Here is a 229383-nt window from a genome sequence, read left to right on the forward strand (position 1 = left end):
CCAGGTGGTTGTTTGTCAGAGTGAGGTGTCCATCACAGGCAACAGTTTATTGCAGGCGGGGGGGGGGGAGCAGGTACAGTGGTACCTCAGGTTACGTACGCTTCAGGTTACAGACTCTCCTAACCCAGAAATAGTGCTTCAGGTTAAGAACTTTGCTTCAGGATGAGAACAGAAATCGTGCTCCAGCGGCATGGCGGCAGCAGGAGGCCCCATTAGCTAAAGTGGTGCTTCAGGTTAAGAACAGTTTCAGCTTAAGAACGGACCTCCGGAACGAATTAAATACTTAACCCGAGGTACCACTGTAATGGCAGTGAGGTGTTGGTGGCCGTGGCAGTGTGTGCTGTGGGACCTGCTTATTGCTCTCAGGTGTCCCTGTGTTGAAGTATCATTCAGCTGTTAGTCCAGTAGATGGAAATAGGTGAGGTGCAATCTAGTCCAGTGTTTCCCAACCGGTGTTCCGCGGCACACTAGTGTGCCGTGAGACGTTGCCTGGTGTGCCGTGGGAGGGAGGCGGGCGAGGCGGGCGCCGAGAGGCGGGGCGGCGGCGGCGAGCACACGCGGGGCGGCGAGCGAGCTCCCTCCCACATCCCATCGCCGCTCGCTTCGGCCGGCCGCCCCGTGCTCCGCACTGGTGTCGGCAAGCCTTGCGCGCCCTTTGGAGGACGCCCCATGCTCGGCGCTGGTGTTGGCCAGCCTTGCGCACCAGGGGGATCTCCCCCCGAGAGCGCAAGGCTTGCGGGCGGAAGCCGGCAGCACGGAGCACGGGGCGCCCTTCGGAGGACGCCCCGTGCTCCGCGCTGGTGTTGGCCAGCCTTGCGCATCCGGGGGACCTCCCCCCGAGAGCGCAAGGCTTGCGGGCGGCAGCTGGCAGCGCGGAGCACGGGGCGCCCTTCGGAGGACGCCCCGTGCTCCACGCTGGTGTCGGCCAGCCTTGCGCACCCGGGGGATCTCCCTCCAGGAGCGCAAGGCTTGCGGGCGGAAGCCGGCAGCACGGAGCACGGGGCGCCCTTCGGAGGACGCCCCGTGCTCCGCGCTGGTGTTGGCAAGTCTTGCGCACTGGGGGATCTCCCCCCGGGAGCGCAAGGCTTGCGGGCGGCAGCACGGAGCACGGGGCGCCCTTCGGAGGCCGCCCCGTGCTCCGCGCTGGTGTTGGCCAGCCTTGCGCACCCGGGGGATCTCCCCCCAGGAGTGCAAGGCTTGCGGGCGGCAGCTGGCAGCGCGGAGCACGGGGCGCCCTTCGGAGGATGCCCCGTGCTCCGCGCTGGTGTCGGCAAGCCTTGCGCACCCGGGGGATCTCTCCCCAGGAGCGCAAGGCTTGCGGGCGGCAGCTGGCAGCGAGGACCACGGGGCGCCCTTCGGAGGACGCCCCGTGCTCTGCGCTTGTGTTGGCAAGCCTTACGCACCCGGGGGGCGCGTGGGGCGCCCTGAAACAGAGGGTTCCCCATGCTGCGGACTGTAGCCTGCCGCCCGACGCGCGGGGCGCCCTGAAGCAGAGCGCCCCTCGCGCCAGGCAGACATGGGCCAGCCCCACAAGCTCGGGGGACAGCGGGGAGGCGCAGCACCGCCATCCCACTGTCCCCCGACCTGGTTTTGGGGGGGAAATAAAGGGGAAAATTTTTTCCTTTATTTCCCCCCCCCCCAAAAAAAAGTAGGTGCGTCCTATGGGACGGAGCGTCCTATGGGACGAAAAATACGGTACTTACTATTTCATTATAAAGTAATTATAAAATACTTTCTTTGTGTTTATTTGATGCCTATTAAAGAGAGTTACTTTATATATAGTCAATATAGGCACAGAGTTAATTTTTTAAACATTTTCTAATGGTGGTGTGCCTCGAGATTTTTTTCATGAAACAAGTGTGCCTTTGCCCAAAAAAGGTTGGGAAACACTGATCTAGTCCATCAACTTTGGTCAGCCTTACAAGAAGGTATCCTTCAGCCCACGTGCACATATATACACAGCTTAGTATAATGTAGAAGAGGGAGACTTGGGACCCCTCTTGTCAATGGATCCTGTTTTTCTATTGAGTGTTTTTAAATTTTTTCTAGGGTTGGTTAATCTCTTGCGTTCACAACTCCTGAGAGGCAAAAACAACCACCTGAATGGAGTCTTCAAGATATTTTGGGCAGGGGGTCTTTTGTGTGACTTGTGTTCAACCCCCCCCCCCCCAGGAGAGCAATAAATAAATCTTCCTTTCTTAGGTACTTTCATTGGGGGGATAGAGAGAGGAAATTATGATACACATTCTAAACGTACATTGCAAAGAGCTCTTAACTTCCTTTTTCCAGGTTCTTCATTTTTCTCTGTCGTATTAATTGCAACATTGTTATTGCAATTTGTTCTTTGAAGCATTTTCTGCGCTGGATCAGAGGATGCTGAGCTTGGCACCTACAATGCTTTCAGAGACGCTTTTCCTTGTAACAATTGGAAAATGCCAAAAATTCTCATGTTGCTTTCTTCTTTTGATCATTGACCTCATAACACTCTCATCTGCTATGTTCCTGCTTGCTTTTCCTTGATGAAATTGTAATGTGTGATTTAAAAAAAAAAAAAAAAGGTTTAAGCATACTTTAATTAGTCACATTATTACACAGCAGTTCTCTTGCCACATGTGGGAGTGAAGGTATTGTCTTTTAAACATAATTATTTCAAAATTGCACATGAAACCACACTCTCTGAATGCAAACCTTTGGTGATGTGCTTTTAAAGTGTGTTTTGGGGAGAGAGAGAAAACCACACATTTGCCTTTTAGGTTAGAAGCTCCTCTGTTCTAAACATAATATTTGACAATAAATTGAGTGGGCACATACTCTCTTAATTATTCTGTTAATTATTCAAGGGTATTCATTGGCGCCCGCAGAGGGGAAGGGAGAGAGAAAAATTCTAAATGCATTTATGCATTTATTTTAATGTTCACAAACACACACACCTCCAGCTAGTCAACAAGAAGTTTAGCGTGATCTTTGAGATCACTCCTATTGACAATGGCTGCCACGCTCAAACTCCCTGCATTTTCCTGGAGGGAGTGCCTTTCTGGGCCAGTGGACAGCTCAGATAATTTTTTTGCTTGTGATCACAAGTGAATATTATTCAATGATAGAGCCAGTCACCAGAGTTCTGCAGTCTGTGAAATTACATAGATGCAATGGAACCTAAGGTCATATACAACAGTTGCTAGGAATAATGGAACAGCACAGGGAAACCAAACCTTTAGCATAAGAACAGAGAAGTGCAAGCAATTGGCAGAGGAAGTAGGTGTGGAGCATAAAATGCCTAGAAACAACAGCAAAAAACAAAAACACGCCAATCATCCCAACCAATCCACAAATGAGTTCAATCGGTGGTCCATCTACATTCCCTATCCTATGATACAGCAAGACCATATTGTGAGTTTCCTCACTTCTGTTCCTGTGGCAGCTGGTCACAGCATGATGGTGCCTCGTTGCAAGGTGGACATAGTACAATATATCTCTCATTCAATCTTTCATTGGCTGAGTCTCTCATGGGTTGCTATATGAAGGCTTTGAGGGAATTATTGTATCCAGAACTGCATAGGCACATTTTCCCTAGAGGTAGCAGCATTGCCCCTCAAAACACTGCCATGATGGGAGAAGCTGGGGGTCAGAATCCAACAGCATCTGGAAGGCCACAGGTTACCTACCACTGCTAGAGCCCAATGCTGGACTAGCAGTAAAACACGGGAAGAAATGGAGATGAAGGGAAATTGTTCAGTGGTCTGGATCATTTGTATCTGTAACATTCCTCTATAACAGAGCTTGATTATATAACAGTGCAATTAATACAGTTGATTTCAGTAGCAATTGATGGAACATCCTTGTGAGCAACTGGGGAGGGTAATTGTAATTATTTTTTGTTATTTGTAAGGAGGGTAGGGGAATTCTGTTTCATGCTTTCTGACTTATGAGCAAAACATTTATTACACTTTTTGTTTATATAGAAATGGAGCTCTGAAATATCAAAACAAGCTGAGATGTGGACCTGATTTGCTTCCTCTTCTCTAATATTTAGATATTCTTCACTGTAAGAAGCCCTGAAAAATGTCATTCTTATATCTACATATATAGAGGCATATTCAGAAACACTAGCACATTAAATAAGATTCCCTTCATTTTCTCCGGCTTTGCAGTGAGCCTCAGTGATCTCTCTGGATCTTCTGAAGGCTCCTAGGGCTGTGGAATTTTCAAGCACTGCTTTATTAAATGCTATTTAAAAAGCAAGTCTTTTCACTAATCTGGAGCTGTTTACACATTACTGCTTACTCTGCAACCAGTGTGCTCCGACTTCTAGTTTCTTAAGATACATACACATAATGTGAGCCACAATCCGTTTTGATTCTTCGGTATCTTTAAAAATATTGCTGTTTGATGCACTTTTCCCCCTTAAACTAGCTTCAATCCAACTAGAAAACTTGAGCCACATTCACTTAGCACTTGAACCAAGTGTGTACATTTGCATGCACACTATGCATGCACAGATGAATGCACATCCAACAATGACAGCTTTAGGAATAGGTGTTCGGGGGGGTTGGAGAAACCAAACAGGTCATGTGCATTGGGTGAAGACATCCCTGTCCCCACACTGATGTGTACTACACCATGCCAATGCAATTTGAAATGCAGTGGAGGAGAGGGCAACCTCGCTGCATTTCAAGCTCCTATGCATACCTAGTCTGAGTCTGGCTGAGTGCAAGTCTTCTATGATAACTGATGTGAAAGCTGTTGAAGAAGACAACTCAACTGAAAAACATCCAACAAGTAGACATTTAAAACAATGATTACAACTGAATTAAAAAACAGAAATGTAGGTTCTTACTCAGAAATATTTTGCTTACTAAATTATAGCTTGGTGTTCTGTGATTCAGATGGCTGTACAGTTAGTGTTATAATGGGGACAATTTTACCTGTTTCTCTGTAGTTTTTTCATATTTAAGTCCAATGTTTCATCTGTTTTCTTGGACTTCCAGGACTGATAGTTTAAAAAATGAAAATCAGGACATTCTGTTCCTGGGTGCATTTATGTTTTGGATGCTTTTGTGTGAAAATAGCTGTGATCAACATTACTGTTATATAACAGGATTTGATGCATCTGAATATCATATTTAATCTGAGGGGGGGAAATACATTTTATAGCTATTGGGTATGAGAGTGACTGTTTTATAAGTGGGCTATAGATTAAGATATTAGCATACAAACCAAATTTATGGATGTGCATTACCTGATTTATTTCCCCACACCAAACTCCAATTCACTGAAGCTGTTATTTGCACATGTACAATGGCTGCCTGAAATGTACACACTGGCCACTGTTTTCTAATTGGATGGTAGCTGGATTGAGGGAAAGCACATCAAACAGGAGTATTTTCCAAGAAGCTACAGGATACAGATGGATTGTAGTGAACGTCATGGGTATTTGGCTGCAAGCAGCAGCGGTGGGAGCCTGCTTGAGCCACAGCAATGGTAATGTGTACACAGCCTAAGTGCCAGAGGTTAGTAGAGTCAAATAGCATGGTCCAAACAGGCTAGTGACCAGGTTCTGGAGCAGGCAGGGAAAGATACAACGGGCCAGAAGCAGATGATGTGATCTAATATGGGGTGCTGGTGTTTAAGTACTGGAGGGAACAGACAAGGGTGAGGTGAGCATCTGTTAGAACTTTCTTGCTCAGGAAAAGACATGATAAGGTTAGCAGGACCTCTACTGGCTTCTGAAATTACCCAACTCCTTCTGGGTTGACTTTCCTTCTCTCCATCACTGGTGGGGAATAGTGGTGCATCAAAGCTCAGGTCTACTTGTTTATCCTTCTCCAAGCTGTCAATAGTGATGCAGAGAGTAATGCACCCTGCTGCCACATTCCCTAGTTTAAGCCTGCTGGCACCTTTCAGTACATTTGATAAAGCAACTCTTTACCAAACAAGTCTGTTGACCTGCCTGGGCTTGTTTGTCAACCTGTTTATGTATGCCCACAAGTCCTGCCCCCACATCTCTATGCCTCTCTACCCTTTAGGGTCTCTGCTCTTGTCTATCCCTGGGGCTGATTTTATCATTTGGCTGTGCCTCTTCCTTGCTGGCATTTAGGAGGCTGGTGAAGGCTGTTTTATTTCAGAGGGCATTTGGCTGAACTTCAGTTGAAATTCTAAGCTGTGGAAATGAAGGCTTTAATTCCCATTTGGTTGTTTATTTCATGGATTTTTTGCGATGGTTTTGCTTTTTTAATTTCTTTCAATAAATAGAGAACTATACAAACCAGCAACCTATACATTTAATAAATAGCCTACAGTCTGGACAATGGTATGATCTGTGATGATGTGATACATGCAGACAGTTAGTATTGCTTGATGATAGAGGACTAATAAGGACATGCTAAGTATGAACAGATGCCTTTTGCAGTGGGTTCTGCCCTTGGAAGCAACTCTGAGCCTGGCAAGCCCCATACTTGGACCTGCCTTAGAGCTTGAGTTGGCAATTCTATGATATTTATTCTGGGGGAAATCAATTCTAGGGGGAATTTATTCTGGAGTCCATTTCCTTAGAATGATGTCAGGGTTTGGCTATGAGTTTCCAAGACTGGAGCAAAAGACCAGGCATTTTACTGAATAGAACAATTTTCAAGAGGGACATCTGGACTATTCATTTTATTTACCAAAGACCTTTAAAATGCCACTCCCTAGTCCATATGTACAATTGAATATGTTACAGATACAAGTTTACAGAAACACATGAGGCATCAGCACATAGATAACAAATATGCTACTGATGACACATATTGGATGCTGCTAACAATGAAAAGTCATGGAGGAAACCATTATTTATGAATACTTAATTAAGCAGAAAGGCCATATAGTCACACAGCATTCCATACTAAAGCATGTTATGGGAAATCAATGGGACGGTACATAACACAGCAGGCGATATCTGCAGCAATCTGCAGGGCCACTTCTGGTGGACACTCTGCAAATGCAATTAACATACAAAAGGGCACTTAATGTGTTTGCAATGTGTTTGTTACAAGCAAGTAAGCAAACTATAAGCATAATGCTTTCTCAAAGCATCAAAATACTGTAGGTGTCACAAATAGCAATTGCAACTAGGTTATGAGATCAAATTATGTTCTTTGGTTAACCCTAATGATGGTGCATAACTCATCTCCAGGTTGGGGTAGAATTGCAGCTTCCAGGTGATGGTGGGGAAGCTTTCCAGAGCAGGTACAGAATGTGTGGCTTTCTGCAAGACATTAGAGGTGGACTACATTAGAGGTGGACACAGTACAGCCCTGGTTACTCCACAGCTGTGCTACATTTTAGATGCCACAATCTATTATAGAATTTTGTTGGAGTGAAACATATCAAATCTGTTCCAGTTATGCTTCCACATATTCTGGAATAGCTGTGCTTTGTTCACTCACTTTTTATGGGGCATCTACATAACATTATCACCAGATCACCATTCCCTTGTGCTTTCACTGTGGTTCCCATGTTTTTTCAGACTGCAGAAAAGCAAACCAACTGGTAGTACAGTATAAACCCTTCTGAAGCTCAGTGGCAAAACACACATGCCATAGGTCACTATATTCTGCAGAAGAGCATATCTCCTTCAACTCCCACAAATTTCAGAAGCCCATGCCACAATAACTCAGAGCAGGGCTTTCAATGTGGCTCACTCTGTTCTATGGAAGAGCATTCCTATTGATATAAACAGGTCCCACTATCTGTACTTTCTGAAAACAACTGAAGACACTTTTGTTTCCAGCTGGGTGAAAAAAATCACCACCATTTTGTATTGTTTTTTAAACTATTTTTAGCGTTTTTTTATTGTGTTTGTAAATGCTTTTTAAAAACTGATTTACCAAAACACACTGCTTTTCCAGTTGGTAACATTTTAGCACCATGTTTGTTTGCTGTTTTTCATTTTGGCAGATCCTTAAATTAGCACTAAAACACTTTTAGCCAGCCTTTTTAATTTTTAATTACACAATAATACATAAATCAGAGATGGCTAATGGGCAGTTCAAGAGCCTATTTGATACATCCAAACCACTTGAAAATGCGTACAAGACCCCCAACATTGTGGCAAATGCGTAACAACTTTTTTGTTTTTAAAAAACAAACTGCTCTGCAGTAACACAGAGTGATATACATTTAGTAGCATTCCAGGGCAGGGTGGGATGTTTTTCTTGTCTTTGTTTTTGGAGAGCACGGACCACAACCACTTCATGCTTTCCAAATGACCTGGCTATGCCATGCCCTTTGAGGGAGGGTGGGTGGAACACAGCAGCATAGATGCTGTACATACACAATATGGAAAGACAAGTGCAATTTTGCATATACAGTAACTTTCAGATAGCAGTGCCTTATGAAAAGGACAGAGGAAGTGGTGTCCTCCTGCCAGTGGCAACATTGTGCTCATTGTGACAAGAATGGGATGGGGGGGGTGGCGGCTGCAAGGTTGGGGGGCTAGGGGTTGCACACAACACACACCTGCAGGATTGCCACCATAGCCTTATTTATTTATTTATTTATTTGCATTCATTGAGTTTACCATTGTAGAAGTCCAAAAGAGGCATATCTCAACCTACAATTTGAGCTTGATCTTACGCTAAGTTATCAGCAATAATTTCAGTATTGGGCCTTATGAGTGGGGCTTAATCTCACAGACCTGTCACGAAGTGGATTACCAAGCACTGAAAGTACTATATGCATATTTAACAATTGATAAGCATCATGTTGTTGGAAAGCCATCAGATACTCACCATAGCAGAAGGCTCAGCAGGTGGATGCCCAAACAACCAACAAAAATAAATGGGAAACAGAATACAAGATGATAATTGAGCAAATATCAAACAATGTGTTAGGGAAACTCTTGAAAATAATTTATCTGTAAAATGAGGAACTTATAGTATTTCTTGTTGTTGTTGTTATTTAGGCTGCAAATGCTTCCCTCAGAAAGTAGGCACATTATGTTATGGTTCCTTGGATAGAAGGGTCAATAGGGAAATGCATATTTAATTAGCTATTCACTAACTTAAGAGTCACAGTGACACAGCAAAGCAAGGATGCACTTAATCCTTCCCTCCATCCTCTGCAATTGTCAGCAGCCAGTAAGTAATATCATCATGACATAAGCAAAGCCCTGGCTAAACTGTACCTTGCTGTCTCAAGGGGAAATGCAGAAAAGAACAGAACGGAGAAGACATCAATCATTTGTGCTTAAAATAAGCTGCTTCTGAAGCCGTGAGAACTTTTAAAGTTCTAGCTTTCAGGGCAAGCAGAATGCTGATTTGTAACACCAACATAGGGAGAGAGGCCAGGGGTGCAGCTGTTCCCCCTAAATCAAGTAAATAAATAAAGCTACTGAACTAAAAGTAGAAATAATCAGAATATTTGAAATTGAAATGCTCGCTGAAGTCACTGGGATGATTTTGTGGTGCATTCTAGCGAAACAACTGGCAACCTGACAGTGGTAGGTGTAGCTTCCGCAAACTGACCAATCGCATTGCAGGTAGCTCAGTTCTAGAACAGGACAAGTGGGTGTCCTGACCCCCCAACATAAATCCTGGTCACGCCCATGTTTTACATGTCTGCACAAATTCTGGCATCCAAGTATACCGAACTTTGTGGCTAAACAGATATCTGAAACTGCCCTTTCAATATCCAGAAACAATTTCCACTGTACTCTGAGCCAGCTACCAAGAATAGATTAACTTCTATATTTTATCTGTATAAAACTGATCCCAGTGTAAGATCTGAAAGGCAAGTGAAGTCACCACCTAGCTGAAGTTAATCAGGTTTTACCTGGCAAGATGGGAGACCATCAAGGAATTGCAGGTAGGCTCTAGGGTCCCATGATGGAAGAAAGGCAGGATTTAAGTGGAAGGAAACGAGACATTTTTCATTAGGCATAGAGAAGCAACAAAATATTTGCTAAAGAAAACAATTGGTGTCTCAGTGCCCTTGGGAAATGATTGCTAATTTGTCCTAGAACTGTTAGTACTGAAGAATAAGTGAAGAATTGGTAATTGCCTTGCAGTTGTTTTATCCTCATCTTTTAACAACTTGATTGGAGGTACTGCTGCAGTGCATACCAAGTGTTTATGAAGCACTAAGGATTTTATCATGAGCTCAGCAAACTTGGTGGTTCTCTCTCCCCATTTCACCTTATAAGTTATTTAGATGTTAGAAACCTTTTTCAGATTCGTTAAAAAGCACGGGAGATGTTCACAACTGCACAGCAGATGTCTGCGTTAATTCTATTGCAAAGAGATAGGCCAATAAGGTTCGATCATTTAAAAACGTGTTGTTCAGGTTCTTTTAGCGACAATGATCTACAAAGACGCAGCTGATAACATTTGGCAGACCCTTTGATTGAACTCTAGTGACACTGGAATTGATATTTACGGCAACTTCATGCAATCTTGCATAAATGATGATATATACCACATTTTGGTCTATACTACAAATAGTGTAGAATATATCCCCCTGTAATATTGCTGGCTCAGACAGTTTGGGTGGGCATGCTGCCCTGTCCTTTAAATCATCTGCACCTGGCAGCAGGTCACATTTCTGTTCCATTACTGAAGGTTTGCGTGCTCCTTCTCTCTAGTGCTGGACTGCATTTTTCACCCCATTTCTTGTTAAAGTGGAGCACAAAGTCCGTTTCTCTCCATGCAGTGATGGTCCCCACTGATGCATGGGGATTGGATACTGTTGGCACTGTAGCATCACTAGCGTGAGTATAACTGAAGGAAACTAGAGGTGTATATACCGTTATATATATATATTGGAATGGCCTTGAGAGGAGTGCATAGACTCCCAGAGTGGCTGAGGCAACCCAGGCAGATGGGTGGGGTACAAATAATAAAATTATTGTTATCATCATCATCATCACCATCACCATCATCAATATAATAATACAGAATATGGCAAATAAGATGGGGGAGATGAGAAATAAGCACACCATCCGAGGTAGCTGTTTGCTGATCTCAGTCTCCAAGGATGCAGGGCTTGCCTATGGGTATTGCTAGAACAGGGAAATATAACACACCACACGGCTCTCTCCCACCTCTGCAAAAGGACAGAAGCTGAGGGAATCACTGTTTAGTCTGGAGTCGACAGACTGTTTCGTGTTTGGGCTGCTTCTCCCTCCCCACTCCTTTTTATCTAGCTCTCCTGCAAATGCATGGAGGCTTTTGTCTGCCTCCTGCGTCCTGACACATTTCAAGCGAGCTCCCCTTCCCTCTCTTCCCCTTTCCGCCCCTCTCGCCCCCTTCTTCCTTCTCCAGTCAGCCCTGCGGCTGGCAGGGCAGGGGCTCCCGGCTTGGCCCTTCCGCCTTCCTCGGGGCGGGAAGCAGAGGCCCCGCGCGACGCCTCCCTGCAGCCCGGTGCGGCGGATGCAGCAGTTGCTATAGCAGCCTCCGCCTCGCGCGGCCGTCTCCTCAGGCTCAACTTTCACCCGCTTTTTTGTGTGAGAACGAATTGGGAGGGAAAACACACACGTAACGGGGGGTTGAGGGAGGAGAGAGAGACTGAGGTAAAACGTAGTGGAGTTGAAATGCTACTAAGGAAGCTGTTCTCCTGCCAACAAAGTAAATTTGCAGCGCAGGGCTGTAATTACCGCCCCCCCCCACCTCCCCGCTTCTCTTTCAGACGAGCGCTGTGAAGCAGAAGCAGCGGCAGCTCCTCACAGACTCTCCCCGGGCAGCTGAAGTGGCTGTTCCAGAAGCCATTGCTTGGAGAGCCCGCGCTCCCGCTCCCGCCCCGCCGCCAGGCGCCCTCAAGTGGAGAGGCGCCTTCCCTCGGGACTCCTCTCTTCTTCGGGAGCGGGCCATCTTCCTTCCCGCCTTTGCTTCTGCTTCCCCCTCGTCAAAGCTCCTCCACTCCAGCGCGCTCTCTCCCTTGCAGACAAGAGAAAACTCCTCAGAGATGCCAATTGCCCATTTACTGGAGCTATGGAAAAAGATAGAAGTGGAAGTGGAGCCTATGGAAACGGAGGTGAGCAGCCTAAGGCAACCGAGCGCCTTGCATGCAGGAGCAAAATGGGGCCAGGGACCCGTAGGAAGCTGGTTTCTCTCTTTGAGGGAACTTATTTGTGTGTGTAGTGGGGGGGGGGGAGACTTCTCTGAGCCCAAAGGGAAAGAGTGAACACCTGTCTGGTCAGTTGGACTTTAAAGATGTGTCTCTCCCCCCCCCCCCACTCTCTGCGTGACGTATGCAGAGCCACTTGTTGATACACTGCGAGAATGGGAAGGGGAGGAAGGAAGGGAGCCTTGTGACTAGTTAGTTGTTCACAGGCACATGCGAGAAGCGGCTCAGATTTAAGGAACTGGCACGCGCTGTTTGCGAGCTTCTGGCCTCTGCAGTGCAGGCAGGCAGCTTCAGCTTCGCAGGATTTCTGCATTAGTCCTCGGAGAAGGCGGGACCAGCCCTACGTGTGCCCAAAGTTGGTGCCTTGTGTTCATCCAGCACCAGAGACAGCTGCATATTGTTCCTCTAAGTTGCCTTTTTGTGTATGGGCTTGCCTTTCCCTGCGACCACAAAGAGATGGCCCTTGCCTTAGTTAGGATTGAACAACTCATAGGATAGCAAGGTTTCTGGCCCTTGGGGCAACTGTTTGGTGTAAAGTTGCTTGTACTGGGAGTCGGGGACAGTTTGCATCTTTTCCTTTTGTTGCGTAGCACCACTAACAGGTGCATGGACAGTTGCCATGCATATGTGCCCTCAGAATTACAAAGAGTTGTGATCAACCCTCTTCCTTAAGAGTAAATAACAGTGAACAGGAAATATCCAGACTTGATAGTTTAATTTCCTTCTTCAACAAGTGTTTGTGTGTGTGTTGTCTTCTGTCACCCTCCACACACAAAGGAAGAAACTAGTGATTGGTTCTCTTTTTATGCCGCTTGTTTGGGAGACTGCACTTCATTGGTGCCTCTCTGTCAAAATGCAATACATTCAGTTGCATGTCCTCATGACTGTTTAGTAGTTTATATGAAATTACCTGTTTCTCTGAGCTATCAGCATCACACAAAGCTACTTTGATGACCTGAAAGTTCCTTATCACAGAATGCTTTTTAAATGGGATGAGTATTAACACCTAACAGTGCAACAAATTAATAATAATGGGGCTGCATCTGATACCTGAACTTACAATAGGTGCTTGTTATCATGGGTAACAAGTTGGCTATGCTACAGCATCTTTACTATGGTTCTGCAGGCAGATATACTAGTTAAAATGTTCTGAAAGAGAGGTGGATGAATATAAATTTCTCATCCCTCTTATTTTGGTAGCAGCCATAGAGGACTTTACCAACTAACCTTGAGCTTGTAGATGTCACTGTTTGATGTACAAAGCAATTGCGCACAGCACAACTCTAGTGAGATTCTGACTGAGCAAGTGATCTCAAGACCACAATATTCCTACTCTACAGCAGTTCAGTGGAATGTGATGGTAACACTGTAGAGAATACAGGATTGCAGCCTGAGTATTTCAGATTTTTTTCCTGCTTCACTCATTCATACATTGAATGGTTGAAGTAGCCTTGTCACCATAGCATTAAAACATGTATGAAAATAAAGCAACCAATAATTGGGCAGGGGGGGAAAACATTTTTAAAATAATGTTAACAAGCCTTCAGTATCTTGTGAATATCAGATACACAAAGCAGTGCCATTTAGCTTTTATTTTATAGGGTTTCAAAGGAACTGGTTTATGGGTGTCTGTGGACTTTAAGGTTCTTTGGCTGGGACAGTGAGCACCACCACACAATGTTGGTGGGTGCCATCTTTCATTCTGCTTCATCTTATTTATTTAAAATCACCCTCTCTGACTCAAAAACATTAATGTAGTTACACCTCTCATAAAATGGTATATGACACCTGCTGGCACTGCATGATGATGTATGTATGCATCATAGCAGACAGACACCATGTTAGAAGAGATATCCTGTCATGTGAAAGAAAAGGGATAATATTCTTCTAAGATGATGGCATTGGCTGTTTACAATTTTTTTTCAGTACTAACATTAAAATACTAGATTTAAAGCCACTCAAAAAGGTTTAATCTGTTAATCTAATTCATTAATCAAATGTAGCATCCCTAGTCCTATATCCCTAGTGAGATATTGGATTCAATTGTTGGGTCAAGAATTTCCACAAATATAGAACTTTTGGGGTATAGTATTGTTGTGTGTACTGCATGATCAAGGAAATCTGCAGTCCTGTTTTACAGGCAAGAATGAGACATGAATGGGGTATTAATTTTAACATCAGAATTCAGCTTCTACCATTATTCATATGATATAATACCTTCTAATGAGCTATACTTAAGCAACAGATGTGGCATTTGGGAGGTTTGTCCTTTTAAAACCCTAGCCCAAATGGTATGAGCTATGTTCAAAACTGGTTGTGTTTTATGTTCTCCCTCAGAGAAAGATTTTGTTGTTTTCCAGCTTTACAAAATACAGTCTGTCTTGATTTCAAGTCAACAAGATTATTCATAATCTTGTAATGTTAATTGAACAAGTCTGTTCTCGATTATTCACCCATACTTTTGCATACCCCCCCCAGTAATTATTCAGACATAAACATGCTTACTTATGAAGCGATTCCCACCAAAAGGGATGAGACTTCACAGTAAACATGTTTTAAGACCTTTGGATGTTTCCATACAGGGGTTTAGCACTGTAAACAGGTTGTTGAGATATCACAAATTGATCATTGGTAAACAGTTTGGTTTATTTATTTATTTATTTGATTTTCACTGGAAAGGGTAGGTCTGAATTACATGTGGGTGAAAACATGGGCTGGCATTTTGACAACAGTGTTTTGTGGATGGATGCTGCAAAAAACGTGCATGCACACAGAATGCCCACTCCACAATAAATACCCATTTGGAAATACCCTGTGTATCTTTTCACTCATGCTGCTTTCTCTTTATTTTTATCTCTTGTCTTCCTTTGACTTGATTGGAATATTTTCTTAAATAAATGCATAAATTACAGTCTCATGCACATAAAAACAAACTTCTATTCAGTACCTTATACTGTGCTTACAAAAAAAACCATGTGTAGATGTAATATCATACCATATCCAGGAGGCAAAGATTGTGCACGTATCCCAACCCCTACAAAAAGTGTACACTCCACTAACGTTAGTTAATTTGTTAATTATTCCATACATTCATTACCCATCCTTCACAAATGATCCTAGTGTGGGTTACACTGTATTAAAACAGTACAACAGTAAAATACACAAAATACACAAATAATGAATCACTGAAACAACAGTGCAACCAGTAAAGCTATTAAAAAAGGACGAACGGTAATCAGACATTTTTTAAAGTCTGGATAAAAACCTATGCCCAAAGCTTCTTGGGCCTGGGAGCCACTGAGAAGACATAGGGCTCCCATATGTCTGGATCTTCCGGGACATTACTGGAATTTCAAAGGTGGAATTGATGTCTAGGGGGAATTTCCAAAAGGTAGCACTTTGTCCTGGATCTTAGGCAAGTCAATTGAAAAATCACATTTCTAGGGGTGTCCTGGTTTTTACTTTTTGAAATATGGCAACCCTGTCTTATGTGGTGCCATCCCATAGACCTCTGAGGGCACTGGTATTTCCAATGAGGTCTCCTTTGCCAATGTTTATTTCCAGGCTGGTTTATAAAGAATGAGGTGATCTTTCAGGTACTGTATTTTGCGAACCAAGCTGTTAAGGGCTTTATACAGTATGTCAGTACCTTAACTTGTCCCTGAAAACAAATAGGCTACCAGTGCAGTTCTCTCAGAACTAGTGTAATATAAGTCCTTTTAGCTGTGCCAGACTGCAGTCTGGCAGCTGCATTTTGCACTAGTTGTGCCTCCAGTCATATTCAGGGGAAGCCCCACAAACTGTGCATTGCATTAATTCAGTCTAGAGAACCCAGATCATAGATCACAGTTACCAGGTCATCCCTTGATGGCACTTTCATAGAATCATAGAATTGTAGAGTTGGAAGGGACCCTGAGGGAATCTAGTCCAAACTCCTGCAATGCAGGAATCTCAACTAGATCTTACATGACAGATTACTATCTAATCTCTGCTTTAAATCCCCTAAGGAAGGAGAGTCCACAATGTCCTGAGGTCTGTCAAACAGCTCTTACCATCACAAAGCTTTTCTTTTGGTGCTGAATCACACTGTTGATACTAAGACCTCTAGATACTTTTCTCATGCACTACTGGCAAGCCAGGTGTTTCCCATCTTATATTTGGCAGCTGGTATTTCCTGCCTAAGTGTTGAACCTGATATTTGCCCCTATTGAAATTCATTTTGTTAGTTCTTCAATACGCAAGGTCATCTTGAATCCTGATTCTGTCTCCTCTGGCATTGGATACCCCTACCAGTTTGGTGTCATATGCAGATTCGATGAACATCCCCTTAATATCTTCATCCAAGTTGTTTATAAAGAAGTTGAACAACAACAGGCCTGGGATGGAACCCTGTGGCACCCCACTTATCACTTTTCCTCAGGTTGACTAGGAACCATTAGTGAGTATTCTTTGTGTTCAGTCAGTCAACCAGTTACAAATCCACCTAATGGTTATCTTGTCTAGTCCACATTTTACCAGCTTCTTCACAAGAATACCATGGGGCACTTTGTCAAAAGCCTTACTGAAATCAAGATGCAATATGTCCACAGCATTCCCCTGATCCAGCAGGCTAGTAAAGCTATCAAAAAAGAAATAAGATTTGTATGGCATGACTTACTTTTTAGAAACCCATGCTGGGTATTAGTAATCACAGCATGTTTTTCTAAGTGCTTACAGACCCACTGTTTAATTATCTGTTCTAGGACCGTTCTTGGAATAGACATCCAGCTGACCAGTCAGTAATTACCTGGATCTCTCCCCCCCCCCCATTTTGAAGATGGAAACAACATTTGCCTGCCTCCAGTCCTCAGGGACCTCATTTGTTCTCCAAGAATTCTCAAAGATTATAGAAAGATGCGCTGAGATTACATCTGCAAGCTCCTTTAGTACCCTTGAGTGCAACTCATCAGGCCTTGGAGATCTGAATTCATTTAAAGTAGCCAAGTGCTCCATTACTACCTCTTTTTTAACTTGGGCTGCAGTTCCTCCCTTGCATCATTTATTCCGTCATCACCATGTTAGGCACTGACAGGCCTTTGATTCAGTCTTATTCAGCAGGGTCTTCTTATGAACCATGAACCAGTTATTGGCTCTTATCCTAATCTACCTCACAAGGATACCGTTTTGAAGAAGGGCAAGATAAAAACACGACACATAAAATACCGTAATATTGCTATGATCACTCACCGATTCTGTGTTGTTTTTAGCCACTGAATGAAATAAATCCTGTTATATGCAATAATGTTACGATAGCTGGGGGAGGGTTGTTTAAAAAAGAACAATTTATGTATTTGATGTGCAGTTTAATGGTTTCTCAGATTTACAGTGTCTTCATAACATTTTCTCTTCTCTCTTTTTAATTACCAGCCGGCAGCAGAAGATGCCAGCCTGGATGAGGGCTTGGATGAGTCTACAAATGAGGTAATTCCATTTGTTATGCCCACTTCATTAAAAAAAAAATACTGAAGATGCTTAGCATTGGTTATATTTTTAGAAATCTTGAGGATTTCTACTGAGGAAACATATATATGTGAGTGAAGTCTCTAGCCAGGATAGTGAATTCATCAGGGAACTGGACTTGCGGGTTTTGTACTTGGCTCTGGATGGCAGAGACCGAAAAAGGATCTTGTTGGTACACTACCCCCCCTGCAGCCCAACCACTTCCATGACTGAGCTAGTGGAGGGGGTCTCTGGTGTGGCATTGGATAATCGTAGGACAGAAGTGCTGAACGTCTTCAGTATCCATGCAATCCTGCTTTGCCTGTCCAGCACAGGACTTCATGGTTGTGTGGCGCTTTCTCAGTACACCATACACCCAACGCATAATGCAGGTCGTGCCCTAGATCTGGTTTTTGTCACACAGGGGATTGGGAAGGATATGTTGGTTCCGGGGTGTGTGGGGGTGTGATTTGTTGGCATGCACAGATCACTTCTTGGTTTGGTTTGGTTTGGTTTGGTTTGGGTGTGACTTGCACACCCTGCAGGGGAGGGCGAACAGTTAAGTTGAAGGATTTCTGAGCTCTTGGGGGGACTTTCCAGGCAGTATGACAGATGCTTCTGTTGAAGCCCTAGTTTTACCGTGGAATAGTAAGATGGAGAGGGCCATTGACTTGAATCCTCAGGGAGTCTAAGAAGTTCATTGGGTTTCTGAGGAGCTCCAAGCAATGAAACAGGCCATTTAATGACTAGAGTACAAGTGGCACAAGAGGTACAAGCACACAGCCATGCCTAACCTGTGGCAGTGTTGCTACAAAGAAAACATATCTACCTGCCTCTGTGAGGCTCTGTCTACCTGTTAGAACGAGTCACAGTGTTGCTTGGCTTCATTCAAATGAGACTTCATAAAGTAAGAGGGTTAAGAAGTGATTACTGGAAATTAAGAATGAACCAGCATTGATAAATAATGCATTTTCTTCATTTGGATGATTTCTGAATACATATTTTTTTGGTACGCCAATAATATATGAACTTTCATCAAGGCTGGCAGTAATCTCCACTCCAGTCAGAAATGCACTTTTGGTACTTGGAATAGATTATGCAGATCATGGTTTGCATTAGTTTACATACCAAATTCAAATTACAAAACTCTCTTTCAAAATATATTCCTCTCTGATGAGTTGCAGGTGGCACTTAAAAGCATTAGTCTTTCACATAGCCTTTGGTGAGGCAGATAAAGGATGTTCTCTGTTACTTAAGGTTTTTAAATGTCTTATTTTTGTCTATTCTATTATGCTGATATTAATTCTAGGGTGCTTTAAAAAAAAGTAAGCTGCCTGTTGTACACCTTTATTTTGGAAAGGCAACATCTGAAATATTACACATTAATAAAGGTTTCAAGGTTTCAAAATGCAGATAACCTCTTTCAGCTCAGTCCTGTGCATCTCTCTACTCAGCAATTAAGTCCCATTGAGTTTAGTGGGGGTTAGTGCCAGGTGAATGTGTGTATGATTACAGCTAGTGGTGCCATCAACGCAAGACTTTGGGGCAGGCAAATAAGCCAGATGAACCCCAAATGCAGCAGGGCTGGCTTACCACATTTTGAAGTAAGTGAAGCAATGCATATTACTATATAAACAGTGCCACTCATAGTGATGATAAGTTCTAGCCTTTTAAAAAACCCCAATAATGGGCAAATCATTGGGCATCTACCCAAGAACTCTTAAAGAATTCAAATGTGTCCTCTTTTTTTGGTGATGCATAACTGGCCACCAAAGCCTTCATGAAAACAGACCATTCTTTTCTATTTGGACTGGCCATCTGTACAAGACTCCTACAGCTAAAAAGTAGGGTCGTCATGAGAGATGCAGCAATTGCTTAAAAAACAAATCAAAAATCAAAACCGTCACAGTATGCATTTAATCTACAGGTGTTTTAGGTTAATGTTTAATTAGAGGAAATACAAAACAGGTCAGGCAATATATGTCATGAAAAATATTCCATCCTTATGAATAAAGACACACGCTTTTCCTTCTCGTTTCTGTTGTCATGCCAACAATAATCTATTCAAAACAATTCTCTGCTTGTGGAATATACTAAACTCAAATCAACACTAGAAGTGTCCTTGTAGAACACTTAGGCATTTTTCATTTACAAGCTAAGGAAACCTAGAACAACAAATGTCTGCCCTATTTAGTCATAATTTGATACTGAAATTTTAAAATAACTTTAATGATTACATAGATGAGAAGAGGTGATGACCTATAATCAGTCTGTTTTCTTCCCCCACCCCATGCTCATTTCAAACAACTGATATTGGTCAAAATATATTAAGCATCTACTGACCTGTGTTCCCTTCCATTATAATGTCAGCTGCTGACATTTCTACTCAGTCCTCCGTTGGGGCTATGCTGCTGAGACTTCTTAGTATTGCCTTGATTTGACATGATAGAGCTGTCTATACTGTTGCCTATGCACATTAATCTAATTGACTTCGACTAAATGTGAATTTATTGCACATCTTGCTTGTGACATATGCATTTCTGGGAATCAGTGTAAACTCTTGAGTTTCAGTGTAAAGTAACTCTAGATTGAACCATATTCACATACATATCTGGTATGGTATGGTTTATTTATATACCATTTTTTAGTCCAAAGCCCACCAGTGTGGTGAACAATGTTAGTACCTCTCAGTGGAGGTTCCTTTGCTGGTCAAAGTGGGGCATAACTCTCTTAAGATTCTAAGCCCATCCAAAACCACCAAAGCCACCGTCCGATCTTTCTCCTGCCAACCACTACTAATACATTTCCATTGACTGAGAGGCTTGCTAGATACTTATGCCCATCTCCTCTTTTTAGTTCATGAAGCTTACTTCTGGTCCCCTCATTAACCAAGGTTAGACACTTTTCAATTTAGTTAGGCATTAAGTACTTATCCAATGGCAACGCCTTCATGTCCACTTTTCAATTTAGTTAGGCATTAAGTACTTATCCAATGGCAACGCCTTCATGTCCACACCTTTGCAAGATCTTGACATGGAGCAAGTTCCATTTCCTGTAGCACAGCAGCCTCTGGAGGCACAGCAATGTCCTTAATTAGTTTGCAGCAGCCTCTGAATTCAGAAGACCACACTTAACATGAGCCTGTGGTTTTCAACTCAAGTTCAGACATTAAAAACCCCCTCATGTTTTCATGTTACGTGTGAATTCAGTTTATGTATCTTACAAATACTGAACTCTGGAAAGTCTTCTAAAACTAAAGCAATTACCGAGTTACAAACCTTAGTTTATCATAGGGGGCTAACAGAAGTTCCGTTGGCACAAGGATTTAAGTTTGCACAGTGCAGATTTCTCTTCCTTCCCTCTCCTTGTGCACCCCACACCCTCCACAAATCTCCAGAGGGTTGAGAGAAGCCCCAAGACAGATGAGGCATGAGGAAAGGAGAGGGGGTGGAAGTTCTGGTGTGCAGGCAAAGTCCTTTGTGCTAATGGTACTACTTTGCTGGATACCACCTATGAAGTTTAGTTAACTAAATTTGCTAACATGTGCATATGAGGAAGACCACTGCAATACATGTGAACATCATCCAAAAAAAAAAAATTCTTTATATTGTCTTTGTTTTATATGAAGTGCTTTTTTGTCAAAGCAGGTATCATCTAAGAAGTATTTTCCATTCTCTCTCACCCAGTAGAGCAGAACTTTCCAAACTTCTCACATTGGTGACATACGGTACTTTTTAGACATGCATCATTTTGTGACACAGAATTCGGTTTTACTAGGAAACTGGAGATTAAACTAACCCCTTTCCAGGAGTGTAGGGAGTGTTCACGTGACACACCTACACACTGCAGCTGACACACTACCGTGTCGCGACACACAGTTTAGAAAGCTCTACAGTAGAGAATGTTTCTTCTAAGACCTCTCACTTCTTTCAGATGCCTTTTGAAAACTGTATTGTCTAGGCAGGCATTTGCAATATGGTTGTTCTCTATTTATTGATGAATTATTGATTTTTTTAAAATGTTATTTTTATGGATGCTTTTTGCTGATTTTATTCTTTTATGCTGTATACTGCCTTGATGTATTTTTATGAAAGTGTGGATTATAAACGCACACAAAATAAATAAGTAAGATAGTGCTTGCCATCTGGATTGATTGGGGTACTTTTAAAATTGGCAGTGCATTTTTAAATTACCTTGGAGCACTTTTTAAATCCACACTACATCTGCACTCCCTCTAATATTGAACTAATAATGAACACTGTGATTGCCAGTAGAACTGGAGCCAAAACAAGAGGGAGTATTCACATCCTCTAGGGAGCCCTAAAGTTTGTAGAAGTAGATTTTTAAAAAATATGCAAAGAGGATTGAACATACTCAGTATCTGCATAATGTTAAGGAACAGTTGGAAAAGAAAATTGGGTGTGGGTATGAAAGCCCTGCTTCATTGCATTTAAACAGGTATGGGGAACCTTTGGGCCTCCAGATGTTGCTGAACTACAACTCCTTTCACCCCAGTAAGCATGGACAATGACCAGAGCCAATGGTAGTCATAGTTCAGCAACATCTGGTGGGCCCAAGGTCCCCCATGCCTATAGCTGTAGCTTATAGCAAGGTTTCCCAAACTTTCCACAGCTGTTGTTGGACTACAGTTCCCATCATCCCTGACCACTGGTCCTGCTAGCTAGGGATGATGTGAGTTGAAGTCCAAAAACAGTTGGAGAACCAAGTCTGGGAAACCCTGGCATGTAATATAATTGAGGAGGGCATGGGTGACTAGCTAGAACCCTGAACAGAAACATTCATGTTAGGGGTGAAGAGAATAGACATTTTGTTGCAGGTCCCAATTATCTAACAAACTGATGGACTAAACATTGTAGCTGGAATTCAGAGTATTTTTAAATAATTGACATAAACTGGTAATGTTTACATACAGTATAAAGTTGCACTTACAATATAAAAATTACACTGTCTCTATTTTTATGTTCCAAAGTAAATAACATTTGAAGCTTTTAGGATGAGATTAATAATGTTCTCAGTTTACTTTTCAGCTTGAGTTACATAAAAGGTTTGAAGTTTAACTAAATTATTACAGCTTATCAACTCTAATTTGTTCTTGAAATTGAATTTTATGAAGCTTTTCTATTTTTATTTCCTTGCATCTATTTTCATTCATGCATGCATTTTATTTATTTATTTAATTTCTATACCGCCCTATACCCAAAGGTCTCAGGGCAGTTCACATAAAATATTGAATAGATAAAATCAAAACAAAAATAACAACCCGATAAAAAAACCACCCTCTTGTTAAAGCAATTGCAGCGGTGCAGTGGGTCTGTCTGTTAACTGGAAGGTTGGTGGTTTGAGCCCAGCCAGGGATGGCTGTGGCAGGATTCATGCATCGTGGGGCATTGGATTAGATGACCCTTAGGATCCCTTCCAATTCTACGATTCTATGATTCTATACACCAATTGTGAACATATTTTCCAAATGTGTAGTTTAGATCCTGATGGTTACCTCCAGGGGCAGCCTGTCCCATTTCATGAAAGAGGAATGTGCTATGTCCTGCCGCCACCCCCAGTCGCCGCATTTCCTGCAGCAATGCCTCACTCCCACCCCACCACTGCCACTGCCAAAAAACCCCCAAAACCCTCTCGCCAAAATTTGTGTATACACACACATAAATAATTATTAGAGTAAGTTGCTTCCAATATAGGCATATGGAGCATTACCAAGGGTTAGTGATTTTCAGCAGCCTCTATGTTGGGGCTCTAATGTTATTCTGACCCCCAAGTTCCATTAATTTCAATGGGACTCGTGTTACCCCTAACATGCGTATAAGGATATAAGAGCAACTCAAGCCACTCGGAGCTGCAACCTTCTGTTTCAACATTTAAATGCCCGCTGACAACTTTTTGACTCCACCAGGCAAATAAGAATGCATTTTTCTACAATGCTTAATTGATGTCTGTTTTTTACTGTATGGTTTTTACTGCATTGTTTTATGTTGGCTTTTGTTGTGAACCACTTTGATCTATTTTATAAAACAGCAGTATACAGTGGAACCTCAGTTGTTGAACGTAATCCATTCTGGAAGACCGTTCAACTTCCGAAACATTTGACAACCAAGGCGCAATTGCCGGTTGGCAAATTCCATTGAAAAAATGGAGAAACATGCCTCAGAAGCCATTTGACTTCTGAGGTGCATTCAAAAATGGAAGCATTCACTTACAGGTTGTTGGCATTCGGAAGCCGAAACGTTCGACTTCCAAAGTGTTCAACAACCGAGGTTCCACTGTATAAATATTTTTATAAATAAATAAGTGCTAGGAAGCTATTTCAGTTCTATGAAGTATGAGGAAAGATTTACTTAAAATGCAAATCCATAGATTATAGATTTTGAAAACAAACAAAAAGCTCAAATGATTTCTTTATTTTCCTTGGACTAGATGACCCTCCAGGTCCCTTCCAACTCTACAGTTCTATGATTTTTTGAAGTAACAATGTAATTGCCTAACAACTGAAAAAGAATTGCAGGAAACAAGTAATAACAAGAAAATGAATGTGCAAAGAATATCAGTTTCCATAGATCTAGTTAAACACAATAGTGAATCATCTGGCAATGCATTAAAAGGCACAAAGTTCCCTTTCTGGGATTATTGACGAGGTAGTTAAAGCATTTTTCTTTGTTTAATGTTCTGCCTTGGATGACACTGTCACATTCTGGGCTTGATGAAATGTTTGTCATATATGTTTAAATAAAGAAGTTGCTGCAATTAAAATCAAAGGGGTTGATCCAAATTAAATCATGCTTTGAGTTGGAATCGTTAAAATCAACAGGACTTACATGAGTCATCATGACTAACTTAAGTCCTACTGGTTTCAGTAGGTGCACTCTAAACTAAGGTTACCAGATGTCCCCATTTCCTGGAGACAGTCTCCGGATTTACAAATCAGTCCCCATACAAAATCAATTGAAGTTGAAAAGTGTCCCCGGATTCATTGAAAAAAAAATCTGGTAACCTTACTCTAAACATGAGTCCTGTATGCATACAATGCAATGCTAGGAAAGCAAAGTCAGGCAATTAAGAATTAATGACTAAAGTGAGACAATGAAGCTTTAATGACAACAACCATTAATGTGCACCAGAGCCAGCTTAGCCATTAGGCAGACTGAGGCAGCTGCCTCATGTGGCAGAAGACCCCAAGGCAGGAGCCCCGCAGTCACACCACCTCCTTCACCACTAGTGCAGAAGTGGCAGCAGTATTGGCACTTATTTTAGGCGAAATTGCATCCAAAAACATTGTAGAGATCCTGCCCGAAATTGATCGGCAGAGAAGCGAAGGTGGCAGGTATGGCGGCGGCAGGGCAGGGGAAGGTGGCACTTCCAGGATGCTCTGCCCCCAATGTGCACAGTGTTTTATAGAGTAACAATAAATGTAGGCCTGGCATCAGCACTTGACAGTGGTGTAGTGGAGGGAGAACCCTGAGGAGTACAGCTCCAGAACTTGTTTCAGAGCAGGAATAATTGTGTTATCCATGAGAGTGACACTGTAATTGAATCATAGAATCATGGAGTTGGAAGGGACCGCAAGTGTCATCTAGCCCAGCCCCTACAATGCAGAACTCTTAGCTAAATCCATGACAGGATGGCATCCATGACAGATGGCTATTCAACCTCTGCTTAAAAACCTCCAGTGAAGGAGAGCTCACAACCTCCCAAAGGAGTCTGTTCCACTGTCAAACATTCCTTACTGTAAGGTTACCAGATTTTTTTCAATGAATCCTGGGACATTTTTCAACTTTAATCAATTTTGTCAGGGGACTGATCTGTAAATCTGGGGACTGTCCCCGGGAAACGGGGACGTCTGGTAACCTTACCTTACTGTCAGAAACGTCTTCCTGATGTTTAGTTGTAATCTCCTTTCTTGTAACTTGAAGCCATTGGTTTCAGTCCTACCCTCCAGAGCAGGAGAAAACAATCTTGCTTCATATTATTGATGGACCTTCCTTACACTGACAACTGAAAAGTCAGAGAATACAAAAGAAGCTGAATGCTTCTTTCTGTTTCTTTGTGGGGATTCTTACTTCTTGCTAATGGTAACACTTCTTTGCAAGATTGTATGCCTTTATGATTAAAACATAAAGGTTGCATGGCTGTGGGCTGAAGGCCTTTTGTTGAACCTCTGCAGCCACAATACTTGATCAGGGACGGACACACATATCTCCCCAGGTGAAATGCAGCCTGCTGACACTTGCATCACCCTTTGTTGGACCACAGAAACCGAACAGCCAAGTGGCTTCAGTTGGCAACGCTGCTGGAAATAAAATTCACCAGATGCCATTCAGAACTGAATAGCTGCTTGACTTCTTGTCCAAGAAGTACCACGGCGTAAGTTTCCTTGCTTGCAAGGGATAGGGAAGAATTGGCAGCTTCAGCACTTTTGCTGACTGGCAGGCGGAAGTGTTCATGGGCACTGGAGGGCAGTCAGTGCTGGTAGCAGGCAACGAAAGGCAGCCCAAAGCTGGAGCTGAGCCCAACAAAACTTGAGGTTCCCGTTCCAATGAACGCACATAATCTAAAATTCAATACAGGGAGACAATAGAGGGAGAGGAAGGAATATTTCTAACTCTGTAAATTGAATCATGGATTCCCGACTCTTGAAAAAAGAACCAACGTCTCATAAAAAGCCCCATGCCTCTCTTTATTATTTCATTTTATTTAAACAATTTACATACCACTTAACTACAATACTCTCTATGTGGTTTGCAAGGATACAGTACAAAAAAGTAAGTATCAGTTAAAGCTGTAGTATAGAATCAAATTCCAATTAAAATGCCTGCTGGGATTTTAAAAAGCCTTTTGGATGATCTCTTTATTCAGAGTTGCTTGTCCTCTGTAGGGTACTCCTGACTTTATGTGGGGGTCATCTGAATCCAGAGGTATGCCTTCTGCTGTCCAACCATTCTTTGCAGCCAGTGCCTCTGGGTGCCAGTGAGCTTTGAGAACACTGCGACTGCTTGGAAATTTACTGCCTAAGTAGAAAACTAGTTCCTCACTTATTGCTTAGCTCACATATGGAGCAAGCGGCACTGCCACCAAGTGGCATTTATTTAAAAGGCACAGAAATATTTGAAATTGTGGCACTTTTACAACATGAAGATTTCTCACCCTGCCAGGAAAAGCATGGACTTCCTTCATTAAATAGCCATGGTATCATGAGTGTCTTTTTCACCCTGGATGCATCAGGAATGGTACATCCTCAGTGTATGCCCCTCGGTCTTCCAGCACTGCGGTCTTATCCATGTTTACTCAAAAGTATGCCCCCCCATTCAGTAGCGGGGGGGGGGCAGCCTTGCAAACAGGACTTGTTTGTTTCCTCTGGAAAATAAATGTTAGCAGCAACAAACAATTGAGCATGCACAAAGCTGGCAAACTTTTGTTTCTTGTTCCTGCCAGTCATGCAAACTAGGCAGGGATAGTTTGTAATCAATCTTGGTTTAAATTATTAAAATATTCAAGTTTGTTGGATGGAAGACAAGACTCAAAATGTATTTGGGGGCTTGCTAGATCTGATTTATGAACTATATATTATTATTATTTTAGTTTTGGCAGCACCATGAGGCCTGAAGGGTCCAGGGATATTAAAATAATGTATGTAATTATATGAAGTAAATTGCTTCTTTGTTTATTGGTGAAAATGCACTGCAAATATATCAGAAGAAGAAAAAGTAAGAATAATAGAATCTGAGAGTTGGAAGGGAGCCAAGGGCCATCTAGTCCAACCCCCTGAAATGCAGAAATCTCAGCTAAAGCATCTACGACAGATTAGCATCCAACTTCGCTTAAAAACCTCCAAGGAAGGGGAGTCTGTTCCCCTGCCGAACAGCTCTTACTGTCAGAAAGATTTTCCGAATGTTTAGTCGGACTCTCCTTTCTTGTAACTTAAGAAATTGGATTATTTATTATGTATTCTATGCATTTTGGGGATAGATTAATTGACATTGATTTTTCAGAGTTTCATTGTACAACCTTATATACATCTACATATGCTTTTGTAAGTGCATACAGTGGTACCTTGGCTTATGAACTTAATCCATTCTGGAATTCCGTTCTTAAACCAAAGCATTCTTAAACCAAGGTGTGCTTTCCCATAGCAGTGGGGGACTCAATTTACAAATAGAACACACTCAACAGGAAGCGAAACATGTTCTTCTTCCAAGGCAAAGTTCACAAAACACCTACTTCATGGTTTGCAGTGTTCTTAATCCAAGTTGTTCATAAACTAAGCTGTTCTTAAACCAAGGTACCACTGTATATGATTGCAACCTTGACAGCATTACTCATAAGTTGTTTTCAGCCTCATGGTAACCTGATATTTCAGCACAAACATGACAGTTTTCACATCTTATATTTTTGTGGAGAATAGTACTCTTACACTCTTAGTGTTTAAAATATATATATAAATTACTAAATTGTAATGGGTGGGTATATAGTTTTGTAATGAAACTACAGTGGTACTTCTGGTTGCGAACATGATCCATTCCGGACCCCTGTTCGCAACATGAGCAGAACACAATCTGCGCGTGTGCGAGTCACGATTTGCCGCTTCTGCGCATGCGTGTGACGTCATTTTGAGTGTCTGCGTATGCGTGAGTGGCGAAACCCAGAAGTAACCCTTTCTGGTACTTCCGGGTTGCTGCAGGACGCAACCTGAAAAGATTTAACCTGAAGCAAACGTAACAAGAGGTATGACTGTATTCTTTGCTTGCAAAGTCAGTGATCTAATTGTGCAGTAACTTTACCTGACAGCAGAGGTCTCTCTTGTTTATCAAAATGAGAAACCTCATTCTGAATAAGCTATACTGTATTACTTTAGCTTTATAATTTTGAGACCTGGGTGTCCCTTACTCCTCTGATACTTTCCACTCTCTGAAGAAGTGGGACATTCATGAACAGCAGACAAAAAACACAACCTTATTGCAATGGCATGCATGTATGGTTCTAGGTTCTAGTTCCAACCACACAGAAAGATGGGAGTGGGGGATCCCATATTAAAATCAAAAAGAGGAGCATGTGTAAGTGCAGCTAAATGTTCCACAGTTGCCAGTTGCTTATTGCCTTGCAGCCCCTCTCTTTCCTCAAGTGACCATTTTATATATTTTTTGTATTACAGCCCTGACTGAGGCCTATGGGGTAGGGATAGGATTTTGCACTCCTCACCCACAAAACTTTTTTTGCCTCTAGCCACTCTTTCTAGTGTGATTTACATAGCTCTCTGTTTAAATGCACAACACTGATTTTGTCACATCTAATTTGGCTCCAGGCTGACCTGTTTCCTAAACAACCTAGATTTAACCTACCTGAACAACAACCTCTGCCACAACCTCAGGTGCTCCCAGGCATATAAACAAGCCTATAGAAGACACAGATATCATAGAAATGCTATACTTGGAATGATGGCTCTCAGTAAGGCACATACTGGTAAATGAAACGATCAAACACAAACAACTTATATAGAACATATATGTATACCGGTACATTGCCGTCATCATTCTGATTATGGTATGCTGTGAGCAGAAAATATGAGAAGACCAGATCTCAGAGGTACAGGATGAGTTAAGGCATGTAATGAAGACTTCTTAAGATAGTAATGAGGAACCTGGGGTACTCCATATGTCATTGGAATACAACTCCCATCATTCCTGACTATTGGTCATGCTGGCTGGGTGGTGATAGGAGTTGGACTCCAACAACTGGAAAGTTTGGCCTTGGAGTTCAAAATGAAGCAGGGCAAAGGCTAATAGAGTTCTGTCAAGAGAACAAGCTGGTCATCACAAACACGCTCTTCCAACAACACAAGAGACAACTCTACACATGGACATCACCAGATGGGCAGCATCGAAATCAGATTGATTATATTCTCTGCAGCCAAAGATGGAGAAGCTCTATACAGTCAGCAAAAACAAGACCTGGAGCGGACTGTGGCTCAGATCATCAGCTTCTTATAGCAAAATTCAAGCTTAAACTGAAGAAAGTAGGAAAAACTACTGGGCCAGAAAGATACAATCTAAGTCAAATCCCTTATGAATACACAGTGGAAGTGAGGAACAGGTTTAAGGATTTAGATTTGGTGGACAGAGTGCCTGAAGAACTATGGATGGAGGCTTGTAACATTATACAGGAGACAGCAACTAAAACCATCCCAATGAAAAGGAAATGCAAGAAAGCAAAGTGGCTGTCCAACGAGGCCTTACAAATAGCGGGGGAGAGAAGGCAAGCAAAATGCGAGGGAGATAGTGAAAGATACAGGAAATTGAATGCAGATTTCCAAAAAATAGCAAGGAGAGACAAGAAGGCCTTCTTAAACGAGCAATGCAAAGAAATAGAGGAAAACAATAGAATGGGAAAAACCAGAGATCTGTTCAAGAAAATTGGAGATATGAAAGGAACATTTCGTACAAATATTTCCATAATAAAAGACAAAAGTGGAAAGGATCTAACAGAAGCAGAAGACATCAAGAAGAGGTGGCAAGAATACACAGAGGAACTATACCAGAAAGAAATGGATGTCTCGTATACCCCAGGTAGTGTGGTTGCTGACCTTGAGCCAGACATCCTGGAGAGTGAAGTCAAATGGGCCTTAGAAAGCACTGCTAATAATAAGGCCAGTGGAAGTGATGGTATTCCAGCTGAACTATTTAAAATTTTAAAATGCTACACTCAATATGCCAGCAAATTTGGAAAACTCAGCAGTGGCCAGAGGATTGGAGAAGATCAGTCTACATCCCAATCCCAAATAAGAGCAGTGCCAAAGAATGCTCCAACTACCACACAATTGCACTCATTTCACACGCTAGCAAGGTTATGCTTAAAATTCTACAAGGAAGGCTCAAGCAGTATATGGACCGAGAACTCCCAGAAGTGCAAGCTGGATTTCGAAGGGGCAGAGGAACCAGAGACCAAATTGCAAATATGCGCTGGATTCTGGAGAAAGCTAGAGAGTTCCAGAAAGACATCTACTTCTGCTTCATTGACTATGCAAAAGCTTTTGACTGTGTCAACCACAGCAAACTATGGCAAGTTCTTAAATAAATGGGAGTGCCTGATCACCTCATCTGTCTCCTGAGAAATCTCTATGTGGGACAAGAAGCTACAGTTAGAACTGGATATGGAACAACTGATTGATTCAAAATTGGGAAAGGAGTACGGCAAGGCTGTATATTGTCTCCCTGCTTATTTAACTTATATGCAGAATTCATCATGCGAAAGGCTGGGCTGGATGAATCCCAAGCCGGAATTAAGATTGCCGGAAGAAATATCAACAACCTCAGATATGCAGATGACACAACCTTGATGGCAGAAAGTGAGGAGGAATTAAAGAACCTGAGGGTGAAAGAGGAGAGCGCAAAATATGGTCTGAGGCTCAACATCAAAAAAACAAAGATCATGGCCACTGGGCCCATCACCTCCTGGCAAATAGAAGGGGAAGAAATGGAGGCAGTGAGAGATTTTACTTTCTTGGGCTCCATGATCACTGCAGATGGTGACAGCAGTCATGAAATTAAAAGACACCTGCTCCTTGGGAGAATGGCGATGGCAAACCTAGACAACATCTTAAAAAGCAGAGACATCACCTTGCCAACAAAGGTCCGTATAGTAAAAGCCATGGTTTTCCCAGTAGTGATGTATGGAAGTGAGAGCTGGACCATAAAGAAGGCTGATCGCCAAAGAATTGATGCTTTTCAACTGTGGTGCTGGAGGAGACTCTTGAGAGTCCCATGGACTGCAAGAAGTTCAAACGTATCCATTCTTAAGGAAATCAGCCCTGAGTGCTCACTGGAAGGACAGATCGTGAAGCTGAGGCTCCAATACTTTGGCCACCTCATGAGAAGAGGACTCCCTGGAAAAGACCCTGATGTTGGGAAAGATGGAGGGCACAAGAAGAAGGGGAAGACAGAGGACAAGATGGTTAGACAGCGTTCTCGAAGCTACAAACATGAGTCTGACCAAACTGCGGGAGGCAGTGGAAGATAGGAGTGCCTGGCGTGCTCTGGTCCATGGAGTCACGAAGAGTCGGACACGACTAAACAACAACAAGGCACTAAAAAGTGTGGGATAAGGATTGAATGACAGGAAAATGCATAACCTCCTCACAAACAAATCAGAATGAATACTCATTAAAGGGTGGACATTGTATAACCTCCATACAAGCTTTGTGCAGGCAAATCAGGATGAATGCACTATAAGCAAGTTACGTGGAGGAGCATACAAACAAATAGCTTTTTCATCCTGTTCTCACATTTGGTCAAACAGGTTTGACGGTGCTTTTTTTGAAGAAATATAACACCTGTTTTGAAAGTCAAAAGTGGGATTAAAGTAGCAATCCTGCTTTCTATTTTTATATATTTTGGTTGGTGGTAGAAAACCATCTAATATTGATGCTAAGCACAAATCACTAGTATGACTACTAGCTCTGCATTTTTAATATCCTGTATGTATGCAATATTATGCATATGAGACTTCAAAGAAACTTATCTCGTATTTGAAGAGATGCATGCACTGAAGTGTTCAGACAGTTGCAATAAAGTAAATAATAACTGTAAACATTTGTTCCTTCGTGATGCTTGCTAGGCAGCAACTCACAAAGTGGCCACTAGCATCAATGTTCTGTTAGTATACCATATACAGGTACTGAAAAAGTCCACATGTCCAAATCTCTGTGCAAAATTCGAATTTGAGATCACTCCTCACACTGCTTTTTATAAACACCCTATCCACCAACGATTCTAACTTCCCCACCAATTTTGCAAGATTGGGTACTCATATATAAAATACAGACTTCACTTCCCTTTCTAATTTTAGAAAGATGTGTTTGTATTCCTTATGTAAGTCTCAGTAATTCATCCAAAGAAGAAGTGAAAATGGAAGATTATTTCATTGTGCTTGGCTGACTCACACAGACCGCTCACCATTAACAGGTGTGCTGTGGCAAACTGCACGCAGTAGGCATAGCTTGGTGTCTCTTACTGTTTTGGATACTGAAACAGATTCTTCTGTTGCATGGGCTTTTAAGGAGCAGATGTTGAGAGAGGTGGCTCATCTCCTGCCTTTTCTTGCTTACGCTCCCCTTTCTAACAAACAATGCGCTTCCTTTCACAACTTCTCAATTTATTTTGATGCAGACACAACCAGGAGGCTTTTTCGTTACCTTCTTCTCTCTTTTTAGCTGACAAATAGAACTACTTGGCACCATCCAAAACCAGAGCTGAGCTACCACATGTCTCCCGGTATTTTATCTGAATCAAAGATTACTTCCAGCCTAGCCCTTTGCTTGTAATCTCCAGCTGTTTGGGAGGGGTGCTGTTTTCTGGTGTGACGTACAGGGTTAAGCAGATAACCAGAGAAGATGAAATGTGCCTGTTTCTCTGGGCAAAATGGATTGAAAATCCAACCGATGCCACCTTTGTAAATGCTGAATAAAAATGATAAAGCTGCCTCACAAGAAATTTCAAAAATTGTTCATTAAAAAGGTAAGTTTCTCAGTGGGGTTTTTTGTGCATGTTTTTGTTGTCTTGATCCACTAAAAGTTTTGACAATTGCTTTGGTTTGATGTGATAATAAATACAAAGGCTCAGAGACATAGAACATCATTCACTCAAGTTCTGCAGCATGTGACATAATGCAAAACTGGTTTATTGCTTGCAAACATACCCCCCCCCCCCCATTCTGGCTAAGGTGTTTGGGGAAATAGTTTGTATTCCAATAAAAGTATTTTTTGTTCCTTTTGACTGTAATGCCTTTATCAGAAAGATGGTACATAATATTCATTTCACCAAGTGATATATAATGATAGAAGAAGAAATGTAAGGGGAAACCCTGGGAAGAGAAAGGAAGATTACACTCGTTTTAGTGTTTTATTGGGGCATGTTCCTCCGATGTTGGTGGGTGTGCAGGAAGTAAGCAAGAGTAAAAAATGTGCAGTAATTATATTCAGCTCTGATAGATAATTGCAGGTGATTTAACATGGGGATTAAATTGTGCCTTATTAGTTACTTTAACTGGAACTTTGTTACTCCTATAATTGCCCTTTTAAAATATCTTAATTTCATGCAGAGAGACGTGTGCACTATTATTGGAAAAAGTTTTTTAAAGCATATATTCTTCACATTTCCACCTTTATCTTCATCTTCCTGTACTTGATGATTTCATGTTATTTTTTAAAATTTTGTAATAACCATGGCAGGTAAGACAAGGTATGAAGAGTTGGCAAAAACTTTGAAGTTTGGGGGCCTTTATGAGCATTTTCAAGTGCCACTGAGTAAGCAAGGAAACCTTTGCAGCATACTTTAATCTTTTCATTACTTAAATTGGCTGTTGTACTGTTGAATCTCTCCCCCCCCCCAGCATTTTAAGAGACTTTAGTCTTTCCTTTTTCTCCCAAGGAGCTGGTTCATCCCCCTGATTAGAGTCACCATCAATACTACCCATCTCTTAGACTACTGTTGTATCTGCACATTAAAGTTTGAATTTTAGTGAATTTAAACGCACAATTTGGTGGTCCTGGGATTGACTTCGGGTGGCAGAGATTAGATAGGAAAACAGGAAATTTCTGGACACAGGAAAACCAGGGGGATGGGGGATGGAGAGAATCAGCACTATATTGGATCAAGGCCATAATATATAATCATGGATATCTCATCAAACAGTCCCACACATTTTGATTGCTGGCATTTATAACGTTCAGAGCACGTAGATAACCTTTTTAAATAGTATGCATGAGAAGGGAATATTTAATTCTTCACCCTTCAAATTTTAATTTTGTGCAGTCTCTGATATGTGTAGTTTGTGTTAGTGTGGCTCATTGCTGAGCAACTGTTTTGGTCAGATAAAGTGAATGTGGGTGTAACAGAAAAACGCTCAGCATTATTCAGAGTGGAAAAAGCAGCTAGATTATTGGTGATGCTTGGTGTCCCATAGCAACCTGTTCTCTTGTGAAAAGGTGTATCTATGGGCTACTGTATAATCACACACTGGGATAGATATTCGTCAGGGCCCTGTTCACACCATGTGGTTTGTTTGTTTTTATCAGACATGCTAGAAGGGAATAATTTTCCCCCCAGGAAAAAAAGACTTATTTATGCTAGTCCAACATGAAAAAGCATAAATATGCAGCAGTGTCATACAGCAGTGCATACAGTCACACTTTACATTCAGACATATACACAGAGTCTGTGTAGAAATATAACATTTTCAAAGCCATTTCTTCTACACTATCCTAGCATCGGTAATCCCAATTTGCTTTGGAAGCAGGATAAACATACTAATGTAAGGAGCCAAGGGTGAGTCTACAAGTGAGAATATCTGAGGCCTGGGACACTCAAGGCACCTACTTTGGTTTGAGAGTTGAAGTAGGCTTAAAATCCCACGAAGGAACTTCTCATTTCTTCAGCTGTTTCCACCCGCAAATGTATCTCTCTCCTAGCTCTTGTACCAAGGTGTTATCCTCATGGCTACTCTTCTTCCATAGGGATCTTTCCAGTGCCACACTCCATCCATATTAGTAATGTCAATCTGCCTTTCCGTGATTCAAAATAGTGACAGGAGTCTCTGAGTAGTTCTGTGCTCTCAGCACTGTCGTGAATCTTCATACTGGTATGCCAGGGTATTGTCTGAAGGCAACCCCAAAGCCACCTAATAGCAGATGGCCTACTGGGGCTGGGGCAGTGGCGTAGCGTGGGTTGCCAGCACCCGGGGCAAGGCAAGTAATTTGCGCCCCCTAACCTGTGGATTTGCACCCCCTAACCCTAACCCTCAGATTTTGCGCCCGGTGCGGCCGGCCCCCCTGCACCCCCCACGCTACGCCACTGGGCTGGGGGCTCATCAGACCTCCAGTTGGTTACTCAACTGCTGCTTGCGAAGAGGATTGGTTCTCTTGCTGCATCTGCACCGTTCTGACCCCACTCCTGTCTCCTCTCCTGCTTATCTCCCAGTAAGTAGCAGCACAAATGACTGGCATTCAGGTGAGGACTGCCGCCCCATCATGCTGCCCACCTTACCAAAGCTAAACAAGTCTGAGTCTGATCAGTGCGCAGCTGTGTGGGTGACTGTCTTGGGTTCCATGAGAGAATAGAGGTGTTATACAAATTTAATGAAATAAATAAGCCATTTGTGTTGTAAATTGTAACTTAGTAACTGCATTAAGGGAATTTTTTTAAAGCTGGCAAGAAACACTTGAACTTAAGTGTTATAAGGAAGGATAGAAAAATGATGAAAACATATTTTCATTTTTGTAAATTGGAGGGTGAAAAATTATGAAAAATGTAAACTACGTTGTTGGCTGTTTCTCATTTGCATTTATGTAGTGCAGCTAATATTCAGCCAGCACTTTATAAATATGCATATCTGAATGTCTTCTCTGAAATGTTAGAAAGGGGAGGGGAATAACCTTATATATTCCTCCTCAAGAATATAGGAGGATTTTATGTTGCCTGATTATTGCTTTGTAATAGCTTGTAAGAAATAATCTCCATTTGATTTGACTACTATCACCAGTGGAAGTTTTTGTCCTTAGAGAACATATGCTTGAGTCATCAATACAAGGGGAAGGAGGAATGAAGAGAGAGAGAGAAAAAGAGAGATAAGCCTTCCATTGCTTTCAGCTTTATATATCTGTTAGACGTCTCTGAGCATCCACCCATTTCATATGAGAATCATATACATGGGCAAGGTATTTCTGTTCTATTGAAATTGATCCCTTCTCTTGTTTTTCCACAATTGCATGAATGTGGTAGAATGAAAAACGTTTCTACTAATTTCTACTTAAAACTGCTCATATGCTTCCTTTTGCACTTATTTTTGCTGTTTGTCAGTGCCTGCTGCTGCTTATAGCTATTTGTGAGGTACTTGTTTATGTGTGAGAGAGGAAGAAAATCTGAAAGAGGAGAAAAGACATAGCTGGATTCCTACGCAATTCCGATCCAAGTTTTGAACCTGAGTGCAGTTAACTCTCTTTTCCTGGTACTCTGAAATTAAAGTGAGGGTTGTAGGAAATGTTGGTTTTAAGATTTAACTCAAGTTAATATGATTCAGCTCTCAACTATGCAAAAGGGAAATGTGCTTCATTCATGAAGAATTATATACGATTTATGATTAGCGTCAGTATTTAAACAGCAAAAGTCCCCAAAACTGCAGATTCCTTAATTGTCTCCCTAAGCCAGGCTAGCCCAACCATCTCGGCAGGTGAGCCACCTGCCTGTGGTGCCAAAATTCCAAGGCTTTCTGCTTCACCTGCACAGGAATTTTGGAGAGAGAGAAATAGCCACTGCCTGTACTTCTAGGGGTGGCAATAAGACAGCCTAACAGCTGGTGGGCTGGGTGATATGCCCCATATTACAGCCAAAGACACTGAGAGCTATCTGATCACAGATGCAAAAAAGGAGAATGTAATAATGTAACAGAGATTTAAAAGTGAAAATGAAAATACTACATTCATGGAAGAATGCAGCCGCATAACCTTTATTTAGGGCTGGTTCCCACAACATTGTAAGACAAACTATGGCTTACTGAGACTGCAAACATGTGGACTCCCTGAGAGGAACTTACAGCTGCCTTGCTCCTCCCCAATCCTTTTTACAACTGTGCCATGCCCAACTAAGCCAAGGTTTGTTTTGTGTGTCTTCCAAACTAGGACTTGGAGTTAAGTTCTGTCCTTACTAACCACAAGCTGTAGCTAGCCTTGGTTGCAGATCAGAGAGAACTTAACCACAAGCCTCTTTTCAGCTTCACCACAAACCATGGTCTCAGAGTCTGGATTTTAGGGTTCTGTGAACCAGTTTAATGTCCTGTCTGCCTTTCTTCCTGTCTTGGCTCTTATTTAAAATCCCACTATCATTGCTAATTTGTTATTTCTGCACCTTATTTGAACATAGGGACTATAACTGCCTAGCAACAAACAGTATTCACTTTCAAACATCAGTCTTATTTACTGTCCTAAAATGAATTTTTGAATGCATGGCTATCTCTGATAGGATCAAGGACAATATTTTGAAATTGTTATTATGTGTAGCTTCTTTATGATATAAACAGGATTATTCTTGTTTGTTTACAATTCATTCTGTTAGGATTTAGGATTTCAATATGCCTGCTTGCCTTGAGTAGCTTTGTGTGTGGAGAGAGAGAAAGAGAGGATTTCAGGGTGAAATTAGTTCTTATATATATATTATTTATTCTATTTGAATCCAGCCATTCTCACCATAAAATGGCAGCTCATATTCTCCTGGATTCTTAGGGTACATGTTCATAGTAATTCAGTATTTGCATTCATTTTCAGGACCTAACACTATTCACATTACTATTTGCCTGCACCTAACAAATGGCTGATACTTATGTGAATATGCACACATCATATTTAAAGTACAGTCACATGTTTCTACTCAAGGGTACATTACATATCCCTGAATGAAGATGATTGTGTCCATTTTTTAGTAGTTGCCACATTATATATAGTAGGGGTGGCTAAGATGCTGTCCTTTGCATGTTGCCAGACTCAAAACTCCCATCAACCCAGCCAGCATGGCTGATGGGAGCTGTAGTTCAACAACACCCATAATATCCATATGGGCACAGATTAGCTATCTCTGCTCTAGAAGGATCAAAGTGTATATGCAAGAAAGTTACTGAGGTTGCAGTCCTATCCCTACTAACTGTCAGGGATCTAGCAATAAGCCCAGTTGAATGCATTGGGACTTCTGAACAGATATGCGTTGCTATAAGACATTTTCAAAGGAGGATATTTGGTGTGAGAAATAATAATATATATTATTTTAGGGGTTTCATGTTTTCTTTTTTCTCTCAGCTCATCTAATGTCACCATTTTGTTCCTAAGCTATTAGTAATAATTTGTTTTGGTAATTTCCAACCCATCTCATTTTGTGAGTAGCCTGTTAGGTTTTAATGGTCCACATAGATGTGTATGTGTGCCTGGACAGATTTCATTAGGAAAAAGCTTTTAGCAGGAACCCATGAACTCTGTTGCATCATCTGAATTTTATCCAGCTTCCTTTCACTGCATTTTATGGATAATTTACACTAAGGGCGAATCCACACTTTGGTTTGGTCCACTTTCTCTGGGAAAACCTGCTGTTTACCACTGAATTGGAACAAATGTCAGTGGGACAAAAGAGAAGCCTCCCAGATCTGTGCCTAGAAGTCATGGACGAAACAGAAGAAATTGCAGGACAAAGGGAAGTGTGGATGAACCCTAAGCAGGCATTTTGGTTATTCTGAGCCTGAAAGCTAGAACTTTAAGCTAACTCTCCTGTGCAGCTGCTGCCGCCATCCTGTTGGGAAAATGCCTCAGACATATAATGTATTAGATCAATAGGGAATTGCTGCCTACGTGATGACAGGTACTACATTTCTGTCCTCATTTTATTTAAAGATGTTGGTCTGAAAATAAAATGATAAAAGTAAGCAATTTCAGTAGCTGGATTCATCTCTGAAACCTTTTACAGATACCAGCCCACGAGAGCTATAGAGAACTGAAATACAAAATGTCTCTTCAGAATTGTTACTCATTTTGGTGCATCTGTTTTTGAATGCCTTTCTTTAGAAAGCTTAGACCTTCTATTTGTCTATTCAACGCTGTCATCTGTCACTGAGTGAGAAGTATTTTCCCTCTTAGTCAAACCTACTGGTGTTATGAGGGATTTCCAAAAAAAAATGCCTGGTAGCAAGTAGTAGGTCCTCTGTGTGGAGAAGATGGAGAAATGCTGCTGGATGACAGAAAGAAAGTGGAACTGTTCAACACTTACTTTGCCCAAAAGGAAAGGAGTGCCTAATTTGGTGATAACAGAATAAACAATGTAAGGGGGAAGCTGCAGCCCAAGATAAAAAAGAGGTAGTAGGGAGCATTTGGAAGTGAATTCAAACCTCCGGGGCCTGATGAGCTGCACCCAAGGGTACTAAAGGAGCTTGTCGATGTAATCTCAGAGGCTTTGTCTATGATCTTTGAGAATTCTTGGAGAACAGGCGAGGTCCCTACAGACTGGAGGCAGGCAAATGTTGTTCTCATCTTCAAAAACGGGGGGGGGGGGGGAGAAGACCCAAGTAACTACAGTGGTACCTCGGGTTATGGACGCTTCAGGTTACAGACACTTCAGGTTACACACTCCGCTAACCCAGAAATATTACCTCGGGTTAAGAACTATGCTTCAGGATGAGAACAGAAATCATGCTCTGGCAGCGTGGCGGCAGAGGGAGGCCCCATTAGCTAAAGTGGTGCTTCAGGTTAAGAACAGTTTCAGGTTAAGAACGGACCTCCAGAATGAATTATGTTCTTAACCTGAGGTACCACTGTATTGACTGCTGAGCCTGACATCGATACCAGGAAAGGTCCTAGAACAGATAATAAAATGGTTGGTCTGTGAGCACTTAGAAAAGGATACTGTGGTTACAAAGACCCAGCATGGGTTTCTCAAAAACAGGTCATGCCAGACAAATCTCATTTCTTATTTTAATAGAGTTACGAGCTTAGATGATCAGGGGGTTGCTGTGGATGTAGTGTATCTTGATTTCTGCAAGGCTTTTGAGAAAGTCTCCCCATTATATTATTGCAGAGATGCAGGTAAAATATGGACCGGAAGGGATAACAGTTAGGTGGATTAGTAGCTGGTTGACTGACTAAACCCCAAGAGTGCTCACCAATGTTTCCTAATCATCCTGTAAAAAATGACAAGTGGGGTGCCATAAGATTCTGTCCTGGGCCCGTTGTTGTTCAACATCTTTATAAATGACTTGGATGAAGATATTGAGGGGATGCTCATTGAATTTGCAGATGACGCCAAACTGGGAGGGATAGCTAATGCCGCAGAAGACAGAATCAGAATTCAAAATTACCTTAACAGATTGGAGAACTGGGCACAGGCTAACAAAATGAATTTCAATAGGGACAAATGTAAGGTTCTGCACTTAGGCAGGAAGAATCAGATGTACAAATATAGGATGGGGGACATCTGGCTTACTAGCAATACATGAGAAAAGGATCTAGGGGTCTTGGTGGACCACAAGCTTAACATGAGTCAACAGTGTGATGCAGCAGCAAAAAAGCTAATGTTCTCCCAGCCCTCAGGTTGGATCCCTTTTACTCATACTCATATTATATAGATAATATAATATTACTAACTTTGTTCTAAAGTTACAATGTTAGTTCATCAGCATAGCACTTCTCTAGCATTTGTTTCATCCTCCTAAGAGAAAAATAAATTGCACCTGTACTTATTTTCCCCTAATTTATTTTTTAAAGGAGATGTAGCCAATTTTGGTTATTATGGCATTCCAGTGCATTTTGTCTTGGCATTCAGAATGATCTCCCATCAGTATCACTTCTTTTCTCATGACTTAATATTTTTCCATTGTATGGGAGCACATTTGTCCTTTCATGCAGTCTAACAAAATAACAACCCTATATCCCAGTAAGCCGGGGAAAGAGGTACACCAGTACACCAGCACAATTGCCTGCCATATGCTACAATCACCCGGCCCAGAACAGAATTGGGAAATATGCTGCTCTGCATAGCGCCAAATGGAGCAATAGCAGCCTTACCATGGCAGTGTCCCTACCAGTAAAGGCCAGCATGACAGTGTCGCAGAGGAGATGAGTCCAAGTTGTGGAGATAATGTGGTCGAAATTTAGAGGAAGTCTCCCCAGTTATTTCCCTCTTGCCCCATCAAGCACATACCACCCTTGAGGTATTTTCATGTATCATTGTACAATATTCTGAAATCCATTGGGACAAAGGACAGTTGTTGTTGGACTACAACTCCCATCATCTCTGATCATCAGCAGGACTGCTGAGGCTGATGGGAGTTGGGAATCCAATAACATCTGGAGGGGACCATGTAAGCTACCCTTAGTACTGGGGTGGGAAGATGTAATGGGAGATAGCCTCCTGTCCTGCTGATAGTATAATATAATAAACACAACAATGTATTTGCTGTACAATAAACAACACCAGAATACAATACACAACAATAAAATGGAGACGCAGCAAATTATAAAATGACACAGCACCTTCCATTCCACTCTGAAAACCACTGTGGCATAGGCAAGAAGACACCAGCCACCGAAGATCATTGGTATTCTGGTCCTCAGAGGTTCAACTCTGCTTATACCATCCATTGTTAATAATAATAATAATAATAATTTTATTATTTATACCCTGCCCTTCTGGCTAGGTTCCCCCAGCCACTCTGGGTAACTTCCAACAAAACATTAAAGTACAATAATTCATCAGACATTAAAAGCTTCCCTAAACAGGACTGCCTTCAGATGTCTTCTAAAAGTTGGATAGTTGTTAATTTCTTTGACATCTGATGGGAGGGTGTTCCACAGGGCAGGCACCACTACCAAGAAGGCCTTCTGCCTGGTTCCCTGTAACCTCACTTCTTGCAGTGAGGGAACCGCCAGAAGGCCCTCAGAGCTGGACCTCAGTGTCTGGGCAGAACGATGAGGGTGGAGACGCTCCTTCAGGTATACAGTTCTGACTATGTGATTTATTTGACCACTTCCAGATGGCTTGTTTGTTGAGCAAAAATCCTGATTTGTTTATGGTGAAGTTATGTGACATTACTTCAAGTGTTATCCTGCAGTGCATTTCTGCATTATTTTCCTTATTGCAGTAAGTCAGATTTGGGGTAAAGTGTATTTGTTGTACAAGAGCTCCCAAACAACTTTAATTACACAACCTGAATTTGCCAATGTGATTGAATCCCAGCCCCCAAATAGTGACAGTCTGGAAGCACCTGTAGAGCACAGCAGTGAATTTTAAGCCTCAAGTCTGTAACTATAAATGCTAGCTTATGCACATTAGTGGTATATCCATAATTGCTTTGACAGCTGGCTTGGGCTTTCCTATGCTTCCAAACTGTGATACAGACTAAATGTTAATTGCCTGTACAGTTTCTGAATGATGTAAAAATTCTTTTAGAATAATGTTTATAACATTAATATTAATATTAATATTAATATACCCTATACTCAGAGTTCCCAGAGCGGTTCACAGAATAAACTCAAAATATAAAACAGCAAAATACATAATCAAAATAAAAACAACAACAACCCAATAACCCCCCTACCCCCAAAAAACCCCCACATTTTAAAAGGGCATAGGATGTCAATCAAATCCACCAAAGGCCTGGTTAAAAAGAAATGCTTTTGCCTGGTGCCTAAAGGTGTACAGTGGTACCTCGGGTTAAGAACTTAATTCGTTCTGGAGGTCCGTTCTTAACCTGAAACTGTTCTTAACCTGAGGTACCACTTTAGCTAATGGGGCCTCCCGCTGCCGCCGTGCAATTTCTGTTCTCATCCTGAAGCAAAGTTCTTAACCCGAGGTACTATTTCTGGGTTAGCAGAGTCTGTAACCTGAAGCATCTGCAACCTGAAGTGTCTGTAACCCGAGGTACCACTGTATAATTAAGGTGCCAGGCGAACGTCCCTGGGGAGAGCATTTCACAGACAGGGAGCCTCTGCAGAAAAGGCCTGTTCTCGTGTTGCCACCATCCGGACCTCTCTAGGAGGAGGCACACAAAGAAGGGCATATTTGTCATTGGTTGGTAGTTGAAATGCTACCTTAAAACTGTAAACCTGAAGTACTATACATACTATAGTAATGTATGTTGGCAGTTTTATAGTGCTATTCTAACTGGCCAGCAGAACAAAGCTCCAAAACACATATAAAATCCTTTAATTCTCTTTAAATCCAGACAAATCTGCAAGACTGTGAGTAGTCTTTTAAAGCTGTATCAGAGAAGTCACACATGGTATTTTGTCAGCCTGATTGTTCTTCATTACGTATTTGCAAATCTATTCTTCTCTATCACTATAGACACTAAAGTTACATTCCTTTTATTGCTGACTCTCTTGTAATTAACTATTACATATTACATAAAATTAATTTTATAATGAATGATTTTAGAGTGTTGTTTGTGCTGTACTTTTGTACTGTTTTATTGTTGTTAGCCGCCCTGAGCCCGGCTTCGGCTGGGGAGGGCGGGATATAAATAAAATTTATTATTATTATTATTATTATTATTATTATTATTATTATTATTATTATACCCTAAGATCACCAATTTCCTATCGATGGTGAGGTTATAGTTTCAGCTGTGTAACAGCCTTGAGAGTCAAAAGCATTTCCTATGATTAGGTATTGCTCTGTGTGGAGATCTAGCTCTGTGGACTTCATATGCAAAAGTTTACTGCTTCAATTCCTGGTTATAGACTCCCAGGAGAGCAGATGCTGATGCCTGGAGATCAGCAGCAAGATACCTCTAAGCAGTGTGTGTGAAAACTATCAGTCTGTCTGTCACACTTCAGTTAGCCTTGACTGCTTGCACAAACAACAAAGTGCTCTTACATCAAAGTTGCCCATCACCAAGTTCACACTTTTAAACTCACAGTTGTAGAATAATGGGAGCAAAATGATTTGGCGCTATGACACATGTGACACAACAAGTCAATGTCTTCTTGTTGTTATGTGATCTGTGTTCCTTGGTTGGGGCTTATAGACACCTGGTGTTTTGCTGCGATTGGCTATGGTGTCAGTGCCAGAATATTCTCTTCTGGTCTGGCTTATCGTCTGTAGGAGATAGAGGGAGGCAGTTGCTTGAGGCTCTCCACTGGCTCTTTTTCTTAATTTTTTTGGTGTAAAATTTTCCTGGAATCATGGGTACAACTGGGCGTGACCTGAACAAGCTGAGTTGCAGCAAGTCCTTATGAAAGTTCATAAGCATTTTAGTGGAAATTTCTCCCAACAAACACATTTTTACGCAGCTTTTGACTAATGTACACTTTTCTGAAAGCAATTTATCCTATATTTTCATTTTATGCACTCTTCCCCCAATATATACATTTTTGAAACATTGCTTCAGGTGTGTGTATGTCACCTTGAAATCTTTGGATAAAAAGTGGGATGTAAATGTAATAATAATGAAATAATTCTTTAGTTGGCAAACTGCATTGCTAAATTCAGAGGTGTGCAAATTTTGAAGGATAGCTGTGCTTTGCCTCGTGTATTAGTTTGAGAAGTGTGAATTAGGTGGTTTCTCAAGAGCCACTAGCCATGATGGCTATGCTCTGCCTCCACTGTTGGAGGCAATAAGGCTTCTGAATACCAGTTTTTGGATACTGCAGGAGGGAAGAGTGCTCTTGTGCTCCGATCCGACTTGCAGATTTCCCATAGGCATCTGGTTGACCACTGTAAGAACAGGATGGTGGAGTAGATGGACCAGTGGCTTGCTCCAGCAGGCTCTGATTCTGTTCAAGAAAATGCAAACAAGATTAAATTTCTCCCCCATTCCTGGAACAAGCATTGCATTCTGATTTCAATCTACCCTGCAACACTCAATCACTCCCCATTTCCTTTCTTAAGTCGGTGATACCCCACAGGCATGGGAGTTCCACTGGTGCAGCCTTCCCCCTGTGCAGCTGTATCATAACTTTGGCATAAGTTTGTATTCTGCCAGCCCAAGGAAGATTTCACAACCGCTCTGTCACAAGAGGGCATAACTCCAGGATAAGATGGTTCTGCTAGACAAGAATGCTGTGAGCTGAAATAGTTGTTAAATAGATATAGATGTGTCTTAGACAATGTTTGTTGTTACTCATGTGAAAAAGAATTTAAAATGTTGCAAAGTATTAGTTGAAACAATATTTATCTTTAAGTATGTGCAGTTGGCCTTTGACTCTACGGAGATTAAAAATAAATAAATCCCAGTGGAACATCTATTTCTTGGTAGTTACTGGTGTTCAGTCGTTTTAGTGTGCTTTTAACACTCACTCACTCCTGTTTGCTTTTGAGGGAGGTTTAAATGTGTGCTTTGATGACTGATTTATTTTAAAGCTATGTGTTATGTCCTTTTAGCAGTCACAGACAGATATAGCAATGGTGCTATTTTAAGATACGATTTATACTGCAGCTTGGACTGATCATTATCATCTCCCTCGTCATTCTACTCCTTCTCTTATGAGGGTAGTATTTGTGTGTTCATTATGCATATCAGGTTAATTGAAGGGTGTGTGTACAACACAGGCTTTAAAACTAGCTTAATAATTCCCTCTTCCCAGGGAAGCTGTAGCTCTTTGTGAAGGCCTAGGAATCTCTCAAAGAACATTCCCTGCACCATGGTTGGAAAACTAATAACTGTAAAACTGGTAAAATACCAATATAGGTTTCATATGCTCTTACAACTATATTTAAGCCACCTTAAATTACTCAGTGTGGTGGGTATTGGAGGGGGATGCCAGCCGGTGGCAGAGGACAGAGTGACTCCAGGAGACATAGGTGTAAAAACACCAAACGGAAAAACGAAGACTTTATTACTAAACAAATAAACACAAGCTCTGGTGGATGTTATTCCTGCAGGCGAGGCAACAAAACTCAGCTTTTTTCCTTTATAGCAACGGTCACCTGCAGCCAATTAATCCCAGAAACTTCTTAAAGGTATACACACATGTTTCTGTGCCGAATGTCCTCTAACACCCCCTCTCATTCAAACAGAAACAATAGTATTTTAAACAGAAAAGAACATATTTACATATCACACACTGCAACTCCCAACTTTGTTACCAGTCGTGTATGTTTTTCAAGGGTTAACGCTTTTGTAAATACATCCGCCACATTTTGTGTACTTTCACAATACTTCAGCATTATCTGGTTCTGTTTTACATTTTCAGCTACATTTTGGTATTTAATTTCTAAATGCTTTGATTTGTTTCTAAACAGGTCAGATCCAGACAAGGTTATTACGGCTTGATTATCTTCCATAACTTGAATAGGATAATTACACTCTACGTCTATATCCTTGAGGATCTGAACATAAAATTTTACTTCATTACATAATTCCGACAATGCACAGTATTCGGCTTCAGTTGATGATGTGGCCACTATAGTTTGTTTTTTGGATTTCCATCCTACTAAAGAATCTCCAAATTGAAATACCATTCCAGAAATTGATTTTTTATCAGGCAGGTTGGCCCAATCGCTGTCCACGTAACACTGCAATTTTGTGGACCCTGAAGATGGTAATTTTAAACAATAATCAAGTGTTTGCTTTAGATACCGGAAAATACGTTTTAAACCTTTCCAGGCATTTTCTGTAGGACAGCTTACTAGTCTGCTTAGTATTCCAATTGCATAACTCAAATCTGGTCTGCTCCACAATGAAATGTATAATAAACTTCCAATTATTGAATGGTACATTTCAGGATTTACAGGTTCTGTGCATTTTTCTTCATTTTTGAAAAAACCTATTTCCATTGGGGTTTTTATTCCCTTGCAGTTTTGCATATTGTTTCTTTCAAGTAACTCCACTATTTTGTCTTTTTGACTTAACAAAAAACTTCCATCGTTTGTTCTTTGAATTTCTAAACCGAGATAATTTTTTACTGGCCCCAAATCTCTTACTTTAAATTCCTTTCTTAGTTGTTCTGCAAATTTTTTCACTTGCTTTTCACCTTTTGTAGAGTAAAGCAAATCATCAACATAACACAAACACAATTCTTGTTTATCACCCTTTCCTTTAGTGTATAAGCAGTTATCAGCTAAGCTTCTTTTAAAACCAAGATTTTTTAAAGCATTATCAAGACATTCGTTCCAATTTCTAGCTGACTGTTTGAGCCCATAAATTGCTTTGTTCAGCCTATATACAGAATTCTGTTCTCCTGCCTCAAAACCTGGCGCTTGATTCATAAAAATTTCTTCTTGCAGATTTGCGTTAAGATAAGCTGTTTCAATATCAAAATGGTTTACCTTAAACCCACGTTGTGCTGCAAGAGCTAACAATAAGCGTACACTTTCACTCCTTGCAGTAGGAGAAAAGGTTTCATCAAAGCTTTCACCTTTTCTTTGAGTAAAGCCTTGTGCTACCAGTCTGGCTTTGTACTTAACATCACCACCTGCCAAGTGTTTTATTTTATACACCCATCTACAGCCCACTGCCTTTTTTCCTTCTGGCAATGGCTCAATGGTAAAGACATCGTGTTCTGCTAAAGATTTCATTTCTGCTTTCATTGCATTTTTCCACCTTACTATTTCCTGGTGTGGTAACTTTAAAACTTCCTCATAATCACGAGGTTCCTTTTTCACATCAACAGTTTTAGCTTCTTGTATAGTAAACCTTTCTGGAGGTACCCCCTTATTGCTTCTTTGTGACCTTCTAACTTGAACACTCTCCCCCTCTGAACTATCTTCCCCTTTTGATTCATCCTGCTCAGGAGAAATTGGTTCAGCTTTAGGAGATTGTGTACTGGGATCCTCATCCCCTGAATCCTCATCACTGTCACTTTCAGAACTTTCTTTAATTTGTGGCTTATCTTCCTCAGATTTCACAAATTTATCTGTATTATCAGAATATAACATAACTTCTGAATTTCCATGTAAACGAACCCAACCATCTTGCTCACAAAACTCTGCATGTCTTGATATTACAACTCTGCCACGCCCTAGTGCAAAACGATACCCCTTTGACCAAGTTTGATAGCCAACAAACCTAAGTTTCTTTGCCTTGGGCTCATCTTTCCTTCTCTGTCCTTTTGGGATGTGAACCCAAGCCCAGCAACCAAAAGTTTTAACATGGTCCAAAAAGGGTTTTTTTCCATAAAGCAAAAAATGAGGGGTGTTGTTTATGGTAGAATGAAACAATCTGTTCTGTATGTAGTTAGCACACAGAATTCCTTCTCCCCAATACTTCCTGGATAGGCCAGAATCACATAGCATTGAATCTAACATTGTTTGTAAAGATCTTATCTTGCGTTCTGCAACTGAATTTTCTTCAGGTGAAAAAGGACACGATTTACGGTGACAAATACCACGCTTTTTCAACCAAACTTGGAGGGCTTCAGACATGAACTCGCCTCCACGGTCACTTTGTAACTGGGTAACTTTGTAAGGAAACTGCCTTTCTATATAGTTGATCCAATTCTTAATCAGTTGACCAGTTTCACTTTTGTGTTTTAACAAATATACCCAAGTATACCGGCTATAATCATCCACAAGAACCAAAAAAAACTTTGCTCCTCCTTCAGACTCTGCAAATGGCCCACAAAGGTCTGAATGTACTAAAGCAAATGGCCTCTTGCTAATTCTAGTACTTTCAGGGTAAGACCCTCGCTTACTTTTAGACTCCTTGCAGGTATTGCAGTCTAGAAAAACTGAACATTTTTTCATTTTAATTCCCTTGCTTAATTCTGGCATTTTTGCAATACTGCGGAAATTGGCATGCCCCAAACGACGATGCCACAGATGCTGGCACTCATCATGCAAGGCTCTATTACAGGCTTTAACACATGCCCCAGACTCACTTACTAGCTGGTCTTTCAAAACAAACAAACCATTTTGTAGCGACGCTGTAACCACTTTTCCAGCTTTCTCTATTCTACAGCCTGAACCAGAAAAGGTTACTTTAAATCCCTGCTTAACAAGACTTGTAACTGAAAGCAAATTATTTTCTAAGCTTGGTACACATAAAACATTGGTAAACTTGGTACTTAAACAGTTGATATTCACACTACCCTTTCCAGCTGACTCATGCGCTGTTCCATCAGCTAGTACTACATTTACAGATTTACAAGGCTGCTTTTCTACAAGGGTTTGTGCAGACTTGACAAAAATGTTTGTTGCTGCTGAGTCTAAAATCCAGTCTTGTCCAACGTCGTGACTGGTGCCTCGAACTGCTGCAGAAACATACTGGATTCGATTCTTCCTGTTTCCTCGCTTCCCAGCAAACGCAGGCCGCCCTTGTCTTGTATTTTCTCCCACAGACACAGTGCACTGTCGTACTAAATGCTTGGTTGACCCACAACGATAGCATCTTCTAACTGTGAACGCTGCTTCCTCTCTGTGGTCTACAACCTCTTTAGGATGCCGCTCCTCATCAGTTGCATATCTTTTACTGGACTGCCTCCCATTTCTGGAGTTACGGTGAGGGGTTGTGGCCTTCCTCTCATGGCGTCTTTCCTCCTCATCAAGCAAACGGCCAGTTAAGAAATGCATTGTTAATTGGCTTTCTGGGATTGCTTCCAGAGTCATCACTAAATTGTCCCATGACTCAGGAAGTGAAGACAGCACAATATAAACTTTTCTCTGTTCAGAAAAATGTTCCCCAAGTTCATTTAACTGTGAAAATAAATCACGCATTCTTTGAAGATGTGTTGAAACACATTCACCCTCACTTAGTCTGGCTCGGTACAGAGCTCTCATTAGAGTAATTTTGCTGCCAGCAGTGTCTCTAATATGTATTGCTCTCAGTGCTTGCCAAATCTCACTTGCTGTTTCAAGGTCTCGCACATGAGATAACTGAGACTTCTCTAAACTCAGAATTAAATTGGCATAGGCTTTGTCCTCCAGCCTTTGGTCTGCTTCATCTACTTCTTCATCCTCCTCTTTTACAGGAGGGTTAACAATTGCAGTCCAACATTGTTCTTTCTTTAAAAACGCCTGCATCTGTAAACTCCATGACATATAATTGGACTCTCCCAGTTTCTCTACTGGAAAATAGGAAGCTCCCCCTTGAGCTCCAGCTCCAAGTCCAGCCATGGCACCACCCAGCCTTCAGCTTTCCACTCAGTTCTTACTCACACGTGGCTTGAAGAAATGTTCAGCTCCTGGTCCCAAACAGACACTCCCTGCTGATGCCTTCACACAGCCAGCTGCTTGAGAAACGCTGAGTTGCTTCCAGTCTCTGGGTTCTTTTCACGCTCTGTCTCTGCCCACTCAAGACTGGGGACTGGGCCCATAACCTATTGGAGGGGGATGCCAGCCGGTGGCAGAGGACAGAGTGACTCCAGGAGACATAGGTGTAAAAACACCAAATGGAAAAACGAAGACTTTATTACTAAACAAATAAACACAAGCTCTGGTGGATGTTATTCCTGCAGGCGAGGCAACAAAACTCAGCTTTTTTCCTTTATAGCAACGGTCACCTGCAGCCAATTAATCCCAGAAACTTCTTAAAGGTATACACACATGTTTCTGTGCCGAATGTCCTCTAACACTGCTGTTTGGTAAACTGTTGGTACAGCTCATCATATTGATTGGGTGGTATTAATTATGCCAGGGATAGGCAGAAAGTAAATTGTAGTACATTGGTGGGTTATTAGCCAATCATAGTTGGCTACCTAGTTCCTCACTAGTTGTTGGGATTGTTCTAAAGAATGCTGGATCTTGGTTTGATCCAGCAAGGCATTTCATATGTGCTTAAGAAAGAGGAAAGACTAGGAACCACTTAATGCAAACTACTTGAATTTTAACTGATGAAATCCTAAGTATGCTTTCCAAATGTCACACATTGATGGACAACAGGGATTATCCCCCCCCCAATCAATAACACCAAATCAGCTTTAATTGTGTAACCGGAATTTGCTGGTATGCAGTTGAATCAATCCATAATAGCAACAACTTAGAAGTGCTGGCAGTTAAAAGAGAATGGGAATATTTACGAAAGATTTTTGTACTGTGACTGACACTCTCCATGCTAGATTATTATTATTGCATGGGTTATATGTTTCTCCAAAACAAATAATTTGGATTGTAGTGGACTATTATCAAAATGTTCCCAAACGTTATTTATACAATATATAAAAGTTAACACTCTCAGCAATCAATGAAAGTCCTCTGCAAAAGCTTCCATGGGCTGATCATGTTCATTTCATCTTTGAATCATGGGAAAAACTCTTGACAAACTAAAGAGATAAGTATCTCAGGTGTTTAAGTGATAACTGGCAATTGGCTTGTACAGTTGGAATGGTTTATAATTAAGTTTATTGCAGATTTTAGTAATTTTCCACAGTACTGTGTTGGGGTATTGTTGGTGTATAATGTGGACTTAAGTTGAACCAATGCTTCAGGGTAATAACACTGGCTAGACTTTGCTCTTTGAGGATCCGGATATTTTATTCTGTTTCGATGTTTACAAAGTACAAATGCACAGCTAACTAGGTTCAGAGTGCCAGAAAAGATTTCTGTTTGTGTAACAAAAATGCTCCCACATAGAACACCCACACAATATATTAGCAAATATATATATTGTTTCCTTTTATGCAGCGGATGTACTGGAAGCCACAATAGACATTTCCTCTATGCTACCATCGTTAAAGAAAAATGCTAATTAAGTAGTATTTATCCTATTATCATGGATGAACTGATCTGGACCCTGCAATCAGCATCTGAGGCTCTTCTTTGTGCCTCCTCCATGAGAGGATGACAACAGGAGAACGGGCCTTTTCTGTGGTGATTGTTTGTGGAATGCTCTCCCCAGGGAGGCTCACCTGGTGACTCATTATATATCTTTATGCCCCAAGAGAAAATGCTTTTCTATAACCAGACCTCTGGCTGATTAACATTCTGTGGCCTTTTAAATGTGTCTGTGGGAGGGGAGTTATTTGTTCATTTTTGTTTTATTATGTTCTCATTTTGTATTTTTATGTTGTGAACTGCCTTGAGATCTTTGGAAGAATGCAAATTTTTAATAATAATACTAATAATAATAATACCACCAGTTTCAGAAAATAGACTTTAATTTAATCATTTAATCCCAATATAATATGAGTTCAGGGTCTGATGTTTTTATTTTGTTCATTATTAAACACTTATGAATATTGCTTTATCGAATAAGACTGAACAATCTGGTTAGTTGCTGTAGTCTGAATCCTTCTCCAGACTGGAGCCTTCTTTCTGCTGGAGCTCAACACTCTGCTGCAAATAAACTGGATTCTTTTTTTGGAAGCCACATCCATTGGCAATTATCAGCAGGTGCTTAATAAGCAACAGACATATGACAGCTTATTTAAATGAATTGATTACCAAAAAATATCACATTCTCCACCTTTTCCCACACAATCCCCGCCCCCTGCCAGCAATAAGCATAGGGAAATGCGCTTGAGTAGGCTAAACATGCCAGTCTCCCCAGCCTTAGTACATCAAACTTACAAGACATGAGCTGCAATTCCAAATTCCCTTTCCTCTGGAAGAGAACACCCAGTGGGCAACAAATAAATAGCAGGTGCATAATGACCCATCTGGGTGAATTATTTACAACCCTTCCTACTCCACACATTACCATCTCATTACATAATAAACAGCATGAAATTCTCCCCTTGGGGACCAGTTTATTCACACATACTATTTCACTGGCTGCAGAAATGCATACTAACAAGCAAGTCAACAGACCTAGGTAGGAATCTTAGGCCATTTTTTGAAAGCCTCTGGTGGTGTGGTTAAAATAACAGTGGCATCACATGGAGAAGGGTGGCGACCCCAGTCACATTTTTTGAGAGGGTGTGTTTTGCTCCACACCATTCTGCCAGCTCTGCGCCACTGGACCCCTGCTTGCCTGTGGCCCTTGGAGTATGAGCCCGAGGAGCGCACTCAACCCTTCACCGCTTTGCGATGCTGCAGGGCTGCAACAGGCATGCACCCTTCCTGTTCAGGGCCCATGCCTGTTGTATCCTCCTCTCACAGACCTGCAGCATCCTAAAACAGTGTGGGGCTGGCAGGGCAGCATGAGTGTGCGCTTTGGGGGCCTGTCTGTTGCGCCCGCCAAGGGCCATGGGCAGGCAGGGGTGCAGCATGGCCCTGCTTGGCTCTGGTGGGTGGTGGGGTCACTCCAGTGGTGTGGGCAGCATGGGTTAGACACAGCCTTTGTTCACCCTCCACACCTCAGCCCCCAGGCACACGCTCCTTCCAGGGGGTGCATGTGCATGTCCAGGAAAATAAGTGCCTAGTGGTGAGCAGAAACAGAAGAACTCCTCCTTATGCACAGCAACCGTCACACCAGCTAGATTTTAAGAGATACTTTGTCATAGGACTTGATCGTTATACTCAGATTCAAGATTACGTAACTGATTGGAGAACTGAGTCAAAACTAACAAAACGAATTTCGATAGGGACAAATGTCAGGTTCTGCAGTTAGGTAGAATTAATCTGCTACACAAATATAAGGAGGAACACCTGGCTTAACAGTGTTACATGTGAAAAGGATCTAGGGGTATTAACATGAGTCAACAGGGTAATGCAGCAGCCGAAAAAGCTCATGCTATTCTAGGCTGCATCAACAGAAGTCTAGTATCCAGATCAAGGGAAGTCGTAATTTACAACTGGGATGGAGAACCTGTGGCCTACCTGCACTGCCCCACTGAACTCTGCTGAAAGATGTGGTTAAAGAAGCAACATAATGAATAGAAATGTTACCTCTATAGTATCTTCTTTTAGTGCCTTGCTAAGGTAAAAAGGCACTAAAGGAAGAGACACCTAATTCTAACCCCTTCCAAGACAATTAGAAAGGCCCACACACTCTTACAGAGGTTCAGGTTCGCTGTGAGATACTTCATCTCCAGTGACCAAGGACACTGCCTTGCCACCTGCAATTGAAGTTGATGGCGCTGTGGGGCATGTGTGAGTGATGATGTCATGCACATATGTCCCGCACTGTGCTTGCACTATGCACACATGACATGCTGGTGTTAGTCATGCATGTCACACAATGCACTGTGTTATATACATGCAATGGGGTATGTACTAGTGACATGGGCACACCATGTGGGCTGTAAGCTTGTTGCATGCTATGTGTGTATGGCCACTGCAGGTTTTTTTGGGGAATCAGCCCCCTGCTTCAAAATTTTGGGGGCCCTCAGCCCACTGCCCTCCCAGATGGTACCTGTGCCCATGGTTACTAAAGAAGGGGCATTCTTCGCAAATCTGACATGAACCCTGTACTACTTCTCATGTTCTAAAATCAGGATGCCAACACCAGTGATACTAATACTTGCGATCCTGTTGAATAACATTATTGTTAGTGCTGTGAAGCTCTTGAATAGAATGTCCTGCATATACTATTAGTATATGTATTCTGAATCAATAATGCAGATCCATTATTTCAGCTATTGATTCATAATAATTAAAGGCATGATAAGTTCGCTCTGTGTTTGTTTTTAGCTTCCCAGGTTTTACAGGTCTGCTTTCACAAATGAATTATTTAATGGTTTAAAAATAACTTTCTCTGTGACATTGTGAAGTGCTGGATCAAAGGATTAATATAATTTTTGCTGTAGAATTCAGCAAAAGGACCTTAGTTGGTTGATAACATCGGCTGTTCAAGAAAGAGAGCTTTCAGTGTTTTTCAGAGATGAAGTGTTTTAGTCAATGATTTTAGTCATAATGATTACACAAAATCTGTTGATCATGAGCTCTACACATTAAGTGTTTGCAACGTGGTCCTCTTGGATAGGGAGCGGAGTGTGTATCCCTATAACTTTCACTGATCTCCAAGGGAAGAGGAACATTTTTATGTCCTGGCAGAAGGAGTTGTACATGAGGTCAGATCCCTTGCTGCCAAATAGATCAAATCTAAAATTCCAGTCAAGTGAGAGCTCACTAGTACAGCATAGATAAAAACATAGTCTGGAACTATATTTTGCATTTCTCCCCGAGAAGCATGCCACTCAATAAACCCTTGTTCTTTTGAACAATGTAGCTATGTTTGGAGCCTCTTGGACTGTCTGTATCTCTGAATTGCTCTTTCCACTTAATTTGAATATTGAGTTGGAGGATCAGGAACCCCTAAGTCCCAGGAGCCAGACAGAGATACTAGAGGGCCTCATTCAGCCCTTGGGGTGGAAGTCCCCACCCCTGCTCTGTCCCAAAGGAAAGTCAACCACCAACTTATCTATACATTGCTACCAACAGGCATAAGTGATTAAAAATCTCCACCCAGTGTCTTTGCTGCAAAGTGTTAAAATACGTAACCCTGGCTTAGCTGCTGGACTCATTATGTGTAAAATACAGCTGTTTTTACTGGCTTACTGTAAAAACACAATTTTAAAAGTTGCAGCTGAGGTAACAGCACCCCTTTGCTGAAATGAATAGGTCGGGGCCCAATGTGTGTACAGAATAACCCTGTATGAATTGGAACACATATACTGTTGATTTCTGGGATAAGGTGACATCTTCTGCCTTACTGTCCAAAATATAAATACACATGTTGTCATGTAATTAGTAACATTCCTAGTAATATTCACTAGTAAACTCTTCTTTGCTCATTTCTGTGTATGTGCAGTAGTTTGATTGGCTCAAATGTAGTGAGATGTGGTTTGCCTCATTGTCTATTCACTGTGCAGGACAGCAATAGGAAACTAACCCTCATTATAATGACATGTCCGGAATAGATTCACCCTCCTCACTATAAATCTTTCTCCCCCAGTGTGGACAGGTAAAGATGGATGGTTTGCAGTAGCTAAGAGATTGAGCTACAGATTAGGAAATCCTCAATTTAGATCTGAATTGCTTTCTTACCTCAGCCATGAACACATTAGGTAACAGCCATCCACACTCCCCAATCCTTCAATGCAACCCTAATATCTGCAACATAGGGATAAGAATGCTAAATTGTCTTGCAGAGTTGGTGCACAGATTTAAAGAAAATAATGTATGAAGTACTTGGAACATGCCACACTATGCTATTCATTCTTACAGATTTTTAGCTAATCAGATTATTTGATCCTATTCTTTATTTCAGATTTCCAAGATAGTATCTGATCAAGTTCTTTTCCTAGTTGCATCAGCAAGAGAATCCACCTCAGATTGATGATATCTATATAGCTATATAACTATATCTATATTATAAAAGACAGATACTGTTTAATAACACTCTTACACATAGTTTTGGAAGTGTAGGATTTCTCCATTAAAAAAAGGAACAAAGCCAACTAGCTTTAGAAAGATTTACAAAAAGTTTATGTGTGAATGCTTAAGTAGTTATCATGATTCTATCTATATTTCTTCACCAGAGGATTTTTGGTGGTGTGTGTGTGGAAATGGGAGAGAGAAGAAGAGAAAGAGAGAGGAAGAGATATACATTTATACTTACTGGTTTACCATAACTTCTACTGCACATGACCACAAATAGATATCATTCTAAGCAAACAGTTAATTGCTTTCTTTTGGATGACATTTATAACCAGCTGCTGTTTATTTAGCACTTGACATGTAGGAGACTTTTGGATAGAAGATGCTGATAAAACCATTACCTCAGTACACAAGCTTATATGAGTAATAATTCTTAATTTGGGGCATGTGATTAACAAAATCCCTGTGATTTCTACAAACTGTTTAAAAAGACTCTCCTCCTGAAGAGAGGGGAGTGGTTGTGGGCGGGAGCCCGGGCCCCGCCTCTAGCAGGGGGTGTCAGCCCCCTGCCTCCCACTTACCTGGCTGGCGCCCACACCCATCGGCAGGCACCCAACCAGGTGCCCCCGAGGGTGCATGTATAGCAGCCTTAACACGGCGGCGCCAGCCCCTCCTCAGCCTCACTCTTCGTCGTCCCGTCGCGATTCACCCACCCTCCACTCTCTTTGAACTCAGGGCTTAGTTTCCCTTGGCCTTGCTATGGACCTTAGGTTGGTCGCCCTGGTTGTCCGGGGGGCCTGGTAGGAATTTTTCCATTTGGCATTAGGCTTTTTGGTTTTTTCGCCTACCTCGTAGCAATCGTCACAACTTTCGTGGTATTGGTGGGTAGGTTAGGCATTGGAATAATGTGCCGTGGTGTCGAAGGGCTAGGTGTGGCCATCACCTATGCCTTCAATTTTTGGGTATTCCATTGCCTGCTTGGCGGGAGGCCATGGCACGACCCTCGGTGACATCAGGGGAGAGCCTATAGTTGGATTAGCCTCAACAGGCTCCACCTACTGGTGAATAAACCCCCTTGTTTCAGACTCACCCCTCTCTGAGCGGGTGGAGTCAGCTGATGTAATCCAATGCCTAAGCCAATACCTTTTCACTTGCTGTAATCAATAAAGTTGTGGCCTTTTCTTGCCCATTAACCTTATATCACGTGTCCTTGTGTATTCATTCCACTTTGGGGGGGGGGGAATCGGGTCCTCGAACCACAACTATCTGCAACTTTGCATACATTTTCATGTTACTAATGTGATACTTACGCTTAAAAGAATGTAGGGTTTCTTTAGGAAACCACTGAAATGTCCATGAAAATCTGGACATATGGCAGCCCCAAAGAATGGTAAGTTTCCTTTGGAATTACAAGGAGGAGGAAAACAACCATGGGCTGTTCCAACTGGAGCTGAGATCTACTGAATATTGTAGCATAGTTGCCAAACCAGAATTAAGTGAAAAGGAGCCTCAGGAAGCCTTGGGCTTCATGCTCTCCCATTCCTCCCTCATTGCAAGGAAGGGCTTAGAAGTTTTCACTTCCATTTCCCCCCTGAACCATAGCTTGTCATATTATCCAAAGCCAACTAAAAGTGGCCTATATTGACTATGGTTTGTTTGAAACAAGCCAGTTTCCAATCACGGTTTAGCATGATGTTCAGATCAGTGACAACTGAGGACAGTGGATTTTGTGGAGTGTGTGTAAACATGAAAGTGAGCCATGATTAACTGGCTGGATCTGGTTTTGGAAGGGATGTGGGCTGTCATCTGTTCTCAAGGAGGCAATAGTTAGACTTTTGCAGACTCATGCAAAAAACCTTTGCCAACCTGGCTACCTATATTCTCCAGCCTCTTCATTCTGTGCAAGGTGACTGAGCTTATGTCAGGATTGTGACTCCAAGCATTCCTTGGTCAAGCAATCTTCCTTGATCAATTCCAGTCTGCAAGGTTATCTGCATCTGATAACCTGATACAGGGGAACCCCTTCTTGTGGTTTCTCCTATATCATTTGGTGGCCTTTGAGGTTTTAAAACTGCGATTTTATTACGTCATCTGGAAAAATCTAGGTGGTATCTTTGGAAAGGCTTTTGATTGATTCCACTTAATTCCTCTTAGGACTTAGCCAGAGGGTTGCCTGTTTCACATCACAGCAATTACAGCGTAGTCCTGGAAATATTTAAGATTACATTTCAAAGAAGTAGCGAGTTTTAAAACAATTTGTTGTAGTGACGGGAAAGCTCTCAATTTGGATTGGGACCAGCAATTATGAATAAAAGTGGATAATACATGTGACGGGAAGGGAGTGCCAGTCCTATTGTGTGACACACCCACCCATTCCCTGCTTCCCACTGTAGCACTGCAGTATGAATGAGAAGGGCGGGAGGGAAGGAAGGAGAGATACCTTCCCCCTTCCCTTTCTGCCACCACTATGCTGCTGCAGCAGCTAGGAAAATGAGTGTGTGGGTGAGAGTATAAATGGAAGGAATTATTTTGTAGCTTATGTTAGAATGCATACCAGAGAAGCACTCAAAAGCTATAATATATGTACAGGCTAGGCAAAATATCCCATCCACTTCTGCAAGATTCCCTCTGTGAAAAGAGGGATAGTTGAAGGCACTGAAGCATGAGTGAAGAGGGGAGAAGATTTTAAGAAACTGAGCAACATATACTTTAGTACATACCATTTCCCCGTATTTTTATATATTAAGAGAATAATTGCACTTTTTCCCCATTAGGGGAATTCTCTAATGTTTGTCTATCTTACATGATATATTAAATTATATAAATGAAAATGCTCTCCTTTCCTTCATTCTAGACCAGCTGAAATATCCACATAAGGCTTCAAGCCAGGGATAGTGATTAGCCAAATGTATTTTGGTGATGATAATATTCCTATTCATCATCTCAGATTATGTCCTGAGAATATTAAACATCAGTATGTGGGGAAGCCCACACCTTCTTTTTGATAGGGTTTTTGGTGTTTTGTTTTTTGTTATTTTTATCATAGTGTTTGATGATCAGGCCACTATCACTGGTTTTGAAACTTAAATTAATATTGGTCACAAAATCATAATGTGCTGGTTATCTCACCCTTTGTTTTATTCTGGTTATCAGACTGAGCTGCTACTAAAATGATAAATCTCGGCTCCTTTACTGCCTCATCTTTTCATCCGTCTTCCTTCCTTCATCATTTTTATAGATGTTTTGGGACTGTGATTATGAGCATTCAGAATACAATGAAATCCCTTTCATTTGCAGATTTGGATGGCAGGAAATCACTCTACGATGAAAATCGGTAGCCCTGCCTCCAGACAATTTGAGATGATTTGTGGTGGTGAATCTGCAACTTTGATTTAGAGCTGTTTTCTATTCCACGGATCAAGTGGATTAGTAGTAGCCCAAATTATTTAAAGCCTCATTCCTCATGGCATGACAATAGGCAGCTGAGTGGAATTTGCACAAATTCAGCAAGTTTCTAATCCTGTACAACATATTTTGGCTGGAAGAGACTCATTTAATTACTACTAATTTTGCTGTCTTATGTAGTCAGCCCCTAATTTGCACATGTATATAGCCTATATTAAAGTTTACAAAATAGCTATTTTCTTAAGACTGCTCTCCTAGCCCCACACGGCACACAAGCTAAATGCACAACATCAATGAAAAGTATAAACTTCTCTTGATGCTAGGTCAGTCTTTAACCTAGGCATAGGCAGCCTCAGCCTGCCAGATGTTTTGGGACTACAGCTCCCATGATCCCTAGCTAACAGTGGTCAGGGATTGTTGGGAATTGTAGTCGTAAAACATCTGGTGGGCCGAGGTTGCCTATGCCTGCTTTAACCGTTCCAAGAAAAATGTTGCTATGCCAGTACTAAGGGTGCTGATCTGTAGATCTCAGTGAGGTTGGTATGGGAGAAAGTGCTCCTTCAATTGATTGCCCTTATGGGGCTGGAAAGGAATGTTCCATGCCAGTTTGAGCGAGTTAGAATCTGATAGAGTTTGAAGGGGCGCACACATTGCTTTTTTCACAGTGCAATCTGCGCTTGGGGAAGTTCGATTTATTATTGACTGTATTACCTTTGGATCAAGTTGACAGAGTCTTTGTGGTTGTTACTTTTAGTGTAGCAACTCTAAAGCAGGGGTCAAGCACCCCAAATGTTGCTGGACACTCCAGTGATCCCTAATAATCACTTGTTATGCTGGCTGAAGCTGAAAGGAGTTGGAGTCAAACAGCAACTGGAGGGTCACGGGTTCCCCATTCCCGTTCTAAAGCAGCAGTGAAGGAACATCAAGGTTAAGGATATGCAAAAGATGCTGGACTCCTCAGCGAGTTATGGGTAGACAGAGTGCCAGCCTAAATCCTCCATCTTCCTCCAGATTTTGATGGAACTTGGAGCTTTCCATGGTGCTGCAGTCTCTGGTCTGCCTTTCCTTATGGGGTCCCTTCTGTAGACAGGTCAGAACAACAGCATTTAATTGAACTTTTAAAACAGCAGTCCTGTGCATGGTTACCTTAGTTCTGTTTACTGAAGTGAGAAGTACTTCAAATACAATACACACAGGATTTGACTGCACAACTATATTAGTAATTCTATCCAAAGCACCAACGATCTCATAAATTATATACTTGTGGGCCCCTGTCTCTCTTCATTTTCAGTTTCATGAATAATCTAGATGAGAAAGCGCTACATCATAATGCATACTGAACCCACACTTTCTTAAAGAAAAAAGAGTGGTTAATGCAAAAGAAAAGAAAAAAGAAAAAAGAGTGGTTAGTGCAATTTGGGATAAAAAACAACAGCCTTCAGATTTATTGTATAGCTATTTCTGGATCTTTACAATTGCTGCTAGATGCTGTAATTTTAGTTACATGCACAAAATTCAGCATTATGTAGGCCAGAGGTGGGGAGCCTTTTTCAGCCTGATGGATGCATTTCCATGTGGGCAGGCTCTCGGGGCAGCATTCTAGAGGTGTATGGGGACCAGAGGCAAAAATGGGTGGGACAGGAACTGATGCCCATACTTTTGTTGAGTAGTGCATACATTGCATCAATATAGCACCCATTTGTCATTCAAAACATAAAAGGATATGGTGGGATTGTTGGGGTCCCCCCCCGAACTTTCTCCTGCAGCTCCCACCTCACACCCAGAAATTGTGACTTTAAAAAAAAAAAATCAACACTTAAGTTGCACTATCCAGAATGCAACAGAAAGGAAGCATCCTCTTGCTAGCCAAAATCAGAAGGCTTTATATACCCTTCACACATCCGAGACACAAACTCTATCAAAATTTCAGTGCTTTAAGTTGCTTCAAGTTGCTTTGACTGACATTCTTCACACTTTTGCTTGCTTTGGAAGGCAGAAGTGCAGGGGAGCATCACCACTGGTCCTTAAATGAATTTTTCTGACTTCATTGAAGACTCTTGGGCACTGGCAATGATTGCCAAGTGCTCTGGAAGTCCAGGGAAGGAGGAAGTCTGGCAAGAAATGCCGTAGTAGCAGTACACTTTCAGACAAATATGGCAATGCTAGGCATATGTCTAAAGTTTGTATCCCCTCCACAAAGCAAACTTGAAGTCAAGAGTACTTTTAATGTTACATAGTTCACATCAATGGCTTCCAGCTTCATTGGATTATGACTAATGCTAGATGGTCCATTGATCCTTTTATTCCAAGACTCCAAGTGAGATAAAACAGAAGGAAACAAAGGGAGAAGCTTAATATTGATCTATGCAACATTTCACGTTGTGAGGGCCTTTGGTGGTAGTGATTTGGCACAACCTACATCTGGTTATGCTATTCATTGAAATGGACATGACAGAGTATAGAACAGGGTTCCTGAATTGACTCAGAGAACTGCTTAAAAAAACATTTTTAGTCATTCAAGAGGAGTGTATTGATCATGAGAATACATTGTTATAATTTTAATGCAGCATTTTCTAAATTAATTCTCTCTTAACCTTCTCTGTGCACCAACACAGATCTCAGCTTCTCTATATTAACTCTCTTTATTTTCACCACCCTGTAGTATTCTTCACTCTATACATCAGCAAATGTTATTATTCGTATTGTTTTATTATTACATTTATATCCTGTATCTTCCTCCAAAGGAGTCCAGGGCAACACAGGTCTATACCCCTATCTCAGTTGCTTCCTTCTTTTTCCATTTTCCTTCCTCACATTTTCCTGCGACTCTCTAGAGATGGCAAAGAACTGCAAACAACTAGTATCTGGAATCTTTATGAGGAGCATAGGGACACAGCAGCCTGTCTTATACCAAGTAGAGATTTTTTCCACTCTTAAATTCATTTTTCTACATCAGTTTATGATTAGAAAAAGAGGAGCTCTCATGAACACTCATCAGCATTTTTTAGTTCATTTTGCCCAGTATATACACGTTTCTGTGGAATTTTGTTTTTGTGAAACACACGTTTGCAAAGCAATCTTCCCCAATGCAATGCATTCTTGTATGCTGTTTTCACTGATACGTTCATTTCTATGAACGCTTTACCAAAGTATATGTATTTTTGCACATGTTACTTGGCTGAAGAACTGCACTGCAAAATTCAGAGAGGTGAATTTTGAGGGATGCCTTGTTGTGGTTCATGTTTTGTCTTGGAAAGTACAAATTTGATACCTGAAATTGAAAACTGAACCAGCTTCTGCCCATCCCTAAAACCATTGACCCATCTAGCCCAGTTTTGTCTTTATCATGTCTGGCAAAAACTCTCCAGGTTGTCTTCCACCCCTACTTGGAGATGCCAGGAATTGTACCTGAGACCTTCCGAATGCACATATGCACAGATAGTTAGAGAGAGAAATTATTTAGATTGCCCAGGCCTGTTTTATAAGAAACAATAATGTGTTTATTTACTAATTTATTTTCATTGTAAGGACTGACCCATGGAAAAATTTGTAGTCTAACCAAACCAGGAAAGGGAACCCCTGAATCTGCTAGAATTAATCACATCACATATTTATTAGAAGCTTGAAAACTCAGCAAGGTCTGTCTATTCACATGATATAAAAGAAATCCTTAAACAGCAAGGAAGAGGGGACAAAACTTAAGGATGTGTTGGCCTTGTTTGCACATTTGAAGCCTACACTATTACAATACAGTATTTTATTTCCAAATACCATGCAAGACCTGATTGTTTTGGAACTTGTTTCCAATGCAAGCATTCAACACAAGCCTTTGATAGGTGAAGAAATAATAGAAGGAGAAGGCAGCTCTTTTCACATGGTTGGAAGCCATGCAGGCTGAATGCATGGAGCCTGCTTGTGCCTGTTGTTCTTACTCCTGACCACCACACGTTCAATGGTTCTGTGATGGCCTTGATGCTTTAAAGTGTTTTGTTGTTGATTAATGATTTCATGGGCAAGGCTGTTAGGCGTATGTGCCTTTGCGTATATTCTGCATTGAAGGAAATCTGCAGTTATTTTTCTCTAATCAGCCTATGTAGACAAGGTGGCATATATAAAAAGGTAAAGGTAAAGGTACCCCTGCCCATACGGGCCAGTCTTGCCAGACTCTGGGGTTGTGCGCCCATCTCACTCAAGAGGCCAGGGGCCTGCGCTGTCCGGAGACACTTCCGGGTCACGTGGCCAGCGTGACATCGTTGCTCTGGCGAGCCAGAGCTGCACACAGAAACGCCGTGGGGATAAGCAGTGTCCAGTGCACAGCGGAATGATGAGAAGTATGTGCCAACATGCTCTATACTACTTTATTTACAGTTCAAAGCTGGTAAGTTACAGAAAAACATTTTCCCTCTGCCGGAGCAGAGAAAGCGTCATCTCTCCTCTAAAGCACGGAGAGAATCACAAACTGAAACTGCAAAGAACAGTGAAAAACAGGAAACCAGTGTGCGTCACATCCAGTCTCCCGTTCCCGTGAGAAAACCTCCAACAGTACAGACTCTGTGGAATGTAAACAACCTGTCTCGTGACAAGCACTCCGCTGCACAGAGAAGAAAGCAGAAACCAACATCCTCCCCCTTTCTGTGAACATCTCTGGGCAGCGTGTTTGTACAATATCAGTACAAACCCAACTTCTGCACATAGGTACAGTGTTGATCCCTTGATACTATCTTGGACAATACATCAGCAGGAATTTCATTACCTGGCATATAGGACACCGTTACGAGTCCCTTCTGAATACGTTCCCTAGCATGTTGCAACTTCAATTGCAAGTGCTTCGTGCTTTGCTTACAACCTTCAGAATTCAGCAAAGCCAAACATGCTTTGTTGTCCTGGTAAACCTGGATTGGACATTTGACAGGAATTTTCATGTCTTTGCACAATTGTAACAACCATTCACAATCTTTAAGTGAATAAGACAGTGCATTCAGTTCAGCTTCACAAGTACTTAAGCTAACTGTTGTTTGCTTCTTGCATGACCAATCAAATAGACCCTGATTGTACTTATAGCAAACTCCAGACGTACTTTTCCTGTCTGTAGTGTCACTTCCAAAACTTGCATCTGCAAATATCTCAAGACCACCAGACTTCTGATTGTTAAATCTTAGTCTGTAATGCATAGTGCCTTTCAAATACCGCGCTATGCGTTTCAGAGCTTTCCAATCCTTAACAGTAGGATTGTTGACTTGTCTGCTTAGCAAGTTACAGCTAACAGCAATGTCTGGTCTTGAACATCTGGCAATGAAGTTTAGCTTGCCTAGCACACTTCTGTACAGTGTAGTGTCAGAAAATGCTTCTTCAGTGTCATCTACCTGATAACCTGTTATCACCGGTGTGTCCACAGGGTTAGCATCCATCAGGTTTAGTTTGCTTAACACATCAGCAATTTTCCGTGACTGGTGTACTAGAATGTTACCATCTTGATCTCTCTCTATTTCCAGAGATAGGTAGTTGTTTACCTCACCAAGATCTTTCATGTCAAAGTGCTCTTTCAGTTGAGCTAGGGCGTTATTGTACATTGTGACATCTTTCCAAAAGAATAAAAGATCATCAACATAAAACAAACAATACAGTTTCTTTTGCCCCTCCTCTTTGACAAACACACATGGATCAGCTTTCCCTTGCTGAAAACCTAGAGAAAACAATACTTCAGTGAGTTTTGTGTGCCAACTCCGTGCACTTTGTTTGAGACCATAAATTGACTTTTTCAGAGCACAAACAAATCCCTGTTTTACCTGTACGCCATCAGGTGGAAGCATATAAAGTGATTCACCTAGAGATCCGTACAGAAAAGCTGTATTCACATCATGGTGACTAATGTGTAGATTTTCCTCTGCAGCTAGCTTGAGCATAAGCCTAATGCTCTCATACCTCACTGTGGGTGAGTAGGTCTCGTGATAGTCTTCACCTGGTACCTGAGCAAAACCTCTGGCTACCAACCTGGCTTTGTGTCTGACTATCTTGCCATTTTGATCAGTCTTCGCTTTGAAGACCCATTTGCTTCCAAGCAATTTCATTCCTGGAACTACTGGAACAAGTTCCCATGTTTTGTTCCTTTCCAAGGAATCAAGCTCAGCCTTCATGGCATCTAACCATGGCTCAGCTTCCTTTGATTCCAAATCCTGGATTTCTTGGAAACTTGAAGGTTCAAAAACCTTCTTGGAGCTTTTAACAGCTGTTACTGCTATCTTAGCAAACTCATCAGCAAATCTCTTTGGAGGTCTGCCTTTTGTGGCTCTCTGTGACCTTCGAATTAGCCTTAAGTCTTCAACACTCTCCTCTTCCTTCTTAGGAGAAAAGTGACCTATTGTGAACAATGGTTCTTCCAATTCTTGATCAGAGCTTTCAGAGGGTCGCATAGAGGCTTTCGCACTCTTGAAATCCTCTGAATCACTCGATTCAGTTTCAGACTCAGAATCAGAACCTTCATCAGTGGGTGTGGGTTGTTGCGGTTGCTTTTGACTATCCTCAGTCTCATCACTGTCATCAGGATAACATTGGAAAATTCCCACATTCTCCCCCCACTTGGCATTGTACTCAACACTTCTGGTGAGCTTAATTTCCTTAGAGTCAGTCATCATTATTCTGTAAGACCCTTTCTGATAACCTAGAAAGATACCATGCAATCCACGCTTGTCTAACTTGGAGTGTTGTGGTGAGTGAACCCACATGTCCGAACCAAAAATTTTCATGTGTTTGATGTATGGCTTCTTGCCAAACATCTTCTCATAGGGGGTACAACCAATCGCTGAAGATAACCTGCGATTATAACTGTAAGTGAAACATGAGAGAGCTTCGGCCCAATAACTCTCTGGAAGATTTGCATCATGCAGCAAGGTTTTTAACCCTTGAAGCAATGTCTGATTTGCTCGTTCCGCAAGTCCATTCTGCCATGGCGAGCGAGGACTAGACAAATCGTGTTGAATTCCTTTCTCAGCCAGAAAAGCTTCAAACTGCTGAGAAGTGAATTCTCCCCCCCGGTCAGTGAAAAGAATCTTTATCTTCTTACCATGCACATTTCCCAACCAAGCACAGAATTCCTTGAACCTAGGAAAAGCCTCTGATTTCTGCTTGAGATTGTACACAAAAATATACCTGGAAAATGCATCAATAAGAACCATGAAGTACCTATTTCCACCCAAAGAGGGCGCTAGTGGTCCAACCAAATCAGCATGAATAATTTGGTATGGTTCTGTAGCTTGCCTACTAGACACCTTACCTTTCGCAGCCATTTTCACCTTGTTTGCTGCGCATGCCTTGCACTTCATGTGGTACCTGCAGGGTTTAATAGTCATACCTTCAACCAAGGCAGGCATTTTAGATACTGCCTCAAAATGCAAATGACCATATCTCCTGTGAAAATCATGAATACATTCTGCATGCAAACTTTTGTTAGAACCTGCAATGCAACAAGTGTCATCCTGCACAACATCATCATAATACAAAAGAAACAAACGATCAACAAATTCAGCATACAATTGATAATCATTTTTCTTGGTGATGATGCATCTATTGTTTTTAAAGGAAACGTCAATTTTCTTCTCAATCAGCTGTCCAACGCTGAGCAGATTATGTTTCGCATCCGGCACATAAAGAACATCCTGTATCGATAAGTCCAAACTGTGAAGAACAACAGTTCCGTAGCCTTTACTGGGAATGGTGTGGTCATCCGCCTGGTGAATCGCACCTTCCTGCGGTGTAAAAGACACGAACAGTCGCTTATCGTTGCACATGTGATGCGTTGCAGCTGAATCAACAACGAAGAAAGATCTAGACGTCTTCTGGACCTCTGCAACCTCCGCAACCTTTGTAACCTTTGGAGCGAAGCGTGAGACCATTGCCTTGTGCTGCGTTGTCCTGGACACCGGACCTTTGCCTTTGCTCTGGCCTTTTCCACGCGATGAGCTTCCGCTGCGCTGCTCTGTCTTGGCCCTGGGATATTTGCATTCCCTCTTCATTTGGCCTAGACGTCTACGCGAGTAGCATTTCACTGCCTTCAAAGCTTTGGCGCCATCTGGTGGTTCCACTGCACTGCGGGATGACGACTGTGAAGTCTCCCCCTTGTTGATGCAGCTAGCACCGCGGCGATCCGCTTCATTCAATATCACGGCAGTAACATAGTCCACTGTCAGCTGAGCAGTTGGCTGTACAGCAATCTGAGTCGCAACAGACTCCCAACCTGAACCCAAAGATTGTAGTATCATGAAGGAATACACAGCCTCTGGAAAGTTGAGTCCTCTCTGTTGCAGCTCATGTCTCAGATTCTGCATCTCCATCAGATGTATACGCACATCTCCACCTTCAGCAAGAGCCATATTATGCAGCTTGTTAAAGTAAAACATAGTGGATCCAGCTTCTGTCCTCAAGTGAGCCTCTCTCAAAGCGTCCCAAATTTCTCTGGCTGAGGTCTTATCACGCAATAGACAGAGCTCTTCTGGGGATACTATCAACGTAAGAGTTCCCCTTGCCTTGGAATCCATAGCTTTCCATTCATCTGTAACTGGAGCTGGGGGGGTTTCTGAAATTACCTTAAACAGACCCTCTTTCCGCAGAATAGCCTCTGCATACAGAACCCAGTCCGTATAGTTTTTCTTATTGAGCTTAGGAACCCCACAAGCATCCTGAAAGGCCATCATGACTCTGGCATTCGCCTTTTGCGTCATTTCTGCTGCTTTAAATCAGACTGCTTTATACAAGCTGTGTCTGTGCTGCTCTGCTTACTTCAAACCTCATTCCAAAGGCAAATTCAAAGTTACTTTCACTTTCCCAGCCATCCAAGCCACTACGCTTGTGCCGTGGAAAACGGCTTTAAAAGTTCAAAGTCCAGCCTTAAAGCCATTAATTAGAAGCTGGCAGGCTGCCCGGAGCAGTAGCACATACCTTCATCAATCATTTTGACGCGCAGAGCAGATACCTTGCGTTCCGTCCCTCTGCCGCTGTTCCGATACTTTGCCGGCACTTCGTCTCTTTGCTCCTTTGTTCCTTTGCCAGGAGCCCGACTTCTGGAGTCCATCCTCAAAACACTGCGTTTTTCTGGGCCCGGAACCAAATGTTGGGGATAAGCAGTGTCCAGTGCACAGCGGAATGATGAGAAGTATGTGCCAACATGCTCTATACTACTTTATTTACAGTTCAAAGCTGGTAAGTTACAGAAAAACATTTTCCCTCTGCCGGAGCAGAGAAAGCGTCATCTCTCCTCTAAAGCACGGAGAGAATCACAAACTGAAACTGCAAAGAACAGTGAAAAACAGGAAACCAGTGTGCGTCACATCCAGTCTCCCGTTCCCGTGAGAAAACCTCCAACAGTACAGACTCTGTGGAATGTAAACAACCTGTCTCGTGACAAGCACTCCGCTGCACAGAGAAGAAAGCAGAAACCAACACTGTATACTATATAGTTCTCAACCATCTTTATTACGTTGGGCTACAAACAGTGTTTTTACTAGGGAACCAGTTTCTATTTTTGAATTCTCATAGGGAAAAGTGGCAGATTCATGGTGGGAATTGTGCTGTTAGCATCAAATATTACTCTTCATATACTACTTCCTTCTCTTTATTGATTTTAGTGAATAAACTGGGGATTTATGCATGCTGCTCAAAAATGAAAGGGTTCTTCTTCTCCTTTTACATCTATTTTGATGTTTATACCGAGGTTGGGTTAAAAAAAATAAAAATTAAATGGTGCAAACGACCCAAGTATGACATCTCCAAGAATATCCAGGTGCAATTAGTGTTCCTAGATCTGATGCTGGAAAAAACACCATGTGTTTTAATGAGAGTAGATCCTACACAGATGTTAATTGCAAATCTACTTTCAGTGATTAAGACTGAAATTAGAAAATGCGACCTCTCTCTCTTAGCAGGAGGCAGATTTGGATGCAAACTCTCTCATTATTTGCTTAGCTGGGACATCTGTCTGCTGCATGTATATAATTAATGTTGCCAGAGAGTGTGCGGCTGCACATTCTCAGTGCAAAACTGTGGGCAGATGTGCTTGATAAATAGAGGTTCTTAATGTCACTGGATTCTAACAAAAGCTGGTGTCTGGCATGGAATAAGAGGAAGCCAACTAATGAAAAATGACCCAAAATATGACATCTCATCTTAAACATTTCAGCTGGATTCTCTCCGGTTTTACTGACGTCATGGGATATCATATATCCTGATATTCCAAGAAAATGAATAGGAGACTGCTATCTACTGTTTGTGGGAGCTGTTTTTCCAGTTCTATTTTCAGCTTAAAAGCCAGCAATTTTCTACTAAAGTTGGTCTCACTTTTTTAAAAAAACAAACAAACACAACCTATCCTGTCACAGTTTTATTGCAATCTGGCATTGCAATAGGGTATAGCTACTACACCAGCACCTGCAAGCTTGTTCTGCATTTAAGAGTCTGTGATAGGATGGCATTTTCTGTGCGGAACTTTTGTTTCATGTGATTCCCACACATCATAGTGTCTTTAGCCCTTTCCATTTGGATGAAATCTGACCGCAAGGTAGAGCTTGTGGCTATGCCTCATCATATCACTGCATTGCATGCTTGGCGTGCAGCATAGCGTAGCAGTAAAACAGCCCACATCCAGAAAGTGCTTTAGAAAATGTGTTAATGGTGTCAGCATGTTAAAATATGTAGTAGGCTTAAGAGAGCTGTATAGGATGGTTAAAGCACTGCTGCATTATTTTTCTGTCACCCTCAACACAGTTTTTTTCCTGGTATGGGTACCTGCTTTTAACATGTGGTAAAGGTAAAGGGACCCCTGACCATTAGGTCCAGCCGTGACCGACTCTGGGGTTGCGGTGCTCATCTTGCTTTATTGGCCAAGGGAGCCGGTGTACAGCTTCTGGGTCATGTGGCCAGCATGACTAAGCCGCTTCTGGCGAACCACAGCATCGCACAGAAATGCCGTTTACCTTCCCGCCGGAGCGATACCTATTTATCTACTTGCACTTTGACATGCTTTCAAACTGCAAGGTTGGCAGGAGCAGGGACCAAGCAATGGGAGCTCACCCCTTCACGGGGATTCAAACCACCAACCTTCTGATCAGCAAGTCCTAGGCTCTGTAGTTTAACCCACAGCGCCACCCGCGTCCCTTTAACATGTAGACTTGAATACAAATAAAAAGTGACAGTGTAGCTTGTCCACTCATGCTCTGCAATGGGCCATTTGTATTATAGGCATTGCCAAGATGCTTGGTTTTGTTTTTTAGTAGTTTCAAACATTGTGGTGTAAAGCTTGAACACCAGACCTTTGATTCAGGGTTATTCCATATGGAGAAAGGCTGTAGCTCAGTGGTAGAGTATCTGCTTTGCATGCAGAAGGTCCATGGGTCAATCCCTGGCATCTCCACATAGAGTAAAACCCTGTCTGAAACTGTGGAAAGGCATTGTTGTTGTTGTTGTTGTTGTTGTTTGAATTTATATACCACCCTATACCCGGAGGTCTCAGGGCAGTTCACAGAACAATCATGGTCATTTGCTGGGAGAAAGCATGCCAGCAACATAGCTAGCTAGATGATGAAGTGATACCATGGTTTCTAGGTCAGTGGTTGTCAGATGACTGAGCAGGTCAAACGATGTTCCACCTGGCCCTATAATGAAGCTTCAGACTCTGGTGTGATTCCTCATTCTTTGCAATATGTACCCTTAAAGACCAAGCTGCTCAAAGGCTGCCCAGTGCTTACTTGACCTTTTAGGGCTCACAGGAGTTTGGGAAGAAAGGATTCCACCATTTGCTGCAGTTTGACCCATGGCCCCTACTGCCAGTCACTTTCCATCCCTTCCTTGGGACTCTTGCCTCTGTCCCTGCTTCGTCATCCTCCACAGTCACTCAGTTTTGATTCCATATGTAAGCTGGGCTGGTTGCTTCTCAATTCAGTGCAAATCATATTCATATTTCTTTGCTTTCAGGCCAGTGAAGCAGGACTAGTGATGTGAGGTGAGAATATTCTCCGGAGAATATTCTCGAGAATGTTCTCTGCTAGAAAATTCTCTGGAGAATATTCTCCACAAACTGTAAATTCTAATGTAAGAACCAGTTTTACAAAAGTGGATGCAGTGGTTTACTGGAAGGGAACATGCTTTGGTTCATAGCTTAGCAGAGTGGCTGTGGAAATTTTAAATATGCCACTCACAATAGCTGCAACAGAATGTAGCTTCAGTACTTATGGACTTATTCATTTAGCAAAAAGGAACAGGCTTGCTGTAGACAGAGCAGGAAAGCTTACATATGTAGCTCATAGCTTAAAACTCCTAGAAGAGAAGAAAACACAGCTTCTAACAAGCTCATTGAATTTTACACAACCATCAACTTCGTTCTATGATCTCCCAGATGATCAGTGTGGAACTGAAAGCTCTGTTACCAGTGGAGATGAAGATGGTGACTTAACCTCTTGAGATGTTTGAGGAGTCAATATAAATTTATAAACATTTGAGACTTGTAACTTAAAGCCAATTTTTTAAAATAAATTTCTTTCTTGTGATAATTTATCAGTTATAATTTAAATAGGTTGTGTGTTGCCTTACTTGTCTAAGCAGATAGTAATTTGCATTTCTGATGTTATGTAACTATGTCATTACTGATATGCTTATTAAAGAACATACTCATGTAGCAGACCTGAGTATTTTTATATTCCTTTTACTTTAAAAGCTACATTTCATACATATACAACATAATTAGAGTTCAAAGTTGATGGTAAATATATGGTTAGTGGCAGGCTTAGTGATTAATGTGAGTCATTCACATTGAATTTTCAGTTTCAAGTTTGGTGCAAAAAAATCAAAGAATGTGAATTCACTGCATTGCCCCATTGAATAAAAGTATCTGTTCAGTTTTCGGTTGCCATCTGAACAAGTTTACCCATGAATAAACATGTATATTAACTAATCATATCATTTCCAATGCATTAAAATTATATCATTTCCAATGCATCAAAATGAATATTCTCTAATATTCTCATTAATCGAGGATATTCTCAAGAATATTCTCCAAAAGATTATTCTTGAGAATTTAACATCACTAAGCAGCACAGTCCTGCTTTGCCTCTATCCTTGGTTTATGGTGTATTAGTCACACAAATAGGTCTGAGATGAGGGAGAGGAATGATGAAATGGCTGCTTATATCATAAAGGCAGAGGCAGCTCCCTAAATCAAAGGAAAATAGCAGCACTCTCTGGTGCAGTTCCTGGAAGAAAGGGGTCTTCAGGAGTGCCCTCAGGTGAGCGCTTTCCCAAATTAACTGGCACTTTCCCTTCCCTCTCAGCTTTAAAGGTACCCCTCCTGCCCATCTGAGCAAATCAGTTCAGGGGAAGAAAATGGACAGGCTCATTTGGCCATTATTATTAATATTGACAAATTGCATTGCTGCATAATATAAAGACAGCATGTAATCATCGGCTGAAGTGCAACACAGTTTAAAGTGCTCTACAATAATAATAATTTATTATTTATGGGACACAGGTGGCGCTGTGGATTAAAGCCTCAGCGCCTAGGACTTGCCGATCGAAAGGTCGGCGGTTCGAATCCCTGCGGCGGGGTGCGCTCCCGCTGCTCGGTCCCAGCGCCTGCCAACCTAGCAGTTCGAAAGCACCTCTGGGTGCAAGTAGATAAATAGGGACCGCTTACCAGCAGGAAGGTAAACGGCGTTTCCGTGTGCGGCTCTGGCTCGCCAGAGCAGCGATGTCACGCTGGCCACGTGACCCGGAAGTGTCTCCGGACAGCGCTGGCCCCTGGCCTCTTGAGTGAGATGGGCGCACAACCCCAGAGTCTGTCAAGACTGGCCCGTACGGGCAGGGGTACCTTTACCTTTTATTATTTATACCCCGCCCATCTGGCTGGGCCTCCCCAGCCACTCTGGGCGGCTTCCATAAAAACCAAAAATACAGTAAAATCACACGTTAAAAACTTCCCTGAACAGGGCTGCCTTAAGATGTCTTCTGAATGTCAGGTCGTTGTTTATTGCTTTGACATCTGCTGGAAGGGCGTTCCACAGGGTGGGCGCCACTACCGAGAAGGCCCTCTGCCTGGTTCCCTGTAGCTTTGCTTCTCGCAATGAGGGAACCGCCAGAAGGCCCTCGGCGCTGGACCTCAGCGTCCGGGCAGAATGATGGGGGTGGAGACGCTCCTTCAGGTATACTGGACCGAGGCCGTTTAGGGCTTTAAAGGTCAGCACCAACACTTTGAATTGTGCTCGGAAACATACTGGGAGCCAATGTAGGTCTTTCAAGACCGGTGTTATATGGTCTCGGCGGCCGCTCCCAGTCACCAGTCTAGCTGCCGCATTCTGGATTAGTTGTAGTTTCCGAGTCACCTTCAAAGGTAGCCCCACGTAGAGTGCATTGCAGTAGTCCAAGCGGGAGATAACCAGAGCATGCACCACTCTGGCGAGACAGTCCGCAGGCAGATAGGGTCTCAGCATACGTACCAGATGGAGCTGGTAAACAGCTGCCCTGGACACAGATTTGACCTGTGCCTCCGTGGACAGCTGTGAGTCCAAAATGACTCCCAGGCTGCACACCTGGTCCTTCAGGGGCACAGTTACCCCATTCAGGACCAGGGAATCCTCCACACCTGCCCGCCTCCTGTCCCCCAGAAACAGTACTTCTGTCTTGTCAGGATTCAACCTCAATCTGTTAGCCGCCATCCATCCTCCAACCGCCTCCAGACACTCACACAGGACCTTCACTGCCCTCACTGGTTCTGATTTAAAAGAGAGGTAGAGCACAATCCAGTGGATTGTAGCTATGATTGTAGCTATGATCTACAATGCAGTGGATTGTAGCTATGATGCTGGTCCCCCATATCTGAGAGTAAGCTGCACTGCATTCAATGGTATTTCTGAGTAAATGTGGTTAGGACTGAGCTTATAAAAGGAAAAGAACTGGTGACCCCAAAAAGGAGACGCTAGTATCAACTTGTTACTACCAGTAAAGGGTTCACATCATCTAGAGAATCAGTTCTTTTGCAGGTGCATTATAATTGTTTTCCCCTCCCCCCAGCATTTTATCAGTGCATATATGTGGATCAGACTCAGAAGGGGCGTAAAAATGAAAATGAATTGAAGGAACAGAAAGCCACAACTCCAAATCCAGAGTTAACTTTCAAAATTCTCCTGAATTCTACTAGAGGATTTGAACAAAGGGCAGAGCAAACCAAGGAGTGGAATGTGGGAAATCTTTTCACCCCTATATTTTACAAGCTTTGATTAAAATTCTAGCCTTTGCCATATAACGTGGAAAAGGGGAAGTCTTCATACTATGTAGTAGCTGCCATATTGTTTTAATGCTCTAGGCCAGGGGTAGCCGTTGTGATGCGCTCTAGCTGCTGTTGCACTCCAGCTTCCCTTCATCCCTGACCATTAGCCATACAGTCTGGGGCTGTTTGTAGTCCAACAACATCTGGAGGGCACCCCTACTCTAGACTAATGGAGATGAAGGCAGGCAGCAAACGAATTCTTGAAGTAGAGGAAGACAGCAAAGGTCGTAAGTGACTTTGTGGGTCGTAAGAATCAGGGCCATCATGTCCAATAATACATGTTGCAACCAACTTCTGTTATTTGCTGTCTGGAAAATACAGTAAAGCAGTGTTTGCACTGTATATATTATATATAACAATTCATGTTTTTAAGTTGTCAGATTCTTTAAGTGAAGCATTAAGGCTATGCATTGTGTTGAGTAACTTGAGGAATTAAGGCCTATTGGAAGTGCAGGATTAGGCAGCCAGCGATCTGCCATTAGATCCATGCATTTATTCCCCCCCCCCATGCTGTTCCCCTCACCCTGTTGTTTATGCAGTTAGTTATTATAATCTCTCCATCAACAGGTTCGTGGCATATTATTTTATAGCTATTAAGCAGCACACTTCCTGCTGAACTTAAACTTGATAATGCCTCAGTAGCAATTGCCTAGTGAATGGCAGGAGATATAGGACAACTTGCTATTTTTGTCTTAAGACTCACAATTTATCATTTTGTGATTGAAAGCCGTATTTTTTTTCCACCCACTAGTACTGTATCTTAGGGGAGGGTTGTAGAAGGGGCGTGTGGGAAGCAAACCCACCAACATTTCACTCCGCTACTTCCAGAATCAGGAGAAATTGAGAGATTTGTCTTAGCTGCAGGGAAAATCGTGGGGCGGGGGGACAGAGAGCAAGAGAGAGCAAGAGCCCCCTTCAGAGCTGGGGATTATGGGGGGGGGGTGGGACCTTACATTTTGTTTTGTTTTTTAATCTCACAGCCTATTCAATAAATGAAGACAGGCACACTCAAGTCCATTAAATGAATGGCTTTAGGTGCATGTAACTCTGCAGGAGTTCTTGCTGTGTCAAGATGGTTGCTAAAACTGTGCTCTTGATAAAGGATACCCCCACAAAAAATGGGCTTACAATAAATTGTATTTTGTAGCACCTGGAGTCCCCCCACCCCCACTTTTTGCACCTGTCTGCATAAGAATGGGATGTGAGACTACATAGAAATCAAGATAATTATTACTTGTTAGAGCCTAAGCCTCACTGGCATAAGCGAGACTTCCTTCCGAGTAAAACGGTTAGCATTAAACTGAAAAGCTGCCTGCCATGCTCACTCCTCTGATTAGATCAGAGGTTTTCAACCTTTTGGGGTCCATGGCTCCCTTGACTAACTGCATTCTTTCTGCAGCACCCCTATGGGGCTCAGGAGCCCAGTTATGGCACCCCTTGCCTGCAGAGATGGCAGCCCCTCACACTTTTCAAACACCCTCCCTCGTGGAGTGTTCCCTCAGTCTACTCTCTTCTCCCCTCTCTTTGGAAGTCCTCTGGCCAGCTGCACCTGCCACCTCTGGACTCTGAACTGCCCCCCTGCCCCAAAGAGAGGTATCTTCTCACACAGGGGCCTAGGTAGCACCTCCTGGCCAGCCCCAGAGGCACAATTCGCCTAGGGAGCTTGTAGTCAGAGCTGCTGCAACAAGTAGTGTGCAAGTCTTTGGGAGACAGAGATGTGAGAGGGCATCAGAAGAAGGGAGGGAAGGAGAGAGGGACAGAGGCCAGGGTTGCCCACAGCACCCATGACCATCATTGAAGGCACCCCAGGGGACACTGGTTGAAAACCGCTGGATTACATATATTTGGGCTCCTCCAGAGAAACTACCTGTTTGCTGAACATTCATCCTGATTTAGAATCAGAATTGTAGAGTTGGAAGGAACCCTAAGGGTCATCTAGCCCAACGCCCTGCAGTGTAGGAAGCACAGCTAACAAAGTTTGTGCAGAGGTTCTATGGTGGTCTTAACTGAACTTCCATTCTTAGTTGTTTGCAGGGCAGTTGTACTACCGTGAACATTTATCTTGATTTGCTTGCAGGGTGTTTATAATCTTCGTATCAATTGTTTATTCATCTCACACTTTTCTGTGCATTTATTTGTCAGTCTGTTAAATGCAAAAAGTCTCTGTTTTTCAAGTGGGTTTGTTGCACTAGGGCAGTGGAACACTTTTAACTGTGCAAACCTAAGTTTCCGATATTCTGCTGAATGCCTCCTGCAAAATAGTGACAGTCGGGAGGCATCCTTGGTTTGCGAGGATAATAATCTAATTACTAACTTGTTTCCTTGCAACAACCACTGTAGAAAAGGTTCCCCTAGAGATGTTGGGAATGCCTCCCTTTAGCAGCCAATTTACACCTATAAGGAACAGAGAGTTTGCCATTGCAAAATGCCACTCTCAGAATTCAAAGTCTTCATATCCTTCCTCTCCTTCCCCAGCCCTACACACTTTAGTTCAAAGCCAACAGCTGTGTAGCTCTCTTTCCTTTTGCCAATAGCCATTTGCTATATCATTCTCTTCTCTCAGTGGGTGTGGAGAGGCAGGGAGAAGCTGAACTTTCCAGTAGTAAAAACATCTGATTTGCACTGATGCTTTTGGGAACAAAGTTCAGAGGAGAAATGTTAGCATTTTCTTTTAAGGTATGCTTTTGTCAGTTTCTTTATTATAACCTGGTGGAAACATAACTGCTGATGATCACATACATTGTTTGCATGCCATTTTGCTTTGCTATAAAGTGAAAGAAATCAAGATTATAAAGGCTTATATATAAGTTAGTAAGCAATAGTTATATGGTGTCTGTTCTAGAGGTTTTGCTTGCATAGATATAGTGAAACACACACTCATAAGCTGTTACTTTTATAACTGACCATTGAAAGATTGTGTTTACCCTAAGACTACTCTGAAAGTAGTTGGTGTCCCGGCTAAACTGGAGCAGCTGTGAGTTTGCTGAAATATGTGAAAAGGCTGTTCTGTATTTGGCATTGTCCACAAACTAATTTAATTTAAATCCATTTGGCCACTTCCTCTCTTTTTCTTTCCATTAAGACAAGTTCGAAGACAATAACTCTTCTTGATCAAATGTTTGCAACTCAGGAAATATTAAACCCTAGATGTAAAGAAGTGTTTAGGTTTTGCTCCAAGGTATTAAACTGAAGAATTCACTTGCTTTTATCAGATAGTCCAAATACAAGTGATATACACTTTACTGAGAACAAGTCACATCAATGTCAGTGTGAATTAGTGTGCTCAGAACTGCAGATTTATATCCTGATCCTATCCAACTCAGGCTATGTACACATTGGCAGCTTACCGCACAGTAAGGTTGCTTCCCCCCACTGAATATTAAATCACACACCAGGGGGTGGGGGTAGAATATCTTCACCCAATGAACATTACCTGTTTGGTTTCCGTGCCCATGCAACTCCCCCAATTTCTATCCAATGAAACTGATATCTATGCATGTGCTACCATGTGCAATGACTGTCTCAGATATACATACCTCATGTTAACTGTGGCTTATGTTTTCAAATTGGATGGAAGCCAATTCCTCAAACCAGAGGGGAAACACACCAAACAGCAGTATTTCTCAAGAAACTACAGGACAGATATGGATTGTGGCTAACATTGTGTGTACACAGCTTCAAACATCAGTAGTGGGTGTACCCTGGAGCCAGAGTAAATGCCACTGTGTGCATAGTCCTAGTAGTGAGACATTTCAATAGGTAATGTAGATTATATTTTGCAGCCTTAATCTTATGGTGATTATTTTTGAGTCAATTTTTCTCCCAAAATATTAGGCAGGCATTCCTCAGGGTTAAAAATAACCCCACAAACAAGATCATAATCCAGCTAAAAGTTACAGCATTCACCTAAGCATCTTTGCTCATAAGTAAGTCCCATTGATTTAAATGGGACTTGATTTCTAGATGAGTGTGCTTGTGAATTATGGCCTTACACATTCTAACAGTGTGCTGGATTGTGGCCCATCTTGTGTCTACAAACATTAATAAATTTCAGAAGATTTTTTTTTCAGTAAGGTAACCTACTGTTCTTCAGCAACCTTACAAAAGAGAACCTCATTAATTACAGTTTATCCACAGATGGCTTCAAAAAGAGATTCTGGTGTTCCATTCCAAAATTGCACAGGTATTGTCATACCAAGCCCTTTCCTGCTTCTGAGTAATGAAACTCTTATTTAACAAAAGAAAGCAAAAAAGCTAACTTGAACACTGTACAATTCTGCAGTACAAAAATGTAGTGTGTGTGTGTGTGTGTTGGTGTTGAAATTAAACCATGCTTAATTATAAAATCTCAAGAAAGGAAAATATGCCATTTTGTGAATGAAGAAGCCACCATAGAAACCCGAACTGTATAACAGGTAGGTCAGGCAGTGTTTTCCTAGTCAGTTGGCAACCTATTCCTGAGTACGTTGGTAAACAGAAGCATTCTAACTCTTGAATGCAATATTCTTCCTGTTGGTAATTTCTAATGTATACAGTGATACCTCAGGTTACATACGCTTCAGGTTACAGACTCTGCTAACCCAGAAATAGTGCTTCAGGTTAAGAACTTTGCTTCAGGATGAGAACAGAAATCATGCTCCGGCGGCGCGGCAGCAGTGGGAGGCCCCATTAGCTAAAGTGGTGCTTCAGGTTAAGAACAGTTTCAGGTTAAGAACAAACCTCCGGAACAATCTAAGTACTTAACCCGAGGTACCACTGTACAATGAATTATGCTAAAGAGAAGCTTTCTTCATCCTTCTTCTCTCCAGTAGTTTTACCTACACTTCCCATCAGCCCCAGCCAACAGGGCATCTACTACTGTTTTTATTGTTGTTTTCACAGCGCAACAAGGTAGGATATCACTCTGCAGCAAAGTCAACATTGCATCTCTATTGCCAGAAGAAACGATAGAAAAAACCTCACACTGCACATGATCTACGTACTTATTTAAAGTTACAGATAGGTAGCCGTGTTGGTCTGCCATAGTCAAAACAAAAAAAATTCCTTCCAGTAGCACTTTAAAGACCAACTAAGTTAGTTCTTGGTATGAGCTTCCGTGTGCATGCACACTTCTTCAGATACATGTGTATCTGAAGAAGTGTGCATGCACACGAAAGCTCATACCAAGAACTAACTTAGTTGGTCTTTAAAGTGCTACTGGAAGTACTTATTTAAAGTTACATTGTCTAATGGTTGCACAAATCAAATTTTTGTTCCACCTGTGAAATTACCAAGGGTATACTTAATTCATCGGAAAAGATGTCAGAAACTGTCAAAAACTCAATGTGGTTTCTTGTCAGGTCTTTCCACACTAGTACAATGCTAGGCAAAGTCATCAGACACCAGGTTTTTTTTAATATTCTGCTCTATATTCTTTCCAATCTATTTCTCCAGCTAGTTGGAGGATGAGGCAGACATGCAGCAGATGTTGAAATCTTTTCTGCATCTTTATTGAATAAAAAATATATATATAAGTCCTTTCTAAGTGGACAGAAATAGGTCTGTGATAAATTGAATAAATTGGAGCATATGTGGTTATCATGGTTACATGAGATGGGTATGGAGACTGTTGACTGATTGGATTTCAACTACCACAATCCCTTTTAAAATCTCCTACCCATTTAGAACCCCAGATTGTCAGAACATGTTTCCCCCCCCCTACAGTGATTCTATCTAAGGACAGATGGATGAAGGTGGTTTTTTTAAATCGCCAAATATATTACTAATATTTGATAATTAAGACCACATATATCCCAAAAGAAGATAATTCTCCTGCAAGTCTCAGATGAGGAGGAGACTGGAGGGAGGGGATGCAATTCCATACATTAACATTGATCTTAGAAGCCAAGCCTGATTTGGGTCAGTTGACTCCCCTGCCTCCAGCAGTCTCTGGTGCCCCAGTGTTGAAGAGTGTCCCCCATCTTTCGAGCCTACATTTCTTTTATGAATAATTTTTTATTAACCGACCAATCACATCAAATCAAACCAAATTACATAAATTCCAAATTACACAGCCGAATTTTTAATTTTTGTTGGGGTACCCATATTTCAAGTTCCGAAGGGATCCAATCAACTTTTTGCTTCTTACTGCTGTTTTAATGTCCACAAATCTAACCTTATGATGTTCACAGTACTATCCAGTCCTTTCTTATTATTTTTCCACATCTCTTGTTGTTATTTTCATGTATTTTTCCTTTCTCTTTGTGACCTCTGATAGTCTCCGCAAGCTGGTTAGAACAGTTTGTAATCCTGCATGGATTTATTTATTTTTATCCAGTAGCCATATCCAGACGTTTTCCATATAACATCACTTCCATACATCAAAACAGTCTTAGCGTCATTAATCTTCACCAATCTGCCTCCTTTCTCAAAACCTCTGAGGAGATTCACTAGGAATGCAGTCTGAAAACAAGTCCGTTCTTCCTCCCGGCTGTAAATCCTTTGGCAAGATGGCGACTCCGAATTAATTGCTGCACCATTCCCAAAAGCTCTTATTGCTTCTCGGTCTCCATAAAGCATACTTTTGGTTAAAGTTTATCTCCACACAGATCTTAATCATCCTGCTTGGGTCAGTTCAACAGATGATTCTAATGAGGAGGGGTTCTTGTAAATCACATAGAAGGAAAGTAAAAAAGGTCCCCCCCCCATTCAGCCCCGTTGTCAACATACCCAGCCTTTGGTGTATCTTCATCGTAAAATATTCCTGTTTCTCCATCCCGTCGTCTTCTTTCACAGAGGTCACTTAAATTAGCAGACTTCACTCCCCTTCTTCACTTGAAATATGTGCATTTGCTTCTTTTGTAATTAATTATTCCAAATTGCTGCAACTAGTGTGCGATCAGAGAGAGCGTCCAGGAGAGCCGAGGTCCACACGGGGGCATTCTGCCTAGGGCCCTCACCCCCTTCTTTCGAATTAGGGGGTGATTTATGGGCACAGCAGGCAAGGGCAGTGTTCCCCATTTCTTTGGGGCAACAAGGGAGGCTGCCTACTCCCATAACAGCCTCTTAACTACCCCGTGTGGGTCGGAGAGATGGTATTGTCGGCCATCTTCCAATGCGCCCCCTAGTGACCCCCCTCGAGCCTACATTTCAAAGGACAGCCCATTATTTGAAGGCATCCTATATTTGACGTGTTGCCAAGCAGCAGCAATGCACTCCCCTGGAAGTGAAATCAGGGAGAGGGAGACAAAGTTAGGGTAGACCAGCAGAGCCAATCCAGTGCACCTGCCAGCACACCTGTGTAGCCCCATGCTCACTGTCACCTCTTCTGGGAGGCTAGTGCTGCAGCTCCATCCCACCAGGTAAGCTGCTCCTGCTGTCTGGTCCAAGTCCAGTTTAATGAACCTTAAGGAGGGAGACCCAGGGGGCTGGATGTTGCCCATTAACAGGTAGCACCCTGACAGCAGACTAAACAGGCACAGCAGACTAAGCATGGGTCACAGGTTTCCCCATGATTGTGAGTTGTATGATTTTCTATTTAAATTTTAGTCTGAATTTACACATGTAAATTAGCATGTGTAAATTTTATTGAAATCTGCATTCTCTTTTGTCACTTTTTTTTTTTTAGAGGGGATGGGGAACAGGACATACAAATGGATGCTGGGGCCAGGATGGGGCATTTCCTTTTGTGAACTGCTTTGAATCAAATTGTCTTAAGGTTCCAATCCATAAATAATAGGGGGGAAGATCTTAAGTAAGTGAATATGATGTTCCTACTCCTTGGTGTGGTGCCAGTCTGGCAGGTGCATTACAGAGCAGAATAAGGATCTGCATGTGGGCTCTTCTAACGTAGTAGTTACTGCATCTACAGTATATATCAAACTGACAGTTTTATGAGCGAGGCACTCTGTGTAACCAAAACGGAAATACGGATACGCCTAAGGGCTGCCTCCACAAGTGATTTATCTGCAGTAACTACGTAGCATGAATAGTGATGGCCAGCAACGGATGGCATGAAAAAAAAATTAAACAAATTTGTGGCAAATAAGACTATCAATGGCTACTCAGGTATCAGAAGCTGCATGCCTCTGAATATTCATTCATTGTTGGAAATCACATGTGGGAAGAGTTTCAGGTTGGCTACTGTGAGAACAGGATGCTGAATTAGATGGGCATTTGGTCTGATCTGCTAGGGCTCTGCTAAAATATCACCTGTAGTATCAGCATCTGTTTCCCTAAAGAATTGTTCCTTATAACTTCTCTGATAAGTGAGCCTCAGCCTACAGATGACTTACAAATAAGTATCTGCCTCTTCTCTTCCCATCCCATCTCTTTTGTTGTGTCCTGTCTATTAGGCTGTACCATGTACAATGCAATCTTATGCATGAATACTTGGAACTGATTGTGGCCTAAACTCTAATGCACTGTGGGTAGGATAATTTTTAATGCTTAATAATAATCAAACAGGTAAATTTGTGTTCTTGTTATCATCTGCCCAAAAATGCTTAAGGTAAGGCTTATGTGGGTGGAAAGTGGCTTTTAAATATCCCTTTAAAGTTTAATTTAGGGCATTTTGTTTTTTAAGAGGCTGGGAAAACAATGCATGTTATTCTTGCATTAGCAAACCATCAGCTATGTACTCTCTGAGCCATTGGGGATCTGCTTTTCACAGGCTCCTGAATGTGTATGGAGAGTCTGTATGGCATTATAGAGAGGAAGGGTGGGATATAAATTCAATAAATTGTTGTTACATCAAATTTTTTTCATATGATCTCTGAGTAGGTAACATGAGTCTCTCCACTTTTGAATCCTGAGAGCCAATTCTTATTCCTTGCCATAAATCACAAACATCTCAAGGCAACTTACATCAATATAACAAAGGCATACAATAAGACTTAAACAGAGTAAAGGTGATAAAATATAGATATCCAAAAGTTAAATCACCCACACTCTTTCTTTGCTAGGACAGTACAGTGGTGCCTCGCAAGACGAAATTAATTCGTTCCGTGAATTTATTCGTCTAGCGAATTTTTCGTATTGCGAAGCACGAAATCCCATAGGAATGCATTGAAAATCAATTAATGCGTTCCTATGGTCAAAAAAAGTCCAAACAAAGCCAAATTTGGTACAACAAGAGTTTATTAAGTGCTCTTTAAAGTCACACATACTGTAAAGAGCATTTCAAAATTCAAACCCAGAATTTTTTTTAAAAAAAGCAGAGTGGCCCAATGGTCACAGAAAATCATAAAAATGCAGGAAAAAACCCACAAGCTTCCAGATTCTTGAAAACCCCTCCCCAACTGTTCCCCCAGCCACCCAGCACACAGAAATTCAAATCCAGAATTTTTTTAAAAAAACAGCAAAGTGGCCCAATGGTCACAGAAAATCATAAAAATGCAGAAAAAAACACACAAGCTTCCAGATTCTTGAAAACCCCTCCCCAACACCAAGTCCTTGAATTCCAAACACCCCAACCCAAAATCCAACCCCCCCCCCAAAAAAAAGTTTTAAAAGCTTAACTTACCAAATGGCTGCAAAAGAAGTTTTGGAAAAGCTTCAAAAATCACCAAAGTCTTTAAAAACCTTAAAAAAGGCTACTATGTACACTGTGTTCTATGAGTTGCTCCTCAAAGTCAAGTCGCAACTGTATTAATTGTGTTAAGAAAAAGGAAACAAACTTGCAAGACGTTTTCGTCTTGCGAAGCAAGCCCATAGGGAAATTCGTCTTGCGAAGCAGCTCAAAAAACGGAAAACCCTTTCGTCTAGCGAGTTTTCCGTCTTGCGAGGCATTCGTCTTGCGGGGCACCACTGTACTGAAAAGACCCTCCCTCCTTCTTGTAGCCACTCCTTGTACTATAGCAATGCAGTTCTCAGCCAGAGCCCACTCTTAAGTTATGTGCACCCTTCTCTGCTTGTAGCAGAGGGAGATTTTCCCCCCACCGCAACCCATAATAATTCATGCTCGTCCTCAGCATGCTTTGTTCAATCTAGATTGATTGTAGATCTTGCTCGCCTGACAAGTAGTTGGGCATGGTTGCTTGGTATGTGTTTGAAAACGCTTCCCTTTATTAGATCACACATTTGAAAACCTTCCTTTTGTGATCTTGGTGTTTGTCCAACAACAATGTTATTGGGCAGGTGTGGATACACCCCTCCATTGCCAGGACCACATACATCTGCTTTCAGATGGACACACTGCAGGGCAATGTAGAATTGATCTGCGATAAGGTTTTATTTTGGGGATGAAACCCATTTGTCATTAAGTGCTTCTCAAGGGCAAAAAATATACAATAGATCTATATTATTTATGGACTACATAGAAAAAACAAATAGTTTCCATTTTCCCCCAAGAAAAATATGTCATGTGTACGGAGTCTTAAGTGTGCCTTTGGGCACACAGTGGATATCTGCCTAGAAGAAGAAGAAGAAGAGTTTGGATTTGATATCCCTCCTTTCACTCCCCTTCAGGAGTCTCAAAGCGGCTAACAATCTCCTTTCCCTTCCTCCCCCACAACAAACACTCTGTGAGGTGAGTGGGGCTGAGAGACTTCAGAGAAGCGTGACTGGCCCAAGGTCACCCAGCAGCTGCATGTGGAGGAGCGGAGACTTGAACCCGGTTCCCCAGATTACAAGACTACCGCTCTTAACCACTACACCACACTGGCTCTCTAGGACTGGGGCATGCCTAGAAGGAGCAAACCTGACATGTTTCCATACTGGCTATGCCACTCTAGGTCTTCTGGCTCTCCTCTTTTCTCCTCTGACCCTACAGATACTCATGAGCACATCTGAGCCTCAGTCTAATTGTGGAAACAGGTTCAAATAATGCACTATAGAATGGCATTTCCTTCTGCTTCTTTCTACTGCATTGTACACACTACCATGTGTGTGTGCTTTCTATCATTTTTAGCCATGTTTTCTAGTTCAGTAAGATCTTAAAATTGCTTATGGCTCTTCCAGGTTTTGTTCCATCAGGAAGTTGTTCTCTATTTTTCCATTCTGTTCCTTAATAGTAATATCACATATGACTGTACAGACCCTTGCAAACATCACCAAGTAAAATGCTTAGAAGTTTTATTTATTAGAAGATTTGCACATGGTGGTTTATTAATAGCGTTATTAATTATAGCTATCCATCAAATGGTAGTCTCTATAGCCAATATTTTCCTGATTGATTAAGATATTTTTGATGGAAAAAGTTACCATTCAACAACTTTTGCTAATCAGCTTCCCCTCACCCTGTGATTGATTTCAACCCTTGACATCAGCCATGGAGTCAGGGTGTGGTGCCAATCAATGGAGTTGTGACATTCTCCAAAGATGAGAACTTCCTTGAACATACATGTCTTATTCCAAGTGAAAACAAATCAACAAAAGCTCTGTTTTGTTTTGCAGTCATTATCTTTGATTTCCCCCTATTCTGCCTGGAGAAACATAAAACTGGTCAGCCTGTAGCTCTGGAGTTTTTCATTAGTTTACTTTAGAAACAATCGCCCATCTGGAATGGTCATCCTGAGGTCACTTTTATTAGGAATCTTAAATCCCACGTTACATTGAAGGCTTCAGCGGAGGTAGGAGAATTCCCAGAACAACTTTCCTATTGAAAACAGGACTCTACTTTAACAATGGAGTTGTGATGCAAAAGTAAGCTCTCCATGGCATATTGTGCCAGGCTGAGCTAAATGATCATATGCTGAAGCTATTGCTGGATGCTGCCCATTGACTTGCAAGGGTCAGCACTGTTCCAGGACTACTAAACAAATTGCCTTCTGCTGCACAATCTTGAGAAAGGCATCGTTCATCATATCGTGCTGTAAGTTGTTTATTGCTAAATACAAACTTCCTGAATTCTATTGCACAGGCACTCGCAGTGGTTGTCTTCTAATGATTTTGATGAATTGTAATCAAAAATCTTTATAGGGATATCAGAAGCTACTTATGCTGAACCCTGCCACCGGTCCATCTAGCCTAAGGTTACCAGATGCTCCCATTTCCCGGGGACAGTCCCCAGATTTACAAATCAGTCCCCATACAAAATCCATTGAAGTTGAAAAGTGTCCCTTGATTCATTGAAAAAAATCTGGTAACCTTAATCTAGCCCAGTATCTTCAACACTGGCTGTAAAGAGCTTTCCTGAATTTCAGATAGATCTTTCCAAGTCCTACCTGGAGATGCTAGGGACTGAACTTTCTATATGCCAAGTACATGCTCTGTCACCAAGCAGTAGCTGTTCCCCAGAAGCCACACTGTTCTGTACTAAAATTGCCAGCATGTTATTTACCCCCTGACCCCCCCATATCTCTCTTTATGCATATCCATTTATTGATTTCTCTCCCTTCTCCTTCTGTGGTGGTAGAAGTTCCTCTGAGGGGAGTCAATTAATTAGTTACTAACATGAATCCCTAATCTCAGTTTTTTACAATGTAAATTGCTCCAATCATTGTTTGTCTGTAACTACATTGAAGCAATTTCCAATTTAATTTATTTTTGGCTTGTCCCTGTTTATTGGAACCCTGTTGATTGGAACCCCATCACATATGTCTTGGGTATATTTTACTGTCTGCAAATAAAGTCTGTGTAGGACTTTTGCTGGGATATAAAACAGTCTTCATCCTCCTGCATAGGCAAAATCTTCAAATTTACAATTTCCATTTTTTGGTATTATACTTGTATTCAGTCATAAATCACACCAGATTTGCCGGATCAAAATAATAGTAGCAGCAGCTTCAAAAGTGTATAATAATAATAATAATAATAATAATAATAATAATAATAATAATAATTGCAAAACAATGGATGGTTTTAAATTGTATGGGATCAAAGACTGTAGTGCCTTTCTGACCACAGAGAGGCATTAAAACTACTGTTTCAACAGCTGGAACCAGTTTGTCCAGGAATTCTTTAACAAGACTTAGTTGTGATTCCTGTATTGCAGGGGGTTAACCTAGATGACCCTTGTAGATGACTCTACAATCTCATGATTCTAAGACGGGATGGACACATGCTGTTGTCCAAACACTTTAACCATGCCCTCAAGTGAAGTAATCAGGAATTGACCCAAGAAGATGCTGAGGATATGTGAGGATATTTCTTGTGTGTACACATTCTAGTACAGTAAGTGGTGCATGAATATGATGGACAAGAAGTGGGAGTTGTATTGGGGTTTCATGAGACTAGAACTTAAAATATCTTTCTGTCTTTTCTCATATTTCTGGCTGAGTGGCAAATGGCAGTTGACCAGCATAATCAGCTGAGACAACAGAGAGGAGTGCCTATAGGTGTCATAAGACATAATTAGCAACTTTCACACATGATAGATTCCTCTCTTTAAGGCTGAATGATTGGTGGCAGTGGCTTCTGGGAACTATCTGCAGCATTGTGTTGTCATCTACATGTATCTGACCATCCCAACTGAGTCATGAATAAGTCACCAGAGAAATTCAGTGTCACTGTGGGAAGGAGGCAAAATATTAGCAAGAGGGAGGTGCAATATTAGTTTGGTGGAACAAATGTGGGGAAGAACTTTGGAAATTTTAAAACATTAAAGAAATTCCCTACCCCTTCAGCTAAGATAGACAGAAATGTTCCCATAAGAAATTGCCAGCATAGGCTTCCAGAAGAAGAAAAAGAAACCTTCAAGTTCCCCATTCAGTGGAGTGGCCATTTTGGCAACTGTTACTGCTGGATTACGGAAACTGTGGCCCTGCAGACTCCGACTCCCATGGGCCTCAGCCAGCACGACCAGTGGTCGGAGAGGATGTAAATTAGAATCCAAGGACATCTGGAGGGCCACAGGGTCCCCTTCTTTGCAACAGCAACAGGTCTTTGGTGATACCAGTGCTCATTTAGACATTTAATGTCGCAAGAACATAATAGCAGCAATGTTTTATAATTTATGTACGTGACTCATTTCAGAGCTTGGTCCTTCGGATGCAAATGTCAGCTGGCCCCCCAAGTGTTGCTCTTCCACCCAAACCCTTTGGGCACTCATTTGCATTTTTAACATCCCTTTAATATCACTGCCATGTAGACTATCAGGATGATTAAAGAGGATGGCTTTTAAGTGCCTCTAAGTGCATTTAAGGTGAAACTGTGGTTCTGAAAAGTCAAGGTGGTGGTATGCAGCTGGTGAGTACTGGAATGTGAGCTTGTATGTAGAGATCAGATGGAATCTTTTAGTTCTGTAGCAAGGCAAATGAAGAAATCTGATGTTTCAAGGTCTTGAGTGTTCTCTCTAAAACTGAACCAATTTTTTTTTCCTTTGTGGGGGCGGGGTTGGTTGAAACTCTAGAAAAGTCATAAAGGAGGAAAGACATTCACAACAGCAGTTAGAAATAAAGGCTTGGGAAGCTGCATCTCTTCTGCAGCAGCCTGATGTGACTGACTGACTGATTGACTGACTGACAGGAGAAATCTCCCAGGAGAATCTCCTTTGTCGAGCAGCTCATCTCTTCCCAAATCGGACCAGGATAATTATAGCTCTCCCTCGCTCTGCTGCAGTTTGCAAGCAGCTTAGGGCGGGAGTGCAGCAGGGCGCCTGCTTCCACCGCGCGATCCGGGAGAGCCAGGAAATTGACAAAAGACCTGCTTTAACCAAGAGGACAACTAATAGGCACATTTAATATTTATCTCCCATCTGCAAGGGCTGGGGATTTGGAGCTTATAATGCGGGCAGCAAGAGCCCGGCTCCGATTGGACGTAGTAGCGGGACCGAAGGCGAGGGAGGGGCGCGAAGAGGCAGCGAGTTGGGCTGGCAGTTGCAGCGAGGAAATGTAAACACCGGCGGCGGAGGCGGAGCGAAAAAGGCGCTTCATCTGCTCCGGGCAGCGAGCCGCGGGCGGCGGGGGCGCTTCTGGAGATGCGCCTCGGAGGGGCTTAGCTCTCTGTCTCTCTCTCTCCCCGGGACTGGATGAATCCCCGAAGGGAGCTCCCTTCTCCTGGCTGCCCAAGTGAGGAAGGCTCGCCCTCCGCTTCTCCTCCTCGGATGGATCTAACGCGGGACTGTACCCGGCTGCCCTAGCCGCGCGCGGCCACTGCGGCTCCTCGGTCGCCTCCGCTGCCTGCTGCCCTTCCAGACGCCGGGGCAATGGAAATGAGCATGAAGAAGTTCACAGTGCGCAGGTTCTTCTCGGTCTACCTCCGCAAGAAGTCTCGCTCCAAGAGCTCGAGTCTCAGTAGATTTGAGGTAACCAAAAAATAATAATACCCGGCACGGTCTTAACTTCACCGGCGTCTGACCAAACGCTCGATGTTCCAAGTTCCAAAAGATAGTTTTCTCTCTCTCTTTCCCTCTTGGGCTCATTGCTGCGGAATTTGCTAGTGACGTTGCTGTGCAAGAGTCTTAGGACAAGGGAAAAACTGTGTGATTTTAAAAAATGGTTTCATTTGTTTGTTGTTTAGTCGTTTAGTCGTGTCCGACTCTTCGTGACCCCATGGACCAGGGCACGCCAGGCACGCCAGTCTTCCACTGCTTCCCGCAGTTTGGTCAGACTCATGCTTGTAGCTTCGAGAACACTGTCCAACCATCTTGTCCTCTGTCGTCCCCTTCTTCTTGTGCCCTCAATCTTTCCCAACATCAGGGTCTTTTCCAGGGAGTCTTCTCTTCTCATGATGTGGCCAAAGTATTGGAGCCTCAGCTTCAGGATCCGTCCTTCCAGTGAGCACTCAGGGCTAATTTCCTTAAGAATGGATGCGTTTGATCTTCTTGCAGTCCATGGGACTCTCAAGAGTCTCCTCCAGCACCATAATTCAAAAGCATCAATTCTTCTGTGATCAGCCTTCTTTATGGTCCAGCTCTCACTTCATTTGTTTATCAAAAGTAATTTCACTTTCCAGCTGAAGGGTGGAAGGTGGTGTTGGGGAACGTTAGAACCAACGAAGTAGACCCCATGGGGAAACCATTTTCTCAGTTTTACAACTGTTTCCCTAAAGGTGTGGTCTCTTACTCCTTTTATTCCATCCTCCTTCCAAGGAGCTCAGGGTAGTTCTCCTACCCTGCCCCCAAGTAATCCTCACAACAACCTTGTGAGGTAGGTTAGGATGGGAGGCTGGGAGTGGCCCAAGGTCACCCAGTGAGCTTCATGGCCCAGTGGAGAGCTGAACTGAGTTCTCCCCAGTCCTGCTTCCAGACTTTTAACCACTCCGTATGTTCCCACGGTGCTGCAGTTTTAGCCTGTCTACAGATAGCTGTCCCCTCAAGACCTCTCTTATTTGTGCATGGTAAGGCTAAGGTAGGTTTGTGCTTCAGGCGGAAATAAATAAGACTTCTGTGGAATTTGGAAGCCTTCCGAGTCCAGTGGCAGGCAGCATCTCCATCCTTTTGGGTCATGTCAGTCTTTGAAGCCAGTGGTGCATCTGTTCATTTCGCAACTAGTGTAAGCTGGTACAAGAGATTGTAAAGATTGCTAAGACCCAGTTTCACATACTGTACATTAGCATAAACGGCATAAAAAATTTACAGCACAAAGCCCAGGAGCAAGTCCTACTGAGTAAGGACCCAAGTAGAGTATGCACAGGATTGCAGCTAGACAAGACATGCCAGTACATGCCTACTGACATGCCAGTACATGCCTCAGCAAGTTCAGTTGAACTTTCTCCCAGGTAAAGATAAGTGTACAGTGGTACCTCGGGTTAAGAACTTAATTTATTCTGGAGGTCCGTTCTTAACCTGAAACTGTTCTTAACCTGAGGTACCACTTTAGCTAATGGGGCCTCCCACCACCGCCGCGCTGCCGCGTGAATTCTGTTCTCATCCTGAAGCAAAGTTCTTAACCCGAAGTACTATTTCTGGGTTAGCAGAGTCTGTAACCTGAAATGTCTGTAACCCGAGGTATCATTTTCCAATTCCTCTCTCTTGATCCCAGCTACTGCAACTGAGAGTTTTGCTAAGGAACTGTGTTTGATTCTATGGAGGTGTTCCTTGCTCATGGTCGCACTGTTTGAAAATGGATTTTCTTTTGCTGGTCTCTATAAGCTGTGGGTTAAACCACAGAGCCTAGTACTTGCCAGTCAGAAGGCCGGTGGTTCGAATCCCCACGACGGGGTGAACTCCCGTTGCTCGGTCCCTGCTCCTGCCAACCTAGCAGTTCGAAAGCACATCAAAGTGCAAGTAGATAAATAGGTACCGCCCTGGCGGGAAGGTAAACGGCATTTCTGTGTGCTGCTCTGGTTCTCCAGAAGCGGTCATGCTGGCCACATGACCTGGAAGCTGTACGCTGGCTCCCTTGGCCAATAAAGCGAGATGAGCACCGCAAACCCAGAGTCAGTCACGACTTTATAAGCTGGCAGCCTTGATAAGTACTGCATTTCCTCTGAGAAGAAACTATTCTTCCAAGAGAGAAGTGAACCTTCAAGAGGAGGGGGGGGGGAATGTTTAAGGGGAATTAAGAGCTAAAGGAAGTGGGAACACTGAAATTTTCTGTGTTGGGGTGGATCAGATTTCTCTGTTCTTTCTTGATGCTGCTTTCTGGCTCTCCCCTTAGAACAATATATCTGCATTTTAAAAGCAATTGAAATACAACATAAAACAAAGGATTGCTAAAGTTAAGGCAGGGAAAACCCACCCCTAGTGGTCAGTATTGAACAAAAAGATCTTTTAACAACATTAAATAATGTAAATCTATTTTCAGAACAAGCAGAATGTGCACCTTTTAATTTTTGCTGATCTTAGCAATGCTGGCATGCTTCATAGTTAAAATTGCAAAAGCTGCCTTAGGGAAACCATGACCATCCAAACCTTCCTTCACTGTCAAGGTGCACATACGTCTTTGCCCCAGTTGAACAGCTGCTTGATGGAGTTGATGCCAAGTAAATGCCAGCAGTTTTCAGAAGTAGACATCTTCTGAGAAGGCTATCATATGGATTCAGGGCAAGTGAATGGCAATTGGTCATCTATTTTAGCACCCAGTAGGGTTCAAGAGGTGAATGAATGAATCTGTTTATTATGGTCACTGACCAGAGATGTTCAAGAGGTGATTTTTTTAAAAAGAAAAAGGTGCAAGAATTCTTTCTATTTGACTGTGTTACTTAGGAATACTTTGTTACAATAGTATTTAATGTTTTTGTTGTCACCTGATTGTGGCAGTGGATTCCTCACCCTCGACTGGGGTGGCTCCAATACTCTCAGTTGTTTTTATAGTAATGTGGGATAGAAATATTGGGAACAGAGAAGCAATGTGTTTAATAATAATAATAATTTAGTTGTACCCTGCCCATCTGGCTGGGTTTCCCCAGCCACTCTGGGCGGCTCCCAACCAAATATTAAAAACACAATACATCATTAAACATTAAAAACATCCCTAAACCGGGCTGCCTTCAGATGTCTTTTAAAAGTCAGATAGTTGCTTATTTCCTTGACATCTCATGGGATGGTGTTCCACAGGGCAGGCGCCACTGCCGACAAGGCCCTCTGCTTAGTTCCCTGTAACCTCACTTCTCACAGTGAGGGAACCGCCAGAAGGCCCTCAACGCCTACGATTCTTTGTAGGAAAAAAGTTCCATGTTCAAATGGGGCTTAGTTATGAGAAGACATGTGTGTCTAATATTACTTATAGTTTAGTTACTAGGTGGCACTGAACTTAATTGTATTTTTTCCTGAGATCATCCTACATATGTGAGGACTGGACAGTAGTTAATGTAACACTAGTTTTGTTTTGGTTTTTTTAAGATTGGAGGGGGGGTAGAAATTACAGTCCAGTTAGCTTAATGTCTGTTCTGGCAAAAATGTCAGGAAATCATTATTAAAGATAGGCTGAGTGGATAGGTGATAAAATGGCAAATGCAATTCAATTGCAAACATGTGCAAAGTGATACATGTTGAGGCAATGAATCCTAATTCCACGCATAAGCTCATGGGGTCTGAACTTGGTGTGTCTTGACCAGGAATGAGTCCTTGGGGCTGTAGTGGGTAGTTCTATGAAGATGTTGACCCAGTGTGCATCAGCTGTGATAAGGGCAGATTCCATGGTAAGGATTATTAGGAAAGGAATTGAAATTAAAACTGCCACTGTCATAATGCTGCTATACAAATCTGTAGTGCAGCCACATTTGGAATACTGTCTACATGCAGGAGTGCCCAAACTTTTTTCAATGAGCGCCAGATTTGATTAACATGCATGAGGCCTGACCAAAGTTGTTGAGCTTTAGGATTGAAGTTGCTGAACTTTTTTTAGGATTTTACCCCAGGCCATATACTGCCACGGGGACCAGATTAGGCCTCCAAAACGGTCTTTGGACATGCGTGGTCTACAGTTCTGGTTGCCTCACCTCAAAAAGGATATTGTTGAGTTGGAAAAGGTTCAGAAAAGGGCAACCAACTTGATCAAGGGGGTGGTGCGACTCCCCTGTGAAGAAAGGTTGCAGTGTTTGGTACTTTTTAGTTTAGAGAAAACACAAGAAATAGGTGACATAATAAAAAGTTTACAAAATTATGCATGGCATGGAGAATGTGGATGGAGAAAAGTTTTTCATAGTGCTAGAACTTATGGGCATCCAGTGAAGCTGAATGTTGAAAGATTCAGGTCAGATGAAAGAAACTACTTCACACCGCACATAGTTAAAACAATTGAATTTGCTCCCAGCTTGGATCACATCAGAAGAGGGTTAGAGAAATGCATGGAGGATAGGGCTATCAATGGCTACTAGCCACAATGGCTCTCTTCTTTTTCCACAATTGCCTTTGAATACGAGTTGCTGGGGATTGCAGGTGGGGAAAGCGAGGTTGTGCTCAGTTTCTGCTTGTGGGTTTTCTATAGGCACCTGGTTGGTCACTGTAAGAACAGGATGTTGGACTAGATGGACCTTTGGCCTGATCCTGCAGGGCTCTTCTTAGGTTCTTTTTGAGTAGAGTTGGGAGTTTCCTCTTGCTGTTCTGTTCTTGTTTAAGAGACAATCAAGCTCTTGTCTAGCTTCCTGAATGGTGTTCTCTGTAAGCCTTCTGTGACATGGTGTCAGAAGTCTAAGTTTTAAACCTACGGATTCCAAACCAGACAAAGAAAATGGAATTGTTCCATGCACCAAGACTCCTCAGCTTTCGTGATCCTGAAGCATGGGCTGAATGGAAAGAAAAAGTTGCTTGCTTTAGCCTAGCTGCAAAAAGAGTGAAAAATAGTGCAAGTGCGTTCCATCCGTTATGGTATGGGGAAAGAAGCCAGCAACATTTATAAATCATTTTCCTTTGCTAAAGAGCGACACTCTTTTGGTCTTCTGTCCAAGTCTGATGCCCTTTCCTGAAAGGAATGTTGTTTATGAGAAGCCTACTTCTATCATTGGGTTCAGAATCCTGGAGAAACTTGGTTCATTTGATAGGGTCCTGCATGAACAAACTGAATGCTAAGAGATGGCTGTTTAAAAAAGAAGAAGAATACATTTCAAATTGATTGATGTTTGGAATTCTAGACCAAGGGCTTCCTGAAAGAATGCAGTTAATCAGAGAGCATAGCCCTTCACAAAGCTATATAGACAGCAAGGAAATGTCAGTTGATCAAAACTCAATAGGAAGCAAAGGCAGCTTGGGAGTGTCTTGGAAGAGATTATTTCTCCACCCCAAAACATTAGAAGCAGTTGCACCTGCCATTTTGAAATGGATATTTTACTCCTTCTGCCTCTGCAAAAGCATCATAAGTGGGAGCCTCAAAACAGCAGTCTGGCCATTTTAAGTACTGGTGGTGATGGGGAGGATTGCATCCTTTGTTGGTTGGTTAGTCTGTTAAATTAATATCCCACTCTTCCTCCCAAAGGAGCCCAGGGCACACAAGCAATATAACAATGAAAGCATTTAAAAACAATTCCAAAACAGATGCACACTGGGAAAGATCTTCACTTAGAAGGCTTGTTGAAAGAGGAAGGTCTTGGTGCTGAAAAGACAAGAGACAGGGACTTTCAGACAGCATGCACAAGTTGTGGAGAAGGTCAAGGCATTGTGTGGTGGTGGTGGGGGGGTTGACCAACAAGAGAAGTACAGTGCAGGGAATATTGAAAAATAGGTCAATTTGACACTCTGTGTCATACCCAAATAGTGCAAGAAGTAACTACTACATTGGACAGGTATTTTTTATTAGGCTTTGTATTTTGTAAAGACCCTGACCCTCCATAGAGAATAAACTTTACAATTTGTGAGACAACAGTTAATTCCAAAATGTGTTCAGGAGTTGGTGCCATGGTTATTTCAAAAGATTCTGGAACTCTTGCATGAGGCAGAAACTGTTTTACGCAGCCCAACAGGTATACTGTTCTGTCTTGTATTCTTTGCTATGTTTAGGGAAGCTTTTAATGTTTAATAGATTATTGTATTTTAATATTCTGTTGGAAGCTGCCCACAGTGGCTGGGGAAACCCAGCCAGATGGGTGTGGTATAAATAAATTATTATTATTATTATTATTATTATTATTATTATTATTATTATTGTTGTTGTTGTTGTTGTTGTTGTTGTTGTTGTTGTTGTTGTTACTTATTATTATTACTTATTATTATGAATTATTATTATTATGAATTATTATTATTATTATGAAGAGAAGCAGGTCACGTTCACCATTTGTGTGATTTGAGAGCATAGCCTGCATGATTTCCTCAGTCATGGAGTAGCTGCCTGGATGAGACTAATGAAAACATTGGGAGAAGTAGAGGTCTTCAGAGACAGTGGTCAGCTAAAAAAGTGATATTGTTTTAAGACCTGATGTCAAATCGTATGGTGTTCAGACATCATACAGAGTCCCTACTCCATTGGTAGGCAAACTAAGGCCCGGGGCTGGATCCGGCCCAATCACCTTCTAAATCTGGCTCATGAAATCCTGAAATCAGCATGTTTTTCATGAGTAGAATGTGTCCTTTTATTTAAAATGCATCTCTGGGTTATTTGTGGGGCACAGGAATTCGTTCATTTCCCCCCCTCCAAAATATAGTCTGGCCCCCCACAAGGTCTGTGGACAATGGACCGTCCCCCTGCTGAAAAAGTTTGCTTGTCAAACTGTTTGCAAAATGCAACTATTTTTCCTTCTGCCTACCTCATCACCTGCTCAAATTCTGTCCTTCCCTTCTGAAACTCTGGCCTTTTGTCTCTGCTATTTCTCTCTCTCTCATCTCAGGGAGAGGCTTTCTCTGTTTGCTGTCCAGCCCAGAGAGTCTTGGTTAACGGCCTTCTTAATGGGACATAACTCATTTTTTGTGCTCTTTTAATGGTGCATCTCTCCAGGCAGCCAGCCTGGCTTAGAAAACAAAACAAAAAACCACATGGTTTATTTTTAACATGCTAAATTGAATGTCTGGCACCTTCTCTTAATTCTAACATTTACTAAATCTAGGAAACATGGTTGTCTTGGACCCACAAACTCTGGCATCCAAAGTCTATAACAATATTTTCCAAATTGGAGGTCTTAAGCAGACTTAACTAGAGCATTAAATTGTCTACTACTTTGTGGGAGATTTGTTTTCAATGCATCCTACTTGGAATCACACAGGTGCCTCTGAATTTTTTCAAATGAAGGTGACGGAACTGCTTAGATACATAAAAGGAGTTATTGGGCCATGCCCAGCATTACAACTCCATTTGCAGAATTTCAGTGTGTGCAACAGAACTTCTTCCTCTCCTGTCCCCTCCAGCCACCCTGCACACCCCCAGAATTGGCTTTGAAAGATTGTGAGACCATCGGGAGTGGATTTTGGTGGTGCACAGTGGGAGGAGAGGAAACAGAAGCCCAGTGGCACCGGTGGATCTCCACTGGCACAGGATAGGAAACATCCCATTGTCTTCATGGACTTCATCCTAATAATTGGCATGCCAGTGGAAGAAGATAACCAAGCTCAAGTCTTCATAGCAGGGCGAGGAATTGAGAAACAGTTCTGAATTCTAGGAAATCTTGTTATTCTTCCAAGTCAATGAGTCAGGGGGAATTAAAGAAACTAAACTTCCAGAGTTCATGTTGAAACAGCTTAGAGTGCAAGAACAGCGTTAGCAGCAGCCTTTGGTTTTAACATCTATGGTTCTTTTCCTTTAACCCTACCTCATAGCTCAGTAAGTTTGTTAAAGCATGGAGAAGGGGCAAGAAGAGAAATGGGCAAACTGTGCCAATGCTTTACAAGTCAAGGCAAAAATTTCTACTGAGCCAACATTTGGTTTGGATATTTCTGAACTGGGGGTGTTTGGGGAGTTAGGAGAGAATCAAGTTATTTTCTATCCCTAGTTTGAGCCACTAGCCATATGGCTGCTATAATACATAGCTCAGTCCTATGTTAATTAAATCTGAACTTTGCAGAAGAATGCCAGTAGACAGTATAATTATGATTCCCTGTTACTCCACAGTTTTACAGTATAAGCTGCAGATTATTGTTTGGCTTCCACCCTATTTGATTTCTGCAGAAATGGAGAAAGTGATGTCAATGCAGCATTCATTAAGACTGTAAAAAAAATTAAAGCTCCAAACAATGAGTACATAGTTACTTCACTCTGTTACATTGACTTGCATGGCACCCACAGACATTTGAATGATATGATGCCCAGATATACACAATGTATTCAATTTATTTTAGCATGAGAGACCCTGTGGCATCTATTAGAGCAAAAGTAAAACAGGACAATTAGAAAGCAAAAAGGAAGCCAGATGCATATGACTACAGACATGCTCATTCAGCATTGTGGTCTAACCATAACAATAAATTTCAATACACATCTAACACCAAATCCATGAACAAATTTGCAAGCCAGGGAATTAAAATTCTTCTATTTTTTATAGGAACACTGCCTACATATTCTGAAACTCAAATGTCTGAAAAATCCCAGGGTGTCTAAAAAATCTTTTGGACATATCTTTTCATAATGGGCATCTTGCTCTTGCACATGTAATGTGTTTGCTTCCATTTTCCCATTTCGTTCATGGCCTGTGAGCTGATCATATAAATTCCACTATGGTAGATGTATGATATGTTTAAATAACTGGAGTGCAGAATTGACTTAACCTGACGGTGTATATCCAATTCTGCATTTCTGATCGTTTTCAGTGATTAAGTGGTAGCGTTGCCCAAATGTTGGCCTATTTTCTCTTTACTTTTAAGCAGTAGTGGCTTGGAAACCCAAATAAAAGTTCTAGCCCAGGGTAGTCCAGCCTTTCCAACCAAATGGGCCACAGGAGTACCTCGACACAGAACCCGAGGGCCACACATTGAATTAAATTTCCATTTCATAAATTAAAGTGTTTGCAAAATAGTTAATGTTGTTCAATATACAGTATATATAATTAAATACAGAAATAATAGATTTAATATGTTTATTTGTTAAACAGCATTTACCGTATTTTTCGCCCTATAGGACACACTTTCCCCCCTCCAAAAATGAAGGGGAAATGTGTGTGTGTCCTATGGGGCCAATGCAGGCTTTTGCTGAAGCCTGGAGAGCGAGAGGGGTTGGTGTGCACCGACCACTCTCGCTCTCCAGGCTTCAGGAAGGGCTGCCTGCATTCCAAAGCCTGGAGAGCGCTGAAGAGTGTGCCCGGGCTTCACGCAGCTCTCTGCAAGCCTGGGGAGACCGGCGTGGCTCCCTAGGCTTGCGGATAGCAGGCTGTTCTGGGGGCTGGGGCCGGGGGAAGCTCGGGCTTCCCCCGTGCCAGCCCCGTGCCTGGGGGGGAAATAAACTTTTTTTTCTTTATTCCCCCCCAAAAAAACTAGGTGTGTCCTATGGGTTGGTGCGCCCTATGGGGCGAAAAATACGGTAATACACAAACAGATGTATGTGCTTTCATTAGCAACCCAACACTGATTCACTGTCAGGATAAAAGGTGGGGTATAAATAAATATAAGCTCCCCGCTTACCTCTCAGACACAGCAGCACAGCTAAAGGGCCTCCCTTGCAAGTCAGGCCAGGCATGGGGAGAGGACCTGCTGTCCCAGGAGCACCCATGCTCAAACCGCCCAATCCCTGGGATGCCCTTGCTCATGCTGCCCTGGGCACGGTTAGAGGGTGAGGAGGGAGAGGGCTGGCCCATTTGGCCTCACTAGGTCTGAGTGAATCACAAGAAGCACCATTTGCTGTTTTTTCTTCTGTGCCTCACAAGAACAGCAAGGCACTTTAAGATGTCTTGAATGTTGCTGAGAGCCACATGTGCAGTGGCTCGCCAGGGTTTGACTAGGGTTTCCCCCAGCCATACATGGAGAAGTTGAGGATTGAACCTAGTGTCTTCTGCATGCTGAACAAGTATTCTACCTCTGAGGTGTGACTCTTTCTAGGGAGGATGACAGAGACAGCATCTAGTGTGGTCCAGTACGATTAGAATGTCCTCCACCCACCTCATTTGCAAGCTAAGTTAACTTCATGGGTGTAGCCAGGATTTATTGGGGGGCAGGTTTTATGTTGGGGGGAGTAGAACCGAGAGATCTGTGACACAATTGGTCAGTATTTTATTTTTAAAGTATTTTTATCTATTTACTTGATTTGAGGGGTGGCAGCTGCCCCTCCCCCAGCTATACCTATGGTTATCCTCTGCCTCTCCCTGCAACACCCCTAGCCCTCCTCCTCTGCCCCACATCTTCTCCTTATGTTGACAGTGCCCTACCTTCATTGGTGTTCTGGCTGATGATGCACCGCCAGCAAAATCATGGTGCAACTCCACCATATATTCACTGGGCTTGACACAGCATAACATTCCTGTCTGTGTTTTAACTGTTGTAAAATGTTTTTGCTCTTTTTTATTGTTGATCTCTTTGCCACCCTGGGCTCCTTGGAGAGGAAAGGAGGGTTATAAATAAAAGAACTAATGAATAATAAAAATAAATCATAAGTTTCTCCCTCTGCCAGCACAGAGGGACTTGGGTGGCTAGCTGCAGAAGAGGACAGGGCTGCTTTACCTTAGCTGTGTGTAACCTCCAAGTGTAACTTATATGATAACCTGCTCAAATTCCCTCTTCTACCCAATCATTAAAGGTGTAGCAGCTCTCTCCTCTTTTGCATGTGGCCAACCTAGATAAATTTAATAGCAATCTTATCTCTGCCCAGCAAGTCTAGGATAAACTTGCATTGTTTATTATTTTACTCTTTACCCATTTTGTTTCCCATTTATTGTAAACATTTGTTTCCTCTAAAGAAAACTCACTAAATGCTAAGATAGCAGCTCTTTTTGTTTACTTTTTAGTGAGGAATCCTCACGAGCAATTAGCTGTACATTTATATAAAAATAGGCAGAATTCATAAATGAGATGGTATCTGCATGTAGATCTTTAAATTATTCTCAGACCAGTTTCATATTTCAAGAACAATGCCTATTTTATGAATCGCCTTTTCCCTTTGCAGCGGCACAATCAATGTTCCCTGTTGCATTATAATACTGAATCCCTTTGCATAAACTTTATTGTTGCTGCCAACTAAGAGAGGAGAGGGAAATGTTGCAGACATGACTACAACATAGACAAGGTGTGACAGACCTAATAGATTGCTTTTGGAATAAAAATGAATGAAGAATTTACTTGACAAAATTGGCCTCAATAAATGACAAGAAAACCGAGGCACATAGCCCATGAACATCTAGAATAAAATGTAAATTTAGTTTTACATTTTTAGCCGCCCCCCCCACCATTTTTGTACATCAAAATGTACAGTTCTGCAGAATTGAAATATCCCATATTGTGTGGGTTCCTGTGGCTTCAGAAGCTTTGTTGATGTAGACCAGATCATGCATGCATAGAGATCTCTTGTGCTGACATAACATTAGAACACCACATCGGCACAGTATGCATCTGTGTATTTACAGCACAGCTGCAGGTCGGATGAAACCACTAGCATTATAACAGAAGCCTATAGGATGCTGGCTTGGAGCCACAAACTGAACAACTCATCAATGCGTGCAAGTTATTCTTAAAATCCAACATTATATCTATTAATCTTACATTCTGACCAGAAGCGATTTTTAACAGACCCTCTCTATTAGTTTTCAATGATGGGGGAAGCTCACACAGGGGGCCCTTGGCGGTCACCCATTTAAAAGTGCCTGACAAAACTGCTGGTGCTCAGAAAATGTTAGCATGGTTGCAAATGTAGATTTAAGATTTCTCTTCTTGGATGCTAACAGGAATTACACTCTGGTTTACATTGGCTCTGCAATTCAGCAGACTCTGAAACTGTAATCTTGCAAACACTAAGAGGAAAATGAAGCAAGAAGTAGTTGCCAATTTAAATCTGAGAACAATAGCTAAAACATGTGTCATTTCCTTCTCAAGCAAGATAAATGGTTTAGTGCAGCACAGGGTTCACAATATATACCTTAAATTGAGGGAGATTTGGGTGTAGTTCCGCATTGCACAATTCCTTTTTGCATTTAGACAAACATGCGCCAGACCCAGCCACCCTCATAGGAGTACAAGCTAGTGAAAAGCAGCATATAAGGCAGCATGTGGGGTCCAGTATAGGCCAACATTTTACTGGGCCACTTTTTACATGAGGAAAGGCATGATCCAGCTTGTTTTCCCAAAAGGAGATACATTTGTGATGACTCACAGGTGTCTCAAGATGTCAGGAAACAGAAATTGGGAACAGAAAGCAGCTATACGCCAGCTGGCTCCACAATAATGGAAGCAGTCGGGCACACGCCAGAACAAACCTAACCAGATATTGTACTTATAAAGACTATTTAATATATATGCCAACATTCTATCATACTCTAGTGCAGTGTTTCCCAACCTTGGGCCTCCAGCTGTTTTTGAACTACAATTCCCATCATCCCTGACCACTGGTCTTGCTAGCTAGGGATGATGGGAGTTGTAGGCCAAAAACATCTGGAGGCCCAAGGTTGGGAAACACTGCTCTAGTGCATGGGTCAGCAAACTAAGGTCTGCAGGCCGGATCAGGCCCAATTGGCTTCTAGATCTGGCCCGCGGATGGTCCGGGAATCGGCGTGTGGATTGCCAGCGTGCGACAGTGGAATTTGCTGCCAAGGAGTGTGGTGGAGTCTCCTTCTTTGGAGGTCTTTAAGCAGAGGCTTGACAACCATATGTCAGGAGTGCTCTGATGGTGTTTCCTGCTTGGCAGGGGGTTGGACTCGATGGCCCTTGTGGTCTCTTCCAACTCTATGATTCTATGTGTTCTTTCCCTCTCCCTCACACAGCGCCAGCGCCGGTGCCTCCTCCCTCTCTCCTCCTGGCTTCTCCCCACCCTGCCTAGAGGAGGAAGGGGGCTGGGCTTTGTTGGTGCCAGCAGCAGCAGCAGCGCTCGAGCTGCCATCATTTTAAGCAGCCCTTCTCTGGAGCCCTTTTGCGTGCCACTCATCGTCCTGCCACCACCAGCCCCTGCCGCTTTCAAGACGCAGGTAAGCAGCCACCGGGGCTCGTGGTGCTCTTGCATCATTCCCCTCCCCCCCAATAGTCCGGACCCCCACAAGGTCTGAGGGACAGTGGACCGGCCCCCTGCTGAAAAAGTTTGCTGACCCCTGCTCTAGTGTGATCAAGAAACAACTCAAGACAAGGCTTTGCAAACAGGAGCAGGTTTAATACTCTGTTGTGAGAGTCAAAGGAGTCATTAAGGGCAGGGAGCAGATTAAATGGGTGATGCATGTCCTTTTACGAATTGTTGATATTCACTTCTAAGGGGGAAAGTGGAGAGCTAGAAGACTTATATATCATGTTACAAAAGCCTGGCGCCTATCCCTCTCTCTGCCAAGCCGTGTGTCCCTTTGGAGAATAGAAGACATGGCGGAGACTGTCATGCTTTAAGAAATAATGGTTTTATTCACATATTTACACCTTCAGTCTGCCTGGAAGGGGTCCAGATCTTACATCATGGCCCAGAGCATTGCAGGCAGTCCTTCCTTCTCCCTCGCCAAGATGAATCTCTTTCTTCTTCCCAGAAGCCCCTAGCCCTCCCCCCAGTAGTTACCCTGGCAACCTTCCAAATCTCCAGTCTCTGGTCACACCTGGTGCTAGAAGTGCCACTGTCTTGTTAACGACCCACAATGGCTCTCTTAATGGCCCTAGTTTGGCCAGGCTACCTGGGAATTCCTTTGCAGTTTATATTCTCCCTTCATATCACCAATAACCCAAAATCCTAGCATTTATTAATTTTAGTGTTTACGGAAACACCCCCAGTTCTGTAACAATATATATATATATATATATATATATGCTTTCGTAGATTTTCACGGGTACAGGAATGCAGGTTTTGGTGTCCTCGGGTGTCTTCCCGTGTAAAAGTTGGGGTGTCTAGGCGACGTTTCGACGAGGTCTCACTCGTCATCTTCAGGTTGGTGCTTTCGGCTTCTTGTTACTGGAACAGAGCAGGATCTCAGTGTTTGAGTTCCTATAAATACTGTTGAGGGGGTGTGGTGTATAGACTCCAATGTTCTGGGCAGAGAGGAAGTTCCCAGGCTAGTGTGCCTTTTCTTCTTTTGTTCCTTAATTACTTGAGGGATATCTTGAGTGATTTCTTGAGTGATATCCTGAGTACCTAAGTGGTACTCAGGATATCACTCAAGAAATCACTCAAGATATCCCTCAAGTAATTAAGGAACAAAAGAAGAAAAGGCACACTAGCCTGGGAACTTCCTCTCTGCCCAGAACATTGGAGTCTATACACCACACCCCCTCATATGCAGGTTTTGGTGTCCTCGGGTGTCTTCCCGTGTAAAAGTTGGGGTGTCTAGGCGACGTTTCGACGAGGTCTCACTCGTCATCTTCAGGCTGGTGCTTTCGGCTTCTTGTTACTGGAACAGAGCAGGATCTCAGTGTTTGAGTTCCTATAAATACTGTTGAGGGGGTGTGGTGTATAGCCTCCAATGTTCTGGGCAGAGAGGAAGTTCCCAGGCTAGTGTGCCTTTTCTTCTTTTGTTCCTTAATTACTTGAGGGATATCTTGAGTGATTTCTTGAGTGATATCCTGAGTACCACTTAGGTGGGTCATTAGGTGTGGATTAGTTGCTAAAGTCTTTGTGTCTTGACCTCTTGAACTTTGTGAAGAGTTTTTCTGAGAAGATGGCTGTACTGCACTTAGTTGTGCTCTGGCTTGGCTTCGTGTATAGGGGCGAGCTGTGGTTTTGTGGCCTGTGTCAGCCAGATCTGTGTAGGGATTGCAGGGGGGTGCAGCATCCGGAGGTGCCACCATGGTTTGGCTACTGGATGGTGTGTGTAATTTATCTGTGGAGAGGGTCTGGGTTTGGGTCTGGTGTGGTTGATTGGTGATGGCGTTCTGTGTGCCTCTGGATCTGGTGTCAGTTTTTGTGGGGAGGGCTAATTTCCAGATGTCTGGCAAGCGGGATGTGTCGTCACGCTTGTTCATGTTGTGAGGGTGTTTCTCTATCTCGATGGCTTCCATGATTATTCTCTTGTGGTGATGTTCCATGTTAAAGAGCAATTTGGAATCTGCAAAATTAATTTCGTGTCCTGTTTCTTTCATGTGTTGGAAAAGAGAGGAAGTTTTTTCTTCTTTTTTGACGGCATTCTTGTGTTCTGCGATACGTGCATTTATTCGTCTGTTTGTTTGTCCAATGTACGTGGCTGGGCAGAAAGCAAATATATATATATATATATATATATATATATATATATATATATATATATATATATCTCCACACATTTTATTTCCTTTTAGATTTAGAAAGAACTCATACAAAAATGCGTCGTGTAAGGACTGGGTAAATAAGTTACACCGAAATTATAGACTAGATATAAGGCAGAATGGCTGACGTAGTTAGATTCATTTGGCAAATCTGCACACACATTCTCTAAGCACTTCTTAATCTTAAACAACCATTTAATCAGACAATGACAGAATTTTGCATGCAAAAATACAGCCACAATAATTAGTACATTCCATTATGTTTTCTTTCTTCTGGAGAGGCCAAATTAATGGTGCTAGCTGTTTCTCTGGCATTTTATTTCTCTAGATGTTGCAGATGAGAATACTAATTTTTTTCTCATTAACGATATTTTTTATTTAAACTTTCTTTTGTCTTAACATTCAGCTCGGTCCTCTGCAGAAGAACTTGGAAATAAGTCCTATGAGTACAGTGGCATTTACTCCCAAATCCATGTACATAGGACTGCAGCAGCTGTTTCTCTTTTTTACTTGACAATTCCAAAGCCAAGTTTATTTATTATAGAATAAACTGAACCATGAAGTTAGAGGGGTCTAGTAAGCTGCTGTATATAATTCCCTGCATGATGAAGGAATCCCAGATCATGAGCATTCCCAACAAACGACTGCCTGGTCTCTGCATGAAGACCTCCAGCAAACGAGAGCTACCCTTCACCTCCCACCCACCACGAACAAGTGATCAAATTGCTCTTACTGTTAAGATGGTTCTCTTGATGATCAGCTGATATCTACCCTGTAACCAAAGTCCATTAAATCTAGTCCCACTATTGCACTTGACTTAATGTTGCTGATATTTTAGTCACTTTTTTGTCTAACATGCAAAACTTCAGATTAAAACATCTTTGCTGTCAACTCAGAATATACTTTTTCAGATTAACAGATATCTTTGAGTTGCAATTACTAAAGTGGGATGGGATTGTTAGGGACTTGGGGTTGGAGAAGGGTGGGGTTGGATTTCTGAGGTTAGTCGTCTAGCATTGCCCGCCATATTATTTCATGTGAACGAAGGGGTTGGTTTGAAAACATGGGTACGTACCATACGGGCATCATTCTACAATACTTGTATTTTTCATCCAAGAGACTCCTAGTATTGTGAAACTTCACTTGCTTCACAGTGTTTTGTACCTGCTGTTAATTTGTGCTACTTAATGAATTTTCTGCGCAGTTGTTTCAACAGCCAGAACACTGTGCTATACAGCCTCTAAAGCTGTTTCTTAATTATTTAGTCTGCAATCCTAAATTCCCCACCCCCAGGCTTGTGGGGCTTTACAAAGTGGGTGGGGACCACTCCCAAATCCACAGCCCTGCCACACATGGCAGCTGGGGTGGAAGTAGGGGAGCAGGCAGACCCAAAAAAATTGCAGGCTCTGACAGATTAAGGGCTGGCTCAGCCCTGCCCCCTCCCATTCCTGGAAGGATCCCACCCACAGTACTTCCACCTGCACATTCATCAGGTGGAAGCAAGAGCTCCGAGCAGCTGACACTACCATCCAAACCCGGCACAAAAGGAGTTTGGAATGCTCTGCCATTTACTGTATTTTTATCTTGTTCTTCAGACAGTTGTTGTGAATTCCCCTTGCGAATGTTCTTTCATGAATAGCAGTTGGTGGCTCTTTTTCAGGCAAGGGCCATAGTTCAGTGGTAGAACATCTGCATTGCATTCAGAAGGTCAAAGTATTGATCACTGGCATCTCCAGGTAGGGCTGGGAGGGGAACCCTGCCCCAAATCTCGGAGAGCTGCTGAATGTTGAAAATATAGTGGTACCTCTAGTTACTAACTTACTTCGTTCTGGAGGTCCGTTCTTAACCTGAAACTGTTCTTAACTAGAAGGGTGTTTTCTCTAATGGGGCCTCTTGCTGCCGCTGCACCGCCAGCACACGATTTCTGTTCTCATCCTGGGGCAAAGTTCTCAACTCGAGGTAACTCTTCCAGGTTAGCGGAGTTTGTAACCTGAAGCGTTTGTAACCTGAGGCGTTTGTAACTCGAGGTACTACTGTACTAAGCTAGATAGACCAATGGTCTGACTTGGTATAAACAGCTTCCTGTGTTTCCACTGAATGGATTAGCTGCATGGGAAAGGGTTTCCAGACAGCTACCAGAAACAATGAGGAACATGTAAAGCAACCCTGGAAACTAAAGGGAGAATGCAGTGGAACCTGTAAAGATGGGGGGGAGGCAATAGGAAAAGAGGCACAGCAGTGGCTTGTATAAGGCAGCTTTCTGTGTTCCTTTGGCCAATGGATGAGGCCAGAGTGTCCTTGCCTCTGCAGTTCCAGGGCAACTGGTAGACAGAGCAGAGTAGTTTTTTTGAAGCAAGGAGAAGGGGAAACTAGGTTCCATGTAGCTGTCCCTTCTTGGGCTGATGGTTGAGACCGGGAACTCCCTCTTGCGCTAATGTCCTTCTCATTGTTCCTTGATTCCTTGGCGTCATGGCAGAGGCCACTGCAGTATCAGGGAAAGGAGTAGCTTGCTTCTCTATGGATCCTCCATATTATCAGGCTAAGGTTCTACACAACTGGTTATAAATAGGATTCTTTGTAAGGAAACCTCCTCTGCTGAGTCTGATATGACAAGCATATTTAAAGGTAAGAACCAAGTAGGAGGAATGCATCAGCAACTATGGATAAATCACTGTTTGTAGTAAATTCAGTTCTATCTCTGGTGTTGGCTCTGAACTAAGCTAGATCATTGCTAGAGTTGCCTTAGCAACCCTTATTTGTTCAGGCATGTATTTTGGTAACAGTACCAACAACTAGAGTTTAGCTTCAGGAGGACTTTCTGAAGTAAAATAAAGCTGGCAAGGGATTTCAATGGTTATATCAACCTACTACCTGCAGCTCTCTTGACTGTTTTCCTGACTTCTGGGAGCTCCAAGATTAACCAGTGGTTCCTGCTCTTCAGATTCTCCAGAGATTGAGTTTTCCCTCTATCATGCTGTAGTGCACATATGTCAGTCTTAAGCAAGATCCATAACTCCCCAGTTTATGTGTTGTGTCCCCCCCCCCCCGGAGAATGCTTGAATAGGGCATTTGAGGTATATCCCATTGAGTTCAGCAACTAATAATACTGAGTTATGTCTGCTTAATCAGAATATTGTGAAAGTGATTGCTGAGTCTTTTCCATTAAGCACATGCAGCCATGACCAACTGAACCTTTCTTTGTAGGTGTGCATTCAGAATTCAAGCTTTTTAAGTGCTGTATAAGTAAGAACTATTGTCAAGCTGTCATTGAGAAACAAATTGCTTCTTCCCTTTTGTGAAACCCAGGATTCACTGATGCAGTGGTGTCTAATTGAATTTTTATAGTGCCAGAACAATAGCAGTGACAAACAATAGTTCTCAGAGTTTTGATCTGTCACCCATGCATCTTAACACCCTCTCAGCTATTCTTCAAGCTAAGGAGAAAGGACTGATGAGCAAATGATATAAGGAACAGCCTTTGTCTAAATCAGTGTATCCTCTAGTGTTTCAAACAGAAGTCCTTTTTCCAGCCTGTTTCTGTGAGATGCAAGATTTCTTCTTTGGCAATTGCTCATAGCCGAATAAGATTGACTTCCATGAACACAGTCTTAACAGTGAGTCCATAAGTGACTGTAGAGGCCAATTCTGGATACGCAGATCCTTCCACAGTGGGGGCATGGGTTTCTGGGCAGGAGTTGATCACGGTGAGGGTTTGCCAAGTATGCCTTCTTCTTAGAATGTTTCTCCCTTTCGTCCTAAGTTTGAGCGTCTTCAAAGCTCATGACACCTTTGGTAAAGGCTGTTCTCCAATTGGAGCGCTCACAGGCCAGTGTTTCCCAATTTTCAGTGTTTATACTACATTTTTTTATTTGCCTTGAGAGAGTCTTTAAACCTCTTTTGTTGACCACCAGCATTGCGTTTTCATTTTTATGTTTCGAATAGAGTGGTTGCTTTGGAAGAGACAATAATAAGGCATCCGAACAGCATGAACAGTACAACAAAGTTGTTGTTGAAGAATCATTGCTTTGACACTGGTGATTTTTGCTTCTTCTAGTACACTAGCATTAGTTCGCATGTCTTCCCAAGTGTAATGTAAAATACAATACAATACAATAGTACAATAGCTTTGTAAACAAGCATTTTGGTTTCCCTGCAAATGTCGTGGTCCTCAAACACTCTGTGCTTCAATCGGGGGAAAGCTGCACTCGCAGAGCTCAGGCGATGCTGGATTTCGGCATCAGTGTTGGTGGAAAGATAACTGCCCAGGTAGGAGATGTGATTGATACTTTCCAATGTTACACCATTGAGTTGGATTTGTGGTGCTGCAGCACTTTGGGACTTTGGATGTTGAGCAATAGGCAAAGCTTTTCATAAGCTTCTGCGAAGATATTTGGGGTGGTTTGGGGGTCATCCTCTGAGTGTGCACATACTACGTAGTTATCAGCATACTGAAGCTCTATGACGGAAGTTATGGTAACCTTACTCTTTGCTTTCAGCCTACTCAGATTAAAGAGCTTTCCATCTGTTTAAGATTTGATTTCTACGCCAGTGAGGAGTTTCCCTTCTACAATGTGTAGGATCATAGCAATGAAAATAAGAAATAGAGTTGGGGTGATAACACAACCCTGTTTAGCACCTGATCCCACTGTGAATGGTTCATTTTGAGAGCCATTGTTATCTGTGATTGTTGCTGTCATGGAGGAGCCGGAGGATGTTCAAGACAAGACAAATAGTGGGTTCAATGGTCAAGAAGGTGGTTCTTTTCCTTTAGACCACATAAGCAAGGCTGTGGGCAGGGCTTGTCATCTAAGCAGCCCAGGACCTCCATACACACTGCCCAGGCTTGCACCACGGGGAGGTCACTTAGGTGCTGCTAACACAATGGTTTGACTTCACCCCCAGAGGTGCACTCCATTGTCTCTTGAGACAGATGGATGGCAACAACAACTAATTGAATTAATTGAATTAATGTTTGTAGAGGTAGATTTATCAATTCTCCTTAGCAATGTAACTCAAGGATAGAACTCTTTTGTTATGAGCTGTGTTCATCATATTAGCATGTTATGATATAAATTCTTTTGGGGTAGTCTTCTTTCTTCATGTTTGGTTTTTTCCAATTTAGAATTGAATACATGGACATTTGATTAGGGTGAGGAAATAGGATGCTACTGTGGCAGTATTGAACTGGCAAAGCTGAATCAATTTTATTGACTCCTAACTTCATATCATTTCAACCCCCTTGGCATCTTCTTCTTATGGGTTCTTATGGGTTGGATCCAGGAACATAAGAAGAGTCCTGTTGGATCAGGCCTATGTTGTCCAGCATCCATTTTCCACAGTGGCCAGACAGTTATCAATGGGAAGCCTGTAAATAAGTCATGATGGCAGATGCACCCATGGTTAGGAGTGCTAAGGGGAAGGGGAAGCATTTGTTCTGTTGGAACAAATGGAAAAACATTGCTCAGATGGCATATTTTTAATTATTTGTGTTTAATGTTCAAAGTCCGTATACAATGAGTGAAATTTATATTCCAAGCTTCAGTAGCGGTAATTTACAGGACAAAAAGTGCAACCCACAGTGTTGCCCGGTCATGCAGAGCCAAACTTTGTTTGCCAGCTCTGTTAGGCCACATCCATCCTCTTCTTGCTGAAGCCACTTCTGATTTGGTAAAGAGAGCCTCTGCCTTAGAGATGTGAAAATAGCTCACTACAGAATTGCTAAGTAGCTGCTTGTGTGCAGTTTTGAACAAAATGTTAATCTATTTCAGCATTTTTAGGAGCTCTGAGGTGAAGCAAGTTTGATCTAGAATAGATGTTCATTATCAATAATTTGTGATTGAGGTTGGACTCTCATCATCAGAATATTGGATTTTGCCTGTGAAATAGGAGCCAGAAAGATGTGTGCTAGTAAGTTATCATGAACAAACTGGAATCACATCAGCAGCTAAGCTATTCCACTTGAAATTATTTATGATTACTTATTGGATGTTGTTCAGGCAAATGGTGAAGTGGGGGAATATGATTGTGGGTGTTTCCTATTGATGAATGGATCTGTTCTTTTGAGCAGTAAGGAATCTTTTTTAAAAAAGAAAGAAAGAAAGAAAGAAAGAAAGAAAGAAAGAAAGAAAGAAAGAAAGAAAGAAAGAAAGAAAGAAAGAAATGCATAGTTCTCTGGCTATTGATCAGCAGAACTTAGCTTTTAGTGAAATTGCATTAGAGGGGAAACAGCACACTTTGACATAACCTTTCTGTTGAGTTCTTTAACTGCTTTGAAATGAAACCCCATTTATTTTTATTTATTTTTTTAAAAAACATTGGCCAAGCTCTTTTTTGTTCAGTATATTTGTTATCTTAAAAAAAAAAAATGGAATTCAGTTCTGTTTGTTTGTTTGTTTTTAATTGCTATTTAAACCTATTTTACAAAAGCATTTTGTTTAGCAGGAGCATATATAAAACTGCAATTAGTACAAAGATCCAAAGAATCCATATTTCCAATGTCTGTCACTATTAAAATCAGAGTTTTGACAGCCCTGAAAGGATACATTCAACCAAGTATAAACATTCCCAGTGATAGTAGCTGTATAGGGTGAATCCATATATGAACACGGAAATAACAAATAAATCAAGCGAAGTAGAAAATTCAGAGACAAGAGAACATAAGGTCATTTCAGCAGATTTGATTCCAGATCAAGAATCATTTTTTGCATAGAGGAAAGGATGGTTTAAGACAGGTACGGGGAACCTCAGACTGAGGGACTGAATGCAGCTCTCTAAGATTTTCTGTCTGCCCACCAAGACTCTGCCTAGGCTCTGCTCTCTGTCTTCCTTGGGTGCTGTCGCCCCGTCGGAATGTGAGCTTGAACTGTGATAATTTCTCTTGTTTGCCTGGTTGGAAGAAACTTCTGATTTTTTTTAGCATAGCCTATTTGTACACATGTAAGTCACATATGTTGCTTCATCTGCATTTTGCCTCTGGCCCCGCCCACAACTGTCATGTGACCCCCAAAAGGCTTCCACAAGGGAATGTGTCACTCAAGCTGAAGATGGTTCCTCATTCTTCCTGATTTAAGGTGAAGTCCTTATTGCTTTGAAGTCAATGGTGTTTTCATTTTGACAGCTGTGAATTGTAACAATCTATAACGTATTGTCAGTTATATGCAAATTTCTGGATTTTGATTTCCAATTGATTATTGTTTTTCCTGCGCCAGTGAGGTAGATGAGAATCTAGATGTAGATGATCAAAGAATTGTAGAGTTGGGAGGGACCATGAGGGTCATGTAGTCTAACCCCCTGCAGTTCAGGAATCTTTTGCCCTATATGGGGCTCGAACTGTGATCCTGAGATTAAGAGTCTTATGCTCTACCGGCTGAGCCATCCTCTAAGAGTTGCTACTGTTGTAAAATAATAATAATAAAAAAATCAGGTTGCAACCCAAATTTCATATAATATCAATGAATCCTTCAGGATACTTTCCAGATCTCTCAATTGGGGAATGTGCCCACCCCTCAGCTTGCCCCTGATAGGGCAGTTTCGAACTTCATGATGAAGGCTGGCCAGGGAGGCCTTCCAATAGCCAGTCTCCAATAGCAAAATCATTTTGCTCTCTGGGGGTGTGAGAGGCTGCTGTGCCAGGCTGCAACCACCCCCCACGTTCTGACCAGGTAAGTGGCCACTATCTGCCAACTCTCTAAACCACATTTTAAAGGGGAGATTTTATTACTGTCTTATATTAGAGATAAACTCTAAGTGCTAGGTTTTTTTTATTCAAGAGTGCAAGGAAATTACATATTCATCAACATGTCAGTCAAGTTGAAGGTACACAGGATTTTGCATAAATGACACAACACAAATGACTCTTGAGAGACTGCATTATAAAATGCAAGAATTCTGCAGCAGAACAACCAATATTATTCTTCTCACACCCTTTTTAAAGTCCCTACACTGGCCTCTTGTCCATTCCCATATCCTGCTTCCCTGGCATTTATCTCCCAACCCTCCTATCCCAATATATCCCTTTCTGTGATATTCACTGCTCCTATTCCACCACCCATGGTCATCTGAGGGACCCCTTATCCTTCTTTAGGGACAGAAAGGGAAGATACATTTAAGAAGAATATCTAGACAAAGTCTAGAACTTTGACCCAGAACAGCTACATGGTACCAGAGTTCTTTTTCTCTCCCTTTTTCAAAACCTGTCTACTTCATGAAGACTTTTATCTCTTTTTCCTCATTTTCCATAGAAATAAAGCCTAAGGAGTTATAAGTAGCATCTTCTCATTTACTTCACCTTTTGTAAATGGTAACCATTGGGTCAGTTTAACAATAAATGAAAACATACTGGCACACATGCTATAGATATAGATGTATAATGCTATTATGTTAATCATCTATACAGTTTACAGGAATAGTCTTAAGATATTTACTATGGATCTTTTTGGCTGCTGCAGAGAGTTATGCTGTTCTGTAGTTGCTACTGTAGATTTATGAACTGAAGCAGCAAGCTTCAGTAGTACTGCAGCAAGCCGTCAAACTAAATTCAGAATATTTGAAGTCAGCTATCATGCCTCTCCTTAAATCTTCAAAGCCCCATTGTGCCTCTGGTTTGCGAGGAGACCCTCTCTGGAGCCTGTAAGGATGTCCCCTTTGGACTCTGGGAGAGTTTTCTTGTGAGCCAAATGCACAGCAGGGCTTTGCTGAGGCTGGTCAGGTCTCTCACCCCATTTCCGGAGCCCAGATAAGAGCTGCTAGAACGCTGTTCCAGCGTGTTCTAGCTGAAAAAACCCCCTGGAAACACAGATGCCATTTTTGTCTGGAGCTTTATAGTAAAGATTTGTGTTTTCCTAATATTATGAAAGTGTGTGAATGAATAACTTCTCTAGGTCTAATTAAATCTCATCTGGGATTATGGAAAGCTGCATTGGTTTGCTTTCAGACTCCAGCTATTGTTATTATGTAAGTTCAATCTGATTTTTCTGATGGTTCACCTCAGCTGTCCTATCCTTCTGAAGCAGTTTGTTTGTTAATTCAATAAAGGCAGCACATTGTGTACATTCCCAGCCCCCCACAGGGTGAATATTGACATGATGCTGTTAAATTGTTAGTAAAAATGAGCACGCAAACTTCTTCAGAGAATGGAAAGATTGTATTATTGACCACTCTGCATAGTATGTCTGCTTTCCCTTGGAAGATCACAACTCTTTAAGCAAGCAGTTTTAAGTCATTTTGAGAATGTTTTTTAAAATGTTCCTTTTGGGGGGAAATGATTAGAAAACACAATCAGTATTTTTCATCCAGGCTTTTGCATAGGATACAGTTTTGGTGGATGGTGACCTTCTGTTACGTACAGTTTTATGCCCAAAGCACTTTTTAAGCACTGGCAATGATTAACATTTGAGCAGTGCTGTGACTAGCGGCTCAGGTGCCCACGGGACGGGGTGAGCTGGGCAGGGTGTGCTGCGCAGAGCCTTTATAGAGTCCATCCACTGCCTCCTCCTCAGCTATAGGGTGCCTGAGGGAGAGGCGGTGGGCAGTCGCAAGCCCCACACTGCCGTTTTGGGCAGTGTGGAGCCTGCAGGTGCCCGAGTCACTGTGTCACTCCTAGGAGAAACACATGGCCCAGGCACGCTGCATTCCCCCCACCCCGCAGTGTGGTGCCCAGTGCACATAGTCGCTGCCCCCCCCATGTACGCCTCTGCATTTGTGTTAAATTGCTAAGTAGATTGTTTTGCACTTCCTTTTGCCTTTCCTCTAGTTATGATTCTGTTCTTCCTTCCAAAACCCCCAACGGTCAGCGTTCTCAGAGATTATTCATGTGGTCTTTGACCCTCATCCTCCCCACAATACCCTCTATTTAATGTTATCATAATGCCTTTTTTACCGGGATGATAGGAGTACATTTCAAAATTTGACTTCCTTCCCCCTCTTTCTGTGGTTCCTTAACTTATTTTTAATATTTTCTGCATATCCAAATTAATTTAATTTGATCATTTATTCATCTACTTTAAATATATACTCTTATAAAGCTGCAGGTTATTACAATAATCCTACCAATGTTCTTATCTGTTTAAAATTTGTAAATATTCAATAAATCATTTCCATTCTTTTATAAACAGTTTGTTATCTTGAATTTTTCAGTAAATTTCACCATTTCTGCATATTCCATAGGTTTTTGTATCCATAATTTCATTCTTCTGAGGCATAGTTAAATAAACAACACTTACAGGAAAATGCATCATAATCCCCTTTCCTTTTCAGCTCTCCATCCTAGTCTGCTTTACAGTTGTTAATTTAAACACACATGATACTCATCAGCAGCACATGATCTGGTCAGATAAAGTTAAACTACCAAAAGCCATGAAAAGGGGTACACAAGGCTTAATTTGTGTCCTTAATCCCTCTTACTGCTGTGCCTGCCAAATATATTTAAAAGACTGTATCCATACCCTGATTCTTTAGGCAGCAGATTGTCTCTTTGGGAAACAGTTTTAGGATTTTGCACATGTATGTTTCCATCTATGTCAAAGTGTTTTGACAGTTTAGAAGTAGTTTATACCTGGCTGAAATGTTTGCCCAATTCATCAGTTAGACTGACTGGTAAAAAAACCTTTCGATTGGCTGAAAAGGCGTCCAACTGATATTAAACAGAAAGTAGTGGCTCACAAGGTTCTGAAACACTTCAAAATACAATTGTTAAAAAAACACCAAAATTAGTATTTGAAGATTTTTTTCAAGAACAGCACAAACCAGAATGTAATCTCCCATATGTAATCTCCCAAGGAGGGAGTTCCAAAAGTGTGGAGCCACCACTGAGAGAGCTCTGTCCCAGCCTAATAGCTCTTGCTGGCAGATCAAAGAGGCCTCTCTTTGTTTATCTCAGTGCTTGGGGAAGCTCCTTCCATTGTAGGTGGTTTTTCAGATAGGATGGTCCCAAACTCTTTGTGGCTTAAAAGACCAATACCAGCAACTTCAGTTGGGACCAACAAAATAGGTAGCCAGTGTAACAGATGCAGATAGGTATACTGTGATCTTGAGCTCCTTGAGTTCCTATAAGCATCCCAGCTACTGCATTCTGTACCAACTGCAATTTCCAAATCTTCTTTAAGGATAGCCCTCTAGTATAATCTATCTTGTATAAGTACTTATAACCTGTATAAAAATTGCAGGATGAGATGCCTCTTCTAAAATGCTTGCTGCTGTGACATAAATGCAGTTTATTTCCATGTATGTTTTAGAATTAGGATGTTGGAGGTCATTCTGAAATCTGAAGTGAATCAGGCACAGCTGGTTTTGAATTTGATAGATTTCACAGGCTTCCATATTACAGTGTATTAAATTTATCCAAGGGGTTTTCTTGGGGGGGGGGGTTCAGAAAAAAGCCAACCATGATTCATAAATAGCACCTCTTTTCAATGCTAATAATATAATATAAGTAAGGATATAACAGAATGAACTGTCATCTTGTTCTCTTATACTTGTGAACATGTTTTTTAATATATAAAAGAGCTTCATATAATCACAAGTCAGATGAAAGCTTGGATGATTAAGTGCACAATTCCTGTCTACTCAAAAGTAAATCCCACTGAGCTCAGTGGGGCTTACACTCAGGTAAATTGTTATAGGGATGCTCTCCCAGAGTGCCCAGGAACAGATTTCACTGATTCCCCCTGCACTGTGATAACAAAAATAGCACTATCTTTATCGAATTCCTTCCTGAGGCAAACTCCAGATTGATGTTGGTGCATAAAAATAATTGTAGGAATGATTTGGCCTTGAGTGCCCAGTGGAGGGGATTGGCATTCATTTTTTATGAGCCTTCATAAGGCCACTGTTTTCCCATTGGTGATTGATCGCCATTATGTAATGACACCGTTTAATACACACTTGTCAGAGTGGCTGAGGAAGGTCAGTTCAATTGTGGCTGCCACTGTTTAGTAGGTCCTAGAAAGGTTGCAGACAAAATTATTTCATATAAAGAAGCCCGCAGCTTTTTAATTTGTTTACTGGCTCTTGAGGAGCTGGTTGCCCTTTCTTTCTCCTTTTGAAGCCTGAAGAAACTATGCTGTGATTCTGAAGTCATGCTGCTCCTATTGACTGAAACCCACAGCGCACAGTGCCATTTAATGAACTCGTGTTAAAAGGCATGGGGGGGGGGGCTTAAGTCTCATTTGGCACAAAGATCTGGTTTTGGTGGCATTATCAGTGAACACCCAACACAGCCCAGGGTCAAATTTCCTCTTCCTGGGTAAGCTCAACTTACCCAGGGTCCTGATATCATCACGATTAGCATTCCCCCATCCTTGCCAGCGGCAGCCAATGTCAGGAGGTGGATAAATGTACATTGCAGTGATATTAGGACACTATGTACTTTTGTATTGTACTTCATGCTAGGGATGGCTGACTGTCAATTTCAGTTCCTCATTTTTCCAGTCTTATGTTCAGTTCTCCACATTTCCAGTTTGCAGCATTTCTCTTTTTTTGCAGAGGGTGGGTGGGGAGTCTTCATGAAAGTTCATCAGCATTTTAGATTCGTAGAATCATAGGATTGTAGAGTTGGAAGGGACCACAAGGGTCATCTAGTCCACCCCCTTGCAATGTAGGAATCTTTTGCCCTATCGAATTTAGGATTCAAACACATGACCCTGAGATTAAGAGTTTAGTGTGAATATTTCAATATATACAAATTTGTATACAGTGTTTCCTACTAGGTGCCTTTTTGCCAAGCAACCTTCCCTACAATAATGCATTTTTGTATGTTACTTTCACTAATATGTACGTTTATATGCACATTTTACCCTTTCTGTTCATATTACTTGATTGGAAGACTGCACGGCAGAATTTGGAAAAGCATGAATTTCAATGGATGGCTGCGCTTTGGTTCACATATTATTTTGAAAAGGATGCATTCTTTAAGTTTGCCTTAAAACATGAACCAAATTGAATTTCTCCCCCTTCTCTCCTTTACACACAGCTGTTCTCTGCAGAAACTTTTTGTCCTGTATTTGACTTTTTAAAAAACCCACACACCTGTGTTTACAATCTGTTGTTCTATTCAATTGCTGAGGTTTACATTTAACATAGTAAAGAAGGGGAGCAAAGTGGGGGTAGAATCTGTGAGTAAAATATTGTTAAGCTGTATTGTAAGACTTCTATTTTTATTACACCCCACAATAGAATTACCTCATATAAATTGTTGGAGTTTATTCAGCAATTCTCCTTAGGTTTTGATGCCTCAGGCACTGACAATTTGTTAGGATATCTCCTCGTGCCAAGAGGTTTCCGTAACTGGAAGAAGAGAGCCAACTGCTGATTAAGACTGTTGAATTACTTCACTTCCATAGATTTGAAATAGCAGGTTCCATTGCTATTATGGCCAAAGCAAGAACACCAGCAATTCTATGAGTGGCTTTTTAGCATAACTGCAGAGCAGGGTTGTATTTAAACCCAAGTTCCTTGATTTAAATACAACCGATTACAGGATCATTTATATCTCAAAATTAATAATTCCAGTCCAACTCAGGGCATTTATGTTAGCCCGACTGAACGTTTTCCCCTCAGCTTTTGTTAAGGGCAGATATTTAAACATCCCTAGAAATGATAGACATTGTGAATATTATTTGAATGTGCTGGACACTGTAGAACATATTATTTTCTACTGTCCATTGTACAACCAGCTACGTAAATGCATGTTATTCCCCTTTTTGGGTAGTTTAACATCATGGCACAATGAAAATATCAGATTCTACCTGTCTGATATTAACCTGGAGGAAACTGCAAGGGTGGCTGAGTTTCTGTCAATAGTATCTCTTAGAGTGGTCAATGGCACAGTTTAGTGGGAAGACACTCCAGTGAAAACTTATTTTACTATATATCTTATATGGCTGTTTCTTTGTATCTATCTATTTATTTATTTTTGTATATGAATGTTTTAAGATGGTCGATATCTGTGATATAATAAAGGTTTGGAGTAAGAAAGAAAGCATAATTGCCCGTATGCCAATAACACTGACTGACTTACATAATAGACTTGGAAGTGCAATCACTCTGCATTATTTAAAGTAAGCAAGCTTCGTCAGTTCAAACGAATAATGCAGCTGAAATTCTGCCATTGGTGCTAGCAGTACTGCACTCATTTATACCCTTAAATGCATGCAAAATTCATTCACATTAAAGTATAATATGTATAAAAAAGAATCAATATTGCTGACAACTATTTGTAATGCTAAACTTCCATAAAATGCATGCAGTCCATCTCCCTGCCCCCGCCCCCACTTATTTTCAGGAATAGGCAGATTTTGCTCTTTATCTGTGCTGGTATTTCTCTCAGAGTGAAAGACCTTTTACCTTTCTGGTCTTTATTTGTTTATTTAAAAAATGATTCCAATTTTCCAAATGGGATATAGTTCCTGGGGCAAGAATAATTTATAGAGTTTTCCCATAAAAGTGATGAGTACTGCCAGGAAAATGACAAAATCCAGGTGAGGCGACTCCACACATGTCACCTTAAAAACTAAGCAGATTTATTGTGGCATGAACTGTGGGATTACAGTACAACCTCTTTTTGTGGGAGAGGCTTTTGTAGCAAATCTCTTAGTCCTTAAAATTCCATGACACTCCACCAGGAAGATGGAATGGAAAGAGAATTTCTGGCTGAAAGAGTGCTGAGATTCAGCATCCTTAATTCTTCACCAGCATGCATAAACTCCTAAAAATTTAGCTGGGGAAATTAACTAACTTTTCACATTGGTTTGATAACCTCATGTTCTTAAGGGGAAATCATTACTCCTGGTGAGCATCCTGCACTTTGTACAGAAAGTGGAGAATACCGAACACACATTTTTAGCCCTGGACAGTTCTCGTATTTTCCCCTGTGTCACTTCTTCTGAAACAACAAAGTTGACACAGTTGCTGTATTTAGTATGGTGACCATTTCAATTGGGATGGCTTTCTAGTCTAGAAGCTCATATGACAAAATTAGGCTGCATTCCTGTACATACCAACTTTGGAGTAAGTCCCACTGAATTCAGTAGGACTTTCTTCTAAGCCAGCATGAATAGGATTGTGATGTTAATTATTGGTCATCTTCACTTTGTTGAACAGTGGTAGACACTGGCTTCCATTGTGCAGTATTAGTTACTGGTAAATGTCTGTTATGGGCTTTTTGAAACTGAAACTTATTTTTAATAAAATATGGCATAATTAATTTGATTACTGCAATTCCACTGAATTTGCTAATAAGTCTAGTACCAAATGGTCTGCAAAAAAACAAACCAACCAAATCAATTGGAACACCTGCTTGTACTTGAACACTTGCTTCTAGTTAGCGTGGGAATGGAAAGGAGTATATTTTTCATTAAAAATAAATGCATTGATGCCAAGTCCAGCTATACTAGATAAGGCAAATAAGAGCCCTGGACAAGCTAGGAACCGGAGACAAACACTTAATAGAATATGACATTCAGTATTAGGCTTTGCTGTCTGCATTGCATATGAGGATTAATTTTTCATGTGCTTCCTGACTCACTTTGTTTTTCTTCCCTATCTGATAGAACTGTCTTACTCCTTTAACACAGTTCAGAACCTTTAAGCACAGTTTTGCATACTCATTTACTTTTGTGGGTTTCAAGGAAGGAGAACTGTCTTCACATTTCTAGCAAAGCAATGCAAGCAGCTTGCTTTTATTTATTTTTCTTTAAAAACACCCAGTTTACTTAAGTGTTTTAAGGCTCTGTTGTGTGATTTACTGTTTCACTTGCTGGAATGCGTAGGATTGTGGGTTTAAGTGTTCCTTCAGAGAGAGAGAGAGATATGAAACATCCTATGAGCCATGCACATCAGAGACTTTGCCAGCTTTAGGTATAAGTAGGAAGGGTTTGCCAAGCACAGAGGCTGCTGGGAGAGCAGCTCTGTGTTTCTTCCCTAATGCAGGATGCTGGAGCAACTGAGGCAAGTTGTTGCTTGTGTGGTTGCAGCTTCCATGGCAGGCAGGATCAGCTTTTCCAGCTCTGTAAGAAATAGAAGGCAAGTGAGTGAGTCAGCCAATTCTGTTCTTCAGGCTTCACTACCAGGAATTCCATATAGTTTAGGGTATTTCAGAATTAAGATCATGTGTCTTGACAGAGACCTGAAAATGAATTTGCTTAGAGTATATGCAGCTCATGGTCAGCCACAGTGGAAAATTGACATGGGCTCTGGGTATCCCAGTCTAATATCTTCTTCCATGTCATTGGCTACTTCAGGAGTTCTCCAAACGTTCTATCCCTTGAGCCCACTTGGCATACCTGAAAATTGCTGAGTCACAAAAGGGTGGTTAAGGAGCAAAGCCAGTCACAAAATGCTGGCAGATGCAGGCACGTTTGGCATAATCAGCTGGCCATTGCTAACAACACTTTCTACTGATATTTACTCTGCCCTTGGAAATGGGGAAATTCTTTGCCACATCATTTTCTTGTGCCACAGAGCTCCTCCAAACAAGTACAGACATTACTCTGGAGGTACCAGTACTAGCTTCACCATTTTAGGCAGATCCTAAGGCTCTAATAAATGGACCATAAAGAAGGCTGATCGCAGAAGAATTGATGCTTTTGAATTATGGTGCTGGAGGAGACTCTTGAGAGTCCCATGGACTGCAAGAAGATCAAACCGATCCATTCTGAAGGAAATCAGCCCTGAGTGCTCACTGGAAGGACAGATATCCTGAAGCTGAGAGTCCAATACTTTGGCCACCTCATGAGAAGAGCCTGATGTTGGGAAAGATGGAGGACGAGGTGGTTGGATAGTGTTCTCGAAGCTACCAGCATGAGTTTGACTAAACTGCGGGAGGCAGTGGAAGACAGAAGTGCCTGGCATGCTCTGGTCCATGGGGTCATGAAGAGTCGGACATGACTAAACAACTAAACAACAACAAAGGCTCTAAGCAGAGAAGGCTTTGCTTTTTATATTTCCCCCTCCCACTCTTACATCTCTTAAAGTATCTTTATCTATTTCCTATAATTTCTGCTCCCATTCTCCATCCACACTCATATTGCACCTGATCTCCTCACCCCAATCCTTCACCGCCACCAGTTTCTTCCATCCATCCTCCTTGGTCCTTTACATTTACTTCTCCCTCTGATAACAGTTTCCTCTCTTAGCGCTTCCTTTTTATTCCCAGTAAATTAATTTCCTTCAAATGGTGATAACTTTTTGCCTCTCTAATTCCCATCAACAACTCTTCTGAGCCTTTCCTTCTGAAGAGAGAAACCTTCTTTCTCTCATCCACACACAGATCAAATTCTCTGTCTCCTGACCATCTCTACTCAGCATGCAAGGAGTGGGTGGTGGTGGTGGTTCAATCCAAAGGCTACAGCATTTTTTTTATTAGATTTTTTTGCAAATTTCTCTTTTACAAATTATTCAAACATAACCATATTTGCCAAATTACAAATTTTTGACTTCCACCAGCTCCTCCCACAATCCTCATATTTTATATTTATTACGCATTTCCTTTATAATATATTGCCAGTTAATAATATCCTTTCATCTCGTTTTCTTTTACAATACCCTTTCTCATCACAAAGCCTCTTTAAAACCGACTAGCGTTGTCTGTTTGTTCATCACAGATATTTTTCAGATAAATCGTAAACTTTCTCCATTCCTCAGTGAACTTGTGATCTTTCTGGTATCTAATTTTCCCAGTCATTTTATCTAGTTCTGCAAAGTCCATAAGTTTCATTCTCCACTCTTCCACTGTCGGTAATTCCTCTTGTTTCCATTTTTGGGCCATTAGAATTCTTGCCGCAGTCACTGCATATTGAAAAAGTTTGTAATCACTTCTGTTAATTTCTCTTCCTGTAATTCCTAACAAAAAAGCTTCTGGTTTCTTTACAAATGTATATTTTAACATCTTTTTCAACTCATTATATATCATTTCCCAGAAGCTCTTCACCTTCCTGCACTCCCACCACATATATAAAAAAGACCCTTTTCTTTACATTTCCAACACTTATTACATGTTTTGAACATTTTTGCAAGCTTAACCGGGGTGATATACCATCTATATACCATTTTCATAATGTTTTCCTTTATCGTCATACATGCAGTGAATTTCATATTTTCATTCCATATTTTTTCCCAGTCTGCTAATTGTATTTTGTAAACAAAATCCCTGGCCCAATGTATCATAACAGCATTTTTAGGGGGTGAGGCAGGCAAGTGAGGTGTCAATGAGCAGGCTGTGACATTGAGGCCCATCTGAAAGTGGCCCAAGGCCCATTGATGGGTCCTGGCCTGCTATCTGAGCAACGCTGAGTTAGTTTATAAAAAAAGGAGATTCAAAAATAAATTATTCCATTAAGGGATACACAAAACAGTTTGGCCCTATTATCATCCACTCAAGTGGTTCTCGGGGATCATATTAAAGCACTATTAACAAAAAAGAAAGATACTGTGTCATAGTCATTGCTCCTTCAAGAACAGTACAATCATTTCTTTCTCCTCCACCACCTCCTCCTCCATTTTTTCTCTAATCACAAAATTGTATGTCTATATAGAAAAGTGTTTTCTATTTAGTCCTTGTAGTTCATGGCATTTCATTGTGTTCTATCAACCGCTTTTGAGCCTAGGGCACCTTCATTTAACCAAGGCAATAGTTACTCAGCTTGGTCAGCACTTTTAAACTGCATTATATCACAGTCTGTGCTGTGTCAGAGCCTGCAGTGGAACAGAGGCATTACTCAGCAAATGTTTGCTGGAACTCTGAGACATAACTGCAAATTAAGCACAAATGTGGTCAGTTAATGAGACAGTTTATTCAAAGATGGTTGCACTATCTGGCAGATAGCAGACAAGTTCACCCAGTGAGGGGCCCAGGTTGATTCGTTAACCAAAAGGATCCAGTTGTCTGGCTCTGGTGAAACGGAGCCCATGGACGAATCAGGGGGGCGCACAGCCAGTAAGCCATCTGGAGGAGAGGAGAGGCAAGAAACAGGCAGGAAGGTTCAGTACAGAACAGGAATCCCAAAGGTAGCTCTCTCAGAGCCCAGGAAGCAAAGCATATGCTCAGCCTCAGCTGATCCCTCTGTGCTCCATGGCACTGACTACTCTTCTCAGGCTTTGCTGAGGCATGCAGAGTCACAAAAGGGCAGCCCTCTGGCTTGGAACCCTGCCTGGATTGATGAGCCAGATTGATGGGGCATAAGGCCCTTTGGGGTGAAGATGTTGGCCCTTTCATGGAACCTTTATGACTTGGGGGCTGCAGGCTCAGGGTTCTGATACCCAGGAGCCCTGGACTCAGGGGGTCCCTGGTTGTTAAGCTCAGGCTCAGCTGTGAGACTCATGTCCTGTGCCTCCTCAGAGAGCAACCACTGGCACCTTAATCTTCTGTGTCCATGGTCTAGGTTGCTACTAAATGTCAAGATAATGACACTGGCCATGTCACAGAACAGATTTAAACATTTTGCTTAGAAAAATCATTGTTTGTTAAAGCCTTCTTCCGTAAATTAACCACGTATTACCACTACGGCCAGATGCGTACATCTTTTTTAAAAACCTCATAATTCATAGCAAATCTCCCAACTTAGCTCAACAGTATTGATATCTTGTACTAGATTCTACACTATGAAAAGTTGTATTTGTTCCTGATTACATCAGCAGCAATAATGAACTGTGTGGCTATTATATACATGGAAGATATGGTCCCTCATTCAAAAAGTGAGGGTGTCTGAAATGAATCAGGCTGGAAGTGACTGTCACAAATTGTAATTTACAGGTAGAAACCTGAGTAGAGCCCCTTCCGCAGATGAATGACAGAAGGTATCAAATTTCCCTTCCATTATTTATTAGCATCATAATCATGTCTATGATTAGTTTGTCCTTTGTATTGAACACAGGCTAAGAAAATTTAAAACCCTTCACCAAAGCATAATTCGCTGGACTTTCATGGAACAAAGCCTTCATTCAGTAAGCTTTTCAGCCTTTATTTTTCTTCTAAAATTGCGTTCTGCAAAGTCATTAAAAACAATGGTTCTACCACTTTATCATAGTTGACCCTTCCCATCTTGACTAACTTGTTGTAGTGGCCACACTGCTGTGCTCCCTAGTAACTGCTTACTCTGGCTGGTGAAGCTTGGGATCAGTCTCTACATATCCTGTGAACCCAAAGGAGCCAGATACTGCTGTGCTGATGTACAGAGAAAGATCAAGCTCACTCACAACAGAAATGCATTGTGGCTATTTCATATCATTTCAACTATGTGCCACGTTATATTTTAAAAAATAGGACCTAACCTCACCTAAATAAAACATCCGGTCTATTAAAATGAACATCTTTTTTTAAAAAAAAATTCCACTGAGTTTCTTGTGCCTGTATGCCCATTATAATTCACTCCAAACCTGTGTTAAGGGTTTTGATTTGTTATTTTTCCTCGCAATGTGCCTTCAGGGCCCCTACTGCATTTAAGATAGTTTGGGTCTTTATCTGCCTCATCAAGGATAAAGAAGACATGGCAGCTCTGTCCTGTTGGCTGTCTGAGTCACTACACAGCTGTGAACTGGTCCTTCAGCAGATATCTCTTGTCATTGTGCAAATATCAGGCGCTGGAACATGAGAAGGAAATAAATTTCCTGGAATATATAGTACAATTTCTGAAAGAAGGCTGCTATGTGATTCATTTCAGAGACCAATATATTTAATCAATGAGTAGCAGGTGACTGTAATCTACTGGATGGCATTTTCTTTCTAGAAAAAGGGTACATGGTCTGCTTGAATCACTGATTTGACCTGTGAAGAAAAGTGACACTGCTCTTGCAAGTGGCTTCTTCCTCATTCATTACGCCAACGTAGTGTAGTGGTTAAGAGCAGTAGACTCGTAATCTGGTGAACCGGGTTCGCATCTCCGCTCCTCAACATGCAGCTGCTGGGTGACCTTGGGCCAGTCACACTTCTTTGAAGTCTCTCAGCCCCACTCACCTCACAGAGTGTTTGTTGTGGGGGAGGAAGGGAAAGGAGAATGTTAACTGCTTTGAGACTCCTTCGGGTAGTGATAAAGTGGGATATCAAACCCAAACTTCTCCTCCTCTTCTTCTTCTTCTTCTTCTTCTTCTTCTTCTTCTTCTTCTTCTTTTTCTTCTTCCGGTGTGCTAACTTGGTGCTTCTTTTATTTCTCCATACATATGGCAAGTAAGATTTCTGGCAGAAGTCTCTTACCCTCCCTCCCCCCCCCCCGCAACATGAGCAGGTTCAAGTTGTGAAATGAAATCCCCCCCCCCCAGTGGTATTGTTTTCCAGAGGGTGACTTGAACAATTCTATCTGCAGAATTTTGCATGACAAATTACTGTGCCTTTACATTAGTGCTCATAGCGGGGGCGGGGGGACGACACAAAAAATCTAAGGGTGGCATATTGGGTAGTAAGCATTTTTGTTGTGGAAACTCTAAGCAACTGCTGCTGCTCTGGCACAAGAATCTGGCAAGTCAGGAAGTCTCTACTGAACCATGTTCTGTTTGAGCTGGGAAACTATGGTAGAGCTGCCATATGTTCAGGATTCATCTGTCAGAAATAGCTTTGGGGGGAAATTTCCAAAAATTGTTAGCAGTGTCTGGCAAAACCCAGGCGTATGGCAACCCATGACTTTTGGAATAATTTGGGATTAGTTACCCTAAAAATATCTCAAAAATACATTTAAAACTTCATTTTTTTGAGATTTTGAAAAGAAAAGAAAAGAAAGCTAAAAGACTCCCCCCCCCTCCCAAAAGCTCAAAACTTTGCCAAAATAGCTCTACAACTTTAGTGTCCGGATTTCCACTTTTTGAAATATGGCAACCCTAAACTATGGTGAATAGCTTTGTAGCAAGCCAGAAAAGTAAACCAAGGTGTGAGGTTAGCTTAATATCCTGGCCTCTTCCAGAGCTGGCTAATCATAGTATTCTGGTTCTGAGACTATGATTAATGAGATATTTCCTGGTTTAATAGCAGCTGATGTGAAGGATAGAGTACTACTGCTCTATATGCAAGCAAAAGGCTCAAGCCTATCTCAGATTCATGTGATCATCCAAACTGGCTCAATATCTTGTTATTCTCCAAGAAGTGGGAGGTAAAATGAGTGTATGAAAGAACAAAAAAAAGCTTGGGGATTTGAAAACATGCATATGTCTCTGTGCAAACTGTGCAATCTGGTCTCATGATTAGAAATAGCTGTCAAGGAAATGAAACATGTCCAGGCTTCTTTGAGGATATATTTAATAGTTTAGAAAGGTATTTCATTTTTGCACCTCTCTGGTATCCTTGTAGGTATTTCATTTCAGTGTTTACTTAGTTTAGTGCTGGAATTGTGAGGCATTTAAGTTTTTTCTATTTCTGCGATTGGAGTGAGAAAGAGGGAATGAGAAAGGGCATTTCATCTTTCCCCAAAGGAAGTGTGGCAAATGGGTTACCCACTTAGGTTAATTATCACCTCCAAATGCAAAAGGTACTTTCTAAAAAGTTATTTTAAATTGTAGAGCAGTGCATTTAGTAATAAAGGCAGTTAGCGAAACAGAAACGTGTGCGCCCTTTATGCACTCTGCCATTTTATTTTGGGAGCGTGAGGAAGTGTGTCGTGTTACAGTACAGTTGTAACTAGAGGTGTGGAATAAATTTATTTCAGTTTGCATATAAAGCTGAATTTATCAAATACATTGTTTTTGAAATAATATGAGAACTGAAAAACAGCCATCCATTAAAATCCAGTTATCTGAATTTTGTGGTGCAGTTCTCCGACCAAATAGCATTCAAAGAAATGCATGTATTAGAGGAAAGTGTGCACAAAAATAAATATATTATTTATTTATTCACTGCACTTATGTACTTCCTTGGGTGCCTTGGCAGAAAGGCAGTATATAAATGCAATGGATAAATAGTACTAAATTATTACTAAGACAAACAGTATAACGTGTAAAATTGGTGACTGTGGGAAGGGAGAGACAGTCCAACTGGAACAAGCCTGGATGTTGCATTTTCGTTGTGAAATACTTGAGAAGCACAAGTCTAGCAACTTCATATTTATTGAAGAGGTGATAGACAGGTCTGGATGATTAAGAGGGGATAATTATTGTTCCACTTGTACTTCATCTTGCTGATTAGCTGCCGCAGACAGTGACACCCAGTTCTCACTTAAAATCTGTCATTGCGGAATATATTTGACATTTTCCCCTCTAGTAGTGCTGTCATCAACAAACCTTATATAATAAACACCTGCATTTGCTCTATTTAAAAGTATGAGTTGTTTTCCTCATTTATTTAGAATGGTACTCCATGCAAGACTATCTCTCCTAGAATACTAAGAATTTAGAGCGGTAGTCAGCAGCTGGATTGACCAGATGGTCAGTTCTTTGCAGCAAGTGAGGGTAAGGAGCCAATGCCTTTCCTTCCTAACTTACTGATGTTCATAACACACATGGGCTGGTGATCATCCAAGGGCCATCTTAAAGGATTGATTGTGACTGATGCTAATCTTTCCATTCCACCACGTCTGGCCCAACAAGATGTAAACATTGGCAGGCCAGAAGTGGCATAGTGCAGTGATGATGACTAGTCACCAGGGGTGTTGTTGTTGTTGTTTATTCAATTTATACATGTCCTATACCCACAAACAAGACCACAGCGTGTAAAATCAAACCAAAAACAATAATCCAGTAACCCCCCCCCCCAAAAAAGAACCACATTCTAAAAGGGTGTTGGATGTCAATAAGATCAACCAAAGGCCTGTTTAAAAAGGAATGTTTTTCCTGGTGCCTAAAATTGTACAGTGGGGCCCCGCAAGACGAATGCCTCGCAAGACGGAAAACCCACTAGACGAAAGGGTTTTCCGTTTTGGAGGTGCTTCGCAAAACGAATTTCCTATGGGCTTGCTTCACAAGACGAAAATGTCTTGCGAGTTCCTGCGGGGTTTTTTTCCTTTCCCCCCCTTTTCCCCAAGCCGCTAAGCCGCTTATCAGCTGATCTGCTAAGCCACTTAACAGCTGATCCGCTAAGCCGCTTATCAGCTGATCCGCTAAGCCGCTTAACAGCTGAGCCGCTAAGCCACTAAGACGCTTATCAGCTGATCCGCTAATGGGCTTGCTTCGCAAGACGAAAAAACCGCAAGACGAAGAGATTCGTGGAACGGATTCTTTTCGTCTTGCGAGGCACCACTGTATAATGAAGGAACCAGGCAAACTTCCCTGGGGAGAGCATTCCATAGACAGGGAGCCACTGCAGTAAAGGCCCGTTCTCGTGTTGCCACCCTCCAGACCTCTCGAGGAGGCAGCACACAAAGGAGGGCCTCAGAAGATGATCGCAGGGTCCAGGTAGGTTCATATAGAAAGAGGCGGTCCTTGAGGTATTGCAGTCCTGAGCTGTTTAAGGCTTTATAGGTCAAATCCAGCACTTTGAATTGGCTCCTCCATCAGCATATAGAGTGGGGAAGTAGCTGCAGAAGGAAGAAGGAACCCCTTTACATAGGGGTTGGAGGAATACTTATCTTTGTCACAGTGTGGCAAGAAGCAGGGTCATATTTTCAGGCTAAGAAGCCTACAGGAAGCAAAGGATTGCTGGCACAGAGAAAGTCGGGACAAAACGGGAGGACAGGGAGAGGAGAAATGGAAGTGGGGAAGAAGTACTGGGATAAGGAGATGCGTGTAGGAAAAGAGGAGGACCTGATGTTGAACTCAGGCCCAGATTTCCTGCTTAAAGGAACAAGGGATTCAACAAGCATCTTCAAAAGGACGGTTTGGGGCTCTAAAATGTATTCCAGTCCTGTCCATCTTGCACACTCTCCTCACACTGAAAATCTCTACAACTAGATTTAACCACAGACTGCCTATTGCCTATCATAGCAATTGCTAAATGTTGCTGTTCCAGAAAATGAAATTTGCTTGTCACTGTGGGCTAGGAATAAGAGGATGTTGTAAAGAAAAAATGAAGGGCTGCTGACATCGTGGAATTTACAGAATACACTTATAGCTGTTTTTCTGTCTCTCCTGCCTCTCTTTAAAAAAAATATTATTGTTTTTTAAGAGTTTCCAAATTGTTATGGAACCACAGCAACAAGTAAACAAATAACAAAAATTCAGTAATATATCCAACTAAAGGCAGGTCATATGAAACCAAAACATACTAAGTAATGCCCAATCTAAAATCATTCTCTCCTGCCTTGCTGACAAATTCTTCTTCTTCACCAGTCCCTCCATCTTCAGAACCAATTATTCATCCCCCCTTGGCATTTTCTCCTGTTGTTGCTCTTCACAGAACTTCATTTACTCACCATAGAGAGTGCTTTATTTAGATGATGCTTTGCTGAAGTATGTTTCTTGCTACAACAAAAGAGCTAAAGACACTAACTGCATTCCCCTGCTGAAATCAAATCTCCACAACAAGACTTAGCACAAAGAGCTACAAGTCATGGCACAGTAGCCGATTGCTGGCTCACTTAATTGGCAAGGACAGCGGCGCTCTTTGTGCGTCAATGGGCACGAACAACATTGATCACAAGAGGTCTTATGTTTGGGAGAAAATTTGTCCATTTAATTCAGTTTGCCCGATGACATGCTGGCCTTCGCTCTGTGGCAGTTTTGACTTAAAGCAGTTTCAACTAAAGCTGTCATCACAAAAGATTTCATTGTGGCTGGAGTCAGATGTTCCTGAGTTATGTTCTCACCCAGCAAGTGATAGCAGCACGTCGGTTTTACAAGAAAGTGGAGCACTTTTCAGCTTAGCATCCTACTCCTAAACATGATTACTCACAATTAAGGTCCTAAGTAGCCATTGCTCTCATCATGTAATTAAAATCAGCAGGGATGTGTTCACTAGCTCCACCCACTCAATTAAATCAATGTTGCCCAGCCCTGCTGCCCGCCGCACTCATAGAGGACCCTGAACATGCTAGGCCCTAAATAAGCACAGGGAGCCCCCACGATGACTCCCCACTGCAAATAATTTCCCTCCAATGTGTGGAGGGTAGTGGGACCAAACGAGGAGATTTGATGGAGGAGATGGAAGTAATGTGTCTCCCCACTCCCATCAGCTTGTGAACAGGGTCAGGTCTCAGTGACTTCAGATAACCATGCTTAGGACAACAGCTATGGTGTTGCCCTTTTTTGAAGGGAAAGAAATGTTTTAACACAGTAAATCCAGCTTTGTTTGTGATGGGTTGGAGTTGCATTTACTCAGTGATTTAATAGCCTGTTTGCACTGGATGTCTCTCTGAAGTCTGAATATATAAATCCAGAACACCTGGGATATCTATCTGTCCTCTCATTCCATGGACTCTGAACAAGGAATTAGTCCCTCAAGAAGTCCAGAAAACCTCTTGTGCTGCCATGCAGTGGAGCTGCCCAAAAAAGCTGCAGTGCAGTAGGACTTTAAGAGAGCCAGTGTGGTATAGTGGTTAAGAATGGTAGACTCGTAATCTGGTGAACTAGGTTCGTGTCTCCACTCCTCCACATGCAGCTGCTGGGTGACCTTGGGCTAATCACACTTCTTTGAAGTCTCTCAGCCTCACTCACCTCACAGAGTGTTTGTTGTGGGGTAGGAAGGGAAAGGAGAATGTTAGGTTAGTGATAAAGCGGGAGATCAAATCCAAACTCTTCTTCATGATGGAAAGGAGCAGGTTGTGAAGCAGCAAGAAGGGTATGCAAGCAGTAAGGCAAAATGTGTTGAAGAGATCAAAGTAGCTGTTGATCCCAGGGGAGAAAGCTGCAATGTTTCCTAACTTGAAGCGGCTGCATATGGTGGCTAGGAGAATGAGCTCTCAGTCTGTAAGAACTTGGTTCAGATTTCGTTTCCGTAATGAACTCACTGTGAAGGGTCGGTCCTACTATTAGGCAAATATTATCAAACATTTTCACTGACTAATATTTAAGAAATGGATATTCTAATACAATGAAAATATGCTGTTTATTACATGAATCATGAGAGACAAATGGTAATTTGAACTCAAGATGCTAATTAATTTGAGGATGTAATCAATTGATGTAATTCATTTGAAAATGTGTCAAATTCACCTATCTTTTTACTGATACAAACATAAAATACATCCAGAAGGGTGATGTGGAATCTTTCAGATTATGAAAGTCAACAAAGTTCTCTTTTGGAAATCAGGTTTTACAATTCTTCTGCATTTTGTTTACTTTGATTAATAAAGGAAAATGAAAATGTGCTAATTGAGTGTTCGTTTTGCAAGAAATTTTGTAGCAGCTTGTAATGGAATATCATAAATTCAAATACCTTTGCTTTGGCAGAATGATGAGGTTAAGGCATTTAGCTAAATGGCTGTGGAAAAAAACCCTGCTACATAAATCCACCAAGCTACATAAACATGGTGAAAGTATCTGTAAATCTTCTGGAATATTTAGATCTCACTCTAAAAACACTTGGGCAACCTGAGCATTAAGCGTTCTCTGTTTGTTGTGAGTGTGCTTCCAGGCTTCTGCAAAACAACCTTCTCTCTAGGTCTTTGTATAACTTGAGAGCAGAAGGTGCATGTCTTGTATGGTCTCTGATGGCTGTAAGTACTCCAGGCCACTGGAATTCAGGTCACAGCCCCTCTGCCTAGGTAGTTGCTGAAGGGAACAGTTTTACAGCTTCTGTTTTGTCACAAAAAGATCTCTTGCAGTGGCATGCCAGGAAGCTGTCTTGAGGGGCTGCTGCTGTTTGGAGGGACTGGTGCTATTTTAGGAACTAGCACTGCTTACGTGCCTGCTCCTCCTCACCCCAACCTTTACATTTGTAAATAAAGAGATTTTATCAAAACAAATCCCACAAGCTTCCAGGACTCCTGCATCACGAGAATCCTGGCACTTGCAAATCCCAACTTTCCTGTCCCACACTAATATATGCGTAGGATCCTCTCAAAGGTAAGGCATACCACCCTGGAATATGGTAGGGACCCCCACACACCCTGAAGCTTGCCGGATGGTATTGGTGTCAGATGGCAGCATGGACAGGCATCACTTTCTCCTCTTTTCTGCACTAAGGCACTGGGCAGGCACTGCTCAAAGCAGCCTTTAGCCATTCCTCAGAATGCCCCTGGTCAGGCCCTTGGGCCCCACCATGTTGCTGTGCCTGTTCATTGCTGTGTCAGCTCAGGCTGATGCAGTTCTGTTTCCCCTCTCCTCCTTTCTCTCTATCTGAAGGAAATTGGAAACTTTTGCTTTTGATTCTAAACAAACCACAGTTTCCTATAACAGTGAAACTCGGGGGCCTACAGTTTGCTTAAATTATAGATAACAAGGACAAGGCAGGATCAAACCATCCCCCAAAGAGGGGAAAAATGCATAATGAAAAAAGAAATAAAAGAGTGTTAATTCATATGTATAGGTACAGATTTAAAAATAATTCCTGTAATTTAAATAGAAATACAGTACACACAAATACCCCATAGTGAAATGAGCCAGCCTTTCAGCTTTCAGTAAGAACTTACTGTGTAAGGCCAGCCCATCTCTACAATACACTAACTTACAATAATTATATGATTCTATATAGATGTTGCTGCATAAAATTCCATGCACAAATGATAATCCAGCTGTAGGGCACAAGTGAGCTGCAGCCTTCATCAGATAACTTTCCAACATAGCAGATGTTGATTTCTTCTCCTCAGTTTTAAAAACTTTCCCTCTGTTTAGAATGTGGAAGCTACTACCCTTTCTTTAGCGCTCAGGCAGGGGCAGAGGAAGAGGTGCGATGGGTGCGGGCCACCCTGGGTGTCACCACTGAGGGGGTGACAAATTGCCGGGCTGCACTTACTGTGGGGCCTGCAGCGCACCCAAGCCACGTGTCTCTCCTGAGGGAGACGCAGTGGCTTGGGCGCACGCAGGCTCTGCGCTGCCCAAACAGTCCGCCCACTGCCTCTCCCCCAGCTGTAGGGCAGTTGAGTGGGAGGAGGTAGGCAGACTCCGGAGGCCCCCAGTTCGCCCTGCTCCTATGGGCGGCTCACCCCGTCCCTATGGGCGCACCACCCCAGGCACTCGAGCGACTTCCTCTGCCACTGCACTCAGGTAGTTGCATTGTCTTATCAAATGAACTTTTTAAAGTATCAGTAGCAAAGAAGTGCATAAGAAGTGGAAAAGTTCAAACTGTGGAGGTAAAAGGGAGGAAGGCTGCTTTTTTATCTTTTATTTATCTGGGCTGATGGTGCCTCTGCAAATGCCAGCAAAAAACAGATAGTGCTGTGTCCTTGTTTTCCTGATGACCTGCGTAATTTGCAGATTTCTTTGTATGGAGAGTTGAGTGTAGGCAACATCTCTTTCTACTTCCTGGAGAATATGAAGCAATATTTTCTCTCCGTTGCCTACCTATAATCAAGGTTTCTTTCATCCACCTTTATAACCGAAAATATTACAGTTTGAACCAATGGGTTCAAATGACATTAAAGGAGATTCCACATTAGGAAATTCCACATTAGGAAGAACTTTCTGACACTAAGAACTGTTCTACAGTGAAATGGACTATAGCTCAGAAGGTGATGGAAGTTTTTAAACAGAAGTTGGATGGGCCTCTGCCAGGGATTCTTTAATTCTGATTCCTGCATTGCATGCGGTTGTGCTAGATAACCCTTTGGGTACCTTACAATTCTTTGATTCTATAGAGATGAACATGTGTGATGTCTGCTGGCAGGCATTCTGATGCCCAAGTGCTCTAACAATGCAGTAGCATAAAAATGTACCTATTCTTTCCCTGTTCCTAGTTTTAAGAAAAATATGTGATCTGTGCTCGGCTGATTGGCTGAGCCCAACAGCTTCAGGAACTGATTCTTTTGTTTCAATTTACAGGTTCTCTTTTTAGCTAGCTATATATCCTAGGTAGAAGTAAGACAGAGTTTGATGTCTCACACTCAGACTCAATATATTCTGCAAAAAAAATTGTGTGAAAAAGAGAGGGTGTTAATAGTTTTAGGAGTAGGATTCTTGGTCTCTCAGTAAAAAAACGAAAAGAAATAATGTTAGAATGTTAGAATAAGTGATATAATTTGTTTTATCCATCCTAAGGAGTGTGCTTTGCTTTGTTTCTCTCTTATTCACAGGAAGAAGGTATTGTGAAGGAGATAGACATCAGTCATCATGTAAAAGAAGGTTTTGAAAAGGCAGACCCATCACAGTTTGAGCTGCTGAAAGTGTTGGGGCAAGGCTCCTATGGAAAGGTAAGATTTTACAATGTGCAATATGCTAAGGTGCAATCTGGAATCAGCACTAAATTCAAGAAACAACTTGATCCTTAGCGCATACTCTCTTAAGATCTGCTTTGGAGATTCCAAGGGAGAAACAGTCAATGAGGTTTGAGTAACTTTCCCCCTCTTTTTAGTTTCTTCCAAAGCAGTAAGATGCACTGGAAGGAAATATACTCATCTTCCTCCTTCTTACTTAGCACATTTAACTTAAATTTGTAAGTACTATGAGTCCTCAACACTTCATCAGGTCACTTTGGGCAAAACAGATACTACAGTTGATGCATGGCTGCCATCAAAGCATTAGCACTATGTCATCGCCTCTTCCACTCTTCCTTGGTAATGTTTAGTAAGGCAAAATGGATAAGGGGATGTCATTGCACTGTCTTATACAAGCGGTAACCAACTGCGTGGGATAGGGAAATTTACAGCACACTGATGTTGACATGTCACCATGTATTTTATGTTCTGCTCCCTAGCCCCACTCTGAAAACTGTCCAAAGCACTGATTGAGCCTGTCAGTCCAGGTCTGCCCTGTGCAGGGCTGCCTGACCATGGAAACTGAATGGCTCCTTCCACCCATGCCATGTGGGAGGCACAATGTGGTCTTGCAGTGGAAAGGGACACAAGCCGGGTCTTGGGTGTGATCCTGCCTGTGTATAATCTGTTCTGATTCCTGCCCCGCTTCCATCCTCATTTGCCTTTTCAAATCCAATCCCTCTTTAAAGATAAGTAATATGTTTACTCTGCAGCCACATCCGTATGATCTCCAATACAATGGCTAATGTTCCTGCCCCTGGCCAAACCAGTGCAGTGTGTGTGTGTTAAAATGGCTCCACAAAAGAGTTCCACTTCTTTCTTTCTTTTTAGTTGATGGAGTTATAGGAAATTATTTTGTAGATCATGGTTCCCTTTAAAAGCAATAAGGCATAGTGGTGTTTTGAAAGAGAACACATTGTCATTTGTTGTATTTTTCTGCAGTTTTATAATTATTTTCATGTTCTCTTAGCACACAGTGTTCCCTGTGTGACTCATCTGTTTTGAGGGGAATACAATAAAATCTGATAATACACTCTATATCAGGGAACAGCTAACAAATGACTAGTTACTAACACTGAAGGCCCTTTCCACATTCTGTAGCAACCTGGCTCTCTTCAGATGTTGTTGCACTACAGCACCCAGCAGCCTCACCGACAAGGCCAGTGGTCTGGAATAATGGGAGTTGTGCTTGAACACCTGAAGGTTGGGAATGGGTTTTATGAAATTTCACTTACTTGAAATTTAATCAGTATTACTTTCCAGTGCATGAATGCTACAAAAACCATTCATGTAAACATGTTTCAGATTTTTGTTTTAAGTTGGTTAACTTTGCTGTGTTAAATGTGCATTCTGTAGTTGACCTCCTTTGTAATGTTTTCATTTGAAATCTTTAAGATAATATTTTAGTTTCCTGTTAATTATGCTGCTTGGAATGTATACTTTATATCTGACTTTTTTTAGTAATGTTTTATTCTGGATTTTTAAAAAAATGTTTTAATATATGTTATTGCTTTGGAGGGTATTTTTCTTAAAAACATAAAGGGGCGTAGAAATGAAATGAACAACAACAATAATAAACGTACATTAATTTATTGCTTTTTGTGCTTTTTCCACTTCAGGTATTTTTAGTGAGGAAAGTTAAAGGATCTGATGCTGGGCAGCTGTATGCAATGAAGGTACTTAAGAAAGCAACTCTGAAAGGTAGGAAGTTTAATTGGTCTCCAAATGTATGTAAAATACAGCCTGCTGTTAACAGGCAAAAGACTGTTGTATTTGAAGTTGCTGTATGTATTCCTGTGGCATAAAACATCACATCATTCTAGATACTACATCATGGGTTTGGATCTTTCATTTCTCTGCATCAAGATAGGTAGCTCTGGATAAAGCAGGCTAGCCGTAGAGTTTTCTGCTTATCATGTATGACAAAGGAAGGTGGAAATTCAAACATTTAGTAGGTGTTTTGAAACCTTCCTTCTATCTCCCTTTATAATCTCCACTTATAGTATTTACATTTATTTTAGGCTTACTGATGAACAAATGGCACTGATTCCTGGTTTCTTATTTGGTGTATTGCCTCCTTCCTGTGGAGAGGCGGTGGGCTGTTTCTTTCTCATAGTTCCCTTGTTGTGCACCGACTAATTAACTTTACCCCATGCCTATGCCATCCGTAAGTGTGACAGCATTGATTACGCCTCAGGTCTACATCTTTTAATTCAGCCTTTAAGGGCATGATGACACTCACAATGAAGTTGCAGGTGAAAAGAAGTTCCCCTTTCTCTCCCTGAAAATATGAACCAGTGGAAGCCTCTGATGTGGTATCATCACATCACGCTGCTCCACGTTCTTGGCTGCTGCTGAGGGGCAGGGTGAGGAAGCAATGTAACGAGGATGATGCATGTCACATGATTCCATTACTGTGAACACATTGCACCAGTCCTTTCTTACCTGCATTGGTCTTTGATTTGCTCCTGGGCCCAATTTCATGCACTCTTTTTGACCTACAAAGCCCTACATGGCTGGAGATCTTGAGATGTTAGGTAAATCATCACTTTGTCAACAATTCCCTGTACCCTAGACACACCTGTAATTAAGATGTCATCATTTTTTATTGTGTTTTATGGATTCCATGATTTTTGTCAGCCGCTTTGGGTTTCTATTATAAGTGGGGTATTTCTGAAAAGTAAGTAAGTAAGTAAGTAAGTAAGTAAGTAAGTAAGTAAACAAACAGGTTTCAACACTAGTCAGTATGATTTAGAAAGCTTTGCACCCAACATCATGTCAGGTAAAACTCTCTGTTCTCACCATTACACACAAACAGATATACAAAGCTTTTTTGCTTCTGTGCAATTGCATATCTGGGACTTTTAAAGAATATTGCCAATCAGCCCATACCTGCTTCCATTTATTTTAAGCTGGGAGTAAGAATGAATAGAAACCCAACCCTCTCTTAGTTTTAATTAGACCTAGGAATATTCGCCAAGCATCCTTTTTTCACTTATTTTACTTTATTTATATCAGTAATTAAAAAGCACCACACTAATATAAGGACTACTTTGCATCCTTATATAAGCAGATGCAAAAGATAATAACTATTCATTGCCTTCCCCTTAAAACAGGGGTAGCCTGCATGAGTGTTGTTGGACTACAACTCCCATCACCCCCGACCATTGACCATGCTGCCTGAGGCTGATGGGAGTTGAAGTCCCCAATATCTGGAAGTCACCACATTGGCTTCCCAGGCCCTAAAAGAACACACAAATTGGTCAACAAACATCAGTATTGTCTGCACCAGCCATAAATTGTAGCTGAGGTATTTTGGGGTACCAAATTGCAGGCCCAGCTATAGAAAAATAATGGCTTCTTCTTTTCTCTGACAAAAGGAAGGAGCATCTCTGACTTGCCAGTTTGTTGCCTCTACTGCCTGAAGATATACTTGCATTTTGTGTTCACAATGGCCAAACAGCATAACCAAAGAAAGCCACATACTGACTATGATGGGGTGGGGGTGGGGAAATTGAATTGTGAGGGGGGAAAGAGTGGCACTCTGTCTGCTGTAGATACGGTAACTCAGTCTGAGTAACAAAGATAATACTATTTGCCCTTACAGAAAATAAAATGTTGTTCAGTTTCCCATTTTATTCTTGTTAGTAGCTGGGGTTCAGGGCGAGGTCACTGAATCTGTTTTATCTTTTCTCACCACAGAACATGTGAACCAAGAAATAATTTCCTACTTGCTAAATATGCGTGAATCATTTTCCCCACAATTACAATAAGGCTTATTTATAGCCCTAGAGAGATGAGTTTAGTATGCAAGTGTGTGGTAGTATATTTCTGTTGAATGCAAAAATGTAAATAAATGTTTCAACAGCAGAAGCCATTTCTGGAATTGGTTATATCTGGTAAAACTGTGGTCCTAATAATATGTGATGTTATGGTCACCATGTTGAACCTAAAAACCTATTTTTTTGTGGTGTGGTTCAGCACGTGGATCAGGTGCCTTTGACCACATCACCACAGCCTCAGTCTCCTGACCAAGGATAATAACATCTACCAAAACCCATTCCCTAGTGGTGATGGGAGATCCAGAATGTATCTTAAAGTCCTGGTAGGTTCTGGAGTTTGTAGGCAAATGGACAGCAGAGGGGAGCACATGGTGGGAGTCTAGAATGGCAGATAAGGTATCAGGATTCTGTACTGTGGAGCTAGAAGTGATTGAAAGGTCAGCAAGCATGTAGCTCAGATGTTGCTGCCATACTGGTAAGATGTCTGAATGGAGTCTGAAATATTGCTGAAAGGTCCTGTCCCCACCTTTCTCAATAGGATGATTATAACATTGTATCCAGGGCCGGATTTAGGTTTGAGGAGGCCTTTTATAAGTAAGTAAAATATTTAATATAATTATCATATTTATATATAGTATTATAGTAGCAAGTGGGGGTAATAGCGAACTGTACTAGTGAATAATAATATAGGCCTACTAAATAATAAAGATGATTTTTTTTCTAAAGTAATTTTATAATGGGATCAAAATAAATAAATTATGTATTACATGAAATCAGTCAGTAGGCATAAGACTCATACCCTTAGTCTATGCTGCCTGATCTTGTAAAGAGTCTACAAGCACTCTTTAATATTATATAACAGGTACAACAGCTTGTCCTACATTCAACTGTGCTGCATTGCAGTCTGCAGCTGCATGCTACATGTTGCCATGCAACCAGTCCATGCAGAATGTAGGCACCCTATATGTAGAAATGAGCAAACCAGTGATATTTTAGGGAGCAGGCTAGCAGGCGGGGCCCATTACTTACATCACAGGAGCCTATACAACACAAAACACTGTTGCTAATGTAGGTTTTATTTTATTTGTTTTTTATCTTATATTTTGGAAATGTACATCCAGGTTTTTTTCCTTTAAATTTTTGGGGGCCCCCAAGAGAGTGGGCCCTAAGTTATAGCTTCTTTAGCTTATACGTAAATCTGGCACTGATTGTATCTGTGGAGGTGGGGCCTTTTCAGACCAAGGGTCACGTTCTTTAATAGCAGCCATCCAGGGGCCACATGCAAGTGGTGGGTAGGGCAGCAAGCGGACTCTTATTTTGTACTGTAGCCTGCGCACAGTCTTATATGCCAGATTGGAAGGCCTGAAGTAATTGCTACCTCTCCTTCCTGTGCCCAGGGGTGAGGTTCCTCACCCTTGCACTACTGGGATTCCTTCAGAAAGGATTTTTTATCCTTCAGAAATTTTAATGTGGCCCTCATTTCAAGGTTCAATGTGTTTTTGCCTGGAATGCTATTCTTAGAAGTGCATTTCAAATTTCATACCCAACTTGGTTTTGGTGGTAGCAATTACTTCAAAAAGCCAAAGTAGGCTTTAAGAGGAGGTCGCCTGAACACTTATACCCCATCTCACACACTGAGACACTACAGGAGCGTCTTTGGTTATCCCCCAAGTTTGTGAGGCTCAGTACAAATCCATTCCTTCAGTGCCATCAGCCCAGCCTTGTGGAATGCTCTTCCAACAGAGTTTCAACAGGCGCCCTCAGGATTAACTTTTAGCCCTTTGCTGAAAACTTTTCTAAGTTTCTTATGCAGACAGTTGAAAGGGGGAGACACCTTTTCTTTACCATTAGCCAGTGATCTGTGAATCTGGTTGTGTGTTTGTGTGTGTGTGTTGTTATACACAGCTTTAATTTTTGATGGAGTTGTGGCATAAAAGGTGGTTTTGTTGTTGTTTCAATGAGCTGCATGGAACTTCTCTTTATATATGTGATGGCTTACAAGATTTGTCACCACCAGCTGTCAAGTGAAAAGGATGACAGCATTCATTGGATGAAGCATTAAAGTGTTAGCGGCACAATAGTTTTCAGTGCTGAAAATGCCACTATTCCAACCTAAGTGGCAGTTGACACTTGGGGGAACAGTGCAACGCATGGAGCACTTAAATCTGCAACTTTCCAGGAACACTATTAGATTAAAGCAATTTTATTGCTATGTGCTGAATCATGTACCTAAGTGGTAACCACCCTTTTCTTCTCCCATGTGATAGAAGGCACTTAATAAGGAGGGTGAGTCAGAAAGCTGGGAAATAAATATCTTCTCAGCAACATATTGGGGAACTTGTTCTTTGAGTTCCTGGATGTTTCTGGATGTTCAGGTGCCCTGTGATTCTGTGTTTCCTTAGTTTCTATTGCCTCGTGCAGTCAATGGTTTATTCTAAGGCATGTGGTTTGGAGCTGTAGTGACTTTCCATTGGGGAATGCTCATCAGCAGGGGCACTGATAGGGGGTAGACCAGGAAACCTGAGCCCCTCCCAGTTAGGCCCTCACGTCTCTGCCCTTTATTATTATTTTTAGTTTGCATATGGTAAACTTCCTCTCTGACAGTACGTCTACATTTTTTACAGACAATCCCCAATTTGTGAGGAGGTTGCATTCCAAGTCATCATGCGCAATGCTGGAACATGCATAAGGCTGCTATGCCCCATCCCCACCCCCACCCCCCATTCCCAGCCACTTCCGGCTTGCCACAATTAGGATATATTAAAGAGAATAATCATTCTGCATTAAATGGCTTTGAGAATGTACGTGTGCTAATTTGGATGTGTGTGTGTTTTTAACATCCTCTTCAAAACTTATGGTCAAGACTGCACTAGAGTAACCTTCTGAGCCAAACTGTGGTGATTGTTAGCAATAGCTGACAATATTATCAATGAAAGGTTAACAGAATAATTGAACTGGAAAGGACCCCAAGGGTCATCTTGTCCAACCCCTGCAATGAAGGAACTGCAACATGCGGTTTCCCTCCAATTTGAAACCATGCAAGATCCTGCTTAGCTTTGCAAATGTGCTAGCAGTTTTCTTGCTGCACCACTGTTCATCGTAGATGAAATGTTAGAGCTACCAAAATTGATATGATACACAGTATTTTAAACCTGGGTGAGGTGGGAACAGAAGGTAGATGAGGATCTACTGGTAGATTTAGGGGTGATTTGTATTGATCAGCAAGGGTTTCTGACTAATAGTTTAACAAAAGCGAGAACAAAAAGACTCCGCGCACAAATTACAGTAGGTTGCTGAAACAAAGAATGATGGCAAGGATCAGGAGTGGATTTGTGTGCGAAAGTGCTGTGGGATCCTTCTGGTCATAAAAACCAATTCCTGGCTCAGAGGATACTCTGCTCCTTAATTCCAAACTCTCTTGCACCACCATTTTGAATCTGGCTCTTGTTGATGGATTTCAAGGTTCTAGTAAAAACCCAAGAACAAAACAGTTCCCTTAAGCCTGAAGTTTGCTGCCCCTGTTTTAAACCTAAGACTTGTAAAAAGCCTGAAATCGTGATTTCAACTGTGCATTTTTTTAGATTTTCTATTTAAAAGCTTTTCATTCATTCACAATAACTCTGGTGTAGTGCTAACTATGCAAGTGCTACTATTCAGGGAAAAATGGCAGGGAGTAATGTAATCAAGGCAATGGTACGGGCTCCACTGTGAATCCATTTCTGCTCTATTCTGATTGCTTTGACGCTGAATGACCCCATTACAACCACTGAGATTGCTTAGCAGGGATTTTAAATCAGAAACCAGCAGAATTCCTGTCAGGCAATACCATGTCATTTTTTGGCATCAAAGGGCAGTTATGACAGCTTAATTAAAGGTTTAAGCAAGTATTTTGAATTACCCACTCCCAGAAGCATTAAATCAGTTCAGAATTAAGCATGTATTACCATGTCAGAAGTTGAGTGGAAATGCCTAAGTTCTTGTTAGCAATAAACTCAAAGGCTGTTGGCGGGAGCATTGTAACCTAGTCTAATGGCAGTTATTTTGGCTTTTTCTCCTTTCCCATTATCCTGCATCCTCAGCTGTGTTGAGAAATCGGCTGTTTTTGGTTTTTAGGAATGCGTCATATGAATGACCCTGATGTAGACCATATTGCCATGTTGGCAGATTTCCTGTATAGAAACGTATTAATTGGTGTGATTTGATGTGTGTGTGAGAGAGAGGAGGGGATATGGGGAGAAGAAACAACATAGGGAGCTGCCCTAGGCAAGTCACATCATGTTCCCACACGGCCCAGTAATATCTCTTCTGATTGGCTGCAGCTTTAAAGAATCATAGGCAGAGATCTTTTCCATATCAATTGCTACCTGATCCTTTTAGCTGGAAGTGTACGGGATTTATCCTGTGACCACCTTCAGGCAAAACATGCTCTCTGCTGATGAGCTGTGGCCACCTCCCAAATCCTTCTTACCTTTCTGCTTTTTCTCCTTTCCTCACCTCTCTTCCCTGCACACCCACTATTCCTTTTGCTTTTATTACTAAAAGCAAGAATCTTGTAATAGCAGACCAACATGATGATATTATATAAGAACAACATTGCTAAGATTGGAAAGAGCACCGTAAGAATACCATTTGCTGAGGTTATTCTGTAGAAGTTGGATTCTGTTACATAAGATCATTGTTTGCTGAGCTATTAAAAGAGGAAAGCTACATCTGTGACGTGAGACTTTGTTCCTAAATTATGGCCATCACTTTATCATTGATTCCGCTCCCCCCCCCCCGTGCCTTTTGAACAGATGGTGCTCCATGGTTTGGGGCTATTGTGATGCTGCATCCCTGCAATTTAAGATTCATAAGGAGTAATCCCTTTCTGTTGTATCAGCACTTGTTTTTTAATATCTGAAGGGTATCTTCATAGGACACTGTCTCTCCAGCAATTAATTGCAATTGCTCTGCAAGAAGACAGACGTGAATATGTTTCTGTATCTTATATAGCATTATCAGGATAGTGCTTTTTCCTAGCTATGCTATTAGGTCTTGAATGACAAACACACAAAATTTAAAGGAAGTATTGCCAACCCACAAGGAACTAATGACCTGGCTGGTTTTGATGCTCCTGGGCCAGATTCCATATAAGAATTGGCTCTGAAAGAGAGAAAGCCCCAGTTTCCCTGCATTTTGCACTAATGCATAAGGGAAGCCCAAAAGCTTATGTGGCTGTGCACAGCACCAACCCATTCACACATTTGAATTGGCTGCAGTGCTGCTCAGCCTTGGCTTCTCACCTTATCAATTCAATCCTAAGCGTGTTTATTTGGATGCATATCCCCTGCTCACTCCATAGCAGGTTTATTTAGGCTTGTTTAGGGTATACATTTGTATAGCACTAAACATGTTGTTATTGTAGAGCACTGTCAGAGGACACCCCTGTATTTGAAGGGCTGTCCAGTCCAAGTCTGCTTTAAAAATAAAGAACCCTAAGAAGAGAGAGCAGAAGGGGCCTTGAAGTTGCCCATCAATGGGTAGAACCTGTGCATCAGACTGAGCAAGCACACACATCACCTGATCACAATGGTGAGATGTTCTGTATTTCTAATTAAATTATAATATTTGGATGGGATACAACTAATGAGTCCTTTCATCAGAAACCCCATGCAAGGACTCCTGCTTGTACAACAGAGCTTTCCCCTCTCTCCTCCCCCTGTATCCCCCCAAAATTGTTTTTTGCAGGAGGTCAGGAGAACCCCTAGAACAGTACATTGGGGGAGGAGAAGAGGGATCTTTCCATTGGGCAAGCTGAAATGCTTGTCCTGGTGGAACAATTGCCTTTGTGCAATGTTGAATTCATCCCATTATTCCTAACTTTGAATCTGTAGTGTATAAAGTACCATTTGCAAATACTGTGCAAATAGGTCTCCTTTGGGTTATGATGCCTTTCGACATTTCCTTTTTTTCCCTGTAATGCATTAGTGTCCATTCTATATAGTTACAACAGGCAGGAAAGCAGCTCGTCCTTCTGAGGCTGTGTGGCTGAAACAATTTTATCTGCAACAGACTTCCCAGGGGGGGAAACAACAACTTGGGAATCACAGCTCAAGCTTTTGGAGATCTTCTGTGGGGTCTGTTTTGTACTGTTTTCAAGCATCCTGTGAAATTCTCTTTCCTTTGACAATGTGAAGCGAAGACAATTAGATAGCTGTGTTCTATCCAGGCATGCCTTCTTAAAGATGTTACTTTCAGAGTGGGCTGTGGGTGAGAGAAGCAAAGGCAGAACATGTCAGTCTTCTTCACTGAAGTAACATTCATTTTCCCTGACAATGTCCTTTCATACAACTGACAATACTTTGGCTTTTCATTAGTCATTGTTTAATCTGCCTGTTCCTTAATAGCAGCGGTGCAATGATATAATGATTCAATTTGCATGATCCCACTTTCTCCAGCCTCTGTAATCCTTAACCAAGGGAGCAGTGAGCATTTATTACAGGAGATGTAATGAAGGAAGGAGGAATTTAAAATGAAGATAAGAAAATTCTAGAAGCGTGGCCTTGTTAACTTATCAAAACAGCCAGGAGTTCTTGTCTTCCAAATGCTGTGTTTCAGCCAGGCCTGCCATGTTTTTCAGATTCCTGCTGTCAAGGGTGCTTCCCAGCCAAAGGAATGCCGATAGTTAAGTATTTATTGTCAAAGATAACACTTACAGTCGGTTCTTCAGTTGACGAAAGGCAGCAGTCAGTGGGTGGGGTTTTCATTTTTACTACCTAGCCCAGGCTAGAAAGGTCTGCCAGTTGCTCTATGACCCTGTTAAGACAATGTGCTTTTTCTATCTCAGCTGCAGGACTGCTAACCATGGTCCTGAACCAGAATCTTAGTCCTTGTCCAAGGTCCTTGCCTTGCTATCTGATTCCAAATCCTGAGCATACCCATTTCCATCCCTCTTGGGCCATTATCTTCCTTTTGGAGTCTACATCACCATTGACCATGGCACCTATGGCTACTGGGATGTCTTCCCAGGGACCATCAGGTGGCCAAGTCTGTTTCTTTTAAAAGTACATTAAATGAGTTTGTTCTTTGCACAAAGGCGTCTATCTCCCCCCAAAATCTTTTCTTTTGGAAACCACACAGTAGGCAGAAATCCAACAGACACATTCTCATGGTGAGGCAAATCATACATGATAAACTGAAGACACAGCCTCTGTTAGGAACAAATGGGCCAAACATAGCTCTGGCTCACAGAGAAAGTTATAACCAGTAGTATATTTTTCTACCCAGGTCCATAATTCTCTCAGCCAGAACTGTGTCAAAGAGTCAATTACCTCTTAGGATTTAGAAGTTAGTTAAAGCTTGATAGTTAGGTTTAATGTCTTTATCCCTATGAAATAATCACAGGCTAGTAAGTCTCCTGAATGTTTTCCATTTAGTACAAGCCATATGAAAATGTTTAATTTCTAAATCCTACGAGCTAACAAAGCTTAAAACAATAGACTTATGGATAAGCTATGAATAATTACAGATCCCGTAGCCAGTGTTTATGATGTAGTGAAAACCACCACCACCAACATAATCTAATATAATTGTAGCTTGGGGACATCACCTTGACCTGTTTCGTAATTGCTGAATGTTTAAGTTTCCTTGGCTCAAACCTCAAGACAAGCCATTAGTCTTTCAGTTTGTCTGCAGTATGTGGATACTAATAATATTGGTTTGCTTTGTAGAATTCTTGTAAGGATTGCTGAGAGTCCAAGTAGACGTAATATCATGTGAACTATGATAGGATCCCCCACTCCTTTTAAACAGTTTACTAGCAACAACAGGGGGGAATCTTATTGGAGACCCTCCACAAAAAAACAACAACACACCCCTCTGAAACTATTTGACTTATGATGGGAAATGTACAGGTCCCATTTGAGTACTTCAACTAAAATGATGTCCTCATGTATACCTGGTCTAAGTAAAGCAACAAAAATAAGAATACACTAGAGAAGAAAATCAAATTAAACACAATATTATGTTAATTTGTATTGTCTAATACAGAGGGATAACTTGAGGGCTATGGTTGGGATTTAATCTAACATGAGGAAGAACTCACCTGACTCAATAAGATGCTAGTTCTGATACACACTGGATGAGGAAATTCCTGTAAACCTTTTGCAAGCTCCCCCTCAATATGTTCTTTTAAGTTTTGATGATACATTACGAAAGTCCAATCCTTCTCCTCAATTAGTGAGCCTATCGTGATTTCTGCAAGAAGTATGGCCAATTATTATTGTCATTAGGCAACTCAGAGAGTTGGCACCTTCCCAGATTATTTGTTTGTTTGTTTGTTTTTAGGAAGGGGGATTTTTTAATGGAAGGCATGTGGCCCAGAAGTGCATACAGTATGCTGAATATTAATTCTCTTTTCTCTTGCTAATTCTTTCTGGTTATTCATGTTAGCAAGCCATGACAGAAAACCTAGGAGTGTTATTTCTTTATACAGTCTGCCATTTTCAAAAGTAAAAGCAGCAAATCCTCATCTGTCCCCAGATCATCTCACCTGCCCCCTCGTCTTTTTCATGAGCTCAATCCTTCCGTTACCAGCATCATTTGGGTAACAAATGCTTCAGATGTCAAACAAACCTCTTTATTATAATGATTTGCTTATTTGCCTCTTTTCTTTTTAATAAGACCAAGCAAACAACAAAAGACAAGATCTACATAACTCGCCTTACCCTAGCTAGCCCCTCCAACAGAGAAAAAAGAAATAGCAACAAAAGTGGGCTACAGTGATGTCAGACAGAAATCTTACAAGCTTTTTTGTTTTATTGTTTCTTAAGTTCATTACTAACAGTGAATAAGTACAAATACAATATTAGGTAAGCTTTGCAGCTTCACAGTTTTTAGTTTTTAGCAAAAGCAAGTAAAATAACCATGCTAAATTAGATCACTCTCCAGGACATCAGAAGATGTTCCAACACAAACATGGAAATTTTCCAGTGCAAATTAGGGACATTTTCCAATTCATATTTTTCTGGGAAACCCATGTCATTGGTAGGCTACCAGAATAAGCAGTCAGAGTGGGATATTTTTTAAAAAAAGAAAAGAAAGAAAATACAATAGCCAGGCATGCAAGAAAAACAAAGAAAAGAGAGGGGACTGGAAGAGAGGTCATGGGGGAAGTGCAGCGGCAGAGGAATTAAAGCAACATGTGATGTCACTGCTCAAATCTTGAGAAATATATGAAGAATGTCAGGGTGTCCAAACAAACTTAAGGTAGTTAGTGATAAGCTTACATTTTATTCTGGTAACCAGCAGGAAATGTCTATGGTAGGGATGGGGAACCTGTTGCCCTCCAGACTCCAACACCCATCAGCCTCAGCCAGCATGGGATGATGGGAGTTTGTCTGGAAGTGTCTCAAAAGGCATGGGTTCTCCATCTGGGCTCTAAAGAAAGCCTCCCTGTTGGTTTTCATCAGATACCTTGCAAATGCTCAGCAGATTGTTTTCTGTATGTCGCTCAGTTGGTCTGTACTGTTATTCTCATGTTCTACTTTTCATGTTACTGTAGTTTTCAGGGTTTGGTCATCTTTTGTAAAGCTGTTGTTTAGCAGCCTCAGAAATTCAATGAATCATTGTTTTAATAAAGTTTCTATTAAGGACCATAACAAACTTGACTGGACAGTGTACTTTCCAAGCTGCGTTATCACTGTAAAATTCTGCTGCTTGCAGGCTTTAGTAATTTTTAATTGGTAGATTAATCAAATAAAGTCTCAATTGATTTGTCAGTGTGAGTCAATTTAAACCAGAAAATTAGTAATTTCTTGCTAATACATTTTTTTTAGGTATCATGCATTGCCACCAAAATGCCAATGTCTGCAATGCATCCATTTAGATTTTGGCTGGTTTTACTGCAGTATGGGTGGGTAAAGCTTGAATCAATTATTGAGTCTGTAACCCTACGCACTCATACTTGAAAGTAAGCGGCATCAAACTCGGTGGGATTTATTTACAAGTAACCATGCTGTAAATATTTGTTCATAACTTACGGTGATCCTGCATTCAGTTATGAGTATGTCATCCCTACTGATATCAGAGCAACTTTTGCATGCTCACTCTTGGTCAGGAATACAGACAAAGACTGAACCAATTGACACACTTTGATGCTAAGCACCTATACTGATTTGTTGGTTACACATTTAATCTTACCCTTCCTTCAAGGAGCTGAGGACAGCGTACATTGGTCCCTCTCCATTTTTTATGTACCACAACATTGTGTGGTAGGTTGTGGAAGCAACTTCCTAACCACTCATAGAATCACATAGCTTGGGGTTGACATATTTCAAAAAGTGAAAATGCAGACACAAAAGTTGTTGAGCTATTTTTGCAAAACCGCAACTAAATGCCCATTTTGAGCTTTTTTTTTTTTTTTTAAGGAAACCGGCAACACTGACAATTTTGCCGATTTCCGCCTGGACCTCTTCTGACTACAGTATTCCGGGTATGTCCAGGAAATTCTGGACGCATAGCAACCCTAACTTAGTTAAAGGTACTATTTTTGCTAACATATGTACAATGTACATATGTCCAATGCAAGACCAACACACACACACACAAATCCAGTAGTGATGCTTTTTGGCAGTTTGTTGTGTATGTTAGAGATGACACTTTTGGATATATGCAGCTATATAAGGTGGGTTTAAAGCTGCCCTTGTGTGGCTTGCAGTATGGTAAATGACTGTGCAAGTCCAACCAAATTCTTATCAGAAAGGAAAGTATTATTGTGACCATATGATATAATCTAATGACTAAAGGTAAAGGACCCGTGACAGTTAAGTCCAGTCGCGAAGGACTCGGGGGTTGCGGCGCTCATCTCGCTTTACTGGCCGAGGGACCCGATGTTTGTTTGCAGACAGTTTTTCTGGGTCATGTGGCCAGCATGACTAAGCCGCTTCTGGTAAAACCAGAGCAGTGCACGGAAACGCCATTTACCTTCCTGCCAGAGCGGTACCTATTTATCTACTTGCACTTTGACGTGCTTTCAAACTGCTGCATTGGCAGGAGCTGGGACTGAGCAATGGGAGCTCACCTCGTCGCAGGGATTCAAATCGCCAGCCTTCCGATCGACAAGCCCTACGTTCAGTGGTTTAGACCACAGTGCCACCCGCATCCCATCTAATTAGAATCTTGCAAATTCATCTGAAATGTGGTTAAGACATTCCTGCTATACATATTCTGCGTCATTTCTTAAAATTAGTTTGAACCCAATAGACATTCCCTTATTAGATTTCTCTCATGGGCTCTGCTCACTTGATCCATCATAGTCATGACTGTTAGCCCAAGAAAATAAGACTCGTCTCCTCTGCCCTAGCCTCTGACTTTTCTTCTTACTGTCTGTGTTTTTATCAAAACTGCATCCAGGAGGTGGTTTTCCGTGAGTCATCCTTACTAGTAACATTAGGTCTGGACAAATATTTGAATACACTTAGGACTGATCTGTGGTTAATACCTGCTGCTATGATTATATATTGTTCCCCAAGTTGTGAGCAGTTTCAGAAACCATGCTATAACTTTTGGTGAAAGCATAGAAGGTTTGAGAGTGTATTTGTAAGATTTGCTTTATATACAAATATACAACAAGCAGGACATAATGGGAGCAAGCCGTTTACTCAGACTAATCTGCAGTCCTGGATCCATTTACCTAGAAATAAGCTTTACTGGACTCAGTGGGGTTTATTTCTGAATTTGTGCAGCCCTCAAAAGTACAACAAAGTTCTAACTAGTAATTCTCAGCTTGCTCGCTCTCTAGCTGTATTTAAAATGCTTTTTTGTTGCCTGTGTCTCTTCTCAGCCAGTCAGTTGTTGCATTCTCAAAGCTCCGATGGGTATCTTATTCCAAAATCTGGAGAGTGCTTTCCAGGTATTAGGAGATACTAGCTTCCACTAGTCAAAAAAACCACCCTAGACTATTAACAAATAATCAGCCTAACAAACAGATAGTTTTCATGGTGGGCCCGGGTGCAGTGAAGCTGTGAGGGGGAGGAGCAGGTGGCAAATAACATAGAGTCATGTGTTGGACTGAAATTAGGCCACAACTTTATTGACTGCAGAAGAATAGGTTTGGCATAGGCAATGGGCAGAGATCCCTTAATCATTCAATCCACTTGCTGGGTGATCTGCTGTTAGCCAACCAATGGGGATTCGCCCTTTTTGGGGTCCTCTACAGTATGAACCTCTTCCAGTAGACCCCATTCAGCCAATGGTAGGGGATGCCATGGCTCTAAAACGGGCTTCTGGACAGAAAACACCACACTCTAGAATCTCTTAAGGGGATCTATCTATAGGCTTGGGCTGGATGTCCCTTTCTTGTCCTTTCTTCCTCAGGATCTAGCCCAGTGCCTTTCCTACCATCTTCAGTTGTGATGATTGCTATGAGGCAAGTGAAAATCCATGGGACCAAAGCCAATCCACCTGTGGACAGAATTCCTCCTCAGCCCTGAAACCAACAACCAACGTCTGTCCATAGCAATGTCATTGGACAGCAAATTCGTTCCTGCAAAGCAGCATGAAGTGCAGTAAAAATGAAAGCGTGGGGGTGGGTGAGTGGGAAAGTCTGGCATGACTGAGATGAGGAGAGAAGGTATGGTCTGCCTTTTATAACCCGGGGGCAGATTTGTCTTCTGTCCAGTCCATTCCCAAGGTCCCACCCCTGGGAGCCCATCATGGCAGCTGATTGGCTTCCCAAAGTCCCATTGCCCCTGTCCTCCAGCCAGCTGGAAAGCATACAGAGCTGCTTCTAACCATGCAAGAGACCTCAGATGTTCCCCCTGCTGTGCCGTGCTGGACTGCAAATGGTGCTGCCTGATAAGTTGGGGAATGGGAATTATTCTACTGCCACTGCCATTCTAGGTGTGTTTAGCAAGAAAAATCAAGCTGTAAACTCCCTGTTTATCAAGAAAGGCAAGTATCTATGGCCTGTCATACAAAAGAAGAGTTATGCACCTGCAGGATAGAATTGTATGCACATAAAAATCTTTTCTTCCCATTTGCACTGGAGCAGCTCACACTGCTCCATTTTCCTAAGTGACTTGTCTCTTCAGCAGAGGGAACCCGCTACCAACGAGGGCAGCAAACGGCTCCAGCTGTATGTGCAGCACATGCCTGCCTTTGATTCCTTGTCTGCGTGCTCCGTTGAGGGGATAGCAACACGCATACAAAACTAAAACGAGCTATTTGTGGTTATGCTGCAGCACAGCAGCCGATCTAACTGCACAATGCGAGTCTCTTGAACTGTGGGGTATCCCGATGTTTTATTGTTCTCTCTTTACAGTCCGAGATCGTGTCCGATCAAAAATGGAAAGAGACATTTTGGCAGAAGTGAATCATCCTTTCATTGTAAAACTTCATTATGGTAAGATTTCTCTATAAATCAATTCCTAATTACCTTGGAATATTTTCCACTGGATCCCTTGCTATTCAAATTCATTACCTATTAGTGGTTTTTGATTGCCTACTTATATATAGATCATATTTATCCAGTCAAGGATACGCAGTACTAGAACCCTTTCCCCCCAAATGTTAAAAGTGTGGCTGTTACTGTAACAACATGGTGAATACACTTTATTTATTTTTATGTTACCAGTGTACCTGGTCTATTCTACAGGAGGTTCAGAGCAGTATTTTAACCTCCCAACACCACTGTGGGGCAGAATTGCATGAGAGATAATAGACTATCACAGCTGCTGTTCTGCAAAAAGTGGAAGAAGCACCCAATGCCACTATGGTCCCTGCCAAAACAAAACATACCCATTATCCCCTTCCCGTAAAACTCCTTCATGCTTTCACTGAACGTGTACAGGTCCAACATATCTAAATATCCTACTGTCTTTTTCTACTGTAGCATTTCAAACAGAAGGAAAGCTATATCTTATACTAGATTTCCTACGAGGTGGGGACCTTTTCACCAGACTTTCCAAAGAGGTGAGTCCAATAGATTAATGTGTTTTGTTTGAAAAACAAACCAAAGTAATTCTATACTGGTAGCTGTGTCTCTTCTTAGCAAAAACCTTCCTTCTAGTTTCTCATATATTTAGTTATTTTTATTTTCATTACATTTACATTCCACCTTTCCATTAAGGAGCTCAAAGTGGTGGATATGGTTCTCCCCATTACCATTTTATCCTCACAACAACCCTGCAATCCTCTTATCCTGAATACATCCAACACATAGCATCATGGCACTTTATAGTGTTTATCTTTAGGGTTTATTTTTATTTGCACTGGATCAAATGTGCTGTAATCTGGCCATATACTTGAGGATAAGGCAAGGTCACGACAAAGCTCAGCAAATGCTTTGTTACTGAACCACACCCTGAAACATCAGGAGTGCATCTTCCCATTTACATCATTCTTGGAGCCAAAGCACAGCAGTTTGTTGGGAAGACCTGCCATGCCCATCAGCCGAGGGTGCCAATGGCTATCAAAGCACCATCTGCAAAGCAATGGAGCAGCTGGAGAGAGGTGCAACGCCTCCTGCTAAACACTTGCTAGCAGCAGAAATGCAGCGCTCTTGATCATCACAGAGCACTGGCCATCCTTCAGTCACAGCCATTTATTCGTTCTAGCACTCAAACACATTTTACACTTCAGACACACCTTGGCATCTGCCACAAAGGAAAATTGTGCTTGTTCCTCCCCATCCCTCTAAAATGTGAATATTCAAACTTCAAAATCAATAGATGATATACCAGGTTTTTTTTTAGCCTTGGTACTGACTGTTGGCAGGAAACCTTTTATTTTGGCAGGAAAACATTAATTGCTCAACTGGGCAGAACAGGGGACTATTCAGTTTTTTTAAAACTGGGTTTCTTGGTGCCAAATATTTATATATTTCAGATAGCATTTTCTGTTCCAGTCTTAATTAATTTCTCTCTTTGGGCAATATCCAACCAAGCAATACTCAGAGTAGAGCCATTGAAATCAATGGACTTGTGTTATTTATTTATGCTCTTTGTTTTCAGAGGGTCTTCCTCAGACTATGACTAAGGATGGTGATCATCCTTTCTGTCTCTGCCAATACACAAGTCTCTCTTCCTATTGCTCCTTCCTTTCTTTGCTGCTGCCTCTTCATTTTTATTCATTTTCCAGGGCTGATGGACGTGTTGCTCATTGCTGGCTGGAAACCCTGTCCCTGTGCAGGTGATCCATGCAGTGGGAACATAGGGAGCTGCCTTGTATGGAGTTAGGCAATTGGCTCTCATAGCTCTGTCATTGCCCACACCAGCAGGCAGTGGCTGTCTAGGGTTTCAGACTGGGAGTCTTCCCCAGTGCTACCCAGAGATGCCAAGGATTGAACCTGGGACATTGTGCTTATAGTGCAGGTGCTCTACGACTCAGCTATGGTCCCTTTCCCCAGTAGCATCTCAGTGTCTGCATACCAAAAGCTAATCTTGTACTAAGCTAAATCATTGCCCGCATGCATTTTCAGCAATAAGCATAGGTGCGAAGTAACATGTTAAGTCCTCCCCTATTGAATGCTGCTTGAGTAAGGGAAGCCAATTCTATCATGATGACCTGAGTGCACCAAGGCAAAGTGAATGGGAGTGCATCAGGCTGACACCATGCACCACTTTAAAAAAAAATACAGTATTCTTCTTTTTCTAACCTGCTCATGCAGCTTTTTGGAGTCTGCTGTCTGGGTGAGCCGTAATGACTACTCAATTCTAAATCCTGCCTGAAGAGCTGTGCCAACCACAAGAGTCATTGCCTTGAAGCGGATGGCCTTTTAAAGTCACTTCCAGGGAGCAATTCCTTTGACCGTGGGTGAACTGCCTGTCTGTCCTCTTCCTGTGGCTTTCGACATGCTCTGCAAGCAAGGTCATGGAAGTGTAACACACAGCCATCCTGCCATTATCCCCAGAACACAGAAATAAAGTCTTTGTCTTTCTATAAAGAATCAATGTTAGCGCTATTGGTAAATGTGCGGTTAAGCATTATTTCCAACCTCCTTCTTTCTTTTTTTAAAGCAGGGGCCTACCGGTTGCTCCTTACACGGATTTAGCCATCGTTCCTTTAGTAATAAGAAAAACCTTAGTTTTTATTTAGAAATAAGTAATTTAGTAATAGGAAAAACCTCCCAACATATTAGTTGGGATAAGGAGGATTAATTATAATACTGGGAAGTAGAACTTTACATACGCTGTGGAAACACAGAAATAATGTTCCTGTTGTTGTTTTTAAAAAAGAATGTAGTTATGGAGAAAAGCACATTTTTATTTTAAAAATGTAAATGTGGCCTCTTCACTATGGCTCCTTTTATGTTAGCCAAAAGAGCAATTTCAAGAAGACTGATTTAATTCATATTTGATAGATTTGTCGTATAACCCCCCCAAAAAAACTTAAGAGAGACTAGCAAATAATCAGCCCAGTTCATATGTAATACTAGACCATGGTTATAGTTTGTGGCTTGCCTGGAGCAAGACAAACTATCAGCTTGGTTTTGGATGCCATGCTAAGTTAAACCATTACTTTACTCACAGCAACAGAAAGAAGAACAAAGTGGTCACCATCTCTTCTATAGGAACCCACATATTTGTACTAATTGCAAACCAGATCAGTGTTTTGGGGGTGGTCATAAAATTTGATTCATTTTATAGGATACCTACAGACTCCAAAATGACCATCTGTAAGTGGGAAATAACATCACCTATTCTGCTTTTGTTCCTAAGGTTATTCAGCTCTCACATGTTAGTGATAAACTTACTTTGTAAAATTTTGGTTGCAATCATATCCACACTTCTGAGAACTCATGATTTCTGGGTAGACATGGATTTATGATGGACTGGAACTTTTGGATGTGAGGAATAGGACAGTATCCCAAATTTGATATAAATATAAATGTCCAAAATCCAATATTTGAATTGATTTCGGTAAATCAAAATGGATTTAGCAGAATCCAGTTTTGGGCTTTTGAATTGTTAGCCTGTTTTCCATTTGGCTTATAATCAGTTGATTTTGTTGGACCAATATATTGTCATAGTATCCTAGCAAAAGTATCCATATAAATAAATTCACTTGTGCATTAAAAAATACTGCTTTTTCTGCTTCTCTCTAGGTTATGTTTACAGAAGAAGATGTTAAGTTCTACTTAGCTGAGCTGGCCTTGGCTTTAGATCATCTCCATGGTCTTGGTATTATTTACAGGGATTTGAAACCAGAAAAGTAAGTTGGAAGATTTTTAAATGGGGTTACTCTGTTTGGATCACAAAATGCCTGTGAGACCCTGCATCAATTTCCTCATGAAATGTATGTCTCTTGGAGTGATATTCTCATTTATCTGAATAGCTTAGAGAACACCCTGAAAGTTCAGAGGATAAGAAACTGTGTCTGTAGTGGGGAGTGAGGATAGGGGTGGGTGGGTGGGTAAGAAAGCCAACTTGCTCAACTGGGGTGAAAACAGGACACAACTGTATTGAATAACCAACTTCAAATGGCAAATCAGTTAGCATTTAAGGTGCCTCAAAACTCTGCTGTTGTTGCAGCAACAGTAGACTAATGTAGTTGCCCCTCTGGAAATTATTACACATTCAAATAGTTTGACATTAGTGGGCAAGGGTGCCCGCTAGATAAAAAAACGTCTAATCTAACTCTCATGGTTGTTGTGGCGATTAAACGAGGCGCAGAAGAACCATGTATTCCATCTTGAGCTCCTTGGAGGAAAAGGTACCCCAAACTCAGTTGCTGATCCCGTTGCTTTTGCCAGGGCCATACCAGCCAATTTTCCATTGGGTTAATAACATCCCCAGGGACTACATTCCTCTCTCCTTTCAGGAAAACTTAGTGGGGACATACAAAGCAGAAAAACAAACAGCAATTCAGATTCAGTTTCTCCCTTGCTTATGGAAGATATTCTCTCTCTCTCTCTCTCTCTCTCTCTCTCTCTCTCTCTCTCTCTCTCTCTCTCTCTCTCTTCTGTGTTAGATACAGATAAGGGGATTGTAGAACAGCATTGTTGTCTTAAATGAAGATTTGTTGAGCAGCAAGGATTGTATACTCCTTTTGTGGTTTACAACTGTTATGCGCATTGCTTTGTCAGAAGAAGCAAGCTTTGTCAGAAAGGCAATAGAGAGATAGTAGTTGAATAATAGTAGTGACAACTGTCAGTATTCATTATTCATTTATTCTCCGCAACAGTCTGTTCCCAGCCCACAAATGTTCTACCAAGTATCACTTCCTTTCAAATTACATTTCACTGCAAAATACAACAATGTGGGAGTGAGAGTTATTGTTGCAGCTTTCAGAAGATTTTGGTTTTTTTAAAAAAAATGATAGGGGGAATCACACACAGTCCTTTTTTCACCCTTGCCCAAATGGATGAATAGAAAGGAATGTGAAGAATAAGCTCATTGGATGGGGTGGGAAAGAAGCAAATGGCAAGCTACTGGTACTTGTTACACTTTCCCTTTACCTTATACTCCTGGGGCCCATCCATTAGATCAGGAGTGGGGAACCTCCAGGCCCTTGGGAATCTTCTCCAGGCACACTTCTCACCAGCCCTCATCCTCATTGGCTGCTTTTGCCTGGCTAGCATGGAAAATAGCAGGAAAATTTACAGTGCCCCACAGAAATCACAGACTACGTGTGCAGACCCATCATTCTGAGCCAGGGATTTTTCAGTGGTGGCTCCAAAAATGTGGGATATTATTCCATATGATATTAGGCAGTCCCCATTCCTGGATATTTTCAAGCAGACCTTTAAAACTTGTTTTTACCTTGCCTTAAAGGAAACTAATTGTGGTTGTGGCTCTGATTGTTTGGCCTGGTCTTGATGATTTTCTTAATCCATATTTTTGATGATGAATTGATAGTTTAATGATATGGTATTGTTTTATTGAGATGTTTCCAGAGGTTCTCTATTGTATTTATTACTGAATTTTATGTGAACACATAAATCACAGAATGTTTGAGCAACTTGATTGGAACCTTAACATATTTTTTTACATTTTACAAAAATGGTTAAACACCCATTTCATAATAATAATAATAATAGGACAAGACATTCACATGCAAGTTTATGGACCACTGAAGGAAAATTATCAATATAATAAATTACACCAAGGGATGGTACACTGTATACCGTACTTTGTCTGTCTTACGGGCACAACTATGAGATAGTGTAATGTTATTTCCACTTTAGAGATGCAGACCTGAGGCTGAGACACAGTGGTTAGTTCAGGATCCAAGCCTGGTCCCCTTCCATTGATCTGCATTTGTTCATGCGGAGACCTTTACAATACGCAAATATAAGAGGGAAATTTAATGGATGCCTGTGGTTTTCTTCACACTGAATTACTTCAAGTTCTATGCATCTTCTGACTTTATTTAATGTGTTTTCCATTTGTCCTAAACTTTTCTGTGTATCATCTTCCAGCATACTTCTAGATGAAGAAGGACACATTAAGATTACAGGTGTGTAGCATCCCCCACACCCCATGTAGCAGCTCCATCTTTTTGTGTTATACCTGTCATTTCCCTCCTGGTGATGAATAGACACTGAGATACATGCTTGAACTTTCACTGGCTTCCTAATCTCTTTTGGCACGATTTAAGGTTTAGCTTTAAAGCCTAATTAGATCCCATCTCCTTTGTAATCCATTGCAATGAAAACTAATAGATGCCGCTCTATGGCCTTGTTTTCTGATGTTTTAATCTAAGTTTTAAGTTTAGCCCATTGTTGTTTTACTTCTTCTTGGTAAGCTGCTTTGAGAAACTGAAATTAAATAAACAATCTCTCAGATGCAGCAAAGCTGCCCCCTAAATACCGTATTTTTTGCCCCATAGGGCGCACCTAGTTTTTTTCGGGGGGAAATAAAGGGGAAAAAATATTTTTTCCCCCAGGCTTCCCCCGACCCCAGCCCCCAGAACAGGCTGCTATCCGCAAGCCTAGGGAGCCTGGCGGGAAGTCGCGCTGATCTCCCCAGGCTTGCGGAAATCCGCCCAAAGCCCAGGGCGCGCTCCACTGCGCTCCCCAGGCTTTGGGTTGCAGGCAGCTCTCCGCAAGCCGTGGGAGCCCAGCAGGAACTCCCGCTGGCTCCCCAGGCTTGCGGATAGCTTCCTGAAGCCTGGAGAGCAAGAGGGGTCGGTGTGCACTGACCCCTCTCGCTCTCCAGGCTTCAGCGAAAGCCTGCATTCGCCCCATAGGACGCACACACATTTCCCCTTCATTTTTGGAGGGGGAAAAGTGTGTCCTATCGGGTGAAAAATACGGTAATAGCAATTTTGCATCAGGTTAAGAAAACAGATAGCATTTGGGGGTGCTCCTCAGTTGTGGAACTCCTTCCCATTGCAGATTTACTAAAATTCACTCCTTCCCACTGCAGACCACTTACATTGCAAGGATATTCCAAGCCCACTTTAACTTGATGGCAGCATCTCCTAATGCTGAACCTCCAGGGCCACCAATTGAGTGCAACACTCAACACTCACAAGGGTATAAAGTTTATATTTCAGCTTCTAAGATTTACATGTGGCTCCTGGTTTTAAATTCTTTTCCCTTTGTTCATTGCTTGGTTCTCCTAGAAAAGAGACTAATAATTTTTACTAAAAAAAACTAGAGCTGGGTCGGGTTCTGTGTCTTGACTGGTGTATTTAAAGTGACTGCAAGTGTCTTTATATCACATACTCAATTTCTTCCTTTTTTTAATCTACCTTTATTTAGATTTCGGCCTGAGCAAGGAAGCCATCGATCATGACAAGAGAGCATATTCATTCTGTGGGACAATAGAGTACATGGCCCCAGAGGTGGTCAACCGGCGAGGCCACACTCAAAGCGCCGACTGGTGGTCCTTCGGTGTCCTAATGGTAATGAGACAATCCTTATTTTGGGATTGACTGCTTTAGCCTGGTGGACCCTTTGGCAGTGGCTGTGCTATTTCCTATCAAACCATTATTAAGCTACTTCTAAGAAGCACATTTATGAGTTTGAGTTTCTTCACCATCCCCATGATATCAGCATTGGGAAACGACATCATCTCAGGCACTTATCATTGCTATGAAGCAGTTTTATTCTGAGTGTTTAGTATTTTAGCTTCTTTCGCCGAGAGTCTGCCATTCTGGCAATTTTCCCCATTGCATCCACCTCAACTGAGGCTGTCCACACTTCTTTGTACTTCTTTATATATTATCCAATCCCAAGGGAAGGAAAGTAGTTGAGTTTTTGCTGCAGCTTCTATTCATTAGAGAAGCACAGCCTCATAATCCATAACATGCTGTTGCTAGGAAACTGAAGAGCCTTAGTATACTGCCAGATGAATTAGTGCAAAAAGAGAGGTCAAGAAAGAGAGAAATTAAGTAACCCTTACTTGGTCTCCTCAGGATTATGAAGTGGCTGTTCACTTACTCTGAAATTAAAACTTCATATTGAAGGAACTGGAGGCAAAAGATTCCTGCATTGCAGGGGGTTGGACCAGATGACTCTTGTGCTCCCCTCCAACTGTACAATTCTATGATTCTTTATCTGTGTGAGGAGTAAAATGGGGCTTCTCAGTCTCCTACAAGTTATAAAGACACCAACAGGGCCTGCCCAAGGCATTTTGTTACCTGAGGAAAAGGAGAAGGTGGTGTCTCCCACCACCATTCCACATAAGAAGCTAACCAGACTGGCAACTGAACTTCAACAGTGGCAATGTTGATGGGAAGCAGGCAAGCTTGGAGGGCACAGGGCTGGCTGTGTGCCACACAGAACTTCATCCTCCTCTAACAGAGGGGAACGCCCAAAAAGAATGGCAGGGCATGGTGGCAGCAAACCACAGGCACTCACACTCCACAATCTTCTGCTTGAGGCAGCTGCCTAACTCTGCCTAATGGTAGGGCTGGCCCTGGACACCAAGGAGAAGTTAAGAGACAGAGCTGATGAAGAGCGATTTGGTGTCAGCTGAAACCCCCAGAATATGCTCACATCTATATTTGAATTCTGTTCTGTCTGCGATGATTACAGGAGACAGCATCTATACATGCGGTCAGCAGAATGAAGGTCTGTTTTAGGACACTCAGAATAACAACATTTCCCCAAATGTATTTTGCTTCTTAGCAGGAACTTCATTCACCTTCCTTCCTTCTGTGTGAATCCCATTGGATCTTTTAGTCATTCCTGTGCCCTCAGCCTCAAAGAACAGAGTAAAGTGACCTTAAAAAGTATCAATCAGTATTTTTGTGCCAAAGTGACCTTAGAAAGTGTCAGACAGTACCTTGCAGCAAGCTGAGTAAACTACAGCCATCAATTTTAAATTATCAGGACACAATTATCTGAAAGTACTAAAAAGAAAACAAAATTTGTTATATGATTATTTTTTATAGACTGTACTCCCCACTCAAAGAGGATATTGTGTGCAATATTTGCTACTTTTTAGTGGTGTTAAATAGAAATAATGTATATGCCAACTCTGTCCCCACTCTCAATATCTAACTTTCCTTAATGTTCATACATATAAGGTACAGTTAACATTTACAGCTAGAAGGATTCTTCTCCTGTATTCTCCGCTCAAAATTGTAATGGCTAGTCTGTTACAATTTGTGCTGCAACAAAACGTTGCAGTGTAGAATAATTCTTGTCAGGGTTCCAGCTAGCTAGCCAGCCATGCTCTTTTCCAGCACACTCCATTCCATTCTCCTTCCTTTCCCCACTTGCCTGCTGTGTTTTCTATCCCTCCCCTGCAACTGTTAGCATTCTATGGTCAGTTGGCATTCTCAGTTCTCATCGGAGTGGGGGTTCTTTTGAAGGGGGATCTCCCTTTTCCTTTTTTCTGAAAGAATGTTTCTACTCTTTCCTCTTGTGCACTGCATATTTGTGATCCACAGCATTAAGCTCACACGGATGTCATAGTCCTATTTTTTTTCTTCAAGATGTCTTCTATCTGCATATGATGCAGGGGGAGCTTTTAGTTTTATTTGCATCAATAGCTTTTGCTAGAACAGCTAGAACAGTTTTTCTTTACACTAACAGCAACAAATTATTATACAGTATAGACCGTTGGATCATGTGTGCTTGATGGAAACTCCAGCTTCAGCATTGTGTAGACATATTCTGACATTTTATTTTAAAATGGTTATAATTTTCAAACATTCATTAAAAAGATGGTTTTCTGTCTATCAGCCTACACTGTCAAGTGACTATCACACTTTGCTGGTAAAAGTTCCCACATTGTGGTGAAAGATGGAGCTGCTCCTCTTTTTAAGAAGGATATTTCATTTCCTAGAATAGCTTTTGCTATATATTGTGTAGGTCAAACACCAGCTTGTCACCTTTTCTTTCTTCTCTTTGGATTTTCATCTGTTCGGAATAGTACTAAGCACTTTTGTTTCCTCTTCTGTAATCCATGGACATTTTTCTTCAAAACATGGATGTTGCTCGCTTGAAAAACTTCAAAGCCTGTATCTCTTTAAATGCAGGTTCCATATCTTGTTCTTCCCTGTGACATCCAAGCTCTGGTAAACTGGTTAGTTTAAATCAGGGCTGTGAAAACTGTGAGCCTCCACATGTTGTTGGAGTAGAACTCCTGTTATTCCTGACCACTGAACATGCTGGCTGGGGCTGATGAGAATTAGCGTCCAGCAACATCTGGAGGTTCCTCAATCCTTGCAGAAGCTTTCAGTCGCCTCCTCTTGGGCATGGAACAGAGTAGAGAAGAGCACACCACTGAGTGAGCACAGGTCTTTTGCAAACTCATTTTTGTAGCAGGGAAGAATGATTTCCCATTATGTCTGAACTGGGCCATTGTCTTTTAGTATCAGCAGATGCCACATTGGACTCAGGCTATTTGCTGTACTCAGTAAGTGACATTTTGAGCTAATTTTCAATAAGGGGGAAAAAATAGAATTCCTGTGGAACTTGTGTGATGCTCCTTGAATTTTGAATTTGGTACGGCTTTTTTAAAAACCATTTAATCTGTCAAAGCAAATGTAGAACAACTATTCTTTGGGGCTTATAATTCCACTTGTATTGCTTTCAGTTACCAAAATGTAAGTGAAAGATGTACTGTGAGCTATTTAAACTAGATTTAGTATCCAATTATAATTTATCTTAATCAAAGCGGAACAGATGTTAGCATGATGCCAATCGTGCTTGGAGTGGCATCTCGTAAACTAGGGAACTAAAAGAATTTGGGGGGAGGGTGGAAGGAAGGCAAACAAAAGAGGCAAAATGATTTAGGGGTTAAGGGCTCCGACCATAGAGTTTGGACTTCCCTTGGGGGCTCTTTGAGGTAGGGTCTATGACACCAATTGCAATGATCACCAGCACTTCTGCCGAGAACACCACACCACTACTTGCAATGCTTATGCACTTAGGTCTTTATTTAGCTTTCTGCTCTCCTCTTTTTACAGTTTGAAATGTTGACAGGGTCCTTGCCATTCCAGGGGAAAGACAGAAAGGAGACAATGGCTCTCATTCTCAAGTGAGTAGTAAGCTCCAACTTGTTTGTTGGCGTAAAACGTGTATTCTTTTGCCTGGAATAGAAAAAGTTTGCTTGGCTGTAGAGGCAGGGGATAAATTTGATTCAGCTTTCATTTAAAGACGAACCTACCAATTCTGAAATAATCTGTGAACAGTCAGACCATTGGCACATCTGCTTCAGTATTGCCTACATGGATTGGCAGCAGTTCTCCAGGATTTCAGATCGGTCCCTCCCAGCCCTATCTGGAGATGTTGGGGATTGAACCTGGGACCTTCTGCATGCAAAGCAGATGTCCCACCACTGTGCTATGGTACAGCCCTTCCTATATGTGAGCTAGTAATAGGGTAAATAAAATAAATAGCTGGGAGCTCTAGATCAGTAATCTGCAACTATATGAAACCCCAACCTGCAACATGGCATCCAAATTAAATTATTTATTGCTTATATTTTTCTCCTATTCCTACTAGGGTGACTAGATGCGAAGGAGGGCAGAGTTCCTGCCATTTTGTATTTAAAGGGGGGAATTACATACTTCCCATAGCCATTGTGAAGAAGAATAAGCATGGTATGAGGAAAGAATTAAAGAAATGTTTAATAGAGTCAGTATTATGGAGCAGTCTTTATCCAATATGCCTCGAGATTACTTTGGGGGGCTCTCTATATTTTTCCATACATATTTCCTCTGTGCATCTGTATTTCCACTGCTAAATATGTGTGTGATCTTTTTAGACATTTCTGAAAAGTCCTCTTACATTTTAAAAGTTTCTGTTCTTTCAGAGCCAAGCTAGGAATGCCACAGTTTTTGAGCACAGAAGCTCAGAGTTTGCTTCGAGCTCTTTTCAAGAGGAATCCATCCAACAGATTAGGTATGGGGATTCATTTCGTTTCTGGTCTGTGATAAATTCAGCGATAGATTACAATCAAATGTTAAACTGTAGTTTGTTTTCCTTGTCACTTAATTTTGATTTGTTCTCATGTAAATGACATAGTTGAACAATGTGCTGGGAAGAGATGCAAGGTGATGGAGCTTTAATTAAATATGTGTTTTGGGCTATTAATATGGATTGCACTGATTGTTGAAGAATTGGTTTAATAATGGCAATTAGTCATGATAGCTAAGTGTTGTCTACACATACTGAAACAGATGCTAGTTATTTATTTCCTTATAGGAGTATTTCTAAACAGCCAGCTCATACAGAAACAATACAGCAGTGATGAAATTATAAAATACTAAACAAATGACCAATACTGAATCAAATTAATTCCACACCCACCCACTCTTCAGCCGATGTCACTTGTGATGCCATCTAATGAGTCACAGAGCAGAGGTAAAACCTGAGTTGGCTATGCATGCCTGTTCCCAGTCCAAAAGGGCAGCACATAGTGAAAGCAGCAGGATTTTTCAAACCGTTTGCATCAAAAGCCCTGAAAAAACCTAGGAAAAAAATGTTTTAGCAGTGCCTTGCAAGGTCCCAACTTCAGGACTTCAAAGCACCTCGAACCTTTGTGACATTCCATGATTGACAGGTGAGTAGCCCCGCCCACATCTAAAATTTGGCCCGCAAGGCTGATTTTGATAAGAATCTGGTGCATGGAAACAATTAAGTTCCCTACCCAGCTCTCATAGGGACGCGGGTGGCACTGTGGGTTAAACCACAGAGCCTAGGACTTGCCGATCAGAAGGTCGCGGTTCGAATCCCCGCAACGGGGTGAGCTCCTGTTGCTCAGTCCCTGCTCCTGCCAACCTAGCAGTTCGAAAGCACATCAAAGTGCAAATAGATAAATAGGTTCCGCTCCGGCGGGAAGGTAAACGGCGTTTCCGTGTGCTGCTCTGGTTTGCCAGAAGTGGCTTAGTCATTCTGGCCACATGACCCGGAAGCTGTACGCCGGCTCCCTCAGCCAATAAAGTGAGATGAGCACAGCAACCCCTGAGTCGGTCACAAATGGACCTACTGGTCAGGGGTCCCTTTACCTTTACCTTTACCTTACCCAGCTCTCACCATCTTCCAATGCCCTCTTTTTATATGCTAGTCTCTTGCAGTAAAAATCACCATAGAGTCTTGTGGCATTTTCAAGATTAACCAAATTATTTATGGCATAGGCTTATGCCATAATCAATTTGTTAATCTTGAAGGGGCTACAACACACACGCACACACACACTCTGCTTGCAAGAAACTTAAGTAGAAAAAAGGGGGGAAATACTATAGGGAAAAGAAAAAGTGAACCTTTTCTCTTTTAAGATTGGTCTCAGGATTATTTTTTTAAAATTACCTAATTACTCAGTTGATTAAGGAGTTCACTGACAGCAGCATCCCAGGGGATTATGGCATATAATTAAATTTCTTTTAGCGAGCCAAACACAGGACAGAGCAAGTGCAGATAGATGTGAAAACCTGCTACCGTGTCTAAGCTACATTACCAGCTTTCTGACTTGGATTCCAAATAAACATGTAAAGCTAAATTAAGTACATAATTTGATCCAATCAGAGCCGAAAAGGAAATCAGAGAGGAAAAGGAAAGATGGTTTTCCTCCGCCTTGCATCCTTAGCTGCTCAACTGCTTGAGGTGGCGTGACGAAGGCTGACTATATAGAGCGTTTGATATCACACCCACCAGTCTCTCCAGTAGAGTTCTATCAGGCAGTTGTTAACAGGATTCTTGGCAGCCTGATGTGATTGCCATCTGGCTGAGCTATAGGTCTTGCATTTCTATTGATATGTAGCTGAGGAGGAAGGAAACTCTCAGATTTTGATTTTGTTTGCTGGATCTGCTACAAATACTAATATAATCTTTAAGGTAAAAGTTTTTTTTTTCCATAATGCATGCATGTCAGCTGCTGCAGGCCATGAAAGGAAGCTTAAGTTTCTGGGATGTCACTCTGAAGACTGAAGTAAAAAGATATTCCTCTGCAGTTAGGCTGGCCTTGGATGGACTGATCCCACAGAGCTATCCTTAATGCTGTCCATAATCTTAGCCTATGTCGTCATTCTTTTTAAAGGCACTCACCCAGTGTTTCCCCCTAGGAATGTTTATGAACTTAATCAAACAGTGAGATACACGTAGAAAATATTCCAATGGAATTCAAGGCTCATGTAGATTCCTTCCCACCCCCCATACTAACAGTATTGTATATAAATATACCTTTTGTACCCAAAGGCCCCCAAACAGCATATTACATATTACAAAAGAAATATACTACAAAAGTGCAATATAGTGCAATCGTAAGACGCCCCAGTTTGAATCTTGCCTTGACCATGAACTTAGATGGCCTTAGGCAAGGCAAACTCTCTTACCCTTCATCCTTCCCCCTTTCCTATGTAGGATAATAATACTCACCTTATAGGGGTGTTACAAGACTTACAACTAGCTAATGCATGTGAAGTGCTTTCAATACTTGAAAGTGCTGGGCAAATGCTCCTGCTGCTATTATCACCACCATAGATCGGTCTAAAAAAAAGGCATTGTGCATCTGTCATGTATTTCCACATACAAAGCCACCAAGTATCCTCTCAGGTCCTGCATTGCTTCCACATAGTAGATTCAGTTCCCTTCCAGGGGTCCTTTAGATACAGTGCAGAGTGTTCCATAACTGGCTGAGGCTGGACTTGGGTCCCATCAGTGATGCAAGAGGACGTTGTCCCTTGCGCCAGTAGTTGGTCTCTGGAGCTGGATCCCTTAAGTCTCTGCCTGAGCCATAGCATTGCACTGGAAAATGTTTCATATGATCATTCACACTTGTTACAGGTAGCACTGGGGTCAGATTCTGACAATGAACATTCAGAAGATGGTTAAATAAAGGAAGATTGATGATGTGGTTGAAATGCTTGCTTTGAGTGCGTAGGCGACGTACGCTTCATAAAAGTATTTGCGTTTTTGGCCTGCCAGTGTGATTCTTTCTCTGCCCACTTATTTAACTACAGCTTCTACAGAAAACCATTTGTTCTTTTCAAGTCCGCCTATAGAATTTTAACTAGTAATCTTTCCAGGAATTACTTTGATTAGATGTTGCTGTTCAGCACTACATAAGTGGTAAAGCACTAACTTAAAGCATAAGAAGTTATTGACAGTGAAGGGGTCAATTACGTTAGCAGGAAACAGAAGGTGAGGGCAGAATGATTCTGTTCCTCTTACTACTACTATTATTATTGTTATTTTTAAACTCTGGTGTACAGTACTACAGCTGAAAATAAATGCTGTATACTATTTGTGTTGGTGAGAGCCCCTTGGGACATGCATTGTTTCACAGTTCCTCTGAGTCCAACTTAGCACAATTGATGCCTCAAATAGCAACCATGGAACACAAACAGCAGCAATAAAATCCATCATTGAGCAGCCCCAACTAAAGAAGAAGAAGAAACCCACTGGAATTTAAGTGCTCACATAAAAGGAGGCAAAGAAGGGACCAAACAAACCTTACTTGAAAGCCTATTTTGTAGTTTTGGAACCACAACCAGAAAGCCGCCTCTCTTGCCCGTACCAGCCACAGATCTCTTGCTGGGGTTGGAGAGATAATGAGAAGGTTCTCTTTATTAGAAATGATGTTCATTTTACATCCTCTTTATTATCTCTCTTTCATTGCTTTGGCAGGTGCTGGCCTTGATGGAGTTGAAGAAATTAAGCGGCATCCTTTCTTTGCTACTATAGACTGGAATGTAAGTACTTCACATGGTTGTCTTGTCTGACTAGTTAGATGTGCAGCCCAAATCCAGGATTTTTCCTTGATCAGAACAACCTGACTCCAGTACTGCTTCCCCAGTGTGTTTGCAAGCAGGAATGCAATCCTGCATAGAGCAACTCTTTTAAGAAAACACCTCAACAGCTGGATTGTCTCCTACCTGTGCATTTGCACCACACAGACCTCCCTACCACATCACCCCTCTCCTACTTCACAGTGAATCAGCTGTCAGGACATCAAGTGAGTGCCACTGACCCACAACACCATCCACTACTGTCTACTGCCCAATTTTGGCTACACTAAAATTCTGGATACCTGAACTGTTTTCTGTGGGGCAATAATCACTCCTCCACTAAGAGAGGCCAAAACTGTCTAGATAGTACACATATCACTCTAACCTTCTCTTTCTCTAATAGGCTAGATCTGCTTTTGTAGATGTCAGTCATTGCTACAATTCATTCATTGCCTCAAAATACAGAAAGGCTCAAGTCCTCTTCTTTCTCATAAAACAGATGAGAATAGTGCCTGCATGTTTTGCTTTATATCACAGGTAGGGATCTGAAGAGCCGGGGCAGGGGAGGGGGGGAACCACAGCAAAATTCAGGTGGGGAAAAACACTTGAGGACAAGCAAGAGCAGTATATATTTCTGCCTCTTGGAGCGCATTGCCATTGTCATAAGAGAAGAAAAAAGGATCCAGTGTCTTCTTGGCTTGTGGCCTTCCTCTTGCTGGCACGGTTGGAGCATCTGTTTCTGTCCTCTTGTCTAGTATAGAACTACATAATTTTGTTTCCATCCAATCTGTGCTTCTGCAAATTCATTGGGTCCAAGATTTAAAGGCAGACATGTAAGTGATGATAGCAGTGCTTCTGCATTTGACTAGATTACGAAACAAGCAGCACCCTTAGGGCTTGTTGCCGCTGAGACCATATAACACCGGTCTTGAAAGACCTACATTGGCTCCCAGTATGTTTCCGAGCACAATTCAAAGTGTTAGTGCTGACCTTTAAAGCCCTAAACAGCCTCGGTCCAGTATACCTGAAGGAGCGTCTCCACCCCCATCATTCTGCCCGGACGCTGAGGTCCAGCGCCAAGGGCCTTCTGGCGGTTCCCTCATTGCGAGAAGCAATGCTACAGGGAACCAGGCAGAGGGCCTTCTCGGTAGTGGCGCCCACCCTGTGGAACGCCCTTCCAGCAGATGTCAAAGCGATAAACAACTACCTGACATTCAGAAGACATCTTAAGGCAGCCCTGTTCAGGGAAGTTTTTAACGTGTGATATTTTATTGTATTTTTTGTTTTTATGGAAGCCGCCCAGAGTGGCTGGGGAGGCCCAGCCAGATGGGCGGGGTATAAATAAATTATTATTATTATTATTATTATTATTATTATTATTATTATTATTATTGGAAAGTACAGAATGTTGCGGAGTACAGAACATCTTCAGGTATTTGGCCAAGGAACACAGTCTGGGATTCTGCCAATTATAACCCTCCTGCAACACCATTGCAAGGCCCTCGCACAGCACAATCTCTGACTCATCTTCTTTCCTACTTCAGATTCCTCCACCCTCTGCAGCATGTGAAAGAAATTGGTCTATTTTTGGAAATACTCACATCAAATCAAGCAATAAATTGACTTGTGGATGGGTGGAATTTTCAGTCAGGCCAAACCTTTGGTTTTTAAAGGTCCGTGATAAATGTGATGGCAAATATTTAAAAAAACAGGAATGGTTAGCTTAGAGGAAGAGACCAATTGAATTTCTTGTAGTATTCATTGAGTCTTGTCTCTCCTCCCCTTTTCCTCAACTCTTTTTATGTCAACTTGTCATTGTGGAGGACTGGAGAAGACAGTGATTTTTAGAATAAGTAATGATTTGTTTTACTATAATATCGATAGTTTCTGCTATCAATTTCTGCTATTCTTTTTTATTATAATATTGATAGTTTCTGATAGTTATGCCTGCTTCTCATAAACTGGCAAAACCAAAAATATGCTATGTTCCTTACAATTCAGCAGCTTCTAATGCCACTTGTAATGAAAACTTAAAATATTTATTTATTAAATTTCTAGACCACCCATCTTCTGAGCATCACAGGGCAGTTTACAAAACAAAAACACACAACACACAACATAACAACAAACAAAACAATAACCCACCCACACAGTTTAAAAGGCCACAGATTACTTAATTAGCCAAAGGCCTATGAGAAGAGGAATGGTTTTTTTCCTGGTGCCTAAAATATAATTCAATTTGTAATTATTGTTTGTGTAAACTGTACTTTTAATATACCAAAAATATATTCTGTGGTAAACCAAGTTATACATAATGCATTTTATGTTCCTAAAGTAACAAAGCGACTTGTAATATGTAGAGAGTACTTTTTTTAAATAGAAAGTATGGCATTTTTGCCAATTAATTCTGTTCTTTTCTGAAACCTCTAACAGGGGGAAAACACCAATTCCACACCCTCTCCCAACCTGGTTTCAAAATTTCCAAAAAAATTACATTTCTAATCTCAGGTTATGCAACTGCTAGACAGCTACTTTTTAATGAAAAAAGCTACACATTTGGGGGCTGTGGATCATCTGGGAAGGGGACTGCTCCCCCCCCCCCCAGACACCAATGAATAAATGTAATTGAAATGTGAGAGACTAATTTCCACATAATGAGCATATAGTTCAGATATAGTTTTTCTGGATTCAACCCAACATAATTATGAATGGGATTTTAATGTTACTATTTCAGCCTGGTTGTCTAAGGCTGTTGATCCTAGCCATAGACTGGCAACGCCACTATTTGCAAGGGACATTTCAGGGGCGGGTGGGGGTTGAGTGTAGCTTTTAAAAGCCCAGTAGCAGCAGATGGTCTGTTTGACTTGATGGTTTTCTGAATATGAACCAGCATGAGTTCTGAACGGAAGCTAGTCCTTGATGTCTTATAATGATGCTTCCAGCTGCTGAAAACGCCTTTGTGGCTAGAGAAGAGGAATAGAGCTAATGCAGGTGCTTTGTTCTCATCGCTGTTATTACTGGGAAAGGTCAGCAATGAGCTCAGTTTTGTTCCATGATCACACACTTTTTAGTCTTTCTTATACCTCTTGCCCCATTCAGCACATATGGTATGAATATTGATATATTTTATTTATGGAGAAGAAAAACTTCCTTACATTCGCTGCTGGATATGATCCAAAGTATTCAGACTGCTTTTAATTAAATAGTAATAAGGAAAGTAAAGACAGTCTAATTACCTATGCCACATTATTCTTATAATATTTTCTCTTCACATTTGATGGAAGCATTGTTTCGGAATAAAAACACCACACCACAGTTCCCATTACTAATTATAAGTAGGCATTTAAGGATGCCAACTAATTAAATGTTCTGTATTTTAAAAAGCAAATCATTTAATAAAAATAGCTATTAAATATTACGAATATACACCTTGTATTTTGAGAATGTCTCAACAGACATTTATATCCCACCTTTTCTCCAGACTTGGACTCAAGGCACAGATAAAATACAAAAGGGTAAAACATATAAAAGATACAGTAATGATTAAAACAATTTTAAAAACAACATTATCACTGGACATTGCACTCACCAGCTCAAATCCCATTAAAATCTAGTGCTACAAGTGTTTCTCTCCCACCTTCCAAATCCTTATGCTCCCCAGCTTGGCCTAATAATAAACCTCTGATTGTTAATTACTCTGCTTTAATTGCATCCAGCCATGGTGAGTCTGCATTGTGGCATCTCCTCTTCAGGAATAAAGCAACAGTTTTGGAAATGTCCAGTTAAAAATAATAATAATAATAATAATAATAATAATAATAATAATAATAATAATAATAATAATAATAATTTTTTATTTATATCCCGCCCTCCCCAGCCGAAGCCGGGCTCAGGGCGGCTAACAACAATAAAACAGTACAAAAGTACAGCACAAACAACACTCTAAAATAATTCATTATAAAATTAATTAAATTTGAGCCACTGGCCACCATTGGGCTAGAGCTCCGCGAAGATTGCTGAAGGAGGGAGTCAGGCTGTGCCGTGGCCAAAGGCCTGGCGGAACAGCTCTGTCTTGCAGGCCCTGCGGAAATATGTCAAGTCCCACAGGGCCCTAGTCTCTTGTGACAGAGTGTTCCACCAGGTTGGAGCCGCAGCCGAAAAAGCCCTGGCTCTAGTTGAGGCCAGCCTAAAATTAAGATGTGCTGAAGCTGCCCCTTGTCTTGTGAGGTCACCCTGCCTACAACAACTTCATTACTTGTCGTCATCCATCCTCTGTGTATATGGACCAGCAGAGGCTGAAGACTCACAGACAGAGTGGTGAGATGCCGTTGATGAATTCATCTGACCCTTAAACAAAGCCAGTTGGCCATCATGCTCCCAAGTGCAAAGACTTCAAAGGAGAAGGGTTTTGTTTTTATCCGGTTCTTCTGCCTAAGAAATATATTCATCAAAAACATCAACTGAAGTTAAAAATAGAAATGAGCTATGTGTGCCTATTAACATAGAAATGGAAAAGTGATTCATAGATCTAAAGTGATGCCCTTTTCTGGCATCTCCTGACAGTATCGCTTTGTCAGTGCAACGGTTCAGACTCGATAATGTTCCAGAAGATAATTCATCCCTGTGTCTACTTACTGGATTGTGTGTTCATGTTCCTGTGTAGCAAGTGTATAATAGTTCAGGGAAATCATTCCTTCATCCCTGTGCGGAGCAGCTTTTTCGCGTTGCTGTGCGTCACTAGCTGTAGTGCTGCCTTTCTATTTCTGGAAGGTATCTGGAGATCAGCTCAGTTTCTCATCAAAGTCATTAGCTCCGTGAATACATTCAAATAGTCTGGAAATGGACAATCTTAGAGAAGGGAACATAAGACTCTGCCTGTTCTCTCTCCCCGCCCCCCATTGGAACTTGTGCACCTGAGCCCTTTGGACAAGCATTTTTTCTGGATTGATGGACCATACCTTACAAACATGGAACATACAAATGGCTCATTCAGTGCACTATTTGGACAAAGGTACATATGCATCTCTCTCTGTGAACAGGTTTCCATTAACGAATGGAACACGGTCAGCAGGTGGAATCTTCTGCCATCATCCCCATGCATTCATTTCTACACTGTGTGAACATCTGCACAGTGCTATTCATTGCAGGAAATGACTAAATAATGCTTAATTCAATTAAATGAGTGCCCTTCCAGATGATGACTGCCAGATGCATATAGAGCGTGTGTTTACATCTGCCTCTCTTGTTTTTCTACCTATTTTTAAAAAGGAAATTCTGTTACACAAAGCATTCATACCTTCACAAATAATGGCAATGAGGCTTAACTTGTGACTCATGGTTGCTTCCTTATTCTTCTTTGTGGTACGTTATATGGATCCCAGGGAGAACAAGTCCTCTGTTAAGTTTACGTTGAAGTCCTGGGCAGAGTTATTGGAAACACACAGCAGCAGCAAGAAGCAAAGCTCTGCTCGAGGAAATGTGTAAAAGAGAGTTTGAGAAAGCAACGTTGCAAATGGCATCAGAATCTAGTCATAACAAAGAAAACTGTGACAGGAATATTGGCCTGATATGAAACAATATCAATAAGTACAACAAACAAGTGGAGGAAGTTGGAATCAAAGATGAATTTAAAAAATTAACTTTCTGAGAAATAAACAGACACCCCATACCCCTCTTCCAATCTTAAATATGTGTTCACAAGTCTGCTTTGAAGCATTTTTAAAATCAACTTTTAAACAACTCTTACCTCATTCACCACATTAGGATTTGCAGTGCCTATCTATTTCCTGCACATGGATCACCCATTGACACTCTCTCTCTCTCTCTCTCTCTCTCTCTCTCTCTCACACACACACACACACACACACACACACTATAAATAAATAAATAAACAGCCCCTCACATTCTTGAGTGGGATTACATGTGGCATCAAACAGATGGCTGCTTGCTTGTCACAGTCTTCACAGTGCCAGTCACTTGTTAAGGAGTGAAAGGGCTTACTGCAGACCTCCACGTTGCCTTTTCCCTCCTCTAGTACGTAGTCTGCAGTGTTAAAGCTGGCCATCTGCCTGGCACTGTGCAAAGAGACAAACACGTGTCAGCTCTGTGTGCAAGGAGCTGCACTTTGAACCCTTACCTCATTTGTCCTCACAGCAATTTTGTGTAAGATAAATCAGTTATCGTTCCCATTTAAAGCAAGACTCCACCCAGGGCTGACAATCCCAGAAACCCCTTAGTGGTTGTTTTCATACATTGCATCATGGCACATTACAACACTAATACCTCATTTGATTGTGTGATACTGCTAAGCATAGAGGAAATAGATGTTTAGGTAATAGAATATTTCAAGAGTGATCTTCCCACCTTTTCCTAGGCTTAGCACTGAACATAATTTCCTAAACACAAGATGCAATGTGTGTATTACAATACCACCCTATGCATGTATACTTGAAAGTATGGCCCATTGTGTTCAATAGGGCTTATTCCCAGGTAAGTGTGTATAGGACTGTAGCATGAACGTAGCCAGGATTTATTTTTGGGGGGTAGGCTTTATGTTGGGGAGACAGAACCGAGTTATCTGTGATACAATTGGTCAGTTAAGTATTTTTATTTATTTACTTGCTTTGGGGGGGGGAGCTGCCCTCCCTGGCTACACCCATGGACTGTAACCTAAAATATCTTTCCTGTGTTTTTGTTCTTTTATGTATCTTGTTGGCAATTATTTTAATCCATCATTTGTGGTGGTGGTTGTTTTGCAGAAGTTGTACAGGAAAGAAATCATGCCACCTTTTAAACCTGCTGTGGGACGGCCAGAGGACACCTTTCATTTCGACCCTGAATTCACTTCACGGACACCAACAGGTAACCAGGAATAGCAGCAAGAGAAATAAAATAAACAAATTCAATGGAAAAGATCATTATGAATGTTTTTTTATTCCATCTATGAATCACTTCCCGTAAAGTATCTTGAAGCGATGTCACATTAAAAACAACAGCAATAAAAGGATTTTTTAAATTCCATATGTAGAAACAAAAACAATTCCATATGTAAAAAGAATCTCATATACAAACAATTTAAAACAAGTTCATATGCAAAAATCAGTTTCAAATCCAGTACATATACAACATGGGATAGGGCCGGCCGGTAGTCTTGTAGGATCTTAATGCAAACCATGAAATTTAATGCTGACACAGAATGTCTAGCTATATTTTAAAAGTAGCCTTCCTCCCCCTTCTTAATCCACAGCTAGACACCCCTCTTTTGAAACAATTAAAATAACTTTCCATGAACATTATGACCAGGTGATCCTGGGGGGAAAGGATGCCAATCCAGATAGTTTTTCATACAGATTTTACTTAGTTCTCTGTAACTAAAATTTTCTGGCTTTTCCAAGAGCCCAAGAATCAGTTATACAGGTACATTGTTCTTCCACAGGTGTCTCCCGCATTATATATACTATAACACCAGAGCTTCCTATGGCAACTAGACTACACATCACTGGAAATATTAGAGCTCTAAGCAAAACCTAATAAAACACCAGCATTTTCCCCCCTTCCAGATTTGCAGCAAAGCGAGGGGTGCAGATGAGTGAGAGACTGTTATGCTTTGACCCACCCTATTCATATCTCCTGTTTCCTCCCTGCATAAGATTCTGACATACAGTAATAGCACCTCAGAAATTGCTCCTTTCTGTCCCAAGCTAAAACCAAATTAGCTCATTCACTGCAGAGTTCTCAAATTGCTGTAGTCAGTCATCGCTCTTAACCTGAGGCAATTTCTCAGTTATAGAGATCAAGTTAGTGTGAGCTTTTGCATTTCTCTGGCAGTGTGGTTGCTGCTGCAGCAATGTTCCTTTCTATGCCTCCAGCATTTTGTGAAATGACCAGATTACATGGAAGGAGTCCATACCGTGATATTTTCCCACACCAGTTTGGCTCTATAAAATCTGGAGTAATACTAGCATGGACAGAAACTGTAGTGTGGACAAGAATTTCCAACACATCTGCATCTACTCAGAAATCCAGGGAAACAGTAGAATAGTAAAGTCTTCAGGTGATTGGATGACATAGGCTAGGTTCACATTACCAGATTAAAATGCAGCTCCGTTCTTTTCCCCCAATTCTGATTTAGGGAGAAACACATCAGAATGTACTATTTCATTTAAAAATGACAGGAAAGGTGTGGCTTTTGGTTAACATCATGTGTACACTGCTTCCCAAACCAGCAGTGGGAGCTCACAGGATGAAGAGTAAACAAGAGTGTACACACAGCCGCAAACTGCCATCTCCCAGCCCGGATAACTGACTGCCTAAATAACTGGCTGCTTGGTCATAATTTTTCACCTTTAGTTTGTGTCCATACTGGTGCAAATCAACAGATTAGCTCAGGCTTCCTCAAACTCGGTCCTCCAGATGTTTTGAGACTACAATTCCCATCACCCCTGACCACTGGGCCTGCTAGCTAGGGCTCATGGGAGTTGTAGGCCAAAAACATCTAGAGGGCCAAGTTTGAGGAAGCCTGGATTAGCTGGATATCAATTGTGTACTGTTGTGGTGCAAACCAGTTCTGAAATCTGCACAGCAGAAAGAAGAAAAAAGAAATTTGTTCAATAACCAATGTTCTAGCATCTAAAGCTTAAAGGGGAGTTACTGGCATGGGCTCATTTTGCAATATGCTGCTCCCAATTCTAAAAGTAATTTTGTACCTTGGCTCCTCATCCCACCATCCACTATGTTCACGCTGCCACTCCTGAAAGTACAGAGACAGCTTTATGTTTAAGTAAAGGTGGACTGGGAAGAGTTTGCATGGACAGGTAGAGTGAGGCATCTGCCCCAGGTAGGAGATGCTCACAGATGAGCAGACAAGAGCTATGTGTGCCACACATTCAGTCCTGTACCCGCTAAGGTAGCCTGCTGTCAGTTGGGTCAACTTTTTAATCTGGAGTTGTTTCTTTACAGCATTGGTAGGACCTGCTTGTAGCATTCTAATTTCCTGAATGAAATATTGTACTCTCTTTGTATTGGTTTGGAATCCCCAATCGTCCCTTGAATCATATCTCACCTCCTCTGCAGATTCCCCAGGCGTCCCTCCAAGTGCCAATGCTCATAATCTCTTCAGGGGATTCAGCTTCGTTGCATCCAACTTGGTGCAGGAGCCTCCACAGCAAGACGTCCACAAAATCACAGTTCACCCCATTGTCCAGGTAAGGATGCATCTGGTGAAAGTGTGTATGGTCACTGGAGGCTGATGGCTGTCTGCCATATTTGCAAATATCCAGGGTGAACACAGTTGACCCTTACTAATGTTAGACACAAGCCCAAAGCACAATATTTTTCACAGGCTGGACATTAGTGTTAGGCCTATTCCTTAGTATTGTATACATTTTCCTGATTGTGATAGTCCTATTGACAGAAATCATGATGCAAGTTGAAATCATAACGTGATACTTAAATGCAATCTCAAGAAGCTTGCAGTACTCTATTAGGTTTTCTTTTTAGTCACTGGGACCCAGACTTCTACCTGAAATGCTGTGGTGCTTGCCTGCCTTCAGTGTGATGTTTTTGCATGTATGCAATAAATAATGCCACTTTCATTAGCCAAATTTGGTAGAATTATTAAACACCAGAAAAATGGCAGGCAATGTTTATATGGAAGGAGAACTTGCATATTGCAAGGACTCCGGAGAAGCTCAGTGCTTCTCTTTCATGTTCTGCACAGAGACCTATTGGATGCCCCTGCAGGCAAGCCTCTCAGCATCAAGAATGACAAGTAGGCAGAGCAGCAGTGTCTTCAAGTGTTTTGTGCCATAGGATTAAAGGGCAGCAATTCACTTATATGAGAGAAAGAAAGAAAGAAAGAAAGAAAGAAAGAAAGAAAGAAAGAAAGAAAGAAAGAAAGAAAGAAAGAAAGAGATTTCAAGGGTGCTTTGGGGAAGGAACAAACGGGTTTCCTCCAGCCATTAAAAATTAAGCCCACTCCTATATACTCCTATATACAGCTCTCAAAAAGCCCCCTGTTATACTTCAAACCACAATAAACAGATAAACCCATAACTAGAAAAAAGTTTAAAAGCATTGAAAACCTGGCAGAACAAAAATGTCTTCATTGCTTCCCTAAAGGACAAGAGGGAAGGGGCTAGTCTAATCTCTCTTGTGAGGGAGTTCCACAATTAAGGCACCACCACCAAAAAGTCCCAACCAATTGCACCTGCTTTGGGAGAGGATCACAGTCCAGAGCCACCAACAATGTTTGCAGCTGATGGTTAGATTCGTGCAGGAGGGTCAATCCTCCAAATGTCTTCAGAGCCCTGCCCTGGGTTCTGTTTCTTAGATGTACAGTGGTACCTCAGGTTAAGAACTTAATTCGTTCCAGAGGTCCGTTCTTAACCTGAAACGGTTCTTAACCGGAGGCGCGCTTTCGCTAATGGGGCCTCCTGCTGGCGTGCGATTTCCGTTCTTATCCTGGGGCAAAGTTCTTAACCTGGAGCAACCACTTCCTGGTTAGCGGAGTTTGTAACTCAAAGTGTCTGTAACCTGAAGTGTCTGTAACTCGAGGTACCACTGTAATTGAAAGTGAGGTAATTTCTCTAGGTAATAGTAGCTGCTATAGTTCTAGGTGGCTAATATAGGAAACTAGAACTCTTCCAGGCATTCATTATTATATGCGCATGTTTTAATTCCTTACTCTGGTAATGAGATGCTTGTATTAAAACACCCAGAGACCAATGTATTATTATTTTTTAAATGAGACTGATGTATTCATTTTTTAAAAAAAATATTATAGCATCATTTACAGCCTAATCCCATTTATGTTTGCTTAGAACAGAGAGGGGAAACTCATTGCTCTCCCAATGTTGGTCTCCAACTCTCATCAGCCTGACATGGTCAATGGTCAAGGATGATGGAAGTTGAAATCCAACATTGGGAGGATCCAGAGTTCCTCATCCCTAACTTTTAAGAAAGTCCCATTGAGAATTCAGCTCAGTGGGATTAATTTCAAGTGAGTGTGCAAAGGGTTATAGTTTTAACTGGACTGGCATAAATTAAGACGTGAGTTCTGCTGAGGCTATGTGAGGAACAATTGTCTTTTAGTTTTCAACTCTGTTTGGTCTTCTGTTGGAAACTGCCATAAGACCTGCCTTCTTATGCTATCGTTTTGTTTTCCTCTATAGCAGTTACATGGGAACAATATTCACTTTACAGATGGTTATGAAATCAAGGAGGACATTGGTGTTGGCTCTTACTCAGTATGCAAGAGGTGTGTACATAAATCCACAGAAGCAGAGTTTGCTGTGAAGGTAAGACATCAACTTGTCATGCTGTCATCTGCAGAATTTTAATGGTTTGAGGCAAGAAGAAGAAATTTATTATAAGCAATTGATCATATACACATTTGGAGCTTGCACACTCATTCTCAGGGAAACTTTATCCATTCACTGTTAGCAGAATCATTTGCAAAGCAGCAAGGATTGTAACAACCAGCAAATAATATTACATCTTTAAACATGTACATACTGGGTTTCCAGTTCCTGTATGTCTTTGTATTTCTTGTGCTCGTGAATTTGTACCTTTTTTTTCTTTTCTTGTAGCTGAGTCTTCTCCTTCTACCACTGCTATATTTTGTTGATTCAGAGGTGGGAAACTTGCTTAGCACTGAAAGCCTCAGTTGAAATATATCATGGAAAGCCACAACTAATTTGCATTTGCATGCATCTAAGGATGTTTGCATATTGTTTTCCCTACATATTTTATTTGGTATTATTCAGTAGTATTTAATGGACCACCTGCCGTGGTATAAACCTGCCAAGGTCTTTAAGCATAGAGATGCTGCTTATCAGGCTTTTCCTCACAGTGGAGTTGCTCTCTATCCCCTTGATCATTTTGGTCCCCCTATTCTGAACCTTTTCCAACTCTATAATATCCTTTTTTGGTGAGGTGACCAGAACTGCACACAGTATTCCAAAAGTGGTATCACCATAGATTTGTATAATGGCATTATGATATATTGCACTATCTGGGATACAAGTTTATCATAAGAGTTAATTTAACCCAACGGATAGATGCTTTGTGAATTGCTTAATTAAAGGGCTTAATGTTCAAATGCCCAGAGTGCTAATAGCAGTACAATTGAAGGCTTGTGTTATGAATGCTGAGTCAATGAATAGTGGAAGTAACTGAACCAATAGTGCCTGCAGATATTATGGCACACTCTGTACTAATGGCCATGCTGCTCAAAGTGTGTGTGTGTGTGTGTGTCTCCTTTATCTCTTTCCAAAATAGTGATTATTCCAATGTTATGGAAAAGTTAATTATAGCATGAATGAATTGCTTAAGCTAATCAAGCTTAACTGTGCAAAAAAAGAAAAGATCCCCTAGAAACAGTTAAAATCATAATACCTCTCATCTGAGGGGGAAAATAGAATTATGCCATGTTCTTTTAAAATAATGCTAGCAATACCGTAGTAATTTTCTTACAACAGTGGTAATTTGGCATCAGAAAAAAAACAACAAAAGCATATTAAAAACCACACAAAGACTTATATTTAGGAGAGGTATTTAAATTGAACCCCATGTATTTCATAGCATCAAAGACCTCCAGTATTTTTACTCAGTATTAATATTACAGATTAATTAATTTTAGACAAAACTGCCACTTTAAAATTCCTGCATTGTATGGCTGTTAATGCTCTTCCCACCCTTGGACTTTATATTTATATGACACATAGTTAGTGGATCTGCTGTTTCTTGCAGAGTGACTTGAATATGAAATGACACACAAAATTTACAAATGAATTCTTTATATCCCGCCTAAAAAATGCATTTCACTGTGGATAGTATCTTGCATCCCACACATATGCCCTACAAATACAGGGCTGGATCCCAAAGGACCTTGTCACAATCTAGGCACTTCTACAACAGACTTCACCATAATTTCTCACCTCCATTTGCAGCCCCAGTACCCTATCCCACACCAATTGGGTGAAGGGTGGGGTATATACTGGGGAAATCTTGCTTCAGGAGTGGAGTTCAATTTGTGGTTTATTGGAAGCAAACCATTGTATCGTAACACATGTTGTACCAAATAGAATAGTTTAAGCAACGTAACCTGCCACCTTTCTCTATGTTTCACCTGTACAATTGACATCTATTTGTAGTTAGTAGCTACGAAGGTTTCCTCCCCCCTTTACGATTTGCTGTTTATTTATTCTGCTTAACCAATGAGTTGATGCATCTCAATGAGTCCGTGGCAACATTGTAACCAAAGAGGTTAATCCAAGGCTCAGTTATTGCTAATTGAAATTTTAGTGTGCTGATGCGCTGTATGTCTCCATTTCTTTGAAGCTCTTCTTTTGAGTAAACACACAAAGGAGTCTTATGAATGTTAGCTACACCTTCACTTGAATACAACACCTAATTACCATTGAATCCTTTGCTTCTAGATCATTGATAAAAGCAAAAGGGACCCCTCTGAAGAAATTGAGATTCTTCTGAGATATGGACAGCACCCAAACATCATCACTCTTAAAGATGTAAGAGGTCTCTCAAGTCACCAAACTCATCCACAGAAAAATATGAACAGCTGGTTGTAGACAGTGGTGTGAAGCCAATTCCAGCTACATTTTGTGCATGTATGACTCAGTGGAGATTTGAGTTTGGTTAAATGTATTCATGTTACTTGTAGGAAAATAACTTATTTTTTTACTGGTGACTCAGTTACACTAGATTCCAGGGGAGAGGCCATAAAGTAAAGGTTTAAATAAATAAAATCAGGAACTCTGAGATGCAAGGACTTTAATGTTCACATGGAGCTTCTAGGTGGTTTGAAAATAACCAAAACCACAACGGTCAAACTAGACAATCAACAATGTGCTGTCAAGATTTCTGACTGCACTTAGTTACTACTATCTTGCAAACCTCAACACGGTAGGTTCCTGAGGAGTCTAAAGAAGAAACAAGTGGCTTCTTCACCAATGTGCAGAAGCAGAATAGGCTATGTGCTTTGGAGGCTACTTCTGCTACTGTTTCCCACCAAGTTATTCACATATATTTATATCTCCAAATGATGGAGGGGATATGCAGCATCTTTCCAGCAAGCAGGAAGGGGCAGGGCAACCAAAGGTTTTTCCCCATCTTTTTTTCCCCAGAGGCTAATGTGCTTTAAGGGACACGGGTGGCTCTGTGGGTTAAACCACAGAGTCTAGGACTTGCCAATCAGAAGGTCGGCAGTTCGAATCCCCTCAATGGGGTGAGCTCCCATTGCTCGGTCCCTGCTCCTGCCAACCTAGCAGTTCGAAAGCATGCAGTGCAAGTACATAAATAGGTACCTCTCCGACAGAAAGGTAAACGCCGTTTCTGTGCGCTGCCCTGGTTCGCCAGAAGTGGCTTAGTCATGCTAGCCACATGACTCGGAAGCTGTACGCCAGCTCCCTCGGCCAGTAAAGCAAGATGAGCGCTGCAACCCCAGAGTCATTCACGACTGAACCTAACGGTCAGGGGTCCCTTTACCTTTACCTTTAATGTGCTTTATAGTGTTGCTGCTTTCTCCTGTTACAATCAGCAATTTAATTCTATTTTTTCACTATGGATTCATGCATGTTATGATGATTATTTATTTATTTTAAAATGCTGCCATTGGGAGGTTGGGTTTAAGGAGGACCCTCTCTAAACATCACCGCCAAGCATCAAGTGAAAGAGGAATCTCCTCCATCTACTGTTTCCTTTCCTATTCAGCTACTTTAGCTTCCATTATCTTCTGGTAAAACCTTGTGCTGGAACATTTAAGACAGTGCCCACATGACATTTACATCCTTATGGAGGAAGGGCAATAAATGAAATAAAGAAATGGATGGATGGAGAATTTTGAATCACACACCTGATTGCTTCTCTGCATGTATAGGTCTATGATGATGGGAAATATGTATACCTTGTGATGGAGCTGATGCGAGGAGGGGAACTCTTAGATCGAATACTTCGGCAGAAGTGCTTCTCAGAACGAGAGGCCAGTGCTGTACTTTGTACTATTACCAAGACTGTCAACTATTTGCATTCCCAGGGAGTAAGTACAATTTCCTCTGCTTTCTAAAAATGCTCTCTTTATTTTATTTCTTATTTGGGCATTACCCAAAATGTGCATAAACTTGTAAGTTACTAATTTACTATTGAAGAACACGCCTGTAGAATAAGGAATGCCATATCAAAGATATCAAACTTGGATAGTATCTTCCATACCAAAGAGCTAATCCATATTACTTTCCTTAAACCCAAAGGGTATAATAGACTTTATCATAAACATTTATATTTGGACTTGACTCAGTATTTTATATGGGGGGGGGCATATATTTAATCCTATGTAAAGAGGAGGCAGACAACATAGCCAGCTGAAATCAAATGGACCTGTGCGTGTTCTGGGTGAATACTAATTTAGTGAATACTATTTAGTGAAAATTTGTAACATTTCAGAAGACCAGAGGTAAATAGAAAAGAATTATCAAATTTATTTGGTTTACGACTAAAATGCAACTCTATGTACATTATCATTTGGTAAATGTCAACATTAGCAAAGCATGACACCAAATGCCAAAACAAACTTCAAATGGTAAATCTTGAGAATTTCCAGATTCCAACACAAACCAACTTTGACATTTATCATTGCAACAGCTACTTCACTTTATATAACCCTTTTTCCTTTCCTTGCAGGTTGTTCACCGAGATCTGAAACCTAGTAATATTCTTTACATGGATGAGTCAGGTAACCCCGACTCCATCAGGATCTGTGATTTTGGATTTGCCAAACAACTGAGAGCTGAGAATGGCCTGTTAATGACACCATGTTATACAGCCAATTTTGTAGCACCTGAGGTACATAGCAGAGCGATCCCTGTTCCAGCAACTGTAACATCATATCCCATATTTACATCATTGTTGGAGAGGCAAAACAGCTTTAGATTGGCCTCTCAGTTGCTTTTGATACGAGTCCATTTTCCTTGAGCATCATATTTTCTGATGGTTTTATTGCTTTTTGCCTGATTTGTCTCAGAAGGTGACATGTGCAAAAGGCAAGCTCAAACCCATGGGAGTCTGCATGTGGCATTCCACAGGACTCAGGGCTCTTGCCTTGCAAACATGCAAACCAGGATGTGGTGTGGAGTGGTATAAATCGGCTGGATGAAGGTTCAGGGTGCAAAAAACTGTTAGAGGAAGAGTTAGACCCCTTTTCCCCTTTTGCTCTTTGTAAGAAATGCCACAGCAGTTTTGGCAAGCAGCTTTTGAAACATTTTCTTCTCTAATATCCTGACGTTCACCTCAAACTTCGCTCTGATCCCAGACTCCCTTGCCTCTGAAACATTTGTCCAATTAAATTGAATGTTAGGAAAGCAGCCAGAGGGAATGGCAAAGGCGAAATAACATGTCTGCTTACATTAGTCTTCTCTGTTTTACTTGGAACCCATTGATTTTCTTTTAGTAGACGGCAATGTAATAATTACAACATGAACTATCATGGATTGTTAAGGATATCTGAGAGGAGGAATTGGCCTGCCATCTAGTGGGAACAAATGCAGGAAAACAAACCATGAATCACAAAGGCTGTTAATCTCCTGTCAGTGTGTAAATTATTTTATTCTCCAGTTTTCATTCAAGCCTAGGTGGGCTTTATTTGTGGTCTTATAGACTGCTGGGGAAGACATTACAGATCTAGTGCCAGGTAGCACTCACCATACTTTTTAGGTTTGGGCCCAGCATAGGGAGAATTTTATGTGTAATCATCAAACATGCAGCTACATGCTGTGCTGTATTTTCAGTCTCAAAGTCTCATTTGATAATAACCATTCTAGCTTACATGATTAAGACTCCCACAGGCAGTTTCATGCTATCAGTATATAATAAAAGCCAAAACCATACTATTGCTTTGTTTCAAAATCCATAGTGACTTTACATGCAGTCATAGCAGTTTATTTCTGAAACATTAAACGCATTTCTGATCAATGAAACTAATTCTTGAAAAACAGTATTTCATCATTAACAATTATAATTGTCTGCATAATGTTATAGTTGGTTACATGTTGAAAACTTGATTTGTTTGGAACAAATATGGGAATGAACAACTGCGTCTGTGGCACAACAAGACACACACATTCATTATATGTAACAGTTAGGGATGGAAGGAGCTGTCAGTTTTCGTTCTCTCAGTTTCTCATTTTTCCAATAATAAATTCAATTTTCCACATTACTTCAGCAACTTACAATTTATTTTTATTCTTTTAAAAACAAACCTCATGAAAATTATTCAGCAAATTTCTCTTAATAAATCCATGCTTGTTTGCAGTTTTGACTAATGTACACATTTTTGCAAACAATTTCTCCTAATAGAATGCATTTTTAATGTTATTTGAATGCTATTTTTTCCTAGTATATCCATTTTTATTCTCACTTCTCCCTAACATATGCATTTTGTAAACGCTCAGTTGGATCACTGCATCACAAAATTCAAATAAGTGTGAATTTGGAAGGATGACTGTATTTCAGTTTTCATATTGCTTTGGAAAGTGTGAATTTAATAAATTCAGATTTAAATGTGAACTGAATTGAACTTCTCAATGAAGCCTCATAACAAGTGCACACATACATAACATATATACTTATTTTGTATGGTAGCAATAACAGTTCTGTAAGAATAAAGCCATGTGTGAAACAGATTTAAATAAGCTTCTGGGAAGATGCCATGCTCTAAATGCTATGGATCCTTTGTTTATGATCAACTGGATAGTGGTCTGGAAGTGGGGCAGGTTTTGTTTGTTTGTTTTGCACAAATCAACCACCCAACGGCACCATCAAACACTAAGGCCCAAGTGATGAAATAAAAAGAAGCATGTAGCCTTAAATTGTGCAATTGCTCTATCACTTTTGAAAACCTAATTCTTATTCCTATGGGCAAAATCAACCATTCATTGAATATACTGCTGCAGTCTTCAGGGCTGCATTCTTCAGGTGGACCCCCTAGTTCTCTGCTATGAGTTGGCCAGCACTGGCATCAGTTTTCTCCCTCCTTTGGTATATTTTCTGCCTTTTGAGGATGCAGGAGTCAAGAATACATAGTGACAAAACCAGACTGTGTAATGAAATACAGTCGTACCTCTTTCTGTTCTGGAAGTCCGTTTGACTTCCAAAATGTTCGGAAACCAAAGTGCGGCTTCTGGTTCACTGCAGGAGCTTCCTGCAGCCAATTGGAAGCCGCAGAAGCCGCATGAGATGTTTGGGTTCCAAAGAACGTTTGCAAACTGGAACACTCACTTCCGGGTTTGCGGCGTTCAGGAGCCAAAACGTTCATCTCGCAAGGCGTTCAGGATCCAAGGTATGACTGTATTTCATTTCCTCAACTTGCATTGTTAGGTCTCCTTGTACAATTATTTCCCTGTCCAAGGTGATCACTCTTTCCAACAAGTTCAAGCAAATGTGAACCAAGCCACTATCATATATTTCTTGGCAGTTCCAAAAAGAGTTTTATAACCTCGTTCTTCTACTTCTGTTCTCCTTTCCACAGGTCCTGAAACGGCAAGGCTATGATGCAGCCTGTGATATCTGGAGCTTAGGGATTCTATTGTACACCATGTTAGCAGGGTAGGTGCAAGGCCTTCCTAGTATCTTTGCACAAGTTGGAAGTCTTCTCCATGGGCTACTGCAGTGGCAGCCAAGTTTCCCCCCTGGAGGTAACCAATGCCAAGCATCACCCAAGGAGTTCCTTTTTGCTGTTATTTATTGCAAAGAACAATCAAAATTGGGATTTTACGCAAAGTCTGCTGAACAAATGGGATGCCTTCCTTGTAAACAGCAATTGTATGAATGACTTTTTAAAAGTAAATTGCAAGCAACGGTGACTCAATCCAAATTGGGAGCTCAATCCAGAGCAGGGTTAAAGCACCTTGTCCCCAATAGCAGGGTCCCATGCTGAAACAGAGATCCCACACTGCCATTTACTTGTAAAAAGCAGTTTACACAATTGCTAATTGCATGACTAGCATCACATCTATTTCAGCTCCTAAAATGAGGTCTTGTTCTGCTTTCTTTTATGCTTTAAAAATAAGAGTTGACACTTTCCTAAGTCTCAGACCACATGCCGAACTACACATTCAAAGTACATTTCCCCCTCAAAGAATCCTGGGAACTGTAGCTTATTAAGGTGCTGGGAACTGTAGCTCTGTAAGGGGTGTACCAATCCCAGCATTATTGAGGTGGGGGGGGGATATGCTTTGAATATGCTTTTAAGGTATAGTGTGTATGCAGATTCCCCCCCACCCCACCCCATTGTGCTAGATCTCAATTATTTGTCCTGCTAAGAGGTAAGCTCCTTACTACTTAAGTTTTTTAAAAAAATAAAATAAAAAATTAACCAAAACATTCTCCATTTGCAAGGAAGATAAATAAAGGGGGACATTTTGGAAGGAGGAACTCCCTCCCCCCCCCCCCGGATGATGTTTTGTTATGACTGACACAGTTCAAAAGAGGTGTCGTACAGTTGTGTCCATGAAAATGAAGGGCCTCATCTCACAATTTTTGTTGTTACTTTAGTCAATTAGGTTAATCATTTTCATGAATAATGCTGTTATTTCTTCAGTGGGTGAGGCCTGATTAAAAGTTTTATTCAAGCCAAACCTATTATTATGCTCTGGTAACTCTCCATTGTGCAAACAGCTCTTTAAAATACCCGCTTGTGGCTCAACAGATTCACTCCTTTTGCAAATGGTCCAGATGATACCCCAGAGGAGATTCTGGCCAGAATTGGCAGTGGAAAGTATGCACTTACAGGAGGAAACTGGGATTCAATATCTGATGCTGCTAAGGTAAGCAGATAACATATTTTTAGGTTGGCCTTTCGGAACCTCCAAGGCTGTTTGTGGTTCAAAAACGTATCAAAATTGTTTTCAGACACATATTTTGAAAGAAAAGTTATTTAGAAATGTCTACTTCAATACAATTTTTTGTATTTGTTTTTAAAACAATAGATTAAAACAGAAACAGATAGAATGGACTTATGGGTGAATGAATGTGAAGGTAGCATGGACCAGAAGTAGACTTATTCACCCATCCCAATCCTTAGTACATGAGAAAAAGAGACTGTTTCAACTGTCTTAATACATTTAGCTGTTTTAATACAGTAGCACATTACATGGACCCCTTGACAAGTGATCGACATATTGTCCTTAATGACTAAAACTAGTACTTGATCACAAGGGGTGCCAACTTGAGTAAAATATTGGGGGGGCAGGTAAGCTGCACCTCGCATCATTGATCACATGATGTAGCACATGCACAACATTTGAGTGGCAATACCTATCAACTTTGGGGAGGCCTAACTCCCTCAAATATTTTAGGGGGGGGCAAAGGCACCTCAGCCCCCAGGAGTTGACTCCTATGTTGATCACCTAATATGCAGAACTGGGCTGTGAATTCATTGCAGCGCCTTCACATACCTTCTAAGGATAAGTTCAAAACTGTGCTTGAACACAGGGAAGCTGTTGCTAAAAGCCTCTTTTGCACGGTATCCTATCCATTGTGAAAATGGTGATTTGGAATTTTAGGGCATTTCAATACAGTTGCTGTTTTTCTATGGGATTCAGTCACATACTGACAAATTCAGGTTGCCTAAGTACAGTAGGTTGGGAGGTCTTATGCTGAAAACCTGCTTCCCCAAAAGACTGGACTATTTGCAAAAAGGGAAGCAATGGAAAGTGTGGAGTAACAGTTGCTTGACACAATGTCATCTAACCTCTCCACAAACAAATCAGGATGAATCCCCTATAAGCTGATAATCTAGAAGCACCCTTAGTTGCAGGGAATGAGTGCACTAACTGGCTAGGACCACTTCTGTACATGCTGCATTCTGTGTTATAACCCAAGTAAGCTTACTAATCCTCTGTTCTACCTGCCTAAAAGTCAACACTGAGATTGCTGTTTCACATACACATTTCCAAGACAACATCCTAGAGAGTTTTGGTGTGTGGGGTTGTGGCAGTATGTCTTTCGCTGCCCCACCTCATACCCCACTCCAGCAACCTACCATGGAATTTTGTTTGCAGTGGCTACATTCAAGGGGCGCAGGACCAGTTCTTAGATGATGAGTTCCTAGTGGCATATTCCATTCCAATATTCCATATTTTGAAACTACCACCATTACCCAGGCTTTAAAATGGAAATCCTCATGGGGAAAAGAAAACAAAATCACAAGTTTTCTTCTCCTCTAATTTCTTTTTAACAGGATATTGTGTCAAAGATGCTTCACGTGGACCCCCATCAGCGCTTGACAGCAGCCCTGGTTCTAAGGCACCCGTGGATAGTAAACGGGGAGTATCTATCCCAGAATCAGCTCAGCCGACAGGATGTTCACCTGGTAAAGGTAAGTCCAAATGAAGCTTCTTTGTATTCTTGCATACAGAAAAGGAGAATGATGGCCCTAGAGCAGTGTGGTCCAACATGTGGCCCTCAACACCTTTTTGGGGTGGCCCTTGGAAACATTTGACGCCTCCCAGTCTTTAGGCTGCCTTCCCAAAACTGGGTAAGCGAGGGACTATGCTTTGGGAAGGAGGCATGAGGCTCTGACAGGGCCCTAGATTCCTCCTGCCTCCTTCCCAAATCCTAGTCTCCATCTGTCAGTTAGTATAAAGGACTGGTAGAAGAGGAGTTGCACATACACATGTATAGCTACATTTTTTTCTGGGTGAGATCGGAAAGATCTGGTGGAAAGAGAAACCTTTTGAAATCCTCATTCTTCACCTATGTGTAGGCACGCACACATGAACCAACAAACATGTACTCCTTCTCCAATATGCACTTTTGCTGCATATGAACATAAGCAACCATATGCATGATAATCCACAGTGTGATATATAACTAATGACTCAGCTGAGTCCCACAGTCAAAACTAGCCTTAGTGGTTGAAGAATATAGGCTCCTGCTTCAGAAAGTAAGGAAGCAGTAATTGGGAGAAGCTCCCTTTGCTTCTTGTCTTGATGCAGATACCCCATCTTCTTTAAATTGGGGGTGGGGAGTGGGACTAAAAAGTGAAAGCAGGCATTGTTCTTAAATCCGCATGGTCTCAATTTTTATTTTGCAGGGAGCAATGGCAGCCACCTACTTTGCTTTAAACCGAGCACCTCAGGCACCAAAGCTGGAACCTGTATTGTCCTCCAACCTGGCCCAGCGGAGGGGGATGAAAAGACTGACCTCAACGAGGTTGTAGTGGTCCCAAAGAATGCCTGGTTTAAAAAGGGAAAACATGTGCCGCATGTTGCTCAGAGAGGCTGATCTGTATTGCTAATTTTGCAGGACTTTGGACTATTGGCACATAAATTGCTAAAATTAGCAGAACTCCAGCATAAGGCAAAGATATCCTTTGCTTTCCGAATCCTTTTGTTGCTTTTGTTTTTTAAGTTAATGCCAAGATCCTGAGTTAGCAGGTACTCAAAGATGTCATGTGCCAATTTTTCAACTGTTGTACTGCTTCTTATTTAAGTGTATACTGCTAAGATCCTATTCTCATTTTCTCCAAATGTTATTTTTGGGATCTTTTAGATGCTATGTAAGGCCACTTTTTGTAAGCAATTTTCAGTAGAGAAACAAGTCGCTTTGGTTTTAGGGGTCAATTCTACCAGCATTTGTGTCATGGTGAATTGTCGCAGCTAGCAATTGATCCTGCTACCCATTATCAGCTGCAGCAGAGTTCATCTCCAAAGAGCTGAGTGTGAAAGGAAGAGGCATGTGATGCTGTGAAATCAATGACCTACTAAGAACGGTATTTAACATGAAGAAAGAAGAGCTGGCTGAGTAGTGCTTGCTGTACTTCTCAAAAAGCACCCTTCATGTGTTTGGTCTGTACAGCAAATAATGCATGGGGGGGGGCTGTGGTTGCACCCACTGATGCTGATAGCCACACATTCAAGGACCTCATTTGCTCTGGACATCCATTCTTATATTAATTAATTAATCAACTATCTATGCTTGGATAAATTGAGGGTATGGATCATGGATACAGGACCTTATGGCACCATAGGCCTATATGTGGAGGCTCTGTGCAAATAGAACTTTGAGTGTGTGGAGGTTTTGGTGGGGCAGTAGGCATGACCTAGTCTCCCTCTGTGTGGATGAATGAATGCAAGAATAGTGCTTTCTAAGTATGCTATGCTGTGTTACAAACTCTCCTACTTTTATCATGGAGATGGAGATCTTTTGTTTGCCTGTTCCATTTAAAATAATGGCTCATAATGCCACATTAGCTACATGACAAAGTAACTTACTCTCTTACAAGCAGAAGCGAAAGAAACTGTCAGTGGAGAAATTTCAGTGAGAAAAAAATCTACAGTATTTTTCTAACATCAGTGGAAACAGGCGTAACTGTGATTGTGTTGTGCATAAAGTGATTGACAAGAATGGACACGTTCCACCTCCCACTGACATCAGTGGCAAGTGCTATGTTGGTCAATTACTCTGGATTGCACTCATTGGCCACAACCCAAAACAGACTTAAGCATGTTTAAGCCCTTTGAAATATTGGGTTTAGCAGCTTTATGATTCTGAGTTGTATTGCGGCCATTATTTTAAGCACTTTATTTGACTTGCAATTTTATAATGGATTTCGCCACCTTTCAAAACTCTGCAGGAAAAACCAGCATGCTACATTGTCTCTCGTTTCCTCTTATTGGGGGGGGGGGAGGAACGTGAAGACAGAATATTGTATCCTATAAAGGTAAAGGTACCCCTGACCGTTAGGTCCAGTCGTGGGCAACTCTGGGGTTGCGTGCTCATCTTGCTCTATAGGCCGAGGGAGCTGCCGTTTGTCTGCAGACAGCTTCCAGGTCATGTGGCCAGCATGACTAAGCCGCTTCCGGTGAACCAGAGCAGCGCACGGAAACGCCGTCCTATAGATTACATTTATTTTGCTGATTGGTGAAGCCATACCAATACTAAACGCAGCTTGGGAGATTGGTGTCAATTGTGCCTGCAGATGCAAGAGAACAGATTTGTTGCATTAGCTACTGTAATGTGCTCCTTGGAGTCTGTTTCTGTGTGACAAAACGTCATGTAATTTATTTTATTCTATTTTGTCCTTAATTTTTAAATTATATTTAATGTTTCGTTTCTATGTGCTGCGCACACAGGACAGCAGCAGAGAAGCTGTTCTTGAAGTGTGACTTTTAGAATAAAACAATGCTGTGAAACTCCATAAAATGAAGGTTTTGGCTCAGGCTTGACAGGCGATAGGTGTATTGTATATTTTTGAAATCTTGAGCATGTGGACCTGTTTTTCTGTTGTGTTCACTTTTGTCCTTGCTTGCTCCTTTAAATAGAAGAGCCCAGTGCACCCAAAATCAACAAGAGCCCTGGCTATTTCCTAACAATCAGAGTGCAATTCCACTACTTATTGGACCCTACTCAACCAAGGGTATATTAGTCCAGTCCATAAGTGACTGCTGACTGTGTGTAAATATTGCCCTTTCTACCCATAGATACCACAGGAGATGTTGCATCCCACTTGCAGAGTCTGCATGGTGATGATTCACATCTATGGTGATAATGGCAGTAGGAGTATAAGTACTGTACAGTCATACCTCGGAAGTCGAATGGAATCCATTCCGGAAGTCCATTCGACTTCCAAAACATTCGGAAACCAAGGCACAGCTTCCGATTGTACCTTGGGATCCAAGGTACAACTGTAATGTGCATTATATGCAATGCACACATCTAGAAATAACTGAAATTGCATGTTGCTCCTTCACAGAATCATGGTGCTTGGGTGCTTTTTCCCAGTGGAATATATTATGTGCCACAGATCAATTTTGTAATACCTTGTACTCTCTCGTCCCACTGGATTTAGAGAAGCATTGCATCTGATGTGCTTTTTCAGTCATTTCCAAATCTGTGTTTCATCTAATGGACTTCACTGGTACTCCAGTTGCCAGAAAAAGACAATAGCTTAATGGAAGAGCACATGCTTTGCATGCAAAAAGATGCCGGGTTCCTTCCCTGTCATTTCCAGGTAGGTCTGGAAAGGGCCCCTGTCTTTAACCCTGGAGAGCCACTGCCAGTCAATATTGACTTAGATGGACCCAGTTAGTGAGCTGATCCAGTATAAGGCAGCTTCCTATTTTCCAACTGCCATTGCTACCATATATCTGAATTAAGTTGCTCATGCAGGATAGCTCAGCCAGTAAAGCATAAGATTCTTAATCTCAGGGTTGTGGGTTTAAGCCCCACGTTGGGCAAAAGTTTCCTGCATTGCAGGGGGTTGGACTAGATGGCCCTCATGGTCTCTTCCAACTATACAATTCTATGTTTCACCTTGGAAAATGCCCTTGTAAACCCATGTGTGTGTGTATGAAGTGAGAGTTGCATAGAACTGCTTGCGTCATTGCGTAACACCATGAGGCCACTTGCTATTTGGGGTGACTGAATCCCTCTGTTCTCAGGTGCTCAAACACACTAAAACGTCTCCTAACATTACAATTGTTTCAAGCACAGATATGGAGCTGTGGGTTTTGTCTTTGATTAATACAGTTTGCTTCTTCCTCAGAATATGGACACACTGCAAATTCAGGCCTTTTCCTAATGAGAATGAAAAGAACGGTGGCTTTCACTTGTCTTGCCTATGTGCTGTTCAGGTGCAAATAATTGCTTGGCTTTGAAAAGATCACTGGTTGGAGCTAATGCAGTCCAAAACACACAGAGACAGTGGTGTACTAGTCATCTGGAACCTGTGCAGAGACACCATCATTGTATTAATTCTCAGCAGTACTCCTAGTGCCACAGGGTTTCCAAGACCATGATTCACCTGGTTTAATTCACCTTCTAGTTGCTAGTTGCTTGTATAGTGCAACTGAAATAACCACAGAATCCGCAGCCTGCACCTCATGAGAGGTCAAACATACACACCACTCTGGGATCAGTGTCAAAGAAAGTAAGACTAAGAGGAATAGTTGAGGCTTGTTTTGACAAAACCCTACACAGAAGAACTGTCATATCAGGAAGGCTGCCTTTTTGGTTCCCACTCTAAAAGGCTGTTTGACGCCAAATGTTTGGTTTGCTCCCGTGCTCTCTAATGCTGTTCATGAAATCATGAAAACAAACTGGTGGGAACATAGATCCAGTTTTTCAGAACATCTTCCCCTGAAGGTTTTGAAGAGCTGGTCAGGGATGAAAGGGTGTGTCATGGTTCAGAGAAATACTTTACCCAGGAAGACTAAAAAACTGAAATCACTAAAGCCACTATAGTTGTAGCAGGTGATCCAGAGGCTCTGCATGTTAGGCACATTACCTTTGCACTCTCCTGTGAAATAGACTTGTGAAATGCCTTAAAGACTGAACCAATCAAACAGGTGCAAAACCTGATCTGCAGGAAACGACTGGACACTTTTGAGTCTAAGGAACCTAAGTGAGGAACCTTTTTTTCTCAGAGGCCACATTTCCCCATGGGAAATCTGTTGGAGACAATGTGCCAGGGGTGGGAAGGGGCAGAACCAAAAGTGGGCAGGGCATCCCATTTCTCTCTATCTTTGCCGCCACTTTTTCCATTTTCTTCCTCCTTGTTCCACACATGAAGTTATGGAGCTGTAAACGGTTCATTTTGTGGTTTGTGGTTATGGAATAGTTTTTCTAGATAGCGGTGCAGTATTTTATTTACCAACTCCACCTCCATGTTTGTGAACTGTTTGGTTTGAAATGTCCATGCTTCAACGTTTCATGTTTGAAAGGGGCTGCAGTGTACAGACATTTATTATATGTACCAGAGTAACTTTTTTAAAAAACAAACTTGGTTTTATGAAGTGTAATATTTTTTATAGCACAATGATCATTTGGGACTTTGTACCTTGTTAGACACAATTGCATTTAGGGACGCTTCTTAATCCTGTTTTCTGTGTGCTGTGTCTACTGTTGCTGCTTCTACAGCTGCCGGCTTCAGCTGCTGGGTGAATGGTGTGAAGTTGTCTGAATTGGTCTTCAGAAGTCCACATGTCTATGTTGAAGGATGCTGGCAGAAAAAGTTAACTGTGGGTTCAAACAGGCAAGAGTTTACTGTGACAGGCTCCTGGGAAGGAACCTCAGTATTGGCCTTCATCTGTACATCTCTATTTATAATGAAATAAAAATAAAACCTATTGTACCTTAGTTGTTGATCTGACTCTTTGTTAAAATGTAAGCACTGGTCATTTTTAGTGATTTGTACTGAAGTCCTTCAAGACTTCAGTCTTGCAATTCTGGGCTGCATCAATAGGAGTATAGCATCTAGATCAAGGGAAGTAATAGTGCCACTGTATTCTGCTCTGGTCAGACCTCACCTGGAGTACTGTGTCCAGTTCTGGGCACCACAGTTCAAGAAGGACACTGACAAACTGGAACGTGTCCAGAGGAGGGCAACCAAAATGGTCAAAGGCCTGGAAACGATGCCTTATGAGGAACGGCTAAGGGAGCTGGGCATGTTTAGCCTGGAGAAGAGGAGGTTAAGGGGTGATATGATAGCCATGTTCAAATATATAAAAGGATGTCACATAGAGGAGGGAGAAAGGTTGTTTTCTGCTGCTCCAGAGAAGCGGACACGGAGCAATGGTTCCAAACTACAAGAAAGAAGATTCCACCTAAACATTAGGAAGAACTTCCTGACAGTAAGAGCTGTTCAACAGTGGAATTTGCTGCCAAGGAGTGTGGTGGAGTCTCCTTCTTTGGAGGTCTTTAAGCAGAGGCTTGACAACCATATGTCAGGATGACAGAAGAGTTTAAAATTGAAAAAGGAACACGACAAGGTTGCCCTATCTCCCCATTGTTATTCATCTCAGTTCTGGAGGTGCTCTTGAATATGATTAGAGGAGACCGGTTGGTGGAAGGAATCCAGGTCGGAGTGAAACAATATAAACTTAAAGCTTTTGCAGATGACCTAGTTTTGACCCTGCAGGAGCCAGAATCTAGCACGAAAAGAGTATTACAATTAATTCAATACTTTGGTCGGGTGGCGGGATTTAAATTAAACAAGCAGAAAACTAAGGTACTGGGAAAAAATCTGACAGATGCAGAGTCAGAACGGTTTCAGAGAGAGACACAGAGTTAAATGTGGTGAAAAAAGTAAAATACCTAGGGGTAAACATAACAGCAAAAAATTTGAGTCTATTTAAGGACAACTATGAGAAATGTTGGTCAGAAATTAAGAGAGATTTAGATAGTTGGACAAGACTGAAACTTTCCTTGTTAGGCCGAATTGCTGCTATCAAGATCAATGTATTGCCAAAAATGTTGTTTTTGTTTCAAACATTACAGATTGTGGATAAGACAGAGTGCTTTCGGAAGTGGCAGAGAGATATTTCTAAATTTGTCTGGCAGGGCAAAAAGCCCAGAATTAAGTTTAAGATACTAACAGATGCGAAAGAAAGAGGGGGCTTTGCCCTGCCAGACTTAAGGCTCTACTATGAAGCAGCAGCTTTCTGCTGGTTAAAAGACTGGCTACTTCTTGAAGACACTGATGTGCTGGATTTGGAAGGTTTTAACAATGCTTTTGGTTGGCATGCATATTTATGGTATGACAAGGTTAAGATTAACAAGGTTTTCAAGAATCATATTGTCAGAAAAGCAGTGTTTAATGTCTGGACAAAATATAAAGACTTACTGGAAAATAAAACTCCAAGGTGGCTCTCACCATTGGAAGCTAAGGCCCGAAAAAGACTCAATATGGAGGCCAAATGGCCAAAGTATTGGGAAATACTAGAAAAAGATGGAGACAATTGGAAATTGCAGAGTATGGAGAAAATGAGAGATAAAGTGCGAGATTGGCTACATTACGCTCAGATTAAGGAAGTTTTTAAACTTGACAAAAAGTTAGGGTTCCAGGTGGAGAAATCAAAGTTGGAAACGGAATTGTTAGAGCCTAAGACTAAGGTACTTTCAAGAATGTATAACTTGCTGTTAAAATGGAACACACAAGATGAAACGGTAAAATCGGCCATGATAAAGTGGGCACAGGACATTGGGCACAATATCATGTTTGAGGACTGGGAAAGGTTGTGGACTACTGGTTTGAATTTCACTGCATGTAATGCTTTGAAAGAAAATGTAATGAAAATGATATACAGATGGTACATGACCCCAGTCAAACTTGCAAAAATATACCACTTGTCTGATAATAAGTGTTGGAAATGTAAGGAAAATGAAGGAACATTCTTTCACCTCTGGTGGACCTGCCCTAAAGTGAAGGCCTTCTGGGAAATGATATATAATGAACTGAAAAAGGTATTTAAGTATACCTTCTCTAAGAAACCAGAGGCCTTCCTTTTGGGTATTGTCGGCCAAGGGGTGGTAAAGAAGGATCGAACATTCTTTATGTATGCAACAACAGCAGCAAGGATACTTCTCGCGAAACACTGGAAAACTCAAGATTTACCCACACTGGAAGAATGGCAGATGCAACTGATGGACTATATGCAACTGGCTGAGATGACCGGCAGAATCCGAGATCTGGGAGAGGAGACGGTAGAAGAAGATTGGAAAAAATTTAAGATTTATTTGCAAAAACACTGTAAACTGTATGAATGTTAAGCAGGATGCTTGATTATAAACAATTTGGCACCATCAAAATAGATGAAGCGAAGTAGGAAGATAAGTTAAAATGTAAGAAAAAACAAGTTTTCTTTTGGATAACTATTTGGCTAAATTTAATTGATAACCAGACAGTAAGGATGGAAGTAAGATGATAATTTGCTGGATTAATTTTTTAACATGGAAGGTAGGGGCGGGGGATGTGAGGAGGTCACAAGAAGATGAGAAAATATGTTATGTTATGTTATAACTTTGTTTGTTATACGGTAACTCAAAAATTTCAATAAATATTTATATATTTAAAAAAAGAAAAAAAAGAAAATGAAATGGATGCAGGAAGCTCTCCATATATGGAGATGTGAAGGTAAAAACTTTGACCCAGGTATAGGCAAACTCGTCCCTCCAAATGTTTTGGGACTACAATTCCCATCATCCCTGACCACTGGTCCTGTTAGCTAGGGATGGTGGGAGTTGTAGTCCCAAAACATCTGGAGGGCCGAGTTTGCCTATTCTGAAAAATTAGAGTGGGTGAATCCTCTACCGTGCTGAGATCTGGGGACTGCAGGAAACTTCAAAACCTAGAAACTGTTCAGAATAAGGTTCTTAGGACCATTCTGAGAACACATTTCTTAGAACCAAGACTCTCAGAGCCATAGAAGCCAAGCTCAGTTCCTCTCTCATTGACTCCAATAATATAGGAAGATTTCTCCGCCTGGCACACTTTTCCTTTCCCCTCTCCTCCTGAGCTGGGGATGGTTTGGGTGCTGTCTTGGTCCTGTCCTGATATAGATGTTTGGTGTGTTTGAATTGCATAGTGGGAGGTTAGTATATCATGTCTGTATACTTCTGCCCATGCCACTCATGCCTCACCTATGACCAGGCCAGTGCAGAGTTTCTCTGAGGCTCAGGGTGGGAGCCTTTTTAGAATAGTTATAAACTCAAACCAAAAAGCAGCCAGTCTCTGGTGGGGCCCCCAGCCTGTTTAGCCCTCCAAGGCCTGGGGAAAGTGTACCCGACTGCCCCCTCTTCCTGTGCACAGGCCTGCCTAGTACTCCATTTTCAGGGGTCTGCAGGGAGAACTTTACTGGGGAAGCATTTGCATAATGTGCGGAGGCACTTCTGCAGGAGTGGTTTCAGCAGCAGATAGAGCCTCCACTTCAGAAGACTTCAAGAACTAGTGAATATAGGATCGCACTGTCTATGGCGGAAGGATTTTACGCCTGACAAAAGCCCCGGATTGGTTCACAGCCTTCTGAAAAACTTGGCAGTTCACACTGTACTTGAGCAGCTGACACTTTCCCCTTGATCCCAGTTATTTTGGAAAGGACATTAGTGTTTACAGTGTTCAGGTCAGTCCTCCATCCAGCATACTCACTGTTTAATAATCCACCACTTATCGACCAAAATGGCCTTTTGTGTGTGTTTGTCGAGGAATTGGATCAAAGGTGATGATAATGAACAAATTAGGTGAAGGGTTATTTGTCTCTTTCACTCATATAGTCAAAGAAACTGCCCCTGTGAAGCTGGGGTATATTGAGCCCCAAGTGGCATTTTGTGTGGAGGTGTTCTGATTCTTCTTTTAAAAGCCCCTGTTAGCAACAAGAAGAATTCAGAACTTCTCTTGAGGAGGAAGAGCTGCAGGGTATATAGAGAGATGAAGCAAGCTTAAGCTAGTTCATAAAGAGTGCTGTTTATATCCAAAGGTAGCAGGGAAACAGGCATTTCCGTTATCTCTTGCTTCTAACCAAAGATAACATCAACCATCCAACTTGTTTGCCTGCTTTAGAAGAGGCTAAAAGTCATGTTAAAAGGCAGCATTCCCTGAGTTAAAAATAATCTTTTCTAGATAAAGACTCTCCTTGCACTTTTGAAATTGAAAGCTGCTGAGAGCTATCCAGTAGCTGTTTTAAATATACAGTAGGTAATATTCACTGTTAGTCATACTCAGAATAGACCCATTGTCCATTTATGTCAGTGGGTCTACTCTTGAGTATGACCTAGCTAGATATTTGTCAATGTGTTTTGATTTAAATGTGGAAAAACAGCAGTTCACTTCTACTTTTAAAGAACTGCAGGGGGGGGGATCCTGGCAACTAAAAAGAGGGGATCTAAAATAATTTATAACATTTGTACCCCACTCTTCAGCCAAACAGAATCCCAGAGTAGCTTACTTAGAATCAATTAAATAAGACAGCCCCTGCCCTCAGACTTACAATCTATCCCCCCCCCCCAGTTATAAAGATGACATGTTTATCTACTGTACTTAAATTGAGTACCTATCTGTGTGTGTGTCTAATGAATTGAGACATAAACTAATGACAGCATAACTAAAACACTTCTGGCACAACAGAACACCGTGACGGAAACTAGAGCACACGGAAACGCCGTTTAGCTTCCCGCCACAGCAGTACCTATTTATCTACTTGCACTGACGTGCTTTCAAACTGCTAGGTTGGCAGGAGCTGGGACAGAGCAACAGGAGCTTACTCCATTGTGGGGATTTGAACCACTGACCTTGTGATCGGCAAGCCCAAGAGGCTCAGTGGTTTAGACCATAGGGGCAGCCGTCCTTTATAAGTAAGTACTCCTAACTTCTCATATATATAAAGGACTAATCTGAAGTGGTGGTGCATAATTGAAAAACAGACCTTAGGGTTATGGTGTATAGCTCAACAAAAGCGACCACAGTGAGTGCCAGTGGTGCAAATGGGGTAAAAAGTGAGATATCAATAAAAATAAAGATAATTATAAAAATAATATCCAACGCACCGGAGCACACTGTCCAAAAAGTAGTAGGGAGTGTTGTAATCCTGATCCTAAACTCCATTCTAAAAACAGTCTTCTTAAACCCTGGCTGAGAATGCAGTGTCTTCACCCTTTGACAACACTTTTCAGCCTGCCTTGCCCTTGAAATAAGAGGAGGGGACCGCTCCCTTCACAGCTGATGGCCTCAATCCCAGGCACATCCGCCATAGTGAAAAGAAGAATAAGAAACAAACCCGCTCTGTGGCCTCATCAGCTCTTGCCCTTGACAGGCCAACTGAAAGCCATGGTGGGAGGGGGGGAGGAACAGCACGCCGTGCCACCGCCCCTCGCCAATAGGAAGCAAGCAGACTCTCGCGCGCAACCAATAGAGGCTCAGAGAAGCCCTGCCCACCATGACGCATCGCCCGGCTAGGGGGCGGGAGGGGAAAGGCCAATTTGGCTTTAAATGTTGTGGCATTCAGTTCCCGCACCGCCCCCCCCCGTCATGGCCTCCGGCTCTTCTAAGCAAGGGGCCCCTCCCGCGCTTTACGGCACCTCGTTGTAAAGTTAATGAGGAGAAGGGGCGCCGCCGCCGTTTGCGCCAATGGGCAGCCGGGTTGTGATGAAAACGGAGGCGTTACCGTAAAGCAGAAGCCGGTCGTGAAGAGGCGTCTCGCCCTACGCGCCTGAGGAGCTTGTCATTGGAAGCGGCAGAGGCGACGACGCGGGTGGCTCTTCTCCTCCTGCTCTCCGTCGCTCCTTCGCCTCCACCATGGCGGCGCTGGCCCGCAAGGCCGCGGACTACCTGCGCAGCAAGGACTTCAGGGACTACCTCATGAGGTGGGCGAGAGGGGGAAGCCGGTCTTTCTCCCCGCGGCCGAGCCGACCTTCGCGGGGCCTTCAGGGCGCTGCTCACCCGCTGCCTGGAAGGGGAAGGAGCTGCGGGCGCGTCTCGCGCTTGGTGGGGTGGATTCACACAGCCTCTGTCTCCGCATCAAAGGGCGGGAGGGCTTGGAGTCGCGGCTGCGAGTCCGTGTGTGCTTGGCTTGGGAGAAATATAGCTCGTTCTCTTTTGCTTTCTGTGTCGTGTCTGCTACCTGGTCTCCTGTCAGGATTTCCCTTGAGTTGCCGGGCGCTCCCATCTCTGGGTGGTCGTGGTGTGGTTCAAAATGGGCATCTCTTGATCCGCAAACGGGCGAAATCGGGCCTCCCTACGCCCAGGGTGACCCTTGAGGCTCGGGTGGCATTCGGTGTCCTTGGGAACGGGGCCTGCGCGGGGAGTTTGCCGGCTCGCGGTGGAAGCATCCTGCCCGCCCGTTCAGGTGAAAGGTGCGCTGCTGCTGTTGCACCTGCATCCGATGCGTCTATATAGGAAGCTAAATGTCGGCTAGGCTGCTGTAAGGAAGGGGCTTCCTTCTCGTAAATATTCCGGGGGTGGGGGTGGGGAACGGGCCCTGCAGTTTCAGCCTTAGTGTTGTAGAAATGACAACTGCACCTGCTGAATACAGTAATACAGTAATGCTAGTAAACCCGAAGATGGGAACCTTTTTGACCAGGTGGACCAGATCTTTTATATAGATATATATTCCCTACACAGACTTTGAAAGAGGCAGGTCTCATCCACCTGCCAGTCATCACATAGCATAATGATGTTTGGTGGGACAACCCATCTGTCAATCACCTATCAGATGGTGGGCTGACCTGCTCAGTCTTGCTTTCTGCAGGAGAAGCAGCTGTGCCTCTACCTGCCTCACACCTGATGTCCACATAGGTTGTCAGCTTTGCGGGAGATGGGTGTGGTTTAAGGAAGACAGCCTTATGGGCCAAATGGGGAGATCTAGAGACGATTTGTCCTGTGTCTGAAGATCATCCTCTGCTGTATATGCTTATCTGGGATTAAATTCTACTGAACATACTGAGACATCCATGGCTGTAGTGGTAATCTTATTCATCTCTAGTTGCCATTTATCCCTTTTTAAGGAGAGGCCCTGTATTCTGCACCCACCTCTTCTCAATCTACTCCACAGAATAGGATGCAGGCTACTGCCTTGGGACCCTTTGGGTACCTCAACATGCAGAAGAAGGGGATTGAGCAAGTTTGAGTAATGAAGAAAACCTGCAGTGCTGTAATGACTGGTGGGAAGACACAAAATATTACATGGAGCAAATTGGATTTAAGATCAAAAATTATGTTTAGGATTAACCATGTTCTAAAGTGACATTGATTTGTTCCGTGCAAGTGAAATAGGCTTAATTGTGGGTGGGGTGCTTTGTTGCTAAATGCTAATGTTAAATATTGAGTTCTGTTAACTATGATACAATTGTTAACTATGATACACTACATGTATAAACATGATGTGATTGCAGAAGAGCTTTATGCCCATTTCCATGATGACCCCAATCTGTTTTTACTAATGCTGTGCTTATATTGCACAAGATAGAAAGAGCTTGCACAATATACAGATCTTTCCCAGTCATTTGACATTGCTGCTTAAGACAGGGGTGTAAGAAATCAAGAAGACAAAGAATCTGTTTAATTTTAAAAGATGATGATGTTTTCCTTAAGTTAGGACAACCACTCCAATTCACATGCTAGTACTTTAATTTAATGAATTTTTATGCCTCCATTCAAAATATACTAGAATTAGCTTTATCATTCCTATCAGTACTTTATTTAATTATACATTTTAATGCCAGCATTCAGAATATACGCTCTTCTGACAACTTTTTACTGTCTTTTACCACCTTTTACCAGCTTTGTCTGTCTGGTTCACCTACCATAGCCATTCCAACAACAATATGTTTTTAACTGTATGGTTTATATACTGTCATTGTAAAGTGCTTGGACATTTTTAATGAGTGGTGTATAATTACTTTGATAAATAAAAAATAAACCTTAAAAAACCAATATACTAATGATAATAGCAGGAGGAAAACATCTAGGTTAGGTTATTCTATTTCCATCAGCCCATGTAAGAGCTCTCCACCCCCCCCCCCGCCCGAGTTGCTCATGAGTCTTGTTGGTAAGTTGTTCTGTAGCTGGTATAATAAATGTTAGTTCAGCTACTGGCCTACGTTCAAAAACTTATACACACACACACACACACACATATATATATTGTGTGTGTGTGTGTGTGTGTGTGTGTGTGTGTGTGTGTGTATACACACACACACACACATATATAGTGTGTGTGTGTCTATAGGGATCTCTGGTGCAACACTATCCAATTTTTAAATCTTGGAGCTAATATATATATATATATATATATATATATATATATATATATATATATATATATATATATATATATATATATATATATATATATAAAATTTCAAAGTCTGCTGTACAAACTGTGGTTACCTAGTAGTAAATGAGTATTTAACTTTCAAACGAAGGTTGTCTGCACTACAGGCTACCTCATTTCAGTCCATTGAATTATTGGGTTGCATCTATGCTTTTGCAAACAATTCTCTCCTGTTCCTTACTCTCCATTTTTATTACTGTAGTTGGGGCTGACTTTGATCTGAGTAGGGTTTGCTTCCCTCTTCCCCACCCTCAGATTTTTAGTTACTCTTCAAATCTCACAGTAGCAATCTGTAATTTTACATTTTTGCCATACAGAAAGTTTAATTGTAGATAACGTATAATTAAATCTCCATGACTATGCCAGCACAGCTTTACAAATAGGCCCATAAAAGTAATTACAAATGCAGCCCACAATTACTTTTGCTAGTAACTGTGTATATGATTCACAAGAAGATGGCAACCAGTTTTTGTAAGGCTTCCCTATCTGATCACTGAACTCCAATTCTTTCTTTTCATGGGAGATTACGGTAGGTTAGTGACTACTTACAAGTCTGTTCTAGCAGCAACAATGGTTAAATTGTTTTATAAAACCAGCAGCAACAGATAATACTTTTATAAAACCAAGCTGAAAAGAAGTGTGCCTACATATGAACATTAACTTCTAGCGGAAGTGAAAAAAGTAACAGGATATGCAAGACAGGCATCAAACATAAACCAAAGGGAGCCGTATGATGACAAGAGTTAAGGAATTAGCATGGAGCTTCTTTTTTGTCTTTGTACACATCTGTTTATAAACGATAGAGAGGAAATTCTGGTGTAGATATACCCATACTGATTTCCTTACTGAAGCAATCTACTTCCAGTGTATCTTCTCAGTTTAAACTTTGGAAGAACAAGCAGGTTACAAAGGACTTTTGGGAGTGTGTCTTGAAATGCTTGCAATACTACATTTCTGCTCAGCTAATTTCTGTATTCCCCAGGCTTTCAGGTGGTAGTTTTTTTTATATATAAATATTTATTAAGGTTTTTTAAAAAGAAAATACAATAATAATAAACATTATTGCTTTGTTTTAACAAAGTTTCATAATATTCTTGAGCTTCCTCACGTCTCCCGCTCCCATTTACATCTTTAATAAATTTTGTCAAGCAAATTATCATTTTATTTCCAAATCTAAAACCACATGCTTAAATACCGTAAAGAATTCTCCTATTAATTATTTCTCTTAATCTCTCTTATCCTCAATTCTTAATCTATTTTAATGATGGCCAATTATTTATAACCAAGCATCCTTCTTAACATTCCACTAAATCACAATATTTCTGCAGGTAGGTCTTGAATTTCTTCCAATCTTCTTCAATCCTTTCTTCTCCCAGGTCTCGGATTCTGCCAGTCATCTCCGCCAGTTGCATATAGTCCATCAGTTGCATCTGCCATTCTTCCAGTGTGGGTAGATCTTGAGTTTTCCAGTTCTTAGCGAGTAGTATCCTTGCTGCTGTTGTTGCGTACATGAAAAATGTTCTATCTTTCTTTAACACCTTCTGGTCGACAATGCCCAAAAGAAAGGCCTCTGGTTTCTTGGTAAAGGTATACTTAAACACCTTTTTCAACTCATTATATATCATTTCCCAGAAGGCCTTCACTTTAGGGCAAGTCCACCAGAGGTGGAAGAATGTTCCTTCATTTTCTTTACATTTCCAACATTTGTTGTCAGACGAATGGTATATTTTGGCAAGTTTAACTGGGGTCATGTACCATCTGTATATCATTTTCATTACATTTTCTTTCAAAGCATTACATGCAGTGAAATTCAACCCAGTGGTCCACAACCTTTCCCAGTCCTCAAACATAATGTTATGCCCAATGTCCTGTGCCCATTTTATCATAGCCGACTTAACCATTTCGTCTTGCGTATTCCATTTCAGCAGCAAATTATACATTCTTGAGAGTACCTTAGTCTTAGGTTCTAACAGCTCTGTTTCCAACTTCGATTTCTCCACCTGGAATCCTAACTTTTTGTCACTTTTAAAATTTTCCTTAATCTGAGCGTAATGTAACCAGTCTCGCACTTTATCCTTCATTTTCTCCATACTCTGCAATTTCCAGTTGTCCCCATCTTTTTCTAACAGTTCCCAATATTTTGGCCAGTAGGCTTCCATATTGGGTCTTTTCCAAGCCTTAGCTTCCAAGGGTGAAAGCCACCTCGGAGTTTTATTTTCCAATAAGTCTTTGTATTTTGTCCAGACATTAAACACTGCTTTTCTGACAATATGGTTCTTAATCAGGTGGTAATATTTGATAAGAGACATATTTTGCTCCATAAACTGTTGCCAAGCCCATCCTGGTCATGCTGTTGAGTGCCTATGGTGATCAAATTGATTTTAGTGCTGAAAAGGTGGTGTTGATTTAAAGTGTACTCATTAAATGTTTTTTAAAAGTCAGAGCCTCTTGAGAGAATGGGCAAGATGACTATAGAACAATGAACTGTCCTTTGCCTTGTCAAGCTATGCAAGATTTACTTCATAAACAAGAACCTAGAATCTTTAGTCACTGGAATTGTTTGGGTTCCCTTCTCACATAACCCAAATAGGAGATAGTGATTCTTTCAACATGCCCAGCTTATTTAGATGTTCTTGCAGCTGCAAGTGATCTCATGGACAGTGGATTCCATGTGACCGGCAGGATATGTAAATGCCACCTTATATGCAGCTCTTTTGCAATCCTCATCTGAAATAATATGCATTTTAAAGGAGAAAGCAGATGATGATCCCTGAGAAAGAAGAAAGGAGATATTTTGATATTGGGAATTTTTTTAACATTCAGGCAAGTGTAAAGTTTAGGCAAACTAAGATCCTAGATAATGAAGACCTTCTCATAGGGGCAGTTAGGATCATCGTTCTGGGGTAAAGTAAATGAAGTATGTTGACTTGCAAGAGCACAAGGTCGGGGGAATGACAGAATGAAGACATTAAATTGGTGATTAACGGGTCATGCATGGGATGCTGAGAGAGAAACTGTTGCGTGGAATAATGAAGCCTTTTAATTATTTGCAGATACAGGCATAATGGAATATAGTAGCCTGAATTAGGAGTGTGCAAGTTACCGGTAACTACAATCCCATGGCACCTGCTTGGCGTGCCAACTTTAGCATTTAAAAGATTTGGCTTTCATTAAAACAAGTGGAGACCTGCAATAACTCAATGTGCATGGAAGGGACTGTGCAGAAGGAGGATGCCTGTCCTTCACTGTGCTTTCTTCTTCTCATGTACGTCCTCCAAATCTGTGAGGTGGCTCTTTTGTTTTGACTGGCAGAGGATCCAAGTGGATTCTACCACCATGAAACTTTAAAAGAGAGAGTGGCATAGTGACCAAAGATATCTAACCTGGGAAAAGGAGGAATAGAGTTTTTGTACCATCCAAGTAATATTCAAAATATGCCTCCCTAGTTCTGACATGTTTATATAGGCCTGCATTCTGAATGCATGTGTGGCTGTCCCATTTTTCTGTTTTAGTTTGAAAGTTAATTTTTCAGGTGTGAAGCTTGGGGCAGTGCTGCATATGCTGCAGCTCCTTCTAACCTGGTAGCCCATGGCTCTTAAGATAGGCATTCAGCAATTCTTTCAGTCTTCACACTGTGCCCTTATTTAACACAAGACTCTGCTAGTTTTACGGTCCTTTTTCTTTCTCTTCTGTTGCCCTACCTTAAAGCTAAATGGTTATGCTAGAGGAAGACAACTCACAGTCATATCTTTCCCCCTTTGCAGGTCAGGAGAGAAGCATTTATTTTGAAAATGGGGGCACCATGTCCAGAACCATTGTTAAAATAACAAGATACTGTTACTACATCCCATTCATGCATATAATGCCTCTAAATAAACTTATTGTCTCTATTCATAAAGTTGGATATCTCAAATAATGCAATAGCCTTTAGAAAATGTCATGTTGAATATATATTGTAGATAAAATTAGTTATGGCTCCTTATTTCCAAAGACATGAAAATATAAAGCACATTTTAGTGATTTGTTGCTAAATGAGCACACTAAAGTACTTTGACCTTTTTGTGAAGAACTATATGTGGCATCTCTTATATACATACTGAATTTTATTTCATGAAAGCTAATAACTATTTATTTTCTCTTTCATGTACCAATTAAATGATGAAACATTATGGCTTCTCATAACACAGTACGGTAAGGCACCATCTCTGCTTTCTTTCTGCCAATTGTAATTGTGCTGTTCTTGCTTAGTTATGAACAAGCCTGCACAGTTGATGTGCTGTTCCTCTCTGTAGATGGGTTAGATAAAATATTATTTCTTCTGCTCCATTAGTATCACGCCCACATTCAAATAGCTACCCTGAGATCTCAATAAACTTATCACTTGATACTAGTGTAGACAGAATTGTTGTTCAGCCATTTTCTTCTGAAGATATAACCTGCTTCTTGAAATTGTATATGACATTTGGTGTGTCTGCCTCCCACTGCCAAAAAAGGAGAGGGGTGCATTTAGTACAAGTACTTCATTTTAAAGGATGAATGCTATTCATTGATTGTCAGTATTGTTCAGCTATGACTCTTTCCAGTACATATAGCAACTGCTTAATAATGCAACAAGTAGCTGCAGCTAGCTGAAGGGGTCGCTGCACTCTGAAGTATGTTCAAGGCAGTTGTGCTGTTGTGCCTCTCCTCTGATGGCTGCAAAATTAGTTTGTGACTCCCCCAACAAAATAGCAGTGTGGGGGAGCATTTGTTATTTCAGGAAACTATTGAACTGATGATCTTTGTAGCCAGCAATACTATACAATTAAACTCCATATTGAAGCAAAAAGGGTCCCTGAGTCTTTGGTAATTCTCCCCCCCCAAAAAAAAATAAAATAAAATCAGGCTTTATTAGTAATTATTAGTAAATCCAAGTGAGTGCCAAATTAATCCAACTCTCATGCAGCTTTTAAAGATGGTGCTTTCTTACACAGAAAATTCTTGTTGCTTACCTCTTACATTAGCAATGCTAATTCAGCTGGTTTCCCAGTAAATATGGGTATTTGATAATTCCTGAATATCTTATTAAGTAGTCTTAATATATATGTATGTTCAAATAAATACATTTCCCCTTAAAAAACACCTTAGTGACAGGAATCATGATGTGAATTTCGAAGCTTTTTGAAAAGCCTGAAAGTATACAGTACACTACTTCTTTCTATTCTAAACTTTGGGAATCCACTAGACTTGAGAAATGACTTTTAGGTAAAAAAAAAATCTAATTACATAGAATGCTTGCTTTGTCTTAATTGGACTGTCAGTGTAAAGTTATTTCATACATACTTCTGTTCTCCTATTGCAGAGTAAATGCACTATGCTAAACATTTTATTTGACTTAATACACTGGGAGAGGACAGACACTTTAACCAACACATTCTTAGTGTGTAAGAAATAAGACGGCTCCTGTTCAGCATTACATCTTGAAATTCTGGTTTAAAAAATATGAAGAAGCAGGGGGCAAAGCATCTTTTCCTCTTATTATCTCCATTATAGCACTTCTGGGGGCCAGTAGCCAACTGGGGACTCCCTATTGCTGCTATTAATGATATGAAGAAATCACCAGAGATCATCAGTGGCCGAATGACCTTTGGTAAGTAGTAAAATGTTTAATCAAGGGGTGAAACTAATTCTTAAAGTGTCAGCAAACTTGCTTAGATGTGTAACCTGCATTTATTGCTATTTCTTGAAGAGCTACATTTAATAGTATTTATTGAACAGTTCCACACCTAGCAATGCTGAATAGCAAACTACCGATCAAAGAGAATAATTTAACTGAGATTGTGCAGGCCTAAGGAATCTCTTTGATTCCTAGCTGATTTTCCGAACTACTATATCTGACAGGAGTTGGATTCTTGCAGTCATTTAAAGAACTTGGAGGGGCTGCTAGTTGACATAGATATAGTCCTGCTGAAAGAGGCTGTGAGGCTTATAAATATGTGACAGCATCTGTGGGTTTGCCTATCACTATTTGCACATGGCAGCAACTTTGGGCGCAGACACTGTGTAACTATTTTGTGTATTTCTTGGGAACTACTAAATTATACAACAATGTAGATATTCTGCAGCCTTCAAAAGACAAAAAGCAGTTAATATTTAACTGCTTCAACAAGGGGGTTCCATATTACAATGCTCATAGCTTTTTTAAAATGCCAAAAAGACACTTTCTTTCAGATGATGAGTAGGTGCAACAAACCCAAAACACTTCCATGCCTGGCAATGCTGAATAACAAACTACTGACCAAAGGGAAGAACTGAATTGAGGTTGCACAGGCCTATGGCATCTCTTTGATTTGTAGCTCATTTTCCGAACTACTGTATGTGACAGGAGTGGGATACTTGCAATCATTTAAAGAACTTGGTTAGTCCCAAGAGAAATGGAGCCAAAATAGACCCACTGAGAAAAAGAGGGAGATAAATTGTGCAAGCTAAAGTCAGGAAAGTCGTATATAAAGGTTTAAAATTCCTCCAGTTTTAACCATCAAAACCCCTCTCGGAAGCAGGAGTAAAGAGGGGGAATTTTGATTGTTCAAGCCTGCAGGAGAGAGAGTAAAGAAAGATAAATTTCCACAGTCTCAAACCTGGGAACGGGGTGTCAGAGACAGTGATTTTTGGGGAAGTTCATCAACTGTGAATGGAATGTCTTTTAACAGATAGTTAAAGAAGAGAAACAAATTGATTCCAATGTTGCCTTTTGCATTTAAAAGAAACAAAGAAGTTGAAAAATGAAAGTAATTCTCTTTTGTTGGACCTGCTTTCAAAAGATGGATACAAATAGAAATTGTCTCCTCTAGAGGGAGCTTGTTAAATTGTTGCTGGAGTCGATCTGGGGATTTCACAGCTGTGGAGATTAGGATCGTGGGACCAGACTCTGACCTTGAATAAAAATGTGTTTGGAAGAAGTTTTGGTGCTTGCTTTCTGCAAGCCAAGCACTTTGTTGGAGCAGATGCATGAGAAGATGGATTTGATGACTGTTGCAGTCAAAAATTTTGACAGTGAATATTTATACAGAAACCATTCAGGAGCCAACGCAGGAACCTGTTTTGACAGGGCAAGTGCAAATGCAAATGTTTTCTTCCTTTCTTTTTTCTGTAATTTTTGAAACTTCTAATAAATATCATTTTAAAAGAGAGAGAGAGAGAGAAAGAGGGAGATAATCACAGTATGCTGAGGGGAACCCTGAGGTTTGTAGAAGTACAATTTTTAGGACGTATAGGCAGCAAAAAATCCCCCCAAACAGCCCAATGATTACTTAGCATTTTCAGTAGCAAAAGCATCTGCTCCAGTAGTAATTGTAAGATAATGAAATACATATATCTAATTGTCAGTGTGAACAGAGGTTCAGTTGGAATGTAATTGAAATAGTAATTGCAGAAATGGAGGGAACTGCCTAGTCAGAGTTCCAGAATACTCTAAAGTCTTCTTAATTTTACTTTTACAGCCCTCTGCTGTTACTCGTTGACTTTCATGCGGTTTGCGTATAAGGTGCAGCCAAGGAACTGGTTGCTGTTTGCTTGTCACTTTACCAATGAAGGCGCACAACTTATCCAAGGAGGACGATTAATTAAATTCAAGTGAGTACACTTTTTAAAAATTGCTGCAACAATTAATGAGATAAACTAAGCAGTTTTTTTTATCTCATACTTGTTTTCATCATAAGCCTTGTTGGATGAAGACTTTTCCTCGAATCAACTTTTTATTTTCATTTTTTCTCTTCTTCACAGCCTGGAAAAGAAGAACTGAGTGCCTGTTTAACAGGGGGAAATGGAAAAGGTGCTCCACAGATTACAATCAATGAATGTTTTTGCCCTCCACAGTTGCTGTGTCCAATATTTTTGCATCACCGTTTCATTAAAATTCATGGAAACGTTCAATGTCATCCCATCCCTGAATTTTGTAGCCTGCCTTTTAAAAAGAACCACCCAGCAGTTTGAAACACTGCATCAAACATCTTGCCTTACAAATACTGCATTTTTATATTTATTTATTTATGAAATTGTTCAGCATACACACATAACAACTTTTCAAGAGGATAAGAATTGTTCACAAGCTGCAACAAACAGGCTCTGAACCAAATTGTGCATTTTGATTTTAAGAATTTAACAATGGGTATTTGGCAGCCTGGCACACATGTACTCAAGAATGGTGGTTCTGTCTCCTTAAGTGCATTGTAGTTGCCATAAAATAGAGCTTGTGTTCAGAAGCACCCATTCCTGACTGTTTTTATAATTAAATTGTATTATCAGGCTCTCCTATCAGCAGTACGATGTTGACTGAAAAAGAGTACCGTATTTTTCGCACCATAGGGCGCACCGGACCATAGGGCGCACCCAGTTTTTTTGGGGGGAAATAAAGGGGAAAAAATTATTTCCCCCCCAGGTGCGGGGCTGGGGCGGGGGAAGCTAGAGCTTCCCCCGACCCCAGCCCTCAAACAGGCAGCTCTCCGCAAGCAGCGGGAGCGTTCCCGCTGCTTGCGGAGAGGTCCGCGAAGCCTGGACGCGCTGAGCTCAGCGCGCCCAGGCTTCGGCATGCAGGCACCTCTCCGCAAGCAGCGGGAACGCTCCCGCTGCTTGCGGAGAGGTCCGCGAAGCCTGGACGCGCTGAGCTCAGCGCGCCCAGGCTTCGGCATGCAGGCACCTCTCCGCAAGCAGCGGGAGCGCTCCCGCTGCTTGCGGAGAGGTCCGCGAAGCCTGGACGCGCTGAGCTCAGCGCGCCCAGGCTTCGGCATGCAGGCACCTCTCCGCAAGCAGCGGGAACGCTCCCGCTGCTTGCGGAGAGGTCCGCGAAGCCTGGACGCGCTGAGCTCAGCGCGCCCAGGCTTCGGCATGCAGGCACCTCTCCGCAAGCAGCGGGAACGCTCCCGCTGCTTGCGGAGAGGTCCGCGAAGCCTGGACGCGCTGAGCTCAGCGCGCCCAGGCTTCGGCATGCAGGCACCTCTCCGCAAGCAGCGGGAACGCTCCCGCTGCTTGCGGAGAGGTCCGCGAAGGCTGGACGCGCTGAGCTCAGCGCGCCCAGGCTTCGGCATGCAGGCACCTCTCCGCAAGCAGCGGGAACGCTCCCGCTGCTTGCGGAGAGGTCCGCGAAGCCTGGACGCGCTGAGCTCAGCGCGCCCAGGCTTCGGCATGCAGGCACCTCTCCGCAAGCAGCGGGAACGCTCCCGCTGCTTGCGGAGAGGTCCGCGAAGCCTGGACGCGCTGAGCTCAGCGCGCCCAGGCTTCGGCATGCAGGCACCTCTCCGCAAGCAGCGGGAGCCCAGCGCTGGGCTCCTGCTGCTTGCGGAGAGGTGTGCGAAGCCTGGAGAGCATGAGGGGTTGGTGCGCACCGACCCCTCTCACTCTCCAGGCTTCAGCGAAAGCCTGCATTCGCACCATAGGACGCACACACATTTCCCCTTCATTTTTGGAGGGGAAAAATTGCGTCCTATGGTGCGAAAAATACGGTAGTTGCTGACTGATTTGAATGTTGTATCTGTGCTCTTCCATATATTCGGGTCTTAACTCCACCCCCCACCCCCAATAAATAAACTGAAGGGAGAAAACAGAAGTTCATTACAGTTTATGGGCTGATTCAGACAAAATCTGAGAGTAGCACAGGCTACATGTAGGTGGAAAGTAGAATTTTTATAGGATTATCTGTCCTGCCTCAGACCTGCTAGACATCCACACTGCAGAAGTAATGTTTGCATGGAGCCTGAATTGCAAATTCCAGCATTTTAGGTCTGAAACGTGGGATAATTTCGTGGGTCTTATGTAGGTTGACAACCATATTGTTTGGACCTATGCACCAGAGGAGTTTCACATGTGGATTGTTTGTAAATGTTACATCCAGTGCTTGGATATCCTGTTGTCTGTGGTCAGGTTTGCCTAGTGAACAAAATTTGTGTACTTCTACATCTCTATTGTATGTAGACTGCACCCCTAAGAGCTGAAGTGTCCCACTTGTTGCAAGTATGCTGAATGTTGTGGATATTCAAGTTGTGTCTGTGTCCTAATTCCATTTTAATTGTCCCATGAAGCTATTACTAGAAACTTTTAAATGTTATTTAATACAAAACTTAATTGCAGACTTAAATGAAGGCTTTTAGAGTGTTGAAGGATACTCCAGTCTACCAGAATTATAAATTTCGGCACAATGTTCTAGTTACTTCCTCCTATAGCACTTATGACTTTTATCAACAATTGTAAAGTACCATGTACTGAGGACATTGAATAGTTTTTTTAGTTCAACAACTTTGGGGGCAGTAAACTTTCTCAGCAGGTGAAGGAGTTACAATATGAAATTAATTAAACTAATGGCAATAAACTGTTTTGAGAAAATTTTGTACTAACGGTTTTTCAGCTATGTTAATAAAAATGGTACTGTACTTGCATTATTGGATTGAACAAAACAAGCTACCATTTATGAAAAATCTATGAAGGGTGGAACTTCTTGTGTGTGAGGTCCATTTCTGTTGTAAAGACTTCCAAGCTAATATTAATACATACGTTGGTAAAAGCATACAGGTAGTTTCTCTTCTTTTCTACTGACTTGATAATATGGAAGTGCGCTGTATTGATCTATAGATTGGTGTAAGGATATATGGAATCCATGAGAAGAAGGTGCAAAAACAGTCCTTTGACCACTGATAGTGCTAAAGTTGTGATTTTCTACATTTTAGTAGCTACTACTTTTGTAACTGGGAAGAACAGATCCCTAAATATAAATGAATAGCAGATTATTCAAATTATTTTCATGGATTAGGACTTCAGATTCCTTAAGTGATATAGCTCCCGAAAACCTTACATTGTTGCTACTTCCATATTTTCCTTTTTTTAAAAAAAGCAAAATAAATGCCAATGCAGCAGCATCAACTGATGCTCAGCACTTGGCTATGTAAATTTAGACCTTATCTCACAAAATTATAGACTCTGGAATGTTGGAAACTGGCCCCCTTGGGAAAGGCTGACTCCTCTTCCCAGGCTCTGGGGCCTGTTGCTGGTGATCTACCCTGGCTGGTTTTCGGTCAGACCAGGGAGGTCTTCAATAAGCGACACCTCCCTCTTGAGAGATGCACACTCCCTTCCCCCTTGCATGACAGCAGGAGAAAGAAAACAGTCTGAAAAGTAGTCTATTCCATTCTCCTTTATTTCACAGACTGTACACTGTACAAAGACATAACTTCTCTCTCAGAAGCCTCCATACAACTGACTGGCTCCCCCTTTGCAGGAACAACAGGAAGGTCTCAAGTTACACTGAGAACACAACTCTGAGAAGAGCTTCGAACATCCGGTCTCACGCTCAGACCCATCAGACCCATCATGTGATGTAAACAATGAGCTATGAGTTTGCAGCTGCTGAGCACTCATATTACAACATCCTCCCCCATATGAGTCGAAGTGAGCTGCGAAAACAAAAGCAGCATCTAGAGAAGAAAACAAACAGTTGTTATACACATAACAATCTCCTGTTGTTTCAGTTCCACCTTTGGGACTATCTGCCACTGGTTCCACCAATGTAAACCCCTGGTTGCCTGTTTTCCAAGGAATTGGAGCTTTTGCTCTACCTTGGCTAGGGAGAATTGTATTGCCATTGAATTGGGTCTAACCATGCAGACATCGTGCTAGTTCTATGAAATAATACTTGCACTTTCTACAACTGATAAGAATTATGTGGGATAATAGCATTTGTTGGTGGTACCTGTTGAAATGACATGGTCCCTGCAAGGAAGCCAAAGATTATCAAGGAATGAGGCAAGGTTGCTTGGGCAGGGAGCTCCATGACTTATGCATAGACCCACCCCTCTGTTTCATCCCAACTAATTGCATCTTCAGGGGCAGCGATGTGGCGAAACGGGAATGTACTGCATGTATGGCGAGCTTGGGCTGCCCAGACTACAAGACTCCCCTCTGCCTCACTCACGTGGCCCAAAGGAAAGGAGAGTGATACGTTTGGCACCAGCTTGGCTGCAAGAGTTGTCAGAAGATGTATAAGGCATCATCTAGCCGTCTTAGGGCCGCATTCCAGATTTGTGTACGGTTTACTCCTTAGCTCATTCTTCTCCCAAAGATGTCCTGCAAGGCAGTGGAGGTTTAGGATCAGAGTTTTCCTTCCCCTAGTTGAGCTCCCTTTATATGTATAGGCCAGTCATCCTTAAGATTACACATAGGCTGTGTCTACCTCTGCCTAGGCAGATCTCATCAATCCTTTATCCTCTGAATTAGCTCTGCTTATCCTAGACTGCCCCTTTTAGCTGCATTATTTCCAATATATATATGAGACTACTGAAATGTGGGTGCTGACCAGCTGACCCAATTATTGGATTTAAAATTATTACTATTATTATTTTGAGACAGCAGAAAATCAAACTATTTTTTTTGCAATGATTCAAATAGCAGGATGATGTCAGAAGAGGGTGAACAAGAAAAAGTGCAACTGATATTTGTGGGAAGAATGTTTATTAATGATGGCGGTTTTTGTAATGCCCATTTGCCTCACTTATTCTTACTAAGAATGACTGCATCCCATGAAACTAATGTTTTATCATTCATATGGTACCCTTTCCCAATACACTCAAGGCAGTTCTTCAGTTTAAAATGTAAAAATTTAAAATAGAAGGTAAAAATAGCCTTAATACGGTCATACATGGGTTGTGAGGCGTTGCACAATTCTTACATGTGGTTAGAACACACAAACCTAGGCGGCTTCTGATTTAGCCATTGGTTTACATATATATATATATCGCAATTTGTTTTATCTCTGCCATTTGTCACTGGCGGTTTTACGTTCTATTTTGTGGAATTTTGTTTACTTGTGCCAACGCTCCTAACACTAAAAATAAATGCAGCTCATTGATAACAGAAGGAACACTCAGCGAACGACACGCCTGTAACTGAAAGTGATGGATCGGTTCGATTAGAGAAGAATTGCGGGGCGAAATCTGAAGATCGCTGGAAGAAAAGTCACGTTGATACGAGGATGGGAACAAAACAGGTAAGAGACAATACAAAAAAAATCAAACAAAAACCAAGCTGACTTCGGGTTCTCCATTGAATGTAAGTGGGGGGGGGGAGAACAATGCCCCGCACATGGCGGCCTTCGAAGAGAAACCGGAAACGAGCCCTGCTGCGTGTGACTTAAGCAAACCGAGAAGGGGGCGTGGCCAACGGGTATTTTGATCGCTATTCGGCGAGGAGAAGAAGAGGGCGGGCCTACTGATATTGGCGGGGTGGGGGTGGATTTGGAGCCAGGACGGTTGGCTGAACCCAACTCAAAGGTGTTTCCGGGTTTTCCTCGACGGTCAGCTTCCGGTTTAGCTTTCCCTCAGGAGGCGGTTGAGGCAGAGGAGCTGACAAGGCGAGAGCCCCGCGAGGAAGAGCAGTGTGGGCGCTTCTCGGCGACGGGGCTTGGCGGCGCTGAGGGGCGGCTGCCGCGGCAATGGAGAAACTCCGGCGGGTGTTGAGCGGGCAGGACGACGAGGAGCAGGGGCTGACGTCGCAGGTACGGGGAAGGGCTTCGCCTCGCTTCTGGCCGGGCTCCGGCGCCGTTTCCTCGGGACGAGCGCCAAGACTCGTGATGCGCCGGGTCTGCGCCCATTTACTCGGGAGCAGGCGCTGGCACCGGAGGGAAGGCGGGTCGCCCCTCCCCCCGGTGCCCTCGCGGCCACTCGCTCTTCCTTCTGTCCCCCAGCCAAGGGAGGCGACATCTTTCGCTTTCCTTTGGCCTTATTAAGGGAACGGAAACTAGTGGCGAGAAGTTGTTTATTATCGGAGGACGGGTGGGGGGCGGGGGGAATCCTGAGAGCATCTATAAAAGGCGCAAAGAAGAGGGGATTAGTGAAACCTCTGGCGGGTCTCCTTTGTTGTTGTTGTTGTTGTTTAGTCGTTTAGTCGTATCCGACTCTTCGGGACCACAGCACACCAGGCACTCCTGTCTTCCACTGCCTCCCGCAGTTTGGTCAAACTCATGCTGGTAGCTTCGAGAACACTATCCAACCATCTCGTCCTCTGTCCTCCCCTTCTCCTTGTGCCCTCCATCTTTCCCAACATCAGGGTCTTTTCCAGGGAGTCTTCTCTTCTCATGAGGTGGCCAAAGTATTGGAGCCTCGGCTTCAGTGAGCACTCAGGGCTGATTTCCTTAAGAATGAAGAGGTTTGATCTCTTGCAGTCCATGGGACTCTCAAGGGTCTCCTCCAGCACCATAATTCAAAAGCATCAATTCTTCAGTGATCAGCCCTCTTTATGGTCCAGCTCTCACTTCCATACATCACTAGCGGGCCTCTGTAGACTGTGGTTATTTGTGGGTGCCCTCAGCTCCTTCTTCCCTCTGGGATCTGCAGATGATTTGAGGAAGGGACCAGGCTCTGGATTTGACAGCATCTCCTTCTCTGGTGTCTCCCCCCAAATCTTCTGCAGGAGCCAGAGGACTAAGGAGAGTTTTTGCAATCCGTGTTGATCTTGGGGAAGAGGCTTTTGCCCTTCTCGCATTGGGGAAGGTGGGTCATTCAGATCAGAGGCAAGAACATTTGTATTGTATACAGAAGGATTTAAGTTCCCACTCTGGCTTCCTCGGGAAGGACATGGAAATATTTATATCTGAAACGCCTAACTGGTTAGATTCTGATGCAGCCTGAGGCGTTGTTAGGAGAGGAAGAGGTGAAGTTGGAATGTGAGCATGAAAGGCAATAATTTGTCACTGCTTCTTTATTTTGCGGTGGTGCCTAATGAATATGAGTATCTGCTGCAAAAGGCTAATGGGCACAAAAGATCTGGCATCTTTTGCCCTTTTACTTACTAAAGAATAGTTTGGTCTGACCCCTTAGCTCAGATTGAGCAGTTGTGAAATGGAGTGGTGGTTTGCTAATTGTGGAGTGTGTTTAGTAAATAGCTCACTCAGCTTCACCTATGAGCATCCACAACACAAATTATCACATCTGTTTAACAGAGGCCTTGAAAAACGAAACATATTGGCCCCCTCAAGGTTAACTATCTACTAACTGCAAATATAGATTATATTTCCTATCTGTTTTCAAGTTAATCTGGTCTGTCTTTAAAGCTCAGTAGAAAGACTTTTCTCCAAAAGTGGTTTTGTTCACTTCTACATGTGGACAACTGTGACATTGTATGATGGGTTGTTTTGAGAATTCACCAGCTTCATAACATCTTACTTAAAAGAAAAATGTATATGATATTCTGAAAATGCTACACATTTAGCTACTCATGAGGCCTTTCAGTTCTGAATAAATTCCCCTAATGTGGATTTAATTAGCTTCAGAAACGTATGGAACATACATGGACACACTACTGGGACAGGGTAATTATACTGAGTAAAGCTGTGAGTAAGCCATACATAGTTGTGTCAAGGCTAAACACCATAAATATGGATCACACAGTTTCCTGGGATATTCAGAGTTTACAAAGTTCCTCTCAAAATGAGGAAACCCTAGTCTCTGATCAGGAATGTCAGAGTTGTTTGCTATCTCACTTTTGGGTGCTGCTGTTGAATGTTTGTATTTCTTTTCCTTGCTGCCTATATATGGATAAAGATTTCGATAGGAAAAGGTAAGTTATACATTGTTACATTTTGAAAGCTTTAAATTTGTTTTGGTCATGAGAAAAGACATTTCAACAGAGTAGGAAGTCAGCACAATGGCCTAAGAAAGTAATATCTGGTCTCTGATAATAGCTCTGTGAATTAAAGGTGGGGACTGACAAGAACAGCTGCAGTTACAACTATCTCCTTAAGTATGAGACAAGGGCAGGGAGGGAGGGAGGTGGAAGAGACACAATAAGGAGGTCTTCCATTTTCCCTCTGCAAGCTTATCTTTGTAATTGTCTGTGGCCTTGATTCTTCTAGGTGGATTAAAAAATAACAAGGCTTTTTATTTTAAAAATTTAATTATAAACAGCTTGGCCAAAATTAAACCAGAATATAATCGTGTTAAATCTACAAATTTTAACACATCATAATGTTAAAAGTTGCATCTCAATATAAAGAATTAGCAGGGAGTGCTCAGAGCTGCCCTCTTGCCAAGTTTGGCAATAATACCAATGCTAAAAAATGGGTTAAGTCACACCAAAGTCATGTTTCGGTCCTCCATCATGATTTAAAATGGCGGCCAGTATCCAAACGTCAATGAAGAGTGCCGCTCACACCTCAGGGACCCTTGTTCCAAGTTTGGAGATGATATCTTGAGATGCATCCAAACTTATAGAGAACAAATGGACAAACCCCTTTCCAAAATATATAGTAGATGAAGTATGGGAGAATTTATTTTTAGATCAAAAATAAGTATGGCATGCCAAGTCCTATATAGTAGTGGTAAGGGTTTGATGCGAGATAGGATGTGAGCAGGAACTGGAAGTTGGCTCGGACTCCTTGGCTCCAGGAGATGCCACCTTATATCACTTGGAGGATCATACAATATGACCATCAGATTAATCTTGTTTACTCATACTTTTATGACTTCTAACTGCTTATGCTGTGCTACCTGCTCTCAAAGCAAACAAGAACATTTTCATTTCACATGAACATAAACTGCTTTGCCCAGTTCAGTTCCTGCCCTTGTTTTTGACAGGTTTTGAGCCCTTAATTGGCTCTACACTGGCAGAACACCTGTGTAAAGTACATGCTCTGCAATGAGCAAAAGTTTTGAGTTTCCTTTTTTAGGGTGGGGGCATGGGAGGAAGACATGAGAGTCTTACAATAAAAAGGTAGGGAAGGAGTAAGCAGCAATAGGGGAAATGTCCTTCCTAGGTGATGTCTCCTACATAGCTGTAAATTAACATGCTTTGGTGGACAATGAGTACTCTTAAGAGGGTGCTGGAGTTTTCAGGTCTTTCATCCTTTGAAGGGAATGCCGTGCAGAAGTATTTGAAAATAAAGACCTGTTCATGTGCTAGACCTTGTTGTGAAGAGGGCCACCTCACCTGGCCATGCCCTCAATATTGTGCCCCTTGTTGGGGATCCCAGTTGCATGGATAAGCCTATGTAGCTAGCTCCCCCTTCATACTTCATGAATGTGTAAAGGTCAGACAGAGGCGTAGGCCTGGGTGGGTGTAGGAGATTGGTTCACAGTATTCGCCATTGTGCGTTCCAATTTCAAAGCAAACTCCATTTAGGAAAGATATTCAGTTGCTGATATCCTCAACTTTTTGTATTGAATCTCCAAAATTTGCATGCTGTCTACAATGGGTTTGAGGAAGGAGTAAGAACAATGTATTTTGCCCTTAAACATATTGGAGAAAAAGCCAGATCCTGAAATAACAGCGGTGTTCTCTGTTCAAAGTTTTTGAGTTGGGGAGGTGAAGAGACTGCCTGTTCTGGACTGGGTTGCACTCCTCCGAAAGGTAGCTTGGTGCTCTTGAACACAATACTGGCCCTGGAGCTTCAGGTTTACAGAATCATAGAATTGTAGAGTTGGAAGGGCCCCTGAGGATCATATAGTCCAACCCCCTGCAGTGCAGAATTATGCAGCCATCCCATACGCAGATTGAACTTGCAACCTTGGCATTATCAGCACTACACTCTAACCCAGGCATAGGCAACCTCGGCCCTCCAGATGTTTTGGGGCTACAACTCCCATCATCCCTAGCTAACAGGACTAGTGGTCAAGGGTGATGAGAGTTATAGTCCCAAAACATCTGGAGGGCCAAGTTTACCTATGCCTGCTCTAACCAACTGAGCGATCCAGGCTGAAGTGCACAAACTCTAGTGGTGGGTTGTTAAAGTTTTGAGATTACTTACCTTACACAGAGCTCTTCCACTTGGTCAAAAAAGAACCTTACCCGTGGAGAAAAGGCTTTTGGCTCAAATACATAGTCTGTACATGCTCTCTGTTATTCAGCAATTATGTGACTAGCAAACCGTTAGGTGAGAAACCTGTTTATGTGAATTGGTCTAAGATATAGTACTGTTAGAAGCTAATTTCTTTCTTTCTTCACCCACAGGTGCTTGATTCTTCAACTCTTAGTTTTAGTACTCGAGTCAAATGGTTTGCTATCTGCTTTGCAAGTGGCATTGTGTGTTCCATTCTTGTAAGTAAAAACTTTGTAGAACATATGAAAAGCAACCTGGTTTCTTGGATCTCTGCTTGTACTTCTTTTTACCTTCTGTTCTTGAACAAAAAAAAATTAGAGATACATAAAATTCCTTGGGCAAGTGATAATAAATCTCGATGTTCAGAAAGTGGTATAGCTCTCATTGGCACTGTCTTGATTTCATTCTAAAATGAGATTGTATAATACACTTCACCTAAAAATCCCCTTGTCCCTTTAATGCTGTTATAGCACTGCAGTATATGCATTTGAGACTAGCCACCTAGTCTCAAATGCATATACATGAAATTTCTACGTGCAGGGAGGTTTTTATTAAGTATATATGAGAAAGCCATTCAGACATGGCGCTCCTTGTAAGGGTTGTGCATGACAGGGTATGTGTTCATATACTGCTGTTCACTTGCATTTATCAGTCACATTTACCTGTAAATATGAGCTCAGACCAATTTCAGACCTAACTCTTAAAATCAGTTGAGCAGTGATGGTGACAATTAAAATTATATTTAATTCATTTATATGCCACTTATATGCCAAAATGTCTTTACAGTTAATAAAAATATCAGCATGAATATTTAAAAACATTCAACCATTTTTCATAAGCTGTCAGGGAAAGCCTTCAGAACTTAAATCAAGCATAGAACGGAAACTATAGAAGGAGATGGCCGTTCCTTGTCAGAGATCTCCCAGATACAGTCTGGGTGTTCACACAGAAAAAGGTGGCCGTCACATCGTGGCCGTTCTCTATTTTGTAAACGAGGGAATGCAGGACAAGGTTTCATTCTTGGATCATAAAGAATGGGGAGGCATTTATCTCATGGCCTGAGATTAAACAAGACTAACCACATCATTTTTACCATTCTGAATGGAAGGTCCCTTGTAAGATCTAGGTTTCTTGGTGGTCTTATATTGAGAGACAGAAACATGTACTGGGAAGTATTGTTGATTTGAAATATTACTTCAAATAATTCGTTTCTTACAGTCAGGAAGATGTGATTTACTGAATTGGCTTAAATTTGGGCTTCTGCCTTTTTAGTTGTACTTTCTAAGAGTAATTGTATAAATTGGTAGATAAACTGACTCATACATGCATTTCTATAAATTTCAGATATTTAAGTCTGTCACAGTTAAACACTTAGAGGCAGTTAATTAACATCAGTATATCTAGTTGCCAGCAGAGGGTAATATTAGAATGTGCTAGATGTTTGCTGCTGTGTTGATTTTGCGTTAGTATGTTATTTAATGCCTTACCACTCTGACATCACCACGCTTCTAAAGATTGCAACTGGGCTTATTTTGTATAGGGGACAGCAATGCTTTGGCTCCCAGGCTCTGGCACAAAACTCTTTGCAGTGTTCTATACCTTAGGAAATATTGCTGCATTAGCCAGGTATGGACAGATTTATTTATTTAAAAGTTTTAATGAGATGTGTAGTTTTACAATTCATTTGGAGAGAACTGCAAACTGAGAAAAACATTGTATATTGTACTTTTAAAAGAAAGGACATAATAAAAATTGAATCTCTTTGTGAAATGAAAATATCAGAAAATACTGATATTTCACAAAAGGAACTGGGGCACACCTGCCTGTCTGAGTAGATTACTAGTATGCACACCACCCTTGTAAATAACCCCACAAATATTACTAGCCTGCCAAATAAGTTGCTAGTTTGCAGGGGATTGGTAGCCTAAGGATCTAGACCTCTGCCCTCCTTCCAGCAGATGGCTCCATTTCTCTGCTTTTACAAAGGAAATTTCCCTCTTATAGGAGCCATGGGACAAAGGGCTCCATCCCCTCTTCACCAACCCCCCACTCACCAGCATGCAGTTCCTTGTTGCGTATGGCTACCAGGCAATCATTTACATGCAAAACTGATTACATACACATTTTTCCATGTACTTACTTCTTCAATATTAAGTAGTTTGCTCCACCACCAATTTTGTCTGTCAAGAACTTCAATTCTGAAGTTTTTGCACTGCAAAAAGTCAACTGTTCTTTCTCTGCTTTGTCCCAGTAAAACATGGGTGCGTGTCTCTTTTGTTGAACTATAAACAGTGCCGTTCAACAAACACACGTGCTTCTTTGGTTCAGTTAATGGCAGACATGCTTATTGTTTAATTTCTTACAACCCAGTACTTGCTTCTTGATGGGCCCTGTGAAACAACTGAAAAAGATGTTTGAACCAACAAGATTAATTGTGACAATTGTTATGCTGGTAAGCTACATCTTTTCTGTATTTGAAAATAATGAAGCGTAATGTTAAGTTTCCCTGAGGGTATTCTGGCAGGGCCTGTATTTAAATTAGAACTTCATAACATCACTGAGATGTTCCCTCCCTCCCAAAAAATTGTGTTATGTATAACATATCTGTTTTTAGGAGGAATCAGAAAGTGGTATGATACAAGCAGACAATTGAAGATTGTGTTCAATTTTATCAAACTAATTTTGTCAGCAGAATAGGTAATTCAGGTTAGGTTATGACTGTAGTGAGCTTATGTAATGCTTCGGTGGTATCTTTTGATTTTGAAATGAGAAAATGGAGGGGAATGAGTACATAGTGCTTCTGGAAAGATACTAAATAAAACATTGAAACTGCCAAGAATGCACTAACTTTGGTAGATTTTCTACATTCCAGAGTTTTAGTGGGATAATATTGCATAAATTATGTATTGCTTAAGTATATACTGATATGATTTTCCTTTTCTCCAGTTGTGTTTTATCTGTACCCTATGTGCTGTGTTCTGGGTAAGTAATATTGTCTTCATGTCAACTTTTCTGGGTGTATTGGCACATTTGGAATTTTGAAAGTGCACCACCCCCTCTGTTTGTACTTCTTCACCCTCCCTTGGTTTATTCCCCTCCCAACAAAAAGTGTAGTACACACACACACTTTGTGTTTCCAAGGGGTTTGGCTAGTGGAGTTAAAACGAACCTATTGAATTTGCATGGGTTCTCCAAAATCCTATCAAATTAAGCTTATATTGGTAGACTACACAATCAAAATTGCAAATCTGATATTTGCCAGCACCACAGAAACATTGATCCAATGCAGAAAAAACTTCATAATTTTAAATAGGATGACAACAAAACTACCAATGAAAACATAAAGCTTTTGTAGACACAGAGGGAAAAAAGGAAATTTCTCAAGAGCACCATTACACCCAGGGTTGACCCCTTACCAAATTTAATGTATCATCAGCATAAATTAGTTTAATGTTGAAATCTGAGTCTGTAGGCTTTGCTGTGTCTAACTGAAGTCTGAAAGGTCCTTGAGTTTAGGGCTTGTGTAACACACTCTAAATCAGGCATTGGCAAACTCAGCCCTCCATTTGTTTTGAGACTACAATTCACATCATCGCTGACCACTGGTCCTGTTAGCTAGGGATGATGGGAGTTGTAGTCCCAAAACAGCTGGAGAGCTGAGTTTGGGGATGCCTGCTCTGACTCTCCAGACATTGTCAGACTATGATTCCCATCACCCCTACTAACCATTGTCCATGCTTGGTGGGGATAATGGGAGTTGGAGTCCAACAATATCCAGAAAAGCATGTCCCCCACGCCTGCTCTTAGTGTTTTTACTACTGATGTAATCCTGGCTGTGTAGTGTTTACTTTCATTTTTTAGTAAAAACATCTAGTAACATAAAATTTATATGGGGTAAGCCAGTCTAGTGAAAATATTTGCATATTTAGTGCTGCACTCCTATATAAGCTTGCTTGGGAATGAGTCCCATTGGCTTTGGCAAAAGTTACTTCCTAATAAATATGCGTACTTTGGGCTATGCCCTCTAATGGAAGTGTATATCAATGCATTTTGCTCAAGTGTTTTAATCAGGGTTAATTTGCCATTGGAGCTTCTTGAGACTCGTTTTAAATTTATTGATTTTAAAAAACTGTGTCAACAAGCTCACCATATGTTCCTTATCTCTTTATCTCTAGTGGGGCAAGAAAGGGCTAGCTCTGCTCTTCTGCATTCTGCAGTTCTTGGCAATGACCTGGTAAGTCATTATAAACATTTTTAACACTACTGTCATATAAAACTCAGCATGTAAGTACGGTATGTTATCTTGCAAGCTGTGCAATGTGATATTGCTGTCTTGATCTGTAGCCTTTTAAAAAAGTATCTCTGCTTCAGAACTTACTGCAGGTATATAAAAAAAGCAGAATTGATTTATCTTTTCTCTCTCCTTCCCTGCACCCTCTCCCACCTGCTGCTTGGATTTTGAGGTCCGAGTAGGGCTACAGGAATAAATATGTATGTGTGCATATTAGTAGTTTTTAAACTGTGTTCTTGTGAGCTTTGAGATTTCTGTGCAAGTTACCAGAAGCTCCCCAATGAGATCAGGAGTAATAAAAGCAAAAGCAGGGAAGTCCATTTTTTTGCAGGCATATACCGTTGGAGGTCATCCAGTACTAGATGGGGGGAAATAGATTCCAAATTGTTTTTTAAATTTAAATTTATTAAACTGCATGTAGGGGCGAAGATAGTGTCCTATTTTATTACAGCCTTGTTTAGTACTAGCCTGGTAGCCATGGGCAACAAGGTACTTCATGCAGGTGAATGAGTGTATTAGAGCAAGGAGGACACTGTGTTCCATCCTACCTCCGTCAGACCCTAGCAAGCTTATTTTCAAGGCTGTTTTTGCTTCCTCTTGGACTACTTTGGTTCTGTGGCACTTGCATAAGGCCAGCTTGCAGGAGGCTGTGTAAATTGCTTGCAACAAAATCTGAAATGGAGAGTGGATTCAGGAATGCCTTGGCAGTACACCCAGTTCTTTCAAAAGCCCTCTTATTCTAAACTTACGTATAATCTGAATAGGTAATCTAAAGGATTTATTGCAACAGGTTGACATTGTAGAAGGTGGAGTAAAGCAGGAAGAGTGAGCTAATGTTAATGTTTCCTCTTTCTCTTTCAGGTATAGTCTATCGTATATCCCTTATGCACGGTGAGTCAGCTTGCTCTTTTGCCCTGCAAAAATAAGAGCCTGTATTCTATATCTTGCAGCTTTTAAAAACTGTTCTTGTGAGAAACTGTTCTTCAGATTTTATTTCTATGTAATTGTATCTAGCGTATCTTACATCACTAAGTATTTTACAATTGCTATCAAAAAGCAAATTTCCTGTTACACTCAACTTAACCTTGTACTGTGCATCTTCTTACGAAGTTGAGCTTCGAATATTCCCTTCCTTAAAGGGCAGAGGATTGTTTTGAAAGCAACACACTAGTTCTTGTGATGCCTAGTTGACAACCTGCCACCAAAGAGCAGCTAATTGTGTCTTGATACATGCTTACTTGAAAATAAGTTCTGTTAAATTCAGTGGCGTTTATTCCTATGAAAGCATATTGCTCATCATGATATACTGCTCAAAATAAAACAGGGACAATTTCATGTGAGAATGTATTTATTGAAAGCCATTTGAGGAAGATGATTCCTTTCTCAGACCATCAGTAACACAGTAGCCTGGTTCACACAACATGGTGAGTCAAACTATAACTTGCTGGGACCATGTGAACTCCTGGAGAAATGCTCACAGGTGTTTTATCTCCTCCCTGGTCCTTTTTAGCTTTGCATTGAACTAAGCTAAAGTTTGGCTTAGCATGCTGTCCAAAACCAGATTTGTGGTTAAGGCATTTCTTTAATGACCACGAGATGCAGTCAAGGTTTGATTGTGTCATACAAATCAGATTTGTATCTGATTTCCTGGAGTTCATTTGGTAACTAGATGTTGTTATCACAATTGTTGTGAGTGTTATGATCATAAATGTGGTTGATAAAATTAACATGCAGTATAGGCATACAACACATGGTGAAATTATCTTTTTTTTTCTTTTCTTTTAAAGGGATGCAGTGATAAAATGTTTCACGTCCTGCCTAGGTTAAAGTGAACTGAGAAGAAATCTGCAATATTTTTGGAAGCCAACTACTTTTCTTCCAAGTTTACTTGGATTGTTTCAGCGCCTGAAATGGTGAAATCCACCTTCCACAATAGATTAAATTGTGTTAGCAAAATAATCTTTTAAAAACACACAGCACTGGCACATCAGGAAACCTTTAAATATTTGTTCTTAAAATATGTGGTAATGTCAGAGTCTTAAAAGTGTTGCATCAGGTTTGGCTAACATAGTTTAATCTCAAAACTAGATCAAAGTAGTCTTTGGATTTCAGGTAAAATGCATGTAAATACTTTTGTCTAAAATTTGCTATTTATCGTACCATTTGTGCATTATTGTTACATGCTTTTCCCAAAGAATTTTAAAATTATTGTAAAATGAAGTATTTGCCAAATTTATAGCTAATGGGGCTTTTTTGAAAAGTTAAAGTATGTGTTAGCCTGGAAAGACTGTAAATGTGTAAGGCTGTTTTTAAATGCTTGAACTTCTTGTTAAGCTTATATTTTAAATGCCAACTTTTTGTACTGTGATACTTAAAATACACTTGACTAAAAGTGCGTATGAGTAATATATTAAATCATTGACTGCAAAATAAATATACTTTAAAAATATGCACTCTTGAAGATCTACCTGTTTTGTAGAATAATTTCACTTGGATATTACTGGGTTGGTTCACATCCCATGCCAAACCATTATATAGTAGATCCTTGGGCTCATGCATTCCCTTCACGCATTCAGTTACAGTGGTGCCTCGCTAGACGAAAAGAATTCGTTCCGCGATTCTCGTCTAGCGGTTTTTTCGTCTTGCGAAGCAAGCCCATTGACAGCTTGGCGGATTAGTGCTAGAGCTGTCAAGCGGCTTCCAGCGATCAGCTGTTAAGCGGCTTATCAGCGGAACAGCTGATAAGCGGCTTAGCGACTTAGGAAAAGGCCGAAAAAAGAAAAAAAAAACCGCCGGGGGACGCAAGATTTTTTCGTCTTGTGAAGCAACCCCATAGGGAAATTCGTTTTGCGAAGTGCCTCCAAAACGGAAAACCCTTTCGTCTAGCGGGTTTTTCGTCTTGCGAGGCGTTCGTCTTGCGGGGCACCACTGTACATACTTCCTGTTTACTACTTCTTCTTTGGTGATCCCTCGTAGCTGGGTAAGATTGTCTTCCATTAACATGGTCTTAACAGTGAGTACGCTGTAGTTTGCAGGGGACTGAATGTGTAACAGGTTATGGAAGTGGAGAACACTGTAGATGAAGGATATAGACAGATGCACACAGAGGTT

At 41.6% G+C, this 229383-nt stretch overlaps 3 protein-coding genes across 8 annotated transcripts; all 3 read left to right on the forward strand.

Annotated features, from left to right (window-relative positions):
- Window positions 1-11321: 11321 nt before the first annotated feature.
- RPS6KA2 (ribosomal protein S6 kinase A2) lies at window positions 11322-191919 on the forward strand. Of its 5 annotated transcripts, XM_081906842.1 has the most exons (22): window positions 11325-12003; window positions 17503-17556; window positions 135466-135582; window positions 137265-137346; window positions 152728-152808; window positions 153298-153377; window positions 156511-156617; window positions 158827-158864; window positions 160114-160256; window positions 163776-163846; window positions 164624-164712; window positions 168436-168500; window positions 175295-175397; window positions 177609-177739; window positions 179708-179833; window positions 181976-182065; window positions 183433-183591; window positions 184233-184394; window positions 187075-187151; window positions 188254-188371; window positions 189787-189924; window positions 190642-191919. In XM_081906842.1, the coding sequence occupies exons 1-22, from the start codon at window positions 11935-11937 to the stop codon at window positions 190765-190767; spliced, it is 2226 nt and encodes a 741-aa protein (XP_081762968.1). In that variant the 5' UTR covers window positions 11325-11934; the 3' UTR covers window positions 190768-191919. The 5 variants fall into 5 exon arrangements, 4 of the variants coding, with proteins under 4 accessions (XP_081762968.1, XP_081762970.1, XP_081762971.1 ...); XM_081906844.1 differs by lacking the exons at window positions 11325-12003; window positions 17503-17556 and adding an exon at window positions 32961-33107; XM_081906845.1 differs by lacking the exons at window positions 11325-12003; window positions 17503-17556 and adding an exon at window positions 36094-36304.
- Window positions 191920-201423: 9504 nt separating this feature from the next.
- MPC1 (mitochondrial pyruvate carrier 1) lies at window positions 201424-212062 on the forward strand (the record flags this gene model as incomplete). Of its 2 annotated transcripts, none has more annotated exons than XM_081906987.1 (3): window positions 201424-201687; window positions 209684-209780; window positions 211630-211766. In XM_081906987.1, the coding sequence occupies exons 1-3, from the start codon at window positions 201616-201618 to the stop codon at window positions 211764-211766; spliced, it is 306 nt and encodes a 101-aa protein (XP_081763113.1). In that variant the 5' UTR covers window positions 201424-201615. The 2 variants fall into 2 exon arrangements, with proteins under 2 accessions (XP_081763113.1, XP_081763112.1); XM_081906986.1 differs by lacking the exon at window positions 201424-201687 and adding an exon at window positions 211913-212062 and having other exon boundaries at window positions 209633-209780; window positions 211630-211762.
- Window positions 212063-217420: 5358 nt separating this feature from the next.
- SFT2D1 (SFT2 domain containing 1) lies at window positions 217421-228721 on the forward strand. The gene is made up of 8 exons (XM_081905082.1): window positions 217421-217664; window positions 222113-222199; window positions 223522-223607; window positions 224352-224433; window positions 224928-224963; window positions 226157-226215; window positions 227134-227163; window positions 228060-228721. The coding sequence occupies exons 1-8, from the start codon at window positions 217602-217604 to the stop codon at window positions 228097-228099; spliced, it is 483 nt and encodes a 160-aa protein (XP_081761208.1). The 5' UTR covers window positions 217421-217601; the 3' UTR covers window positions 228100-228721.
- The last annotated feature ends 662 nt before the right edge of the window (window positions 228722-229383 follow it).

Source organism: Podarcis melisellensis (assembly GCF_964234715.1).
Source record: "Podarcis melisellensis genome assembly, chromosome: 3".
Classification (NCBI taxonomy): Eukaryota; Metazoa; Chordata; class Lepidosauria; order Squamata; family Lacertidae; genus Podarcis; species Podarcis melisellensis.

Bases quoted from the DNA above. Each gene is read 5' to 3' on its own strand.
- RPS6KA2 (XM_081906842.1), top strand. From the start codon at position 11,935: ATGCCAATTGCCCATTTACTGGAGCTATGGAAAAAGATAGAAGTGGAA. The intron at 137,347-152,727 runs GTAGGAAGTTTA...CTCTCTTTACAG, and splicing joins TAAGAAAGCAACTCTGAAAG to TCCGAGATCGTGTCCGATCA. The intron at 153,378-156,510 runs GTGAGTCCAATA...GCTTCTCTCTAG, and splicing joins TCACCAGACTTTCCAAAGAG to GTTATGTTTACAGAAGAAGA.
- SFT2D1 (XM_081905082.1), top strand. From the start codon at position 217,602: ATGGAGAAACTCCGGCGGGTGTTGAGCGGGCAGGACGACGAGGAGCAG. The intron at 217,665-222,112 runs GTACGGGGAAGG...CTTCACCCACAG, and splicing joins AGCAGGGGCTGACGTCGCAG to GTGCTTGATTCTTCAACTCT. The intron at 224,964-226,156 runs GTAAGTAATATT...CTTTATCTCTAG, and splicing joins CCCTATGTGCTGTGTTCTGG to TGGGGCAAGAAAGGGCTAGC.